We start from the raw sequence: 288,358 nt of genomic DNA, 5'->3' as shown, positions 1-288,358 counted from the left end.
AGGGGTTTAATGGCTGGACCTATTGTTCTCCTTTTCTTGACATTAATGAAGAAATCATAGCATCCAACTGATTTCCAGAGGTGGCTCAAACTGACCTGCTGAATTGATTCATTTTTTTTCCCTCCTTATAACTAGACTAGAGTAATGGAGAGCATGATATTGTTAGAATAAACACACATGTGCCTACGTGCTTGCACACATAATACAAGCACACCACCTCTGTCCACATTCAAACCAGTGTGTTTAGCCTCTAATAAAAGGATTGAAGGGGCTTGCAGATAGTCTGCTTAAGAGACATACTGCTAGTTTCTGTTCTACTTTCTCGGTGATTAGGAATCCCATCAGTAGCAGCCAGCAGCTTCTCTGTATAAAGCAGACTTTCCAGTTCTAACCTGTATCTTGTAGGCTCAGGTGTTGTCAGAATACATACCTGTCTATAGTGGGTCAGAAGTTTACCTATTTCTTATTTTTCTTAGTTAGAAGAATTATTATTAACTTGCATTTTATGAATTAAGAATAAAAACTCCATTTTTAATGTAAACATCATGGTGTGTGTCCTTTATTGCCTTCTTCCATAATCATATAATTATAGAGGAACATAAAGTTATACAATGTTTTCTGTCATTGTTTTTGAAAAATCAGGTTATATTGTGTATCTTGCTCTTCTCAATAAATGCGTGAGGGAACTCCTTCTAAAACTATTACAGATCCAACTTTAATTTAATTTATGCCTGGCATTCATTGGTATGACTACTCAATATATTCCTCATTCTCTGTTAAAGGGCATTCATTAATTTCTTGTTTTTTCCCACTACAAACCACACAGTCTTCTAGGAGAGGTAATAGTAACATAGATGCCGAAATTGAACTGCTTGGATTAGAATCCTGTTAACACCACTTACCAACTTTTTGATCTTAGGCAAGTTACTCAACCACTGTCTGCCTCATTTTCCTTCTCTCAAACTGGAAAGAATGAAAGCATTTACCTCCCATATCTCTTGCACAGCAAAGCTGAGCACTTGTCTAGCTTTAGGGCAAAAATAATTCAGTTCACCTGTTCAGCTCTGTTTGGAAGAAGGGGTCAATGTAAACCTTCAGGCTGTGTCCTTCTTGGGGAGGTGGGTGGTGCAGGGATGGGGGTAGCATGCTTTCTAAGGATCCTCTGGAGGCTAAGGACTCATAGTTGTGTATGTTGGCATCGAGTGGGGATACCATCCAGATTTCACGCTGTCTTTCCATCCAAGTCTTAACCTCCACATCATTTCAGTCACTCAGTGATGTCCAACTCTTTGCAACCCCATGGACTGCAGCACACCAGGCCTCCCTGTCCATCACCAACTCCCGGAGTTTACTCAGACCCATTTCCATTGAGTTGGTGATGCCATCCAACCATCTCATCCTCTGTCATCCCCTTCTCCTCCCGCTTTCAATCTTTCCCAGCATCAGGGTCTTCAAATGAGTCAGTTCTTTGCATCATGTGGCCAAAGTATTGGAGTTTCAGCTTCAACATCAGTCCTTCCAATGAATATTCAGGACTGATTTTCTTTAGGATGGACTGGTTGGATCTCCTTGCAGTCCAAGGGACTCTCAAGAGTCTTCTCCAACACCACAGTTCAAAAGCATCAATTCTTCGGCTCTCAGCTTTCATTATAGTCCAACTCTCACATCCATACGTGACTACTGGAAAAACTGTAGCCTTGACTAGACGGACCTTTTTTGGCAAAGTGTTGTCTCTGCTTTAAACTTCCATATAGATGAGTTGAAAGCTGCCCTTCCCCCATCCAGTCCTGCCCAGCCTCAGCAGTTGCTCCCTATTTGGATTTGGGTTGAGCACTGTAAGCCATCATCTTCCTGAAATCCCATCCAGAAGAAAACTATCTACCTAGACTTGGCCTCATAGAAATATATTTTTCTGCTTAACGAATTCAAAATAAAGTATATACTTTCAATGCTGGATAATTCAATCAGAATAGACCATGATAGTTATAAAGTTATGTGACTAATTCTTATAATATTGTGCAAGACCTAGGATTACTTGCACATATGCTCATATCACTGGAATAGATTCTTAGTTAAATAAGAAAAAGAACAGAAATGTTTCCTGTGTTGAATTCCGTCTCTTCTGCTCACAGGTCTTTGAGCTGGCATCCCTATTAATGTTACTACATGTCTCTGTTGCTTTTCACTGATGTTCATTTGAGAGAGTCTTCTGTATGACAAAAAGCCTCCCCCTGGCCCCGTTCCCAGTGATGATATATTTTCACATTGCTAAAAACTTAGTATCTCTGGCCAGGAGCAGAATGAGTTAGTTGAGGAAGGTTCTAAAATTTTAAAAATATATGAAGCATGAAAGAAAGTGTGTTAGTTGCTCAGTCGTGTCCAACTCTTTGCAACTCCGTAGACTATAGCCCACCAAGCTCCTCTGTTCTTGGGACTCTCCAAGCAAGAATACGGGAGTGGGTAGCCATTCCCTTCTCCAGGGGATCTTCCTGACTCAGGAATATGAACCTGGGTCTCCTGCACTGCAGGCAGATTCTTTACCATCTGAGCCACCCGGGAAGCCCACATTACGCATATTAATCTTAAATAATGGTTAAGAAAAAAAGTCATTGGTTAGGGAATTACTCTTTACTGTGTTCTTTTATTTCTACTACTTCAAATTATGTGGCTTTTCCCCCTGAAAATTAAAGTGAAAGTGAAAGTCGCTTAGTCATCATGTCTGACTCTTTGTGACCCCATGGACTATCCAGTCCATGGAATTCTCCAGGCCAGAATACTGGAGTGGGTAGCCGTTCCCTTCTTTAGGGGATCTTCCCAACCCAGGGATCAAACCCAGGTCTCCTGCATTGCCAGATTCTTTACCAGCTGAGCCACAAGGGAAGCCCCCGAAAATTAAAGTAATGCATACTAATTGTAGAGAGTTTGGAAGCTACAAAAAAGTGTCAGAATTAAGCCGTAAAGGAATAGCACAAGGGAGTTTTTTGGTGTGATGGGATCACCCTGTAATTGACAGTTACAGGAATCTACACGTGTAAAGATTCATAGAATTCACTTTACTGTATGATAATAGGAAAACACAGGTAAACAAAAGTCGACCATCCATCAAAGTAATTCCTCCATTCAGCTTCAATCATTTTTAACATTTTAGTGTGGTTCCTTCTACGGTTTCTGTTACTACAACTACAGATGCATTTCTTTTACAAAATTGCTCTTTTATGTTTATGTATATACTGATTTTAAATGTCATGAACACTTTTTGGTATCACTAAATATCCTTTTGAAGCATTTTTACATGGTTGGATAATATTCTATCATGAGATATCCCTAATGTATTTAACTGTTCTCTTATTGTAGTATATTTCCACAACTTAATGTGCCACAAAAGTTCTTAATTTAAGAATAAATGCTCAACTTGTGCTCCTATTAGAATTATCCTCAGAAGAAAATCCTTTTCTCACCAGGAGCTACAAAGATCTATTGCTTCTGCAGCCTCAACTCACGTCACTTACACAGCCACAGCTGCGGTCCTTCCACCCCCAGAACTCACTGAGGACTTCCTGGCTTGGGAGTACTAAGATGCTTCTCTTCGTTCCATCCCACCTGGTCTCTGCCCCTGTCCTCTTCCTGTCTCTCCAATCTACAAGGCTGACACCTTTAAGCTAGGTTTCCCTGGTGGTCCAGTGGTTAAAACTCTGCCTTCCAGTGCAGGGGATGTGGGTTCGATTACTTGTCTGGGAAATAAGGTCCCACAGGCTGTGGAGTACGGCCAAATTTTTTTTGAAAGCTTCAGCTTTAAGAGGTCCCTCATAGAATGTTCCTCCTTGAACATCCCGTTCCCCACCATTCCTCTCTTGTTTCACACAGTACCCTCTCTTTTTTTCCTTTTCTATCACTTCCCACACGTGGTCATTATATTTTTACATTTACTTGTTTCATGTCAGTCTCTCCCTTAATAATTAGCTTCATGAAGGGTAAGGACCACGTCCATTTTGCTGAATACTGGACACCTGGTGCTTAGCACAGTGCCTGCTACCTAGTGGGGACTCAGTAAATCATGGATGGCTGCCTGACAGGCTGAATAAAAAAGGGCTGCCATGCTCTAGTAACACACAGACCTAATAATGACGAAAATATGTTTGGAGAGCTTACATTCAGACTTTAGTTTTTTTAATTGAATTAATAGTAAGTAGCATTGAGATTAGTAAGTGACTGTCAGTGAACTTAGTTTAACAAAATGGGTTGAGATCCTGTTACTGTACACTGGAGTGACTATTTTAAAACCTAAGGAAAGCTTTTTCTCACTTGCAGTTCTTTTCTGTATTAAATTTATGTCCTACTCCCTACCCCTACTCTTTCTCTCTCCCCACTTCCCCACACACTTTTTTGTCAATGTATATCTGTATTTTTAAAATTACCATTTTAAGTTCTCACTTTTTAAAGAAAAGCTTTACATTTTTTTCTCCCATCAACCACTTTCTCCCTTTTTGTTCTTTTTGTCGTTACTTTAAAAAAAAATCTCTTTCTCTATCCCTGCACACACCCCAAATTATGTCCAGATTCTTAACTTCATTTCTCTTCCTTTGAACTGTTAGGAGATTTGAAAGTTGTAACTGAGTAATGAAATTGAATACTAGGTAAAACTTGGCACAGTAATGTAACTGTGTGTGGGTTTGCTGCTTTTGTTTTTGTTGTTGTCTGTTTGTTTAATAAATCACTTAGTATTTTTTTTCCAGGGGAAGCCAGAAGGCTACCATCATTGAAAAGCATAAAATATATATTCTATCCAGGGCAAACATTTGGCTGTGGAGGGAGAGTATCCAGCGTTAAATCACATAGCCTATTTCTACCCTTCAGTTCCCTCAATCTTTTACTAATGCTTCCTAGAAAATCTTAATTGTCTAATCCAAAGTGGATCAAAAACCTTAAGTTAAAGGTTTGGATTCCTGCTGCTTGCCAAGTAGGTGAATGGACCATTCTCATTCTTGTGATTGTAGAGCCCAGAATAAGCTTGGTAGTCATCAAAGTGAGTTAATCAGGTTCCTTCTCAAAGGACATCCTATCCACCTAGATAAGACGAAGGAAAGGAGAAAAGATCACTCTGATTCCCAGTGAGAATCAGAAGATAACAAAAAAGACCATGAACATCATTTCTACTGAGGATTTTTCCCCCTCAAAATGAAAAGGGAAAAAAAGGAGGTGAATATATAGACACCTTTAGAAATTTCACTTTCACTTCAAAGAGACTAGGAAACCAAATGGCTAGAAATGTTAAATCCAGTTAACCCTTAAAGATAAGATAATTGAATACACTGTAAATGAAAAACATGGCATTCGGATATTTTTCAGATAATTAAAAAAACTTATCTTTCTGGTATATCAATCACTATGGCTAGAAAATGCAGTTTCTCAGCTATCTTATTAATGTTCTAACTGATTCAGGAACTATCCCAATAAAACAGCATCCTAGTTAACATAGCTCAGGTGAGTGTGAATAGCAGAATAGCAGCTTTAATCCTCAGAGCAGTAGCTGTTGCACAAGTGGCAGCAGGGAGAGAGCCATGTCAACAGGATTCAAAACTCGGATTAAGGGTCGCAAGTCCACTCTTTTACTGCTTTCCTTAAGACACGTGATTAAAAAAAAAAAGTTTCATATTAGACTGTTTTTTAAAAGCAAATAAACTTTCCTGAGTTTGGTAGCTTTTCTTCCTGGTGTCTGAAACTATGCCCTCATTTACTATGATTTATTCTGGTGGCTCAGTGGTAAAGAAGCTACTTGCCAGTGTAGGAGATACAGGTTCAATCCCTGAGTTGGGAAGATCCTCTGGAGAAGAAAATGCAACCCACTCCAGTATTCTTGCCTGGGAAGTCCCATGGTTAGAGAAGCCTGGTGGGCTATATAGTCTGGAGGGTTGCAAAAGAGTCAGACACAATTTAGCAACTAAACAACAATAATTCAAAATAGCATATATTAAAGCAGTAATTAAAGTATAGATGATCAGTAAAGCTAAACATACATGCTATGCTAAACTTTGTATAGTGTTCTGAGAAATCAGTGCTGTTGTTCTCTTTTATTAGTGGTTGAAAGTAGTTTAGAAATATTTTCGTTAAAATCTGGTTGACACTGAAGATATTATTCTAAGAAACAATGGAGGGACAGAGGATAAATCTCTTTTGGCTTCTGTGTGGTTTTCATTGATTCTCTCTGAAATGTGATGGATAAAATCACACAGAGATCCAAATCTATTTCTATGTGCTTCAGTCTGATGAGGGTATGGGGCAAAATTTAGAAGACCTTGGATTTTTAAAACTCAAACTAAATATAGTATTTACTAAGTGGAAGGTTAAGTAAAAGCAATGTTTGCATTCTAGACAAATATTCTAATTAACAATCCCTTCTCCCCACTCCAGATCTTCATGGCTGATTTTATTATAAAATATATTTTCACACCCATTGCCACCAAATGTCTGATTTTTTCCCTTGAGCAAGACAAAAAACCCCACCATTGTTACAGGAAAAGAAAGTATTAGTCCTGATCCTAACAGAGCTGCTTTAGGAAAGAAAACACACAAAACACACTCACATACACAAACCCTTGATAGGATGCTAATCAGGCCTATTCAGAAAAGCCCTAATTAATGTAATTAAAATCTGTCAGATCAAACTGATTAGCCTGATTCTCAAGCCAGAGTAGAGGGAGTGGAGTTCCCGGTGGGGTGGGGAGGGGAAGCAGGCACCGCCAAGGTGGGGTTGGTTTTTAGTAGAAGGAGGTGGTTGGTCTCCAAGGTGATCAAAGCAACTTGTCTTTCATTTCCATGGAATAAGGACAGTGGGCTTCTGGCCGCAGATCTAGTTTCCTACGTCTCTAGTTCCTGGCACATCCTGAGCCTTTCAGGTGGGAGAAGCAGATCCTTTCTGCGCTGTGATGGAAGGCAGTGGAAAAGGCTGTTTGTCTTCTCTCTTTGACAGCTAGAATACAAACATGTGAAGCATTTTTCATCTCCTGGCAATCCCCTGTTGCAGTCTTTGGCCATGACCACTGACACACCAGCAGGAAGGAGACAAAGGCCATGTCATGTGATCTCGTCCCGATAGGGCTGTTGACTCAGGCCTCGTTTGCAAAGAGAGCCACATTCTAGGGGGAGAGCCGCTCTGCACTGCTTTGCTCTAAGCAGCTCCTTCTGAGTCCACAGGAGTATTCCAGGCCGATTGAGTGGAAAAGTGAGTATCTCATCAGCAACAGGAGAGAGGCTGGTTGTAGCCAAATTAAAGAAGAATGAAGGACAAGTAAATAGAGGGTTAGGAAATTCTGAGCTTTTGATTGTTTCCTGAGAATATATTCTTTCTTATGGAGGGAAAATGGCATTCTTCCTAATAACAGTTTTTTTGAAGCTTCAAGTAAGATCATCATAGGTATTTTTCAATTTTTTATTGATTAAGGAATTTGAAAAGCAAGACACATTGAAAGATTCATGATCACATATGAAGTGACCTATATGATCTTTCCTGGTTTCTTTAACTAGTAAGTACAGAGGACCAGATGTCTTGGGTCTTCATAATTCTTTATACACATTGCATCTATTTTCATTTCTCTGCTAATACCTGTGTCAGAAATACTAGGAAGTGAAAGAAGAATAACTAGTGGAGGTGAGGGAAGAATTTGAAGTTTTTATTCGTTTCCTTAATCATAAGTACTACATGTAGTATACACTTCATTTTTAGTCACAACTTATGCAGTTTCTTTAGTTTTGAGGATGGTGAGAGAAGTAGTTACTTTGGGTTTTATTAGCATGATACATTTTTAAAATAGTCTTTTGTTTCCACCAAATAAATAGGTCTTTGGATAATGCATTTCTTCTGGTCATTGTGTGTGGCGTAGCTCATCACACAAGAGTAGGATATAAAGAGGTAAATCTTTATTATCAGACATTCATTGGGACTTCCCAAGGGGAAAAATGTGTCTTAGGGTGGCCTCTTCTTTCATCCTTATCTTCAGAGTTATGTTTCACTAGAACCTCTCATAATAGTTGCACCAAAGGAATAAGAATTACATGGACTTTCACTAAAATTGTAAAGACTAATAAGAAAACTATTTATAGTAATGGAGAGAGTAAGGGCCAGGAGTTGAGAACCCTTATAGTTGTCAGTTTCCGCTGTTGATTAGCCAAGTGTGAGCAAATCCCATCCCTCTCTGATCCTTGGCTTCCTTGGAGCTAAAACTAGGAGCTGGCTCGGAGAATTGCACAGATCTAAAAGTCCAGGACATTTTAATAAACAAACTCAAAGTAGAGGGAGAGTCTTTCTTTTTTTTAGCTGTAAAACTTCGGATTTGGCACTTCTTAAACAGCTTATACCAGAAATTCTAAAATGTAGTGGCAAATAGTAAATGGGTGTTATGCCTCTGTTTATATTTTGTTTGGTCTGAATAACTAGACTTTGGAAAATGCCTCTCCCTCTTCCAGACTTCTGATGGCACGGGCTCTACATCTCTCAAAAACATCTCTGGAAGAAGCAATGTGTGAGTGGACCTGGGCAGGACTGGGGCACTCAGAACTGACCACACTGTGTTATCCTGATGTCAGCAGCTTAGCTCTCTGTCCACAGCCATACTGATCAGGCTAGGCCAAGCCTATGTCTGACTTAGCCCCCCTTCTCGAAATTTCACAATTTTATGGCTCTTCTGGTTGCACTGATATCCTTGAAAAAGACAGCTTAGTTAGTTAGTGAACCTGCAGTAAAGTGTGGCTGCCTGGTCAGCACAGAGTCTTATCAGGAGGGAAATGCGTTTTATGGGATACTGAAGGCCAGAAAGGCAAGGGAAAGCTTTTCTCTCTTACCTTGGTATTACTTTTGTCTTGCTTCAGAGTTAACCTTTTCCATTCCTTAGTATATTAGAGTTTTGTGGGGTTTCCCCCTAGAAAAAATGTGAGGGAAAAGCTTTCTCCAACTCTATATTAGCACTTTTGGAGGCAGGCAGCAGAGTACAAGGAAGGGGAAGTGGGGGCAGGGGTGAGTTGTAAAGACACTGATTGTAGAAAGCAAACAGGTTGTAGCCTCCAAAGCCCATTATGCTACCTCTACTGTTTCTACAGAGAAGAGCCCGGCAATAACTGTTGAAATCTATAACCTCCTTTTATCAACAGCCGTTAGGTGACTGATCAAATTTTACGCATCTAATTTCTAGATGGATTGATCTTCCATGTATCTGTTAGTAAATAAACACTTCCTTTATCCCCCACCCCGCCGAGTCTGAAGCCCTGGCCTGCACTTTGTCTCCTGGCTACCTCTCTTCTCCCTACTCCCCACCCCTTTAAGTTTTAGCCAAAGTAACTTTCCAGACGTACTTCCCACAATTCTGTAAGAGGCCTTCGTTTCAGTCAGAGTAGATGCGGGGAAGGCCTGTGTTCTCCCCTTCCTTTCCACCTCTGCACTCCAGCCGCAGCTGCTGGGAGTTCACCCTGGTGCCACCATTCCCCACGATAGTTTTTGAGGCTCAGCTCAGAATACACCTTCCCCTGGACACCCACGCTTGATTGCTCTTTCCTCTCTGCACTTCCTGCATCACTTTCGTGGCATCTATCCCATCCCGCCTAGGACTGTATGCAAGTGTGCACACACACATGTGCAGCACCATGCCAAACAGGAAACGTGCCTGGCAACAAGGTCCTAATTTATTTGAGCATCTTTCTCAATACCTGGTGCAATGTCTGCGATAACTGTCTGCTGAGCAAATGAATATAGGAAAGGATGATGATGATGACGATGATAATGCCTAACTTCAATTCAATTCTTTTCCTGATTCTCTGTTTCTCGTCTTTTGGGCCTTGATAACGGAAATTGAAGTGATCAGGAATTTCAAACATTCTTCCCTACAACCCCACCCCTGTCCCCACTAAAGTTTATGCTACTTCTTTAGTTCTCCAAGTGCAAAATAATAAATTATTTGCAATTGCAAACCATTAAGATTTGGTGGAGAGGAAGGTCGTGAATAAGGAGTGCAGGTACTAGTCTCAGCTCCAAGGCTGGTGTGATGTGAATTTGCAGAAGTCACCTAATCTTATTGGGCCTCTGTTTCCGCTTCTATAAAATGAGGGGATTGGACTGACACAAAGTGATTCTCTGACACCTGCCTTGGACCCTCAGGTTGCGTCCCCATCAGATTTCTGCCTTGATCTATTCCACTTGCTCAGAGCATGGTAAGATTTCAATAGGTTTAATAGAAGAAAAAAAGCTAATTAGTGGTAGCTCCACTACTGGAGAAAAAGAACTTTGGATATTGTTACACTGTACTACATTATCTATAAGGTTCCATGCGCGTGTGTGCGAGCTCAGTCGCTTCCGCTGTTTCCAACTCTTTGCAACTTGATGGACTGTAGCCCGCCGGGCTCCTCTGTCCATGGGATTCTTCAGGCAAGAATACTGGAGTGGATTGCTATTTCCTTCTCCGGGGATCTTCCGCACCCAGGGATCGAACCTTCATCTCCCGCATCACAGGCAGGTTGTTTACCCACTGGGCCACCTGGGAAGCCCATAAGGTTCCATACAGAATTCTAAAATTGTGTGATTTTAAGAGAGCATAAGGAAAGTTTTAATAAAATTAAAATAAAAGCCTAAAAGAGAATTATTACACATAGGAATTTTAAAACCAGTATTATTTATGGTACTTTATTATATAAAATGTTGCAGTTCTTTCTAAATTAAAAGCAATTATCAATATTTTGCCAAAACAGATGAGATTTTTTGAAAATAGTGAGCTGTCTTCTTTCCAGGCTTGCTGGGTTTTCTCCCTTCATCCGTTTCACCTACCAAGACAAAACTTCCCTCCCTACGGAAGGCTCAGTATGGACTTGCTTGTTTTGTGTGATAAAGTTCTTATAGAGTTAGACCTTCTACAACATATGAGTCAGTTCTTAGGTGGATTTTGGTCATTCATCCTTTCTCTTTTCTTGACGTAAAATAAAGCAAAGCAGTTTACTCATACCTAAGCTACTGAGAGAAGCATTACTCCAAATTTACAAGTAGTGGAAAACATTTTAAAAAGATGTGTATTTAAGGAAAGAATTGTATACTTTTCATTCTTATAATACAATGATAAATTATACTTAGAAAACATGTATAAAAATATATTTGGGAAAGCACACTCATAAAATCTTTACATCTGTTTGAATGGTTTTGCTGCTATATCTATAGTGTTATATCGGTTTTCTAAAAGAAAAACAAAACTTTTTTCTGGAAAATTCAGACTTCATCTGTCAAAAGACCACAATGTTAACCATTAAGTTTATATATTTTTTGCCTTTAAAATCTTTAGGCCCAACTGAAAAGAAACTTAAGAAAGGTCGGAAAGCAAAAATATCTCCTTGATTATACCTTGGAGTAAAAAGCATGGTAACAAGAAAATGTGACATGTAATATGGCCCTTGTTAATCGTTAACTCTTTGAGTTGAACCTAGCTCCTTAAGCAAACATAACCACGGTGGGATGGGTCCTCTTTCCCCTGTAGACCCAGGCTTAGGGACTAAGCTGGAGGACTGAAGAGGCCTCTTCCCCAAACTTAGAGAGTGGACTCTCAGCAGGAGGGCTTTCACTGTCTCTTCAAACAGGAAGGGAAGGAGTCGTGTTACTTCAACTGCTATTTTCACATAAAGAAGACAGAGAAGGGGGACTGGTTTTGTAAATGTCTTTCAGATCAGAGGGTAGCTGACCTGGCTTTCTCAGCTGTTATTTTGCTTGTTTAAATGACCCGTTGTCTGAACAGGTGTGTGGTACAGCAAAGGGTTGCTTAGGATAGCTGGCATAACTTTCTTTTCCGGGCTAGAAGTAGACCACAACATGGCTTGTCCAGGAAAATTCTGGAGTCTGAACTCTTGAAGGGGGAAATCATGCTGACACCTGAATTTTCTTTATAGAAGGCAAAAATTATTTTTGAAGAGGTGAGTGGATGGTCTGTGATGGTGATACTGTATTTGGGAAATTATATTGCCTTTAAGTTTTTTTTCCATATATAAATTGGATAATTAAGATTTACATTTTCTTAAAAAAATTAACATTATGCTAAGTGAAATAATCAGACACAAAAGGACAAGTGTATGATTCCAGTTACATGAGTTACCTGAAATTGTTTGATTTTCAGAGACATTAAGTAGAATACAGGCTACGAAGGACCGGAGGTGGGGAGAAATGCAGAGTTGGTGTTTCGTGGGTTTGGAGATCATGAAAAAGTTCTGGAGATGGAGAGCAGTGAAGGTTGCACAGCAGTGTTAGAGTGCCTAATACCACTGTACACTTAAAGATGGTTAAAATGGTGAATATTATGTATCTTTTGCCCAGTTTTTAAAAAATAGGCTATCATAAGATTTGTTCAAAGACATTTTTATTGTAATACTTACCAAAGGGAGTCTGGAGAAGTTTGGTTCAGTGAAATGGAGATTAACATGACTAAGACATAACGAGTTGCTTGGTTTTGTTTTTTAAGTGAACCGAGTCTTTGGGTAATTTTTTTTTTCTGTTTTGTGGAAGTTTTTCCACATCCTGTGTGTTAAAGGCATAGTCGCCTTGAATTTCTAGTTAACAGATGCCTTTTTATCTCTTTTAGACTTTATGTGCTTTACATTTAATTAACAGTTCTAAAAATAATTATCAACTTGATGTTAATATTTACCTCATCAGACTGTCACAGTAAAATACCCAGCATGTTAAATTCAATAGTTATTTTGGATCCTTTGTTGTCTCCTGGTTGTTAGCCATTGATGATGATTTGGTGGGATGGCAGATTTACATTCAAACACTTCTTAACTAGGTGTGTTTAAATCATATAACATTAAAAATTCATGGTGATCATCCAGAAGTTATTAAAACTTAAAGACTATAACATATTATTTTCTACAATTTTACTCAATTTAACGGTATTATTTAGAGTGAAATTTTATTTTAATTAAATTTGAGTTTTAGAATAAATGTATTCCTTATTTTCTTCAGTTTAGGCAAACTGGGCCCAATTTCACTTCCTGCTTCCCCCAGTGATTTTATTTCCACCAGTTTTAAGAGCATGGAGGCTCCCTTCTCTCCCCTCCCTTTCTCCCCAAGAAGAAAAGACTTTCTGCACTCTAGGATCAAATAATCTAATTAAATTTGTAGTCAAAACATCTTTGAACCTGAAAGAAGTAAGATCTCTTACTAAAAACTAGAACAATCAAAAATTAAGACAGGCAAATGAAAATGAAGCAGAAATGCTAAGGCATAAGTAATTTCTTTTGAGTAGCAGCCTCCTCTTTACATGTGTTTTTTTTCCTTGCACTTCACTTACAATTTAAAAAACAGAAAACACTGTTGCAATCCAGATTATAAATATATATTCTATTCTATTGTGTCCTGATTCCTTTTTATATATACCTTTTATTAGCACTGAAGGATGCTGACAAAACTTTAAAAGTGCTCTAAAATTTTGCTCTAAAGAGGCTTGCTTGTTTTCACTGAGGCCTAGCTCTTGAGTAAAAGGGTTGAAGTTAAAATTGGGTTCCCTGAACTGAGAGAGGCTTCCTGAATAAAAGTGTCTTGGCTAATGTCCTTTTTTATGGTTTATTTTAGCAGTAGCACTGGGCCTCCCCCAAATGTTTACAAGTCCCCTGTTTGGGTAGAAAGTTCAAGCCTCGGAGCATCCTTAGCCCCTGGTTTACAGAGTGGTGGGGTAGTTTGAATGAGTGTCTTTAGTACAAAGGTTATGAACTACTTGTAACAACTTCCAGAATAAAAGCCCCTCTGGGGTTTCACTGCAGAGCTTGAGCATTGGGTCGGTCTCTTTTTTTTCATGGAGACTAAACTCTTGGATCACAGGTCACCTGCTGGAAGCATCAGTCTGCCTTACTGCTTGTTGAAGCAGCCAACCCCAAGACTGATAGTGTCTGGGGTGGCTGTCATTATTCTATTGAAGCAGACAAATAGAGAACAAGTTAATCTAAAAGTTTTTGCACAAACAGTTATGTATAGAAAAAACCAAAGGAAGATACATACTCAGACATTTTACAGAGAAGGGTTTTAAAATGCTTTTTTGCTTCAAGTAAATGAATGCGTCTTAATTCTTCTCATAAATATTTTAAAATCTTTTGTGTGTATGCTTTGTCATATTTTTGCTCTAGATTGAAAATCAAATTGCTACTTGTTCCCTTCTGTCTGTCTTACTGTCTCTCAGTTAAAACTAAGTCTGAATTGTGGGGATGGGAGGGGGGTGTGTCTTTGGCGCTATTTTGTTTCCTTTCAAGATACTCTTCCAAGAACCTGTCAAGTATTTAAAAGACTGTTAGGTGAGAGATAAGCATAGCTCTTCAACTTTTGTGCTTTGCAAACCTATATATGAAAGACTTGTACATTTCAGTGTCAGATAAATATATAAGCTTTAAGAAGTTAAGGACTATGTGCATTTTAACTTTTTCAGGTAGAGCTAAGAATATGTGTGGCTTAATCAGTGATTTTATGGTAATTGTAATGAATCATAGCTGTACTTTTTGAAGAGAAACGAGAGAGAAGCTTAATTTAATGCTTTTCAAACTTTTCTATGCCAAGAAAAGGTGTACATTTCTTTTGTCTTTATGGGATGAATGTATATGTGTTCCTTCGTAAGCAAAGACGCACTACTTACTGATCTTTTGACAGAGGGGACATATATTTTGAACTTGTAGTAAAGATAGGGCTTTGACCTTTCTATACACACCATTTTACTTAAGATATCACTACCATAAATATTGGCACATAGTTTACACCCTTGGAACAAAATATGTTGAACTGATCCATACTGCTATAGGATTTGTGACCTGGGTTTCATCAACTAATCAGCACTTCTCATTGTGATCTGTCCTGGATGATCTGAGCCAAGAAAGGAAACCATTCATACCCAGCAAGTCTCCGCCAGGGGCTTCCCAACAATTAATGTGTTAGGACTTGGTTCACCACACCCAAACTGTTCACCCTCCCTTCAGTGTGGGTAACTTTGCAGAAGGGGTTGTTGTGAAGGATGACTCTTCCCACTCAACACTTCTTGGTTCAAATCATGCCATGGAGTTTGGACCCAAGACTGTTCAACAATTATAAATCACTGCCAGTTAAATTTTCCTAGTACTTTGGCTGGTAGGAGACAGGGTGGATAGCCTTAAATATATATGCAGTAATACCCTACTCTGCACTTTGCTGAAACAGCAAGAAGACTTCGTTTTGGAAGAATATTTCTTTTTCTTTCATTTAGTTATATTTGTGTGAACAAAATGCTGTCATTGTATCGAGAGGATACATACGTACCCTGCATTACTATATACATGAGGCATATTACTAATCTGGTTAGCAACCTGATCCACAATTATACCTAGTTGTCTATACATCTCTTATGTTTTATTTACTTGTAAGAACATTTTAAGTGGAAAATATTTGTCATTTGAATGTCTGAAACTTAAAAAAAAAAAAAAATGTGTCCCTGTGAAAAGCCTGCAGGTTAGATTATCAGCACAGCTAATACTTCAGAGATCTGTGTCTCCCTCATTTGCCAATATCTATTTGTTGAGTGTTGCAAGAGTTTGCTAATTAAACAATTCACAAGGTGTTTTGAGCAGTGCTTGTGGACATTTCGCCAATTAGACAATTTATTGCTGCAGTTGAAAAAAGTTAGTTGCTGTTTATTAACTAACTTTCTTGCCATGTTTATAGAGAGGCATGAGTGAAACTTCTGGCCCCTGACTCAATTTTTAAAGGGCTCATAGTCATTATTGGCACTTTAGTTGCCGAGGTGCTTTTTATTATTCTAAGACACAGCCATCACTTTGCTGAATTTGCAAATTTAAGTAATATGACTCTAAGCCTAATAAAATGAAAGCTGTATATATGGGAAGAGGATTGGGTGAGAGTTTTATTCTTAAAACAAGCATCACATTTTTCACTCAGGGGGAAAAACTCATTGTTATAAAAAGGTAGAAATTGAGGTGTTTAAGATAAAAAGAAAACCTTTTCAAGCTAAGAATTTCCATATCATAATTCTTAACAGATGAAGCTACAAAATGCTTCTATTTCATTAGGTAAGTACAAACTTTCATCACCAGCTCTTTATTGTCACAGCCCAGCAGAATTTAGGGTGCTGACTTCCTACTCTGATGTGCATTGAGCGCTCAGCAGAAAAGTGGAGGAAGCACAGGGCATATGAACTGGGACCCACAGACCCCTAAGCAGATAAGGAAGGGCAAGTTTTGGTCTCTCCACCTTTCTGCCCCCTCTCCTGGGCAGGTGACTGAACTCTAACTAATTTGACCATTCCTAAAATGCAGTTAGTAAGAATATTAATCCAGCCTTGACAAAAGTGGAAAAATTGCCTCACTCACCAGATACCATATCTAATCTCCAAGGTGTATACACTTGCTTAGGCTTGAATCCCTTAGACCCAATAGCCTGTTTCATCAGCCGTATATGAACCACTCAGAAGCAACAAGAGAGGCTCCTGCGAGGAAGTGGGTTTGAGTCTATTTGCCCTTTGTTGTGGTCAGTAGAGGAACTACTTGTGCTTTTTAATTACAAGGGTGGGACCAGAGTCTTCTTAATTGCAATTTGAGCTATAATGTAAAGCGTTTAAAAGAAGAATTAAAAAAAAATTCATTTATGTTCTCTCCTTCTTGTAATCTCTGGCCTTTTCTTTGAATGGCTTCTCATTTTACATTTTTTACTTAACCCCTCCACCAGAATATATTCAGCTTTCTCATCTCTGAATATGTTTCTGAAGCTGCAACACTGCTTGTGTTGCTTATTAACTTGAGAAGGTGCCCAAAGCATGCAAAGCCCTGGCTGGTGATGCAGAAACGCTGGGTGTGCCCTTTGTTTTTGGAATGGAGACTCAAAAGTCCACACAAAATATGAATTCAGCCTTGCACACTTAGAATAGCCAGAAAAGGTTCATCAAAAATTGCAGACAGCTGCTTGTGCTAAGTAGGATTTATCCTTAGAACTAGACAAGGAAATTTGTATTTCCTGTTTTAATTAGAAGGGACTTTCACAACATAAGAATAAAAGGCATGGTTTGCCCCAGAGACACACATCTGCTTTATATAAAAATAAATGCATTATAAGTGTGAGAAATTGCTTGAAGATGGCCATAATATTGAGAATATGCTGTGTATTTACTTTATAGCCATCTGAGGTTTTCTTTTCCAGTAAGGTTAAGAACCTCAAGAATTTTTATGAGTGGTGTAGAGAAAAGCATGTTCAAGTACTCTTGTTAAAGTTATATTTGCACAGAAAGGTGAAAAGAAGCTTTTTACCTCATACACCTGCCAAATATATTCACACAAATACAGCTTTTTCTTGTAGACATGAGAGGAGGCAATGTTCCTCAATTTTTCACCACAGTTGTTGGTTTGAGATGCATACTGAATAGAGTATAAGTTGATAAGAATGTATGTGTGTGTGTGTGCTCTGAATTTGTAGGATAATATACTGGTTTACTGCACAATGTTGATTTTTCTTCTTAATAAATCAACTCTACATATATCTACGCCAAATTCACTGTGTGTCTAAGAAAAACATGTCAAAGAGCCATTTAAAATCACTTGGAGTGACAGGATTCCTACCAGAACTATAAATCATCTTTTAAAATGAAAAAAATATAGTAATCATTAAACCCTTGGTTCTTACTTTATATAAAACCCAGTTTTTTTTTTCCCATGCTTCTCTTGCTTTAAGAAAATGTGACATTTCTTAATCTGTTTTCTTCTTAAATAGACAAATAAATATAAAGGAGACGTGAAGTGCAGAGGTTGCTGAGGCCCAGGATGACCGCGGTTTGGCACCTGGGAGGATTCTAACAGTCCGCTCCCAACTCCATCCTTTGAGTGGTGCAGCTGTGGTCCACACACAGGGATGCAGGTGGTAGGGGCACTTGTAGTAAGCTCCTCCCACAGTCACGCATCAGCCATGGGCCAGAGTCTTCTTTCGTGTGAGTCTCTTCCCCTTTGTCTTGCTGCAGTTTTACCCCAGCCCCAATTCAAAACCAAAAATACAGTGAAATATAGTTAAGTCAGAAAATAAGAAGAATTCATAGTTCAGCTATTGCTGTTAAAAGTAGGTAGACCATGAGGCAAATTAACCTGTGATCTTCCTCTCTTGCCCCATGCTTTGGGCAACAGCACTTCTGGGTTGTATAGGTTTACATTCTTAAACTGCCTTGTGACTTTTCCTCACCTTGGCCCCTCCTTACATGACATACCATCCTGCAGCAATATCTGGCAAAAGTTCTTTTCCACTCTCAGATGCTTCTTGGAACAGCCTCAGGGCAAATGATCTTGACCTCTGTTTGCTTCCGCTTCAGCATTCTCACATGAGTAGCTGGCATATCTCTCTAACTTCATCTTCATCGTGTCAGTGGCCCTGATCAAGAGATCACTGTGCTTCAGTTCAGTTCAGTTCAGTCACTCAGTCGTGTCTGACTCTTTGTGACCCCATGAATCGCAGCACGCCAGGCTTCCCTGTCCATCACCAGCTCCCGGAGTTCACTCAGACTCACGTCCATCGAGTCAGTGATGCCATCCAGCCATCTCATCCTCTGTCATCCCCTTCTCCTCCTGCCCCCAATCCCTCCCAGCATCAAAGTCTTCTCCAGTGAGTCACCTCTTTGCATCAGGTGGCCAAAGTACTGGAGTTTCAGCTTTAGCATCATTCCTTCCAAAGAAATCCCCGGGTTGATCTCTTTCAGAATGGACTGGTTGGATCTCCTTGCAGTCCAAGGGACTCTCAAGAGTCTTCTCCGACACCACACTTCAAAAGCATCAATTCTTCGGCGCTCAGCCTTCTTCACAGTCCAACTCTCACATCCATACATGACCACAGGAAAAACCATAGCCTGCTTAACAGTCACTTAATGAACCAAGTTTAAATGTGTAGCATTCAATTTCTCCATCCACTCATTCGATAGTCTTTGTCCAACAAATATTTGTTGAGTACCTACCAGTAGTACCAAGCTTAATTCTAAGTGCTAAGGACTATAGGTAAAAAGACCAAAAATGAAAACAAAAAATATATTCTGTAATCTTAATGAGGATTACATTCTAGTTGGAGAGACAGATAAATCAATAAGCAAGCAAATTAATTAATGCAATTTCGGGTTTTTCTGAGATAGTGATCATGATAGTAGAATTAAAACAAGGTAAAGTCCCAGAGGACGATGGGTTCTGGTGCTATTTTATATAAAGGTAGATAAGAAAGGTCTCCCTGAGGAAGTGGCATTTGAGTATAGACTGTAATGAAATGAGTGAGCAAATCCATGTAAGATCTGGTGAGAAAATAGTACAGAATCAAGGTGAAAATGATTTTGTTTGTTAGAAAACAACAAAAAGACAGTGTGGCTAGAGCCTGAAGAACCAATGGGATCATGAAAGGAGATGTGATTTGAGAACTGGAACCCTGAAGGTCTTGAACCATGGTAAGTAAATAGTTTAATTTCATTCTAAGGATGATAGAAAGCTCTTGGCAGGTTTTATCTTTGGAATGATGTGATCTGATTTATGCTTTAACCAGCTCTCTGAATATTGGGTAAATAATGGATGGTGGAGGACAAGTCAGAGACTCCACCAGCTAGTAGACTCTTTCAACAGTCTAGGCAAGAGATGATAGTGTCTGGGGCTAGAATAGTTCTGGTAGAGATGATGAGATGTGGTTGAAGGACTTGGAATATATATAGAACGTAGAGCTAGTAAGACTTGATGATGGACGGGATGTAGGGGAAGGAACAGAGAGAAATAGGGAAGCATAAACAATTGATTATTCCTAAGTTTGATATTGGTGAGTGGAGGTACCTTTCACTGAGACTGAAAGACAGAAGAGTAATCTTGGGAGGAGAAATTCTATTCTATTTTGGATTGTTAAGATGGAGATTTCCATAAAACATCCAAATAAAGACGTCGAGTAGGTTGCTGGTTATAGAGATCTAAAACTGGGCATTCTCAGCATATAGATAATTATTTAAATCTAAGCATTAGATGCTTCAGCTGAACCCTAGTTCACTCCACCTCTTGAAGGAGGAAGATGAGAATTCAACAAAGAAGACTAGAAGCAGTGGCCAGTGAGATAGGATGGAAACAAGAGTGTGTCAGTCAGTTCAGTTCAGTTCAGTTCAGTCACTCAGTCGTGTCCGACTCTTTGAGACCCCATGAATCGCAGCACGCCAGGCCTCCCTGTTCATCACCATTTCCCGGAGTTCACTCAGACTCACGTCCATCGAGTCCATGATGCCATCCAGCCATCTCATCCTCAGTCGTCCCCTTCTCCTCCTGCCCCCAATCCCTCCCAGCATCAGAGTCTTTTCCAATGAGTCAACTCTTCGCATGAGGTGGCCAAAGTACTGGAGCTTCAGCTTCAGCATCATTCCTTCCAAAGAAATCCCAGGGCTGATCTCCTTCAGAATGGACTGGTTGGATCTCCTTGCAGTCCATGTGTAGTGCTTATAAATTAAGTGAAGGATTTTCTCGAGAAGGACGATTGTGTCAAGTGCTGCTCAGAGATAAATATGATGAGAATAGAGAATTGCTGACTCATTTGACAAGATGGAAGCCACTAGTGAACATGGTGATTTCAAGTGCAATTCTGGGAGTGAAAACTTGATTGCAGTGGATTGGAGAGAAATTAGGATGAAAGAAAGTAGAGTTGGAAGACGTAGACACCTCTCTTGGGTCCTGGAGTTTGGGGTAAGCATGACAGAAGTGGGACTATGTAATTGAAAACAATATGCAAGGGAGACTAGATCGTAGACTCAAAGTTGGGTAAAACAAGGGAAGTCAGAACAGGAGGCAAATATCAGACAGTGAAAAAGTAGGGCGTCTTGTCATTGGACTAAAAGATCTGATGTGATCCGAGACATTTCCAGAGTCAGGATAGTAAAGTGAATGTGCTGGGAAGACCAGAGAAGAGGAGACTGAGACAGAGGCTTAGAGGAAGGATGTTGCATGGCGCTTCATGATGTGATTTCATTAAGTGGACTGGGAATGGTTGATTGGGGTGGAGTGAAGGGGAGAAAAGATCAGGGGGTCAACCAGGAGGGTCTGTGAATGATGGCAGCAAGCAGAGGTATGGCATATGCCTGTGGTGTCCTTCAAAAGGAGGAACTGAGGGTGAGGAGAAATGATCTAGAAGCAGTCACAAGAAGCAAAAAAGATCTTAACCTCAGTGCCAGGCAACCCGCCGCCCCACCCCGTTCCTTTTTGTTTGTTTGTTTTTCAGCCATTGTCTAGAGATTTAGCCAGAATAGTTAACTAGTTCCACTAACTCGGACCAAATGCCTTCCAGCAATTCATATCCTGTCCTTTAACACCTGGCTCAAGTGTTACCACCCCAGCCAGATGTCTGAATTCATCTGCCTTGGTCATGATAATTGTGTCCCTCAGGTCAGTGTTATTTCAAATCTATTTCCTACTATGCAGTTAGATTCTGAGTTCCTCTACTTCATTTCAGCCATCTCTAGCAACAAGCACTGTGGTATAAAGATACACTATTTCTTGTTTGAGTTGAGGGTCTTTAATAAGGAAATTGAGACTCAGAGACATTGAGTGATGGGCTTGAAGCTTTCAGCTAATTAGGGGCAGAGGTCTTCATACATTTCAGAGGCATTGGGAGACTTTAATGCTATGTAACAGGGAAATTCAGCCCTGGTCCATCCATGATCAGTTTCTAGGTTTTAGAGAATGGATTTAGAATATACATCTGTCGAAGAAGAAGTGATGTGGACAGGTTTTAAAGCATATTTACAACATGTAGTCCAGAGAGGATCTATCTTGATGGACAACTAACCCATCCCATGTCATTTTGCTTATCGGTCTGGCAAAGACGATTGCTGAAAAATGCCAGTATAGGTAAGGGCAAGAGAAAAATAGTGATTGGTGAAGTTATAAATGCATTCATCAGTATTGTAGAGTAAGTGGGACATATATATTACAATAATAATAATTTGGCTCCATGTCTACATATCTTGTTTTATAACTCGGGATGTATATAAAGAGATTCTTGATCATTTCAAATTTGGACCTAGCTATAGCATCTTAAAAATACATTTTTGCTTCATCTATTGGAACATACCTCTGAAATGCAGTTTACATTTTATTCATAAGATCTAAGTATTGAGTAATTTTCCATGTCTTTTTTCTTATAGCATTCATTTTCAACCTATTTTTCTTGTCAAAGGAAAGGAAAACATGTAACCCCTTCTTCCATGAGGTTAATCCGTAACACAAAAGTCTGAATCTTAAAAGTGATTTTTCCATGAATTTATACTGCAGAACAGTTTGAGATGTATTTCCAGTGCTCCGTACATCACTGCCAACACAGTTAATGTTGGAAGTACAAAAAGCAGAATCTCAACAAAGTACTTGCAATGTGATATGTACAAAAAAATGTTGGCTATATCTGGCCATTTCTAAGAGTGGACTAGCTTTTATATGGAACTATTCTAACAGAAGTTATTCCTGACAGAAAAAAGTTAGGAAGAGCTTCTCAAACCTTTTATACCTCCCAACCCCCAACATACATATCTCCTCTAATTATGGGTTTTGACTAAGTTGTGACTTGCTGTGGTTAATAGGATGGCTGCTAATGTGTGGGGCCATTTTGATTCTTTCCCAGTTGCCCTACAAGGGTTTGGTGGGGGGCACTGGATGAAAATGAATAATCACTGCTGGCTTCTGTTTTTCAAAGCCAAAGGAAATGGCAGGCCCCCTCCTTCCACCACCCCCCTCCTAGAAAGCCTAATGAAGATGGATGGATTCCCTCCCTCCCAAAGGGCACAGAGGATGCCCTTCGTCTGCAATAAGAACGGTGGGGTGATTCTTGGGTCCCCGCAAATGCAGTCCTTTCCTTGTGCTGTTTTCCTGGGTTTTCCTGACTGTGGCTGCTGCTCAGCTCTTAAAACCTCTACCTCCAGGTCAGGCTGAGGTTAATGTAAACTAACTCAACACCTCCTTTCCAGATCATTCTTCAAATGGCAAAAAAAAAAAAAAAAAAAAATTCCAGGGAAAATAAAGTGCTTGGATTCTCAAAAACTGCCTTGTACACCAAGGATTTCACCTCTTGGTTACAGACCAGGTAGTCTTGGCACCAACTAGAATGACCTGAAGTTGGTAGTGTTTACCTGATCTTAATCTATATTCTGCCTATAAATGTCCCGCAACCCCACCCCTGAGAAATGAGCAGTGACATTTTAAAACAAGGACATTAATTGCATCTACCGTGAGTTTTCTCCTCATTTTTGGGTATTTAGGTATCAAGTTTGATTGCCTGCTTTGTGTGATATTTTTTCTCTAAAGTGTAACAGGCTACATAAAGATAATAAACCAATTTAGTAATTCCTGGTTCCCTGAAAAATAATTTCTAAAAAATATGAAAAATTGGCAATATGATCAACCCCCCAAAAATGTTTTTTGGTCAGTTCTGGACATTTCATTTTAAGTGTACTGCATGTTGAATCAAGTTCTTGATCAAATCATTTGTTAGCCTGAGATTTAAAAAAATGGAGTGAGGATAGTGGTTGAGAAGGGTAGAAGCCAGAAATATGTCAAGAAGCTTTTGTTGTTATGTTGGTTAATTTCCCCCTTGTGTGCTAGTCTTATTTAAAGTAAATGACATTCATTATTGCATCAAGAGTGTAGCTTGTAGGGATTTAGCCTATACTCTGTTGACTTTCACAGTTTAAAAGAGTTCAGTACAGAGGGTGTAGCTTTGAATTGAAAACTGAGAAAATTCTAAGCTCACTGACTTTGCAAAGGGTAATAAATGCCCTCATAATAAAATTTTACCCCAAATTCAGCATCTGGGAAGGACCTGAATGTAAGAGGATGTACATGTCTCAAAGATGAAAGGGAGAATTCACTGTCCTGTCTAAAAATAGCATTGTGTCTTCCACCAGTTACTATCAGTTAGAGGAAGGGTTAAAGAGTAGCTGTCTAGGAGAAAAAGACAATAATTGAGTGTGACTGATTCTTCTGCAAGGCGGGTGCAGGTGGTGAAAGTTAAGTATTGTCATTCAGATAAGGCTCAAAAAAGTTTGCCTCCACATCTCTTTGGCTCTTCTGCAAAATGTCTTCTCTGGGTGTTGAGCCGTAGACAGACACAATCCAGATCCATTCAAAGGGGTCCCATGGCGATCGATCGCTCTCCTGGGTTCTCAGTGAGGGGCTGAGCTGGAAGGGAACTGTGGGACTGTTAAAACACACAGACAGATGTTTTTGTGATGGATCCAAGTCCAGAGACTCAAAGAATATTTGCCAGGCGACTTAAATCTGATATTCTGAGGGACATCTGAGTAATTTGACTCCTGAGTGAAGTTGGAGCAGGGAAGCTGTGCAAGAACCAGGGACTTGTTTTCTGGGAGCAGACAGGCAGTGTCCATTTATCCTGACCTCTATGAGCAGGAAAATTCTCTCTAGTTTTTATGGCAGTGGAAGCTTAAGTTGGGTCCTGATGTTTCAGATTTTCCCAGAGCTGGTTCTCCTTAGTGAGAAGGAAAGAAAGCACATTTAGCCAGAGTTCTCACAAATGTGGGATTAAAGCTAGCACTGATCAGGGAACTTTCCACTGGGGTGGGGTGAGGGGGACAGCAGAGGGAACTGGGTGCCTCACAAGTGCCAGTGGGTTCTCACTCACTGAGTTCAAATCGGTCTTTGAACTTAGGAAAGTTGCTTCATTGAGTCAGTGTTTCCTCACCTGTGGAAGGGAGATGATGCTTCCTGCTATTGGCCTATCTGGTCCTCAGTAGGACATCAGCCAGCCACAGCTGCTGTTAATGTCACAGACCTTGCCCAGACTGCAGGGATGGCTCGGGAGGCCCATTGAATTTATTCTCACTTCTACGTGCCTGGAGGATGTCTGTGGTTTAAGGTTTCTGTCGCTCTTGTCTCTTATTTATTCAACAAGTATTTCTTGAGTCTCTACGGTGATTAGACCTGTCCCTACACAGATCAGTCCACAAGAGCTAGACCCTAGAAGACAATACCTTTTCAGAGAACATCCTATAACTCAGCTCCTTTTACAATGGCTTGTGTTGTTAATAAGCAGAAATGAACAGTGGCTAAAATTCTCAAAGGAGGTTTTGGTAACCAACAGTTCGTTTCCTATGTGTATCAGTAGTATCATGCCTCATCCATAATGTTCAGGTTACTGTAATTATATACGAAGAGGGCTATACTTCTGCTATGCAAATAGTTTCAAAAGTCTGTTTTTAATTACTGCACAAATGTTCATTTGTGATTAGGCTGCCTGCCCAATAGTATCATGTCAGTATGTATGGTAGAAAATGACTATAATGTCATCTGTGGTTTATCAGTTTATTTTAAACAAAAACTGGGTCAACAGACCTTCAGATAAGAGGTTAGGCTAAAAGAAGATTGAGACGTCATTGCTTCTATAGATTGAGTCTATGACTTCCAAAATCGGGGGCTGCCTAGTAATCCTAATGGATTGACTTCCAAAATTCCTTGGATTTGCCCTGCCGGACTTGTCTCTCTGGGGCTTAGCCAGATCCCTCCAGATAGATATTATGGTTTATATACAGTAATTCCACTTAGTCTAGCTGTACATTTAAGTCTATTGTATTACTACAGCATTGAATGGCAACCTGGTTCATGCCTGTCTTGCAGACGTGTTGAACAGAAAATCAAGGATTTTCAGTTGGTTGGGAGGCCCTTGGAGAAACAGCCACTCTGCCTCACCACGCATTGGCTATGGTTTCTGCCTGCTCCTTCTAAATGGGACAAATGAAGAGATTCTGTGCATGGTCATTAATAGGCAAGCTTTGGTGGGGGCTTTGTTCTTAAATGGGGGCTTTATTTTATCCCTGCTGGCTAAGCCCCTCCGTGCACTCCTCACCTGTCATATCTGTCATACATTTAATTCATCACGCTGGGGACAGGAACTAGCTGATCATGTCAAAAGGCAGGAGGGAGCTTGTGGAGAGTGGCTTGGTCAAGTGAGTCTTAAAACTTTACCGTCAAATACGATTAACATATTTTAATACAAAGTTGTAAATAGAATGTTAATCATAGACAGTTTTGTAAAGGAGAATTTTCTGCTTTGTGATTTTTCTTCAAAGAGGAATCTAGAATTTCTGAAGCTAGGACAGCAAAATCTGTTTAATTTTAGAAATCCAAATAAAAAATGTGGTGAGTATTCAAAAAACAGCTCTCCTCTCCAGTATTTTTAACTTTTCCCCCTGAATATAAAAGTAATATTCATTTTTAAAGATTTTTAAAATCTTAAAAAATGCAGGGAAAAACAAATTGTATTTCTACCACTTAGTTATAATTATTAATATTTTGTGTATATATTTCCAGTTTTTTGGACATACATACACATTTCCACCCAAAATCATTATAGTAATGCCAGCTATAAATCCAAGTATTTCCTCCACTTTTACACATCTTCTGCAAAAGTTATTTATTATAAAATTAGGACAAACTTATTGTAAAGTATTCTAACCATATGTATGGACATGTATTAAACACATTGTATGTGCCAGGCTCTCTTCCAAATGTTCTATGTACATTAACTGGTTTAGTCTTTACAACCTCTCAGTAAACATAGTACAGTTATTATTTCCACGTTGCATATGAAGAATATGAGAAGTAGAGAAGGTCATTAATGTGACTAGAGTCAGATAGTGTGTAAATAGTGGAGACAAAATCTTAACCCAGGCGGGATGCCCTCATAGTCAATTCTCTTAATCACCACCCTGAACAACCTCATGGACTTTGCTCTTATAAATAATACATTTAATCTATCCTGTGTGACTTAATCATTTGGCTTGTTTCTAACTTTTCAATTTTATAAACAGTGCTATATTCAATAACCTAGTGGGTAATTATCTGGGAGCATCACAATTCCCTAGAATAAATTCCTACAATTATAATTTCTGTGCTAAAATGTACATGAGTTTGCTTCTTCAAATAGCTAAACAGAATTGCCATATGACACAACAATTCTTCTCCTAGATATATATCCAAAAGAATTGAAAACAGGCACTCAGATACTTGTATGTTGATATTCAGTGTTATTCACAATAGTCCGAAGACAGAAACAACAGGTATCAATCAACAAATGAATAAGCAAAATGGTATATACAGATGGATAAACAAAATATGGTAATATCATATGATAGAATATTACTCAGTCATGAACAGGAATGAAGTTCCAACAGACGCTACACATGGATAAACCCTGAAAACATCATGGCAAGTGAAATAGTGAAAGAAGCTAGACACAGGGCAAATACTATTGCTTTTTACTTATATGGGAAATTAGAATAGGCACATTCATAGAGACAGAAAGTAGGATAGAGGTTATCAGAGGCTGGGAAGGGGAAGAGTGGGATGGGGGGTGGAGATTAGGAGTTATTGTCTAATAGATATAGAGTTTCTGTTTCAGGTGATGAAAATTTTTGGAAATAGGTAGTGGTGATGATTGTACAACTGTGTGAATGTAATCAATGTCACTGAATTATACACTTAAATAATTAAATTGTTTTATATACTTTATTGTAATTTTAAAAATGTGTAAGTTTGTCAAATTGCCCAGAATCAAGATTTAGCATATCTTCAGCAACATTATTTTTAAATATAAAGCTATATATACATATATATAATATTTGATCTATTTCATATGAGTAAATACAGTCCCATGGTTCAGAATTCAAAAGGTGCCAAACATGTACAGTGAAAACTCTACACACACAGTCAGCCACCCAGTTCTCTCCAGAGGCAGAGCCTCTTGCGTAGCCTTTCCTATGTGTGTCTGTGTGCAGTGTGTATATTCTTCTCCCTTTCTTTTCATATAAATTATATTTCATAAAGCATTCGTGTAAATTTGTATTTATGGAAACCTCGACCACTTCATTTACTTTTTAAAATCCTGATTATGTTTCCTCACTCCCATCCATAGTCAAGCAATTGAATATTGTTATTTCCCAGATATGCTGAGTTGGGGGTTTGGGTCAAGAGATGGATACCCTTGTCTGGAAACATCATGCAGTCTTGGGATAATCTTTCCAACTCTAGATGCAATGATAGCCTCATGGCACCTCCTGCAAAGAGAAGATAAGCAGCCATTTTCTTTCCCTACAAAAAGATGAACATTATGCTCTCTAGCTTATTTCCTGATGAGAACAGACAGGTTCTTGAGGAATGGGTGCTTGACAAACGTTCTCTATTTGAGAACTGTGGGATGTCTCCCACTTTTGGCCATTATTATGTCAACACGGACAGAGCCTTCTTCAACTGCACAGGACTTCCCGTCACTTACTAGTCTCTGTGCCTTGTGGCACAGGGTTGCAAAGAGTGCACAAGGACACAGGAGGAAATACTTCAGCTCTGGCACTGGCTCTTCTGCCGCTGCCACCTCTGGCAGGTCACCTAGCCTTCCTCCTACAACGAGGGAGATAACAGTAGACTCACTTCTGGCAGCTAGAGTCTACTAAGTGTTGACTTGCTTGGCATAGGATCCAACCAATTTAAAAAAAAACTTAAATCAGTAACTTGATTATATCCAACTCCTGATAATGTCTATATTTAAAAGAAATAAAATCACAGTTCTTCAGAATGTATATAAAGTGAAAGTCGCTCAGTCGTGTCCGACTCACTGTGATCCCATGGACTATACAGTCCATGGAATTCTCTAGGCCAGAATACTGGAGTGGGTAGCCGTTCCCTTCTCCAGGGGATCTTGCCAACCCTGGGATCGAACCCAGGTCTCCTGCATTGCAGGCAGACTCTTCACCAGCTGAGCCACAAGGGAAGTAAACTATAATTCAACAAAATAAAGAGAGAGATTTAGAAGCAATTAAATTTGAGGCCCTGAGCAAGAAACACATCTATCAATAACCAAAATCCTGCCCCTGTGAGCCTAGAGTGTCCTTTTTCTCTTTAGAGTAGAAAGATGGACGCAGAAAGTATTAAAAAACATACAATATAATAAAAGTACTGCAATTCTAGGAAACAAAAATATAAATAATAAATAGAAATCCATGTTATTAGCAATTCTGTAACCAGTTTGGCCCTAAATATAGCAGTTGGTTTTGGGATTTAAGGTTTGATGTCTACTTCTTAAGGCATTTAAAACAGAGAAGATGATAACAAGACTGTTAACTTTAATTAAATCTGAATGTATATATGAAGGTGCTAAAACTGCTTTATGATACAGAGCTTTTTTTGAAATCATGGTTATCAAAAATTGTTTATAGACTCATACAACTCTAAAGTGATGTTCAGAGGAAAGAAATGGAAGCACCTTTATAATTTAGGGAAACTATTACAGGGTTATTCTTACAATGGTGATAGATAGCTATCTATCACAATAATAAAAGACTAGCCTTTTATTATTTTATCAGTCACAGAAAGAAAAGCAAACTGGAAGCAGAGTAAAGTGCTCCACTTATAAATTCAGATGACACGCCATCTTACTCCGTATGAGTGACATTACTCTTCCGATGGTTTGGCAGCCCTCTCTACTGCTTGGATGCCACAGAGAAAGAGCGACCAGCTTCTCAGATATTCCAAATGACGCGTGCCAAACACGTGGAAGGTAAATCCCCTAATTCAGTCCGTTCTTCCAGCATTCTCTGGCAGACAGCCAAGCTAAATATTTCTGCTGGATAAAAAATACACTCTTGTGAGCTACAGTCTTAACTGGTTGCCTGATTCAGTGGAAGGAGTTGCCTTACTGAGGAGAGTAGGAAATAAGGAATTGGCTTCCAATGCCTGTGTATGTTTTTTCACCTTAAAAAATTTCTCTAAGCTATTTATGGGCTGTGATTGGATTAACTTATGCTTGCAGGAGGGAGGAAAATTGGAAAACAGATTTAATGCAATTCTTCCTCTTTCCCTCCCTCCACCTCCCCCTCAATTTGCTTTTAACGATTATCTTTTCAGATTTCCTAGGTGGCTGTCATTTTGTGTCTGTTGCCTATATTTTAGCTAAATCAATTTTCAAAGGCTGTTACATTTGGTTGACTAAGAGGCCCAACATATGGACCAGCGAGTGCGTGTCAGATGGGGATTATAGTTAATTGTAATTTATGACAACACTACTGACTTCATTAAGACTAATTAGAGGAATAGAATTGGAAATCCACTTTCATATATACCCTTCTAATTGTTTGGATGTTTTTGTTTTACATAAAAGACAGGACACTTTAGTAGTTGTAAAAAAGAATACAAATGGAATCATATCATAATACAGTTTTGTAGCCTCCTGTTTTCGTCCATTGGTATATCATGAGCATTCTCTCATGCTACATTTATTTAAAATCTGTTGCAATGGCTGCATAACACTTATCACGTGGCCATATTATAACGTATTTGGCAATTTCTATAAATATGACTATTCAGGCTGTTTTCACTTTGTCATAATTCTAAATAATATGTCAACTAATATGTTTACATGAATCTGACTCTTCAAATTATTTTCTTGTCAGTATATCTCCATAAGTATAATCATTTGACCAAAGGTTATAAATCTTTAAACCTCTTCACATATATTGCTAAATTTCATTCCAGAAAAGTTATACCATTGAAATGTAGTTTGCAAATAATTGGACATTTAGAATCAACTTAAAATGTCAAGAATCTCCTTTTTTTTTTAATCTACGTGAATATTGATGGCATTACTGACACTTGAAAATTTGCCCTGTGGCATGCATGTTTATTGTTTGCTTATTTCACAAACACATTGGACTCTGTCTATGTTCTAGGCACCAGGCATATCCCAAGGTAAATTTACATTGATAGGTTTGAACCTTCTACATTAAGAATGTGTCTTGCTATGACCATATAGTCATCTTTTAATTCAGACGATGACCAGAATATAGTTTGATAAGAGCAGTAATATAAAGATAAAAAAATTAATACAAGAAGATTACCGTACTGACCCACTTTCAGTAGAATGCAGAATTCTGAGTTGATTTTCTGGTATTGGGTATTGCACTGAAATTTACTTATCCACAGTCTTGATGGTAGTTTCTTTTTCCAGCCACAATATTCCTCCATAACTGGAATTAGGGACACAGTCTGTGGCCACAGACCCAAGCCAGCCTAAAGGACCCCTGTGAGTACAGAACTTATGTCCTTGGCCTCATTGCCCCAGTTCTTTGCTAATCTCAGCAGCAGATTGTCTGTTACCCGTGATCACCCCCAGCCATTCATTCAGATGCCATTCCTGTGAATGTTCCACAACCGTGGTACATTTCCTTTGCCAGAGGAGGGTTGAAGAAGACAAGATTTTAAATGCAGATTTAATCTAAAAGGTGGGCATCTGATTAAGTAAAGCATTTGGTCCCCAAACTTGGCAGCATATTGGAACCACCTGTATGTGTATGTATGTCTATGTGTGAGCGCGCACCTGTATGTGTGTGTATGTCTATGTGTGAGCGCGCTCACTCATGTCTGACTCTTTGCGACCCCATGGACTGTAGCCTGCTGGGCTCCTCTGTCCATGGAACTTTCCAGGCAAGAATACTGGAGCAAGTGGCCATTGCCTTCTCCAGGGGATCTTCCTGACCCAGGGATCAAACCTGCATATCTTGCCTCTTCTGCACTGGGAGGTGGGTTCTTTGACCAGCTGAGCCATCAGGGAAGCCCGAAGGATCTTTAAAAACTAGTGCCAGCTCCGATGCCAGTATTCTGAGTTAATTGGTGTGAGCTGTGACCTGGTCATCAGAATTTTTTATTGTTCCCAACACCATTCTAATATGTGGAAAACTTTGAGTACCACTGAGAGAAGGCTTTTGTGGGGCATTATTTTGGGGGTCGGGTTGCTCCAGGTCCTAATGCCAGCATGTGGGGTCTTTGATCTTTGTTGGGGCATGGAGGATCTTTAGTCACAGTATGGGGACTCTTAGTTGCAGCATGTGGGATCTAGTTCCCTGACAAGAGGTCGAACCTGGGGCCCCTACATTGGGAGTTCAGAGTCTTAGTCACTGGACCAACAGGAAGTCCTTGAGGAGCATATTTTAATAACCTACTATCAGTATGTTCCAGTCACTGATTCCCTGGCCTGGGCCTTTTGCCTTTATGTCCACACCAAGTCATAGGCATCCATCTTCTTTACCTACCGTGATTAAAAGCTCTCCATCATACTTCTTAGTTATTTCTTCAGGTTCAGGAAAATAGGAGAGAAGTGAGGAGTAAATTTGTCATCTAAAAGGAAGAAAAATACTGCAGGCATATTTAGGGGACTAATATGAGTCTAAAGCAAAGTTTCAGATTCCAAAGGAGGCAGTTCTGGGAACTGTAGCCTTTGCTCTCTCTACACTCAAGTACAGCACATAATTGGGTGCCTCATCTGCAACTAAGGTATTTCGTATTCCCCATGCACAACTCTCCTTTGCTTTGTTTGAGAGTTTGAGTATTGCTCCAATGCAGAGGGGAAGCAGAGAGAAGGAACAGTTCCCCCTTCTGTCCCGCAAAGTTAGTCCCACAGTGAATCTTTTCTCTGTAACCCAGTTCTAATAAAACTCAAGACCGGATAACCAGATTTCAGAGTGTTCTATTTGGGAGCCTTTACCCAGATGTGTGAGTAGCTTCTCCCGCCGTCTGCGGTGCCGTCTGCGTGGGGGAGCTCCGGGACAACCTTCTAACCATTTGTGTCAGGAGCCCTGAGTAAATGAGAACAGAAACATGATGGGGTGGATTTAGCCCTTCCCTGGAAAGGGGATGGTTTCAATACTCTCATCCCACACAGACTTCCAGGGGATGCTTTGAAGGGAGCCTTATGCTAGCAGGCCTTTGAGCTTCCCCGGAAGACGAGGATTGTGTTGTGTGCAGATTTGATTCCAGTGGGCTGAAGAAGGGGAAGTGGAGATGACATGAGGGTGAGGAAGAAGGATGAGAAGTGACTGCTGGCTGTTCTCTGCACCACAAGGCAGCCGGGAGCAGGCATCTTCACTCCCGGTGGTCAATGAATTTGTGGGCCTGTGTGCAGTGTATCATTATTCTAAACCCACCACATCTCTCTTTGAATTGCATACATTAAGAGCAATATTATATCCTAGCATATCAGGATCTTTTTCAATCCAGGAAAAAAAAAAAATGACAAAGCCATTTTGTCCCTGTCTTCAAATCAGTTGAGCAGTATTAATGAAGTATTATTTTCATTTATTGTTCTGCCTAGATAATGTGTGGCTAAGTATCCTACTGTTTAAAAATTATTTGTGATTTTTAAGTTTGCGTAAGAAGAGAAAAGATCAAACTTTGTAACTGACTTCAATTAGTATTTTTGTTGAGCCATGGTCAGTCATTTTATTAATACACATCTGTCTAGTCAAAGCTATGGTTTTTCCAGTACTTATGTATGGATGTCGGAGAAGGCAATGGCACCCCACTCCCGTACTCTTGCTTGGAAAATCCCATGGATGGAGGAGCCTGGTAGGCTGCAGTCCATGGGGTCGCTAAGAGTCGGGCACGACTGAGCGACTTCACTTTCACTTTTCACTTTCATGCATTGGAGAAGGAAATGGCAACCCACTCCAGTGTTCTTGCCTGGAGAATCCCAGGGACGGGGGAGCCTGGTGGGCTGCTGTCTATGGGTTCACACAGAGTTGGATATGACTGAAGTGACTTAGCAGCAGCATGTATGGATGAGAGAGTTGGACTATAAAGAAAGCTGAGCACCAAAGAATTGATGCTTTTGAACTGTGGTGTTGGAGAAGACTCTTGAGAGTCCCTTGGACTGCAAGGAGATCCAACCAGTCCATCCTAAAGGAAATCAGTCCTGAATATTCATTGGAAGGACTGATGCTAAAGTTGAAACTCCAATACTTTGGTCACCTGATGTGAAGAACTGACTCATTTGAAAAGACCCTGATGCTGGGAGGGATTGGGGGCAGGAGGAGAAGGGGACGACAGAGGATGAGATGGTTGGATGGCATCACCGACTCAACGGACTTGAGTTTGGGTGAACTCCGGGAGTTGGTGATGGACAGGGAGGCCTGGCGTGCTGCAGTCCCTAGGGTTGCAAAGAGTTGGACATGACTGAGTGACTGAATTGACTGACTGATAGAGTCACAGGCCCAGGGACCAACTGAGGAAAGTGATCTGGCTCTGGAATTGACCCTGATGTAGGTCCCACCCCTTTATCTGCATCCCTCAGGGCCAGGTGTGATTTGAACTTTGGAACTTCTGAGAATTTAGAGGGGTAATATTGATGCATATCCACTCAGTGAATTTTTCTGATTCAAACATTAGTGTTTCTGTAGCAGAAAACAGCATGACGTTTCAGTAATGAGGCAAAAAGAAAAGACAGTCTTAGGTCTGCAGCAGTGGGGGCTGTGCAAAGATCTGGGACAGGGAAGGGCCTCAGAGCACTAATTCCAGTGGCAGTGATGTTGATGAAAATTCTAGTGAAACTAGAAATGGAGAAAGCAATGAGAAGACCATTGTAGTATCTTGGTGATGAGAGTAGATACATGGTAATAGGAATAAAAAGTGAAACAACTTTCAATTTTCAGAGCCTTTTGGATTGAAGACTGGCAGATAAGATATTATGGACCTGGTACTGGTAACTAGGATCAAAAGAAAATTACTCGCTGTCTGTGTCAGCTTTTTTCCCCTATAAAATTAGTAAGTTAGATAAGATTTCTAGGGATTGTAACTTTCCATGAACTGAATGCTCCTGAACTTTAGACTCAAATTGCTAATTACCCACAGCATTCAGTATAATAGTTTTAAAATATTTTAAGTTTGATGATTAATAAAGCATGGTATGATATACTTTATGCTCTACACTATCCCAGGTGGCTCAATAGAATATTCTAAAGTGCATATTCATGGTTTATTAATCATTAAATTTATATCATTATTGTATTTTTTAACTATTATAAGAATGCTATGGACAGTTAGCAATTTGAATCTGAAGTTCAGGAAATTCCACGGACAGAGGTACAATCATGGTGTCGCAAAGAGTCAGACACAATTGAGTGACTGAGCATACATCCCAGGTGGCTCAGGGGTAAAGAATCTGCCCACCAAGGCAGAGGATAAAAGAGACGTGGGTTTGATCCCTGAGTCGGGATGATCCCCTGGAGGAGGAAATGGCAACCCACTCGAGTATTCTTGCCTGGAGAATCCAGTGAACAGAGGAGGCTGGCGGGCTACAGTCCAAAGGGTCACAAAGAGTCGGACACACTGAGCAACTGTACATACACAGAGCAATTAAAGATGACACAGACATGGGAAGATGTTTCCAGTAATAGTTGAAAAAAGTGGGTTATGAGACTATTTACAATAGGATGTCATTTAAAAATACTTGGATAGACTCAAGAATCTACAGAGTAATGGTTAACAGTGATTGTTTTGTTGGGGTTTACTTGGTAGCTAGGAATAATAAACCCACCTAAACTGTCTCAGGTATAAACCCTTTTGTTGAAGATTTACGAATAGGGCACACCAGATAATCTCACGGCCATCTATCTGAAAAGCAGTGCAGCAAAGCTGCTGTGATACTGTAAGCAATATTCATTTCTTTTTAATTTAACCATGAGTATTTATTCCTTGTGTATTAAAAGGGTAATTTATTTTTAAGTTTTTAAAAACTACTATTTCCTTTATCAGCATCACTGTTGATTCAATTCTCAGCTAGCACTTTAAGAAACATCTTGCTTCTGCTTTGAGTTCTGCTAGTAACTATTTGTTGTTAAAGCCAATGAAGGCATCTCATAACTCTACCTCTACCAGTGAAAACAAGGACATATTTTTTGCATGATAACTCTCTTAACTAAGCATAGGCTTTATAGTTTTGTATTACATATACTCTTGCTTTTTAGAGCAGAATGTTTATTTTATGGAGTCAATATTTCCAGTTTACTAGTTATTAAAAATCATGTTTCATAGTTGGGAAGAAATGTGGGCAATATGAAAAATGAATAATATTTTAAAATCACAGCATCTTCTTGGTTATACTTTACATTATCGGTTGCTTCAAAACAATTTATTATCCCAAGTGGAGTGATTTAGAAAAATTCAATTATTGGCTGACCACCTAGAAATGCTATTAACTAACCTCACTCAATCAGCTTGCTGTGTGTCTTCATAATCTTCTTGTCCTCTGTAAACACATTGACTTTTTAATTCAAGAATAAAAGTCCAAAGATGTTTATTGCATTGTTTATAATAACTCCAAATTAGAAACTCATTATTCATCAAAAGGAGACTGCTTGAATAAACCATGGTTTATCCATAGCATTCTTTTTAGAAATTTTTATTGGAGTATAGTTGCTGTAAACACACATTTTACTCCCATGCTTCTCTATTTGACCCTTCTCTGACATTCTTTGAGACTTTCTGCTTTTTATTTTTTGATTTTATGCTTACCAAGAGATGTTTGTATATGTTCCCAAAGTTGATGGTGCTAGTTGGAATCATGTAATTTAATTAAATATTATATAAACCAATGAAATATAAGTATTAAGACTTGGTTCCATTAAAACCAAGTAGGAATCTTTGGCAAGACTTGATAAATACTAGTTGAAAAAAAATCCTATAATTGAAATAGATGTGGGTGAAACAATTAAAAAATATTGGGGAAAGTGTAAGTCTAGGAGGATTTTGCCTTCGCCTTTCTTGGACTGGAGGATGTATGCAGGAAAGACACTGGAAACTTCAGAAGGAAGAGGTTCATTTTGAGACAGGAGGCCTTGGCCCTGTATCAAAAGCAGAGAAATTGTCATTCATTGACATGTCATCAAATACAATGTATAAGGTTAGTATTTATTTATTTATTTTGTGTGAGCCTCTGATTTAACTCTTTATATAATTTTAAAAATTGGGGAGGGATAAGATGAGGTAGGAGGTTAAGAAGAACAAGCTATAATCCATGTTTTTTAGTAACTATAGTTCAGTTCAGTTCAGTCGCTCAGTCGTGTCCGACTCTTTGCGACCCCATGAACTGCAGCACGCCAGGCCTCCCTGTTCATCACCATCTCCCAGAGTTCACTCAGACTCATGTCCATCGAGTCCGTGATGCCATCCAGGCATCTCATCCTCTCTTGTCCCCTTCTCCTCCTGCCCCCAATCCCTCCCAGCATCAGAGTCTTTTCCAATGAGTCAACTCTTCACATGAGGTGGCCAAAGTACTGGAGTTTCAGCTTTAGCATCATTCCTTCCAAAGAAATCCCAGGGCTGATCTCCTTCAGAATGGACTGGTTGGATCTCCTTGCAGTCCAAGGGACTCTCAAGAGTCTTCTCCAGCACCACACTTCAAAAGCATCAGTTCTTCGGCTCTCAGCCTACTTCACAGTCCAACTCTCACATCCATACATGACCACAGGATAAACCATAGCCTTGACTAGACGGACCTTTGTTGGCAAAGTAATGTCTCTGTTTTTGAATATGCTATCTAGGTTGGTCATAACTTTTCTTCCAAGGAGTAAGTGTCTTTTAATTTCATGGCTGCAGTCACCATCTGTGGTGATTTTAGAGCCCCAAAAAATAAAGTCTGACACTGTTTCCACTGTTTCCCCGTCTATTTCCCATGAAGTGATGGGACCGGATGCCATGATCTTCGTTTTCTGAATGTTGAGCTTTAAGCCAACTTTTTCACTCTCCTCTTTCACTTTCATCAAGAGGCTTTTTAGCTCCTCTTCACTTTCTGCCATAAGGGTGGTGTCATTTGCATATCTGAGGTTATTGATATTTCTCCCGGCAATCTTGATTCCAGCTTGTGTTTCTTCCAGCCCAGCGTTTCTCATGATGTACTCTGCATAGAAGTTAAATAAGCAGGGTGACAGTATACAGCCTTGATGTACACCTTTTCCTATTTGGAACCAGTCTGTTGTTCCATGTCCAGTTCTAACTGTTGCTTCCTGACCTGCATACAGATTTCTCAAGAGGCAGGTCAGGTGGTCTGGTGTTCCCATCTCTTTCAGAATTTTCCACAGTTTATTGTGATCCACACAGTCAAAGGCTTTGGCATGGTCATAAGTGGAGTATAATCTTTAAACATTGTGACTCACTATGCTGCACACCTGAAACCTACATGATACTGTGAACGAGCCATGTCTGTGCTCGCGCTCAGTCATGTCCCACTCTGCAACCCTTTGGACTGTAGCCCATTAGACTCTTCAGTCCAGGGGATTTTCCAGGCAAGAATACTGGAGTGAGTTGCCATTTCTTCCTCCAGGAGATCTTCCTGACCCAGGGATCGAACCCACGTCTCCTGTGTCTCCTGCATTGCATGCAGATTCTTTACCTGCTGAGCCAATGGGGAATATTGTAAATCAATCATACCTTGATTTAAAAAATTTATAGAAAAAAACTTGATCCCAGGTGCACTGAATATGAAAACACCAACTGTATTGATGGTCAACTAAATTGGAAAAAAAAATAATTTTGACCGTAACAGAACTTGATTTGCATTATCAGTTTCTCTTAATGTATCAACAGATCTCATTTTAATTTTTTTTTTATAACACCAAAGTTTTACAAAGTGAGCCATATTTTAAAAGCAGAGAAAATTTGCTATTTAGAAGAATCCTTCAGTGACTTCATTTCTCAAGCAAACTAATGAAAAAAAATCATGATTTCCTATATTAGATTTCTAGAAGCCAAAATAATATTGTAGTTATTTTTTTTAATCTCTAGCTCTTCACCAATTCTATATAATTTCAGGCAATTGGATTTTTATTTCCAGTAATCTGTGTCATTCAAAATAAAGACCTGCTACTTAGCTACAATGGCTTCTTGGGAAATCCAAGAGATAAAAAAGCTTTACATAGCCTTATATTAACCATTAAATGTCTCCGGTTCTGATAAGTCTCTTCCCTGGCCCTCAGAAGGTATTGTGTTTGTTTTCCTATAGGGTTATCCAAATTTTAACACACTGAGAATTCTATTACTGTCAGATGCTCATCCAAACTTCTAGTGGAAGGAGAGTTTACTTTTAATTAAATGTAGACCTTTCCTTTTCAGGTGTAGTTGCAGAAAGCTTCCTTCATCGTTATCCTCTTATTCTAAAAGTCAAGGGAGTTGGTATAAGACTGTCATAAAGATCACTACAGGTAACATCAAATTAAAGTATAAAGAACTCCAAATGTATGCTTGAAATCTTATATGGCACTAGTATTGAATAATAGACAAAATGTTGGAATTATACCACATTTTTGGTGTACAGGGAAAAGATTTTACAATGATAATGACTGGGAAAAAAAAGTAGACTTGAAATCATAGTATTTTGTGTAATTTGAAAGTAATATGGATAGGACCTGGTGAGGCTGAATAGTGACAGAATGAAAGGTCCTAGGTGATAGTGTTGTTTAATGGACCTAGCTTAGGTGACTAGGTCAAAGCAAAATCATAACCACACTTGAATAGTGTGATCCCCTCACTGATCCCTTTTAAATTAATATGGCACACAAGTAAAGTATTTTGTATAGAAGCATTCAAGAGATTGTATCATGTTTATAATCAATCTTCCATTTAAAAAACACACAAGAGCTATTTAGTAGAAAAAATGAGGTGTTTGTCTCAGAATCATTTAAAACTCTGTAACACTGAAAAAAATAATTTGATCTGAATATTAATTGAAGAAGCCATAATGCTTAGTAAAATGTAGCTAAAATGTAATGGTAATTTTAGACTTCATATTTAAAATATGGAATTGTGTTTCCTACACACAATGGATTATATGCAAAATGGTTGCGTAACTTATTTATCTTTGTTTTAAACTGCTTTGTACATCCTAAAACAATTTTGCAATTGGAATTATCAGCCCACTAAGCAGCAAGGAGTTTGTTTTGTTAATTGCTCTTGTTAAACCTAATTACCATGGGGTGGAGTGGCTACAAAGGGGAGGAATGCCCAAAGACCAGCAAGGGAAAATTTTAGGGAGAGGTCCAGTGTGGCATGAGTGGACAAAAGCAGACCTCAGAGGACCTGGTAAATCACTTAGGCTTGGGAAACTGTTACATTTGTTTTTAGCCAGTGAAGTTATTTTCAAGTGCTGTTGTCAGAGGTAGGTTCCTCCCTTCTTCCATAAATATGCACATTTTTATGTCTGTGGCTTCTGTCCAGGAGCATTTTTTAATGTTCCATGAACTAGGGCTGAGCAACTTTCTCTAGATAAAGAGCCTATGGCAGTGCTTCATTCACAGGTAGGATCCGAGAACCATTTTTTATCCTTTCATGAAATGCACATTAATCAGCCATATATACCCAGCACTGTGCTGAGTGGTGGATGTTCTAAGATGCCTGGGATTGCTTGCAGGCCAGTAGGTAGCAGATCTTAGAGACAGGTCCTCCCTCAGTTCATGGGTAGAGCATGAGTCAAAAAGTGGTACACATGAAGAAATGGAGCCCAAGGACACAGCCTGGCCTGGAAGCCAGATGTCCTAGCCACGCCTGGCACTACCATCCTCCAGCAGCTCTTTAGCAAGGAGTATACTTCAGTAACCCAATATCCTGTATGAACTGTCGTGTTAGTCTTAGTTGGTCGGGGATTCTGAAATTAAAAATGTTTTGAAGAATGTCTGGAATCATATGAATGAATGTGTATATTTCATATGCATCACAGTTTGAAGCATAATGTATCACACTGTGTTTTTATTTCTATTTCGTAAAAACTGCTCTCCTAAGGAAGAAAGGGACATTATCACCGGAGAAAACTTTAATCTGGCAGAACCTTTTTATATTAGAGTAAACTAGATGTTCATGAAATAGAGGTCAATAAGGAGATAAACCTTTGATTTGTTTAAATATATTCTGAGTAGGACATCAAGACGAATTGGTGTCACTTGTCTGATGAGTGAAAAGATTGGGAGAACATTGAACTAAGCAGTGAGGTAGTTGCGATTAGTTCTTTCTTGCTGGGTAAATGTGTTTACATTTTTCCACTGGTATTTATACTAGTTAATGTGTTGTACCAGATAAATCTACTTCCTGAGACCATCTCTCAGCTTGTTCTCCTCTCTTTAGAGCTGACAAATGATTTGACTTTGACACAGTTTATCAGTTGAGCCCCTGTGGGGTGCTTCCAGCCGCTGGCTCAGAAGAAAAAGTGAGTTTTCTGCAATATTTTGTTCCCGGTTCCTCTACCTAGAAGTGCACGACTCAGGGACTGAATTTGAGGGCTGTGAGCTGTTTTACCTCCTGTCACGTATTTATGTTTTCAGCCCGAGATGCGCTCTTAATCATTTCCTGGTGGGGTCACCGTAAAACTGCATCCAATGAGGCACAACTTTCAGTTTTATCATAAGGGTGGAATTAAATCAATTTGGTGACTGTTATACCTCTGATGCTGAAGGGCACTAAAGATGCCTTACACATGCCAAACGATTAAAAACAAAAACAAAAGCTCGTCCCCCAGAACGACTGCAGTCCCAGAGGCTGCATCTCTTGACAGGGCCAGGAGGGCAAGCTGGTGCCTTTTTAATTTTGTGTCAATGTTTCTTAATGTGCATTCACATGAACAAAAGGCAATAAACTTGAGTTCAACACCATGGGTCAGTCAGGCAGAACTTTAAAAGTTTAATTTTTTAAGCTTTTTATTATAAATTTTGTTTACAATACTAAAGAACATATTATAATGCACCCTTGTGACCCAGTTCAACTCAATACCTGGGTTGTTTCATCTGTACCCAACATGAGGGGTTTTGAAGCAAATCCCAGAAAGCACAATTGCACACATCAGTATTTCAGTGTGTATATCTGAAATGCAAGGATTTCTTTCAAAAACCAAAAAAATTTTTGTATTTTTAAAAGACCGATTACTATATATACTCTTTAGGATACTGAGTAAGGCAAGAATACATGGTTCTAATAAAGATTTTCAGCATTCAAAATAAAATCTAAGGGCCAAACTGTATTGCAAAGATAACTCTGCTTCCTTCCTAAGATTCTGAAAGGAGAGCATGCACACGCAGGCGGGCACCAAACTGGCATTTAAAGCTCTGTTGTTGAGATAGAATTATATGCTTTGTGGTGCTGGGTGAGAATGAACACTTTCCTCTAAGTAGTTGGTGATGGCAGCATAATTAGTGAGATGTCAGCCGCAAATAGAATCACCCAGGCAGATACTCCGCACGCATGAGCACATGCAGATTTGGCAGCCAGCAGTGATCTAACAGTTGTATCCTCTGTGCACCGTGCCACTTGTGGAGTCTGATGCCAAATGCAGTTTACTCACTGGTGTGTCCGAAAGCAAGATTAGCTGTTACTGATTAATAAACTGTCTGAGGCCCCAGAGGTATTGATTTGGAGTTAGCCTTCTGTTCCAACACCCCGCTTCCCGACAACACCCTTCCTTCTCATCTTCTTGAGTTATGAGGAAGAGGGGGGAAATAGAAGAGAAAAAGAGGTCCAGATGGGAAGAAAAGAATGCTGGAAAGATCCTGTAGGAAGTAGGTCAGGTACTTTGGAGATTAGAGTAGCGTGCTTCATCCTGAATGCTGGAGCCGGGGACAAGTAGCATACAATTAGAAGGAATTAGAACAGCAACAAGTAGCTTGGGTTTATCAGCTTTAATTGTCTATTGTCAGGACAGAGCTCTCCTCCCGAGGATCACGGTGGCAGGCTACATCCTAATACTTCTAATGGACCTCCATTGTGGGATTATCTCTCCTAAAGACCAGTGCCTGTTCTTTTAAAAGGAGCCGTTGGGAAGCCAGCCTGAAAAACCGAGAAGCCCTGGCTCTCCCTGTGATTGGTCCCATTCTAGGGTAATGCTAGGCTGCCCTTCTGTCCCCAGGGGAGCACCTTAAGGGGGAAGATGCCTAGTGAACATTAACCCCTCAGCCCCTGCTTCCCCTGCATATTTGCAGGAAACAATGGGCTGTAGATGGAGATCAGATAAGCCAGGAGTGCCAGCTGCAATCTCCACGCTGTCTTCTTGTTAAAAGGTTTCCTTAGTCAATAACAGAGAGTTTTTCAAAAGATAAGATGTCTGTTAAATTAGGTTTGTCATTGTATTGCCTTCCCTTTCCTCCATCACCTCTCAACCCCTCAGGTGAAGAAAGCATTGAAGGGAGGGGTCACCTGTCTCCAAATCCAGGCTCTGAATGAGGCTGGTTTACTTTCATTCCTGTCACCACCAGTTTAGAATGTAAAAGGGTCTACAGTAGGTGAGTCTCCTCCCTCCCCCTTTCCCAGCCCATCTGTACTTGGTGTCTTGGTCCCTCAGTCACGTTTGACTCTCTGTGACCCCATGCACTGTAGCCAGGTTCCTCTGTCCTTGGAATTCTCCAGGTAGGAATACTGGAGTGGGTTGCCATTCCCTTCTCCCAGGAACTGAAACCAGGTCTCCCACATTGCGGGCAGATTCTTTACCATCTGAGCCACCAGGGAAGCCCTGTACTTCGGGCCCCACAGGTGCTTAAGAATTTGAGGATTTTGCACTAAATGGAGAGCGTAGATCTGGTTTTGCTCATTGTCTGAGCAGAGCATTGTCTGCTGGCTGGCATGAGCCAGCTCCACAGCTTATGGAAGAGCCAAGTATGGAAGGAGAACCAGGAGAGATGAGCTTTCTGCTTCCTGACCTCTGCCCCTCAGCTTCCTCGGCAGGAAAATAAAGTGTTGGGCTAGGTCTGGGGTCCTCAAGGTTGAAGGATTATGAAATCCCCTTTGGAGCAGAACGGGGGGTGGGGACATCTTTCTGTCTTTAAACAAATTACAAGGGTCCTATCTTCCCCTCCACCCCCCACTCTCTGTTTGGCAGGGTGTTCAAAAGATTTCAGTATTCTGTCTCTTCCTAACTCACACTAGTGCATAAAAATTAAGCCTCCACAACCTTGAATCCTCGCTTAGATAGGATGAGAAGAAACGTCAATCCCGTTTTTAATTAGAAATCATTCTTCCCTGATCTTTTGTTGAACACTCTGGGGCTTCAGAGAAGTAGAGTGTGGCAGGCCCAGCCATGGGGCACATCTTTCCATTCCTTGGAGATGGTTCATGCTTGCGTGGGCTCTCCTGGGCTCAGGGCTGCTCTTCCAGCTCCTGTGCGTCTCATCAGCCCACCTTTGTTTTTTTGCCCCTCTTTCATTTCACTCTCCTGAAACATCCACTCTGCTGAAACATCCCCTCTGCAACCCTCCTCTGTATGTAAGTCCACCTTGGATCTCCACTCCCTACCTTCAGTGTGATTTCTCCTCCCGCTGGAAGGTGCCAGAAGCAAGCTTCCGCCCCAGGTCTTCCTCCCCCTCTGTGACTGCTGCTCTTCCTCTTCCGTAAATGAAGAGAAGAGGTAAGAGGAAGCTGAGTTTCAGGATGGACACCTTTCCGGTTGCGCTCTTACTCCCTTATTTACAGTTCCTATTTTGTCTTCTGTTTGTTTGTTTTATGTCTTTGTCCCATCAAATGCAAGATTAGAAATGTTTTCCGGTTTCAGAAATGATCTTCCTTCCTGTGTCCTTCCCTGCAGCCTTTTCAGACATTTAAATCCCCCTCTTGTCTATTAGAAAAAATAGACATATAATTAGGAAGAAACACCAATATTGGAAACCCACCTTGTTTGCCCCATGAATCTCATAGGAACGATTTTAATTGCTGTTGTTGTTTATTAAGTGGCTGGATGTCAAACTCATGAATAATTTAAACATATGTAAATGATTCAATAAGAACACAACTATATGTCTGAAGGCTGAAAGGACATTTAGGTAGGATGAGACACAAGTGATTCTGTCAATCCTGAAACCTTAGACATTGTGTGGGTTTTATAAAGTCCTCTGGATGGCACTTACCGGTTCTTTATTCCTAAGAAGGGGAGGGACCTCAGCTTTGGTTCTTCAATTTACTTAATTTCTGTTTCCCTTTTTTAAGAAGTCAAAACACTGATCTCATTTCAAAACACCCACGGTCCTCTAGGATTACCATCCCAAGGTTTAGGCCCTGAATAGGTTTGTCCAGAGTCTTGGAGTTGTGAGCTGTGTCACCAGAAGGAAGCCTGGTGCTATTTTTAAACTGATGCAACCCATCACTGAAACATACCATACACATATCATGCCAATGACACATACACTGCATTGTAACATAGCTTGTGTCATACATACATTCTCTCTCACTCACAGCACATCCTTGCCCTTCTTGTCCAGCTTTAAAAAAGGAAGGCAGCCAACACGCCGAGCCCAGTGATTTGAGTTGAAAGGCTGTTAACGTGTAAAAACCAAGTGCCCCTTAGTGCTCAGCTTGGCTTTGAGACATGTGGGAGGGCTTCAAAGCTGCGGTGCCCCTCTTTTAGAGCTCAGACTTGCAGTTGGTCCCCAAATGTTTACCAGCAGGAAGATGCCTGACTTACAGGAAGTGGGAAGTGGGTGTGGGGGGTGGGGGGGGGGCCCCCCCCGGGGAGTGGGGAGAGGAGGGTGGGGGGTGTTCTCTTGATGTGGTTAGTCTTTCATTGACCTTGTTTGGGTAGAGCAGGAGTTGAATTAGAAAATGAAAACACGTTTCATCTTAGGCACATTTCATCCCATTTTTTACTTTCCTTAGGAAAAAAAAATTTTTTTGTTTTCCCCCAAGTGGAGTCAGGTCTCCAAATTTGGTAGTCAGTTTCCTTTCATTCTACAAGAGTCTTTACTCACACTCATCTGGCCGCCTACATTGCAACTCCCAGACCACTGAGGATGGGCCCAGCCCAGTAGCTGAGACCGAAGAGCATAGACTTGTCAAGCTGTTGTGATGACACCAAGAAAGGGGATAGGGGTTTCTGAGAGCCCAGCTGTTTGGATCATTTATGATTTTGCTGCCATTGTGAACACTCTTAAGGAGAGAACTCTGCCTGAGAAATGCTGATTAATAAAGGTAACTGAGGTTGACTTTTTTTTTTTTTTGGTGTTCTAACAGGGAGGGAAATAATATAGTGACTAAAAATGCACCAAGGTATTACTTAGAAATGAACATTTTGAGACTTAATAGTCCAGATAGTGGCAGCCTCTGATAGCTCTCTCTGCACAGCAGTACCAGTGCTGACATCTGCCTGCTTGTCAGCTTTCTAAATGCTATGCTCGGGCCTTCTAGAAGAGCGGGAGAGTGAAGTTCAGAAGGCCACCCCCTCTTCTTCTCCTCCAGCACTTTTGTGCTGGACATATCTAGGTGTGACTATATGAACCTGCTTTTTCTTATGAGTGGGCTTGCTTCTTTCCTTTATCCTTTCTTCCTTTTTTTTTTTTTTTTTTTTTTGCAGCTTTCATTTTAAATTATATTATGGCCGACCTTTGACTGCTATGATTACAATAAAAATGGTTAGGTTTGTGCTTTTGGTATTATTGGAAGGATTTTCTAGTTCAACACTCTGTGTGTCTTTTTTCTTGAAAGCTCCAGTCGTGCCTGCTCCAGCTCAGCTGGAGCACCTGGAACTAATTTTAGGGTTGCCTGGCTTAAGCCGCACACTGGTATTTGAAGTTTGCGTCCTCCCTAGACTCAAGCCCATTTCACCACCTCTGAAGGTGAGTGCAGGCTGATATTAATTAACAGTGAGTTGATTCACTGGCATCTTCAAGTCATTAAAGTAAATATTTGGTTTAAAATAGCCTCTTCCCATCTAAACTATCCAACTTTTTGCCCCTTTCCTTCCTCCACTGTGGTCGACTCACCAGCCCTTGGAGGGTGTATATGGCCTAAGAACAGTTTGATTCTAAAAAGGAAGTGAAATACTCTAACATCTGCAGGCGAGACTGACTGAACAGCAGGCCGGCCTTCAGTGTGACTACGTCGGGGTTTTTTTGCCCATTGTGGCGCTGACTCAGCATCAGTTAATAAACCCTCTCGAGAAGGCTGGATTTCTCTTGTTTAATTATCATCTTGGCGCTTTCTGAGAACTCTTTAACAAACTGTCCATTCAGTTTTACACCCCCTAGCACATCTGCCAATTCAAAGTCCTGTTTCCTCTGGGTGCTAGCGTCCCCTCTGGCCTAACATATAATCACAGGTCATCAGGCAGTGATGGGGACTGTGTTACTTATGTCCCCTAGTGGGAATTTAATTGTTCTCTACTACAGAGATTGAGGAAGGATTTTAGACACAAATACCATTTCCTGCCAGATAATCTTTTACCGCCCCTCTACCTTCCCACCCACCCCCAAAAAAATTCTAGAAATATTTCCTAACAGAGAGAAAAGAAATTTTAAAGATAAATATTTTTATGGTTGAGTTGGGCTTTGTTTGGCTTTCTTTCTTCCTGTAAACAAATACTCATATGTCCACTTCATTGTATGACTAAGTTGGTATCATTAGGCTGGGACTGGGTGTGTGTACGTGGGGGTGTGCATGTCTGTTGGGACGTGGGTGTGTATCACATGTGTATTTAAATGTTAGAAAAGACACTGCAGCCTAAGGTTGAAGGAGAGATGATTTTTAAAATCACCACGTATAGAAAAGCAGCAGGAATAGTGGGGGATTTGTGCTACAAAGATCTAAACAGTCCTTGTAATAGGGTGTCTGCTCTAAATGGACCCTTTGCATGATTGTTTCCCTGAATTAGAGGATTCCTTGCTGAAGGCACAAGACCATTGAAGGAAGTAAAGCATCTGGTTTGTTTTGTAATGAGAAGCAGGAATGCAAGGTCCACGCTCTTAATAATAAACAAACAGGACATTGTATGCCATCATCACAGGATGTCCTTCCTTCAACAGAGGACTGACTGGGGCTGGAGGAAAAGCCGGACAGGGCTCCCAACGAAGAGCTCCACTAATTACTGCCTCCGTCTGCTTTCCACTTGCAGTGATCAGTTTCACATTCTCTTTAAGAAACAGATTAATGCTCTACATTTTGCAAACACACTTCTCTGCCTGTGGGTTTTGGGGAGGGGAGAAAAGGCAAAGAAATTTCAATTTGTAGGATTATAACTTTTTCGTATTTCCCTATTTACAAAATAATTGAAAAAGGGAAGTCAGTTTTACTAAGTATGAACTTTAATAATCAGGAGAAATGGACGCTTACAAATTTGGGGGCGGGACGGGCGGGGGGTGGGGGGGGAAGGAGTCCTTTATTTCCCAAGCAATAGCTTGGGGACTAGACAGCTCCATCTTATTTCATAACATGCAAATTAATTGCTCTTTTTCACGTGCTCTTTTCAAGTAAGTTTTGTAAGCTCTCTAACTGGACCTGGGCCGAGGAACTCCAACAAGTTTAGATCCTTTTTAGGTTTCCCTGAATTTAAGGAATGTGCGCCCCCTCACAAAGCCGCAGCAGGAAGGAGGGCGGTCTGGAGTCTTTAGAATACAATACACTCCGAGTCTACGCGGAGGTTAAGTGCCTTCAAAGGGAAGTCACGATTCCAAGTAAATGTTGAAATTCAGATACGGAGAGAGGAAGCTCTGGGCGCTCGCGGGCTGGGGGGAAAGCCCTAGGCTGAGCTCGACGCGGCTTGGCCAGGTGCGGCCACGCCCCCTCTTCAGGCGACTGGTAGGAGTGAATCACGAATGGGAAATCTGCAAGCTGGGAGGGGGTAAGGGCCGAGCCGCCGGCCGGGTTAACCCAGACTGTAAGCGCAGCCGTGACACTCGGCCCTCCAGTGTTGCGGAGAGGCAGAGCAGCGCGGCACCTGTCCGCGCCGGGAGCCGGGACGCGGGCGCGGGCGGCCGAGCAGAAGGGCACCGCCGCGGTGCGCGCCAGCCTTCGGCCCGGAGGGGACGCGGAGCACTGCGGACTGTTTAGGCATGAGCGACATTTATCTCAGATGTTGGATATTTGCTTGGAAAAACGTGTGGGTACGACCTTGGTAAGGAACTTGATCTTGTTTTTCATTCTGAAATTGATCTGAAAACTACCCCCCCCCAACCCCTTTTCGGCTAACGTAGTCGCAGTATAAACCAGAAATGCTTCTGCTTTGGGGCACTTAGCACTGTCAAACGTTTATAAGACTTTTTCCTTATGAATCATTAACCCTTTCAGTTCTAGGTATAATTGTCAGTTCATTGAAATTTCAATAGTGACTCCCGCCCACCCCCGTCCGACAAAGTAACTATTCTGCGTTGGCTTAATTTTAAATTTTGGTTTTATTTTAACACTTATGTGGCATCGTGACTGTACGTGTCGCAACTACGTAGACTTAAGCACATTTGTTTCAATCGTGACTGAGGGAAGGACAACTTCGCATCTGATTTTTAAAAAAAGGGGGGGGTCATCAAATTTAGAGAAGAAACAGAATGGAAAAGCCACCCTGAAGGACTTAGACAGTGTTGTGTTTACATTCTAACGAGGACACGTTCTTACAGGGAAATAATACCCTACTCCTTTTTAATACGTTCCTACTTTTCCCCCCAACACGTCTGTATGGGAAAACACTGCAGACGTTGTTTACCTTTTTACCCCCTCTCTCTCTTTGGAAAGCACTTTTCCTGCGTGTGAGGGGGGGATTTGCGGGAATACCCTTATCAGTTTACAAGTGGAAGCAGAGCTTGTCTTCTGACTCTTCTATATTTGTTATAACTTTAGTTACAGTAAACTGTAGCCCATCAGTGACTTCTGGGAATTCGTACACTTTCAGATTTAAATGGAAAGTGCTATTTGTAGCTGAGGGCTCCCTAAAGGAATTCTCTTTAGGGAATTCTATTGAACAGTTTTATGTTTTGTTTTTGCTTTTTCAATCTGGCGTGAGATACCCACAGTCAAAAGAAACTGTGGGGAGTTTGCCCCCTGCCCCCCACCCCCATCTTTCCTCTTTTCCTATGGTCCAAATGGTTTCTGAAAAGCTGCAGCTCAGTGATGCTGGCAGGATGCAGTCCTTTTCAGCCTTCCATGTGAGAGGATGAAAGAGATCGTGCTGCAGAGGGGGTGTGTGGGGGGGGCAAGTTGTTTTGAAAGTTGTTTTGAGTTGGGAGCTGGTGGGAAAGTTCAGTCTTCCCCATTTGGAAAAGGCAGGCTGGGTTCCGCTCCTGCACCACACGCGCTTTCCATTTTTAGCTTCATTCAGAGGCAGACAGAGCTCCTTCCTCTTCCTCTCCTTGTTTGTGACACTTTTCTGAGGCAGCTTTTCCACAGCGTTGAGGGTCTGGCGGCCATGACCCCAGGCGTCCTGGGACAGAGGACTGGGCACCCACAACATTTTTCTGCTGTGAGAGGTAAAGCCAGGGATTGTTCGGAGGTGGTTCTTTTCTTTTTTAAACTTTGTCCCCCAATGAGGTTGCCACATTCTTTGTTGTTGTTGTTAAAGGATAGCATTTAAAAACCTTGCTTCTCCAAGGCAATCTTTATACGGCTTTTTGGCTCTTACTCAACTGTACCAAGCACTCTGCATCTGCTTTTAAAGTCTTCAGACGACTATTAGTCATAGCCTCTCAGAGGAGCCACGGGACAATGGGGATTAAAGGCCTTTCCCTTCTCTTCCAGGCTGCCCCCAAGTGTAGCTCCAGTGCTGTGAAGGTTCCAGGGTTGGCAGAAGGGACCGAAGGGACCATGAAAATGGACATGGAGGACGCGGATATGACTCTGTGGACAGAGGCTGAGTTTGAGGAGAAGTGTACATACATTGTGAATGACCACCCCTGGGATTCTGGTGTGGAAGGAGGGACTTCGGTTCAGGCGGAGGCTTCCTTACCGAGGAATCTGCTTTTCAAATATGCCACGAACACCAAAGAGGTAAGCTCTGGTTTCTTGCTGAAGAAGATTGGCACCTGATGCCAAATCTCCCTACTTGCCTTTGAGGCCTTGTTTATCTGTGAGAATCTGTAAGTAGCAGTAAATAATTGATCACTTAATTCACTTCTTTCATTGCCTTCTCTTGCCCTAAGTCTGTCCCTGCTTATTTTCTCCAGCTCTTGACTATTCCATATTAATTAGTAAACAGTTAAATCTTTTGGCAAGTTGACATATCTTAGAAAAGCCGAATTGCAGCACGGGGTGGGTGAAATTGTCAGCAGCTTCGAGAAAGTTTCCTGGCCGCTCTGGAGTCACTGGCCCTCATCACCCAGTACAGTTGCTTTGGAGGGAGAAAACTTTTTCTTTGAAAAAAATGTTTTCCATGTTTCTTTTGTCTCCTTTTGGTCACGAGATGGCTTTAGTCTTTTTTTAACGAGCCAGCTTTATTAGCTGGGTTTCTAAAATTATTCTCAAAACCTTGACGTGTTTATGAACTGAAGTGATGGTGTAAACTGAGAAGAGGTTCATGTAAAAGTGTCCTCTGTCCGGATGACTTCAGAGCTAACCAGTGTTTATCTGCAGCAGCTCCTTTGCTCTGGCAGGGCTGGCAGGCCAATTCCTTCTTAGCCTCTGAAGTGGGTACACTCTTTGTTGTTTCAAAGGGGTTGAAAACCCAAACTTGAAATGAGCAAAGGATTTGTGTTTACCCTTTTATATAATGATTATAGCAAGGCGTGATGTTTAGCTGTGAAAAAACTTGCAGAACCACTTCTTGTTTTGAGAATTCAGCTACTGTAGTTGCTCTCGTGGGTCGACTACAGGGCTGAGTTGAAGGAATCGACCCCACCACAGACTTACCACCACCATTCCTGTGGCTCACTGTCAATCTATCACTGCCTTCAGAAAGTCGTGACAGGGGGGTCTTTTGCTGTAGGAGTCCAAAACTCCATCCTGAGACTGTTCATTACAACCATGTCAAATCACTTTCCTCCTTCCCGAAGGAACAGTGTTTGAAGGCGTTGAGAGCTGATTTGGGAAATACTTTGTCTCTTTCCTGTTGGTGTGTCTGAGTTCAGTGTTGTTAGTGAGGGGTGACACAGCTGTCTAAAATTAAATAGAGCAACTCTGCTTTGGGTTTCATTAAAACTCAACTCCCCCCCACCTCCCCGTTTTTCCTACTGGGAGGGAGGAGGCTGATTTCATGAAAAGCAAAATTTAAATTGTATTTGTGTGTGAACATTACCAAAAACTTGACCCTAGAAGTCGGCCTTAATTACACCTTTTTTGTGAAAGTAACACCCTTTTCTATAGAAAGTCTCTTAGTTTGCGGCCTGTGGAATCAGTGTAGGATTTGTTTGGGTCTGTAAGGTTTGTCTGTGGCTTTAAAAAGTGTAGCATTTTTTCCCAGATCAAATTTGACCAAATACTGGTCTGTTCCCAGATTTTAATTGTGTTGTGTTGCCCTGTCCAGCCGCTTGGGATTAAAGTCAAGACCTCCACTCTGGTTCATCCTTGCCTTTTAGTTCTGTAGTATTGTCCTCATTTCAGCTCTTAGCCTGTCTTTCAATTTTCATCCTTCTATTTAAAATAATAGCTAAATAGAAAAAAAAAAATGCCCTTAGATCATTAGTCCAAAGTTCGAAAGACTAGGCACGTACTTAAGGTGTATACTTGGAGGCAGAGCCAGACTTGGAGCAAAGTTCTTCAGACTTTCCAACTAATGCTTCTACACTGTGCTACACTGGCCCCTCTTGGTGTCACTGTGGTTTTATTTATCGTCTTAACATACTTCAGACCAATCCTTTATTAAGCTTGTTTGGCGTTTTTTCATTGCATGTTTAACTCCTTATTTCATATGTTCAGCACTGAAAACGCATACAATACCTGTATTCCTAAGGAGGGTCCTTCAGAACAAACCTAGTAAGAAGTCAGGTTTCTCTTACTCTATTTTCTCCTATTTGATTTTACCGAAATGCTTGAAGAGAACAGTATGTCTTTAGTCCTTCATCATAAAAGTAAGCAGGAAACCAGCTTAAATGTAATACTTGCTTAAGCTCCCTCTGTAATGTGTACCTGCTTTTCTGTTTCTCCTTCCTTCCTTTTTGCATTTTGGAAAAGGACAGCTCCCTCAAGATGGTGAAGGAGAACTGTGAAATTGAGCCATTGACAGTATGATAGCTGCAAACCACTTCTAGGACAGGAACCTTCAGAATGGATGAAATGTTTACATTATCATTATTCAGTTAGTTCTTTCAGTCCCACAAGCCGTGGAAAGAGGAAAAAAGCCTTTGTACATGTAGTTTTTATCTGACTGATGTATCTTGCCCTTCTTTAAATGTTTTCATTTAAGTAGCAGAAGATGTTACACTATGTGCTGATGTGCTGACATCCTGGGGATTTTTTTTTTAACAAGACCATTTTTCATTATGAATTTGTGCTATGTGTCAGCACCTTTTTTTTTTTCGGTTTAAAAACAAAACATACAAACCATATTTCTGATCTTGACCCTCATTTTTAGATTTAGTTTAGAATCATTTTGCACCTTTAATGAGGCTGTTCTTACTTCCTATTTCCAGAACGCAAACCAAATATAGACGTTCTATTCAAAAAACTTTTAAAACTTTTTAAACTGCTGGGTTATTCTTTTAGGGGGATTTTCCCCTTGATCTCCTGAAATAATCTACTGTGAATACTTGAACACAGAAAGATTGATTTAAACACTTCTGTTCTAGAAGCTGTAGCCTGAACTGAGCTTGCTTGCGTTGAGTTCAGAGGCTCTGTGGCTCTGAGCCTGAACTCCAGCGTCGTGTGGCAATTAAACATCAGGCCGATGATGGGGACTCAGTGTCCGTTTTGATTGAAGTCCATTATTAAGTCATCTGTAAAAAGTATCTCGCCGTAATATGCAGTTCCCTCTTCATACTGCCTTTTATTGGGAGACCATGTAACCAGGCATTTCCTTTAATATAAAGATAATTAAGGAAACTTTCCAAAAACATCTCTTTCCACTCCACCCCCTTTTAAAAACAATGGAGTAAAGTGCAGGCTGAAGCCTTGGTTCACTACAGAGCACTAACCATCTCAATGCAAATATCCTTGTATTCAAAATAGAATTTTAATCTAATGAGTCATTTTTTTGAGGGGGAGGGGAAGAGGTAGCTAGTAATTAAAATGATTTTCGTATAATTTGGGGTGAGGATACTTAAACCATTGTTAGACCTGAATGATATTTCTGCTTGAAACTCAGTGAGAGTCATGTGTATTCATATGTTCGTAAAGAGGGAATTCGCTTTTTGAAAAAATTATTCTCCCTACTATCAAACTTTCATTCAGCACTCCTAGTCCACCCATACTAAGTTGTGAATCTTCATTTTGTAAAATGGAAAACAAGCCCTATTTTTTGTCTGCAGGTCTTGGACTTCAGGGTATGTTGTGTAACTGAGGCTGTTGATAGATCTGTAGGGGTCAGCCCAGCACAGAGCACACAGCTGGGAAGAGCAGGCAGGCGGGGAGGTGTGAAGGCCAGCATCCTCTCGCTGGTAGATTTATGGGAGGCACACAGGAGTCCGGCCCAGCAATGATGCTTTAGGACCCTGGTCAGTTCCAGTGAAGTTTCCTTCCTGAGCTTAGGTGAACACATTCTTAATTAGTCCTTCTAGTTCTGGGAAATTCAAGGCACCCCACATTATGTGCTGGCTCCAAGGATAGAACGTTGTTGGTTGTTGGCTACGATTCACATCCAGATCTTTCCAGGGCCAGAGGGAGAAGTATGACTTAGTCACTTACTTCCCATTAAAAACTATCCTGGTTCTGATAAGCGCTCCAGTTACCTGGTTGAGCTCAGGAGTCTTAGAGCTGGAATCTTAGTTATAGCTCTTATGTCCTCTTTGAATAATTTCTCAGATAAGGATCTGAGATGAAGGTGCTGATTGTGAGATAGGGTGCTGAACTGGGAATGGGTAGAGATAGTATATGAGCCAAACAGTTCCTTCCAGCCTCAAAATTCTATGATTTGGTGTCTCTATTTATTCATGTGTGAGTATGTAAGTACCCAAAGCTCTGTGGATCTCAGAACTTAAAATATTAGTGTTCTGTCTCACTTGTAAAGATAATCTGGTATTGAGGCTCTTTTATTTGTTTGGGACTTGAGGATTTCCCTAGACCTCCCTTTCCAGACAAATTGTTCTCCTGTCTTATCTGGTGAGTTGTATTTGTATGGCTATTGATGGAGCTCTTTAATGCCCTCTCGTACCTTCTCCAGTGACTTTCCTGTGGCTGCGCTCAAAGATGTTTGGTGGCGCGTGTCTTCTGCAAATTCTTTTGTAGGAACAAGTTGCTGGTTGACTTCTTTCGGACCATAAGAAAGTGTTGTATATTTTCTTAGTGTAAGATGGAGAGCTGAAGACGAAGCCCATTGGTTAAAAGAATGGCAATTCAGGAGAAAAACCCTGACCTCGATGTCATACTATTTGTTGGTAATCAAGCTCTGACTCCCAAGACATTGTCTGCAAGAGACTATAATTTAAAACAAAGTTGATAAACCAGTTGAGTACCTTTTTTAAAATTACTGCTTTAAAGTGGATATGTTGAAAATATCAACTGCTAATTATTGGCTCACCAGTGAATGACATTATTTGTTTTTCCTGTTTGTCATTTTAATATTATGGAATAATCACTCAGATATGAATGCCAAGTGATTTCTGTCATAAAAGCCGATTCCATGAATTTTTCAAATTCATTTCAATAATATTAATAAACAATAACCTCTGAATAAGTCTGCCTAGGCTTTAGGATGTTTTTTTAACTGAAGACTTTTATAAAGTACTCCTCAGAGCTGTACTGCCAACGTATACCAATAACGATGAACTGTTATTGAAAGGGCAGATGGATGTAAATGAGGCAGGGGAGGAGAATGAAATGAACATCTGCTTTTTTCAGCTCTTGCCAGAAATTCATAACGGACCAAAAATAACACTTGAGCTCACCAGCCTTGTTTCAACTTGTGTTGGGTATAGGAAATTTTCTTTTTTTCTGTCTTTCCAGTCTGGGTATGCTCCATTGGCTTGTATATTTAATATTAAATTTTTAAAATTAATTTTTAAGTCATGTATATGAGAAAGACTGGTCTGTCACAAGCGTGTAGGTGTGTTCTGTATCCTTTTAAACAAAAGATTTCAGTTGTTGATGAGATTTGATGAAGTATCAGTGTATATCAAAACCAAAACCTTAAATTCCACTGCAAACATTTATTGATTCATATATAAAGGCCTACCATTTCAGGTGCACAATTAGAAAGGAGCCACCAGGGATAATAAAAACTGGAAATAAATATGTTTTTACCTCTCCTCTTGGTCCATATCAATAAGGCATTCAGTAAGTGATTTGTAGGCTGTTTTGGGTGAAAAGAAAATCTAAATGGGAAAGTGAGTGAATAAAAAACAAAACAAAATGTACTGCAAAATGTTGTAAGGGACTGTTATAGAGTTCTTTTGAATAATGATGAATTGCTTCCTGATTAGTGGTTGGTGACTTTTTTTAAACCGCCCCCCCCTCAAGAAATTTACCATCAGGGAGGAACTGGTATAGTTAACATGTTTCTTTTTAGCAAGGCCCTCCAAAGTCAAAGGTGTGATCCATCCAGTCTAAGAAAGTCATTTCCTCAGATCTTAGAACCCACAGCTCTCCTAGGTATAAATTCCATTTCAAAGGAAGACTTTTGACCTCTGGTTGAGCAGAAGATGCTAGAGAAGAGCAAAGTTACTTGAAAGAATTTCCTTCTACCAAAGAGAACTTACAAGTTATAAATAAAGGAAAAAAAAAAAAAACCTCATCTGGAATGAAAAAAATATATTATGTTTTGTTTCTGGTTCCTTAGGCCTTTGTGGAACAACCAAAGAACATTACTTTGGTTTCTGAGGTTAAAACTATTTTATTCCCCTTAAGTACACTGTGTTTATGGTTTGAGGGAGAAGAAATAGGAAACTAGGAACGGGCTAAAATGATCTAACCTTGACTGTCTAATTCTGCAGCATTCGAAACTCATTCTAAAGCGGAATAGTTTTACCCACTCTGTTCTTCTAGCATAAAAAGTATTAATAAAAAATATTGGACCCTCAGTCACCAGAGAACTAGACTGTTATACTTGGCTGAATATTTGCTTATCATTTGAGTTTAACAGATTGTCTTCCCCAAAAGTCAAGCTCGTTAATTATATAGGCACCATTAATGTCTGCTCTCCATAGCACAGTTTTGTTATTGGTGGTATTACCATTTGACAGTTCAATTCATTGAAATGAAAAGATCGATCCATATTTTACTGTTGAACTCACTGTTTCATGTGTTTTACCCCCTTTAGATTACTGGAGTGGTGAGTAAAGAATACATACCAAAGGGAACACGTTTTGGACCTCTAATAGGTGAAATCTATACCAGTGATACAGTTCCCAAGAACGCCAACAGGAAATATTTTTGGCGGGTAAGTAGGGAAATTTTTCCCAACTCATTAAGTATTAGGGGGAAAAAAATGAAACTAAAATTGCTGGGTCACTTCCTTTTTCAACTGTCCTGGAGCTCCCCACAATATTCAGGGTCCCCATGGACACAGGGAATTCTAAGCAATTGTGACGAAACTGATTCAGAATTCAGCCTGGGAAACACAGCTTGAAGGTAGTTGGAGTGAAGGAGGTGGTCTGTGTGAATCTTAATTTTTGCTATTCATTAGAGTTTTGTGATGAAAGGAAACAGTTTGCTGCTTGCTTCAAGGGTAAGTTCATTTGCATTTCTGTGCAAGGAAGTAGTAATGAGTCACCTTAGATTTCACCCCTTCTTGATTTCTTGCTGACTTAACTTTAATTGAATGGACGAGTAATCACAAATGAATTACCTTGAAAATAAATGCCATTTAGGAAGGATGAATAGAAGATGGTACTGGAGGAATGGAAATGGACTACAAGACTCATCCTGTTTAAATGTATCTGTACCATGAAACTACTGATTTTGACAGTACATAAGTTATTCCATAGTATAAGAGAGATGCTTACAACATTCAAGATGATAAACTTTCCTTTAACATCCCATCTAGTCAATCCAGTTTCCTTTGGAATATCACAGTTAGAAAGAATCTCACAGGTGAACTAATTAGATGGAACCTTTAGGTAAAAGACCCTGGATGAGAATGAATAGAAAAAAGTGGACGTTTTCCATTTTCCCATCCATCTCTCTGGATACTCATTTCCTCAATTAGAAAATAAATTTAAAAGCAATTATACGTATGTATATAGACTTACATAAAATGTACATGATTCCTGGGAAACCTTTATTGAAATTCTTTCAAGAAACAGTTGCATGGTGGCAACAAAAACTGTATTATACTTGTTTAGTCGCTAAGTTGTGTCCTATTCTTTTGGGACCCCATGGACTGTAGCCCACCAGGCTCCTCTATCCATGGGATTTCCCAGGGAAGAATACTAGAGTGGGTTGCCATTCCCTTCTCCAGGGGGTCTTCCCGACCCAGGGATTGAACCTGTGTCTCCTGCATTGGTAGGCAGATTCTTGACCACTGAGCCACCAGGGAAGTCCATATTATACTAATTCTGGTTAGATTTTCCTAGAATGCTTATATTTTTTTGGACAAGTATTTTTATAAAAGACCTATATTTTGTGATCACCTAGAAGCTGTCCTAAGAAACAAGCTTTTTTTTTTTTAAACCCAGGAAGTTTTGTGTTTTAAGAAATCTATTTTACTATTTTCCAAACAAAAGAGATCACTGAGAATTTTCCACTATGAATTGTGTGCTCACAAATTTAATAATTACTCATACTTAAAATACATTTAATACCTGACTAATAATGGGTAAAATGTGAGTGCACTTTTGCCTTTATTGCCAATAAGGTCTTCTGAGAAGTGAGCCATAGATGTTTGTAATTGAGTCTAAGGTCTGAATTAAAACAGTCCAGCATAAGTCTGGTTAATGCATGGTCCTTTCAAAAAAAATGACAAGAAATATTTAAGAACCTCCTATCTCTGTCTCAGTTCCCTAGTTTATTGAAGATTTCACTCTTAAGTAGCTGAAATGCTTTCCCTGAGAGGATTTATTTGAATTGGTCCTTCACATGCAAAGGATACTGTAGGAGATAACTCCCCACATGTTGTTAAAAGCATCCTGATTTTGTTGGCAGGAATATGAACATCTGTTGTGAGGAAAGGAAAAGTTTCATGCAAATTACACACAGAAGAGAAGGGATGTTCAAGTTGAGAAACCAGTGACATTTCTTGTAACTGTGCTATGAGTCAGCACGTTTTTAATCTTCTTGATAATATATGGAAATAAAGTGAGGGTGATAGGCAGCAGTGTTCATCTGACGTATCATTATTTTATTTTCTTGTGGGTGTGTGTATGTGTGTGTGTGTGACTTCATGGCATCGACATTTCTGTTTTAAAATGAGGATACAGTAAATTGTAGTCTGTGGAAGACTGACTGGAATCAACATACCCGTAGCTTTAGAAAGCAGTTTCCGCCCAGCGAAGAGTGCAAGAGTGATGGAACCCCGTGTTCCTGGAAGTTTGCACATCAGAGTAAACAAACTTGAAAACCCCTCTTGATAGCAGAATTCACCCAGCCTTGTTCCATTTTCTCTTAACAAAACACACCGCAAAAGCTCTCACAAGCTGCTTTGATGAAGCCACATGTATTTCCCCCTTCACAATTTACAGGAAGTTACTCTTAAAAGAAAGTGATTCTGGTGTTTACTGCCTGTGTTAAAGGGACAGAGTTCCTTTTTGTCTCTGATAACGTTTGAGCGAAATACAGAAACACTTTAGAGATTAACATAGTCAGCATGTGACTAAGAACAAAGCAATGACCTGCTGTCCAGTTAGAGCAAAACTTCTGCTGTGAATCATGCCCTATGACTTGGAGCCTCCAAGATGCAGAAAACCAGGTATTGCTTGTATATGTGCAAGGATCTTTCTTAAGTCTGAAGATGAGATGGGTACATCTTAAAAAGAGGGGAAGAGAAACTGTCTGGGGAAGGTAAAGGGTCTGTTTATAAAGTCGTGTCAATAAGACTTTACCTTTTTACTGAGTGGCCTGAAGATATCTGCTAACCAGAAGTAGTATTACTTAAGGACAAACTTTGAATTTCTCATTTTGTATTGCTTTTAAAGAACAACATGGTTTTTTCCTCTTCTTCCAAAAACACAAACCCTATGGCCCTGTGAGTGGTGTCTTAGCCAACCTCCTCACAGATAAGAGGGTTCCCACTCCCTTCCTCAGCCTTGGAAGAAAAGCGCAAGGCCGAACACATTAATCAAGAGGAAAAGTGACTTCTCAGTAGACTGTCAGATGCTGGCTTCTGTCCCAGTGTTCACTTTGTTATGGCAGGTGAAGTTCACCTTGGCCCCACCCAGCGTTTCCACAAAAAGGCAAAGTTCCAAGTATTCATATGAACAAGTGTTGCTGCTGGACTATGAGGCTTGGGGGTGGAGGATGTTTGCAGAGTTTAAGCCTTAGGCGGGGGTGTAGGAAACGGCAAGTACAGAGGCCGTAGAAAAAGCTGAGAGACTCAGTTTGACGTACTCAGTCGGGTTGGTCTAATACCTAGTGACTCAAAGCATTAAAAGTCAGAATGATCGGAACTCAAGCCAGTCGTGTTGCCTGTGTGCCATTCACTGCGCTACCAGATAGAGTACTAGGTGCGGCAGCTCCTTAAACCAAATCTTGTGTTTCATTCTTCTGTAGCTTTTCCCCAAACATGAAAAGACCCTAAAACTGAAATGGAAAAGGTAACTGACAAAGCGTGCCTCCTGTTTCCTCCCTTATTTCTGCTGATTCAAGATAACTCCGGCTAAACTGATTTCCTTTTCTAATGAGGCAGTCAGGGACTAGAAATCGCACTTGCTGTGTTTATTCTCAGAGGTGCTGGCAAGCTTTCTGTTGCACTGGGGGCTTTCTTTTCCATGTCTCTCTTCTCTTTTGCGCAGATCTATTCCAGAGGGGAGCTTCACCACTTCATTGATGGCTTTAATGAGGAGAAGAGCAACTGGCTGCGCTACGTGAACCCAGCACACTCTGCCCGGGAGCAGAACCTGGCCGCCTGTCAGAACGGCATGAACATCTACTTCTACACCATTAAGCCCATCCCTGCCAACCAGGAGCTTCTTGTGTGGTACTGCCGGGACTTTGCAGAAAGGCTTCACTACCCTTATCCCGGAGAGCTGACAATGATGAATCTCAGTAAGTGGATTACAGAAAAAAAAAAAATTAAAAATGCTAGTAATGTCAGTTCTGCCCCTTTGCACTAATAACATGTTGTTTAATTACATGGCTTCATTTGATGGGCCAAGTAGGTGGCTTAAACTCAGCACTGGGAAGAGAAAAACAATTTTTTTCAGTCTCTATTCCCTATAATGAAACTTGATCATTTAAAATCTACTAAGAGCAACTCTGAATGTACAGGAAGAAATAAAGGTCCAATGCTAATCTGTCCAAAAGGGGACAGGTAGGAGTATATTGTAATAGAGATTAGTTCTGACATGCCAAGGATGAAAGGTACAGTTCCTTGTTTGTGGTAATTTGTCAGTGCTTAAAATATGCTTTGAAATGTAGATGCGCATTTGGTTATCAAGTTATGGTCTGATGTGAAACATAAATTGTTTCTAAAAAAACTTGGAGCTATAATTTTTCAAATCTTATTCAAAATGGACAACCCTGAAGATTTTATATCTTCGCTTCCTTCCTTATGGTAAAAACCTAATTATCTGATCTCCTGATCGGTATTACAGTAACCACCTATCACTTTTATCTTAACAAATTTTCAGTTCCTTAGGTTTATAAGCTTTTACTTTTCTATTGGTTAAAGTTGCTGTCATGACCTCTCTGCAAAAGGCTACTTTGTTTTAGTCATTCTCAAGTGATCTCTAGGAATGATGTAAAATTTACCATAAAATTCCAACCTGTTGTAACTATAGTTGTATATTCTCAGACTGCTTTTAAAACAGATTTTTAAAATCAGCTCCTTTTGGTTTCAGAGTTTGGCATCTAAATGCTGAAACTTTTGTAAGCTTTTGTTTTGATCTCATTTCCAACATAAGGAGAAGTTGGAAGAACAGTACAAAGAATTCCCAGAAACACTTTACCCAGATTCATCAATCATCCATGCTGTCCCATTTGCTTTATCTGGAGTCTAAATTGTTTTAGTTCACATTTTGGCCTTTGAGACCTTTGGGATGGATGTTAATATTAACATAAATTAGAATTTGACTTAAATTTTTAGCCAATTAACAAACCAATTACTTATCCTGGTCAGGTATAATCCAACTCTATAGCTATTAGGTACTCACCCCACACTGTCTAGTTGACTGCTCTCCCAATGATCTCAAGACTATATTTATAGTTTTCTGAAAAGCTGAGGCTATAAAAGCTTAAAGACCTCTACCAAAATATCTTTAAATTTGTGTTTGTGGTCCTTATGTACACACATATAGTGCACCCTTGAGGTTTGGGAAAAAAACCTTGAAATGTTTAGAAACAAATTGGCTTCCAGCTTGAGCATAGTAGGTATAGTCAGGTCCTGGCTAATGGTGGTGGGTCTTTTCCCTCATCTCTCTAGCACTCGCAAGAGTCCCCATTGTATCACTAGAACCCAGCGTCCCAGGAGCCCTTCTGCTCTCTACCCTCTGAGGTGCCAGGCCCAGTGGTAAAAGGCAGCTTGCACTCCAGCAGGCCATCTCCCAGGAACATGTGCTGCTGCTTCCTGGCTTTCTCAGCATAGCCGCAGCTTCCTCTTGAGGGTCTCCTCTCATTCCTTGAGCTTCATCATTCGTGGATTCAGAAAAAAGACTTTGATTTTTTATTTTCTTTGAACTGTAGCTCCATTTTAAATGACCCACCTTGGTGACTTTTGCAGTAACCACAAAGAAGCTTTTTCACATACATCCTCACCTCCTTCCGCACAAAGAAAGGTCCTAAGGGCCTTGCATTTTTATTCCCCAGCAAAAGGCTCAGCACCGAATTTTCAGGTTCAAATGGTTATTCTTTGAGCTCTGAAGGAACTGTCATGTTCCCTATGAAATGACACCTTTGTTCCCTCAACTATCTGTCGTTGTTTATGCAGAGTTTTTTCTAAATGGTGGTTGAACATTTTCAGGTACCCATTCACTGTCCAGTATTCGTAGTACAGAATGAAAGTTCACAATAACCAGTCACAGTAAGCCAAGACTCCTGCTGCCTGTTGTGAAACCAGTTGTCTTAGGTGTGGTAACTGATGATTGAGATGCTGATCAGGAAAATTTCCACTATTTCATCAGGCCTAAAAGGTAGATTGTGTCTTCAAATGAGTTGTGTTGGGTTCCATGTTTCATGCACAGTAGAGGCCTGTGTCAGAATCTCTGTGAGGGCTTTAAAATGGCAGAGATGGTTCAGTTGGTAGAGTTTTGAGAAGAGATTTGAAGAAAACTGAGGTCAAGAAAAATAAGTAGCCAGAAATCACATATAGTTATTAAAAAAAAAAAAAGGAGTAGGAATTATTAGGTTTAAGTCTTACCCTCCCAAGGTGTTTTTTTTTTTTTTTTTTTTGGTATATATTTTTTTCAGTCTATCTAACTAGCCCATCTAGAAAACAGTTGACCAAATTATAGACTTCTAAATGTTAATCTGCTTTCTCAGTTTCAGTTGAAAACAGACTTTGTTTTGCCTACTGCAGAACTTCTAGGTTCTTTCTTATAGTCTTGGGGGTTCTTATTATAGATCGAAAATGTGAGTCGGCATAATTAAGCCATTCAGAGCCTTCAGAAGCAGTTCACTCTTGAAATGACTCCGTCCGCCTACAGCCATTAAAGAATTAAGAACAAAAACAGATCTTGATTTTCTTTTTCAAGTTAACTCAAGCTGCTGCTGAGTGGGAGAGTCAGAAATGACACCAGCTCCACTGATTACTCAGCTACTGAAGGATGGTTTTTTTTAAATACACCTTCATATAGACTCCATGAGGGCTTCCCAGATGGCAGTAGTGGTAAAGAACCCATATGCCAATGCTGGTAGATATAAAAGACGGGTTCGATCCCTGGATCAGGAAGATCCCCTGGAGGAGGGCACAGCAATCCATTCTAGTATTCTTGCCAGGAGAATCCCATGGACAGAGGAGCCTGGCAGGCTGCAGTCCGTAGGGTCGCACAGAGTCGAACACAACTGAAGTGACTTGGCAGACACATGCATAGATTCCGTGATTGACACATTAGAACACCTGAGGGGGCTGATATTGCTCTTCGGATATTGTTTTTTTTTTAATAGGAAACAAATGTGTTTTTGTGAAGGTGTAGGAGATACTGAACATTTATCATGGACTATGATACGCTAGGCACACTCTGCTCAGTATTTTGCCTAGAAAATAATAAATTCCAACTTTTCTTGTTGTTGGCTTGATTGTTAGCTTTGCAGCAGTTCAATAATTGGATTATGGAGATGCTCAGCAATAACACCTGACTAAGTAGGAGGGCAGTGCTATGGACAGATTAAAACATCCTGCTTATAACTTTAATTTATTGAATTTTAGAACCCAGAGAGTGTTGAAGCTACTAGAAAAAATTGGGAGACTTAGATGTAATTTGCCACATAAAAATGGCAGAAAGTTGTGATGGTGAAGTTTCTGTGTCTTTTTTTTTTTTAGGATTATGTCTTTTTTTTTTAACCTGAGCCTATATGGTTGCCTCCAAATCATTCTTTTTTTGCCTCAAAATTCCCTCCTGTGGCTGTGAGATGCCTTGCCTATCAGCTTTCCAACTTAGTTGTCTCTCTTCTTTTACCATTTCAGCTTTAAAAAACAAAAGTGACAATTTGAACTTCCTGCCTGCTGAGCCTCACTGAAAGACTGATATTGGCCTGATAAGGGGGTATTTATTTTGGTTTAGTGGCTTCAGAAATCCCTCTCCCTCAACAAGCTTTCCATCACTGCCCCCATCAGCATCTTCGCTGATAGTGTCTGGGCTGTGTTTATTCTGGGGCTTCGGGCTCACCCGGGAGTAACTGATAACAGCCAGCAGAGATAACATTCTGAGGGGGCTCTCAAACTGGAACCGAATCCCTCAAGCCTGTCAGCCTAGAGAATGGATTTGAAGAGTTCAGACTCTGGAGTCCACAGAGTTCATTTCTAGACCTATCAGGTATCAAGCCTAGAGGAGTTCTCCATTAAATCAAGCAGGGACAACAAAATGATGCTTTTACGGAGGCTTAGCAAGGTCCCCCGAGCCTGTCTTCTTCTCAGGCTGAGGCCAAGAGCTCTCCTGCCTCTCATGGTATCCATACAAACCCACAGCTGATCCTTCATCTCTCCCTACACTGAGGGGCAAGTGTGCAGGCTGGAGTGCCTACCAGCCAATAACCAGAGCTCCAACCAAGCAGCTTGTATTTTACTTTTGGTTTCCAGGGAAGGCTGAGCAGGGAGTGGTCGGTTTTCCCAGCTCTGGCTGGTTGGTGTCTTCCCGAAAGCATCTTTCGTTCTGCGTGTTTGGAGGGAGCAGTGCTGGTGGCATGGCCTGGAGAACCGGTCGTAAACAGGCTCCGTTTAAGAACATTGCTGCTGTTCCTCAACAGTCTATTTACCGAGTAATAATATGCCATCTTTTGGAATAAGTGTGTTCATCTTCGCTGCCTGTTCTCTTTGGTGCTCTAAGTAATTGAACTGGCTCGGAAAGTGCCATTTGTGGTTTGGCAGCGATGACTATGTAACACCTTGTGATTCCGGGGGACAGCATTACTGGGAGCCTGGTGAGACCCAGAGCCTCAGTGAAATTCTGGTGTTGTCAGCAAATCCAGAGGAAGGGTTCACATCACCTTGCTAATCGGTTTGACAGAGGCAGTTTGAACAGGATTTTATCAAATTCGTATTAAACAAGAATGGAGGTGAAAATTGATGACTGCTTATTACTTGAAATGAGTCTTCATCTTTCACATCTGGTTCACAGGGTGTGCTGATTTCCTTTAGGTAAACTGTGACTTTTATTAACCTGTGACACCCCACACCCAGTATTTCATGGAGATACGCTCCTATTCTAGATTGAACAGGACTGTTCTATCATGAGGTTCCTACCAGTGGAAACAGTCATCCAAACGATGTTATTCATTTGACTGATGCCACCGGTGACCCGGTTTTGCTGAGGAGGAACTGGAGTGGCATGAGCCTTCCAGAATGAGTGGGTGTTGAGAAGCCAGGTGGCCCTCTTGGGGCAGCTGGGGCTCAGGTTTGCTCAAGGAGAGAGAAGCCTGGGCAATGTCGCTTCAATTTTCTGTCTCCCTCTGAGTAATAATCACCTTCTTTATTTCAGCACAAACCCAGGGCCGTCCAAAGCAGCAGAGCACTGAGAAGCATGAACTGTGCCCCAAGAGTGTCCCGAAGAGAGAGTACAGCGTCAAAGAGATCCTAAAACTGGACTCCCGCCCTTCCAAAGGGAAGGACCTGCACCGCTCCAACGTTTCACCCCTCACTTCCGAGAAGGACGCGGATGACTTCAGGAAAGACGGGAGCCCGGAGATGCCCTTCTACCCGCGCGTGGTGTACCCGATTCGCGCCCCGCTCCCGGAAGACTTTCTGAAAGCACCCCTGGGATGCTACGGGATGGAGCGGCCGCCCTACGTCACTCACTCCCCCATACCGTCCTCCGCGACGCCCAGCCCCTCGGCGCGCAGCAGCCCAGACCGGAGCCTGCAGAGCTGCAGCCCGCACAGCAGCCCCGGGAACACGGTGTCGCCGCTGGCCCCCGGCCCCCAGGAGGCCCGCGACTCCTACGCCTACTTGAACGCCCCCTACGGGGCCGCCGCCGAGGGGCTGGGCTCCTTCGCAGGCTACGGGCCGCCCACCCACCTGCCGCCCGCCTTCATCCCCTCCTACAATGCGCACTATCCCAAGTTCCTGCTGCCCCCTTACGGCATGAACTGCAACGGCCTGGGCGCTGCCGTGGGCAACATCAACAGCCTCAACAGCTTCGGCCTCTTCCCGAGGCTGTACCCGGTGTACAGCAGCCTCTTGGGCGGGGGCGGCCTGCCTCCCCCGATGCTGGCACCCGCCTCGCTCCCCAGCTCGCTGCCCTCAGAGGGGGCGCGCCGCCTGCTGCAGCCCGAGCACCCCCGGGAGGTGTTGGTGCCCGCGCCGCACAGTGCCTTCTCCCTCCCCGGGGCGGCCGCCAGCCTGAAGGACAAGGCCTGCACCCCCACCAGCGGCTCCCCGACGGCCGGCACCGCCGCCACGGCCGAGCACGTGGTGCAGCCCAAAGCTACCTCAGCGGCCGCTGCGGCCCCCGGAGGCGAGGAGGCCGTGAATCTCATCAAGAACAAAAGAAACATGACTGGCTACAAGACGCTCCCCTACCCGCTGAAGAAGCAGAACGGCAAGATCAAGTATGAGTGCAACGTCTGCGCCAAGACTTTCGGGCAGCTCTCAAATCTGAAGGTAGGCCTGGCGTGGTCACCCCCTACCCCCACCCCCACAATGCGCGGTCTCTCCCCGGGAGGACACACAACGCGCGCCTGAGCACTTAAACCTCCCGCGGGTTGTAGATTGCGGTTTCCTCCGTGTAAGACCCAGGCATGGCATCGTCGGCCACGCAGCTTGGGACCCGTTACTTCCCCTCCCCCAAGTGTCTTCTGATTAATAAACATCTGGGGTTTGGGCTAGAGGATCAGTGTGGAGTCCCTGCTTAGCCTGTGACTTTTCTTTAGCTCAGACACGACAGAGTGTTCTGAAACTCACATTGGGGTTTGATTTGTTCTAAGACTTCACCTTGATGCTTAAGAGGTTTGCATCCTAAATGCCCTGAGTCTTTGAGCCGGGACATTCACTCTTAGAGCCTGCAGAGTGGGAGCCAAGCTAAGGTGTTGTGGCTTCTTCCCAGGTCCACCTCAGAGTGCACAGTGGAGAACGACCTTTCAAATGCCAGACGTGCAACAAGGGCTTCACTCAGCTCGCCCATCTGCAGAAACACTACCTGGTACACACGGGAGAGAAGCCCCATGAATGCCAGGTGGGCAGTGTTTTCTGGGTAGAACTTTCGACCTTTGCAGACGGTGTCTCTGCAGTCACCCTCCTGGTGTCCTAAACCAACACAAGAATTCTGCCTTCCTTAGGCTGCTGCTGAGTTGAGATGACACAGCAGGCTTCCACTGGGTGGACAATGGTTGGGGAGGGAAACGCCACCCTGTGGGAGCGTCCCCATGGTGCCCTGTTTGCCTAACGCTGCGGTGAGGGGCCACAGGGAGTTTTCTTTCCCCTCCCAGGTTGTCCTGCGTGGGCGGGCAGCTGGCACCTCCCCTTGGCAGCTCTGAACCTTCTGGTCTCCGTCTTCCCTTCCCTGCCTCCCTCCCCACACTGCAGGTTTGCCACAAGCGATTCAGCAGCACCAGCAATCTCAAGACCCACCTGCGACTCCACTCCGGAGAGAAACCTTACCAGTGCAAGGTGTGCCCCGCCAAGTTCACCCAGTTTGTGCACCTGAAACTCCACAAGCGCCTGCACACCCGGGAGCGGCCCCACAAGTGCGCCCACTGCCACAAGACCTACATCCACTCCTGCAGCCTCAGGGTCCACCTGAAGGGGCTCTGTCCCGTGGCCCCGGCCACTGCGCTGCCTCTGGAGGACCTGACCAGAATCAACGAAGAAATTGAGAAGTTTGACATCAGCGACAATGCTGACCGGCTGGAGGACATGGAGGACAACATCGACGTGACCTCTGTGGTGGAAAACGAGATTCTGGCCGTGGTCAGGAAAGAGAAGGAAGAAACTGGCCTGAAAGTGTCTTTGCAAAGAAACATGGGAAATGGACTGCTCTCAGGGTGTAGCCTCTATGAGTCGACAGAGCCGCCCCTCCTGAAGTTGCCTCACAGCAACCCACTACCTCTGGGACCTGTAAAGGTCAAACAAGAAACAGTTGAACCTATGGATCCTTAAGATTTTCAGAAAACAAAAGGTGTTTTGTCTTGTTTCTTAACTTACGACTTGGCGAGTCAGGGTGCCCGTCGCAAGCGCTTGTACATAATTCCAGTTCTGCAAAGCTCTCCCTGACAGCAGATGGTTTCCCTCACTTCTCTGGAATTAAAGAAGGAACCCCAAAGTTACTGAAATCTCAGGGCATAAATGAGGCAAAGACAATATATATACCTATTATATATACTTACTGACACCCCATCTATATATTTGAACCTGTTGTATTTTGAATATTTGTGTGAATATGTTTGCATAGCCTCCCCATTGCTAAGACTATTGCCTAGCCATAATTATTTTTTCAATGATAATCCTTCATAATTTATTATACAATTTATCATTCAAAAAGCAATAATTAAAAAAAGTTTACAATGACTGGAAGAATTCCTTGTAATTTGAGTTAAGTGTTATATTTTTGTCTGGTGGCCATTCTTTGTAGATATTTTCTGCACATCTGTTTTAAGTAAGATTTAGTAAACAGATACATTACTTTAGTCAACCTCCCTCTATAATAATGGTTTGAAAGTGAGGTTTGAGTATTGCCAAAGTTAGGCAGTTGATGTGTTCGTTCATAGGATTATATTATTTGAACAGCCTTGTATCATTTGAACATAATTTGGGGGTATTTTTGCAGAATTACCCAGTAATAGGTAGAAGAAATAAAAATCTTATATGTTTCTGTAGAGAGTTCAGCATTCCTGCCCCCAATCACAGATTTACCAGAAAGGTGGTAAGAAGGCTTTGCCAGTCTGTCTCCCTCTTCAAAAAAACAGAGTCGTCCCACCCCCAAAGTCATGTGACCATTTGGTGTGGCCATGAGACTTTAGCATCCCAATGTATTATCTGAAAATGTGAAGAAGACAAAATGCCATGTTTAAAACCACTGCAAAATGTTTCCAAAGCACAGGTGGTTTTGTATGGGTGAGGTCTGGGGGCATGAGTCCAGGTGTTTTGTTGTTGGTCTTTTTTGTTATCACGTCAAAATTGCACAAGCATGGTGCTCCACCAGGAAGGATTTGAGTTAGATAGGCTCAGGCCACACTTTAAAAACCAAAAACCAGAAAACGGGTATTCTCGTTGTCTTAGGGCCAAAGCGGGTAATGAACATTCCTGTCCCCAGTACATCAGTTGTATTTGTTTTTTCTGTGCAACTCAGACTTTCCTCAGTATTTGTGTTTTTACGTTTTATGGTTAATTTAATTGAAGAAGAAAGGGCATTGCAAAGTTGTTCAACAACAGTTACCTCATTGAGTGTGTCCAGTAGTGCAGGAAGTAATGGCATCTTCTAATGATTTGCTACTCAAGAGGAGAGAGCATGCGTGCGCCAGAAAGATGGAATGCGTCCCATTCTGCCTCGTCCTCTGCTAAGCCCAAAGATGACACGTTGGCATTCAAGGTGTAGCGGACAATGATGTATATTTATAAATCTATTTATACCACTATACCATGTATATATAATATATTTATAACCACTTAAAATTGTGAGCCAAAACATGTAAAAGATCCTTCTTTCCCTAATGGCAAAAAAAAAAAAAAAAATCAAACCCTTTCTGACTCTCTGCTTAATTAACACTCAATGACCTCACAATTACATTGGTGAGCTTGGGCACCCCCTTGGTATTGTAAGAGATCCTAAAATCTTGGTGCAAAGGTGGGGACCGCATAACAACCAGGGAGAAAGAGACAAACCTTTTTTAACTATTAAGGACAATCTAAGATGGCTTTTTTTTTTTTTTGTCACATTCTGATGTAGTCACACCCAAGTCCCAGAAATAGAAATCCCATCAACCACTGTAACTTTTCTCTCTCTTCTTCTCCTTCCTTCTTAAATAACTGATGGATCACTAATCAATCTGGTTTATATATTCAGCATTTTGGTCTGTGGCAACTAATGTCAGCCTACAGAAGAGAACAACAAATTTAGGATAATCCAGGGAAACCTAAGAGCCTTACTGATCTGTTCCTTTAAATAATGAAACTGACAGTTTAGTATATTTTTTTTAACAGTGTTTGACAAACAGTCCTTGATTATAAGTAAACGAAAGCATCATACTCTGACATTGACATCAAATACATTCTATTCCCCATCACTCATTTGTCCTCTTTTTTTCCCTCTCATGCTTTCTTGTGAGTGGAAATTTTTACTGAGACCTGCACAGTGGCTTGAGACTTCGTAATTCTCTGTACCATCTGACTTTCCCTCTGAGGCCTCTTACATGTGAATGTTGAGCCCACAATCAACAGTGGTTTTTTTTTTTTTCTTTCTTCTACTCAAAGTTAAAACTGACCAAAGTTATTGGCTTTTTACTTTGCTAGAACAAACTATCATGTTTACGTACTGGTTTACATTGTTATTTATGTGCAAATTGTCAAAATGTAAATTAAATATAAATGTTGATGCTTTACCAATGCTTGTCCAGCGTCTTGAGTGAAGGGTGAGGGAGCGACACCTTAACCGTACTGTAAGGGTGGCCTTAGAACAAATTCTGAACGTGACGGTTTGCCTCCATCCTGTTCATGTCCCCACCCCCATCCTCCGTCCCCCATAGAGACGATTCCCTAGTTTTCCCACCTGCATTGGTGACTGCATTTGTCAGTGATCTGACAGAGTTGATCACCTGCCTCTCATAAATCGACAGTGTAAGAATTTTGTCTTTAATTATGGGCCGTAAAAATGTCTTCTAAGAAAAGCATTTCAAGCATGAGCCAGCTATTGTTTGCTTTTGTTGGACTTTTTTGTTTGTTTTACTTAGTTGATGGGCAGTGGGGTGGCAGCGAGGTGAGGAAGACTTGGATAAAGTCCAGAAGTGCCCTCCTAGCCTTGATCCAGGATGTATGTGTGTGGACCCAGCCAGTTCATGGGTGAGGGGCTCTGGGAGCCCTGAGAGCCTGAGGAGCATGCTGCCCAGTGGTGGCGTTATTTTGGCTTCAGCAGCCAACACCCCACAGGGAACCATAGGGAATACTTCTGCATAGGTTTTCTGCCCTATGTGCTACAGTTTTTTTCCCTTCACATTTTAACTCAGGAAGTAGATTTGCCACTTGTGCAATTTAAAACAAATTTCAAGAGAGCTGTTTGACAGGCCTCTGGGCACTTTTAGTATGAAGCCCAGGGATCACAGTAGCCTGGCCATGTGGTCCCAAGGGTCATGTGTTGGGAATGGATCTACTTCTTGTCCCCTGACAGTTCCAGACACTAACCTTTGTCCAGTCACAAACAAAAAGCAAAAATTGAGTTTCACTTGGTAGACATGAATAGGAGAGATACTTACAGGAAAGTGTTAGTGCCCTCAAAGAAAAAAAAACCTAAAAGCCCTTCACAAATGGTTTTCATGTTTGCCACTTCACCCATTACCAAGTTCATGGTACCATGCACGTTAAGAAAATAATATTGCTTATATTTAGACACTCAAAACTGCCCAGTGTGTTTTTTTTTAATGTTTCTTCTTTATATTCACTTAAACATCTGTGCCAAGAATTTGAAATGCTGCCAGCATTTTACTGTGGAGTTAAGAAAACCAGACCCTATTGTCATAAACGTGCCAAATGGTGCTGGTTGCACTACTAAATTCTACAGAACCATTGTGGTAATAATTTTTCAAAACAAAGCCCAATCAGATCCAGAGTATAACAGTTACTACCATTAATCATTGTTCTTTACTTGGCAAAACATACCTTTTTTTCTTGAGAGTTATGTATCTTGAGCGCACTTGTGGACTTATCTGTTTAATGAAACATTACATGAGAAGATAATATTCACTAGGAGCTCAAGTCTCCCCCGCCGTCATCTACCCCGCTGAACAGAGATTTTAGGCAGCTGTTTTGTATGGCAAAGCAAAACCAAAGAAGCCACCTTTTTAAATCTTTCCTTAAAAGCCCTGTTCAGAAATGACACATTCAATTCTCTACCATAAGAAAACAGAATATAGAGTTCCATGGGATCTTATAAGGACACTTCTAAATTTTTTTCCCTTGGGGGACAGAAAACCACTTTAAAACCTTTAAGTTTGTGTAAGTGAACTTATTCGTGTGTGTGTGTGTGTGTGTGTGTGTGTGTGTGTAGCCTTCTTTAAAAGAAGATAATGGGAAAAGGCCAGAGCAGAGAAATGAAAGTAATTGGAGGCACATGCTGGAGGCTTTCTAATGTTTCTGGGATAATCTGGTCCACAAAGGAAGGCTGCACCACAGAGGGTGGCAGCTAAAAACATTAATGAATAGAAGTTACATAGAATGGGATCAGTGAACCAACTGAAAAGACACTTCTACTTCTTTTATGAGACCATAGAGTTCTTTGTCCATAACATGTCTGTTTCATTATCAGAGTCTGGCCAGAAGAAATCAGACCATTCTGAGCACTTCTGGGTATCCAGCAGCTGCAAGAAATGTTTCAGTACACAGAAGCCTCCCATCACATCCATTTCTAAGTTTCATGTCCTTAAGACTCCCAAGTCCATTTGCTTAAAGTGCTGCTGACAGCTGCTCCTTCAATAAGTGAGAAGTGATTTTAATCTCAATATAGCTTTAATCATGTAATTTAGGCCCAAAACACAGCAAGATTCCAAAAAGTTATTTTTAAGCTGATTTACACAAATACTCCTCATGCTCAGTTTCACAGAATACTATAACAAACCCTCTCCTGGTTTGTTCTTCCTTCCAGGTTTGATAAGTAATGAACCACAGTTACTCATGCACACATTCCCTCCTCTGAATTTGAGACAGAAGCTTTTGTTCAGCATAAACATGAGCACAACCACCTTGCAGTTTTCTCCGACTCCCATCAAGAAAGAAAGAGGAAGTGACAGGTAAATGCCAGTGGGTGGTTTGGGTAAGAAATTCTTCAGTGTGTTAACAAAAGGAAATTGTCCTCAAGGAAATGTGGCACAGCTTCCCATCTTTAGGTAATCTGAAGGATTTGTATGTGGGTTATGGCAACCAGTGTTCCTCCCTGGATGAGGGGCAGAGCAAAAGAAACAAACCGTTAACAGAAGGGACTTTGGTTTATATGATAAAGGTGAACAGCCACCTTTAGGGATGGTAATACAGTGGGTCCTTTTTGGGGGAGAGAGGAAGTAGTCTCCTTCCTGGGATGGCCTAGAGACCAAGAGCCAGCTTGTCTAAAAGCACAGGATAGGCAAGATGCCTGGCAAGCCCTTCCCATGCTTATAATTCAAAGGTCTCCATAACCGTGTAAGTGATGGTGCACCTGGGGACGAGACAGAGCTAAGGCTCTGGTGGAGAACTTAAGTTTCCTTAATGTTCCTGAGGCCTCCGAGGAAACTGTACACGTCAATATGTGAAACCCTGTATAGAAGGCAGATCTGGAGAGCTTGTCTCATCCAGAGGAAGAGTCCATGATACCAAGAAATGAACTGTGCTGTTATGTTTTGTAAAATAGTTGAAAATGTATTTCCCATTTGAGTCCTTCCCAGGGATTCTGCGAGGGGGTGGAAATGAGACAGTGCCACTATGACCCGACACCCGGCACTCTGCAGAGGAGCATCCAGGCTAGCAGCCTGTCAGTGCAGTCCTGTTTTGGGAAGGGAGGGACTGTCTCCATCCTCCCTTCTTCCACAGCAAGGCGGCCCTGGTACTATTTGCCATCCATACAGGCAAAGGAAGTAGGATGAAGCCTCATCCCTCTCCATGAAACACTTTCTTGCCGCCTCAATTTTACAACGATTAACCTGACGGTGATCTGCAGTGAGACTCACCATCTAAAGATCACGAACTGGGTGACTTAAGTCGTTCTTCGGTGCTACCCAGGCCAGAGTCTAAATATACCCCCAAGGTGGGAACTGAGATTATGAGCTTCTAGTCTGCTGGAAAGAGTGAACCAGAGATTCTCCTAGTTCTAGGCCTGGTTCAGCTGCTAGTACCTGGATGCTCTCAAGAAAGTCCTAGAATTTCCCTGGGCCTCAGTTTCCTGATCCATAAAATGAAGGAGTCATTCCTGAGCTTTCTTTGTGCTCTTTCGGAAGTATTACATCCCTTAATATGCTAAGATTCCATCATTGTCTCTTTTTTCCTTTCAGTTTGTTTCCCTTGGAAGTCTGATTGTTGCTATAGGCAGATATTTGTAATTTAGAGAGCAGATGTCAGAGGAAAATGGAAATGAGGGACAGGCTTGTATGGAAAAAACTATTGTGGCTTCTTCTGGCAAAAGAGATTCGGCTCACAAAGGTCCTGCTAATTTGTGAGAATCATGAACTTTCCCCAGGAATTAATATGCTCATCTGAAAGGAATCAAGAGTCTTTTAATGGAAATAATGGCTTGTGCTTAAATCAAACCTCTGCTCAAGTGAAGTACCATGAATTCTAGGATGTTTAGTTTAGTGGCTTTTTGGTTTTTCTTCCACATCTTTATTTTTTTTTTATGCCAAGCCTTACTTGCATGAAGAGTAAGAAAGATTTAAGTTTGTTGCTGCAAAAAGGAAAGAAGGTAAAAAATATGGGAGCTAAAGAAGAGAAGACAAACCCAGCCAAGAGAATCCAAAAAGATGTTGAAAGAAACATTCTGTTAGCAAAGCAATAGAGGCCTCGATACTGTTCTAACGGTTCAAGGTTTAAAAAAGGGAATAAAGACAAATGAAGCAGTCAGAGGGAGGAGAGGGAAAGGTTAAGCCAAGACAGAAACTGTGAGTAGATAGATGTGAAAGGGGCTGAAAATAAGTGAAAAGTGAAAAATTGCTTTATGAATAAACCGTTAAAAAATAGTGAGTGAAAAAGCAATCGTGCTTCCAGTTATTACTGAATCACCCGCTGGTGGCAGCCAGAGGCTGACCTGAGCTGCGACTCCACGCTTAACCTACATGCAGCAGTTGGTGCTGGGCTGCTCCTGTGGGCGGACACCGTTTTCTACTTGAGTGTCAGTTTCATTGTGATTACTTGCCGTCAAGACGCATGTGGCCCATTTTACCGCCTTGAACACCAAAAATCATTACTTGGTCATCTCTCCAACCTGCTGACATTACAAGGCAGGAGATATAGCCTCTTGGTACATTCAGGACACCAGCAAGGCAAGGAGCTAGGACCGAGGGATGTGAGGGCAAGCAGATCTTCTACGGGAAGTTGATGGGGTGTGAAGGCTCAGCCTGCTTCTGTGTTTTTCTGAAAATGAGGCCATGAGTTTATACTCAGTGATCCTTGTCATCCCTGATGGTGTGTCTGTCAGGGCAGGGACACAGCAACCATCCCACAATCTCTTCTGTGCTCGGAGTCCACAGAATACTCTCCTCCCCGGCACATTCAGGCCAGCAAACAAAATGCCAATCATAGCAGACCCACCCCCGCCCCTGCCTACTTGAGGAAGCACTGGAGCCCTAGGAAGTGAACCTGTTCCACCAGTTGACTCCGCCCTCCCAGCCTCTGGGAAGAGCGAAGACCGGAAGTGCTCGCACCCACCAGACGACTGGTCAAGCATCCCAAGGGAGGACTGGTGCAGCTGGTACAAGCAATTTCCAAAGCTGCAGGATCGCCCTCCTGCTCATTCCAAGTGTAGTGCACACTTCTCTTTCCGAGCTGCCTGCATGCAGAGCTAACTTTTGATTCTCTGTTTCAACAGAAAGGAGGTGGGAGGGGGGTGGTCACAAATTCCAAGATAATTTTGCATGGCAGGGCTTCACTGGTTGTCTCTGGTGGACTGCAGGGAGGCAGGTGGCCCTCAAGTGTTCTAGAGCCCTGGGGAAATTAGTCCTGGGGAACATTTGACCCAAGTGACCCATGGAGCAGTGAGCCCATGCACACAGATGGCATGGCTGTGAAATCAAAGAATGAGGCCCAATTTTAATGAAACCGTTTCATTTTTAAGAACCAGGATAAGACTGTAGTTCTGTACATCTGGCCAGCTGGGGCTAAGATTTCCTTCAAAGCCTCACACAGTTCTTGGTATCTGTTCTTACTGTTGCTGCAAGAAGTACCTAGCCTTGTGCTGGTGGAATTTAAGGTTTTCATCCTTGAGTGTTTTCATGGAGACAGGTAATGATGGGCTTTCAGCATCTCCATCTTATAAATGGGACTGTCAAAGCATGGAAGGTCAGAAGAGAGGCTCAAGCTACCTGACAAGTTCCTGCTGGACCTGGAAACTGAATCCCAGCTTCCTGACTCTACTTCCACTTCTCACTTCCCAAGTCAGCACTTTAGAAGATGCTGCTATTGCCCAGCAGGCAGGGCCCACAGAAATCACTGATGCTGCTTGTATTTAGGGCAGGCTTGCCAAAATGGCAGGGTTTCACAGCATTAACTTGCTGTCTTTTGCCTTGTCAGGAACTTGACTGTTAACAAGTTCCGCAGACATTTCAGGAAAGCAAGGTGGGGATGGCTAGCCTTGGAGAACCGTGGCCTACTGTAGCCCAGTATTATTCTGAATTCATCCCAGTTCGACACAATCATTTACATCTCTGAAACCAAGCTTCTTCCAGATACCCCTTGACTGAAAGGCTTTCATCACTCTAGGGTGGCCAGTTCCCCTTCAAAGCACCAGACTGAGCTGGCATTTCCGCGTGCATTCACAGAGGCAGGGGGTGTGTGTCAGGCTTCAGTGGTTCCGGGTCAGCCTCAGGTCAGCAGTGCTCCAAAGAGGAAACTGAGGCAGGGAGCTCCCAGCTCCCCATCAGGACATGCCTTGGGGGCCTGGCAACTGTAGCTGAAGAGCACAGAGATGCTCAGACAGAAGGCACTGGGCACTTGCAAACAGTCAGATGCTATTTTGGATAAAGTGGGTAAGTTCATTCCACTTTAAAAGCATGGGGGCGGGGAGGCGTGTGTTTTCTACAAAGGAGAGGAACCGCATAAATGGACATCTTTTCTGCTTCAAGTGCACATAAAATTTTTTTGTGGCTTCTGAGTTTAAGGAGGTATGTTCTCTGTTTTAAATATTGCCCATACATAGTTAACCAGCATACCTGGACACAAAGATGAAAGTTGAGAAAAAGCAGTCTGTTGTACGTTTTTGTTCCCAGGCAGTGTAATCCCAAAAGGCACGATTCCTCTAAGAATTATCTGAAGACTTGCAGTTTACCCACCTGTTAGACAGCTTTTGCAACCAACAGAAACCTTACAGATTTATAGTCATATTGCTTCAAATTGGTAGTTTTTGTCTTCTCTAGTTCTGACCTGCACGTGGATTCCAGACTGAAAATTACATTTATCTGAAGCAAACCATTCAGCTCATCTTAGATAGGTTACAGCTGTTTCATCCATCCTTCCAACTTTAGTGTAATAACCTCATATATTACGGTTCATCTATAGCCCAAAGAATTATATGTTCTTAAGAGGATTGGCTGGGGAAAAAATAAGAAAGAAAAGGAAGGAAGAAAGGAATATTTTAAGACTAGCTATATAACTCAGACATGAGAGAAGCATCTCTTAAATTCAAGTCCCAATCTTGCTCCCATCAGAGTAAGGAGTTAGAACGTGATTAGGTGGAGATGAACACCGGCTGGCAGGGATGCTGCACCCCAGCCCTCCGTGAGTTCTGCTGAGGGCCGCTGGCACCTGGTGGACTGCTCCAAAAGAGAGGCATATATTTCTTATAAACAAACAAAAAAAAGAGGCAGGGCAAAGTCTGTGCTGAAGGTGCACAGACTTCCTTCCTTCCGTACTTGGGTTTTTCTCCCTTCTAAGGGGTGTTTGAAAGTTTTTCCTGTGCTTCTAACTGAGCAGAAACCACATCACGTCTTTTGTCACCGTCTCTGCTCACCACTGGAGACCCTGGTGGTTAGAGAGGGAAAGTCCCTTTCGATGGGGGTAGAAGGTGTTGGGGGCCTGGGAAGGGGGATGGTGGGGAGAGGGGAGAGGAGAGGTCACTAGGGTTTCCTCCTGGCCTAGACGGTGTACCCACCCTGACTGGACCCTCCAGTCCTCCAAGCAGCAAAGCATGTCTTTTAATGCCCTAATCACCTTAGAGTGATGGAGGAAGAGATCGTTTAGCGCAGGAAGGAATAGCTACTTCCAGAGCTCTGTGGTTATGGGAAGTCAGAAGAGTGGCCACGGGGACCTGTGTGTAGCCTGAGGATAGCTTCCTCCTGACTCCTTAGCACCGGTCCTGACAGACAGGTGATGGACTGGGAGGACAAGGAGGGGTGCTGGGAGGCTGGGGCAGAGCTGTATATTTGATTTGAGTTGTTACAGGGCTCTCTTTGTAGTAACCATTCTTCTTTTTATAAATCGTGGTAAAAAAAAATACACATGAAATTCACCATCTTGACTGTTTTTAAGTGTACAGTTCAGTGGTATTCACTCTACTCACATTGTTGTGCAGAGATCTCTAAACATTTCATCTTGCAAAGCTGAAACTCTAAGCCCATGAAACAACAGCTCTCTTTTGGTCTCCCCTAAGTCCCTGCACAGTGACATTTCTTGATCATGAGTGCTTTTCTTTGGTTAAATCTATAAACTTGATTTCCGTACCAAAGCCAGTGCCAAGTCCACGCACCAGCTCCCCTGTCTGGGGAGCAGTTCAAATTCACTTGGTCATGAATATTCATCACTCGCTGGGGATCAGGTTCCCAAATGCCTGTCCTCAGCACTTTGACTGGGCTTTAGCAGTGACAGAGTTGTTACTGGCACCACCAAACTGGTCAGGAATGAAAATAACAATCAACTCCTTAAATGTTTACAAGCCTGTTGGGCTACTGCTCATGTAATTTTGAGCTGCCATCTTGTCTCCCCTCGCTCAGTGGAATGGAACGTCTTCTCCAGCAGTCTGATACTGCAGGGCCATGGGTGAGGACAAGACCACTTGCCTCAGTTTTCTAATGGAACCTGGGTTGCAGTCCTCTCTGGTGGCAGGTTGTTTGGGCTCTTGTTGCTGGGCACCACTTCCTCATACAAGTCACTTCGAAACAAATCCTCCCAGTAGGCTGTCCTCCAAGCCAGAGCAGGAGGCAGGTAAGTACTCTCACCCAATCAGCACCATCAATTTGTCATTCCCTGAAAATAGAGTCGTCTCTCCAGTCGATCCAGTTTCCCACGCCCAGCGCTTGGTGGTGGGGATGGGGAGGAGGGGAGAGGGAGGAGAAGATGGGGAGGAGGGCTGGCCTTGGAGCAAAGCCACATTCCAGGGGGGAGGGTTCCTCCCAGCCACCACACTGGGCGGGCGTGTTGTGCCTCGTGCTTGCAGCCACCCTTGAAGTGTTGTTGTTACACAACAGTCATGAACTCTGGAATGTCTCTGGTCGTTTACAGCATGACTGTGTCACTCCATAAATGACATGGTCAAGCTTCAAGGCCCAGAATGAGGTTGGCTTGTTTTTCAAGAGGTTATTTTCTCCCGCCCAGAACAAAGCTTCCAGGCTTTTACAATGTCCTTCTTACCCTGAGACTCCTGAGAGTGGAAATTCAGGGGAAAGAAAATACAGGAATAGATTACAAGTCACACGCCAATAGTCCTACAGATGTTTTAAAAACATACTGAACAATTTGACCATACTATCTGCAGATAAGAAGCTTTCTAGAAATTAGCTGGGCACTTCTTAGAGAAACTTTTCATCTTCTCTCACTCTTGCCTTGACTTTTTCCTTCTTTGGTTCATTTCCTTCATGAGATAAATGAAGATAGCAACAGATTAAGGTTCCAAAGAACATATGATTCATGAGTCACATCTATTTTTTCTCTACTGTATTCACTTTAAATGCCATTGGTCCAGTAGAAGAAACAGAAAGTAAAATATGACTTTGGTGCTTCTGTAGTGCAATAATCATTATGAAAATAATGCCTCAATTTGATTTATACTGTATAAGTTACTGGGGTCTGTAGCCACCATTTTCTCATTTTATCTTTTAAGATGGGTTCTATTACACATACAAGGAAACAGAGGCCCAGAGAGATCAATTTGATATTGAAATATAAATTGAATAATGCAGGAAAAAAAAACCTCTTAACCCAGTGTGCATAGAAAGTACTCTGAAACAGTAATTGTTCTTAAGTAACTTGCTTAATATCACCCAACTAATAACTATGATCAGAACCTTCCTAAACCATGGCCACTAACTTCTCTCTCCACCTCAGCATAGTAATCTTAGTCCACAGAATACAAGAGATTTAGTTTTAAGCATTTTCTGGAATCTCCACTTTGTTATATAGAATTACAGAGTTTGTTGAAGACTCACTAAATGTAATTCACACAGCCTTGTGGTTTTTGGACCCATTTCCCCCAAGAAAAAAAATGCTTAGAAAATCCTCTCTACTGTTCCTCTTATTTTTAAATCATTTTATCAGAATGATGGAGCTTTGGGAGGTGGGGAGAGGTTGTTTTAAACTGTGAGGCTTTCAACACAATAATGAAAGGTAAATCCAGCATTTTGACTCATGCATTCAATCATTTGTTCATTCAACAATATTTATTGCCTGCCTATTATACTTTAAATATTGGGCCAGGCTAAAGTAGCACAGCTGGCCAAACCAGGAATAAACCCAGAATCAGGTATAAATAAGACCAGGCCCTGAGACCCCTCCAGAGTTAGAGAGTGCATGCTATGTACAATTTGATTAATGCTATTGACCTCTTTCAAATAAATTAGTTCTATTAATAACTGTTAAGAGGGATCAGATTGAATTAGAAACATGAATTCCTAGGTTTCCTTTGAAGCATTTAGTTTTATAGGTATTTTGGGTATCTTCTGCATATAATTCATCGTTGACTCAAAACGATACTTTAAGTAAGAACAGTACATGTCCTGACTATATTTGAGTTTGGATGAATAACAGAGAATTCCCCGTTCCACTTGTTATATTTGTACTAGCCTCCATGGGGCAATACCAGAACTGAATTTCAACATAACACATCGTTAAACCTGGCTATGCCTGTAAGGAATTTTTTAATTTCAAAATTTTTGTTATAAGTCAGTGATAATTTATGAGTAGGTGGTCATAGGACTACAGTATCATTTCTACATTAGACCTTCAGAAACATGAGTTTCTGGATGAGACCATAAACAAAAAGAGCTCTAAGTTATTTGTTTTTAATATTATATAGAACGCATTATGCTGAGATGTCCTAGGTTTAACTTTTAAATATCCAAGCATCTCATAAGGATTCATACAATTATGTCAGGTCATTATTTCCTTTCAGAAAGATGTATTCCCATTATAGCAATAATGATGGGAGGTCCTGAAACAAAATGAGCACTATGGGGTGGGGGAGGGAGTTGTGGGAGGTGGGGCAGGTCATCAAGAGATCCGGGTTTATTCCTGGTGTGGCCAGCTGGGCTACTTTCACAAGAGGTATGGCCTCTCCAAGTCTGTTTCTACATCTGTAAAACGCAGTAGTAAAACCTCTAAGTCCATTTCTACAATTTGATGGATGTAAAGTTCGTTGCTCATTTTAATAAAGCTGTGTTAACATGAATAGTTCTCGGGAAACCTCAGCGGGTGGCCTCCATTCTAGCCACTCTGTGTTTAGCCAACACAGTGTTTTGGTCGGTTGGGTGGCAAAGGAAAACAGGGTGGCGTTGCCCTGCAGCTCTTGGCTCAGAGCCTTAGGAAGTATTGATGATTCAGCACGTGGCGCTCTGCCCTGTGGTCAGGGCTGCAGGTGCCCAGGTGGGCCTCGTTAGGAGGAAGCTGCCAGCTCTTTGGGGTGAGGCAGGCACTTGAAATGTGGACCATTTATAAGCATTCAGATTCCAGGACACTTTACTCAAGCTTAGGAGTGTCAGCCTCCATCCCTTCATCAAACTGCCACCTTGGATAATTATGCTCTTCAAATGATTCTTGCATCTCAGTGCCATGTGGCATCCATACTTACTGTTCCCTGTTGTGCAGTTTTCTTGTCATCAAACCCATAAACCTGACGACAAGGCTTTTATATTGCTCGAGGGTGGGAATAAGGGTGAACTGGGATGTTCTTCCTAGGCCCAGTGACTCTGCTCTTTCAGGTCACTAAAGAGAAAAGAGAATAGCAAACAAAACCAGCAACCCAGCACTTCCCAATCTGAGGGCAAAGGAAACTTACTTCCTCAAAAGCATTGGTGTCGAGACTAGAGTCACCCTCGGCAGGCAGGGGTCTTGGAGATCCTAGAAATGCTTTGTAAAAATGGATACAACATTTATTTGTATGGAAAACTTTTTTTAAGGGGGTAGTAAGTTGTGAAACTACAAGGCTGTATATATAATCTTTAAGCTATGAGATGTCGACATGATTGTTTTGAGATCAACCAATCGGACCACACATTTTGTGCTACGAGGTTATAATGAGTGTTCATTAAATATCATGATAACAACACCCTCCTTGTTTGCTAACAAAGGGGCATTCTCTTCATGTATCACTAATGACAGGTGATGTGGCACAATTAAAGTCATCTACTCATTCCCTTTTTTCCTGATTTCTTCCAGAGCTGTCAGGTGGTCAGAAAGCATTTCTTCTTCCTCTTGATTTTTCTCCTTCCTCTCCCCTACCTTCTTTTTTTTTTTTTTTAAACTTCCTCTGGGCTGAACTAGAGCTCCTTATGTGAGGCAACATCTCCCTCCTGACCAGTCAGGCACTCTGGGAAATGCTTGACTTTTCCAGGTCACTGGGACACCGTTGGGTGGACTGGAGCCAACATTTATGGAGTGAAATTCTAGCAGCTGGAGACACCTGCCTGCCTCCCAGGATGACCAGAGGAGTTGTTTACTCCCCTTGTAGAGCGGGCCAATGGAGTGAACTCTTCCATGTGTGCATGTAAATCTGGAAAAATAGTGTGCTTTTGGAACACATTTTATATAGCTGCAAATATTTGCATCTATTTTAATTTATTCATGTGTCCTATGCCTGACTGGTTCTCTGTGATGTTAGGCAAGTCACTGAACCTTTGATTTACCATTTACTTATCTCTGAAGTATCGCTGATACAAACAAGGAACTTTAATTCATTCTTCCAAAATTTATGAAACCCAACTTTGTGCATGATGCTGCATTTTGAGTTTTCAGAGGCACAGGACAGCACAATCTCTGCTGTAAATCCCTAGGATTTACAATCTAATTGAAAAGATGGACATTTACACGTAAAAATAGCACTAACCATATGTGATTATGTCCAGTAAGACAAATGTATGTACAAGGATATTCACTGCAGCACTGTTTATTATAAGAACATTTTGGGGGTTGTCTAAATGTCCATTAATATAGAAGACTGGTTAAATGAAGTATGATCATCTATACAACAGAATACCATGCAGCTAGTAAAAGAGAATGGGCTGGCTCTCCATGTACTGAAATGGAAGTACTATAAAACACAGTTTCAAGAGAAAAAAGGAAGCGTAATAGTGTGTCTTGTGCTATGATTTGTGAAAAGAAAAAACAGGCATTTAATGCAAAGCATTATGTATTCACTGGATATCTCTGAATAGATATACAGGAATCTGAAAAAAGCAAACGGCTTTTGGGAAGAGATGGGAGGTTAAGGAATGGGGAAGGAGGACAATCTACCTCACTTTTAACATCCTCTTATCACTTGTGAGTTTTCCAACCAGGTACATATAATATCAAATTTTATACAATTTGTATAATATTATCAAATTAAAAATAATAATTAAAATGTGTACAATATTATCAATTTGTACAATATTATCAAATTCAGTTCAGTTCAGTCACTCAGTCCTATCCGACTCTTTGTGACCCCATGAACCGCAGCACGCCAGGCCTCCCTGTCCATCACCAACTCCTGGAGTTCACCCAAACCCATGTCCATCAAGTCGGTGATGCCATCCAACCATCTCATCCTCTGTCGTCCCCTTCTCCTCCGGCCCTCAATCTTTCCCAGCATCAGGGTCTTTTCAAATGAGTCAGCTCTTCACATCAGGTGGCCAAAGTATTGGAGTTTCAGTTTCAACATCAGTCCTTCCAATGAACACCCAGCACTGATTTCCTTTAGGGTGGACTGGTTGGATCTCCTTGCAGTCCAAGGGACTCTCAAGAGTCTTCTCCAACACCACAGTTCAAAAGCATCAACTCTTCAGCGTTCAGCTTTCTTTATAGTCCAACTCTCACATCCATGCATGACATTATCAAATTAAAAAATAATAATTAAAATGTGCCCTGGGACTTTCCTGGTGGTCCAGTGGTTGGGACTTTCCCTTACAATGCAGGGGCTGCAGGCTCCATCCCTAGTCAGGAGTTAAGATCCCACATGACTCGTGGCCAAAAAACCAAAACATAAAACAGAAACAATATTGTAATAAATTTAATAAAGACTTTAAAAATGGTCCACATCACATCTTTGGCTTCCCTGACGTCTGAGTGGTAAAAAAAAAAAAAAAAAAAAAAAAAATCTGCCTGCAATGCAGGAGACACATGAGATGCAGGTTCGATCCCTGGGTCAAGAAGATCCCCTAGAGGAGGAAATGGCAACCCACTCCAGTATTCTTTCCTGAAAAATCCCATGGATAGAGGGGCTTGGTGGGCTACGTTCCAAAGGATTGCAAGGGGTCAAACACGACTGAGCACAGCACAGAAAATCTTAAAATTAGATAAAATTTGCCCTAATCCCTCCCTGGAAGATCTATTTCTCTGTCCTCCTCAAGTCAGTTCCCATCTGATGCTTCCAACATGTAGAGTGGGCTCAAAGGGATTTCTATAACCTAGGGCTTCCCTGGTGGCTCAGAGGTTAAAGTGTCCGCCTCTGATGCGGGAGACCTGGGTTCGATCCCTGGGTTGGGAAGATCCCCTGGAGTAGGAAATGGTAACCCACTCCAGTATTCTTGCCTAGAGAATCCCATGGACAGAGAAGCCTGGTAGGCTACATAGGTCCACGGGGTCGCAAACAGTCGGACACAACTGGGCGAATACTCCATTAAACGTGGAGATATAGGGAACTGATTCAACGCGTGATGCGAAAGGATGTGGGACAACGCTGAGGGCAGAGATTTGGAGGATGCAGGAGAGCAAGCTGGGTGTGCCCTGAGTGGAAGGTTCTTTCTTCTCTGAGAACCTCTGCTGACCCTGCCATACTCTTGGGTGTTCTTTGTCAGTCACACTTGTGGGTGACATCTCTTGTCAAGGAGGGAACTGGCAGCCTGACTTCTGTCATAACGGGGGTCACGTCTTCTTGCTTCTAAGTTCTCCCTGGCACATCCTGGAGGGTATGGCAGTTTATCAGACCTTTGTTCCCATCGGCAATAACATCTCCTAGACCAGTAGAATCTCAGAGTCAGGAGAGACTCTAGAAACTCTCCCCATCTCCCTTGACTTTCCATCCATGGGGAAGACTGACCCGCCCATGGACACCTCAGGCCTCAGGGGCAGAGCTGGACTCTGCCCTAGCTCTTCTGAGTCCAGTGCTCTTTTTATGACACTACATAGAGTCTCACTCCCCTTGGATTTTCAGTTAAGGCAATGCTAAGCCCATGACAGATGTTCCTCCAAGTGCACTGAACACTATCAGGGCAAACTCAACAAGTCAGAGTCAGCGCTTCTCTTAGGCCAGGCTTCTCAGGCAAGTTTCCGGGTGGGAGTAAAGGGACCAGGGGATTCCCTCTTCCTGCTGAAGAGAAGGTGGGTGATCACACAGACTCCCAACCAATAGCCACAGGTACTCTTCAGAATATATACTACCCCTCACCCCCCAAGATCAAGTCCAACCTAGAAACTGCAGCATCAAAAATCTTCACTCCAAAGTGTAACATATCAATTTTCATCAGTGATTGGGTATATAACACCTCCCATAGTCTCAGATCTAAAATGCATACTACAGGAGCAAAACAGTAAGAAAAATAGACGTTTGTCCTTTTTTTTCTATAGGAAAACAAAAATAAAGTCTCAGTCCTTGGATAACTTTAAAAAAAATCTAATATGGGCTGTCTGATACCACTTCAATTTTTGCTATTTGTGTGAGTCCCCTCTGTCTACGGGATGGAGCTGAGTTTCTGGGCATCAGAGCCCACAGGGTTAGGCTGGCAAATGCCTCATCAGCCCTGGACACTGACCTCTAACCCCACTCAGTCTCACCTGTGCTGCTCTGATGCCTTTTACTTTCTATTTACTAAAATAAATTTCCTCCTTTATGATGACTTCAGAAAATGGACTCCGGACTTGAGTTTATAAGGACAAGAACCAGCTTATCTCCATCCTGGCCATGAATCACTCCCTCTTCCCACCCATTTCCACAGACACCTGAGTTAATTTAGTCTCATCTAATTCCGCCTGCTGTTCTCAGAGGGATTTCCGCCACCTCGGCAGCATGAGTCAAAACGGATCATCCGACTGCTTAACGAATGGAGCTATTTGTTTGGAGCTGAATGTTTACAACGAAAACCACCAACCATCTTGTTTTTTTCATGTTGTGACAGCCCGGAAGCTGAGCCCCAGGGAAAGGGCCTCTCCTTTCCTGCTTAGAAGACGGGGTCTTCTGATTTCTTGGCTTGTCTGGCTTTCACTGAAGCTTGGAAAGTTCTACCCAACATCCAGTGTCCCAGGTCTTGATGAATAAAAACGTGTCAGCACTAAGCTAATCTTCGGTCTTCCTTTCCAGCCACAGCTCAGGGGTTTTGGTGTCTGTCTTTGGATATGACTCAACTAACAGATTGGGGGTGGGGTGGGGATGGACTGCACCACTGATTAATTATGTTGCAGCTTCAGGCTCTGTCCTTTCATTTACTGAATAGGTGTTTAACAACTCAAGACTGCACTTCCTCGAAGATGAGTTTGAGCTTCATGAGATCATAAAATTAAAGACAAAGTCTGCCGTGCTCATTGCTCACCAGCCCTTGGCCCTGGTCTGACCCCAGCTGCTTTCATTCGCGAGTCCGCCTTGGCACTCCCCTGTCTAAAGAGGAAAGTCTCCCAGAAGGGGCAGTGGGCCACTTCAGAGTGACCTTCGGAGCGCTGTCCTTGTTACTTCTGTTCCCATGACTCTCCACTCTCACTGTTCCTTTGTCGTCTCTGCATTTTTATTTGCCAGATACTGGCGGATGGTTGGGCTGCCTTCAGTATTTACATACAGTTCTGTTTTAGCTACTGGTCATTTTACAAAGACACAGTCACAGAGGACCTCCATGGCTTCTCTCTGTTGCTTCCTTTTCTACCATCCCCTTTTCTCTCTTTTTTTTTTCCTTTGCCTGAACAAGAAGAATGTTAGTGTTGGGGGCAGAATTCACTCTTGTTCTGATCTAGAACCAGTCTTCAGCCTTGGCTCATTTTTCTCCCTGCCTAAAAATAAAAGTTCACGTTTACTAAATGCTTTACAAATACCTACTCACGTAACATGGAGCAACTGTGGGCTTGTCTCTATTTTACCACAGAGGTAGTCTGGCTCTTCACATTGCACTGCCCCGTCACCTCTTGACCAATCATAGTCCACACACATACATACACACCCTTACATTTAAAAAGGGTGTAAAATCTGATGTAACTTGGAGTTTGGGCGTTGCCTACAGAGATGAAGCCTGGAGTGGAAAACACATTAAAAATGTTGATAAAGGGGAGAAAGAAAGCAACATAATGCTCAAAATATGACAGAAATATTATATTTACCAAAACCATATAAATTATTTTGATGATAAGACCTCATACCTTCAAATTACTGGCCTCAGATCCCCCAAAAAGGGTTTCAAAAAAGTTCATTGCTAAAATCCAGCCCTTGGCTTATTAGTTGAGCGCCCATTTAAAGTCTCTTGGATTCTTACTCTGACTTTCTATGCAATTCTAAAGGGGCCAGGGATCTTCTTTCCAGTTCCTAGTAAAAGACTAGAGACCACAAATCAAAAGACAAAGCCAGAGAGAAAGATGCTGGGAACCTGCCTCCTAGAGTGGGTAGAAGAGGTAGGAGGCTGATACGTGAAGAGGAGGAAGAGGAGCTTTACAAAAGATCATTTAGTGTTGGAGATGACATTCCCGTCCACAGCCACTCTGACACTGGGAAACAGAGTAACTGTGTTCATCATCATATCCCTAAATCACCAAGACAAGGCAGACCATGACTGACTGTAACATGATGAAGTTCACAACTTTTTCAAGGAATTCCTATACATAATGACTAGAGTTTTACTGCCTGAAGGATATCAGTAACACCAAGAGAGCAAAAATGACTCACTCCCCAAGATTTCTGGTTGCCCAAGTTTTACTTGGTGTGTTTACATGCACGTTATCCCAGAGATAAGCCACACTGTCACTCTTAAACTAGTTTCTGATGACCATAATTTTATATCATCCAGTGACGAGTTCTCAGATTATGAAACAACCATTAGCCTGAACACCATGAGTCTCTAAAGCAAGTCTGACTATTTCAAGAGACCCTGCATTTCTGCTAGTACAGGTTTCATGAATGATTCTGGAGTCAGCCCGGCACTGTGGTTATTTTGCATACGTGAAAAGTCAGGTCATTGCTTTGAAGGGCCTGGACTGTGTCCAAAGATCCCTTCCTTTTTGCATAATGGGGCTTTACTTCCTGGATTACAAAAATATTATTTTACTAAAGAGAACGGAACTGAACTTGTGGCATATTTTTTGTGCAATGATTTAACTTAATTCCCTATGTTCAAAACACCTGTCAGTTACGAAGCGACTGAATGAAATCATGCATTTCAAAATCAACAGAATTGTTTTATTCACTCTTCCACCCTACACAGGGTCAAAAGCTCAATATCATTGCTACCCCAGTTTCTGGTTAAAGAGCATTCTAAGCCTTTCTATTATGGAAAATTTCAAGCATCTGTAGGAATAGAGACAAAAGTATAATGAACGTCCATGTATCCATCATCTAGTTTTAACTTCTGTGAGTCTTAAATACTACACCTTAGTGGGCTGATGTGAAACTCCCTCTATTTTAATTTTCTAGCAGGCTGGAAAGATTTGGGGTTGGCCTCCAGTGAAGCACAGCAGCCAGGCATCCAAGGACAAGGTGTGACTGGGAGCGTGTCAACGGCTCTTTACCCCCCACCCCACCCATGACGGCTGCTATCACTGGCACTAACCATTCCTGGTGCTAACCATTGTGCACCCTCTCTCTCAAGTTCTGTTTTAAAATGCTGTCCTGCTAGGAAATTCCTAAAAATCTTAATAATTGGTTTTTATCAAAGTAAGTTGAGTTTTATCAAATGATTGTTTTTTTTTTAAGAAGAGAAGACTTGGAAGAGATAGTCTATTATCCCTGTAGTCTGGAGACAGACAGGGCCCCGAAACAGAGAAAGGAAATAGAATGATGCAAGGTAAGAAAGACAGATTCACCTTAGTGAGATTAGTCCTGGTAGTATTTCCTTTAACAGATGCCGTGGAAAAATTCATAATCTAAACATTAGTATGACCAATAATCAGGGTTTGGGAGTGGCAGAAAGGATAGTTCTTTTATCACTTTAAAAATACCTTGAATCCACACTATTTAAAAACACTTTTTAGTTAATATAAAATGATATTCAAAAATTTCCAACCACCTCTATTGTGAGCAGCAGGGATAACTGGCCTGTTCCCTTAGTAAGAATCACTTCGGTGGTCCTTTCCGCTGATGTACAGTGAGAAACGGTTAGTAGGACTGTTTGTGTGTGTGTGCACGTGTACATGCGTGTGTCTTTACAAAAGTGGTCCCTCTTTGGAAGCTGCCTGGCAGTCCAGTTGGTAGGACTCATCACTTTCACTGCTGAGGGCCTGGTTCAATCACTGATTAGGGAACTAAGATCCCACAAGCCATGTGGGTTGGCCAAAGGAAAAAAAAAGTGGTCCCTCTTTATATATATTTTAGGATATCTCTGCAGCAGGGAGTGGACACACTGTCAGAACTGCCAGAGGAGAGAGACTAAGTTCTTTGCTGTTGATCTTTGGGGTTCAATATTATAAGAACATTTCAGATGGATTGATGTAGCCCTGACTGAGGTCAGTTGGTGAGAAAGGAATGGAGCATCTGCCCTTGCCCATACTATCCCTGGCCATGAAAACTCAGCAGGTGTGAGGGGTCTGAACTGGTGACCCAGGCATGGGTCTGTCCTGTTCAGGAGAAAGTGGGTCTGGCAGCAGACATATGTCCCAACAACTCTTTATCCAGCAGCAACACCAGTAAGCCTCTTGGCTCTAGAAATTATCACAGGAAGAGACAGACTCACAGGCAAGAAGGAAAGAGAGTCATAGGCAGGACAGGGGCTCAAATCTATTAATTTTAAAGTTAAAAGAGCTGTGATTATTTTGTACTTAAACTGATAAGGCATAGCATAGGTTTCTAGGAAAAAGATTCTAGGGAAGTTTATTCATGGGTTAATTATTGTATCTATAAGGCGAGTTTGTGGTACATTTTTGTTTTCCTTATTCTTTTTTGGTTCTTTTAAAATCCACTTTTTTTTTCTGTAACAAAAAGCCATTGTTTTCTATTTAGGAAATATAGGGACAATAAGAGTTTTAGTTTTTTAACCCAATTATCCTGCTAGAGTGTAATCCGCCTCTCCTATCAAGGCACCTGTCGGCTCCCTCCTCTCTCTCTGGGGTCTGCCACACTAAAAGCAAGCACCCCTCTCCCCCCAGCTCACCAGACGTGGGCACTCACTACAGCAAAAAACTCTAGAAAGTTCCAGGGGACAGCAGGACGGGCAGTTTTGGCGGCAGACAATAAGCGCCGAGGAATAGGGAAGCAGAGCAACATCTCGGGGCAGACCGGGGGCAGGACTGACAGCGTGGCATCCAGCGGCGGGGGTCGACTGCAGGGTTCGTGGATGGCCCCGGCCGCTCAGGCCGAGTGCAGATTTCTGGGTCTCACCCTTGACCTGGTTTGTAAAACTTGTGGCGAGGCCCAGGAGTCCCCAGATGATTCTCTCTTTAAAAAGTGCGACAAGGCCGAATCAGTGCATGAAGAGGAAAACGCAAGTTGGGATTTTGTAACATGATGTTCACTGTAACTCAGGAACTGTCTCCAGCAGCAAGCAAGAAAAAGCACTCCTCGTTCTGGTTCCACAGAAACTGCCCGTGGACTTGGATGACGTAAGGCGGTGATGACGATGGTGTCGCACTGGTTCCTGCTCTACACGCTCCTGGCTCACAACCTGAGGGCCTGCCGTGGTGACTTTGACCGGCCTGACCCACCAAACTCCCCTGGTGAGACCTCACTTTCCCGACGCCTTCTGGGTGGGGCTTGAGACACGCAAAGGGGAGGAGCCACCACGTCCCCTTCAGCGATCATCACCCTTCCCTTGGCTGGTGGGGAAGGCGTTGCTGGAAGATCTAAAGTATGCATTTCTTAAGTGGGGTATCTCAATGTGCTCTAGTGAATACAATCACCTCTGCAGGATTGGGTGAACTCACAGGAGGGGTCCTGCCGTTTATGCTTTGCACAGAGCCTGGCAGGGGTCCCCGGACTCTCTCCTGCTGCTCTGCCAGGCATTTCTGAATCCTGAACCACTAAGGACAGATGCAGAGAACCACCGGGTCCCTGACTGGAAAGATAAGCTCTGCCTGGAATTCCCTGGGCACTCACTCCTGCTCAGCCATGCAGTTGGGGTGAAGGGGAGGTGTCCTTCTGGGGAGGTAACCAGCTGACTGTCCTCCAAGAGCAGTCCACTGGAGGTGGTGAACACAGGCTTAAGGAGAGCTGAGATATATGTTTCTCTAGCCTTTGTACTTGACCTTCATAGTTTCTGGGAAAATCATGATTTGTGTAATTATTTCCTCGCTAGACAGTAGACTCTGGGGGTACGAATGGAGTCTGTAACTTCAAAGCCCAGTAGAATGCAAGGTACATCCTTGCCTTCAATCCTGGGCTGAGGAATGAATGAAATGACCCAGCAGCTGGCTGAACCCTGTGCAGAGTGCTGGGCAGGGAAGTGAGAGGCACAACCAGGGGCCAGAGGTGGGGAACTTAGACAGCAGAAGCTCATGGAAAGTTTCTGAGCAAGGGGTCACATGGAGCCTTCCACTTTTTGGGAGATGAACATGGGGTGAGGCTTGATGGACAGGAGAAGGGAGGGTGTGCAGTGCAGGAGGCCACCTCAGGAGGAAAGCCTTGCCCCAGACCTCCTGCCTCCCCTTCCTCAGGAACTGTCACAGAGTCATGAGTCCCATAAGTGGGTTTCCAACCACTTCTGCATTAGAAGGGATAACACCACCGGAGCTGTTTCTGATACACCAAAGAAATGGGGTTGCATGGCCACATCTGTGGTGATTTTGATATCCGTACCAGTGTGTTCATGCCTGTCCACCCCGGAGTTAACAAACCATGGCTTGATGGTTCCTTCCTTCACCATGAACTCTGTCAGAACTTCAAGACTTCAAGTATCCTTTAGTTCCTAAAAGAGCTCATTTTCCAAACACATGCTCTGGTGCCGAGTTAATGGGTGCACTTCTCACTCTCATGGAATATTTTACTCACTCTGCTGAACACATGATTATTATGGTTATTATTAATATTGAGCCTAATAACAATCACAGTAATAAACATGTTTCTCAGGGGCCACTGCATGGATAGCAATTAAAGTCTAAAAGAACATAGTCCCCAGGGACCCACAATACAAGCTAATCAGGCAGTTAAGGAGGATTTCTTTTATTTTTTTTTTTTAATTTTCCCCCCTTAATCCCATCTTCACTGTGTGGGTGGAAATCATCCCTTAAGGGATCAGCCTTAAGGCCACATTCTGGAGTTATTTCAAAAAGCCTAAGAAGGAAAGAAAAAGGGAAAAAAAGGTTAAGGGGTGGCACTGTGGGCCCAGGAGCCCTGTGAAGTTAATAGCTGGTGCCTCACCCCAGGTCAGTGCTGCCCAATAGAAATACAATGTGAGCCACAAGTGTAATTTTAAACTTTCTAATAGTCTTCTCAGAAAAGGTAAAAAAGAAACAGGTTAAGGAAGTTTAGTATTTTCTTTAACCTAAAGTATCCAAAATATCATTTCAACATATAATCCATCCATTAATTATACTTGAGTTTCTCTGTTGTTGTTGTTGCTCTAAGTCTTAGAAGTCTGGTGTCGTTTTACCCACACAGCATATTTCTCTTCAAACCAGCCACACTGCCAGGGTAGCTACATGAGGAGGCCCCTCTAGGGCATTAACCACAAGAATTCAGTTCTGGGCACCCAAGCCAGGGAAAGCATCCAATGAGCAACCTGTCCAGCGCCAGCTGAGCAGGAAAAACACTCTTTTAGTAGAGAAGGGTCAGCGATGAAAGAAGTGTTGGGGCATAGAGAGGTGAAAGCCTCTCTGAGATTCTGAACTTTTGTGAATCCAAGTTGCGCTTTTAGGAGGCTGGGCGTTCAGAGACAGGCCCAGGCAGAACCAAGAGAAGAGGAAATGAGGGCGGCGGGAGGGGATTTGCTCCACCAGAATCTGGCCAGGAGGGATTACCGACTTTGGGGCTTCCTTACAGATGATCCCGTCTACCTTGGACTGGAGAGCTTGCCAAGGGAGGAAGGAGCCACCAACTGCACAAGAGAGACTTATCCTGAGAGATGAAAGGAATGTCACCCAACAACCAAGAGGAAGAGTGGACTCTTGGGCCTCCTTCAGCACAAAGACACAGCTTGGCCAAATGGACGGTGCCCTGTTTCTAGCCACAAGGCCTTGAGGGACAGCGGGGGTGAGGAGGAGGGCGTGTGCACTCTCCTCTCCAGCTTTCTCCCTAAATAGAATTTGAAGAAACATGTTGTAAAATGATCACCTGAATTATTATCAGATGATTCTAAGTCATTAAATGCGATGTGACAGAGAGGTGCGTAACAGGCAGTGGCTGCCAGGCTCCCCACTGCCTGTATCACTGAAATGAATCAACCTCAAGACTGAGTAATGCAGGGCAGGGCTGCCCCATTTGGGCTGCTGCTTCCTAAAGAAAACTGGGATCTTCCCCAAATTCCAAAGGTTCAACCTGGAGATCTTGTCACAGGTAGAAGGGCTACTTCATGCCCAGCAGCCATAGGATTTGCCTTCTGAGGCTTAGGATGAATTTTCTGGTCAAAGGCTACATGTGTGAAGTGATGCTTTAGAGTTAGGCCTTTTCAAAGTAGAGTTCTGGGGTCACAATGGACCTTGGGGACAGAGAGACTTCGGGCCAAATGTCAGCTTATAAGCTGTGAAGTCAGCACACTGTGTGGGCCTGGCAGGGCATGACCCACTGGGTTCTTCCAGAGCCAGGGGTCCATTAGTACATTTGGACAGCTGGAATGTTTAGGCGGCCGTTGGGTTTCCAGCTGATTTCTAAAGAAATAATACATTTTTAAGGTTTGGGATTGGAAAATGACCACATGACTGACTTTCTACAACCCCAAGGGAGACTGCAGTCTTGCAGCATGGGGGGTCCTACCCAGAGGCCCACCCTGGCCGTGCGAGCGCTGCACCCATTCCAGGCCGGCTTGCTTGAAAACCACACATCTGGCAAACAAACAGGAGGGAAGCATGTTTCTCCTGGGTCAGCCCCGCTCTCTTCTCTCCCACAGAGGAAGTAGCCTGCTCCTGGAGTTCAAAGCATCTGCCTGCTTGGAAACTGGGACAATGTGTACTGACTTCCTGGGTTCCTTCTGCCCCATTCTGAAAGTCTGGATGCCAGGGGACAGGGAGCTGCTCAGCGATGGTGAAGAAGAAAGTCTGAACTGACAACGAAGGAGCCAGGCAGAGTAAGGCTTGCTCCAGGGAGCCTGGCCGACCTGGCAATTATTTTTTATGACATGGCAGATATTATGTTGATGGTTTCATTTCTGGTTATTACCTTCTATTAAAAAAGCATCTTGAGGAAGATGATTATGGGGGCACCTTCTTCCCGCCTCAGGAATCTACTCTCAAATTTTCAGTGAACTGTTGTTTTTCCTAGACATATTATTATGATTGTTCTTGTTATGGTTGTGATTATGAAAACTGCTAGTTGTCAAAGGGCTCTTTTTATTAGCCATTGCTCACAACCCTATTGCTTTGAGGTAAACAGATGTAGAGTGATGTCCACACAGGGCACGGAGAGGTCAAGCACCCCCAGGAAGTCATCTCCTGGTGAGGGCCTCCCTCCTAGAGTGCCAGCATTTCTCCAGGGGCCAGGGATGCCAGAGGGATCCCTCTCCTCCCCTCCTCAACATCCCTGCCAGCAGCACTCTTGGGACCTGTGAACAAATGAAGAATATGCCCAGGGTGGTGTCAGCACTTCCCAGTTCTGGGTCCAGCCCTGGTCCCATCCACTGGGCCACGCCGGTGCTGGAGATCTCCTGTGGGTCTCCGGAGCTTTTGACTGGCTGCATCCGAAACAAAGAGTCAGATCTTGGAACCACAGATACCCCTGAATCCCTAATTGGAACTAAAATGCCACTGTCACCTGGCTGTCCCACCAGTGACTCAACAGGTCTAAATCAGATGTATTATCTTACCCCCCCAAGCCAAAACTTAGCACCTGCTGAATTCTGTCAGTGGCATCTCCCAGTTACCCAGGAAAAAAAAAAAAAAACACCTTAGATTTTTAAATAATCTAATTTTTAAAATTACACACTTATTGCAAAAAAAAAAATGCAGAAGCTTATAAAACAACTAAAAATATGCCCCCACCCCCAACTCTCCATCCCCTCCTTCCAATACTGGTGTGCATATTTCAAGACTGTTCTCTGCAACCAAGACATGTTTTCTTTTGTTGTGGTTATTATCTTTGACCCTACCCTTGCCTGCCTTCTAACAGCCATTAGTCATCAACTCCCACTAATTTTTCCTTTATGTTTCTCACATCTGTCCAATCTTCCCATCTAAATTCCTACTGCCTTATGTTCAGAATATCACTGTTCCACAGTGAAACAAGAGAGGGCTTTGGAACCGAATGACGTAGCTCTTGGTTTTTTCACTTGAGCAAATGACGTCCCTTTTTTGAGTCTCAGTTTATCTGCTGAAAGGGAATAATTCTATCTGCCTTTTTAGGTTATCAAAATTAATAAAGTTGTTAAAATGCTAGGTGCTTAATAAATGTCCACTATTAATATTCTCTTTTAAGTGGCCTCAAGAACACACTCCAAGTTAGAATGCATACAGTGGTTAGATTAATCTTTCTTAAAAACACTCCTCTTTTATTTTGAAAGTTACTTGCTCATAACCTTTAAAAGGCTTCCCACTGTTTATAGTGTGAGTGGCAAACAGTCTTTAACTCACACCTCAGTTCTAATTGATTGGTAGTGTCTGCTTACGAGGTTGCCCCGGGCTTGGTGGGAGAGTGCTGGGTTAGACTAGCAATGTCTGCTCTGAGAGCAGAGGTAGGGAGTAGCAGGCAGCCCCGACCTACAGAATAAAGTCCTACCTTACTTCATTTCCTCTAACCCTTGGAGGATTCCCCTCCTTACAGGAGTCTTTCCTCCCTCTGGACTGGTCTCCTGATCTGTCATACATACCATCGATCCTAGGCCAATGGAAATCTGCCCCCAGATCTTGATGCAGCTGGCTGACTTCCCATCACCTGAGATCACATCTATCTCCCTAAAGAGGACAAGCACTCTTTATAACATTGCCATTGGTTTTCTTCTGAGCACTTTTGTGTCTGAAGCAGTTCAGTTGATTTCTTTTCATGTCTATTGTTTGTCTCCCCCCAAAAGAATCTGAACATCTGAAGGCAGGAACTTTCTCTTCTTCACTGTGTGTCCCAAAAGTCTAGACCTGGCCTGGCAGCAGTGGGAGCTCAGCACTGGACGAGGGGGCCAGGGCTCCTTTGATGAGCAAATCCTATCTTCCCGAGCAGACTGTGACTTGAGGCCAAGGACTGGGTCTGATTTTTCTTGGTGCCCTCCACATGTAGTCCAGCCAGGCATATTAACTTGCCCAATAAATCCTGGATTAGCTGATTGCTATGGCCTTCAGGGGGAATTTTACTAAGGCATATTTGCCCATGAATTGCATCAGATTCTATGCTCAAAAGCTGTAGGTCGCGCCTGTGTCCAGCCTGCCTTAAACAGGCCACTTGGCACATCTGCTGGTGATTTGTCACTGGACTTTCTTCTTGGTAGTTTTCACAAAATCACTTGTTGCTGAAGTTCCTGTTTCCCAGAGACACCTGATAATGTGCTGGTTACCTGTGCCATGTACATTTTCAATATTCTGGTTTTCTTCTTTCTGTCTTAACATTATGTGTCTACAGGAATGAAACCATCTAAAGGGCTTAGAATATTAAAATCCATCCTGCAAAGACTAGCATGGCCCTTAGGGAATGCTGCAGAACCGAAATGGTGGGTAACATGGAATGTGCAATCTTTTTTTTTCCCAATGTGAGCAAACTTCCAAAGAACAAATGATGAAAGATTATTAAGTCCCCTGTGTTTAAATATATTTTCATTAGTCATTTTTCTACTCCCAGACATCTTGTTTTAATTGAAGTTTTTTCTTCAGTTTATTTATGTCTGAGATCACATAACATCAACACTGAAGAGCACATTATGAAGGAAAAACGTTTTCACGTTCTACCACTCTAACAATTGTTTTTATTTTTTGTCTCCTCCCAATCTTTCTACATATGCATATTTTTTACATAGTTATAAGCAGACAAGGGCTTCCCAGGTTGCACTAGTGGTAAAGAACCCGCCTGCCAATGCAGGAGACATAAGAGACATGGGTTCAATCTCAGGGTCAGGAAGATCCCCTGGAGTTCTTGGCTGGGAAATCCCAGGGACTGAGGAGCCTGGCAGGCTACAGTCCATAGGGTTGCAAAGAATTGGACACAACTGAAGTGACTGAGCATGCACGCAATCAGACATGTTTGAGAAAGATAAATGTTTTCTGCTAAACCCAATAATAATAAACGTAAGAAAGCACCAAATAGTTTTACTTTCTATAATAAAATGCTCAATTTTTTCCCCAACGTCTAGGTTTTTAATTGTTGACCTTGAGCAAAGTCCAGAGGTATAAAAGATCAAGGAAGAAAATGATGGAAATGTCTAGTAAAGGATGCCCATACCTATACAGAAAGACATTTTACTTGTTCCTGTCCTAGACACATTCCTACAAGTTGCAAAAGATAAAATGCATCACTCTGCCTCAGTTACCATAGAATTGGCTTCCTTGAGTTTTAAACGCCTGGAAACGACGTACGGCTAAGTTGCTGCTGCTAAGTTGCTTCAGTCGTGTCCGACTCTGTGCGACCCCATAGACAGCTGCCCACCAGGCTCCCCCGTCCCTGGAATTCTCCAGGCAAGAACACTGGAGTGGGTTGCCATTTCCTTCTCCAGTGCATAAAAGTGAAAAGTAAAAGTGAAGATGCTCAGTCGTGTCCGACTCTTAAGTCAACCCTTATTATTTGCAGATTCTGTATTTGCAAATTCATCTACTTAATGTTTATTTGTAATCCCAGGATCAATACTGGTGGTGCTTTTGTAGACATTTTCGGACACACTCATGTGCAGAGCAACAAAAATTTTGAGTCACCTGATATTCGTATGTCAGCTGAAGTTGAACAAGGCAATGGTGTCCTCTCATTTTGGCTCTGAGGCTGTAAACAAGTGACTTTTTGCAGTCTATCTCATTCCACATTATGTGCCTCTTTGTGCTGTTTGTTAGTAATTTCCCTGTTTAAAATGGCCCCATACACAGTGCTGAAGAGCTGCCTCGTGTTTCTAAGCGCAAGAGGGGTGCGATGTTCCTTACAGAGGAAATACGTGTGTTAGAGAAGTTTCATTCAGGTATGAGTTGCAGTGCTGTTGGCTGTGAGTTCAGTTTTAATGAATCAATTTCTATTAAGTTAGGTGTCTTTAAAAAGAACCACACATAACCCAAAGTTGTGTTATTGATCAGTTGACGAAAAATGTTGTGACCAGAGGCCTGCAGGATCCTAATAGTTATGTCCAATACTTTGTGACCCTGTGGACTGTAGTCCAGGCTCCTTTGTCCGTGGGGATTCTCCAGGCAACCCATGAGAGTGAGTTCCCAACCCAGGGATCGAACCCAGGTCTTCTGCATTACAGGCAGATTCCTTAACATCTGAGAGAAGCCTAGAAGAGAAGCAATGCTGATCCTCTTGAAAAATCATGGGAGTGTTTTCAGGTGACTGTATGGATCAGGTCTGGACGGTCTTGGCTGTCATTTTGGTCCATGTTAGTCCCAAGGGAAAGAAAACCCAGGGTGTTCTAGGCCAAGCAAAATCAGTCATGGTTCGTAGACTTGGAATGTGGAGGCACTCCGAACCAGCTAAGAATGGTATGTTTCAGTAACCCTATAGAAACAGTGCTCTCGTTCGTTTCTGTCATGTACAGGAGGTGTCCTCTTAGTAAAGAAAAACCAGTATGTATAATCTAAGAACATAACAGCTGCTGTTCATTGAATGTGTATTATGAACTAGTATTGTTGCAGATAACTCTTCAAACCATCCCAGGAGAGAGGGCATGACTAGTCCCAATTAACAGATGAGAAAACTGAAGCTAAGGAGATCAGACCACTTACCCAGGTGACCCAGCTCTAGGGGGAGGTGGGGATGGGAATGGAGCTCAGCTCAGCAGGACTAAAATGCCCACATTCCTAACCAGTGCTCAGGAGGGTCATGACTTGCTTGCCCTGATCCTTCCCACCAGGTTCTATAACCACGAGGAGCCCCAGTGTGCTGGAGGTGTGATCACTTTGCTAACATCTGTTCTGATCACTTCTCAGAAGCCTATTAGCCACGGTGGAGAGAACTGTGACTCTGCACTCCAGAGCGATGAACTGGAACTCTGGTTCTTCTCATGCTACATTGTGGTGGCAAATTCTAGGAGTTTCTAAAAATAGGTGGCAAATTCTAGGAGTTTCTAAAAATAGCACTGGGACTTCTGCTTTGCTAGAGAAGGGATTATTCTGACCTTTCGCCTAACAAGGCCCACCTCCTGAGGGTGACAATTTCACTGCTTCGCATGACATTTGGTTTCCCTCACATGTGGCCTGTCGGATTATACTTACAGGAAGTCAAAGAGAACCTCTAACCTCCTCCTGCTCTATTTTTTGCTTTTCATTCTCTTTCTCTTCTACTCCTCACCCCGCCTTTGGTTTCTTGAATCTTTGAGAATCTTCTTGAGACCCCCTCCCCCACCCTGCTCACAGCCACAGTAAGTGTGAGCTGGGGAACGTGTGTCCTGGGGAGGGAAAGGTGGCCAAGTGACAAGGGCCTGGCTTCCACTCACTCTCTCTGTCTCTCACCCACTTCAGAGGTAGGACTGCCCCCAACCCAGCCCCAGCTTCACCAGGGAGGTGCCGCCTGAAGAAAGTCCTTTAACGAACGTCACCATGCGCCTCCTGGCCCCAGTCTATAAAAACCGGGTGGTCACACCCGCCTTCCAAGTGCAGGTGTTGTGGGGATTAATTACTTCTGTCGGTGCTTTGAGATGGTCGGATGAAAGTCTTTTCTGTAGGTAAGGCTTGTGCTTCTGAGATTCCCTGCTATCCATGCCCCACCAATGTGACTCTTCAGTGGGGCGGAATCATGTTGATGAGGCACAGGTGAAACAGGACCCGTGCTCAGGGCAGAGGCCCAAATTCCTAACAGAAGTGACGCAGAGATGCCTTCTCTGGTGATAGAACATGCGTGTTAAATATTGCTGGGGGTGGTAGGGGGTGTCAGCCAGGTCCAGCTGAGCACGACATAGCAGCCTGCACATAACCTTTCATGTGCTGGCATTACGGAAATCCCCTTTTCCCAGCATCTGTGCCTTAATGCTTGTCAAAACCAACTGATTAAAAGAGAGGATTTTGATGGAAGTGGAACTGGTGTTCAAATCATGGGCAACTAACACCATTCTCCACGAGTCATCTTCCATGCTGAGCCAGCCTGGCTTGCTGTGACCTGGGGACAGGGGCTCCACACAGACAGTCTGTTCTTCAGTAGTAAAGCTCCTCTGTGAACTTCCTCCTCTCACCATGAGCACCATCCCTGGTAAGAAGCCCCCATCAGGCGACTCAACCAGCCCCTTGGCCTTTCTAACATCTCTTGGGCAATTCTTTTTGGCCAAGAGATCCCCAAATATTTTCTACTTCCATTGAAACTTCAGACTGAGAGGGCTGCCTTAATTACAGAGGAGTTGATGAGACTGTGGTCTGTCAATACCAAAGAGATGAAAAGTCTGGGCTTTGGAGACAGGACACAGTTCAAATCCCAGTTCTACCACATGTTATCTGGGCATCCTTGGGCGGGCCTCTTAATTCCTCTGTGCCTTAGCTTCCACATCTGTAAAAGTGTGCTCCTCACTCGATGTGAGGGTTAAATGGAAGACTATACATAATCGTGCCCGACACACTATAAGTGTGCCGAAAAGGGAAGAGAGGGGTGGTGCTGGGTGATGATTCTGGCTTTCAGAAGCTCATTTTTCTTTTGTATCACTTGGCCATGTGAACTATGCTACAGCTCATTCCAGAAAACTCCAAGGGGCGGGTTGATTTTTCTGGGATGTGCTTGCCTTACTTTAACCCTCAGCAGTGGGTCTGATGCCTCTTCCTGAGACAGACTCACCTCTGGCAGTTCTCTGGATGCTGTCTCTCCTCTGCTTCTTCCAGATGCTCCCAATTTCTTTGGGATAAAGCATCTGCTCAGAGTGCAAGAGGAGAATGGAATCTGCCAGCGGTGCCCACATCACCCACCCCTGTGCCCAGGGCTGTGGCCCCACTGACAGGGCTGCTGTGAACTGAGATGGAGCAGAGAGGGTGGAACCTGAGGCTTTGCTGGCTTCTCTGCTTTCTAGCTTCACTCTAGGCCAGGCCTGCGTTCTTCGTGCACGTTTGACCTTCGATGTATCTTGAAGCTGCAGTTTTTAAAAACGGAGCTACGTAATAAACTTATTTAAAAAAAGAAATCCCACAGCACCTCAGGCCACAGCGCTAGGCCACAGATCTTGGTTAGAAGCATGCACAGCGTGTGGTGGTAGTTGGATCTCAGTCATCGAAGGGCCCTTCAAAAACTTTCTGAGGCTGTCATCACAGCAGCAGTGGCCCTGTCTGGAGAGGCTGTGCCCCGGCTGTAGGTTCGGATTAACTGTCCCTCCCACCCCCAGGGCACATGGCCCCACCTTTGAGGGTGTAGAGCTAGAAACAAGTACTAGGTCTGTTGGGACGCCTCCTTGGGTGAACTAAGCTGGGAGAAGACAGGCAGTGCCATGGTTTGAAGGTGTGTGTGCCCCCAAATTTGTATGTTGAGACCCTAATGCCCAGTGTGATGTGTTAGGATTGGGAGGTGCGTAGGTTGTGAAGGTGGAGCCCTCAAGAATGGGATCAGTGCTCTTTAAAAAGAGGCCTCCAAAACCAGAACTGAGAGAGACACGTGTACCCCAATGTTCACTGCAGCACTGTTTACAATAGCTAGGACATGGAAACAACCTAGATGTCCATCAGCAGACAAATGGATAAGGAAGTAGTGGTACATATACACAATGGAGTATTACTCGGCTATAAAAAAGAACACATTTGAGTCAGTTCTAATGAGGTGGATGAAACTGGAGCCTAATATACAGAGTGAAGTAAGTCAGAAAGAGAAATACCAATACAGTATATCAATGCATATATATGGAATTTAGAAAGACCATAACGATGATACTATATGCAAGACAGCAAGAGAGACACAGATGTTAAGAACAGACTTTTGGACTATGTGGGAGAAGGTGAGGGTGGGATGATTTGAGAGAATAGCATTGAAACATGTATATTACCATATGTAAAAAGATGACCAGTGCAAGTTCAATGCATGAAGTAGGGCACTCAAGTCGGTGCCCTGGGACAACCCAGAGGGAGGGGGTGGGGAGGGAGGTGGGAGAGGGGTTCAGGATGGGGGGCCACATGTGCACCTGTGGCTGATTTCATGCTGATGTATGGAAAAAACCACCACAAGATTGTAATTATCCTCCAATTAAAACAAATAAATAAAAAATATTTTTAAAGGGGGGCCTCCATAGCACCCCAGCCCCTTCTACCATGAGGCCACAAGTCTGCAGACTGGAGGACGCCCTCATCTGACAGTGGGGGCACCCTGATTGCAGACTTCCAACCTACAGAACTGGGAGCTGTACATGCCTGGTGTTTATAAGCCACCTAGACTGCAGTGTTTTCCTATGGCAGTTCAAAGCACTAAGAAAACCGGCAATGCCTGCCTCCTCTGAGCCTCTACTGAAAGACCATCTGCTCACCCGAGAAGAGTTCTGTGCTCAGGGGAGAGGAAGGCAGCACCCCACACCCGTGGTTATCCACTTGGGGCAATAATTTGCTTTCAGATTGTGTGTATTGTTTCAGAAGGAAAATATGGAAAACACTGAAAAGTACAAAGAATATGAAGCCAGCTGAAGCCTCACCACTCTGAATTACAAATGGCTACTGAAGAAGGAAGAAGCCTGGCCAAAGGCTGGGCTCAAGCCTCACTCCTTCACTGGCGCTGTCATCTTAGACCAGTAATTTGACTTCTGGGGACCTCGGTTTTGTCATCTTTGAAAGGAGGCCATTGCATGGATGAATTCTAAGGTCTTGTGTTGTGGAGGCTCTTCGCCATCTCCTGGAACATCCTGCCAGATGTCTGGGGTCTGCTGCTGGCAGAGGGCACTGCTGAGTGTTGGGTGCAAGAGAGCTGGGTGCACCTTGATCCCATCAGCAGGATCCAGAGGCCCCTGGCTCTTATGTCTATGAAATGGAGAAACCACCACCTGTCTTCTCCAGCACACAGAGCTGCTCTGTCAAATGAGCACATGTACTTAGGGGCATCTAGAGATGAGTGCAGCCCTCAAAAATACACAGACAAGAGAATGGTCAGATCATGTGAACAAGTGAGTCCAGCCGCTAATGGAAAGTAGGCCTTGACTCTGGTATCCATCCTGTGTGCACACAAAGATGCCCTAATCACCATAATCAAGAACTCAAATGAACTTACCAAACAGGTGAATGGGAAACAAGAGAGGCAGTTTCAGAGCCTGGCTTTCGGTAAATGTTAGCATGACAGCCACAAAGCAGGCAGTGCTTCGAGAGCAGGTGGGAGACGAGGAGAGGTTTCCTGGCCCCTGCCCTTCACCTTGGTCACTGACTCAGTGTGAAACAGCGCCTGCAGGGAGGAGGAGGGTTCTCATCCTAGTTCACATATCAGCCTGCGGCCACAGTGGGGGCAGTGAGCTGAGTTCAAGGCCAAGGATGACTAAACAGCCTCCTCAGCATTAATAACAATAATACTTGGCATTTATCTAGTTCTTTATGCTTTCAAAGTGCTTTATAATCATTAATCAGTTAACTAGCACTCACCAGTACCCCTGCTGTCTGCCTGCTGTGCTGAGCAGACAAAAGAGCCGCGTGGGACCTGCTGGTTTGCAGGGGTATTGCAGAGGCAGGGAAAGTGAGGGCTGGGGCTTGTGGGGTGAATGGGGGCTGGTGGTATCAGCATCAAGAACTAAATTTGGAAGGAGATGATTATGAATCAGTGCGAACAGATGTGGGCACGTTCCCTGACAAGGATGTCAAGCACACAGGCAGGGATGTGACCTCCATTTGGACAATGGGATTCAGTCCTCAGTAGATTAAGCACGATGCTTGACTGGGGGTTTAGGATTTCCCTAAAATCAGACTGTTCCAGCCTCTGCCGAATGAGATGACACCGGATATGAGATGCATCTGTGCCCCTCTGTTCTTCCAGACATTCATGGACTGGGTCATTGCAATGCCCCAGTGGGTTCTAGGGTTCTGCACGTGGCCAAGATCCAAACTTGGAACTGTTTATCCAACTTGCCCTGGATAGGAGGAGATTAGCCTTCCTGCAAAGGGTTAAAAGTAGGGTGCCTCCTGGAGGCTCAACAGTGATCCTGATGCTGATCACTGTTGGCAGAAGGTGGGGTGAGGTGAGCTTTCTCTCCTTCACCCGCATCCTGAACTTTAAATGGTGGCGGGGAAAATCACTACGAGGCGTCCAGGACTAGATAAAGCAGCAGAACCCGCAGGTGTAGTCAGGGGAGCTGTATGTACCAACTCTTAGCTCCCTACTTACATGGAGATCTGATAACTGTTGTACTTAGAGTAGAAACCAAAGTCATAAGCCGAATAAGTGACCAGAAGAAAGCGATTAGTCATCTTTCTTCCTGAGTGATCACAATACTTCTGAAGCTTCTCCACCTGCAACTTGCAATTTAGGGCCTTGTGTAATGACAGGGTAAGCATCTCTTATTGATCTCCAGACTCCTTAGTAAATTAAATGGCAGGTACACAAAGAGGTGAGGGACAGGAGTGTGGCAGCAGCCTCATAATACTTGCCCTGTTAGAACAATGTCCTGGTAAAGCCTGTGGGTCTCTGGGCTGCCCAGGAACCCCAGAACCAAAGCCTGTGGCTGGCAGAGCCTCCTGGGGCCAGTCCCTTGTGGTGAGATATGCATAAATCTGCTGATTAGCCTTGATTTATGGTCCTCCTCACTGCCTGGGGCTGTACCTTGTCAGATCTCAGGAACTAAAAGCGAGGCAAGGGCTTGGCTTCAACTTGGCTGGAAGACCCAGAAATGATAATAATAATTAACACAGCCCAACTTCCACTTGCACAATAAACAGTAATTAATGCATACAGCAGTCTAGGGAGGTATCTAGATTTGGATTATGAGCCTTAGTTGTCAGACAGGGAAACTGAGGCCACGAGGTTAAATGGCTTTTTCAGGGCCACATGAGGACTCTGTATCATACCTGAAATAAAATTTGGGCTTCCCTGTCTCCTAGTCTGAGGCCTGGATCATACCTGTCTGTCAACAAAGGCTTAAGAAAATCAAACTTAAACACACACACTGCAAAAAAGGGCATTTTCCCAGAGGTTTAGGAAAAAATAATGCATGAAGTGTGGCACTGAGAGTATCTAAACCAGATGATGACTGCAGGTGCTGTGCTCACTCTGTGAGGAAAGGCAATATTTCCTATATTTAAGTGCATGTGAATGCGTTTAACTGCATTTAATGTAAAGTACCCTGGAGGAGGCCATGGCTACCCACTCCAGTATTCTTGCCTGGAGAATCCCATGGACAGAGGAGCCTGGTGGGCTGCGGTCCATAGGGATGCACAGAATCACAGACATGGCGGAAGCGCCTTAGCACGCACGCGCACACGCTGTTGGTCTGATATACTTCCTTTCCTTTTGGTAGTGTGAACTAAGGAGTTGATACTCTCAGGTGATCCAAATACTCCCAGACACTGCCTCCCGAAGGCCCAAACCTCTGGATCTTCTCAATCAGTGTCTGTCCCCGTTGTAGTGCTTGCACGCTCAGTTGTGTCCGGCTCTTTGAGACCCCATGGACTGTAAGCCACCAGGCTCCTCTGTCCATGGCATTTCCCAGGCAAGAATACTGGAGTGGGTTGCCATTTTCTCCTCCAGGGGATCTTCCCCACCCAGGGGTCGAACCTGTGGCTCTTGCATTGGCAGACAGTTTCTTTATCACTTAAGCTACCTGGGAGTTGACTGGGATAGTTAATATAATGGTCATAAACTAAAGAATTAAATGTTTTTCCAATAATTTGGACACTGCATGGGAACCACCTTTCCTCATGTTTACCTTGCCCTATTGTTGCCTGAGTATTATAAAATTTATATGAACTTAAAACCCCCAAATATCACTTGTACAATAATTCAAAATAGCCTCATTTGATCTCTCCTACTCATTATATCTAATAATTGATAAATTCAGCATAGAATAAACAAAATACAACTACAAAGCCAGTTATTTTCTAAGGAAGATATTTTTTAGTGCCGTTGTCAAAAGAATAACCTTCCTTATTCTAGCATCTTAGTTGTTAGTGACAACTAATTCAAATTGGTTTGGATGGAGAATTCCAGGGATGGCTTCAGGTATGGTGGGATTCCTATAAGCAAACAGGATCACTGGCACCTGAGTTTCTCCATCTCAGCTTGGCCCAGGGCTCCTCTGTGGGGGCAAATGTTGCCACTTGGATTCAGGCTGACTTCTCCCAGTGGAGCAGTCCTGCACATAAAGTCCCTTCCTTACTGATAACACAGGCAAAAAACCTGGGACTGACCACAGTTGGCCCACTGACCCGCCTGACCCTCTCTGAGATCACTGTGATAGGACGGCATGTCGCTGTTGTCTAGGTCTAGGTTACATGCTCACTCAAAGAGCCAGGGCATTGGGTGGCCCATCACATACCACTGGGGTTAAGGATGTGGGAGAAGTGGTTCCCCAAAAGAGAACCGGGGCACTGTCTGCAAAAGAGGAAAGGATGTAAGGAAGTTGAAAGCAACAGGTCTCAGGAAGTCCCTGGCAGTCCAGTGGTTAGGACTCTGCTCTCGCTGCCGAGGGCCCAAGTTCAATACCTGGTGGGAGAACTAAGATCCCACAAGCCATGCAGCGCAGTGCCCCACCCCCCACCCCCACCCATCTTCCAAAAAGCAGCAGATCTCTACTACCTCCTGTGTAGAAATTTAAAAGTCTACATTTTCCCATACATAGTAACAGAATATTGTTCTAGATGCTATATCCATTCTCACTCATAAAACCCTGGCTGCGACCTCCAATACTATTGCTAAGGGACACCACCACCTGGAGGAACTTAAAAGCAAATGGGCTTCGCCTACTAGTTCAAGTGTCTGCTCACATCCTGTTTATTCAGGATGCTTAAGGTCATGGACTTCAGGACCACACTCTAGAGTTGGGACAGGGAGCCAGTGCTGACAAGAAGGCAGATAGCCTGCCAAGCCAACAAATGCCTCCTTGCCAAAGAGAGCTGGCAAATAATGTAGGCCTGGTGCATCTTGATTTTAATATAACATTGGATAAAATGTTTTCCAGTTGGCTTCTGGATCATTTGGATTTTCATGTGGAATACAGATAACTTTTGTGATCAAAAAGAAACTCCCCAAATCTATAGACCATAAAGATGAAGGCAAGTGGGTAGGATGGGAACAAGACAGCTAAAGTGGTGTGGGGCTAGGTGAATTCCCCAGGTCTGCACCCAGAACATGTTACTTATGTGCTAATATTGAACGTTAAATTGACAGTGTCTGAAAGATGTCCTCCTGTGGCTGAGCTCACGTAACCTGGACATCCCACATTCTCCTGCCCTTGCGGGCCACCCTCCCCTGAATAACCCATGTCAGAAAACCCAGCTGTGTTCCCAGTCCACCTCTTGCCTTCGGAGGACTCCCGAGGAGTATGTCCTGGTCCCCAGATTCATCTGGTCATTTCTTATTGTCTCTCACTCTTGGTCAGCACTAGCTGCCTCTGTTCCTCCTAAGGACCCTCAAGGTTCTCTGGAACACAGTGAAAACAACAGCTTAACAGCATCGACTGAGAACTCCGGGCTAACACGAAGGAATTACAGAGCAGAAGAAGAAACTTCAAGTGGGTATCAGCTGCCCCATATGGCACTGGCCTTCCTCATCATCACTACCTTTCCCAGCCTCCTCTCACTAAAGCACTGCTCCGCCGCACCTGACCAGGATAGATCATCTCTCCTGGAAGGTTGTCCCATAACATCTAGCCCTATACCTGATATCTTTTTTAAAAAAGGAAATAATCATCCAAGTGTTCCTTCCAGAACAAAGGACAAATTGACTCCAAGAGCTACTTTCTTTCTTTCCTAGAAGGCAAAAGTCAATCACAAAACCAAAATGAAAATGTCTTTGTTTCAGCCATTTCAGGGTCCAGACTCAACCTTCAGTAACAGAAAAACAATGGCAAATTTGAAAATAGAGGTTTTGGTCCCTGCCATGTTGGGTTTAAGACCAAGAAAGCATACTTGTCAAATCTGTGGAGAGCCAAACATGGAAAGGACTGCCTCTGTCCCAGAGGACAGAATAAAGATCTTGACAGATCATGATGAACTAAGTCAAAGACGACACACCATGTCTCTAAGCTGAAGAGATGAATGGCTTGAGGAGAGACTGGGATAGACTGGGTTAATTTCAGCTTGAGTCGCTAAGTTGTGTCTGACTCTTTGCGATCCCATGGACTGTAGCCCTCCAGGCTCATCTGTCCATGGGGTTTCCTGGGCAAGAATACTGGATTGGGTTGCCATTTCCTTCTCCAGGGGATCTTCCTGACCCAGGGATCAAACCCGCATCTCCTGCACTGGTAGGCAAATCTTTTACCACTGAGTCACCGGTGAAGCCCACCCTCAGTGTGGGACGGAACAGAGAACCATGGGGCATAAGGGATCCCAGCTTAGTACACGCCAACCGCGTGGTCTATTACTAGTAAGTGGCACTAGCACAAGACATGCTGTGGCAGAGAGGACAGGCGTGATCAGATCAGGCCACATCTGAGGGGCATCAGTATCTGTCCAAAGGAGGGTGCTCAGCAGACGAGGGTTTATAGATCCTGCCACGCAAGCTCTCAGGGTGCTTAACCTGGAGCCGAGAACTTGGGTTGAGGGGTAGAGATGACACATGGGAGTTGTGTCAGATCTTTAAAGGACTTAAAACTTGCTCTGTGTTGACCCAGTTGAGTGCAGTTAGAAGCAGCTGCTGAAAGTTACAGGGATGAAGGCTTTCGCTCAAGAGCTCAATATTAAGAACTTGATTATACTTAGAGGGGCTGCTTGGATCCCATGGCTGGAGGCAGAGACTGCGTGATCCCCCTGGAGGTTGCCTTAGTGGGACTTCTGCCTGCACAGGAGGTGGCACAGATGATCTCAAAGTCTCTTCCTGCATCAGAAGAATAACCCCAAGAGGAAGAAAGACAAAAAGGCGTGCTCCAGGCCCTCTCAGGTCACGCACAGGAAGCACAGTGCTAGGGCAGAGATACTTCTGGGGGCTGATGAAACTTTTAATTTTTTTCTGACATTCAAAAAAAACCCAAATGTTTAGGGCCCACAGAAATCAATTAAATTTAGTCTAAAAGAGGAAAAAATGTAGAAGAATTTAAAGTTACATTTTAAATATTTAAATATTGATATTATTATGATGGGAGGGGCTGACAAAGGCCCCGGTGCCCAGGGCCCTTGGAGGTCACAACGTGGCCTGGGCCCCTGGTATGAGGCCCCAGCTCCCTCCAGAGGTCCCCTTTTGGCACAGGCCTCTCCAGCTGTATGTTGTTACTTATAGCCCAACTCCTGACCTACCCACCATTCTGTGGATCTGGGGATGATCTCTGCTGTTTAAACAAAGAAGGACATTCTCCGTGTCAGAGGCAACCACTTGGTCCCAGAAAACTAAAAGCAAACAGAAGATGGGTCTTAACCACACACATCTTTGCTTCTCTTCCTCCAAAACACTGAACAACAACCAGCTGCCAAATGTAGTGTTGACGAATTGGGAACACAGAGCTGTGTTAAGTCCTCTCCCTGGCCCACCTCTACTGTCCAGGCAGGAGGAAGTTGGGGGCTTAGCACTGGCCCTATGGACTTGCTTCCCCCGCAGAGGGGACTCCATGATATCACATGCCCTGAGGCACACATATGTTCTCATTTTGCCACACTGAGAATATTGGAAATGATGGTCCCAGGCTGCAGGACTGGACTAGAAGTAAAGTGATGTCTCAATACTCTGTGTGGAACTAGCACAGAAAAAAAAAATGCTGTGCACTTATCTACCTTCCCCTGCCCTGTAGCATTTTCCTCTATCCAAATGTATGTCTTTCCCAGTGCTCTTTAACTGCGGTTTTTTTAAACTGTAGTAAAATACACATAATATTTAACAACAAAAGTCCATATGGTCAAAGCTAGGGTTTTTCCAGTAGTCATGTATAGATGTGAGAGTTGGACCATAAAGAAGGCTGAGTGCCAAAGAATGGATCCTTTGGAACTGTGGTGTTGGAGAAGACTCTTGAGAGTCCCGTGGACAGCAAGGCGATCAAACTAGTCAATCCTAAAGGAAATCAACTCTGAATATTCATTGGAAGGACTGATGTTGAAGCTGAAGCTCCAATACTTTGGCCACCTGATGTGAAGAGCTGACTCACTGGAAAATATCCTGATGCTGGGAAAGATGGAGGGCAGGAGGAGATGGTTGGATAGCATCACCGACTCAATGGACATGAGTTTGAGCAAACTCCGGCAGATGGTGAAGGACAGGGAAGCCTGGCATGCTGCAGTCCACGGGGTCACGAAGAGTTGGACATGACTGAGCCACTGAACAACAATTTATCATCTTAAGATTTGTTAAGTGTACAATTCAGTGGTACTAAAAGTATTTATAATGTGTAACCACCATGCTATCTACGCCCAAACCTTTTCATCATCCCTAACATACATTCTGGATATTATTCTGTATCCATCGAATAATAACTTCCTCTTCCCCATTCTCCCAGCCCTTGGTAACCACCATTCTATTTTCTGTCTATGAATCTGCCCATGCCAGTTATCTTGCATAAATGGCATCATACAATATTTATCCTTCTGTGTCTAACTCACTTCACTAAGCGTAACGTTTTCAGGGTTCATCCACATGTAGCATGTGTCAGAATTTCATTCCTTTTCATGGCTGAATAATATTCCATTCTCTGGATGTACCATATCTCTTTATCCATTCATCTGTTCATGGACACTGGGGTTGTTTCCACTTTTTGGCTATTGTGGGTAATGATGCTGTGTGTACGGGTGTGCAAGTATCTGTTCAAGTCCCTGCTCTCAATTCTGTGGAATATATGCCAGGAATAGAATTGCTGGGCCATATGGTAGTTCTATGTCTAACCTTGTAAGAAACTGTCGGTTTGTCATCGTGGTTTTATTTTTCAAAAGTAAGATCTTTTATCTGTCATCATTAAAGGACTGCATTTTAAACCTTCTTGGACCTGTTCAACTTTGGCACCTGTCTCATGCCCAGTCACTTTCCCAGAACTACTACCTTCACCATGTAACTCCATGAGTTCTCCCCAATTCAAACTTGGTATTCTTCAGCATTTTTACTTTTCTAAAGAAGACATCATGGAGTAGATAAATAGACTGGCAAGTCTTTTCTATGTTTTTTCCAATGCTGTTGGAATCAATTTACTGACCACCTCTTTGAAGTCATTTGCACCTCTCAGGTTGTGATTTCCATCACCTTCGTGCACATCTGATGCACCCACTGGTACTGGGCATAAGTGGTCTTCCAAATCTGACTGTTGCATTTTTTAGTAAAACCGACACAGAACAGATGAAGCAAGTAACCACTGGTAGGTAGTCTTGACATCAATGTGAGCTTCAATCATGGTCTGACATTTTTTGACCACGGAGCACATTTTGTCGTGGGTAAGATCCATGTCATGGAAATTAATCAGGCAGTTTTTTTCCCTGAACATCCTCAGTAATTGGCTTGAATTTCCTAAATGCAACTTCATCATTCTGCAGATCAGCAAGACTCACTTCAAAAATATAACCCTTGAGGCCATCAGATGTGATTTTAATTACTTGAGTTCCAGGGCCAATGTTTTCCCAGTATTTCTTATATTGAACATAGCTGGTGCTTTCACATCATACTAATCTTTCTTAAAAAATGGGTCAACCATTTTCTTCTTGGCTCCCTTTTTGCCTCCTTTCGTATGGTGCTTGTTCTTGACAACTGCCATGGTGCCCCTAAGAGAGCCAAAAGGGTAGAAGTACAACTCAGGTGGGAACTTAGGCCCTGTAATCATGTTTTGATGGGAATGCTCACAGGTAGGTAGCTTTCTTGGGTAGAGATGGTTGGGACATTTGACCTGGGAATAGAGGTGAATAATTGCCTTGACATCCAGGACAAAGGACCCAAGAAAAGCCTGGCTATACCTTATGCACTCTCTGGGCCACAGTGCTGACAGGCCAACCCAGATACTTTCCTTGTGAGGGTGGTTGTCACATGGATAGAAACTGGAAAACCATTTTACAAATGGAATTACTCACCACTGCCCCACGATCAGGCAAACACAATACCACTGGCCATTACCCAGGACAGAGAAATGGTCTCCTTAGAATTTTGTATAAGGGCATTCATTTATATATATATATATATTTAAATTATAAAATATATGAACATAAAAAGAGTAGATAAGCACATATTAAATCATAACAAAATTATTGCCATCACATCTACCACTCAGCTTAACAAATAACATTACTGACACTTTTGAAGTTCTGCGTTTATCTGTTCCCAAGCACATTTTCATTCTCCACCTCACAGGTGACCTGAATTTAGTCTATAATTTTCTTTTCTTTCTTTATAGTTTACCATAAACACATAGAAGACTACATTATAATACACGGTCCAATTTTGCATGTTTCTGAACCTCACATAAGTAAAAACATCTGGATTTATTTTTCTGTGACGTGCTTTTTTCATGCATCATTATACTTTCAAGACTCTTCCATATTGAAATGTGTAGCTGTAGCTCATTAATTTTCACCGCTGTGTTGTGGGCTCCATTTTATGCCCATCCTTAATGTATTTATCTATTCAACTGGAGGGATGGGCCATTTTGGTTATTTCCTAAGAGCTCATTCTAATCAGGGTTTTTATGCTCACAGTAATTAGCACTAAAAGATTTTAATTGTCTTCCTACATGTGTAGGTTTTCCTCTAGATGGTTTAAGTATGAGGGAAACAGGTACAATGGCCCTTTTTTGTTGTTGCTGGATTAATAAATGTTGAGTGGTCCTACCTCATCACCCCACACTTTTTCTGAGCACTGGCTCTCTCTGAACCAGCAGCCATATTTATAACCACGACCCCATCAGAGCTGACTGGGCCAAAGGTAGATACTTCTCTCAAGCTGGGCCAATCAGATGCTCTTTCTTCTGTTACCAGAAGAGACTGGTCTTTGTTCCTTTGCTGGTTAGCCCTGTGAAAGTGGAAATCTGGGAGCTTGGATCAGCTCTGCTTTCCCCTGCACATGGAGGGGAAGGGGTAGGACAAGGGGGAGGGTTAAGGTATAAATGAGAGGACTGAAGAGGATGGACAGTGTTTTTAAGGAGAGACTGTGAGGTGGACTGAGAGACCTAAAGCCTGGTGGCCTCAGCCTCAGCACTTGCAGAGACTTGGCCCTTGGGTCCCTTGAGGTTCTCTGCTGTGTCTTTACAATAAATTGATCTTTTTGACTTAAATTAGTTTCAGTTGTTTTCTATTACTTGTAATCAAAGACCTCTACTTTTCTATTCAATTTGCTTCTTCCTAGCCATTCAAAGGAACGGCAGGGCTGTCATGGACCCCTATGAACCCGAGTGAGTTAAATTCTTTCCTTGCCTAACAAGAGATAGGAAATTCTCCACTTCCAGAGTCAGTCGGCTTCAGGGAGCTTAACAATGGAGTGGATAGTTAGCTGCTTGCTAGTTTTATGTCAACAAGGTATAAAGGAGCTATGATAGTTTTATCTCGAGTTATTTTGACCAGCTCTTAGAAATGACTGAAGAATCTTGCTCTTAACTTCCTAAAAACAGGTGCTTGATAAACATACCCCACCCTTCCCCCATTATCCTCAGGTGCTTAGGAGGGTAACCTCGAATAAATGAAATTCTACAGATAATCCCCAAACCTTATCTAAACTCTTATCTTGGCCAATAGCTTCCTCTTCTGCCTTTTAGCGGAGCTGTTGACAAGAAGCAAATGGACTGTGACAAGCTGGAGTTTTTATCTTTTTATTTCCCTCGAACGCCTCCAGTGGAGCTGTTGAAGAACAATGACAAGGACGAAGAGACCGGTGGCAGGTGGGCAAAGAGAAGCAATAAAGCCTGGATGGTTTGCGCACTGGCAAGCCCAGGAGTTGTCTTAAATGGGCTGGGGGGAACATAGATCAGTGAGGAGGAGGAAGAGAAGCGGCGGGAAGGGGAGCAGGCTCATGCGGAGGGGAGGGGGACTCCACTCCATGTTTCACAAAACACCTATCCCAAGTTGGCACAGTTGCACTTACAAGACAACGCACTCCCAACAGAGTCTTCAGTGAGATTTCGAAGATGTGGGCCTCGCTGAATGGAAGGGAAGCTCACTTGCCTCCCAAGCTTGGTTTTGCTTAAAATCTTCAGTCTTCTTCTGTAAATCTTCTTTTAGGTACAGCCCCTAAAAAGGCACCGAATTTTCACTCTAGCCTCTGCCACGTGGTGAAGCCAAGGGCGCACACCCCACGTCTCACTCTAGAGGTAGCCATTAGGCTTTGATGTGTAATTTGAGGCAAGCGATCTTCTGCCGCCCCTTTCTTTTTTCACTGAAAACCACTGTACGGCCACAAAGCTCAAGTTCAGAGAGGGGAGGATGACTCCTCAGCAGCGCCATCTTAGAACTGAGGGGAAGAGACTGTCGCTTAAACCTCAGCTCATTGAATCAGATCAGCCTTTGCTGTGATGTTTCAACTGTAACATTTCAAACTTGCTCTCGGCAGCTGTTAGGTACTCCTTGCTGAGACCTTGAATTTGGAGGGCATTACCAGCACAGAAGCTCACCAGCAGAGGAGGACAATGGTGTTTCATTATTCATGGAAACATGCTGCTCGTGTGCTTCGGTCTGAGCTTTTGATGAACAGAAAATGCTCTGAACTTATTTTCCTTTTTGTGAAATCCTGACACAGCACTTCTGGTTTCAAAGGAAGCTGTATAAAAAAGACCAATAGAAAACCCCACAAAATGGGACCACCTTAAAATCAAGTTTACTGGTTAAATGGGATTAAACTAGAGTCGTGTTTTAAAAAAGAATAAACCAGAAAAAAAAAACCACCAAGTCTTTGCTGCATGGTGCCCACTTCTATCTAAACAGCTCTGAAGTCCAGATGCACGCTGTCACTGGGGCATCTCTGGAGAGAGCGTGGGAAGTTAAAAGTCAGTGTTTTTGATTAATTAATAATCATCCTCAGCTGTGTTGGCAAATGATAAAAACAAATTGTCTGCCTTTAAAGTAAGGGTGGAAGATGTGTGCTTACCCAGAACCGAGGGGGAAGGAGGAAGAGCCCTGTTGGCCTAGTCGTCCCTTGGCTGGTCTGGTGGTGGCTGAACAAAAGCGAAGCTGTGTGTCTCTTAGCCGGTGTGCTCATGAAAACAATCACAGCTCGGGTGGTCAGTCAGGGAGGTGAGTGAAGGAAGCCAGTGTCTAAGGGCTCCCCAGTTGTCTTCTAGAAAAACCCAACTGAGCATTTGCAGGAATAACTATTTCTCCATGTTTGTCATTGTGGGGTTCAAGTCAGCCGGCTCCAGCTGACTGTGTGTATGTGTGTGTGTGTGGTGGGTGGATGTGTGGGTGAGGGTGGGGGTGCGTATGTACTGGGATGAGATGAAGTTTCATTGGTAGTTAGAGGAGAGACGCAAAGACCCCTCTCCTTTTAAATCTGTCACCTACAAGTTAAACAGTGACCCCACGTCATTTTTTCTCGAAGGCTCTGTGGCTGCAGCTGGGTGCCATCTTCCTCCCTCCTGAGCCTGTAGTTCTTCAGCCACGCTTCTCTTACAGGACTTAACATTTGCCTCTTGGTAACACAGTCATATTTCCTCAAATGTCGTGATGTTTGCCTCTGGGGCAGCACCTGGAACAGATTATTGGCTACAGGAGACATACAGCACATCTTAAATATGGGAATGAGTGGAGGAAGGTGGGACTGATGGATGGACCCACGGGATGCTATGTTTATTTTGTGGCTCCACTGGTGGAATTTTTATCTTCTCCCATGACTAGGACATTCTCTCCTTCCTCTGTCCCAACGATGCAGGCTCTGATTAACTTTTACCTTTTCTTCTCCCACAGTCTGCAAACAATCCTCATTTCCTACCCGCCTCTACTTTAATCCATCCTACATACTCAGTTAGCCTTGATTCTACCCGCCCCAGCCTCTAAACTTTCTATGGCCCCCAATTTCTCACCAAGTTGCCCAAACACACTACTCCCAATGATTCAAGAGCCTTCACACACCATGGACCCAGAATACTGTTTCATTTCTAAATCACCTGATGTGTCAAATGTCAGACATACTATTTCTTTAAAAATCTACTCAATTTCCTACTTTCATTCCTAAAGTAAAAACCCCACTCAGCTTTCAGGGTTCAGCTCCGATGTCACTTCCTCTAAGAAGTTTTTGATTTCAAGTACTGGATATAACTTCCCTTGTCTTGATCTACTTTGTATTATACTCTTTATCTGTTTGTTACTAGATTAGAAGCCCCCGAGGGCAGAAAGGCCAAGTTCATCGTTCTCTTGCAGCTGGCAGCAGAGTGCTGGAAACCAAGAATCCCTCTTTTAAATCTGTCACCTGTTGCTGAATTATATTCAGGGAGAACCAGGCGGCCAGGCTCTTGTGCTGGGAGTCTGCAATCTAAGACTGACAGTCAACAAAGTGTGGCTGCAGCTGCTGACCTGAGATGCAGGTGCCAGGATAAATGTGGAGAATCCACAGCTCCAACACAATTCAGTATTCACTTATATTGGTTTTCTACAGCATCACAAAAATAATTACCAATTTACCTCTTTGAACAATACCCATTTATGAGTTCACAGTTAAGTTCTATAAATCAGAAGGCTGGTACAGCACGCCTGGGCTCTAGACACAGGGTGACACCATGTTGAAATCAAGGTGTTGACCCTGCTGAGCTCTTGCCTGGAGGTTCTGGGAAAATGGGGCACTTTTAGCGCTTTCTTGTTGGTGCTAGAATTTGGTCACAGGACTGAGGTCCCTGTTATGATTAAGTCAGGGCCACTGGGATAATAATCTCCCTTAAGGTCAGCGAAAGTTGCTCAGTCGTGTCCAACTCTTTGCGACCCCATGGACTCTACAGTCCATGGAATTCTGCAGCCCAGAATACTGGAGTGGGTAGGCTTTCCCTTCTCCAGGGAATCTTCCCAACCCAGGGATTGAACCCAGGTCTCCTGCATTGCAGGCAGATTCTTTACCAGCTAAGCCACAAGGGAAGCTGCCCTTAAAGTCAGCTGTGCTATAAAACATAACCTAATCATGAGAGTAAAATCCAATATATTCAAATGGTGTGCACACAAGAGGGGAGACAGGAAATCCTTGGGTAGTTTTAGAATCTGGCCTATCACATTACCTTAAATGCAAATTTGAGCAATTAGTGAGAGTTGGGGCCAAAGTTTGGAGGCAAATGGCAGCTGGAGAGACCACAGTGTATCTTCTGGGGGTACAAGAGGACATCGTAGAGAAGGGAACACGAGCCCTCGAAGAGCTGGGAGGGGCCTTGAACTCCTGAAAGAGCCCTGAAGATGCAGGAAGAGGAGGGCTTTCCAGGCAGAGGAGACAAGGAAGAGGGTGCAGGGAGTGCCCCAAGAAACCAGAGAGACCAGTGTGGGCAGCCAAAGCCGTCAGGGAAGGAAATGAGGCTGGGAACCCCAGGTCGGGGCTGCATTTCTGAGCCACTCTGTGTGGATAAGTTGCTGGCACAGCCAAGGCCAAGGGCACAGGGACCACCTGGTGGATGTGCTGGAGTGAGTGAGGAGGCCAACTGGGACGAGTGTGTAAGACGCCAGCTGGAGCTAGACACCCCACAAGACGGCCAAGGGGAGGCGGGAAGGGAGGCTAGGGAAGGCAGGGCCTCCGGCTGTTGAGCAAACCTCAGGAGAACTGAGGGCGTTAGGGCAGGAATCACAGAATGAGGTCTCAAAGAACTCTTGCTATGGATGAAGCAGGAAATGTCTTGAATGCACAGAAGCAGAGCCAAATGCTGGCTCAGGAGGCCAAGAGTCTGTGTCCTGGGCCCAGTCTTCTGCTGACTCAGCCTGTGGCAGTGGGTGTCTTACTTGCTCTTTCAATACCTTTGTTTCCTGATCTATAAAGTGGAGACTAACAACAGCCCTGTGCTGTTCACTCTCATTAGTGCATAGAGATCACTTTCCTGGCACTGGCCACCAGGAATGTGCCTTTCCCATTCCAGGCCTCTGCATTCAGCCTCTGCTCATGAATTGAAGGGACGATTCTGTGCTGGGAGAGCACAGCACAGGTGTAGCTTGGCTGGGTACATCCACCCCTGGGTCAGGTTGGTTCAGGGCACCTCCAGACTGGGTCCTGAGCCCAAGGAGTTATTGCTGCGTAGTCTCTAAATCGTGTCTGACTCTTTTGTGATCCCATGGACTGTATCCCGCTAGGCTCCTCTGTCCATGGGATTTCACAGGCAAGAATACTGGAGTGGGTTGCCATTTCTTTCTCAGGGGTATCTTCCTGACCTGGGGATTGAAGCCGCATCGCCTGCACTGGCAGGTGGATTCTTTGCTACAGAGCCATCAGGGAAGGCAGAGAAGATTTACTTCAAATCCAGTTTAAATCAGATGGCCAGTCTTGCTTAGGAGACTTGCTTTAAGTTGTATAATCATCTCTTGTTAGATTCCTTTTTAGGGGAATTCTCCCCTTCTAGAGATTCCAGGGCAGAGAAGTCTGTATAAGTCTCATTTAAATCACCACTCTCTTTTTTTGTTGTTGCAGTTCTTTATCTTTTTTTTTTCTCTTCATTTTCAATTGATTATTTATTTTTTCTGGACAATGGGTTAGTCTTCCTGAGCTTTTCATATTCTAGGTAAGTTATTTATTTATTTTTATTTTTAATTTTTTAATTTATTTATTTTAATTGGGGGCTAATTACTTTACAATAGTGTATTGGTTTTGCCATACAGCAACATGAATCCACCATGGGTGTACACGTGTTCCCCATCCTGAACTCCCCTCCCTCCTCCCTCCCCGTACCATCCCTCTGGGTCATCCCAGTGCACTAGCCCCGAGCATCCTATATCATGCATGGAACCTGGACTGGTGATTCATTTCACATATGATATTATACATGTTTCAATGCCATTCTCCCAAATCATCCCACCCTTACCCTCTCCCACAGAGTCCAAAAGACTGTTCTATACATCTGTGTCTCTTTTGCTGTCTCACATGCAGAGTTATCATTACTATCTTTTTAAATTCCATATATATGTGTTAGTATACTGTATTGGTGTTTTTCTTTCTGGCTTACTTCACTCTGTAGAATAGGCTCCAGTTTCATCTACCTCATTAGAACTGACTCAAATGTATTCTTTTAAATAGCTGAGTCCATTGTGTATGTGTACCACAACTTTCTTACCATTTGTCTGCTGATGGACATCTAGGTTGCTTCCATGTCCTGGCTATTGTAAACAGTGCTGCGATGAACACTGGGGTACACGTGTCTCTTTCAATTCTGGTTTCCTCACCACTCACTTTCAAACTCTGTCATTCTCTCTGTCAGGTGAAGCCCAAATGTCACTGTTGAAAATTCTGTCCAACTGTGAGGCTACTAAGAAGTCTTTGAAACAAGAATCAAGCACTCTGTATACCCCATAGACATACTCTGGGTGGTAGGAGAGATGGCAGGGGGCATCCATGGGCAAAGTCCATTCCTACAATGGGTACAGATCAAGTCTTAAAACACTCAGGACAACAGCAGGCAGTCATTGACATGTTTTAGAATTTTCTGGCCCCCGAAAAAGTGCTTTGAAAGAGCTAGGCTGCCTTTTCAAGGACTTTGAAAAGCAGGCAGGGGTTTGAACTGAGGAGAAACCCAAAGTGAAAGGGTTCGTCCACAGCTGCCACTTCCCACGAGAAACCAGGACAAACCTCAGCAGAAGAGCGAGGCCACTGAGGCTGCCTGACTACGCACCCATCGCCGAGAGCAGGCAAATCCACGGGGTGGCCTGGGGGGAGGGGGCGCTCCTGCCCACTGGGTACATCAGGGGCTCCTTCAGTCCAGGGCAGGGAGATCCTCCTGGGACACACATGTCTTGTGGTCTGAAGGTCTCCAACGCTGACAAGTGTCCCCTCAGCACTGGGTCTTCTTCATGTGGAGTCCCGGTCAAGTCAGGCAGTTGGGCAGTCGGGTCCCAACATGAGACTGCTCGCTGTGTCGCACCCCCAACCCCGACTCTTAGGACAGACCCAGGCCTGCGGGTTATCCTCAGAAATAGGGGTTGGTCTGGATCAGGTCCAGAATTATCTGGAGTTTTCAGGTAGATAGATGTTTTGATCCAGTCTCCTGTAGAGTCTTGAGGAATCTTTGGTGACAACCATAGATTAGCAGTGATCTTCCTCTAGTCTCTGTGTCCAACCTGGAAGTTTTGGCATTTTTCTAAAATTGCACAATGTCCGGCCATATCTTCAGTTTCAAGTGGCTTTGTCTGCAATAATTCTTGGTGCCTAATTTAGTTTCTGAACACATTACGTTTAACACACTGAACTCCATCCTGTCCCTGCTCTGTGAATATCAGGAATTAGCCCTTTAAGAAAGGTCCTTCTGCAGCTTGGGGCTCTGGTTTATCGTCTTGCTTGACTCAAGGACTGGTTTATAGGAAAGAATATTCCCAGTAACTCCACCAGTAGGGGCTGAGGGACTTTGGAGAAGTCACTGTGTGGTTTTGGACCTCACTTTCCTCATCTAGATAGTGAGGAAAGTGAACTATATCAGATCTAAGGTGCACTGGGGCCCTAACACCTCATCATCTGTGATCTAACCATCCTGGGCTTCCCTGGGGGGCTTCAGTTATTCATTCAACTCATTTTCATTCATGAATATCATGTGAAAACTTCTCTGCTAGACTTGTTTCTTTCTGGGAGCTGTTTCAGATTGAAGGGTAAATTCGGTCTCTATCATTCCATACTGGTCAGAAGCAGAAGTCTCAGCAAACGTTTTTGTTTTTTTTTGCCACACCATTCAGCATGATGGATCCTAGTTCCTTAACCAGGGATCAAACCCTTGCCTCCCTACAGTGGAAGCACAGACTCTTAACTGCTGGACCGCCAAGGAAGTCCCCCAGCACACATTTTTAAATCATATAATCCAATTATCCCTAGTCAAAAGTAGAACCTGCATCCCCATCAGATTTATATTTGTAAATGTTACACACATGTACTTGGGAATATGTATAGCAAATATTAGTCATATTATTACTAGTAGTAAGAACAAAGCTTAATTCCTTTCCTCAGTTCTACATTAGAACATAGATTAAACAGAAGTTAAAATATTTCCTTCTTGCCAGTCAGTGCATTATCTGTGTACTCTATAGGTCCAGAGTAGAAGGTCTCAGAAGTTCAGCTCTGTAGACTTTCAAGACTGATTGAAACAGATATCCAAGATACTTGGTATGGATAACATTATACATTTACTTCTAAAATAAGAGTCAGAAATAGGAGATTGACAATCTATGGCTGATATTGACTAAGGTTCTATAAAAATAATTATTTAAAAATAGAGTTATATTATCCAGCAAAGCCACTCCTGTACATATATCTGGAGAAAACTATAATTTAAAAAGGTATATGCACCCCAATATTCATAGCAGCACTATTCACAACAGCCAAGATACGGAAACAACCCTACTGTCTATTAATAGATGATGGGTTTAACAAGATGCAGAGTGTGTGTGTGTGTGTGTGTGTGTGTGTGTATACATATGATGGAATACTACTCAGCCATAAGAACAAATGAAATTTTGCCACTTGCAGCAACATGGACGGACCTAGAGTTTATCACACTAAGTGAAGTAAGTCAGAAAAAGAAAGACAAATACCATATGATGTCACTTATATGTGGAATCTAAAATATGGCACAAATGAACTTATGTGCAGAAACAGACTCACAGATATAAGACAACAAACTCACGGTTACCAAAGGGGAAAGGAGGAGGAGGGATAAATTAGGAGTTTGGGATTAATAGATACAAATGACTATATATAAAATAGATAAACCACAAGGACCTACTGTACAGCACAGGGGACTATATTCAGTACCCTATAATAAACCATAATGGAAGAGAAAAAAATTTAAGAGTTCAAAAATTTGCATTCCTTGGTCCTATTTGGCAAAACTCCTATTATCTTTTCCTTTTCCCCTGGCCAGGCCTTATTTAAATGTCAAAGGGTCCATAAATATTAAATGCATTCTCAGCACCATAGCAGGCAATGTGGGTGAACATAAACGATCTCTGAATACAAATGTCCCACTCGAGTTTAGCTGTATCGCTTTCCTGCCTGTGTTATGGGTGAGATGCATGGGCGGTCTTTAACCCCTGGCACCAGGATTCAGCCCACATTGCTTTTCTGAGACTTGAGACCTGACTCACTCCTTTCTTCAACCAGCCTGTTCAGCCCGGCTTTCGTGCTTGGCTCCCACAGCAGCAGCGGAAAGGCAGCATGGGGAGGTCAGGCTGGAGAAAGGTGCTGCAGAGGCCGAGGTAGCTGTGGAGGCTGGGGTGTTAGTCACTTTCACTCGGGCCCTGCTGCGTCGGCTGCTGCAGGCTCCCCCTATGCTGCCGGCAGAGGGTCCATGCAGAAAACCAGCAGGAAATAGAATGGTCAGCAGCGAGTGTAAGAAAGAAACCTATCCTTTCTCAGACAGGAGCTTTTATTTCCACCCTGGTCCACAGCTTCAAAGGGCAGCTGCCTCACAGGGAGAGTGTTTGCATGTTTGAAGTAAGAAGACCGTTTCTTGGTCTCTGAAACTGAGTTCGAGAAGGCCTGGCTCCCAGCAGCTGTGGCGCCCCTCTCCCAGCTCTGCTCCGCAGTCCAGCATGCTTCAGCTATGCTGGTCGACCCTCTGGGAAGGTAGATGTGGCCAAGAAACAGCAGACCTGGCCTCCACTTGGATAATTCTGCAAACCTTTGTATGAGGACTGATTGCACAGAGCTGCATGGGTGAGGTGGAAGGAAGAAAAAGGGAAGAGCATTTTCTGCTTATGACTGGGACCCTGTTATTCATTGGCTTGAGTGTTTCAGCTGAGTTCTGTGGATTAGGAGCCAAGTCATGTCAGCACTAGAAACCTCCCGGGTCTCAGTCATATGTGCTACCCCACCTCTTCCCCGCAGCCCAGACCATTCCTTTCAGAGAACCCTCCCTGTTTCGCGCTTTCACAGAGCGAAGCTGTTCTAAATCTTGGGGTCACACCCAGCTCACATGCCCCAACAGAAGCTGAGGAAAGGTCTGGGGTCCTTCTCTGTGGCCTCCATCTTCAGCCCTGCCCTGCTTCCGGAGGTGGGCAGGAAGGAGGCCTCCCGGTGGGAGCTGCCCTGTGTCCGGCTCTCATGGAGGGTCTGTCCTGCTGGTTTGGCTCAGCAGAGGGCATCCAAAAAGCCAGTGAGGCTGTGTAATGTGGGAGACAGTGAGGGCCATGTTCCCACACTATAAGTCATGATGACACTGGTAAACAGTCTGGTGGGCGGGGGAAAGTGAAAGAAAAAGAATAGGGGGAACAGAAACCAAAGGGAGGCACACAGAAGGATCGAGCAAGAGCAGAGGCCAAGGCACAAAGAGAGGCTGGGAAACGGGACAGGCCTGGAAGAGAATCCGGGAGAGGCAGGGTGAGAGTGTGGGTGGGAGGAGAGAGACTGGACCAAGGAAAACACAAGGAGACTTGAAGGGAAGATGTGGTCATTTGTTTGAGGAAATGGCAGGTGATCTGCTAACACGTATTCCAACAGAGGGGGTTGGAGGCGTGGTCCAAGGATGCCCCTGGGTGTATCACCTTCAAAGCCCCAAATACAGGACAGATCAGCCCTGGCAATGCAGTCTATGTCTCTGCTTGCTCAAGGCCTACCTCCTGCCAGGCAGAAAGGGCCTGTGAGACACTCAGGAGAGGGGAAAGAGGATGTAAGCTGAGGGAAAGGATGGGGGAGATCCATCTGTGGGAGATCCACAGAGATGCAGTCAGAGCCCTTCCGTGAGTTCATCTCCAGGCAGACCTGCCCCCAGGCTTGCGGGCGATGCAAAGAAAGAGAGGCAATGGCTTTCAGCTTCAAGAAATTCACAGTCTGAGAGAAGGGACAAGATGTACATATGCAAAGCAATGAACAGCAGCATCATTATTGGGACTGCTCAGACGAACACAGTAAAGAATACTGGTTGAAAGGAACAAAGAATAAGATAATCAAAGAAATGAACTACAGAAAGGCTTTCCTGACAATGTTCCCAACGTGGAAATTTTTTTAAATGCAGGAATTAAGTGAAATGATGTTGGCTAAACTGGATGGAACATTTTAAACTGGGCCAAGAAGGTGGACCTGGGCTTGACTATAGCATAGCACAGGCTCCGAGTCAAAGCAAAGAGCAGGAGGCATAACTGCCCAATCCAGTCTTCCAGGTGAGTTGGATCTACCTGACCTGATAGTCAATTCAACAGTCAACATTGCAAAACACTGGTGCCCTAGGAGTCATGCTGTTGTTCAGTCACTAAGTCATGTCAGATTCTTTGCGACCCCATGGACTGGAGCCCGCCCAGCTCCTCTGTCCATGGGGTTCTTCCGGCAAGAATACTGGAGTGGTGGCCACTTCCTTCTCCAGGGGATCTTCCTGGATCAGGGACCAAACCCGTGTCTCTCGTGTCTCCTGCGTCGGCAGACAGATTCTTTACCATTGAGCTGCCAGGGAAGCCCATCCTAGGAGTCATATTTAGTATTAAAAGACATTAAGAAAAGACTGTTGAGATGACCCCAGAGGAAGCCAACTTTCTAGCATGGAAGCAAGACTTGCCCTAGTCTGAAACAGCTGTTGGAAGACAACTTGAGATCAAGTGTATAATTGAGACTGGGGGGAGACCCAGTAGGGGGGTTGTACATGTGTGAGTTAAAGACACAAGGGCATTTAATTTGTGACAGAAAAAAAGATAGTGAAGGTAGTGATAATTACAACGAACATTTACTGAGTGCAAACTACGTGCCAGATGCTGGTCTATACACTGTACATGCATGAGTTTACACGATCCTCACTGCCACCAATGAGGGGTTTTTAACTATTATTATTATTTACGTTTTATGTGTGAGGAAACTCATCCACAGAGAGATCAAGCAGTTACACCACAGAGGTTAGCCCAGGACTCTAACCTTCTTTCTCTGAAGCCATGGAAAATTCAGCGTCTCTGTTTCCTCATCTGTAAGCATTTGTTATCTAACCTGCTTGTAGAGACATGGTAGATGATGAAGCCTCTATCAGGACACTGGCTGTGGGGTCACTCTGAGAGTATTAGCATTATTAGGAAGGCCATGCTTTTTTCAAGAATGCTAACTGTATGCAAACTTTCTCATGTTAATACCACAGGGCCTTGAAGAAGTTTATAGAGACTCATCACATAAAAAAAAACCTCCTCTGTGTTCACAATGGACAATAATGCCAAGTGAATCCTGTCTAAAGAGGTGAAGGGTCTCTTTCTGGTACCCCTTTACCATGCTTACAATGCTTGGGGGCTGTGACTCTTTTTTTTTTAATTAATTTTTATTGGAGTATGGTTGCTTTACAATGTTATGTTAGTTTTTACTGTACAGCAAAAGTGAATCAGCAACATGTATACATACATCCCCTCTTTCTTGGATTTCCTTCCCATTTAGGTCACCACACAGCACTGAGTAGGGTTTCCTGAGTTAGGTCTCATAAGTTACCTATTTTATACACAGGATCAATAGGGGATGGGACTCCTGTTTCTTATGAAAAATTTCACACTGAGAAGAACAGCCAGGCTTTTGTCCTGGGCAAGAGCCTCTCCCATGAGGCCCAACCAGAGGACCACGCCATCTTAGAAATCAGATTTTGAGTTTGAGAGGCAGCAGATAGAGAAGCAGATAGCAAATACATCTGTTTTTACAAGAGCCTGTTGTTCTCTGTACTAACTGCTATAAAAACGACTTGAAACTAGCCACATATTAGTTTTGGTTCTCGTGACTAAATCAAGGAATGGCATGATGGTGCTGTGTCATTAGAAATGAAACCAGTTCTTAAACAAGAGAATAGGGCCAACATTTTAATAACCTGAACGATTTCATAGAAAAATCAAAGCTGAAACTTCTGCACCCCAGCTCTGAACACCTGCTGCTTAAGTTTGGTTCTGAACCAGTGAAACTTCTTTCTTGCGATGAAGACACGAGATGGGCCCTGACTTGCCCAGCACTTGACGGCCAGGGAAGCCTTCCTTCCACCTGCTATTCTGCTAGGCTCAAACGTGGGCTCGATCTTGGCTTCTACAGGAAGGACTGTATTTGGCACTGTGAGAAAGTACAAAAAGTACCTCATAGTTTATTTTTTCAAATATGTGACCTTATATATTTTGATATATATGTGTGTGTGTATATATATATATATTTAGATATCTGAGGTATTGTCATTCACATCTTCTCAGATAAAAAACTGAGACTTGAAGAAGTTAAGTCACTCACCAAGAAGCAGGCAGAACTGGGGCTCTGAACAAAAGTTTTCTTGTCTATATCTGTATCACCTCCAATTGGGCCTTTATCACAATAATGATGCTGATGTAGTAACCATATATAGGTTGCCTCCCTAGTGTCCTTTCCCCGCTTTTCCTGCCACAGTACCCACATTGTGCCTCGAGGGAACCACTCTCCTCTCTGTCTCTCCGTCTCTAACAGCTGGATTGATCCAGCTCCCAGAGGAAGCCAGAGTACCCATCACCTGGCCATGGTGACTGGCTCAGAGGTGGGTATACAGCCTGATTCAGGCCAGTGGAACCTGAGGAAATGTTTCCTAGGGCTTCTGGGAACAAGCTTCCTCAGCCTTCTGTGGGTTTACCAGAGGGGGCAATGCCCCTTCTCCTGGACGGTATGTTTCGTGTCACCAAGAGGAGGGCCAGCCTAAGGATGATGCCAACACACAGAAGAAGCAGGGCTATACACAAGACTGGCATGGGGCTGGTATCATGAGGAGGATGCAAATTCTGGACTGCATGCTCAAGTTTTTAGGCTATAGGCTAACGCAATCCCTTTGTTTGCTTAAGCCAGTTTGAGTTTGTTATTCTGTCATATGAAAATTCTTAACACCACTGGCATCACTCCCAGTAACATTTGATGGTTGCTTTGGTTTCTCAGTCAAGAGCATGAAACCCGTTTGACCAAAAGAACCAATCCTTCAAAATTCATCAGCATCTCCGGAGCACGCCCATCTCTGGTGCCCAACTTGCCAGAGAGGACTCATGTGTTTCTGTTCCTGGGGACTGGTTCCTTCTGTTTTCTGCCCCCCGTTGGCTCAGTCTAGGCCCATCCTCTTCCCAGTCCCTCCACAGTGATGGGAGGTGGCTGCCCTCTGCCGAGGATGCCAGCAGCCAAGTGGGCGGCCAGCTGCAGACCTCAGGCATTGGCACTGTCAAGAAAAGAAGTGTCAAGAAAGGATTCTGCCATGATGTACTTTTAATATAACATAAAATCAGGTGGGAGAAGGGTCTTTGGCACATAGCTAAATACACAATTACCACCACCCCCGAGCCCCGACTCAAGTTCCCTGTCAGAATATTAAAACCCAAGCAATTCTGGCACCCCTCTGAGGATCTTTATGTGTTAGTGATTGATGTTCACAGAGCTTCAGAGCATCCAAGATTATAAAGTCTCATGGGACTGACAATCTGTGATAAGAACTGGTTTTTGTGATTCTACAACAATCTGTTTCTCTTGAAAAATTCTGTTATTTCCACTTCTGGCCACTATGACTAAGCACAGGGGTAGAAACACAGTCTAAACAGTTAAAGAACCTTGTAACTGCCCGACGCAGTCCGACAGCAGAGGAAGTAAGCATACGTGAGCACTGGCAGGTGCAATGTGGGAGGGAGGGCGCTCCCTCTGCCCAGTCCATGTCCCCCAGACCCAATCTGTCAGCAGAACCTTCCATTTCCCAAACATGTCTCGGCTCAACCATTTCTCCCCATCTTTACTACAATCTTGTAATTTACCCAGTCAACACATATACACCAAAGGGCTACTGTGTTCCAGGCATTGTTCTAGTGGCTGGGAGGGCAAGACTGCCTCTTCTTGCTCTGTCTTCTCTCTGGACGACCCTTCTCACTGACTGGCCCCGCTTTCCTCATTTGCTCTCTCCTTCTACCCTCCACACAGGAGCCTAGAAGTTTTTCTTAAATATCAACACTTCCCTGTTTGAAACCCTCCAATGACTTCCCACTGCTTCCTCATTAAAATACCAAGGCCTCCCCAGCCTGGCTGGTGGGCTGCGTGCCTCTCTATGTTGTCCCTCTTCTAGCATGCTAGATTCATTCCCTACAGGCACACCTACCCCTGTTCAGATCCTCAAGGATGTTATGGCTTTTTCTCTTCTCAGAGCTTTCATCTGCCTTTATTTCCTCCTAAAACAGTGGCTTCCAAACTTTCTTCTGACAATCATCCCCAGTAAGAAACATTTCATTAACTAGTAAGCACACCAACCTACACATAACCTACACATAAAGGGGACATGAGTTCCACATGATAATACTTCTAGTATGTTCTGCTCCTTTTAAAAAATCTAGCCGTGCCCCACTAACCTGCAGTCTGAAAAGACTCCTCCCTCTGCTCTTTGAGTGGCTGAATAGTTCTTATCCTTCAACTTTCCACCTGGATGTTAGCTGCTCACGGGGGCCTTCTCCAGCCATCTGACGTAACCCAGGCCCCTGCCATAGATTATTTTTCATCTGAGTCCCCTGTCCCTTCCCTTCACAGCATGTATCAAAGTTATGTATTTCTCAGCTGACATTTGCTCATTGTCTGTCTTGCAGGCCACATCACTAGCAGTTGAAGGCGTGGACCTGTCTGTGCTGTTCCCCACTGTATATTCCACATCTGGGTCAATCATCAGCATGAGAGAATATACATCCATATTCCTTGAATGGCTGACTGAGTGGGTGGGTAAGGGATGCTGAGGTCTGGATTGAAAAACAGGCCTCCCCAGTGGAAGGAACCAGAGCTCCTTGGAGAAATGATGGATTCTAGGGCTGGGGCAGGAAATCCACAGGAGTGCCAGAAAGTAAAGAAACACTCAAAAAAACAAAAAGACGGGATATGTTGAAGGGATATAGGAGTCAACCTAAAAAGAACACCCAATGGCCAAAACTGAAACAATCTGAGCCTGATTATCAGATGATAACCCAAACCTTTAAATAAATATACACGAGAGTCCATACCGGTATAAGAGGTTGCCTAAATAAGTTCTTTCTTACAGAAGAACTTAAATGATTAATAAATACTACCCTCCAGGAGGTGGAGTCTAATTCTCCCCACTCCCTTCCTCCTTGAGGGCTGGGGATACGGCACTTAGTGACTTGCTTCCAAACAACAGAGTAGGTAAAAGGAGAACAGGGTCACTTTCAGTGCGGAAACCTGGCAAACAGTACTTGGGCCAGGTGTTCAAGACTGATTTCACTGTCCTGTCATGTGGGTGGCACATACCCCCTGATACAACGTGAGGAGGGCACTTCTGCTCTGCTGGCTTCCTCCAATAGCCCACCACCCTGGTGTAACTGTGAAAGATGCATCAGACAGACGCAGTTAGCGGGGCATTCTACACAGTACCCAACTGAAACACTTCAGACCTGTCAAAACTTCACGAGAGACGTGACAAGAGACCATCAGACCCGAGGAGTTAGGGAGCCATGACAACCACTTGTGGTGTGGCATCCTAGGTGAGACCCTGCAACAGAAAAAGGAAGTCAGTGCAAAAGCTAAGGAAATCTGAATATGGACTTCAGTTAATAATAAGGTATCAACATGGGTTCCTTAACTGTGACAAATATACCACTGTGATGTCAGATGCTGACAACAGGAGGAGCAGGCTGAAGGCTATGTGGGATCTCTGTACACCATCTTTACAACTTCTCTGTGAATAAAAAACTGTTCTAGAATGAAAAAGCTTAATTTTTTAAAAAGTCAGCCTTAATGCCAAGAGCCAGGCCTTCATTCAGTTGATTTTATGGAGTGCCCACAAGTACTTCTAACCGTGCCGGGCACAAAGAAGGCATGTAGACGTATGGGAGATGAAGAGATGCATATGCATGAGGCAAGGCATCCAGGGCGACAAAACCACAAGCAGAGCGTGCAGTTTTGCAGGCTGACTAGAGAGGGGAGGCATGTGTGTGGCGGCGGGCGGGGCAGGCGGAGTAGGGCTGGTAATGAAAGCAGTGACGAGAATGAGGAAGGAAGACAAGGACCAGCTGGCTTTGGTGAGGTGAAGTTGGCTCTTCCCCACTGGAGCGTCAGCTCCCTGAAGGCAAGAACCTTGTCTGTCCACCCGTCACTATACTCCTATGGCCAGAACTGTGCCTAGAACACAGTAAATGCTCAAAAATGTGTATTGAGTAGATGAGAGACTGGACAAACAGATGAAGGCCTACTGAAACTTCACTTGAACTCCAGAACCACTATTGTCATGGGAAGTCTGCCAAGTGCCCACTGGATGTGCTTTTTTGTACATGGTGATGATTGTGTTTGCATCCTCAGAGGTCTTCCATGAAGCATGCAGATGTTAGCACTGGTTTGGAATGGCTCTAATGTTCACTCACAGGCATGGAAGTGCCTTGGAACATTCTTGATGGTATTAATAGATAGGTCTGCTGATACCCAATGCTTCCCAAGTGGCTCAGTGATAATAGAATCCGCCTGCCAAATAGGAGACGTGAGTTGGGAAGATCCCTTGGAGAAGGAAATGTCAACCCATTCCAGTACCCTTGCCTGGAAAATCCCATAGACAGAGGAGCCTGGTGGGCTTCAGTCCATGGGGTTGAAAAAGAGTTGAACATGACTGAATAACAGCTGCTGACCCCAAGGAGTGAATGGCATATCCTCTTTGCTCTAGCATCTTGTTAAACCTAGCAGGGGCTCTTAGCATTGTAAGAATGGAGAGAGTTAGCGAGGGCTTCAAACTTCGATACAGTCTCTACAAATATAAGGAAACAGTTTAGAGGGATGTTGAATTTCCCTGTAGGCATCTATTGACATTCCTTCTTAAAGGTCCCAAATACTCAATGAATTATATTCACTTGCATATAACATTTTTTTTTATGAAGAAAAATTTAAATTGTGGGAAAATGATGGAAAAGTCATACCCAACTATGAAGCTATTGAGAAGGGCAGACTATATGTATTAATACGAAATAGTCTCCAAAACACACAAAGTAAAGCTGCTCTCTGAAACAGACATAAGACCTCAGTTAACAGAGGGGAGTTCTGGGAAGACAGCACGGGAGGGATGAGAGAGACTTTCACTGAGGGTATACTCTTGGAACATTCTGAATTTTGCAAATGTACACAGTATCATGGACGAAAAAAACTTTAAAAAGTGATCCCAGAGGAAGAAACTTTTGAATTTTGTCTGCAGGTTATAATAATCTTTTTTTGATAAAAAAAAAATAACCTCCTTTTTTGTTCTATCCTGATTATCTTGGAACCTCTGCTTTCTAGAGGATCTGACCCATGTCAGGTGGTAGTCCTGGCTTCTGACATCATCGCAAATAAGCTTTTACATGAAGTGACAAAGGTACATGAAAGAGGAAGGCACTCATCATTGTTTATACATTCAAAATTAGGAATTAATTTAAAAACTAAGTTCTATAGTTATTTTGTAAACAGCATATTGAAAACTATAAGCAGTTTGGGCTTTTGGCTCCCTGAGCAGCACCATGGTGATCAGCAAAAACAAGCATCTTACAAAAATGGCAGAAAGGGAGCCAAGAAGAAAGTGTTTGACTCACTTTCTAAGAAAGATTTGTATGCTGTGAAAGCACTGGCTATACGTCAATGTAAGAAATACTGGGAAAACACTAGTCACAAGAACTCAAGGAACCAAAATCACATCTGATGACTCTACAGATTATGTTTTTGAAGTGAGCCTTGCTGATCTACAGAGTGATGAAACTGAATTTAGAAAATTCAAGCTAATTACTGAAGATGTTGAGGGCAAAAACTGCCTGACTAATTTCCGTGGCATGGGTCTCACCCATGACCAGACATACTTCATCGTAAAAAAAAATAGCAGATCATGGCTGACGGTCATGTGGGCGTCAAGACTACCAATGGTTCTTTCCTTCATCTATTCTGCATGGGTTTTACTACAGAATGTAACAGTCAGATTCAGAAGACCTCTAAGCACAGCATCAACAAGTCTGCCAAATCTGGAAGAAGACAATGGAAACCATGACCCAAGAGGTGAAGACAAATGACTTGAAAGAAGTGGTCAATAAATTGATTCCAGAAAGTATTGGAAAAGACATATAAAAGGCTCTCTAATCTACTTATCTGCTCTATGATGACTTTGTTAGAAAAGTAAATATACTGAAGAAGCCCAAGTTTGAACTGAGAAACCTCATGGAGCATCGTGGTGAAGGTAGTAGTTTTGGAACCTGCTGGGGATGAGACAAGTTGTAAAGCTGAATGAGCGATGGGTTTGAGCCAGCAGTCCAAGAACCTATTTACAATTCAGACTTTGAATGAAGACAAATAACAGATCTTATTTGTGGGGAAAAAAAGCACATTACTTTGTTAAATGTTAACATTTAAAAAGTAACTCTAGACCATTAATAATGAATCACACTAATATCCTAAAAACATTTGAAGAAAAGACTTGAGAAGTCCCTTTGAATCAATAAACAATAGATCCCTCAAAAATAATTGATCAATAATTCACCTCAGATAAGTATTTCATCAAGATCACATTCTGCTTTTAAGCAATTTTCTGTTTTCTCACATTCCAAAACAATACAGTTTCAAATTCTGAAGTCAACTCGTTTCTGAGTACTGAGGACACTGATGTTTGAGATACACACGAGCATTCAGAGTTCTTTAGAACACATTTGTGAGAAGATGTATTTCGATCTTATTTCAGCTAATTTCAGAAGAGAGTTCAGTATTTCTCAAACATAAATTTCACTACCAAGGTTGAGCCAATGTGAACTATTTACATTCAGCTGCCATTACAAGAAGGGCTTCCCTGGTGGCTCAGATGTTAAAGAATCCACCTGCAATGTGGGAGACCTGGGTTCAGTTCCTGGGTTGGGAAGATCCCCTGGAGGAGGGCATGGCAACCCACCGCAATACTCTTGTCTGGAGGATTCTATGGACAGAGGAGCCAGGCAGGCTACCGTCTTTGGGGTCACAAAGAGTAGGACACCACTGAGTGACTAAGCACAGCACACAGCACAGCCATTACATTAAAAAAAAAAAAGCCTCCTGGAAGCAAGGATGCAAGGTCTCAGTTCAGTGCAGCTCAGTCGTTCGTGTCTGACTCTCTGCGACCCCATGAATCACAGCACACCGGGCCTCCCTGTCCATCACCAACTCCCAGAGTCCACTCACACTCACGTCCATGGAAAGTCTAAGACAGCAACAAGCACATCTCCAGTGTGTTTGCAGACTCTCAGGCTCTGTCCCATCTCCTCTTCACAAGACACATTTAAATAGGCAGTGATTCCCATACTTCTTACACTTTGACAAGCTGCCAGGGTAAGAAACCTTAATTATGTTCAATTCAGGTTATACTCTTTAATGAATACTAGATATAATCCTTAGTAATAAGGACAATGTGACTATTTTTTTGAGACCAGAGAGTAACACTTATCAGAAATTACTGTAATTAATAATCACTATTCCTACCCTCCTCCTTCTACCTGTGAAACATTCTTTCTCTTTTCTGAGTCCATCCCCTCCACTTGCTCCAAGACCATCTACCACTCCTTCCCCAAGATGAGCACACTTTCTCTGCTGATTTCTCCCCTTTCACCAATGAACACACTGAAGTCTCCCTTAGACATAACACACACACACACATTTTCTCTCCACCATGCTAACAGCTCAGCTACAATCTACTTTTTTCTTCCCATCACTGAAGTTCTCAAGAGTAGTCTGCAAGCAACCTGACAGCTATCAGACCCAAATTAGCTCTCTTGGAGGTGTGAAGTATTTAACTGCCAAATCGGAAGGCCTGGTCCCTGTTACTCCTCTAGATCTCTCTGCAATTTATGAATTCTTTCTCCAGCACTACCACCTCTGGCATCTGCCCTTCTTCCTCTTTTTGTCGCCCATGCCCCTGAGGCATTCCCCTCAGCTCAGCCCAGGGGCTTCTCTCTCCTTCCTCTCTATATACCTTTGTTGTATTCTTCCTTCCCTCTACCCGCTCCTGCTTCAGAGGTCACCTCCATGCAGAAAACTTCCCAGACACTATCCTCAGCTCTGGTCTCTCCTCAGAACTCCAACAGCCTCGTATGGTTTTCATTTAACATTTATGTATTTGTACATAGCCTCTGATATGCTGCACTCTGCTAGGCATCAGTGAACCAAGACCCATCCCTACCCTCATGGCTCTTATGGCCTGTCAGGTAACACAGATGTGGAGCCATGAATACAAGTGCGACAAACACTGAGGAAATGTGAACAGTGATTATTCAGGGGAAGGAATAACAAGATCTAGCTGGGAAGTAGAATTTCCATTTAAAATGTAAGATGTCCAGTTAAAGTTGAATTTCAGTGAAACAAATAAAACTTTTTAGTATAAGTATGCCCCATAGATAACATGGGATATACGTATACTAAATACTAATGTTTATATGGGATTTACCTGATATTCAGCTTTAACTGGACATCTTATATTTTAATCTACTCCATCTAACAACCCTACCAGGAAGGGACTGGACAGTTGGGAGAGGAAAGTCCTGAGGAACTGAGAGAAGGATGAGTAGGAATTAGCAAAGAGGGTGGGGGAGAGGACATCCCAGGGAGAAGGGACAGTTGCAGGAAGTGTTTACAGTGACAGAGAGCTTTTGCTTTTAACCTGAAAGAGGTGCAGCACAGCTGGATCATGAAGAAAAGGAAGAGCATCAGGGAAAAAATCTTGAAAAGCCTGGATATGGTTAGGATTTTGAAGTCCCCTAAAGATAACAGGAAGTCATTTCAAGATCTCAAGCAGAGGAGAAAATGGACCTAAAATGCTTCTGTACCAATGTCAATGTCAGGGGAAGGGGGTGTCCCCGCAACACCAATAAGCACTTTTCTGGATACCAGCAGAGTGTCCTACAGTTCAACTCAATTCTGAAAGCATCTGCCCAGAGGCGGCATCATCTTCCACAGCTGCAGGGGTTAGCTCCACAAGACGGCTTCCCTCCCCACTGCCACACTTCAGACACCAACTTCCAAGCCCAGGTTGCTGCCTGGTTTCTGGCCAACCAGCAGTACATCAGGGGGTCTCATGACTCCCTCTTCTTTTAATTCACTGCAACAGCTCACAAAATTCAAAAGAGTAATATTTTGTGTTCTACATTACCAGTTTATTATAAAGCAATATAACTAAGCAACAGTCAAATAAAAATACATGGGGCAAGGTATGTGGGAAGGGGTGCCATTCTCCCTAAATGTCCATGAATTCACCCACCAGGAAACTCTCAGAAGCTTTTGGTTTTTTATGAAGCCTTCATTAACTACACATAATTGATTACGGCACTGACCAACGGTGACTGATTCAATCTCCAGCGTCTCTTCCCCTCCCTGGAGGTCAAGGCCAGGTAAAATTGAGAGTTTCAAACCTCTAATCACATGCCTGGTTCTCCCAGCAACCAACCCCCTCCTTGGATGTGGTTCAAACGTCAACTATAACATGAGGAAAGACATCTTGATTGTGCTCATCACTAGGAAATTCTCCGTTTTAGGAGCTCTGGGCTGCAAAGGGGACAAAGACCAAGTATATAGTTCTTCTTATAAACCACAATATCACAGGACCTGAGCTGAAGCTTTAAGTGATCTTTCTGGCTGCCAGATGGAGAAAGGAATTGCAGAGGCTGCAGTGGATGCAGGAATTTTATTTCTGAGGTTACTGTGATAGTCAAAGAGCTGTTAGTCACTCAGTCATTGCAGTCTTTCTCTCACAGGTCTCCTAGACTAAGACTGTACTAAACGTCTACAAGATGGTTGACCTGAGTCATCACCTCAAAAGGTTGCTTTACACATATGATCGAACTGCTAATGATATTTAGTGGTTCTTAGTGCACACCAACAAAATCTCATCTCCTCAGCCAGGTGCTCAGGGCTCTCTATCATCTTGCCAGAATAGATCTTTTCTGTTTTCTCTTTCCTTCTCCCCTGCAAGTGATGAAGCCCTGGGCTTTTATTCATATGGCTCTATCTGGCTGTGACTCACTTTCTTCCCTTCCTTCATTCCCCAATTGCTTGAAGACAGAATTTCCCTCTCTTCAAGCTCCAGCTCAAAAGCCTTCTTCAGTGAGGCTCTTCCTAACTTACTCTGAAGCTGTAGAAATTTATACATTCAATAAATATTTAATAAGGCCCTGCCATGTGTCAAAGGTATGACTCTGACATAAAGTTGGTCCCAGTTGATACTTTCACATGTTATCAGTATCACTGGTAACTTTCTCTGTTACACTCAAATGTCAGTATCATTATGGTACATCAGAGACACCAGGATAAGCTAACATTTCATATTACATGATACCTAATTTTAAAACCATGACAAAAGGAGCTATAGAAATATGAGCACTAAGATGACCAAACTCTTAAGGGAGGCGTGGTTGAGACGGCCTAGCCAGAGAAAGGCCAGTAGTCAGGGCATGGAATTTTTCCCTAGGCCTGCATGCAACAGATCAAATACAGGTTATAGAGGTATGACTTGTTAGAGGAATGAGGATGAACAGAATGTCCCTGCCCTCATGGAACTTACATTCTGCTCTGCAACCAAAAGTAAGCCAAGGCACCTGCAGTAAGTGGGTGAGAGTGTGGACTAGGCCCATTCTGCCTGGGCTTAAATCCTGGCTCAACCACCCACCTCACGATGCTAGTAGAGAAACTTAATTGTCCTGTGCCTCAGTTTCCCTATGGGGATAGTATCAGTAACTATCTCATATAGCTCTAAAATGAAATGAGTTAATGCTTGAAAAGCACTTAGAATAGGGCCTGGGACACTGTAATAAATACTCAAAAACTGTTAGCTATGTAGCCATGTGCAACAGGGAGTCCCCAGAGGGAGAATGATCTTGGTGTACTTAAAGGAAATGGTGGGGAAGAAGATCAGTGCAGAAATAATAAAGTAGTGGGGGCAGACAGTGATGAGGCCAGAAGCAGGGACCAGATTAAGCAGAACCTGGTAAATTCAGACCTATTTTGATGGGCTAGAAAGACAGTGGAATGTTTTGATCAAAGGACTGCCATGATGTCACATGCTTTAAGGAGAGACCAGAGGAGAGGCTACAGTTAAGTAGTCCAGTGAGACAATGGTTGCTTAGACTTAGGTAGAAACAGTGGAAGTGGTAAAATATACATATATATATTCTGGGCATATTTTAAGGTAGAATCATTATGACTTGTTGATAGACTTAGGGATGTGAAGAAAGGAATTAAAGATTACTAGGTTAAGAGTAAAAGATACTAGGCTTTGGGGCTGGGTAGCATTTACTAAGATGGGAAAGAGTGAGAGAGGTACAGGTATGAACAGAAAATCAAGAGTTCTACTTTGAATAAACTTTGAACTATTAGACATCTAAGACAGATGACAAGTAGGTGGCTGGGTCTAAGTCTGGTACTCAGGAGAAGTTAAGACTGGAGAAAAACACATGATGTTAAAACCCATAAGATGAGTTCACACACTGAGTGTAACTAGAGGAGAGGACATCAAAGCCTGAGCCCTGGAGCAACTGCAACATTTCGGAGTGAAGAAAAGAATCAAGAAAGAAAACCAAGAAAGGGGCTGAGGGAGAAGGGAAACCAGGAGGGTGTGGTGTCCAGTGAAGAAAGTGTTTCAAGAATGAAGGTGTGATCAACTGTCAAATGCTTCTGAGAGGTCAAGCAAGATACCATCTAGTTCACTCAAAGTAAATCATTTTCTCAGCTCCATTTCCCCATAGTGGTTTGTTTGTACTTTTCTCATTGCAATATCCAACTGTCATGTTACAGTTACTCGTCTTCTCTCCTCTTACAGAGCTTCCTTAAGGTCAGAGACCACGTCTTCTTCCCCTCAAAACACCCACCATCCTACTCAACAATTTTTGAATAAATGAATCATGTAGGATTCTATATAATCTGGGAGAACATGCCTAGCACACAGTTAGCAATCAGAGTTGGCTTTACTAAGATATCCTAAATGCTCTAAGACTAATGTATGGGCTTTGTTCTGCCTAGAAAATGAAGAGGTCTGCAATGCATCTGAGTTGATCTATGGCCAACTATAGAAGGAAAAGAGGGCATCAGAGGATGAGATGGCTGGATGGCATCACCGATGCAATGGACATAAAAGTGGGTGAACTTCAGGAAATGGTGAGGGACAGAGAGGCCTGGCGTGCTGCAGTCCATGGGGTCACAAAGAGTTGGACACGACTGGGCGACTGAAAACACAAAAGATCACAATCTATCTGGCATTTCTACTTTTTTACTTGAATGTTTAATGCATGGTACTATCCAAAAGGGACATAACGTTTACCTGATTTGCTTAAATATATTCCTCCTCAACCCCTGCCCCAACCTGGCTAGACCTCATCTAAAGTTGGCTCCAGTTGATACCGTCACAGTATCAGCATCATCAGTAACTTTTTCTGTCACACTTGAATGTCCCCATCACTATGGTACATCAGAATCATCAGGATACGCTGACACTTTGTGTGTGTGCTTAGTTGCTCAGTCATATCTAACTCTTTGCAACCCCATGAACTCTAGCCTGCCAGGCTCCTCTCTCTGTCCATGGGCATTCTCCAGGCAAGAACACTAGGGAGGGCTGCCATGCCCTCTTCCAGGGGATCTTCCCAACCCAGGGATCGAACCCAGGTCTCCTGCACTGCAGGCAGATTCTTTACTATCTGAGCCCCCAGGGATTACATGATAATTAACTTCAAAACCATGACAGAAGGAGCTAGGAATGAATGAATTTTTAAGGAAGGCATGGTTGAGATGGCCTACCCAGAAAAAGGCCAGTAGTCAGGGCATGATATTTTTCTTTAGGCCTGCACACAACAGATCGGATACAAGTCACGTCTCTGTAAAAGAAAGCTAAAATCCAACAGTTGTGAGTAACAAGAATATCAATACCCAAATCACGGATTTAAGCTTTCAGCAATGTAACTTCCTTGGAAAATGTGCACTAGAAAACACACAAAACCACTCACCACATCCCAAACAGAGATGAGAAATGCTTGCCACGGGTGCCAGCGCCACAGAGAACCACCCACCTACAAAGCTGGCCTCTCCACTTCTAGCTCTAGTGATTATCTTCCTAGAATGCCACATTTCAGCCCCATGGCTCTTCTGGCTACCTTCACGGGGGCTCCCAGAGAGCAATTATTCACCCCTGACTCCTGCTTACTCTCATACCTAAACATTTACCATTTGCCTAGTTTTTATATTTGGATGGAAATCTTGTGAAGAGAGCTTCTGGTTCCCAGCCCTTTTACTAAATCTTACTCTGAATGTGCTGTCAAATTATGGCACTGCTGAGCACCCAGACTGTCTGCCCGGTATTATCATGACAAATTCTAACCTATTGCATTTCTTGCACATAGCTTGGCATATATTACTCATTATACACTGGGTGAATAAATTTCAAGGAGGAACATAGCTAGAGGACGGAATGAACAGGCTCAAGATATTTTGTTTGGAGTCAGAAGCTAAGAGCTACTTTCAAACAGAACGTCAGAAGAGCAGGGATAAGCCTTATGCTCTAAACTCCAGGTTATTAGTATCTAACAATTTAATGTAGCATTTCCCAAACTAGAGTTCAATGTAATGTGGTACTAGGGGGAAGGGCTTCCCTGGTGGCTCAGCAGCCAAGAATCTACTTGCTAATGCAGGAGATGTGGGTTCAATCCCTGGATTGGGAGCATTCCCTGGAGTAGGAAATGACAACCCACTCCACTCTTCTGGCCTGGGAAATCCCATGGACAGAGAGGCCTAGCAGGCTACAGTCCATGGGGTTGCAAAGAGTCGAACATGACTTTGCTACTAAGCAACAACAAAACTAGGGGAAAAATCCCTATAATTAAGAAAATTTCAGAAATGTGTGATCAAATAGGTCTCTTAACTTTAGAACTTCTTAAAGCTTAATGTATCAATATGCTTTGGGATCTAAAGGGGAGGTATACTGCACAGCCTTTTCCAAACTTTTATTCAACAGGTATGTAGTACAGTCCACCAAGTTTCAGGCACAGTAGTAGGTCCTAGAATACAATCCCGAGCCAAACAGATCCACTCTCTGCTCTTACGGAGTCTGCTCAGTGTGAGAAACAAACACTACACAAATACTGACTATAAACCACAGTAAACGTTATGAAGTATTCATCAGTATTTTCTAATACATGAAGAAGACACTTCTACTTGAACACCAAATATTTCTCTTAAAGCTTTTCCATAAACACGGTTCTAAGAGTCTAGCTCAGTGTGAAGAACCCTGGTCACAGATCTAACACATTTCCCTTGCTAAAAATGTATTACATTTTCAGAAGTAAGCTCTACAGGCAAAAGCAAGACACAAACCACTCATTTATGAAAAGGCCAGAATTAATAAATACCTCCAGATGCTTGATGAGAATAGCTCCAACTTTAGGGGCTGCTTAAATTAGAGTGATGTTGAAACAGAAGATCTGTGCTGTGGTCTACACTACGACTAAAATGAATGTGGACTGACGCAAGGATCTGATCCACAGTGGTTCCTACTGAAAGTCGCCAATTTGAGTAAGCAAGTCTTCACCAGTGCTGCAAACCTGCACCCACTGCACTCTGTACACTGATTTCTGAACAACAAGGTCCTTTCTATTTTTACAGCCAGTATTTTTAACAGGAAAATATAACACCAATTTTAAAGTATCATTAAATAATCCTGTTAATTTTTTTTCTTTTTTATACATAGCTGCAAAGCACTAAGTATGTGCAAGACACTCCACTAACAATCTTGGAAGACAAAGAGGAAAAAGCCTGGTTCTGCTTTATTCACTCTCCTGATGTGGGGGTGGAGAAGCTATAGAGGGAAAGCCAAATTCATCACTTTCAGATCAACTGGTATGTCAAAATCATGCTGACATTTTTAAATCTTCAAATTTATCTTTTATCTCATTGGTGATCATTCCAACATACTGTCAGTAAACAAGAATAGTTAAGTATTTAAAATGTTTAATACTTAATGAAACACCTCAAGGATCTAAAAACAGAGTCCTTTTTCACTCTATGCTTCCAATGCTGTGACGACCAGATTCCATGGTAGTATTACATTTGCCACAGTGAATGTGGAGAATCACATCTGTAATTCACACAAGAGAATGTAAAGGATTCTTTCGTCAAATAGATCTATCTGGTAAATGAATCTTTATTACAAAAGTATCATTTCATCCAAAATTACATGAAAAGAAGCATAACCCCCTTCTCTCCAACAGCCATGCAGGTAATTTTTAATACTTCCAGACCAAGAGACAATTATATTTAAAAAAATACTTAAGTGGATGACGGAACTCAAGAGATAGGTAAGTATTTTGACTGATTCCACTCCAGTGACTGACCATGCGTTGAACGGACTATAAATGTTGTCGTACTTGATTTTTTTCCGAACAAACCCCAAGGTGCTATAGTTCTATTTCAACTGTGTTGGCACATCTAAAAGGAAAGTCAACTTACCTCAGACCTAAATATCAACAGGATGATAAGTAAAACATGAGAACATCACTCTTTGGCATGACCCATGTAAATCACATTTCTAAAAATTGAAAGAAAATGAAATGTTATACCTTATATAGCCTACAATATATAGAGAGATCCTAGAAAGGTAATCATTAAAAGTTAATGTCACTCAATATCAATTCTTGTATACTGTTTTCTTAGCAAACCATCAATTTCCACCTAGTTTCCAGTGAATGGGGAGATAAACGTAACAGGAATAGTTCACTCCTGGGTTCACGTTAGACTGACTGGAATTATGTTCTAAACATCACCATTCTATAAAGACTGGTAGGTCAGTTTTAACTATAAGCAGGCTATTTGGGTCTCCAAATACGTAAAAGTCCTTATCAATCCACTCTATCCATGAACTCGGGTCATCCAAGTGAAAAGCAATATTATGAAGGATGAAATCATTTTTTTAGGCTGAATTTAGTCCTTCCTAGTTAAACAATGACAGTCACTTAAGAACATATTTTCCTTTTCTTAGTATGCTCACTACCAAGGATGAGTTAAACAAGTATATTGAGATTTGTGCCCCTCTCCAGTTTTCGATCATGTTCTCCTTTATCCCTCCTATCTTTTATTTAAGAAACTTTTATAACAGGAACAAGGAAAAGGAAACTTTAATGATTTCCTCAACAGGTAATTTGATTTATATAAATTCCATTGCCAACTTCCAGAAATAAAGACAGACACAAAATTAATTTAATTTTTTAATAAACCATAAAATTTAAATATTCAAATAAAAAGAAACAAAAATAGATATTTAAGCCCAGCACTAACTTCTGTTTTTATTCTTTCTCTGGGTATCATGTAGGCTTGACTTACCTGGGACTAGAGTAGAGTAATACAGTTATGATGCTGGTGTAATGATGAACAAGTAAGTAAAAAATGAGAAAAGCCTTGGTAAAATTTACTTTCAGATCTGGAAGTAAAGATCAGTAGCTCACTTGAATCCCCTGCAGAGACCTTACATGGGTCTTGTCTGTGGAAAACTACTATGCTTACTGCTTGCTCTTACCACACTTATCTTCGTCACAGCTTAGCACTCCTGGCATTTTGATCCTTTTGCTCACTGAAGCCCACATCAGTCTGTCAAAACATCAAGGGGGAAAATCCCCAAACTGAATAGATGAATAAACACTTTTAATGTGAACAATCATATTCAGACCAACTTCTTTTGAAAAAAATACAAGTCAGTGGGTTTTTTTTAAAATCCTTAAGTAACTCAAATATTACTATTTTTTCTGCCTTACTAAAATGGCACTTTTCATTTTATTGACATTAGCCAATTATTTGCTACTTGCTTCTGTTTTTCTCTGATCACAATGCTACCCTATGTTTTTCTTTTTGATTGAGACCTATACTTTCCATTCCAGAATATCTGATCTTTGACTAACTTTGTCTCATTCTGTGAATGTCTGCTACTGATTAGTGAAAAAATATCACAAAAGGAAAAAGGAAGCAGTGAGCACTAGTAGGATCTCACTTCAACATTTGTATAATTTTTTTTTTAATGAGAAAAATATTTATTTTTATTTTGGAATCTAAAACCATTATTGTATGATACTGTCTTTTAGAATACTTAGGTTGACATTCAATATGAACGGCAAGTTAGCTCACAAGAAACAAAGTGTAATGCACAAATTATGTTCAGCTGGTAGAAACGCAGCAGCATGGTAATAAAGTGCAGCAAATATTTCCTTATTTGAATAACAACTCCAGCAACCTCTGAATATTTTTGGTAACATTAAGGAAAAGCTACTGCAGTCTGGAGATTGGTAATCTTCATACTTCAAAGACACGCTACCAGGGACCACAGTGAAATATTAGACCTGAGGTCAATGAAAAACACTAATTTGAAAAGGAATAGGTTTTCCCCCCAAAATGCAAAATTATACAGATGCTTAAGATACTATGATTTGACAGATTTATAATGATAAAACAGCAATGATAAATGGTAACATTACTTCAGTACTTTTAGTGTAAAGAACACAGATTTTAAAAATCGGCAGCAAGAAATTCTGACAGCTCCTGAGACAAGTTATCCTATGCCCGACACCCATTCCATGCCAATGATGACCAGTCTGAAGGGTAACACACAGAATAAAAACAGGGATCTACTGTAGGTGAGTGAGAAAGTACCGGAAAAGTGACAAAATTGTATGTTATTAAATGACAAAACATATTTTGAGGCTTTATTTAAAAATCTCTCACTGTTCATTATCAAAGTTACAAGATTGCATACCAGAAGACAGACTGTAAACATAGGAAATTTTCATTAAGGAAAGATGGGTTTACTGTAATTTCATCTTTTACAAAAAAATTACTGAAAGTTATTGATAACAGAATTTCTCTTTTACTTTCTTAAGTCTAATTCTCTTGAAAATTAAACCAATGTTTCCACTCCCTCGAGCTAAAGTTCAACCATGGTCACCTTAGGAAATACCCTTGTTTATTTGTTAATCAGAAATACAAATTGAGTGGCACATATTTCCATTTTCTTCTTAGGCCGAAGGTTTCGGCTTCATTATATTTTACAAGAAAACAGAAGACTTGCAGTGGTCCTGTAAAGTCTTTCATGTCGCAGCTGAGGTTTAATGACGGCAGTGGAGTAAAGCAGTGGTGATGCAAAGTAAGACCAGCCCTAGTGCCCTTATCTGACATGGAATCTTTTTCCTGTTTGGCTTGCAGCAGTGTTTCTGGTCAGGGTGCCTCCACCAAACCTGATTGAAGCAGAAGGGTGACATGCTCTGGTAAATCCTATTTAAGGGTGATTCCATTCAGGAAAATGGTTGATCCTTCAATCTATTGGTTGCGGGATGATGCTAATATGAAGAAAATTATCCGGGTAGCTCAGATGTTCACTCAGCCACTGCAAAGGTGTTTCCAACATTGGTTCAATTCCATGAATCATTACTTGGTTCTTTTTTTCCCCATCTATTCCAAGAAAGAAATCCAACAATAATCGATGAGTCAAAACAGTTGCAGAAAAAATAATCTGCTGCCTTTGAAAATCCTCAGTGAATCAAATGGATTTTACTGCTTTAACAGGTAAAACCTGGTCTGTTTCCTGAGCAGGAAATGTGGACATGGAGAAAGTTCAAATGTTGCAATATGTATCACCCAAAACAGAAACCTGAGGGTTACAATGAATTCTGATAAAAATTCTGTTGCTATATGTGAAAGTATTCATTCTTTCTTAATTACTGTGCTTACCTAAGATTGACGTTAATGAAACCATAGTGGAGAAAACAGCCCATTGTACCCACTGATCAAAATTTATTTTAGTTATACATAAAAAACTGTACTATTAAAAATGACAGGTGTATGAAGTAGGTCAATACATATTTAAAACATACAAAGCAGAAATGTGTCTAGAAGTCATCAAAAATAAGATCAGGTTTTTTTTTAAGATCAGTGTTTAAGAAGATGTTTAATGAAACAGTTGGGAGCTGTAAGTTAATTTTGAGTAAAGCTGTTCAAATATGCATGAGAAAATTTTAGAGACTATTAGGAAAGTTAAAATTTTAATGAGAAAGAACTAGGAGTCTGACTCAGGGATTTCTGTTTCAGAATCATAAAATCTGATTGATTTTTGTTGATGTCCATTCATTAATTAAAACGTTGCTGCAATTCACACTTTTTTCCTAAGTTCAAATTTTGTTAAAAATTGAAGATTAGCTTTGAGTCTTTTATGATTTTGGTATAAATCACTGACAATCTTTAAAGAAAACGAAGCATGCTTGGTTGCCACAGAAAAACACAGAAAGTAAAAAAAAAAACAACAACAACAACTTTTTTTTGGGAAAAAAAAAAACAAAATAAAACAAAACACAGAACCTTTAAGAAACTGTATCACTCCGTTAGCACAATTCTTGCTTTGTCTCTTTAAGTCTCTTCAACCTGCAACATCTAAATCTCTCAGCTTCTTGGACACAGAAGACAACAAGGAAAACAAGGAATTCATGGAACTCTATGAGAGGGAAATACCCCACTTTTCCCCTTTCTTCTCTGTTCAAAATGACGTTTGCATCCCTAGTGCTCTAATGTCTAGGCAAAATGGGCTGATGATGTATGGTGATAATGGTGTGGCTGGCACCTGAAACAAGAGACCCTTTTAAAGAAATATTTAAACTTCCTGCTAGAGGCAGCACAGTCCTGGGAGGTGACAGTCAAGAGACTGACAACAAGAAGGCAAAACACCACCAGAGAATTGCTAAAAGAATGCCAAAAATAAAGTCCTAACAAACATGCTATCAGCCCCAAAGATGACCAAATGAATGTCTCCAGAAAATGTCGTAGCTTAAAACAATCCTGGAAAAGGCTTATAATACTACTAACCTAAAAAAAATGCTTTCATCGTTTTGATTTGTCCACCGATCTCTGCTGCATCTATACATACTTACACAGTTGTGATCACAGTATTAATACAATGATTGGTTTTCATAATGATGTGAATCATTTATAACCAAAAGATTAAGCTATAAACAGAATACTAAAGAAAGCACGGTATTAGTACTTTGAGAAGATTTTAAAATGTTGATACTCAAATCGGATAAACCCTCAACTATCTGGAGTGATTCATTCTTTGTAAGTTCTAGATTGCCAAGGTTTTACTGTATTAAATCTTTCTTAGAATATTTAAAAACATTTCCGGTGCAGTTCTCTTTATAGTCTTATTATATATTTCTTTGAAATATCTTAATATTCTCAGAATCTTCTTCCTACTTAGCACTGAGTCAAAAAAATGAAAGAGCAGTGGTGTAAGAGTAAAAGTTCTTTATCTATAAAGTTCTTCCTTAAGCAATGTCACCTTTGGATAGTATGGAATAGAGCTGAATATCCAGAATACTGTGCCTATACCAGTACGTAAACGTGCGAGCAAATACAAAATGACGCACAGCATGTCTGAAAGGGAAAAGACTCACACACGGAGTCACAGAAAAGGACACATGGAGTCTAAGAAGGGTACAGCAGAAGCTGGACAACATAAGCACAATTCACTCTATAAAACAAACCCAACAAATCACATTATCAGAAACCTGAATAGGCAGCACTGATTCTCTGGTTTAAACTGAGACCACTTTTAATTTGGAACATAAAAGTATCACTGAACATGGACAACTAAGGAAGTGGTCCAGGACTGTCATATCCTTCAGCACAACAGCTTAGGATTTTACATATGTAATTTGGACATTGCCTACATTTGTCCAACTATTTCACTTGTGTATATTTATCTTTCTGGTTTTCTGACTTCCTCTGATAACATAACTGTCACCAGAAACATTGGAATGGGACAGTAGTGTGCTTGAACTATGAAGTAAAGTTTATCTCTTACATATCACTGCAGGCTCGTGCCTAGCATGGTGCCTGACAATAAATGTCTTCAGGGCTTAGATCATTTTGCTGCTGGTTAAACACACTATCAGAAATAATGTTTTGAAAATAGTGTCTAGTGGCTACCACTGCTATGGAGAATAAGAGCTTGACTGAAAAAGACTGCTTTGGTTATTAAAACAACAAAAAGTCAGAATGCTTGGAATGAGCCAAGATGTATATATGCCATCACCCAAATTCATGTTACTATAAATAAAAACAAGCACAACAGCATATTTTGGCAATATCAGAACTAGCAAAACGAAGCAGTGAAAAATTAGCAGATTCTTTTTCCCCTAACAGAAAGGAAACGCTTGATGATACTGCTACTAAAGTAAATCATGTTTTTGGTAAATATATCTTTTGTGTTTCAAAATGGGAATCTAGATTTTAATACTTGGGAATAAAAAATATAGCACTACAAAGTAAATGACTCAGGAGAAAAATGTTACTCCACATCTCACCCACTCAGATTTTTAAAAACGTTAGTCTGATGCTTTAAAGTAGGCAAACATTTGACACAGTAATCAAGTGAACTCGTTCTATATGAAATTCTCTCATACAGGGCACTTTTGAGGGGTAATTTTTTATTTGGATATAATTTCAAACTTAGAGAAAAGTTGCAAGAACTGCACAAGGACTTTCTCTTCACCCAGAGTCATCAATTGTTTAAATTTTGCCCCATTTGCTTTATCATTTTATGTATATATAATTAATTTCTGAATCATTTGAGAATAAATTAGAAACAGTCCTTTACCTTTATTTTAGTGTATACTTTCTAATAAAAATATTCTTTTATATAATCATAGCACAGTTATCAAAATTAAAATATTAACACTAACACTATACTATTATATAATCACTTCAGAAGTTATTAACTATCCTAATTATTTTTTCTCCAGTCTAGGATCCAGTACAGGAATCATATATTGCATTTAATTTTCAGGTCTCTATACTCTCCTTTAACTTGGACAGCTCTTGGCCTTTCTTTGCACTTCCTAACCCTGATAATTTTGAAGAATACATGTCGTTATTCTATAGAATCTCCACAGAGCAATTAAAAAAACTTTTAATACATGTTGTAAATATAAGAACAGTCATTCATAAATACTTTGTGAATTAAGGAAAAGGACAAAAAAATGTCAGAGACAAGCATTTTCTTTGGAGATAATAGTAATTAAATTCATGTTAAGAGTTAGATGTTAAATCTAAAGAGATCATATATCTATAAAAAGACTATCACAATAAAATTTCATTTCTTATACTCATCTTACTTATAAGCCCAAGTATGATAAGACTCAACTCCATAGGTCAGTCTGTAGACCACTGTTCTAAAACAGAGGACTGGTAACATGTCTTCCAGTTCTAGTACATGAGTCTTTTAAGGCTAAAAAGCAAAATATTTCTTTTTGAGTTTAAATCAGCACAATACACTAGGTATTGAATTCACAGGCAAATCACTCAACCTTCTGAGTCCCAGTTTCCTCCTCCTACAGTGTAGATAAAGAATTCTCATCTCTGGGGTTGCATAGAGGATCAAAGGGGATATCCAAATAAACCACTCAGCACAGGGCTTGGACACAGTAGGTATTCAATAAAGTGAGTGATATAACAAAAGTTATATGAAAACTGCGGATTCAATTAAGTCACTGGCATGCAAAGGGCTGTGAGAATGTGGCCTCATGTTAATATACACTCTGCATTACTCAGCCTCATTATTATGCAGTGTGGCACAGATTTTATGAATGTGTTAAGGAAAAAAAGAAAGAGATGGCAACAACAAAAACCCAAAGACTCAATCATTATGCAAACAACAAAATGAAATTTTAAAAATTCCTTAAGCACTCTTAAGCACTCTGGATTAATCTAGTAGTGCTCTCTACATGTATATTCAGCAAAGCACAGTGTGGCCTGGAAAAATCAAATAAGCCCTACTGTACTAAAGTTACTTAATAAACTTCAGATATGGTTCTCAGTTTATTTTAAAAATGAAAAATTCAAGGAGGGAAAACAAAAAACCTTCGAAAATCTTTGCTACACAAGCTAAAGTATACCCTTATTAGAGAACTTAAGAGTATGTGATGAATCTGCCTTTTAAAGATTTCTGTTAGCAATGGCTTGGGCTTCCCAGGTGGCACAGTGGTAAAGAATCTGCCTGCTAATGCAAGAGATTCAAGAGCTGTGGGTTCAATCCCTGAGTCCGGAAGATCCCCTGGAGAAGGAAATGGCCACCCACTCCACTCCAGTATTCTTGCCTGGAAAATTCCATGGACAAAGAAGCCTGGTGGGCTACAGTCCACGGGGTCACAGTCAGACACAACTGAGCACGCATGCAAAGCAAATGAGCAACGGCTCACAGCCTTCCCCATCCAAATCTGGTTTTTAGCCATTACTTTTAAGCCAATTATCAACAAGGAATATGACCTAAATGTCTTTAAAAATAGGGTATGTGAGATTCTAGAAAGATGCATGAGTTTCACTCTTACTGTTAATATGTGTAACTAAATATGTGAAACTTCTGAATTTAAAGGAAGCTAGAGAAATGGATGATGTATCTTTTAAGGGAAAGTGCTTTTAATCAGAAAATTTCAGATTAGTAATTTGTTTTTTAGCTCACACTTATGAATATGGAGTAACAGAAATTTAAGACCAGAGATTGTAACCACTGTGTTTAGACCTGTGGCTACACATATATATTTTACAGTTCAGCAGAAAATGTCTCAATTTGCTATCTTGGAATGTGTGTGATGCTGAAAGGTAAAACTTCTGAAAAATACTTGATCATTCTGAAAAACAAAGAGATGAGCTTTATAACTGCCACTATTCTGAACAATTTTGTTCTGTCTGACAAATTCTTTAACCTCTGATATGTTCATTAGTAAAACACCAACTAATTGAATCCATCGACATGAAAAACCACAGGCTGAAATCTGAAATGCATACATCATGCTGAAGGATTCTGACTCAGCCTCAGCGGTAATAGTCAGTGAGGTCAGGTCAAAGAGGGTTAAACCAAGCCAGGATATAGCCAAAGGAATACATCAAACGCTGATTTTAAAAGGGCAATTAATCTTAGACAGAAATGCTTCCTGAGGAATGAGATCTCAATCTTAAGAGCACACTACATGACGTAGCAGTAAAAATGAACATATACAAGCTTCCAGAGCTTTTATCCTATGATCACAAACAGAAGGAAAGTGCTGTTTATCAGAGAAATACAAACCCATTTAAAAATACTTACATTAACTTCTTCCGGATCCATACTCACTTAGTAGTATAGGTTTTAATGAACATATCACAGTTAATATAGATCACATATCTTTTTCCATGCATAAATTTATATATATGTTAATTATGTCTGTCCAAAATATTGCCAGAGCTTTGATTCTTAACATATTGTATAAGATTTTCAAAACATGTCTATGTTAATTCTTTCATTGCCCTGCTTATAACCTTTGTATTTCTGAGGAAGTAATAAACCAAAATTTAAACGTAAACCCCCCAAATCAGCTATTATTATAAAAAGAACATTGTATTAAGTGACTTTAAGATCATTTAAATAAACTGATTAAATGCCTCTTAATAAGATAAAAGTGTGGTATAAGTTACAAACTTAAACATGTTCATTTCAACCTCCACCCCCACCAAAACCAAAATACAACTTTGAAAATATAGCTCAAATGTTTTTGATCTGCTTTTCATAAAAGGATCCAGTAATTCTAGTTGGGTGTAATAGGGCCTATTAATATATGTCAGGTATGAATTACTGAATAGTTCAGAACTACTTGTTTTATTTAAAATATAGGCAATAATCACGCTGTTTATATATGGTCAGATTAAGGTCTCACAGGACTTGCTTTAACAAAGAGATGACTTGCTTTTAATCTCCTGAATGTGCTATTATTTTGTTAAAGAAATTTTGTTTTCTAGTGCTAAAGATGAAATGTTAACTGTGCAAGTATCCGTTCCCACTTTTGAAAAAGTCAGGTTAATTCATTTAACGTCTCAGGATCTAGATAAAGGAAATCAGAAGCCTCTCCTGACAGGCCCAGTAATCCTATCTTTGCTAATGGAGAATAATGAAAATAAGCAGTTAATTATTTCTTTGATTTTAGAAAAGACATATTTCAACAGACTGAGTTATTAACAGATTTTGTACTACCAAAATTAGTTCACGGTACCCACGTACTGAGACAAACCACAGACATGGAGGGAGAATGACACAATGAGGCAGAGAGTCTGATTCAGTTTAGAATTTGATGGCATAATGATAAATTCAAGAAAATTACCAAGTTTAAGTCTCCTAAGTTTCTTCTGTCCAAAATTAAATATAGTGCATCTTTGTTAATGAGGGCTACGTTTGCAGAACTTCTTGTATTACCATTGTGTGTGATGCTGCATCACTTATTTTACGTCCGGAGAGAGAAAGCAGTGAAGAGAGCACAGTGTTAGGCTGAGACTGCAGTCCAGTGACCATCCGCACGCGGCAGGCTCACAGTACCTTAGCAAGGTTACAAATGGGCCTTCCACAGTTTACTTGTAATTCTTTCTTCCCTCATTTAAAATCTGTTTTCATTCCAGTATCCTTTTGTACCTTCACACTGTCTGATTTAGAAAACCATTTAGTAGGTTTTTCTTTTTTTTAATGGTTCTTACTCTATAAAATAGAATTACTGAAACTGAAAAATGATTACTATTCTTACTTCTAAACCCTCATCCTGATGGAGTCTGAAGGTTTTATGTTTCTGTGGCATGAACTGGCAAGTCTGAAATGCCACCTCTTTGGGCAGTCAATGTCATCATGCTGACAGAAGTGCCAATTTGAAGTTAAAACTTCAAACTGAATGATCTGCCTCAGATGAATACTGTGAGACCTGGATGTTTCTTTTTTCTAATTGCTTTATGTATGAACAAAGTGCTTACAAACAAAGAGTTAATTCACTTTATAAATAATCATATGCTACAGAGCTAAGGAGAAAAAACATGAACACACCATCTTTTCCTAATTTTATAGAAACTGTTCTGTGGTTTCTCATAAAGCATGTCAAAAATAAAACAGTGTAATTTTCAAGTTAGATGACCTAGATGGGGTATTGTGACACCCTAGCCTCAGTTGTTAAAATTATCTTCTAATGTCCTAACCAAGCAAATAAAAGATTAGTTCCTCAACGCTTTCTCCCACAACTCTGACCTCACTAAAAATCTTCTGTACTTTTATAGGAGAGAAGTACAAAACTAAAGCGAGTCTTTCAGCAAAATAAAGTAGGGACATTTTAAATCAGCATTTCAGAGTAGATGTTACCCCTCAGCAGCCTGCCCCTGGGCAAAGGATTCTACTTCAGTGGTCATGTGATACGTGTGGCCTGGTCCTTCCTTTGCAACAATTTCTGCTCATCTTTTAAGACCTGGCTCAGTCTTTACTGTCCACTCCAGAATGGATAATATTCCTAATATCCTTTGCATATCTCCATTCCAGCAGGGATGCTATCTTACACATCTGAGTAACGCCAGTGTCAGAAGACAATATGATGTGAAGAAACTGACTGATGAATAATGAAAGCTACAACATCAAAGTGAACCCAAAAGTTCAATGGAAGTTGGGAAGGGGCTCAAAGAGTAAATAAAATCCTGGGAAGCAGGGCAGAAATTGGAAGAAGGTGAGCAGCAAGAAGACTGCACTTGCTCTAAGAGCGATGCTGGGAACCTGAACTCGCTTGCCATCAAACGTAAGCCCTTCTCTTAACATACACTCCAGTTGTACAATGTCAAATACAAATTCAGGCTCACAACAGCCCAACTGCTACAGAGGACTAAAACAGACAGCCAAAGAGAATTTGCTGTAAGACTCAAGAAGCTCAAACCAGGGCTCCGTAACAACCTGAAGAGGTGGGAAGGGGAGGGAGGTGAGGGATGTTCAACCGGGAGGGGACGTGGGTAAACCTAGGACTGATTCATGTTGATATTTAGTAGAAACCAATAGAACACTGTAAAGCAATTATCCTTCAATCAAAAATAAATAAAAAATACAACAACAACAAAGCAAGAATGGACACTGTTTTATTTTCATAATCCTAACTTACTAGGTTTTTATGGATTACATTAGACAACTGGGAAATAAAATATGTTTGGGCAAAGCCTGTTAGTTTTTTGTATTCTTAATAGAATTCAAGTTAGGATTTTTAGATTTTAAAAAAATTTTGGTTATATTGTTTCTAATGGACAAAGAAATACTTCACTTCAAGCCTGCTACAGCAGCTTAGCTTTCTGAGTCATTTTAACTATTGCTGACATCACAGAAAACATTTACCTGAGTTCACCTTTGGTTATTTCCTGTTACCCTGGCTAACTTCTCAAGCCACTTGAGAAACAACAAAAAAAGAATCACATAAATCACCTCATCATTAATTATAAGAAAAAAGACCTAAAGTATGTCTTCATGAGTATTAGTACATTCTACCTTCATATGATGAAACAAGGCAAAATTCCTTCATGCATGAATCACCTGTCATAAGAAGCAATAGACAATGGTGCCACATAACTTTTATGAAGCACTTTCCCTTTTAATCATGTGATGACAGCGAGTTCTTGTCCATACACACCCAATCTTACCGTCTTTCGCTTTCAACTTAAGTTGGGTGCAGGTGTTTCAAAATGCTTCCTGGCTGACAATATTACAGGTGTGCTAGACCAGACAGTAAACAGTTCTTTACTGAAAGAATGACTTGATGTTCTGAATACTTCCCATAGATCCTGAAATGACAGTTATTTTCCAAAGAGGTGACAAATGGAAGAGGCAAACAGAAGTTTCTCCAAAGATAAGATACTGGTGTGAGAAACATGGCCTCCCCCTGGCATGAAAGGTGCCATCAAGAGGACCTCAAAAGTAGAGGCACTACTTATAGCATTTCAGTGAAGTGTGTGCATGACCCCTGACTGACACAGCATGCAAGAGTTTGGGAAGAAGTCTGTCACACAAAGATATTCACCTAAGAGGCAAGTTTGTGGATTAAAGTTGTGAGTGTCTACCTCACTGCCCTCTCTTTAAAAAAAAGTGGGGGTGGGGTGGGGGGTGGTCATCTTGTGTATTCCTTAAGAATGGATGGGCAGGTAGGGCAGGTTAGAAATGTAGGAGAGAACAGTGTTTAAAAGAATAAAAAAGCCTCACAAATGTGTGTGCCGTTCTGGTGTGGGATGACAATAACTTGTCTGTGCTGTGACCTGGGTGTGGGAATGAACAAAAAACATGAAGGTGTGTTCTGACAGAACGTGTCGGCTCAAAGCATATGACTGCTTTTCATCTACATGCTGAATGTCACAGACATCATTTTCATATCCAACAAAAAGAATAGCCAGAATTATACACAGGAACACTGCAAAAACAACAGAAGCTCAAGTCCCTAAGATCATACCAGGGGTAAAAGAGAGTACGGGCCATGCATGTAGGCCAGATTAGGTACTAAACACAAACCAAAAAGGGTTAAGAGAAAGTAAAGATTTCAGAATGTTATTTTAAAGTATACAAAAAAGTGAAAAGGTGAAAATGAGAATAAATGGCAGCACAGTAAAGTGGAAAAACTAATGGACCAGGAGATGGAGACCTGACTTCCAAACCTAGTTCTACAATGAAGCGGCTCAGACACCTTGGACCAATCATCTAGAAAACGAGGAGAATGAACTAAAATAACTTTAAGTTCCAACATTTACACCATTCTTTAAAGATGTCAAATACGAAATTAGCATCCAACCAATTTCTCCTGCTCTCCCTGCATTAAGTTTCTTTCATCTTCCTGTGGATTTGCTGATAACTGTGCTATCCATTGTGAACCTTACAGTACAACAGCTGTAAGATTCTGAGTCTCACTGTGGTGTTCTCACTCAATGTCAAAGATCTTATAAAGAAATATATTTACATGACACAGTGTTTTGGAAAGTAGATTATCAAAAAAAATTTAAGGAAAGTACAACAAGAGAGCGATTTCAATACTAAGCTTTAGCTTAAATTTCATTTTTCCAACAATTTTAAATTCATTTATTTTTTAATTGAAGGATAATTGCTTTACAGAATTGTGTTGTTTCTGCCAAACATCAATATGAATCAGCCATAGGTATACATATATCCCTTCCCTCTTGAATCTCCTTCCCACCTCGCTCCCCATCCCATCCCTCTAGGTTGTTACAGGAGCCCCAGTTTGAGTTCCCTGAGTCATATAGCAAATTCCCATTGGCTATCTATTTTACATATGGTAATGTAAGTCATCTGGTTCCATCACTTCATGGCAAATAGATGGGGAAACAGTGGCTGACTTTATTTTTCTGGGCTCCAAAATCACCACAGATGGTGACTGCAGCCATGAAATTAAAAGACGCTTACTCCTTGGAAGGAAAGTTATGACCAACCTAGACAGCATATTCAAAAGCAGAGACATTACTTTGCCAACAAAGGTCCAAAGGCTATGGTTTTTCCAGTGGTCATGTATGGATGTGAAAGTTGGACTGTGAAGAAGGCTGAGCACCAAAGAATTGATGCTTTTGAACTGTGGTGTTGGAGAAGACTCTTGAGAGTCCTTTGGACTGCAAGAGATCCAACCAGTCCATCCTAAAGGAGATCAGTCCTGGGTGTTCACTGGAAGGATTGATGTTGAAGCTGAAACTCCAATACTTTGGCCACCTGATGCGAAGAGCTGACTCACTGGAAAAGACCCTGATGCTGGGAGGGATTGGGGGCAGGAGGAGAAGGGGACAACAGAGGATGAGACAGCTGGATGATATCACCGACTCAATGGACATGGGTTTGGGTGGACTCTGGGAGTTGGTGATGGACAGGGAGGCCTGGCGTGCTGCAGTTCATGGGGTCGCAAAGAGTCAGACACAACTAAGCGACTGAACTGAACTGAATGTAAGTCTACATGTTACTTTCTCCATACATCCCACCCTCTCCTTCCTCCCCTACCCCTGTGGCTATAAGTCTGTTCTCTATGTCTGTGTTTCCACTGCTGTCCTGCAAATAATTTCATCAGTACCATCTTTCTAGAATCCATATATATGGCTAGTATACGATATTTGTTTTTCTTTTTCTGCCTTACTTCACTCCGTATAATACGCTCTAGGTTCACCCACCACATCAGAACTCACTCAAATGCATTCCTTTTTATGGTTGAGTAATGTTCCATCGTATAAATATACCACAGCTTCTTCTCTATCCACTCATCTGTCGATGGCCATCTACGTTGCTTCTATGTTCTAGCTATCATAAATAGTGCTGCAATGAACACTGGGGTACATGTGTCGTTTTTAATTTTGATTTCCTCAGGGTATATGCCTACTAGTGGGATTGCTGGGTCATCTGGTGGTTTTATTCCTAGTTTTTAAAGGAATTTCCATACTGTCTTCCATAGTGACTATATGAATTTACATTCCCCCCAACAGTGCAAAAGGGTTCCCTTTTCTCCACACCCTCTCCAGCACTTATTGTTTGTAGACTTTTGGGGGATGGCAATTCTGACTGGTGTGATTTCAATTTACTCTTAATCGATAAAAGCATCTTTTAATTAAAATACTATAAAGTACTCAAAAAGAGAGAAAAATATAGTGCAGAGAAGTGAATAACTGAAGGCAAATGCTTGTAGTGGGGGCAGCCTACGGGTCCCATCTCTGTCAGCAATAAAAATGATTAATCTCTGAACTTCAAATGGGAAAACTAGTCTATATGCCCCAATCTTTAAGAATTCGGCAAAACTGACATTAAATAGATTAAAACACACAAACACAAACACACTCTTACAGTATGGAGAAAACGAACTGCAATGGTAAGATTATTCCTAAAGTTACTGGGACTATCCCAGTCCAAATTTCTACAACTTGAGTTCAAAAAATAAAAACTTTAACTACCTGTGTGAGGATTTACAGGAAGATGGCAATACTGATTGTGTCTCTGGAGAGGGGAACCGAGTCAGGGTTCTATGTATAGGAGTTGAGATACAGGCTTTTCACTAAATTCTTTTATATACTTTTGGATTTTGGAACTATATAAATGTATCATCTACTAGAAAAAAATTTTGATTATTTAACTGAACACAATATGTAAAAAACCTTAATAGGATTTCATCAAAATAAAATATTTTTTACTCTTCAAAAGAAAATGAAAAGATTAAGTCCCAGACTAGGAGAAAATAATCACAAATCATGTCTGGTAAAGGACTTAACAGGCAGAATATCTAAATAACTCTCAGAACTCAGTTAATAAGATACAATGAAAATTAAGAAAAGTATTTACACAAAATATTTCATCAACTATATCCATGAATAACAATAAGCACATGAAAAAACTCAACATCAATAGTCATTAGGGAAATTTTAAAAAACGTGAGCTACCACTATACAACAAACACTAGGATGGCTATAATAAGACCAAAAAAAAAAAAAAAAGTACAATGGTGAGAATGTGAAGAAACTAGAATCCCCATTCATTGTAGGTAGAACTGTAAAATGATGCAGCCACTTTGGAAAAGTTTAGCAGTTTCTTAAAAAATTAGCTATAAACCTACCATACAACCCAGCCATTCCACTCCTAAGGATCTACTCAAGAAAATGAAAATATATGCCTGTATATGGATGTTTAGAGCAGCATTATTCATAAAGGTGAAAAGGTGGAAACTCAAACGTCTATCAGTTGGTGAATAAACAAAATGTGTCACCCAACTGGAATACTATTCAGCAATAAAAAGGAACAAACTACTAATTTATACAATATGAATGAAACCCAAAAACATCAAATAAAAGAAAAAAACAATTGCAATTTTGTGTAACTCCCTTATGTGAAATATCCAAAGGAAGTAAATTCTAGACAGAAAGCTGATCAATAGTGGTCTATAATTGGCAGCAGGAGCAGAAATTAGCTACAGACACACATGGGAACTTTTGAGGTGATAGAAGTATTCTACAACTAGATTGTAGTGATGGCTTATAAATTAAATAAAAATCACTGAATGACAGAACAATTACTTAATGCAAACTCTTACTGAAAATGAAATCTAGGTAGCAATAAAGATAGATTAGGATTCTAAGACAGTATTACAACCAACTTACTGTTAATTATTCATGAGTCAAAGATCATGTTTCAAGTAATGACACAAAGAATTCAGGAATTGAAATACTGAGTAAACACTTACCTAGCATTAGAGATATGAGGATGTGTATGACAGTAACAGAAACTTTGCCTAGTATAGTATTCTTGTGTGCCTAGTTGCTCAGTCGTGTTTGACTCTTTGTGACCCCATCGACTGCAGCCTGCCAGGCTTCTCTGTCCTTGGGGATTCCCCAGGCAAGAATACTGGAGTGGGGTGCCATGCCCTCCTCCAGGGGATCTTCCCAACCCAGGGATCAAACCCAGGTCACCCACATTGCAGGTGGATTCTTTAATGCCTGAGCCACAACGGAAGCCCAAGAATACTGGAGTGGGTAACCTATCCCTTCTCCAGAGGATCTTCTCGACCCAGGAATCGAAGCAGGATCTCCTGCATTATAGGCAGATTCTTTACCAGCTGAGCTACCAGGGAAGCTGACAAATGACACAGTAAGGCCTTATAAACTCTCTTTCTCTCTATATATAAAAATATATATTTACAAATATACATATATATTTCATACATACATATATAAGAAACATGTTGCTTTTTGGTTGCACCACATGGCTTGTAAGACCTTAGTTCCTTGACCAGGGTCTGAACCCACGCCCCCTGCAGTGGAAGCACAGTCTTAACCACTAGATCGCCAGAGAAACTTACTCCATTTTCATAGCTTTGGGTAGTGGTCAATGATCTTTTTTATCAGTCCCTTCTGGAACTGGTTCTGGTGGTATTTAGAAGTCCCTCTTCTTCCCTCTTATTGAGCCTTTGTGTATTTTCAAAGTGCTAGATACACATAGAAATGCCAGGAAAAGGAAGCATATTTGATTAACAGGCCAAACGGCACATATTCTGAGCTCTATATCCTTTGTTTAGTCTTTTAGGCTGGAATGTCAATATTCCTCCCAATCCTATTACTTCTAATTCTGAGTAGGCAAACCATTTCCATAGATACTGAATGCTTCTTGAACTATGTGATATAGTTACAAGTCATGTAAATAATACTGCCATCATCCCAACGTAGGATATATTAATAAGAAACACAGCATGATCTACTGAAGTATTTACCTTTGCATTTATTAATGTCTTACCTCTTACCATAAAAGATTTAAAGTGGTAAGTTTTTAACATTTTTCTATATAACATATACAAGTCTAGGCAACATATTAACAAACACAGCAATATGCCACTGAAATTTCTCCTACAGCACAGTAACCAACAATAAGCCAAGTCATTCAGTGATAGGGTGATGGTCAAATTATGGTACATCATTAGCAAGGGCCATGGCATTTTAAAAAATGGCTTTAGAGAATTTTTAAGAACTATCATATTATATCAAGTGAAAAAAGGAGGACATATAAATTTATGCACATACACCCTCTCAAAGGGCTTCCCTGGTGGCTCAGAGGTTAAAGCATCTGCCTCCAATGTAGGAGACCGGGTTCGATCCCTGGGTCGGGAAGATCCCCTGGAGAAGGAAATGGTAACCCACTCTAGTATTCTTGCCTGGAGAATCCCATGGACAGAGGAGCCTGGCAGGCTACCGTCCACGGGGTCGCAAAGAGTCAGACACAACTGAGCGACTTCACATCACTTCACTTCACTTCACCCTCTCAAATATTCAAGTATATATCTGCATGTGTGTGTCAATAGTAGTCTCTATGAGTTAGGGGTTTACAGCATTTTCCCCTAGTTTTCCGCATTTTCCTTGTGTTTCTTATGCTGCAATTAAGCGATTTTTCTATTTTTCCCCTGCTTACAGGAAAACAATTTTAACCTAAGTTACAAAATAAGGACTATAAAACAGGACAAGTTTTTGACTAGCTTTGTGAAATGTTAAATCCTAAGAGAATAATGTTCAGTAAAACATTAAAGAGCAGCAAAAATTTCAAATAAAATATGTATCCATTACTCAATATTTTGAACTTTAAAATATCAACCAAATGTAAGACTTTTTTTAAAAAAACCTCTCTCTTATTTCTTTAGAATGATGAAACACAAAGCAAGATTGAAAATACAACGTTTACCAGAACTGAATTCACAAATGAAAAACACAGGGCCCCAAAATATAAGAGGGTGACTTTAAAACCATATTTCGGTTTGTTAAAGAGAATGAGTTTCTCATTCTGTTAGTATCAATAACTTATGAAATAGTTAAGTATTAAGTGCTTCTGTTTCAAAAGACTTTTCCTTACAAGATAATGAAAATATCTTACTGAAGTAACTAATAAATGTTATTTATAAATATAGAATTCTTACGTTGCTTCAGTAACAAAGAGGAAAGAAAGAAACGTTTTAATGTTGTCAATTATATTACCTTCAGGAGCAACTGCAGAAGGACAGACTTCTTTGAGGAGATCTCCTAGCGTATGCAACTGTCCATCTGTAGACACAGGTCGAAAAAGCTTCTGAATGAAAGGCCGTTCAGTTGTTGTCTATTTGAGAAATCAAAAAAAGGATTCAAACAATTAAGTCTCTATTGCTACAAGCTATGAATTAATACATTAGAAATTTAAAGGTGGCATGAGATGCCTTCTGACACAGATACAGTGTAATCAGAAGCATACAACATCACACATGTGGTATTATGGCTAAAAATACTTAACACAAACCCAAGAAATCTAACCACAGGAGGCAATAAGGCAAATTCAGAACATGCAGCACTTTAAACACAGCTGACCTGGACACTTAAAAACAGTCAGAGGCAGCAAAAAAAAAGATTAAAAGGGACTGACAAGATATCACAACTAAATACAAAATATAAACTCTGACTGAATACTGGATTGAAGAAAGGAATTTAAAAAGATCAGTTAGACATTTTTGAAATAACTGGGGAAATACCAGATGAACATTAGATAATATTAGATTAATGATACATTTCTTAGGTGTGGTAGTGTTTATAAGGACAATATCCTTACTGTTAAGAAATTCATGATCAGATGTTCAGGAATTAGGTACCATGATGTCTGAAACCTACAATCAAATGGTTAGGGGAGGGGAGAGAGAGCATATGTATAGAAAAAGAGACAACAAATGTGAAAAATGTTAATTACTGGTGAATCCAGGTGAAGGGTCTTACATGGTCTTAGTTGTTTTACTATTTTAAAACTTTTCTGGAGGTTCAAAAATTTCAAAATAATAGGTACATTTCCTCTGATAATTGTTATTATTAGCACTGTCATAATTGACTGCTAACAACTTCAACATCTTACTCCTTCAAAAAATTAGGTTTAATTTTCTCAAACTCCCTCTCTAGAAGCACAGCAACGATGATGGAAGCCTTCCTGTGACAGAGCGCAGAGGCTCTGGAGTCAGCCCATCTATGAGTAACAGCACTGTCGTTATGAGTTCTGTGATCTCGCACCCAGCGTCTTTGGAAATCTGGGACATTCCCCATCTCTGAAGTCTGTTCTAGGAATAACAGAAGACCTGTGCCAACTACTGAATAAATAATAAAGAGAATAACACCCATCACAACTCTTAACTGTCTTTTCATTTTAAAGATGCTAAGTTTTTGTTTTAAGCTTCTTGGAATGAAAAATCATGAAAATCTACAGGAACAGAGTAATACCTTATATTTTATAAGAAAATAATTTCAAATACCTACCCATTAAAGGTAACTTTTTTTTTTTGGCTTGTTTATTTTTAAATCACAGAAGCACATCTCAACTTCTTCAAGATAACTTTAACCAGATTTGGTTAAAAAAAAAAAAGAAGAAAACCTGATTTTAAGTATAGACATGAAATAAAATGTAAAAAAAGATAAATGTGGTGCAAATATGTGACTACTCCTGGCTATACTGTGTGGTCAGTGAATACATAATAAATATAAAAATAGTACTAAAATAATATAGTTGAACGTATATGGAAAGCATGAGAAAAACTAAAATTTAATAAATATGCATTAAATATAATGCAATTCACTTCACTAATTGAACCCTTCATTTTTAAGAAGTATAACTGAACAGGGAACTCTACTCAATATGTGATAATGGCCTATACAGGAAAAGAATTGATTCACTTTACTGTATGAAACTAACAGAAAACTGTAGATCAATTATACCCTACTAAAAAAAAATTTTTTTTTAAGTGTGATTGATACCCTTCAATTTAGGAAGCTCATACTTTTCCCACAGGTGAAACTGAGAATATTATGAACAATCAAGGATTCACTATGTGAAGATGATACAGGTTTGAGGAATTCAGAGAAGAAAGAAATGAACAGGGGACAGCCATAATCATTTCAAGTAGCCACCACCCACTTTAGGGCTTTCTATCTTCCAGGCAATGAAGAGGCTTTTAAGACTTTTTAGCAAAGAAAGTGACGTGATGAAAGAGGCTTTTTTCTGAAGGCTAATGGAAAGCAGGATCGTGTACAATGACTTGGGGAAGAGGTAACACCAGGATGACCGGTGAGAGGCTGTCTGAATGATGCAAGCCTACGCGATGACAACTGGGACTTGAAGGAGAAAAGGAGGGGCAGGACTGCACCCCCAATACAAAAACTGTGAAAATGTATCATCCATACTCTGGTCTGATAACACTAAGGTTTTCAGCAAAGTCAAATCTTTTCAAGATTCAGTAGCTCCTTACTGAGTGACAGAATTATGAGGTGGCTTAGCTATACTAATATACGTTATAGTAATTTGAAAACAATATGCTCAACAGGAAAGGCCAAGTAGTCTTAGCTACGTATTAAAAAAACAGCAATTCTCCTCTACTCACATTCCTAGAAAAAATGGCCTGCAATGTCTCTGTACTTCTCTTTTTTTCAACTCTTTCCCAAAATGGAGCAGTTATAATAAAGGTGTAACTTCGACAGTCTTTATAATATTATTTGCTTGGGGAGAAGGATGAAGTTCCAGAACTATTAACATATACTCCAAGTAAATCCTATAGACTGTAACCAAGAAAACTTTCATCAAAGTAAATTTCTGTTTCTCATATAACAAAAAACCTTATTAAAAGACAAAGACCTAAAATACCCCAAACAAAAAATCTAACAAATATTTTTTGTTTAAATTTTGTTCAAGTGCCTTTAAAAGCTTATATTCTCATTCTTAGAAAACACTCAACTTTGAGAGCTATTTATCTTGAAAACAGAAGCTGGCCACAGACAGATTATGAATTCAAGTACGGTACAGAGGTTCTGAAGGGCAATGGGAATGGAGGGTAAATTCATGCAAATTTCTTAAAGATCTCATTAAACCTAAATTCGAGTTCAGCAAAGACTAAATTATGCTAGGATATATTTAAAAGCTATCTTCATTTTGAATACAGCAAGTATTTTTAAAATACGAAAACTCCATGAACATGAATTCTTTAAACTTTGATTTAGTATACGTGAAACCAGACAATATCCACGGTAATCTGAATCCTTGTCTGATAGATAAGAAAGCCACTATAATAGAACTACACCACAACACTTAATCTAGCCATATATCTGTAAATCTGCAAACTATTTTAGGGACTTCCAAGAAACAGAATTACTTTCTCATGAGAAATGACTTGGTAAAGTCATCTTTGAAACGGCCCCTGTTAAGTTTTTCAACTGTTATGTTAGTCCTTTCTTAAAACATCAAATGGAATATAAATCTGGAGTGCTATTGGCTGGCTGTGCCTCAGCCTTTCTCTACTTAGGCACTTTCACCACTGTAATAATAATTCTCCCTTACATGCAAAAGTTATGCTGTTGATTTACCTTGGAGATAAACTGAACAGAAGCAGCAAGAATCAAATTTGTAAAAAATTTTAAGTTAAATTTATAAAATTTTAGTGAATCTAGTTTGAAAACATATGCATGAGTATGCTGCTGCTGCTGCTAAGTTGCTTCAGTCGTGTCTGACTCTATGCGACCCCATAGATGGCAGCCCAACAGGCTCCGCCGTCCCTGGGATTCTCCAGGCAAGAACACTGGAGTAAATGGAGGTAATATCTGCCCTGCACAGTCTTCAAGTTAATAAAATATGTACACAGTACAACATGCCGAGCCACAAGGGAAGCCCAAGAATACTGGAGTGGGTAGCCTATCCCTTCTCCAGGGGATCTTCTCGATCCAGGAATCAAACCAGGATCTCCTGCATTGCCGGCGGATTCTTTGCCAACTGTGCTATCAGGAAGGCCCTCATGGTACACAACTGAGCCACATGGTATACACACCCATCTAAATATACACTAAAACACACGCTACTACCACCACACCACCACCACCTTGATCAATAGTTTTAGAGCGCTGTAGTGAATTAACACTATCCCAATTTAGCAAACTCGTTTCCTTTCTTTTTAATCTATTTTCTCTAAGTTCACTTGTCTAGTTATTAAATGGCCCAGAATCATGACATTCAGCTTTTATACAGCAAAGTAAGAAAGGCAAAGTCACTTGAGGGCTAAATTCGGAACTAATCTAGAACTTAATACCAAAAGAAAGATCCATGAAAGGAAATATTGATAAATTGGATCTTTATCAACAAAACAAAACTTTTGCTCTGAAGGTGAAAAGACAAGACTGAAAGAGAATATCTGCAAGACTACATATCCAACAAAGTTCTTATATCCAGAATAAGAGCTCTAAAAGTCCCAACAATAAAAAACACAAAGAATTCAATCAGAAAATAAGTAAAAGAAAACAACAGACATTTCACCAAAGAGGATATACAGATGGCAAATAAGCACATAAGATGTTTGACACGTCATTAGTCATTAGGGAAATGCAAATTAAAACCACAATACAACATGAATACATATCTACCATAATGTCTAAAATAAAATATAGTAATAATATCAAATGCTGGTGAGCATGTGGAGAAACTAGATCTCTAATATCATTGCTGGTAGAAATGTAAAGTGGTTCAGCTCTTACGGAAAAGAGTAAGGCAGTTTCTTACAAGACTAGACATACATTTAACATATGACCCAGCAATTGTACCCTTGAGTACTCCCAGAGAAATGCAGACTCATGTTCTCAGAAAAACTGTACACAAATGTACAGTTCATATAATTCCAGTGTCATTCAACAGGTGAATGGATAAACTGTTTGTGGTATGCCCATACCACAGAATACTACTCAGTAATAATAATGCAAAAACCTATTAATAATACATGCAACAAACTGCAGGGAGCTCAAGGGAATTACACTGCACATAAAAAGCCAATCTCAGATTACACACTATATAATTCCAGTTATATAATATGGAGTTTGTTACAACTCCATGTGAAGATTATACATGTTAATTCATGTAAAGCATTTAGAAGAATGCCTCAGGTCAGTTCAGTTCAGTCACTCAGTTGGGTCTGACTCTTTGCGACCTCATGAATTGCTGTGCGCCAGGCCTCCCTTGTCCATCACCAACTCCCGGAGTTCACTCAAACTCATGTCCATTGAGTCGAGATGGACCATCCAGCCATCTCATCCTCTGTCGTCCCCTTCTTCTCCTGCCCCCAATCCCCTCCAGCATCAGAGTCTTCCAATGAGTCAACTCTTCACATGAGGTGGCCGAAGTATTGGAATTTCAGCTTTAGCATCAGTCCTTTCAATGGACACCCAGGACTGATTTCCTTTACAATGGACTGGTTGGATCTCCTTGCAGTCCAAGGGACTCTCAAGAGTCTTCTCCAATACCACAGTTCAAAACCATCAATTCTTCGGTGCTCAGGTTTCTTCACAGTCCAACTCTCACATGACCACTGGAAAAACCATAGCCTTAACTAGATGGACCTTTGTTGGCAAAGTAATGTCTCTGCTTTTGAATATGCTGTCTGGGTTGGTCATAACCTTCCTTCCAAGGAATAAGGGTCTTTTAATTTCATGGCCACAATCACCATCTGCAGTGATTTTGGAGCCCCCCAAAATAAAGTCTGACACTGTTCCCACTGTTTCCCCATCTTTTTCCCATGAAGAATGCCTAGTGCACAGTAATTGCTCAATAAGTGCTATTGTTATTAAGTGTGACTTGACATGCAACAGAAATTTATTAAATACTAACATGTTTTATATTCAGTTGTAATATAAGATAGGGATTATGATAAGAAGACATACTACTCATGTTGTCTCCCTGTTACTACATAACATTAGGGCTTATTTTGCTGTTTGGGTCATATATAGTATATCAATATGAGTTAGAAATGTTGGTTTGTTAAAAATGGCAAGTTACAGCTGGACGGATACACATCTGATTCAATGACCATGGAGTCAGTGACTGTAAAGAAGGGGAAGAGTCATATCCATAGTAAAAGGAGATTCTATTCACTGAAAGGAAGCAATTAAAAGCTATGAAAGAGAAAAACATAAAAATTCAGAAAGCATACAACTTAAAAAAGACACCCAATAGATGCAGGATAATTCACTTGTTTGTGAAACTTATAAATGCCCTTAACTAAAAGGCCAGGGTGGGGTGGGGGGTGGTCTCTTACTGATACATCAGGTAGTACTTGATGATTAAACGGACCCCGTTTGTTAGAATAGCTGGGACAGAATCATCCCAGCAGTAGTATCCAGGTTCAGGATTTTGATCTGAAATACTGAGGATATGAATTTGCACGGTGACAAAGAAGATGGACGGAGTGGATATAAGGGATGTGGATAAACTGTGTGATCTGCAGATAGATTTGTTTCATTAATTTATTCTTACTTTAACTCATCTCTTTTACTGTATCAGGCAGTTATAAAAGGCATTCAAGAGAAAATGAGCAGAGCTTCTGCGATCACAAAAATCTCTGACCAGCCCTGAGTAGCAACTTTAATCCAGCAACTCAAAAATTAGTCCCACCCTCCATGAGTGCTCACAGCCTCCATGCAGAACCATTTACCCTACATCCTTTCAAATTCTGCTTTCTAGCCGGTTGACAGATCTCCCAATTTCTGATCACATCTTCTTTTCCTCACTGTGATTCCACTTCAGCCCCTTGTCAGTTCTCATCTCTGACTTTACTTCTTAGATTCACTTCCTACTTCCTATTTTGAGAGAGTAAGGCTGATTTCATATGCTTTGGGTAAATTCTTGCCTATTCCAGTCAAGCCCAGTCATCTTGGCAACCAGGCACAATCCTCATGGTTGCCTTCCTCCTCCCACATAACCCAGACTCAGACAGTAAAGAATACAGCCATAGCAAAACAAAACAAGCATAAAAGAACTATCCCAACAGTAGTACCCAGGTCCATGATCTCTAACAACCAGAGGGCAGGGGCAAATCTATCAGAAATCATCACTCATTAAACATCTACTGAACTTTAACTGTGACACAGTGTTACTGATATATGTATAAGTGATAACAGAAATATGTACAAAGTGCTATGAGAAAATGTAAACCCAGCATTAACTTGGCGGCTAGAGCAAAAACAAAAGTTTTTGCTATAACTGGTGACATAATTTCATTTTATAAGAGTGGAAGACATATCAATAAGTACAAAGTACAATATGCTAAGTGTGGTAAAATGTAATGTACTAAAGTAAAATTGTAGGGAGTTTCCAAAGAAGATGAAAACAAAGTAGAAAACATAGGTCTTCAAGCTTTCATCTTGAAATACAGAGTATTTTTTCTTAAAACTGAAAAAGATAAGGACATTTCAGGCAGAGGACAGAAACAATCCTTCCCTTTCGTATCCCCTCTTCCCACTAACGCACACAGAAGCAGATGAAATACAATGGGACCTGTCAGATGTTAGTGGATAAGGGGAGAAAAATGGGCTACAAATTGAGCACGTAAAGTGTAGAACGTCAAATGCAGTGGAATTAGCAAGGGCTTGGTTGGTCACAACACAACTGACTGGGAACCTATGGCAAATTACATCAGTCTTGGAAGTATGTTTCTAAATCTGAAAAACAGGAATAATATACGTATTTGAATGAATGCTGTAACAATTAACATGAGATATACAAAACACCTAGTGCAACAGGTGTTTAACAGTGATTAATTCCCTTCATTCCTCTCTTTAAAACCACAGTTAAATGTGGAGCCAAAGAAAAGTAACGCTATTTAGTCCTTACAGAACCCAAAACATAGAGAATAAAAAATAATTGATATTCAACCATCAGTTGTTCCCTTTGAAGTCTTGTTAATCAGAATAAATATGGGGCACAAAGAAAAAGAAAATAGGGCTTTACACAGGATATGCTGCCAGACTTTACCAACAATGACACATGATGCGTGCTTCAAACTGTCACATGCATATCTGGCCTGAGATATACTCATGCATGTCAAATTTTGCATCACATGCTTTTCAAAAGAAGCCTCATGTTAAAATTAGCTTAAGAATATACACAATTACAATACCTCATTAAGTACAAAGAACAAACCATTTTCAAATGAATGCTTTTAGACCTTTACAGTAAATAGTCCTTTCGATGGTGGGAAGGAGGGGGACAGGGAGACAGCGAGAGGGGAGTCAGGGCCACTTAATCAGACCACTTTTATCCTTCATGTAGGGAAATAGGAGACTTGAAAATAAGCACTTTCTGTAGTTATGCTACCAGAGTCTGAAGTCCACTTTTAATATTCCCGAAAACTCTAAAAAATAATAATTAACATTTGAAAAGCTGTCATTATTATAGTCAGGGACACTTAATCCTCAAAGCAGCAGTGTCTTAATTGAGACTATGATTAAATGAAAGCACCCATCAGAATTATATCCACACATCTGGTTTGAAGTTTATGTCTTGTCTTCTTTAAACTGTTATATTTATTATAATTCTGTCTAGACAATACCAAATATATTTTGCCACATAAATAATTAAGGCAAATTGTCTTCAAACAGAGGCAACAGTGTGTGTTTTCCTCATATCCTTTCATTGAATAAAACGTGTTACAGGGAAGCACCACTTCCCTCTTGCTAAGGCTGAGAGCAATTCAGTGCTATTTATGAGCTGATTTATAAAATAAGTTATATTGCTTTAAAATGTTTTATTTGAAATTATTAGTAGAGTGGCCAAATGAGAGGCTTCTTATAGAAGTGCTAGGATCGATGTGTTTAGTAATAATTATCTTACTTCTAAGGTTTCTCCTGAAAAATTTCAAAACCATACCTAGGGAATCATAGTTTAAATTTCATTATCTATGAAAATGTCTTTGCTAATTTTATCCAAAACCATACTAAAAAGGTAAGCTACTATAAGAGTAATGGAATAAACTGTTTTTGACTGATGGTTCAAAGGACATGTTTATATACAGATTATTTCTATCTTTATGGTATACTTACATAAAATAACTATGCAGCACTTTTAATTTGTACAAATATAGAAATCAGAGTAGCAAGCAGCAGCATCTGGGTAAAAGAGGTTGTGTCGACCTCAGAACTGAAATTCTGTTCTCCTGATGATCAATCAAGGGTCCTTATCCACTAGAAAAGTGTTTCTAAACTTGGGCCAGGAGTGAGTAAAGCACTACAAGATCCTCAGCCCTCTGTGTAAGGTCTGTAGGCTTTACAGTGAAAACTAAATAAAGTTTATAATATGAAGATGTTGATATTTTTGTTTTGATACTAATCATTTAAAACATTTATTCACTGAAGTATCACTGAAAGTAGATTTCATAAATTCCTGTGAGTTTTCTAGAAGTAGCAAATAAAAACAAATGATAAATATTTTACAGATCTCACTGTTGAAGTCATATGTTGATTAAGAAATTTAAAAAAAAATAGCACTTGACTACCCTAAAAAATATATGAAGAAAAACAATGTAGTAAAACTATACAACTCTTAGAAGAAAACACAGAGGAAATCTTTAAGGCCTTGGATTTGGCAAGACAATCTGAAAACACAAGCAACCAAAGAGAAAATAAACTGAACTTAACTAAAATTTAAAATCTTTGTATTTCAAAGGGCACTATGAAAATGAAAATAAAACCAAATATAGGAGAAAATAAATGCAGATCATATATCCAATAAAGAATTAGTGACCAGAAGATATACAGAGCTCTTACAACCCAATAATAAAAAGAAAACCCAGTTTAAAAACAGCAAAGGATTTGAAGATATCCTGCCTAAGCTGATATCCAAATGGTCATTAAACATAATGAAAAGATGTTTAACATCATTAGTAATTAGGAAGGGGCAAATTAAAACCAAAATACATATACCCCTTTATACCTCCTAAGATGGCTATAATTAAAATGACAGAAAATAACAAATGTTGGCAAGGATGTAGACAAATTGAAACCTTTATACTTGGTGAGTGAAATGTAAAATGGTATATATACTTTGGAAAGTAATCTGGCAGTTCCTCAAAAGATTAAACACAGAATTACCAAATAAGCCAGCAATTCCATTCCTAAATATCTACCCAAGAGAACTGAAAGCATATGTCCATCAAAACCTTGTACATTAATGCTCATAGCAGCATTTATTCATAATAGGCAAAAGGTAGAAACAATCCAAACAACCACCAATCAGTGAATAGATAAACAAAAGGTGGTATTTCCAAGCAGTGGAGTATTACTTGGCCATAAACAGGAAAGAACAGACACGTGCCATAACATTGATGGACCATGGAAATATAATCCAAGTGAAAGCAGACAGACACAAAAGGCCATATACTTTAAAATTCCATTTACACAAAATGTTCAGAATATACCAATCTTGGGGGTTGGGGAAGAGGGAGAAGACCAGTAGTCACCATGAACTGGAGGGGAGGGGGAATTTGTCACAGGCTGGAAGGAAGGAAGAATGAGGTGTGACTGCTAATTAGGGATGGGGTCTTTTTGGGGTGATAAAAATATTCTGAAATTACATAATTGTGATGGTTGCACCAACTCTGTGAATATTCTAAAAAACCAATAGCACACCTAAAAGGGTGAACTTTAGGACTTCCATGATGGTCCAATGGTTAAGACTCTGTACTTCCACCACAGGGAGCATGGGTTCAATCCCTGGTTGGGGAACTAAGATCCCGCTTGCCTTGCAGCAGAACCAAAAAGACAAAAGGATGAATTCTGATATCAAAGTTATACTTCAATGAAGCTGTTATTAAAAAGTCCTCAAATGGGTGGAAGTAGGAAGAGGCCTTCTAGAGTGATAACTCGGATTCATCATAGTCTGATTTATAACTATTCATCATTCTATGTTTATTTCATGAGTTCTTAAGAAACAATAATTATACCCCACCAATTTAAAATTTACAAATGAGGTCAAGAGCCTCCAAATAATGTTAAAGAAATATCCCTGCCCTCATCAATTCAGAAAAATTATAGATTTTTCTTTAAAAAGTTATATAGCATCATGGCAATCTTAAAGCTGTTTGTGGGAATTTAAGTATGTTTCCCTTAGTTTGTTTAACTCATTTAAAATTCATGTTCTGATACTTAAAATGAAGTCTCAAGTTTTGAAATTATAAAGCCTAGTTTAAAGTGGATGGCAGTTTACTAAGATGGATTCAGAATTTAACAATAAGGTGTTATATAAAATAGAACTAACGTATCATACCAAATACAGTGTCTGGATTATAAAAAAATGTCCTTATTGATCAAGGACAACTGCCCAGCTTGTAGACTCCTTATGTCTACTATTTCTGAGCTTTCCCAGAACCCTCTCCACCAGTCAGGGCAGCAGAGAAACAGCCTCTCCTTCCTTGGAGAGGAACGTCTGATTCCAACCCACATTACCATGACCTGAACAGAGAAGAGGGACTCTTCCTGTCACAGTTTCTTGACTTAAGACTTTATGATAAGGAATGTATTCTAAAATGCAGGTCAGGGTTTACAGTACCAATATCATAGTTCAATTTCATTACTAATTACATGGCCTAGCCTGATTTTTTTTACTTATAATAACAAGTCCTATCTCCTTCACAAATTCAAATTTTTAGAACACAATATGTGAAGAGAGTACTGTCTTTAGAATCCAAAACAGGCTATTATATTCCAACAGAATTTTAGTTCAAGATAATTTTTCAATACTGCCAATATAGCAAGTCAAAATTACAGGTTTCTTTCCACTGTGGAGGTTTTAAAATCGCATAAACATTTTCTTATTTAGTAGTAAAGCAGTGATTTTTAAAGTAAGGTTCTAAGAGGGCCACAGACAGTAACGATTAATTCTTGGCTAACTTAGTGACAGCTTATCCATCTGCGAAATGGAAGACTGTGATGAGGCAAAAGAAGATATACTGTGGCTAAAAGCTACTGTCACTACACTTATGAACAGTTATCAGCCAAACTATAGCATGAGTGTATTTCAACTTAAAATACAGCTCTATTATGTAAGGAATTTTATCTATCATTCCAAAAGCAGATCATTATTCTCCAGGATTAATTACAATTAAAGGAAACCTTCTTTGCACCGAGCATGAAATAGGATGACATTTAATGTGGATATTGTTAAAACATTCCAAAATAATAAAACTATCCAACTGTATGTGCTATGGCTTCAGAGGGCATGGAAGAAAAAAGGTTTTAGAGCTTTACAACGATGATGTGTTAGCAGGAAGAACAAATTTGTTAGTTCTACTCCATTAAGGATTCCTTAAGCAACGTAAAAACCAGAGTTCAAGTTACACTTTGATGTGTAGATCCTTTTGAAAGCTACTCTACCCTGTTTTATATGAAGCATCTGTAGCTAAAATGAACACCTAGTGAAGAGTATGAATGCTGCTACATAAGGAGACGTCAGAACTGTCCCCAGCTGATTCTAAGTCACTTTAAACGTGGATGCAGAGTCAGAAATTAGCTATGGCTTACTTCTTAGAAGTAACAGATAATTACCCTCATCATGATGAAAAGGATTTCAAATGTACGCTAATAGAGGTATTTTTCCTTTTAAAAAGCTCTGCTTTTAAAAGTAAACTTCAAAACTTTAATTGAAATAGGAAATGCTTTATTACATAGTAAAAACTTGTCAATTAGTGAGGTAGAGAAAAGGGAGGGCTCTGTATAAGAAGAAGGTGGGACAGAAAGATGAAGAAAGAAAAAGAAAAATAGACGAGGAAAAGAAAAGAAAGGAAGGAAAGACTAAAAGGACAGAAGTGCCTAATGAAATACATTTCTTTCAAATTTTAAATGAGCAGGACAAACTCTTCTCATCCATGTGAGATGTTTCTCTTATCCAAGTTTTGAAAAACCTAGACAAAATGTTAAGAATACTACATTGGATTTCTGAGTCTTTAGTTCTAAAGACATGTTATTTCTTAGTATGTTAATTTTCTACATTTCAAATGTAATAATCATTTACAATGTTTTGAAGACAGATTTAATATGGTGTAACACATGGTTAATAAGTTCAATAATAAGTAACATTAGTTTGACTTCTCAGAGTTTCGTGCACATGAACTCAGCCACACATCTAATATACAAATCATTCCTCAGTGAATTCAACAGTCATTTGAAATCCTCACCTTGCTAATTCATACAATTTCACAACTAGTATAATTTTAATTAATTTATGTCATGTACATAACTGTGTCACAACATAGCAGACAGGTGACTTTCATGAAAAGATCGCACCCAACGTAGACGCATGGTCTACTCATATACAGTTTCCAAATGTAGATCCAATTCTGTGGAACCTAACTGTGATCAAGACTCGTCATTCCACTGATAGAGAGCTCTCACTACCCACTACCTGCTTCAAGCAACACACTCAAACAGTAGCTCTTTGAACTAGCACTGACATTCCTTTACAAACTTTATAGGGTTTTTTTTGCAAACAGACTTTTGAGAGATACATCTTGTTTGAGACAAGATATATTCTGTAAAATGCTCCCAAGGCATCAAAAGACAATGCAATTGACTGTTTATATCAGACTATATTTCTTAACGGAGAATTAACATTTTAATATAGCACAGTCCTCTGCAAAAGCAGCAACTTGCTTAGCTAATGATTCAAGAAATTTCAAATATGTACATATCAAGTTCTACATCTATATGTAATATCAATACAACTGATGTACACACATCACTATATCTATACAAATCTCTGTATTTATATCATCTGCTTAGTACCTGTCTTATTATAAACAACCTGAAAGACTCATGAAGCAAATATATAAACTCCTGCAAAACCCTGACAATTAAAAACAAAATTTAAAAAAAAATGGGTATGATCCAACAACTAAGACACAAACTTCACCAAAGAGTAAGACATCAGGATATAAAATGCCAAAACAAAATCTTCCAGGCTCAGGCCACAAATAATAGGAATATTAGGCTTTGTGTTTTTAAATTGGTTTTTCCTTCTAATATTCCTAAACAATCACACATGCACTACCTATTTGAAATTATTAGTAAGTAGTTATTTTAGAAGTATGAGTAATTAGACCAAAAGCAATTCTCATATTTACCCAAAAGAAGGAACCACTACTAAGAATCAAGGCCTAGTAATTCTGTTCTTAACAGACAGGTGGTGTGTCTTCTGGCCTGTTACATGAAAATCATTTATGAGAAGAACAGAAAAAAAAAATCAGAAGGTAGTTTTCACTATTGGAATAGATAAGTGATTAAGCAAATTTTCTTACACCATGAAATTGTCAACAGATTAAATGATCACTCTATAAAGCATCATTTCTGGATGGTGGCATTCTCTGAGATGGAAACAGACTGAAAGAAAAATGTGATAATGACACATACAGAGATGATCTGGGTCTTGGAAATCTTTTTGAAAAGTAAGGCTGAAGAAATAAACATTCTTTAGACAGGGACAGAGCTTAGCATCTACCAAGACTTCACTAGGCCAGAAGTAAATCAGGAAACTAAAACCCATGTCAGTTAGAAAAAGATGGGAAGGCTATAATAAATCTACTCATTAAAGCAGCTGATAACCATCCTTAGGTGTAGCTTAACCATGGAACAGGGTGACAATTCCTCCAAGAAACTCAAATATTAACTGTAATATGAGGTGCCTTAATAAACCAAGGAGTAAACAAGTTGATAATATTTTCTTTAAAAAAATTGCACACTAAGATCTTATTTTGTGATATGAATACCACTGAACACTTAGGTATGAAACAGCTCTATTTTCATTTTAGCCAAATTATCATTTTTTGTCTGTCAGTTAACCTAAGCTTTTTTCAAATTGACTAGTTGGAGTCTAATTCATTTTTACCATGTATACTCATATTCTCAGAGTGTTTTAAGGAAAGTGGAAAGAATGAGAAAGAAAATACACAACAATAACTGGAAGTAAGGTTAATTTTTACATATATTAGAATACCATAATAAAATATAAGGATCTTATCACAACTAAGAATTTTTTTGCAGAGGGATCTAAAAAATCATTTTTGGTGAAACAATTAAGACCATCTTATCACAATCTATCTTTTAAAAATAAGATATTTAATATTTCAGTTCTTAAAATTATCCCATAGTACTACATGCTTAAGCAGGAAGAGAGAAGTTCATTCCATCCCTAAATTTGAGAATTCATGTTTTAATGTGCTTACTAAAAACTGCTTAATTGGTAATTCGAAAAAGAACATTCTCTAAATAAAAGAGAAAGAAAACCACATAACTTTAACTATCTGTTTCAATCTCTTCACACTAAAGGGAAGATGTCATGTTTTTACTTTCTGTCCATGCATTTTCTCTACTAGAAGAAGAAGAAGAAAAAAAGCATAAAACAACAGAAAGGGTGGAGTAATAAGAAGCCTGATGTGTGTAAAAACTGGAAAACAGTCTCAAATGGAAAGTTGTGATAGAAAGGAGTAAGAAAATAAAAGTAATGAGCTTAACAAAGTATCAAAGGGACAGTGATGAAGGGTGAGAGCTTTGGAGCCAGACTGCCTGGGTTCAGATCCCAGCTCTTCCACTTACTGAGTAATCCTGGGCAATTTTCAATAATCAATCAATTACTTCATCCACACAATGGGGACAGTACCAGCATATGTCCCAGAGGACAGTAATGAGGAATAAATGAATGAATACATATAAAATAGTATTTCAAACAGTACCTGCACACAAAGTACTCAACAAATGTTAGGTATTGTTATTTGTCTATAGTTTACCTTAATTGCCAGCAATGTTTTTTATTCTTGAAAATAGTAAATGAAACAATGACCTAGCTAAGTTTAACAAATTAATAAGAAGATACAGACTTCATTTAATAATAACTAGTAGTCTCCGACTTCACTTTCACTTTTCACTTTCATGCTTTGGAGAAGGAAATGGCAACCCACTCCAGTGTTCTTGCCTGGAGAATCCCAGGGACGGGGGAGCCTGGTGGGCTGCCGTCTATGGGGTCGCAGAGAGTCGGACACAACTGAAGCGACTTAGCAGCAGCAGCAGCAGCAGTAGTCTGTGATAATACTATTAATTTGCATGCTTTAACTTCTCTAACAATAAATTAGGGACAACATTTGCCATTATATTATCTGTGCTATTGTGGAATTAAAGGACTTCCCTGGTGGCTCAGATGGTAAAGAATCTGCCTGCAAAGTAGGATTCGACCCAGTAGGGAAGATCCTCTGAAGAAGGAAATGGCAACCCACTCCAATATTCTTGCCTGGGAAATTCCATGGACAAAGGAGCCTAGCGGGTGACAGCCCTGGGGTCGCGGAAGAGTTGGATACAACTCAGTGACTAAACAAAACAAAAACACAAATGCTTTGAAAACAAAACAGCTTATCATCAGCATCAAAAACTTTCCATTCTTATACAAGACAATTAAAAAAAACCCCACCAAATAAGTTTGTCATTAATCGTTGCTTTCGTTTTTCAAAAATCCACATAAGAAGCAATTTAAGTCGGAAACGATCTCAGAGAATAGTAGGTAGCTTACTAAGGGCAATCAAAACTTGCTGTGTTGGGCTGCCCCCTACAGGCCTCAATGTATCAATTTCTTTCAAAAGGTATCTAAGGGGGTATCATTGGAATCTTATATTAAAAATATTAATTCTAAACCAAAGCATTATTCATTTATTGATTCTAGCAGGAAAAAGTCTCTGAGAAATATTTATAAAGATACAGAAAGAAATGAAACAACTCCTTGACCTTCAGGAATTCTCAGGTTACATCTTGCAGAGAAATTGTACAAGACTAACAGATCCATGGTGAAATACTGCAAAAGAGCTTAAGAAATGTCTATATTACGAATTCTGTGTGTAGAAAAATAATCAGGCTGGAAATGCAAGACTCAAGTTCTACTTCTGTCTCTGCCATTAAATATCCAATTGAACATTTGGATAAGAGCTCTGTGCAAGCTATCTGTTATATTTCTAAAATTAGGGGGTTAAACGAGATGACTCTTAAGGTTTCTTCCTAATGTACACACATGCCATAATAAAAAGTAAAAGGAAATGCTTTAAAACAAAATTCAGAGAAAGAGAAAATAATTTATACATGGTATGAAGGATTGGGGCACATATGGAGAAATCAAGGAAGACTTCTTAGGGGAAATGACATTTGAGCTGAGTTACAAAGCACTTTGGAAGTAGAGGCTATTCCTAAGAGGAATGAACAGAGCAAGAAAAATTTTAAAACATGCAAGTTTGGGGGATCAAATATCTAAATGAAAGAAACAAAACTACAAAACCTTAGAAGGAAATGCACTTTGTATTAGGCAAAGTTTTCTTAGATATGACAATATGAAAGCATAAGCAACAACAACAAAAAGACCTGGACTTCATCAGAATGAAAAACTTCTGTGTTCAAAGGACATGACCAAGAAAGTAAAAAGACAGTCCAAAGAATGGGAGTAACTATTTACAAAGCAAATATCTAGTGAAGGTCTAGTATTCAGAATATAAAAAATATATTCACTATATGAGTGAGTGAGTGAAGTCGCTCAGTCGTGCCCGACTCTTTGTGACCCCATGGACTGTAGACTACCAGGCTTCTCTGGTAGTCCATGGGATTCTGCAGGCAAGCATACTGGAGTGGGTTGCCATTTCCTTCTCCAGGGGATCTTCCCAACCCAGGGATCGAACCCAGGTCTCCTGTGTTGCGGGCAGATGCTTTACCCTCTGAGCCACCAGGGAAGCCCTTTGGGGCTTCCCTGATAGCTCAGTTGGTAAAAAATCCGCCTGCAATGCAGGAGACCCCAGTTTGATTCCTGGGTCAGGAAGATCCACTAGGCTACCAACTCCAGTATTCTTGGGCTTCCCTTGTGGCTCAGATGGTAAAGAATTCGACCGCAATGTGGGAGACCCGGGTTGGATCCCTGGGTTGGGAAGATCCCCTGGAGAAGGGAAAGGCTACCCACTCCAGTATTCTGGCCTGGAGAATTCCATGGACTAGGACACGGCTGAGCGACTTTCACTTTCATATTCACTATATATATATTCACAACTCAATAGTGAAAAGACAACCCAATTTATTTATTTATTTATTATTATTTTTAAAAAAGACAACCCAATTTAAAAATAAGCAAAGAAAAGATATTTCTCCTAAGGAAATATACAAATGGTCAGTAAGTACATGAAAAGATGCTCAGTATCATAAGCAGTAGTAGTTTAGTCACTAAGTTGTGTCTGCTTCTTGCGACCCCACAGACTTGTAGCCTGCCAGGCTTCTCTGTCCATGGAATTCTCCAGGCAAGAATACTGGAGTGGGTTGCCTTTTCCTTCTCCGGCTCAGTATCATTAGGGAAATGCAAATCAAAATCATAATGAAATATCCCTTCATATCCACTCAGGATGACTAATCAAAAAGCATATAATAACAAGTGTTGGCAGGGACATAGAGGAACTGAAATTCTCACTCATTGCTGATAGGAACATGAAATGGTGCAACTGATTTGAAAAACAGTACAGCAGTTCCCCAAGAGGCTCAGCATGGAGTCAGATGACCCACCATTTCCACTCCTCGGTATACACTCAGGAAAACTGAAAACATATGCCCACCGTCAAAATTTGTACATGAATGTTCACAGAAAGTAACAGCCCTATAGTGGAAACCAGCCAAATATGCATCAACCAATGAATGGATGAACAAAATGTGGTATATCCATACAAAGGAACGTTGGTCATAAAAAGGAATGAGGTACAACATGCTACAAGACAGATGAAACTTACACCACATGAAAGAAGGCAAACACAAAAAGACACATGTAATATGATTTCATTTATATGTCCACATAGCACATTCACAGAGACAGAAAGTAAACTGGTGGTTGCAAGGGGCCGGGGGAGAAGGAAAGAGAAGTGATTGCTAATGGGTATGGAGTTTCTTTTAGAGGTGATGAAAACGTTTTGAAACTAGACAGTAGTGATGACTGCACAATTCTGTAAAATGCTAAAACTGTCACTTTAAAAGGGCGAATCTTATGGTCTATAAATTATATCTCAAAAAAATAACCCATTAGACTATTTGATCATAAAATTTTGTGGTGTGGAACCATAAAAGACCCTGAATAGCCAAAGCAATCTTAAGCTGAACAAAACTGGAGGTATCACACTCCCTGACTTCATATTGTATTACAGGTCTATAGTAATCAAAACAGTATGGTACTGGCATAAAAAGAGAACAATGGAATAGAACAGAGAACCCAGAAATAAACCCACAGACATGTATATGGTCAATTAATTTATGACAAGAGATCAAAGCATATACAATGGGGAAAGGACAGTCTTTTCAATAAATAGTGCTGGGAAAACTGAACAGTCACATGCAAAAGAATGAAACTGGATGACTATTTTATACCATTTACAAAATTTACTCAAAATAGATTAAAGACTTGGATGGATGTAAGGCATGAAACCATAAAGCTCTTAGCAGAAAACTGAGCTCATAGGTACCAGTAAGCGGTAAGAAACATGGTGAGCTGCTTGACAGGGTCATGCAAATAATTTCTTTGGATCTGACACCAAAAGCAAAGGCAGCAAACAGCAAAAAGAAAAGATTGTTGGACTCTTATTTTTTTAATCTCTTAAAACTCAAATCAATGCCCCCAATTAATTCTTCATTAATTGAACTAACCTATGTCTGCAAAACATTCATCTCATATTCAACTGCTAAAGTCTCAATACATATTCATGCTCTTGCAAAAAAGAGATTCTTTTAGAATATGTGCACATGTATATACCACATAGAGCTAGATCTGCACTCTAGTCCTTGCTCCACTGCTTACTAGCTTTGTGGCCTTTATCTGTTCATTAACTTCCAGCTTAGAAAAGACATTAATATTTGCTCTGTCCACACAAAGGTGTTGTGAAGATCAAAGTATTTCACAAAACATAAAGTGCTGCACAAAAATAATTTATTACTATATTTTCATACAGCTCTGTTCCACCTTAGAGCAACAGTAGAGAATGATAGTTTGCGTGTGTGCATGCTGTATCACTTCAGCCATGTTCAGCTCCTTGCAACCCTATAGACTGTAGCCTGTCAGGCTCCTCTGTCCATGGGATTCTCCAGGTAAGAATACTGGAGCAGGCTGCCACTTCCTTCTCCAGGGGATCTTCCTGACCCAGGGACCAAACCCATGTCTCTTAGGTCTCCTGCACTGGCAGGCAGGTTCTTTACACGAGAGCCTCCTGGGAAGCTCAATGATACTTTACTCAACAGAAAATCCAGCCCATGACGCGCGGGGATGACCCAGAGAGATGTTGTGGGGAGGGGGGTGGGAGGGGGGTTCATGTTTGGGAACGCATATACACCTGTGGTGGATTCATGTCAATCTATGCCAAAACCAATACAGAATTGTAAAGTAAAAATTAAAAATAAATAAATTAATTTTTAAAAAAAAGAAAAAAAAATAAAAAAAAGAAAAAAAAAGAAAATCCAGCCCAGAATTCTACAGTAAAATGTATGGTATGAATGTTACAGTCTAATTTATTAAGAGACCAGAATGGCCACCTTCACAGATAATGAGAACTTCCTTAGTTTGTTATATATAGTTTGTGTGTTTTGTGAGCACCTATTATGTGCACGGCATTGTGAGAGGAACAAAGATACAAGCACAGTACAGAGGCTCGGCTGCTTCTTTGCATTTACTAAAGAAGAAATTCTCTTTAGATGTTTAATAAATGTTTAAAATACTTTGTAAAGAAATTAAATTAACTTCATAAGCTGTATCTCTACAGAAAGGTGAAAATGAATGATATGCCTTCAACTTGCAAGTTATCATTTTTTAACTGTTGTCTTCACTTGGATCAGAAGTGAAGTTACTTTGAGAACTGATCATCCATTCTATACTTTCTTGTCTTTACACGGGAAATACAAATCCTGTTTTTAAGCATAGGTGTTTCACTGTAGTATGCTACCACCACAACTAGGGCATGAATTTAGCATTATACCTTGCCCCGAGAATTACTGCTATAAATTTTTTACATGAAAAAATAGCATAATAACAATTTTATGTGGAGAGGATTCTGGGAGCATGGAAGCTTAATGCTTCCTTCTCTTCCTTCTATTCCCAAATCTGTCTCCTAACAACAAAGTGGCTCTCTGAGCTAAAGTAACTACTGGAGAGAGTAAGCAGGCAAGATCTACATGGGGGAACTACAAACCTCTACAATATTTCCCCTCTGGGTGGACATGAGCCTAAGGACCAATGAGTTTACAGATCCCAAAGGCGAAGGGAAAAGCTGGGGGAAAAGGCTGATTACTGCTAGTAACATTATTATTTAACACAGTCTTGGCAACACAATACTAACAATGCAATGAAGCAAGAACAAGAAATAGCTGACAAAAATGGTGGGAAGAGGGGTTTTTGTGTGTTTTTTTGGTTGATGACATAAATAAATATCTAGAAATGGAAATGAAATAAAGAAAAACAAAATCTAAAAAACACCTAGAAATAAATTTAAAAGAAAGACAAAGGCCCTCCTGGAAAATATAAAACCAAATCTGAATAAGAAAAATGTACTGTGTTCTTACGTGGGAAGATTTAATGACATAAAAAGGTGAATTTTACCAAAATTAAAACAGAAATGTATTTCCACTTATTAACCATGAAAAGACTGGAAAAAAAGGTAAGCAGTGAATTGCCCCAGCAAATATCAGAACATTAAAATCAAATAAAAATAACACTGCCATAAAAATAAACAAATAAACCAATGGAATGGAGGAGGAAATTCAAAACCAGATCCCTGCAGTCAAGCTATTTTAATGTAAAGCAGAAGTGGCACTTTTATCTAATAGGAAAAGAATAGTTTATATCAGGAATCAATACACTACAGCCTGCAAGCCAGACTGTGCCTTTGTCCTGAGTCTGGAGATAGAGATTTAATTGGAACACAGCCATGTCCATCAACTGCAAGTTGTCTATGGTTGCTTCCAAGCTACAGAACTGTACAACTGCAACAGAGACCATTTGCTCTACAAAGCTGAGAATATTTATTTTCTGATTCTCTAAAGAAAAAAGTTTGCCCACCCTTAGTTTATATAACAAATTAACCCACTACAGCTAGCTATCGCCTGGAAGAAAATAAGGCTGTATGCCTGTATCTCATACAGCACATAAAAATAAGTTCCAGATGAGCTAAAGAGTTACATATTAAAAACCAATCTTACAAGAAAAGCTAGGTAAAACTATGTATAACCTGCAGGTGTATGGGGAGGGGCCTTCTTAACAAAGAAAGAAATCCATATATGACTAAGAAAAAGATATATTAATAATTGGGCATATGAAGCATTAAAAACATTTTTTTTTTTTACAGAAAGATACTATAAAAATCAAGACGAATTTTAAAGTTGTGATTATATTTTACACTGTTTGATAGAAAATGGTTAATACCTATAAAAATAATCTTTTGTAAAATAACAAGATAAATAACCCAAAAGAAAAATAAGCAACATATTTACTTTGCCCCCAACTCTGTGCTCAAGAGCAACAGGCTGTCTTCATACTTACATCCCCTTTGCCTACAGAAGTCCTCTCATTACTCTTTGCCAGCTAATTCCATCCATTTGTCAGACCTCAAAAGACAGGACATTTCATCAAAGAAGTCTTCTCTGCCCTACTAAAACAGATCAAATTCCCCTCAGCGGAACTAGCCTTTATTGCACTATATACCTCTCCTTCACAGCACCAATCACAGCTTTGATTTAAAATTTGATTGTACATTTATTTCTTTTATTTTATTATAAATTCTTAAAGGGTGATGTACCATATTAATCACTACTTGTATCCCCTGTGCACAGTACAAGCACAGCATGCAAATATCTGTGAACAAATGAACTTGGTGAATGATTAGAAGAATGAGACAACTTTTTCTTACATGCAGCATACCGGCAGATAACACTTATAAATCCACTGCTTCTTGAAAAACAGAAATTATGTGCCTAATTTTCACACCACAACCTAAATATCAATGCCTGAGGACATCACAGTCAGTTTACAAATCTTTTTCACAGATACCCTCATTAATGACATCTGTTTATGTGCTAGGCTAAATAACATTTTAGTTACATTTCTGAGGCATTTCCTGCCATTAACCTCATCTCTAGAATACTAGTTAATATGAAGCACCTGGATTTCAGGAACACAGACCTGAAACACACACCAAACCAAAGTGTTATGTAAATGACAGAAATGACACATTCTGGTCAATAATGGATATCCAAACTACTTTTGGTCCTATTTTACTTTTACCACTAAAATTCTGTCATTGGATTACAGTCATTCTGAGCCCCCTGATAATCAAATCACAGATGAAAAAGAACTGAAGTTTTCCAACAATCTGCACAAAAGTCAACCTTTAAAGATTGTTGATAGTTAGGGATTTTCTAGATTTGGTCAAAGGGGACTTCATGGACTTCACTTTATGTGATAATTATGTCTTGAAAATTCTGTAAACTTAATTTTTAGGAAGAAAATAATATTTTGTTTGTAAGTCTCACTTAGGTCTGAATTCTAGTCTTCACACTTTTTCTATGTGTGCCCCTCGGCAAGTCATTTAGAATTCCTCAGCTTCAGCTTCCTCATGTGGGAAATCAGATAAAGATCCCTACCTCATAAGACAGTTGTGAGGCCTCCAAAGATGAAATGAACCTCACTCAAGTATACTCACTGTCCTTCCCTTTTTATCCCCTGCTATACAGGAATTCTGTTAGAATTCTAAACAAAGAAAAAAAGTTTAGCAAAATTATGCCCTTCATTTGTCTTATTAATAAACCTGGATTTCCAGGTTTTATTCAAATTTGCTAATTTAAGGTCTCAAACAGTACAGAGATCTATTAGTATATTAAACAAATGAAAGGTGCAGATTAATCAAAATGCCACATACATTAAAAGCTACACTGAATCAATGGACTATCCCAACCATACAAATTAAAGAGCTATATATAAGGGAGTCAATAGCAGAAATCTGGTATTATATTTAGATCATATAATCTAGGAAAATAGCAGATCCCATCTTCCTTTGGTCAAGGTACATATGAAGACTCAAAAATATAAAATAGGGAAATGGAAAGAGCCAGCCAACAGACAATGGGCAAAAACTGAGACTCCTAAATTTTTATATTCACTTATGCATCTCATGTCTAAAATTTTAATCAAGTTCAAAACCAAACCAGCTAGGGGTAAAACCAACAGCAAAGTTACGTAGGTCAATAAAGAGTTCCGATAAAACCCTGAGGGCTCTGTCTCCACCTGCTTGAAGAAAAAGTGCCACTGCCATGACTAAGTAAAGAACAGGCAGCAAGCTCTGCCCTAACAGAGTCCCCACCTGGCAACCAGGATTTGTCAATCAAATTTTGAGAATTCTCCAGCTTCCCACTTTCTGTCTAATTATAGAAGTTTATGAAAACCATTCTCTCTCACATGTACACATTCTCTTTCTCTTTCTCTCTCTCTCACATACATTCTAAGTATCATTGTATTTATGACATGGCAGTAAGAGGTATGGACACATCTGATCATTTTCCCCAGAAAAGAATGGTCAATGAGAAAGAGAAGACATTCTGTACATCTGCACTATTATTCTAGCAACTGTAATGCTACAATTCCTACGTTAGGTAATAGTAATACCCACTTTCCCTAAAGGAGCTTCAAGCATTTGCAATCTACAGTTAAATACACATGCTGGAACTGAACTATCCAATAAGTGCTGGGCGGTATATATCTCAAATTAGTTTCAGAGCTCCCGTTTTTTGGAAATGTCTTTAGAATCTCTATTTTATTCAACTAAATTCCACAAATAAGGTACTTTGCTAGGCTTTAGGTATGCCTTATGGTATGTTACTAAGGCACTCACGGTACAATAGTCCCAAACAACTATTAATGACTGCTGAATGATTTAATGAATTTTCAAGATGAACCATTTAAGAAAATTATTTTAAAGTTATATAAATAGTGACATAACGGAAAGTACTATGTTTACTATTAAACTGATAAATTTGCTCTGAAACCAGGAATATAAAACATTTTAAAAAGAACATCACTGATAGAATTAGATAAACCGGTAATATGGCTTCTTCCAACCAGATGTGTAAGTTCACTCAGTTATGCCCTTTTCGATTTATTGATGAGGAAACGAAGGCCCAGCAAGACTGAGGAAGCACCTGTCGACACACAGCTAGTCAGTGTCACGTCTCCCACAGAGCCTTAGGGGCCTCCCTTCCAGCGCAGTGCTGAATTCAGCTGTTTTTTCCATGCAACCCTTTCAACAGCTCTCTTCCACTTGCTCCTACTAGTCTCCAACCATTTTAATTAACTCTAAAAGTGTTTTTTCTTCAGCTATTACAACAGCACTATCCTTATTAAAGGCAGCTAGCTTTTTTAGTTTTGGATTATTTGAACTATAAATTGTTTTTTTTCAGCTTTAGAATTATGAAATCTTTGGTGCTTTAATACTGTAAGATTCAATTAAATACCTGTGAAGCACTTACAGTGTACATAATAACATTGTACTAAATCCTACTACACAGAATCAAAAAGGAAAAAAGAAAAAAGAAACCCTAACCTTGCCTTCAAAGATACCACTAGCATGCTGAAGGTATTAGCGTATCCAGAGTGCTAGCTAGATCAAGAACTTCCTAACCTGGGCAAATCACTGAACCTGTCTTGGCCTAGATAAAGAGGAATTCTATGCTTTAGAATGCCCATAAATATGTGACACTGCAACTACTGACCCTAGGAAGACACAGTCAAGCCACCTGAGTCAATCTCACTTGTCCCCACCCACACCATCCTAGTTCAATCCCAAAGTAGGTTCCTGTATTTAAAAAAAAAGAAGAAGAAGAAATCCATTCAGAAAACATAAGGACCACTCTTAAAATTCTGTAATAGCCCGTTACTGCTTTTAATCTGTATTTTTATCACCAGTATCTATGTTTGTGATGGTGAAGACTTAGCCTTTTCCTATGAGATTTATAGACCACATAAAACATCCTACCCACTTGAAGTACTATTGTTGCTGTGTTGTGCTTAGTTGCTCAGTTGTGTCCAACTCTTTGTGAACCCATGGACTATAGCCCGCCTGGCTCCTCTGTCCATGGGGATTCTCCAGGCAAGAATACTGGAGTGGTTGCCATGCCCTGCTCCAGGGTATATTCCCAACCCAGGGATTGAACCCAGGTCTCCCACATATACTTAGTCCATAAAATCTTACTCAATTCTAGCTTTTCTCTTTGGGATAACTAAAGCATATCATTCTAGTTCTATAAAACCACTCTGGAAGTTTCTCTTACGGAATGTCTAAGCAATCAGTACCAATTCGTGTAATAAGAAACAGTTTTTCTCTTAATACAAACACACAGACCTCCTGCCGCCTTTTCCCACGTTATTTTACACAAACACAGGAATTGTCCTGTTTGCCCACTGTTGAACCTAACAGGTGCAAAACTGTTCTACCTCTCCTGTGCCATACCTGAGATTTTCCCATGCCAGTGGCAACGTTGCTTCCTGTCGTTTTCCTTAACAGGTCTCTGAAAACCTCTTCCTCCACTGGACTAACCTTTACTGTTTTATCCCAACCCTCAATTGCCTTGCTCCATCAGTGACTTTCCTTCTTATTTGATAAACAGCATTCTTCCATAAAATAACCTAAAATTTTCTTTTGTCTTTGCCTTCCAATTACTTCACCAATTCATTATTGCACTGTGGATGATCCATGGCTTATGATACACTGTCTTTAGTTTTCACTAACTGACACATTAGGAAGCAGTTTTATTGAAACTATTACTGTGTTTCTAACTATAGGTGAGGTATAAAGGATATTGCCCCGTTTCCTCTAAATGTGGTCACATGAGAAATTTCTTTCCTATGTGGTACCCAAGAAAAGTTAGCTTCTCTGATACCCTAGTAAATTTTCATCATATATAAAATGAAAAAAAAACCAATTCTCATCACATTTCTTTCTCCCTTGCTCTGGCTGCAAAGAAGCTTTGGGTCAAATTTACAAGTCAATTTCACTAAATTTAAAAATTTTAATAAATTTGAAGATCTCACTTATTCATAGTCTAGGTAATTTCATGCTGAGTTTCCATTTTATATCTTCAGTGGCTCTGATTTTAAATTTTTTTCTATTTTGCTTCTGTACAAACTATATTCCTGTAAATTGCCTCAGATTCTTCATGATATAAGATATGGTATAAATAAATAAGGTATGGCATTTTGAAATCCACTGTGTAATATCTGTGCTTAACAAAGACTTATGGAATTAAAATTTTATTTTTCTGAAAAAAGGAAGCAGAAGAAGGTGGCTAATTAGATTATCTGATTTCATTCCACCAGTCATTTTTCTCATTTTATGTTGTATGTATTATTAATCTATGATCTAATAGTCTATTTGCCATTATCTTTATTAATGATTGAGAAGCAACCTTATTAAAGTCATAAAAACTTTTCATGAAGTACATTGGGATTTTTGGTTTTTACTTGTTTTCAGTTGGATGGTTTACTTTCCTTTTTGAACACACATTTATATGATGGCTCTATAAAAGATTAAAAAATAACTGTTGAAGTAACTGTAAGTAAAGACTATGAGATAGTAAAAATGTCTACAAAGGAAGTTATGATACAATCTCTTGAACTTGAATGGAGGTCCTTCTAGATAAGGGTCTCTGTCTATGATACTGTTTTTATTAATAGTTTCTATTCTTAACTGCTTTTTCCATGATAGTTGGCAACTTGCTTTCTGGATACCATTCATTCAATAAAAATTCACTCAGTATTGCTATATAGGAAACACATGGTAGTTTTAAAGCACTCTACAGAAACATGGAGTTTTTTAAACCGATGAAAGGGTATGGTAATGAGAAGCTACCATTTATTTTGTTGTACAGCACTGAAGACCCATCATCAAAAACAAATAGTCGATTCTCATCTGCAGTACTCATGTTCTATAAAGTCACTGCAAACACCGAATTAACAAATACTGAACCACTGGAATACAAGGGTTACTGCAAGTCTCTGCTCATGTATTCTTCAACTCATCAATACATAATCTTGTTTTATGTACATTTCTGAATAAAGACAACACTTCAGCACTATGCCTGGGAATCGTTTCTAACATCAAAATTACCAATAAAAAGCACGAAAATGTGTAGAATGTGGCACTAAATAGACTGGGAAGTCACTTGTTTATGGTATGAGAGCACATTTTATGGTTTAAGAAGGCATAGCATCACTGAAAATGTGCATATAGAGCAAATCAAATTTTTCATCACTCTGCACATGTCCAGGGTAGTACTGTTGGGTGGTGACTCTGAGGTTGCAAATAAATATCAGCAAGCAGGCTAATCTGTCAATACAGAATCTGTAAAAAAAGAGGACTGACTATATGAACGAGGACCCACTATATGAGTCACAGACTTCATAGTGCAGTCTCAGATCTGACTGCCACCGAAAGAAAGAGATCTGGAAAGTCCTAACAAGTATTATTCAGCTACTATGTAAACTTAAAAGACATTGGACAAAAGTGTTTTAAGAAGTAAGATGTTCAAGGCTTTTCATAAGCTGGTATTGTTAAAAATGTTACTTCCTACCTGGTATATTCTAAAAGGGATATAACGAAATCCATTTTCTTCTGCAGGATATTCCATGAGTTTCCGATTGATGGCCCAAAACTGGTCAAATCTGTCTGTAACGATAAATTATTTATTAAAGGTGTATATTATAATTTAATATCTCATACGAAGAGATGAAAACTGTTATACATCACTTCTCATAGAAATTTCTGAAAGGGCATTATTTATATATTATTTCTTCTTCAACTTATCTTTCCATAACTAAACATGAAGCAAGATATAAAATTAATTTTTTCTACATTATTGTTCTTTCTTCTTCCTAGATATTTCCATTAGACATTTTTTCTCATAAGAGACACCCTAAACAGATTATTATTACTTAGGGTATCATGGCAAAAAATATCAGGTATTGATGAATGTCTTGATTCCCTTGATCTTATTCCTACCGTTTAAACTATAAAGGCACAGCTTCCAGTGACCTAAAGTTGAATCAGAACTTATTTAAGGAAATAAAGTAAAAACACCAAACACTGTACATGTTAAACAGCAAAAACATAAAATTATAGGACAGGCTTTGAAAGAAATGTAAAGCTGACACGTGAGAAATAACTGTCAGTTGAACTTTTAATCTCAGACTGATTAAACAATTCCTTTTTTAAAATGTCAGGCTTGATTTTTAAAAAACAAACTTTACTGATATATAATTCATACACTCTAGAATTCACTGTTTTGAAATATATAACTGAGTGTTTTTTAATACACTGAGTTGCTAACATGTAATTTCAGAACATTTTCATCATTCCCAAAGAACCCATATCCATTAATAATTATCCCCTCCCCTCATCTGCTGGAAATCACTAATCTCTATTCTACTCCAGACATTTCATATAAATGGAATCATATAATATGTGGTCTTTGCATCTGTTTTTTGTTTTTTCTCTTACTATGTTTTCAAGGTTTATTCATCTTATAGCATGTATCAGAACTTCATTCATTTTTATGACCAAATTATACTTCATTGTATGGAGATACCACATTTTGTTTACCCATTATCATTTGTGGACATTTGGGTTGTTTCCACTTTCTGGCTATTATGAATAATGCTACCATGAATATTCACATAGAAGTTTTTATGTGGATGCATATTTTTAACTTTCTTGCATACATTACCTAAGAATGGAATTGCTGAGTTATATACTAACTGTTAAAGTGCCACATGGTAACTATGTTCGGAGGAATCACCAAACTGTTTTTCAAAGAGGCCACACCATTTTGCATTTCTACCAACAACATATGAAGGTTCTGATTTGTCCACAAACTTGCCAACACGTTATTGTCCATCTTCTTTATTACAGTCATTCTAGTGGGTGTGAAGTGGTATCCCCTTATGGTTTTTATTTCCATTTCCCTAATTATGGGCTTTCCAGGTGGCTCAGTGGTTAAAAATCCACCTGCCAATGCAGGAGATACAGGTTTGATCCCTGGGCCTGGAAGGTCCCCTAGAGAAGGAAATAGCAACCCCCTCAAGTATTCTTGCCTGGGAAATCCCATGGACAGGAGTCTGGCAGAGTACAATCCATGGGGCCCACAAAAAAGTCAGACACAACTTGGTGACTAAACAACAATAAAGACTAATTATGCTAAGTATACATTCACTTGTTTACCGGCCATTTACATATTGTCTTTAAAGAAATATCTATCAAATCCTTCATCCTCTTTTTAATTGGTTATCTTTTTGTTGTAGAATATCGTGAGAGTTCTCTATGAATTCTGCATATAATCCCCTTATCTGATAAATAATTTACAACTATTTTTCCCATTTTCTGTGTTGTTTTTTAACACCTTGAACTCACCCAGAATTCTACATTAAGATATTTTCTCTATATAGAAATTCACCTCAGAATTAAGTCTCTGTAAAGTACATGAATACTCCAGAATTTCAGATGAGCCTGTATTAAAGCCTATTCTCTACTACTATACTCATCTCAACCCAATTTACTGGATATCTATTCATACTGCTTGAGCCGTAACAGTTATATGTAAAAAACAAAATTTAGTTGTTTCTTCTTATAGCCCTGTCCTAGATGACTGTGACAGCCTCTAGGCCTTCTCTATTCTCATTTTTAATCCCAATCTGAGGAAAGGCTCATATTACAATAGAAGTAGAAGCATAGGGAATTTAGAACCCAGTCAGTCCAGGGCAATTTCACAGACGACGACTAAAGTCCGGCCTGTTATGAGTTCAGTTAAGAACCAAAACCAGACTCTTGGTCTTCTGATTCAAAGCCCACAACCGTTTCAATAGTTGGAACCACAAAACTTCATTTAATGCTAAGAGTAGCTCCTTTAACCACAGTCGTTTCATATATGAATCAATCATTCAGTATCTTTCAAAAATTATTTTTCTACTATCAAACATCAAACAAGAATGTGATAACTAAATAAAGTGATTCTTAATGCACTGCTGAAATTTTACTACTGCTTCATCATTAAATCCGATGGACGGAGGAGCCTGGTGGGCTGCAGTCCATGGGGTCGCTAAGAGTCGGGCATGACTGAGTGATTTCACTTTCACTTTTCACTTTCATGCATTGGAGAAGGAAATGGCAACCCACTCCAGTGTTCTTGCCTGGAGAGTCCCAGGGACCCGGGAGCCTGGTGGCTGCCGTCTATGGGGTCACACAGAGTTGGATACGACTGAAGTGACTTAGCAGCAGCAGAATCATTAAATCTCTAGCACCTACTACAGTGCATGCATAACATATGCTCTTGAATGAATAACAATACTAAATACTAAATACTATTCATTAAAAATTTTTGGATTCTAATCCTAGACCTCCAACAAAATAGCTAGATGACTCAGTTCAGTTCAGTCGTTCAGTTGTGTCCGACTCTTTGCAACCTCATGGACTGCAACACTCCAGGCCTCCCTGTCCATCACCAACTCCCGGAGTTTACTCAAACTCATGTCCACTGAGTCCGTGATGCCATCCATCTCATCCTCTGTCATCCCCTTCTCCTCCTGCCTTCAATCTTTCCCAGCATCAGGGTCTTTTCCAGTGAGTCAATTCTTTGCATTAAGTAACCTAAGTATTGGAGTTTCAGCTTCAGCAGCAGTCCTTCCAATGACTATTCAGGACTGATCTTTAGGGAGGGACTGGTTGGATCTCCTTGCAGTCCAAGGGACTCTCAAGAGTCTTCTCCAACACCACAGTTCAAAAGCATCAATTCTTTGGTGCTCAGCTTTCACATCCATACATGACTACTGGAAAAACCATAGCTTTGACTAGACGGACCTTTGTTGGCAAAGTAATGTCTCTGCTTTTGAATATGCTATCTAGGTTGGTCATAACTTTCCTTCCAAGGAGTAAGCGTCTTTTAATTTCATGGCTGCAATCACCATCCGCAGTGATTTTTGGAGCCCCAAAAAATAAACTCTGCCACTGTCCCCACTGTTTTCCCATCTATTGCCATGAAGTGATGAGACCAGATGCCATGATCTTAGTTTCTGAATGTTGAGCTTTAAGCCAACTTTTTCACTCTTCTCTTTCACTTTCATCAAGAGGCTCTTCAGTTCTTCACTTTTGGCCATTCAGGTGGTGTCATCTACATATCTGAGGTCATTTCTCCCAGCAATCTTGATTCCAGCTTGTGCTTCCTCCAGCCCAGCGTTTCTCATGATGTACTCTGCATCTAAGTTAAATAAGCAGGGTGACAATATACAGCCTTGACGTACTCCTTTCCCAATTTGGAACTAGTCTATTGTTTTATGTCTAGTTCTAAGTGTTGCTTCCTGACCTGCATACAGATTTCTCAGGAGGCAGGTCAGGTAGTCTGGTATTCCCATCTCTTTAAGAATTTTCCACAGTTTGTTGTGATCCACATAGTCAAAGGCTTTGGTAGTCAATAAAGCAGAAATAGATGTTTTTCTGGAACTTTCTTGCTTTTTCAATGATCTAATGGATGTTGGCAATTTGATCTCTGGTTCCTTTGCCTTTTCTAAATCCAGCTGGAACACGGTTCACGTACTGCTGAAACCTGGCTTGGAGAATTTTGAACATTACTTTACTAGCATGTGAAATAAGTTCAATTGTGCAGCAGTTTGAGCATTGCCTTTCTTTGGGATTAGGATGAAAACTGACCTTTCCAGCTAGGTGATTAGAACTATGCCACCTGAAAACTCTGCCCTAATTCACTTACAGATGAAATAGAGTCAGACTAAACAGTTCTAATAACTTTTCTAAAAATAAAATTTTGTAATTATTTAAGACAACCTCCTTATTAAAATAAAACATTTAAGAACCACAAGCAAATCTTTATTAATGAAAGATATATACTGTTTCTAATAGAGAGGGGGAAATGAGCTAAAGGAGTGGTCCTTAAGCAGGGAAGGTTTTGCTCCCCTTGGGTTTGGGGATATTTTTGGATGTCACCAATATATGTGTGTGTTACTAACATCTAGTGGGTGCTGCTAAACATACTATAATACATAGGACAAAGCTTCCACAACCAAGAATTATCTGACTCAAAATGTCAATAGGGCTAAAAGAAGGAAAGCAAACACAAATACGAAGTACAGAAAAATAGTAAAAAGCTTTCACATACCTATATCGCAAAAAAGTAAACTGGAAAAAGAGACATTACTATGCACACTATCAATTTACTCTCAGCTCCAAATCTGGCTTTCAATATATACACTGGCATAATGGACACAATTTCTCTAAGCATCTCTAGGTTCGAACCATGGGTCAGGAAGATCCCCTGGAGAAGGGCATGGCAACTCACACCAGTATTCTTACCTGGAGAATTTCATGAACAGAGGAGCCTGGTGGGCTACAGCCCATGGGGTCGCAGAGAGTCAGACATGACCAAGGGACTAACAGACACACCAGCGTGACAACCACATTAAGCTTTCTCAGCAGAGGACTGGAAGGATGCTGCAGGAGAAAGGGCTCTTTCTGCGTCTGCACGCTGTAGTCCCCTACCCCATATCACTGTCCTGCTTCCCTCTGCAGGCCTGGGTGGGTGGCTGACCTAGTTTCCCAGAGCCGCCACTCCCACTGCTTGCCCGTGCCACCTGCTGCTGGTGGGCCACACTCCAGGTCTTCCTGATTTCCCAGCAACTGCAGACCTGCTCCAGCCTGGCAAAACAGAGACTTTTTCTACGATTCCAATGTGCTGGAATATACCTTCTCCAATGATTTCGAAACCCAACCCTAGGAAGGGGCTCCTGCTAACTGTGACCTTCCTCTTTAGCCCTAGGGTACCAGGTCTGATTTTCTTATATATCCAGTTACTCTTTAATCAGAGCTTAATAGTTCTGTATATAAAACAATCTATTCAACCCTTTGTGAGATTTCTATCTCCTGACTGAACCTAGTCTGATACAACTATGTTTAAAAGGAATAAAGACATAATAAGGATCTGTATTAATTTATATTAGCTTAATTGTCTTATAAAAATAATATGTTCTTACATAAGATTAGCATTTCCTCAATAACACTGAAAACATTCTAACCAAAAATAATCTAACTTTTCTAAGTCAAAGTTATTAACAGGAAAGATACAAACAGAAGAAATTAAAAGAAAATCAGTGCTGAATTTAAGTATATAACCAAATGTCTTTCACACTGGGTTTGGTAATAGTAGGATCTCTTCTAACCCCTAGCCAATAATTAAATAAAACTGGAGTAAGGATGTACTGTTAAATTCCTACATGTTAATGAATCAAGTACATATTAATTTGTTACCAAGCAGTTACCGGTGGCTCAGAGGTTAAAGTGTCTGCCTCCAATGCGGGAGACCCGGGTTTGATCCCTGGGTCACGAAGATCCCCTGGAGAAGGAAATGGTAACCCACTCCAGTATTCTGGCCTGGAGAATCCCATGGACAGAGGAACCTGGTGGGCTACAGTTCACACGGTTGAAAAGAGTCGGACACGACTGAGAGGCCTCACTTCACTTCAAGTACTCTGAATACTGCAACTGAGTTATTACTGGCCATGAAAACAGAACCTACAAGTAAAAGAAGCTCAGTGGTCTTTAGCTACTCATTTTTTAAACTGTAAATTTCAGGTAAATGTACATCTATTTCAATAGTTTTCAAACTAGTTCTAATTCTAAAACAAAACAAACAACTAAGTATTGACAGAAGAAAATTAAAACTAGCAGTCACTTAGCTTATCCAAAGAAAAACAGAAAAGAAGGTAACTCACACACTTCTCGCCAGAGTTATTATGAATATGACTGCTAAGCTGGTTTCTGTATTTTAAATTTAACAATCATTTAGGATGGCTACCCAATCGACAATCACAAAATTGAAGGCCTGTGCTACAGAATGTCAATCTAATTTTTTAAAGATATTAAAAATAGAATTTCTCGGAACTGTGGTGGCAACCATTTTTTTTTCCACTCGCTGATGAATTAAGCTTTTATTTTGGTCTTGGAAATTTTTAAAAATCCAGAAAAAAATTAAAACCAAGATCTTTCTAAGAAGCACAGAAATAAATTGATTTGTGTGCTTCGTTCCTCACAGGGAAAAAGCTGCAGAAAAAAGTGGCAATTTTAAAGGATGTATCTGTTTTTCCACTTAAGCTTTATTAAGAATGCAAGGCAAATAATATTTTAATATTCAAATGCCATGAATAACCTATTTACTTACAAGATCCCAAGGGAGACATGGAGGTCCTCTAAAGGACAGCAGCCCAGCCTCAATTCAGCACTGTGGTAGTGCTGGCTGGGACAGAACCATAGGGAAGGGCTGAAATGGCCCCCACATGCGTACCATTCCACTTTCTGCTCTTCAAGTCTTGATGTCAGAAAGAACAGATTTACAACACCCGAAATAAGTGTCAGATCTTGACGGCTCATAAAACACAGGCTTTGAGCTTTTCTTGGAAGAGAAAAGCAAATGCTTGAAAATTACTGCTGAAGGGAACTCATTTCTCAGAAAATTATGGATTTATCAACAGTATTATTCAAATCAATACTACAAGCGGCCAAATAGATGTAGTGTTTTGACCACAGGCTTTCAAGCTTTGCAACAGAAAGCATATCCAAGTACAGATCTCTTTGAATTAATTTCTTCACGTGTGTGTGTGTGTGTGTGTGTGTTAGTTACTCAGTTGTATCTGACTCTTTGTGACCCCATGGACTATAGCCTGCCAGGCTCCTCTGTCCGTGGGGATTTTCCGGGCAAGAATATTGGAATGGGTTGCCATTCCAATCTCCAGGGATTTTCCTGACCCAGGGATCAAACCCAGGTCTCCTGCATTGCCAGGTGGATTCTTTACCGTCTGAGCCACCAGGGAAGCCCAGTTTCTTCACACTGTAATAAACATCTTTATGAAAAAAAAATCACAGGGCAAAAAAACCCATGTGTGTTAAATGAGTGACCTGTATCCTCAAACTCATTTGTCCTCTGAGTCACATATTAATAGGACAGTCAGGCTGACCAACTGATGGCATCGCCAACCCGATGGACATGAGTTTGACCAAGCTCTGGGAGTTGTTGGACAGGGAAGCATGGCGTGCTGCAGTCCACGGGGTTGCAAAGAGTCAGACACGACTGAGTGACTGAACTGAACTGACAGGCTGACTCAGGGAGGGAGCATCTATACACTGCAGCATGTCACTGGTGCTCAGATGCTGCTCAAAAGAGCCACACCCACACATTCCCATGAGCCCTTCTGTTTGAGGCTTTATGTTACTGAGATATATCTGGCAGGGAGGCCCTAATCAAAACAAAGAAGCCTTGAAAACTCTTCGAGGACCCCTGAAAATTCATCCTGAAGACAGAAGCAGGCTGGCCTTTGTAATGAGGCTGAGAGGAGAACCAATCCTTAAGGCCAGTCCTTAGTTCCTATCATAAACACTCATCTTGGCAGCAGGACTGTACTCTGGGCAATCTGCTGTTGGAGCTAATCAAAAGAGCAATAAAATCTGAATCTGAGGAAATCTGTGACCTGGCCTATCACTGTCTCAGAATAAACTGAGAGAAGACATTTCCAGTAGTCTTCCCTTCTCCATTGGGGATATGTCCCAAGACCTTCAGTGGACACCTGAGACGGTGGACAGCACTATGTATCCATGAGTCCCATATATACTATGTTTTTTTCCTGTGCCTACACACTCATAATAAAGATTAATTTATAAATTAGGCACAGTAAGAGACCATCTAGCTGCTAGTATCACTAACAATTTGGGACCATCATTTAATGAAATAAGGGTTACCTGAACACAAGCACCGCAATCCCAATACCGCTGATGTGATAACGGTGACGGATACTACGAGACTCATGGGAGGGTAAAACGCATAGTGTGGATACACTGGAACCATCCCTTACACCTCACATGCTGAAGTCAGACAGCGACACTTCACCATGCTGCTCAGGGCAGCACACAACTGAAAACTGATGAATAGTTTATTTCTGGAATTTTTCATTTAATATTTTCAGATCACGTATGCCCACAGGAAACTGAAACTGTGAAAACAAAACCATGAATAAGGAGGGACTACCATCCCCCTTTGCCCTAAAAAAGAAGTGCTATTAAAAAAAAGCCAGTTACTGGGACTGGCTCTTGGAATAAAGATGTTGTAACTCACAGTCTAGAAAACTGGCATCAAGGAGAGGAATCAATATATATTTTTACAGTGTAATCCTCTCTATATTCATTGCGACAACTTTTACCTAAACCACTATCATCTCTCATCTGAACCACTGTGACAGCCTCCTAACTGGTCTCCGCTCTTCTACTTGCATCCCCAAAACAGATCCAGAGTGCACTTCTCATACAAATCAAATCATGTCATGAATGAATAAACTTCCAAACATTTTTCTAAGGGACCGTAAGGAATAATGCTTTGTAATATACTTCAACAATATGATTATTGGAAGGTAAGTACCAGAATTGTCATTAAAAAGAAAAAAATCCATTTCATCTCCTTACTGGCTATGAATGGGGCAGACCGCATCCCACTCAGAACTGCATGCAGGCAACCAGCACGTTGCTGCGGATAAAATACTTCCTGCCTAGGAAGCACGTTCCTTTCGGCCCGCTACCACCCCCTAGGAATGCAATGGTTTCTGCACCTCTCTGAGACCTCATTGTACACCAATCTGCTTACTGACTAAAGCCCCAAATCATGCTACTTTTCTGTCTCCGGAAAGCACCAAGCTTCTTCCCATGTCACAGTTAGAGGCTAGCAATCCTCACTTTTCTAATCTTCACAGAGCTGCTTCTTTCTCACCACTCAAGACTCAGTGGAAGTGTCGCCTCCTCAGGGAAGACTTTCCTTATAATTAATTCTAGCTAAGTATTTTTTTATTTTCTTCTAAACATGTCTCTGTCCCCCAACTAAAATATAAGTGCTATGAGGGCAAGGCCTTTGTCTTCAGCCCTAGAAAATTCCTGGCACAACGGACATACTAAGTGAATGTTTGCTAAATGATTAAACAACCAAATACATGACTGACTTCGATAATGTGGAGCAACAAAAAGAAGGCACTGCAAGTCCAGCAGAGCACAATGGGAAAGCAGATGCTGTGGAGCCACACCGCCTGGGTCTGCTTTCTGGCTCTGCCACTTAATAGCTAGGCGAGTTGAGCAACACTTTAAAACTTGTGTACCAATTTCTTCATTTGTAAAATCAAGATATTATTAATAGTATTTGTAGAGTCACTGGAAGGAATAATGAGTTCATATGTACCAAATACTGAGAACGGTACTTGGCACAAAGTCAGTGCTACGTTAAGCATTTTGTCTCTTAGGCTTCTCAACAAGAGAAGACACCAAGCCCCTATACATAGATTCAGTAACAAGGTAAGTGAAGGGTCAAAACCAGTATGAAAAAGTGGTTCTGCCAAAACCCCATCCTCACAAGATTGTTGGAGTGTTCAGCCTGGCTCACAACCAGGGAGTCTGCAACATTCACATGAAATTCTATGTGAATGGTGCCTCCGTAAGTTATGCAACTGAGGGCCTTTGCTAGCCACGGTGGGAAGAGTAACAGCCGCAATGCAATCCAGCTGTAACCCTCTACAACACTGGGTTCCTTTTATAGCCCCTTCACTCCCTCCAACCCTTTCAACTACCCTGTAAGGCCCTGTCTTCTCACTCCATGGGAACAACTTAATTGCCATTTACCTGCCATCAATTTCCAATGCATCAATCTCCAGTCATATCATGAAACAGTGGTGGGAGCAGGAAAGGTGGTCCAAGAACATCCGAGTGGTCCTCCAGTCTTGGCAGGCTGGAATGAATTCCACCTCTCCTAACTTTACCATCTAATAACCATTCCTTCTCAATCCCTCCTCTCTCTCCTAATAAGTCTTAAAATATTAGGGGAGAGGAGATAAGCATGATGAAAAAAAAAAAGGTTTCCTGTTAATCTAGGTAGACAAGAGGCTCATAGTTATACACTTTATAGCACAGGTCTATAAATGGAACCAGTCCAAACTAGTTACTGTATAAATGGTTTAAAAAATACTGCTGGAAACTTAAAAAAAAAAAAAACTAATCTTACTAAGTATTGAAAAAGTCAGAGTTGTAAATTTTAATTTCAACATCATCAATCAGTAAACCATAACTGCAAGTTACATCATCTTTAATGTGTTCCAAGAAACAATCCCAGTAACAGACTATTTTTAACAGACACAATTCAATTACTGTATTCTAACCAATTAAGAAACATTTACTTCAAATTTACTTTCAAACAGGGCCAGTAACAACATAAAAAGGATTCAAAATTCAAAAATTTCATAATGTAAAAAAAACCCAACTTATTCTATGTGCTCAAGTTAGAAATAAAAAAAGGGAAGAATGATCTTCAATTATATGCAAGTCTTCACTAACTCTAAAAGACAATTTTTAAAGTAGCTTGTTTTCCAAAAAGAGATTTACAGAGCTATAGCACAGTGGTAGGCCAAGACTAATTAATGAAATGTACACCTGCATGAATCACCTATAGATTGTTAAACAGATTACCTTTCAAAATGACTATAAAATAAGAAAGTACTTTTTCTCTCAGGTTGAATCACAGTTTATCACTTTCCCAAATTGAGACAGCCAGAAACAACTTTAACTTGTTAACAAGCCCATTTTCACTTCATCAGGGCACTCCCAAATCGTAAGACAAAAATAAAAATCTATTTTGCTTTTTGAAAGACCAACAGAGTAAAGATACTCCATTATACTCACTATATCTTTGTAATGTTTATTATGCAGGATATGCTCTTTATTCTAAAACAAATTCCTCATGCTTCTGATAAGAAACTGTAAATGAGGAAATTTTATTAATAATTACTCATAGACAAATAAGGAAAGATTAAAAAGGTGGGGGGGCACCAGTGGTCACTGGGGATGCAATATACAATGCAACACCTCTCATTTTTAGCGGTCTACCTGAATCACTCGAGGAGCTTTTGAAAAAATACTAATACCAAGGTCTCACTCCAGATTCCCTGGAACTATACTTATTGTAAACTCCCAGATGATTCTAATATGCAGCCAGAGTTAACAGCCTCCAGATGTAATAGGAAAACTTTTGGAATGAAAGATCTAGGATCAAATCCTGGTCCCATTTCTTACTAGCTGTGTAAGCTCATCTTCTCATTTTAAAAGTTGATTGCGTTTATCTAATTCTTGTGAAGAATCACTAAGAATGCTTGGAACATCACAGGAATTCAGTAAATGCAATATATTCCAGGTAAATTCTGTTCCGTTTCAAATCCATTACATCTGTCCAAGACAGCGACATGAAAAATATCTTTTTAAAAGAAGTCCCGGGACTTCCCTGGTGGTACAGTGGATAAGAATCCTCCCCTCAATGCAGGAGACACGAGAAGATTCCACATATGATGAGGCAACTAAGCCCACAGGCCACAACTATTGAGCCCGTGCACTCTAGGGCCCCTAACTACTGAGCATATGTGCGGCAATTACAGAAGCCCACACGCCTAGAGCTCACCGCAGTAAGAAACCCTCAAAGAACACCAGAACTAAAGAAAGCCTGAACAGCAAGGAAGATCCGCTGCAAAAAATATTAGTTAAAAAAGAAAAGAAAAAAAAAAAAGCCCCCAGTTTGCAAGGAGTTCATATTATGAATCTCTAGTTTAACTCTAGGCAAGCAAGAGAAAAGGAAAACACTGATAGAAGTAACAGTGTACTCAATCAAGTTTTTACTTTGTCAGATGTGTGTTGAGTTAAATCTACCAAACATTTATTTACTCCTATTATGTACCTAATTGAGTACTGGGAGATGTAGAGAATAAAAACAAAAAATAAAACAAGTACACAGAATCTTCCCTTTACTTAATATGTAGGGGGGAAGTCATTGACATACATAAAGTTATCACAATTTCTAATAGGTCTGACTGTCTGACTGGTCCTTTATCAGGTATTAGTACTGCTTGACGGAGAAGGCGATGGCACCTCACTTCAGTACTCTTGCCTGGAAAATCCCATGGATGGAGGAGCCTGGTAGGCTGTAGTCCATGGGGTCACAAAGGGTCGGACATGACTGAGCGACTTCACTTTCACTTTTCACTTTCATGCATTGGAGAAGGAAATGGCAACCCACTCCAGTGTTCTTGCCTGGAGACTCCTATTAGAGGGATGGGGGAGCCTGGTGGGCTGCTGTCTCTGGGGTCGCACAGAGTCGGACACGACTGAAGCGACTTAGCAGCAGCAGCAGCAGTAGTGCTTGATGGTTCAAGTCCCCCCCACCCTCTTCTTTTCTAATTTAGATGACCAAGTGAGAGATGCTTAAGTAAAAAGCATGTCAGAAATTAGGCTGGTGAAAAACTGGAAAATAACTCAAGCGATGCTAGAATGAAAAGTCAGGGGTTCTTATTATAGCAGAACCTCACATCATATTTATTAATAACACATCTGAACAGAATTTAACTGTTCTTTTAAAACCCTAAATGAATTTTATGCTTTCAAAGCAACTTACTGAGGGAAACTGGGGCTCAAAGCAGGTAAATAAATGGCTTGAAGTCACTGGGCCAGCAGACTCAGGGATGCTACCATATCACAAAACTTTCAGTTACATTTCTATAAACAAAAACACTGCTTGTTTGTTGAAACTCCAGGTTGAGTCAATTCAGTGACGCATGATTAACAGGAATCTGAGAAACTATTAATGAATAGAAAGTTCATATTATCAAAAACTCCTGAGTCCTATACTTCAAAATTCATGGGTAGTGCCAGGTATAATAGTTAGCCAGATTTCATCTTTGATAGTTACATATTACAAACTGAACTTGGCAGCAGCTGCTACAGAAATAAATATTTAATATTTACTTCAACATGTATGAGGGGCTTCCCTCATAGCTCAGCTGGTAAAGAATCCGCCTGCAATGCAGGAGACACCGGTTCGATTCCTGGGTCAGGAAGATCTGCTGGAGAAGGGATAGACTACCTACTCCAGTATTCTTGGGTTTCCCTTGTAGCTCAGTTGGTAAAGAATCTGCCTGCAATGCAGGAGACCTGGGTTCCATCCCTAGGTTGGGAAGATTCCCTGGGAGAAGGGAAAGGCTACCCACTGCAGTATTCCTGGCCTGGGTCTCAGAGAGTCAGATGTAACTTTCACTTTCACTCAACATCTACATTAAGGCATTATTTTTCAATGAGAACGAGGAAAAAAATGCAACAGGATAAAACTGAAAGCATCACTCAATTAGGAACTACCTCTTAAAAGCAGACAAGGACAATAATGAGTAAAACTGGAAAATTCAAGCATGGTTTAAGTTTCAGCTACTAGGATTATTCAGGTGGCATTTACTACAAAGTTTATTTATTATAACAACTCATTCACTGTCAAAACAAAGTTGATTTGTAAACTTATACACATACCTCAAAAAATAGGGCCCACTCAGTATTTTATAAATGACTTTATTACTTCCTATAGTGCATTTATTTTAGACTAAATACTATTATTTTAAATGTATTAAATAGCTTTTAGTAATAAGTGATACATACAATGTATTCTAAAAGCTCCTCAAGATGTCTAAGAATTCCAGTAGAAACAAGAATAAAGTTATTAATGTTTGAAATGATTCTATGAGTGTTTCTCAACTCATTCATTTACAATTCAAATATCTGAATCCCACAGAGTATTATTCTCAGAGTAATATAACATCTTGAAACAAATGATTAAAATTTTAGGGGAAAGCTTCTGTATGTAAAGTCTTTCTCCTTTACTTAAGGAGCCTATGCAAATTGCTCCTGTCTCTCCCTCCTTTCCAGATATTAGATCTCCACTAAAGGTCTTTTCTCCCTTGCTCTTCCTACGCTATAGTCTGAGTGAATAAGTAGCAATGTTTTCTTCTTGCAGAAATGTTTTCACAGGGTTTGAAAAAACCCACATAAAAATTATTTTACCTTAAGGTAAGTGAAAAGTGCAGGTTAATATACTTGTAGGAAAAAAATATGAATTTATTAACAAAAACAAGAAGCTAGTTTAAGAAAAAAAGGCATATATCGTGTAGTTTAGTTCTGAGTGTGACTTATAGTAATTTGAAATAAAGTGAAATCTTTCTAGTTAAATCCTTTATGGAAATTAACTCCAATTAAAAATAGCATTGGGATATTTTATTCATACTCCTCTACTGAGAAAGATAGAAATAAGCTAGATGTAGAAAAGCCAGGGAATCAAAGATAGTATGGATCAAAAAGGGACCTTGTGGGAAGAAATGCTTCTTAAATAGAAAGCCATTTTGAACTTCCCTGGAGTGGGAAGATCCCCTGGAAAAGGGAAAGGCTACCTACTCCAGTACTCTGGCCTAGAGAATTCCACAGACTGTACGGGGTTGCAAAGAGCTGGACACGACTGAGTGCCTTTCACTTTAACTTTTTGAAGATAATGATCAGAACCTGACTGAATACTCTGCATCTTAGATATACAAGTTCGTTTCTTTAGCTCTCATTTTTTTATGGGCTGCTTCTTTTCTAGCTTTCTAGCATTTGGGTTAAAATCTTGCAACTCTCTGAATGCTAATTAAAACACTGGAACAGTTTAATATTTAAATGCGTAAAAGATTCAGAAATCCCTTTACGCCAAAATTTGGCATAAAATTTGGCATAAAAGGATTTCTGAATCTTTTACCGTTTCTAAAGCAATAGAAGAGACATGCAATGAATAATAAGAAATTGCCTGGAAAATCCCATGAACGGAGGAGCCTGGTAGGCTGCAGTCCGTGGGGTTGCTAAGAGTCGGGCGCAACTGAGCGACTTCACTTTCGCTTTTCACTTTCATGCACTGGAGAAGGAAATGGCAACCCACTCCAGTGTTCTTGCCTGGAGAATCCCAGGGACAGTGGGCCCCCGTCTATGGGGTCGCACAGAGTCGGACACGACTGAAGCGACTTAGCAGCAGCAGCACTGTTAGAGAGCTGCAGTTACTTCTTTGGTTCAGAAAAAACACACAGAACTGTGATGCCTAGAGCTGATTATCACAGCCATTAGTCAGAACAGGTCTGCACAGGCAGATGGGGGTAAACAGAAAGTCACAGGGAGATGACTAGCAGAGTAGAAAGGGAGAGGCTTGAAATTCTAAAATTCTCAATAAAGTCATTTCTAGATCTTTGTTTAAAAGTGCATGAAATAGGTACCTAGGAATAGGTAACACACTGGGCAGCATTAACTAGAGACTATTGAGCTGAAATGTTTATCTGGCCATTCAGGCCCTAGAAAGATAATAAAGAATTGGTCAGAGAGTAGGTAAAAGTTTAAATGAGTGGGAAGAGAGGGAAAGAAGTGTTTATCAACATATGCAGTACTAGGTCAAGTACCATAGAGAAAACAGGAGAGGAAGACGAAAGGCAACAGCAGAAGAAAAAGGGAAAACACAGAAGACACGTTACCTCCAAAAATGTTAACAGTCTTACTGAAATGACAGCGTACTGTTGACTCATTTGTCATTTAACAGTCATGTCAGCAAAAATAACCCTCAGCATCCAGAAACAACTAAGTTTACAATAAGAAGTTCACATGGTTATGTTTACATACAAGAAGAGTTAACAGATTAAAATAACTTTTTAATTTGTTTATACGTCAAAGTCCTTTTGTTTAAAGAATATAGTTCCAAATTCAGCCTAAATGAGTCACTGCAACAACTGAACACACTAGTTCTCAAAGCTGAATTGGTGGAACAGATGAGAAACTTCATACATAAACTGGCCCCGGCTTTAAACTTTCAAACATATCTTACAAGACTGCTGTAAAGCATCCAGGACAGAACTTGGGGATTCAGTAAATAGTCACTGCTACTCTAATAGAGAAGCAGTTTTACCCATTAATTCTACATCACCCCTCTCAGCAGTCATACTCAAATGGAGAGATTTTGCCGTTGAGGGGGTATCTGGCAGTGTCTGGAGACACTGTTTAATGTCATGACTGAGAATGGGGAGAAGTGCGTTACTGGCATCTCATGAGTGGGCAGAGACCAGGAAAGCTACCAAAAATCCTGTAATGCACAGGCCAGCCCCTTCCCCACCGCCACCCCAGCATCAAAGAATTATCCAGTCCAAAATACCTAACAGTGCCAAGGCTGAGAAATCCTGCTCAGGAGTAGTGGCTCTCACACTGCAGAGCACTGCAATCACCTGGAGGGGGCCTGGTCCAAACACTGCTGGGATCTACCCTAGAATTTCTAATTCATTTGGTTTAGGGTGCATTTCTAATCAGTTCCTGTGAAACACTGATGCTTCCCACCGTCTACACTTTGAGAGACACTGCTCTAGAGAAAAGCAATCAGGAGACAACTGACTAAGCAACTGGGGTTTTCTGTTCTCTGAAGGAGAATTACATATTAAGCTTCAAAACAAAAGATTCACTCAAAAACAAGTTAAACTATATATGCACATATACCCTGACTTAGGTCTTGGCAATCTTTTTCAATCTGACAACAAAAGCAAGTGGAACTGCATCAAACCAAAAAACGTCTGCAAAAGAAATCCTCAACAAAATGAAAAGACAGCCTACTGGATGGGAGAAAATATTTGCAAATCATGTATCTGACAAGAGGTTAATATCCAAAAACTAAATAAAGAATTCATGTAACTCAACAGCAACACCCCTCCCCAAACAATGGCAGAATAGACATTTTCAACAGGTTGATAAAAAGTGCTCAACATCGCTAATAATGAGGGAAATGCAAATCAAAACCACAATAAAGTATCACCTCACACCTGTCAGAATGGCTACTGTCAAGAGATAACAAGTGTTGGCAAAGTGTTAGTCACTCAGTGATGTCCAACTCTTTGTGACCCTGTGGACTGTATGTAGCCCACCAGGCTCCTCTGTCCGTGAGATTCTCCAGGCAAGAATACTGGAGTGTTTGACCGAAAACAACAAAATTCTGTAAAGCAATTATCCTTCAATTACAAAATAAATACATTTAAAAAGAAAAGAATACTGGAGTGAATTGCCATTCCCTTCTCCAGGGGATCTTCCTGACCCAGGGACTGAACCTGAGTTTCCTGCATTGGCAGGCAGATTCTTTAACATCTGAGCTGCCAGGAAAAAGGGAACCCATGTTTGCCGTTGGTGGGAATGTAAACTGACTCAGCCAGTATTGTAAATATTTTTAGTTCTTTTACAACTGGTAACATACAGAATGGTGACTATGGTTCATAATACTGTGTTGCATATTTGAAAGTTGCTAACAGAGTGGATCTTGAACATTCTCATCACAAGAAAAAAATTTTATAACTGTAAAATGACAGATGTTTACTAGACTTACTGTGGTAGTGCTCCCTTTTCTATGATATTAAATCATTACGTTGAAAACCTGAATAATATTTCACACCAATTATACCTAAGCCTAAGAAACTGAAAACTAAAATAAAAAGTTAAAAATAAGTTAAACTTTACATGCATATATGTCTATGTGTATGCATGTGTATATATAGGGAGTGTGTGTGTGTGTGTATATATATATATATATATATTTTTTTTTTAAGAAGAGGAATCATGTTGTAAATTCAAATAATAATTACAGGTCATGACTCCAAGAGTGAAAATCATTGATGCGACATATGTTTCTCTGCATTTTCTTATATAGGGTACCAACATTCATAAGAAAGAAAACTTTTTGAACTTCGCCAAACTTAGCTTACAAAAAAGTAACAGTAGATTAGAAAGCATACTTTATTTTTAAAGTTTTTTAACTGGACTAGAGATAAATAAAAGATATGATAAGGTAGTCTTTTCACTGGAGATGATTTGAAATTTTATTTAAAATGACATTACAAACTAAACCTTTGTATTCCTGCAACACTAACAATTCACTAAAAATATTTTCAAGTACTGATCAGAGTTTGTGTGTGTGTGCTCAGTTATATCCAATTCTTTTGTGACCCCATGGACTATAGCCCACTAGGTATAAATCTAGTCTTACAGACATGTACATTTATTGATTAAATCTCATACAAAAAAATGTACTCTTTCTACCACTGATTAACTCTACAACACATGACCATTTGCTGTTATTAATGAGCATTCACTGTTATCAATACACTTATGCTAGTATAATTTGTAGTGTATTATGAAATAACTATCTAAACATTTTCACCAGTTCTATTATTATGTTTACTGCCAAGTATACTCAAAGAACTATAACAGGCTAGGATCCAAATTATTACCAAATTTATTTACTCATTCAAATCATGTAACTCCCAAGAGCAACCTTTCTCCAGAAGCCAAGTAAAGAATCTTTATGGTTTTACATTAAAACACAAATGCATAAACTTTTTAGATTTCCATCATTATTTCTAATTACAGAAAGCAGAATACCAAAAGACTGATGTAAAACACATAATATAGGAAAATGCTTGTTTGTTCCACAGTGAAACTTAACTAAATGCTCAAGCAAGTTATACATTTTCTCTAAGCAAATTCTTGAAGACACACACACAGTTTCAGACTGAACTTATTAACCTTACTGTACTGCAGACAAAATAATGGAAATGACTAACTCAGCCGTATACAGAAAAAAAGCAAGCCACAGTTAATGGCTAGAAAGAATTGTCAAACACCGAGAACACACGCGATTGCTCTGTATTCACTGCCTTGTATCACTGGGACATTAACTGTCCTATCCTTCAAGATGAAACAGTGAAGAGGGTACTCTTTATTATTATTCCATGGTGAAAGTAAATAAGAATGAAATTAGACGCTGATGCATTTGATCCAAAAATGGCAACCCACTCCAGTATTCTTGCCTGGAAAATCCCATGGACGGTGGAACCTGGTAGGCTACAGTTCATGGGGTCAGAAAGAGTCAGACATGACTGAGTGACTTCAAATCTACTGACACACACTCAGAATACTATCAACAATTCTATCAACTTCTAACTCAACGCATCTCGACATGAATGTCTCAGAGACATTTCAAACTTTTCTCTTCAAAGCTGACCTTCTCAATTTGGCTTTGCTCCTCATCCCAAACCTATTCTTTAACCAGTTATTTCATATCATGGTATAAAGTAACACTACCCATCCAGCTGCCCAGGTCGGAACTCAGGAATGATTACTTTCTTTCAGTCTAACCTTGAAACCGTATACAAGCCCTTGTGTCCCCATCCTTTGAAGTAAAAGGCTTTTGTTTTAGGTCTTCCAGGCCTCACTTGAGTCTCAAAAGCCTGACTCAAGAGTTAATGATTAGGAAATGTGAAGATGTGGAAACAAAGAATAATAGTTGTTGGGCTGGGAACTGTTTAGACCATAAATCCACACATAGTAGAATCACCCAACTCACAGTTCCCTGAAAGATGGAAATACTCCTAAGTTGTTTTTATAGGAAGAAAACTCCCACCAGATTAAAACTGCTGACTGCAAGAATATAGATCCTAGGCTGGTCAGAAACAGAAGGCTGACAATGCTTGCAGCTTCACCTCGATGTCAACCAGTCTGAGAATTGTGCACAAGCTAATCATGCTCCTTGTAGCCCCCTCCCTCACACTGCCTTAAAAACCTCTTCCCTGAAAGTCAGCAGAGAGAAGGGGTCTCTGGCGCATGAGCTGCCCATCCTCCTTGCTCTGGTGCCCTGCAGTAAATGTTGTACTTTCCTGCACCACAACCTGGTTGTCTGTCGACTGGCTTTACTGAGTGCAGGGGAGCAGACCCAAGATTGCTTTGGTAACAACCTTACTATGCAGTCTAACAACAGATTCTGTCAAGCCTTGCTCCAAAATAAACCCCAGATTTACTGATGCTTCTCCATCTCAATCATCATGACCCTAAAGACCACCATCACCTTACACCTGGACCTACTACTACAGACTCTCCCCTTCCACTCCTGGCTCCCTCTATTTCACTCACCATTCAGTAGCTAGTTCTTCCATCATATTCTGTATCTCATCACTCTCCTGCTTAAAAATCCTCCTACAGCTTCCCACTGCACCTAGTATAGAAATTCTTTTCCTTGACTTAAAAGGCTCTATATCATCTAGCTCTTTCCCATCTCTCTAACCTCATCCCATGTCACTGGCCGAGACACAGTGGGCTTCTTTCTATTCCTTAAAATGTACCAAATTCAATATGCCATTCCTCAATTTGACTAGTTTCCTCTCATCTTTAAGACTTGAGCTTAAACATCATCTCCTCAAACTGGTCTTCTATAACTATCTTAATAAAAACAGGCCCAATTCCTAATTATCTCTATTCTCAGCACTTTGTTTATTGCTTTCAAAACAGAATAAGATCACTGCCAAAAGGAAGCTGTCACACAAGACTCATGGAAAGAACTAGATAATAGAAAAGTGACATTTTTGCTACACAGCACTTTTTAAATGAGACTACATGATAGATTGGTCTCACAAGTAAGAGGAGAAATCTGACAAACACACTAAAGGAGAAGGGTATCCCAGGGGAAAACACTTACGTTATCTCTCACTTTTGGTGAAAGCTAAAAATAGGATTGTTCTTCAACAGTACCTAGCACTTTCCCCCACCTGAGGACCCTGCTGTTCCTTCTGCCTAGGAAGGTTATTATTCACCCCAGATAAAAGCATGGTCCTGCTTCAGACCTTCATTTCATCCAACCAGTGATACCTTCTGTGACCACCTGATTAAAAATAGCAATGTCCTCTCCCAACACAGAACGTTCTCTCTTTGCATGCTTTTTCTCCCATAGCACTCATCATCATAAGGTGTATAATGCATTTTACTTTTATATATACTTATTGTCTACCTCCCCCACTATAATGTAAGTTGCACAGGGCAGGAAATTCAGTCTATTTTGTTCACTACTTTATCTTAAGCATGGATTCAATAATTACCTGTTCAATGAATTAATATTAATATGATACCCATAAAAGATGAACCAAGTTATAGCATGAATGTGATGGTATTTTTTTATGTGTCAATTTGACCAGCCATGGATACCCAGACTAAACATTTCTGAGTGTGCCTGTGAGGGTGTTTTGTGCTGAGATTAGCATATGTGAGTACGTGGCATTTCAGTAGATGGCCCATGGCAATGTGGACATCATCCCATCAGTTGAGATTGTGAATAGAACAAAAAGTAAGGCAGAGGAAACAGGAATCTGCCCCCCCTTTTTTCTGCCCCATATCCTGAACTGAGACATTTCATCTTTTCCTACCATTAGACTAGGACTTATACCAGTAGGATCCTTGGCTCTCAGGCTTCGGACTTGGACTGAATTACACCATTGACTTTTTTGAGTCTTCAGCTTGCAGAAGGCAGACTGTGGGACTTCTAAGCCTCCAAAATCACCTAAGTCAATTCCTCATAATAAACCTCCATGTGTGTGTGTTCATTCTATTTCTCTGCAGAATCCTAAGAAAAGGGACATGTAAAAAGAGTGGGAGGGGGCTTCCCTGGTGGCTCAGTGGTAAAGAACTCGTCTGCCAAGGCAGGAGACACGAGTTTGGTCCCTAATCCAGGAAGATCCCACATGTTGTGGAACAGCTAAGCCCCTGCACCACAACTACTGAGCCTGTGCTCTAGAGCCCAGGAGCCACAGCTACTGAAGCCCACATGTCCTAGGGCCCGTGCTCCACAACAAGAGAAGCCTCCACAATGAGAAGCCTGAGCATCGCAACTAGAGGGCAGCACCCCATCGCCAAAACTAGAGAAAAGCCCCCGCGGCACCAAGACCCAGCAAAGCCAAAAACAAATAAATGAAGTGGAGACTAAATACTAACCACAGATGAGATTTCGTATGAGAAATTATGTCTGTGACACCTAAGGCACATTGAAAAAAGAAGAGTGTAGGAAGGTTAACAACAAGGATGAGGTGCTGCTCCTGCTGCTAAGTCGCTTCAGTCGTGTCCGACTCTGTGTGACCCCAAAGTCAGCAGCCCACCAGGCTCTGCCATCCCTGGCAAAAAAACCCCAGGCAAGAACACTGCAGCAGGTTGCCATTTCCTTCTCCAATGCATGAAAGTAAAAAGTGAAAGGGAAGTCGCTTAGTCCTGTCCGACTCTTCACGACGCCACGGACTGCAGTCTACCAGGCTCCTCTGTAGGGGTTTTCCAGGCAAGAGTACTGGAGTGGGGTTTATTAAAAAAAAAAAAAAAAAGAGGAAAAACAGACAAGCTTCATAAACCATGCATGGCAAAGGAATGCAAGGAGAACATTATTGGGAAAGACAGTATCATATTAAGAGACGACAGAGCTCAACTATCTAGCTTCTCTTTAGTTTTCATTTTCTTCAACAACAGAGTGATTTTCAAAGAAGAAATGTGTGAAAACATATCTAAAATTAAAATGATGCTTCAAAAAACTCAGACCTAACAGCAGGTACTCTGCTTTAAAAATTAATACAAGCCTTCAGATTACTTCTGTGAACACAAAAAGAACTTAAAGATAGGATTACAAAACCAATCCCAATAATCTTATGAAAGAATGGAAAATGGGAGAGATGCCTGAGGTCAGCAGACAGACAAATGTTTCAACCTAAAAATATGAATGGATTTTATCAACTGGTAAGCCTGACATCAATCTTTAGCAAAGTTTTATGTTTTAGAGCCATCAGAAAACAGTAATTAGCAGAAACCAGCATAAATTTTAAAATATGAGTAGCATCAAAGTGACTTATGCTTCTTTTTATGATGGTATTTAAGGGACTGGGTATCAAAAAAATGACTTATCTTGATCACCATGCCCTAGTCAGAATAGCCTTCTTAAGCGCTTCCAGAATTTATTAAGCTCTTTTCTGCTCCTCAGCCTAACCCATATCATTCCCTGTTCTGGGAACACTTTCATCACAACCACTCTGCTCCCTATTCTTTCCTCTACAGCCCAAACCATAAATGTAATAATTATTTAAAGGCTGTCTGTTTAATGTCTGCCTCCCCCACCAGGCTGCAAACTCTGAGGGGAGGAATCATGGCTGTTGTACTTAGCCCAGTGGCCCCTATGGCCAGCACAGTGCCTGGCACATGGTAGATTCTTGTAATGGGCTAATCCATACTACCAGGATCTGGGCATAACTCTCCTGTACAGAAAGCTGTTTCCAAGACTTGATTAAATATCCGGGTATAAAGTCTGTGAAGAATATAAATCTGTGAGCAATCTTAGTGGCACTAATCTAATTTCTATAAACTCAAAAGTGGAGGAAGGGTGAGAATAGATGAAACAAGACTGACCATATACTAATAACTGCTGAGGCTGGGTGATGGATATGTGGACACTCATCACGCTATTTTCTCTGCTCTTATTTATACAAAATGATCCCAGTGTTCTCGTAACTGATTTTAAAAAACTGAGTTTTTCTAAAGAAAGGAAGCTTACCATATAGTGACCTTTCATTAAGACAAAAGGTTCAAGAAGAATACTTATGCTTCATACTGACAGTTCAACTTAGGAATCTCCTTCCACACCACTTACACATTGGAACAGCACTAAGATAATAGCACAGAAAGGAAGCTTCAAGATAGAGATTTAAGTCCAAAAATCTCTTGTCTTTCTGTTTTTCCAAAAATCTCTTGTCTTTCTGTTTTAGTAGTCTTTCTATGATACCCCATTTATTTCTAGAAAATTTATCTACTGCCTTTTACCTAAGTCCTGCTTAAAAAGGCCAAGGAGGAAAGGAGAGGTAAAGTAAGAAAGAGGGAGAGAGAAATGATAAACAATAATTATTCTTCCAAGAAATCCTCTGGAAGTATCTAATCATCAGAATTCAAGTGTAAGTGATTACCACTGGACAGTCATGAGTTTGAGTCTTGTGAGGTATAACCACCTCGACATTTATAAGGAAACTCCAGTTTAGAGAGAAGAGTGATCTACTATGGGCACACAACCAATAGCAGATAAGCAAAGAAAGACCAGGCCCAATGGTCCTTCTTGAACCAATAGATTCTCAGTCCAATACTCAGTCTCAGTCCAGCTGACAAAAACCAAGCAATGCAAACACAGCCCAGCTATCTGTATTATATAAGCCTGCTAGAATCACTGTTTGTTTTACATCACCTAACAAGCCAAAGTATTTTCAAAATGCTACAACTTATCATAAAACTCACCTTTGGTTAATTACTATTTTCTCTTAAAAATCAGTATTAAGTTAAAACGGTACATTACCAAATAATGCCTCTAAAACATAACTTAGCTCAAAGGATTAACCATACTTTATAAACAATGTAAATTTTCAATAATTAGCAGTCAAAACGTGCATTTATTTGAAGGTCTATGGAACTTATTTGATGTCATCTTTTCTTTTTTGGTATACCCAGAAAATCAAAGCTAAAAACTGTCATATATTATGTTAAAAATATTTTTTAGAGATTTCCTCAAATCTCTAGCTTATAAGAAGAACCTTCTGATATTTAATAGAAAATAGCCTGCAAACATAGTGACAAGTGCCTCATAAATAATAAAAATGCTACTTTCTTTTCTTTTTTTGTGGTCATTACCTTTGTTTCAAGGAGAGGTTAGATACTCTTGTAACTAAAATGAAAACTGGTAAAAAACACTGAAAGGTACAGTATGTCTTAAATGAGTTTTCTTGGTTTCAAAAGCTTTTCTTATTTCTCTTTCACAGAGACCTGAAAAATTAAAATTAGCATTTGAAAGTATTCAAAAATTGTTTAAATTGTTTAGTTGCTATGTTCTACAGGTGCAGTTCTGAATGAAATAAATTTACCATCTGCTTTGTCTCAGTTCTGCCAATTTACAATTACACTAACCAACAGGTGAAACATCTTTGCCCTAACAAATTTATAAGACTTTCTTTTGGATGGAAAAATTCTTAAATATAAAAACCCACTTCCATATTAAAATTGTTACAGGTACTTCCTCTTTTTTATACTAATATTAATCTGTTTATGAAAAGCTGTTAACATTTCCTGGCTGTACTAGATAGGATTAAAATAAAGGAGTCAGTCAGTCAATATTTATTTTGTCCATTCTATGCCTAAAGGTACTGGGGATACAGAAAATGCATGATATACTCTAACCAAGAGAAAGTTATATTCTAGCAGAATACATAAACCGTAACTATACCAGAGTGTGAAGCATGAGAGCAAAAATGCAGATGAATGGACAAGGAGCCATAACAGTGTGAAATATAAATGGTTCTGCCTCCACCTGGCTGTAAGTTTCATCAAAACAGGATCCATGTTTGTTCTATCACTGCTGGGTGATCACTAGCTCCTAGCATAGTGTCAGGTACAAGACAGATGTTCAAAAGATACTTCATTTGGCTAAAAAAAAACAATGAGAAAGAGGCAAGATTTCATGTAGAGGGTGATAACAGAGAGGAACATTAAAACATTAAGTAAAAAATTAAATAGACTAAAAGAAAGGAAAAGGTTATTCCAGGAAGAAGGAACAGAATGAACTACTATACCCACCTTTCACCAATTTACCTTAATGCAGGCAACAGTCAACATTTTACCCCAAACTACATTTTCTACAAACAACCTTTACCCAGCTGAAGATTTCCTAAATGTATATTTCTCCTTTAAAAAGTTGAGTTTGCACAGGACTCCGCAAGTAGGATCTGGAGTGTGTAAACTCAATCATTACTAGTACCAATAAAACCAAACATAATTGCTTCAAAAATAATTTATAGCTAAAAAAGGAATAAAGTATAATTTAACCACATACCATTTTAAGTTGGAGTTTATGAAACTAAATTTGAAAAGTACTTTAATAAAAGTGAAATGAATAAAAATAACTTTAAAACAGTCACACAACCAAGAAAGACTATATAAGCTAAGACAAAAACAGGAAAAAAGGAATTTTAGGCCAAAAAATTGCAATGAAGGCAGTTATTAGACTAAATCTGATAAGTTTATACCAAGTTCTGAAAGTGTGGCATGATGAGTCATGCTCTGCATGCGTGCATGCTAAGTCACTTCAGTCATGTCCGACTCTTTGCGACCCTGTGGACTGTAGCACGCCAGGCTCCTCTGTCCATGGGATTCTCCAGGCAAGAGTACTGGAATACTGGAGGGGTTGCCATGCCCTCCTCCAGCGGATCTTCCTGACCCAGGGATCAAGCCCACCTCTCTAATGTCTTCTGCATTGGCAGGTGAGTCCTTTACCACCAGTGCCACCTGGGAAGTCATGCTTTAGATCAATGATAAATAAAAGCTATTGGTTTAATAACCTGTAGGCTCACAAGTGTTTTCTAAAAGGGTTAGAGAATAAATATTGTAATTGTGGGCCACATGGTCTCTTCCAAAACTATTAACTCAGCAGCTGTAGCATGAAAATAGCTATAAACAATACTTAAATGACCTGGGGTGGCAGGGGTCTAATAAAGCTTTATTTACAAAAACAGGTAGTTGGCTCAAGACCACAGTTTGCCAACCCCTGTTCTAGAGTTTCCTAAGTGACTTCTCAGTATTTTATCAAGACAGCTTTACTTCCTTTCAAACTCTTTCACATAAACTATGTTAGTGTTTCATAAAATCTTCTAAAGACACATAAGAAAACAAAGCAGATATTCTTTTGTTTTACAGATAAAGAAACTGAAGCTAAAGGGATTGAGTGACTTGCCCTAAGGAGCTGCCAGAAGAACTGAGACTAAAAACCACACCTTTGTTGTTTTCACAACTCTTACCCATCACCTTCTGTACCCAATTATGCAATGCCCCAGCTCAAAGAGTTCAATCATTTTTAGAATCTTCTGCAGAATTGTACTAAGCTGACTCATCATCCTCATGACAGATTTCAAGAACATCTATTTAAAAGTCTATCTAAATTATTTACTTATATTCTGAAGCCAAATTACTCTCAGATCCCTTCTCTCTTTAGGATATTTCTGTCTTATTCCATTTAACTAATCTTATTCACTCCCGAAACACCACTTCATCTACAAACAGCCAGTCAGGAAAAAGAAAAAGTACTCCTTCTTAAGGGGTTGTAAATTCTTTTGATCACTTAATAAGAGTATGTGTACTCAGTAATACAAATGAGGTGAAAAGCCTGGTGCCTTCCTTTTGCAAAGCTTACAACCTAACTGATACATATGAGAGGCACAAATACAAAACTAAGGAGCAACTCCATATAACTTGGATCAAATATAAGAAACTTGAAATAAATGAGAAAATTTATAGGACACGTCATAAAATATATACCTTTTGTACTACAGAAGTCAAAGACAATGCCCTGCAGTTTTCATAATGAAAGTTTAATAAATACTAAATAACTACAGACATCTCTTTGACATGGTAATTATGCAGTACAAAAGATAAAACTGTATCATATTTTTTCAATTATTTTTTTTAGGGGAGTAAGAGGGGTTTCTCTTATTCTAGTTGTTGCCATGAAAGAGCAGCTTTCTTATTGTACTAAGCTGGTACAATAACTATCAAAGATGGGAAAAATATAGACAGTCCTTGCTCTGCACAGTAGTACAGAGTGATCATGCAAGATGAAACCATGCAAAGTGATCCTAACAGTTAACGAGAAAATGTACAACTGTCTATGACCTTTTAGAAAACTGTCAAAACATTAAAATCTCTGATGGTTATAAAGGCACAGGAAAACGAAAAAAGTAAATAAAACTAATATTTATTTAGTATGCTGTTATTTATAGTGCACCAATTAAAACATTAGGCACGTGGAGTATTGAAGGACTTTATTTGTAAAACTCAAGCACAATTTAAACAGTGCTTGCTTTCTTGACATATAACTTAGAAGCAAGCATCTTTCCTGAACCTTGGCAAACTGTCATACTCCTTTCTAAGTCTGGATCAACTTCAAGCATGTTACTTGCACTTTCATGGTCAGAAATATCCCTGTTCCTTTAATGAGATATTTTTGCCAGCATCATTCCCTCCAGAATAACTTCATCCTTTTCAACACAACCAGTTTACTCATGTGTGTGGAAGAGTTTGCCTTTACTAAGTTCCTATGGGTGCATTTCTGAAGTCCCTCAATCTGGTAGTGTCAAGAGTCTCACAGTTATATCTCCTAAAATTCCACTGCAATTTATTCAAATTTCACTTCCAGCACTATCACTTTTTGTTTCTTTGCTACACTTTCATCTTTCTTGGCTAATTCCCCCTTTCAATAATCCAGTTTTACAAGTGTTACATGGGTTTATCAATGGATACAAGGAAGCAACAATGCTCTGCTGTCTGTGAGTGAACAACGTAACAGCTGCATAAGGACCATTCACTGACAAGACGCTGAAAGGAGCGGCGTGATTGGTCACTGATTATGATGTGTATCTGCTGTCACGTAATTACTGAAGAACTTGCATTATTTAACTGAAGCATGTTAACTGAAATGCATGCAGATTTGACCCACACAAAGTGAGAACTGCCTGTACACAGAACTGTGTTAAGACACGAGGGCAATCAATTGTAGGCAAGGTTAAGGAACTATAATCTCTAAGAGACAGAGAACACAGCAGTAAGGTGCAGACTGCCCTCAGCTTTTCCCTTGAGTGTATTTTCTAAATCCCAGCCAGGAGAGGGAGAATCTGAGCACAAAGCAAGGCTTACTATTCTGAGAAAACAGAGACTAGAGTCTGTGCCTCTACGCAAGTGGAGGTATTTTGGTACATTCAGAGGGTATTCAGTTGCAGTTCTAGAAAGATCATGACTATAAGTAAGGGCACTTTTTCCAGAAGCTAAAGACAGGAAGTTTATCCTGTCTTATGCCATGGGCAAAGCAATCTGTCTAATGCTAGGAAATTCAGGAAGAGAGGATGCTAGAACAGTACAAGGTAAGTAAGGGATGACCAAAGGTAGCTTCTTTGTGAAATTTTGTGCAGAGGCTGCAATTTAAACTTGTACCACCAACCCTAAGATGTACCAACTACTCACAGGACACAGTTACTTCATACTTCATAAAGTGGTATTGTGAAATTAAACACTGCTATATTTACCATTTTGTAAACCCATCCAGAGTTGCTTGTGATCTTTTTTCTGCATTTCATTGATTACTTGACTTTTGTGCTTTAAAGCATCAGCTTCTTTCACACAAGACATAAAATGAGCTTCAATTACATCCTTAGATGGACAGTGTAGAAGGTCCTTTTCTGGAAAACTCTATCAAAAGAAAAAAATACACATATTAAACAGGTATGCACATTACAAAATTAGTGCCTCAAAGATCTGTTATCTCCCACAATTTTTCAATATATTAAGCAAACCACCTCATACCTTCACAATAGAGATTTTGACATAACTCCAAATATTTTAAAAGTTAACTTAAAAATCTTTAGCTATCTGGCATAGTCTGACTTTTCTCTAATCCCTGTGTGATATGGTATGAATTTATACAACTTGAGAAAAAGATACGAAAGAGCAATTCTAAAAATATTGGGATGGCCAAAAAGCTGGTTCAGGTTCCCTGCCCTGAACAAACTTTTTGGCCAACACAGTAACTTTTTGACCGACCATATTGAGTACTAGCAAGAATGAGGATGGAAAAACAAAACGGTACAACCACTTTGGAAAACGGTCTGGTAGTTTCTTTAAAAAAGCAAACAAACATTTATCATCTGATGTTCTACAACTAGTATTTACTTAAGAGCAATAAAAGCATGTGTCCACACCAAGAATTGTATATGAATGTTCACAGCAGCTTTATTTGGAGCAGTGAGAACACAGGAAACAACCTAAATGTCAACAGGTAAACAAATATACAAACTGCGGTATCAACTTATCCAAGTGTGCACTTTTAACATGTATAATTTGCTTTACGTCAATTAGAGCTTAACAAAGTTGTTAAAATGTAAGGTCAAATAGCTAAATTTACATTCTTTACCTTCACTGAATCTTTTAGGCAGTTGCGGCAACGATCACTGGACAAATAAGCATTTATGTAAATGAGATAACTAGTGTACTTTTCACCAAAAAAAATATATTAACAATAACTCTAATATAGAACACTTAGTATGTGACATTGTACTAAGACTTTTAATATGGATTATATAATTTTCATAACAACTTGAGGTAAACATTACTGTTATTGCTATTTTACAGATTAAAAATATATATAAATAAAGCTCTGGGAGTAAATACAATTGCACAGCTTGCAAGTGGTAGAGCTAGGATTAGTCTGACTCAACAGTCCCAGCTTTTAAACCACTATGCAATACCACTTCCTCCCCAAGACCTAAATATGTATTTAATGATTATATTCAAACATTATCTTACCAAAAAAAGATATTGTTCTATAAGTCCTTTAATAAAAATTGAGTCAAATATTAATGGTAGAAAATAGCATTTAGTTACAGCCTACTCAAGCTATTGTATTAACAGAAAACACTCAATTACCCAAGTCACAGACAGCTCCTAAATGACAAGGAAATTTACCACAGATGCCTTCCTATCAAAAGAAAAGGCATTTGATTACCTATGCTGCTGCCGCTGCTGCTGCTGCTGCTGCTGCTGCTGCTAAGTCGCTCCCGTCGTGTCCGACTCTGTGCGACCCCATAGATGGCAGCCCACCAGGCTCCCCCGTCCCTGGGATTCTCCAGGCAAGAACACTGGAGTGGGTTGCCATTTCCTTCTCCAATGCATGAAAGTGAAAAGTGAAAGTGAAGTCGCTCAGTCGTGTCTGACTCCTAGCGACCCCATGGACTGCAGCCTACTAGGCTCCTCCGTCCATGGGATTTTCCAGGCAAGAGTACTGGAGTGGGTTGCGTTCCTAAATCACATTTTTAAAATACAAATAATCAGTCACATCTCCCTCTATTCTCACAGAGTTCAGGCCCACAGCTTCTGCTGAGTAAAACATGAGCTACTATATAACTACCCATTAGAGCAGAAGGAAACAGCTGAGACCACCAAATTGTCTCTCTTAGGTACAAAAGGATTCCAGATTCACGTGCTCTTGAACTAGAAGCCCATGAAGAATTAAGATGGATGCTTTCAGACACAGGCACACAAAGGCAAAGAAGTGGAGAAAATATAAAATTTCATAACAATGAGAAGGCATAAGAATATGAGTGACAGACAAAACTAAAAGATGAGAGAGATAAGGGCAACAGAGAGTGTGTCCATACTTTAATCAACTTTACAGTCAGCTATATTTGCTTTCTATCAGCTAGATTGAAGGGATTTACCCTGGCTTCTGGACCAAGACAGAGAACTGAGTGCATATCATATCAATTCTATTACAGTAAAATGAACAAGCATTATGATAATTATTGCTATTTTAAAAAAATTTTAGTTTTGTTATACTTGATCTACAAAATTACATGGGCTTTATTCAGGTATTATATAGTTCACTGTGCTGCTAATTATCCACTCTGGTTATGAATGTGTGGCAGAAAATATAAAAGTTCATACTCCAAAAAAAGACTTTCCATGTAGTTTGAATTATGACCTGAAAAGTTCAAGTGTTAGTCGCTCAGTTGTGTCCAACTCTCTGCGACCCCATGGGCTATAGCTCGCCAGGCTCCTCTGTCCACGAACTTCTCCAAGCAAGAATACTGGAGTGAGTTGACATTTCTTCCTCCAGGGGAACTTCCCGACCCAGGGATTAAACCCAGGTCTCCTGCATTTACAGGCAGATTCTTTACCATTTGAGCCACCAGGGGAAGACCTAGTTGAGCTCAAAAACTGTTAGAATTTCTTAAAATTGTATGCAACTTGATTATGAAAATAAAAGGAGTTAGGATCTCTCAAACCACCAGTTTGAGAAATCAGGTGAAAAAAAAAAAAATCCCACCATTTTTTATTGCTGCATCAGCATAGGCTGCTAATTCCTTCAATGGCTCTTATAACCAGAATGGTACTGAGGTTTTGCTTTTCCCAGACTTCCATTGCTTTGCAGGTTTCTAAACTTCTAATGCTGACACCTATAACTGATAGCTGACAATTCCAAATAATCAGTCTTTATAGTAAAAGAGGGGGTCTGTCAAGAGGGTGTGTATTTGTACACCTACCCTTCCACAGAGAATGCCCTACATCTCTATGTAGGAGAAAGGTGGACTCCAGTGAACTCGGGAAGCACAAGAGCAGAAACAGCCTGCTATGCTTAGGCAGCCATAGCAGCTGAATTAATAGTTGCCACGAATACAGTGTCAAAGGTCTCGGCCAAACTCCGCTCAGATCCTACTTATGAAATGCTCTTCTTCCCATGATGAGCTGGGGCTGGGGTGGGAAGTCTTCTTTTTGAAAGCTTCACAACAAAATTACAAGCAGAATCTCAATTTGTTACATTACATTTCTAAATCTCTTCTTACATACATTATCTTGTCAGTCCAAACAAATTCTTGCAAATAAAGGCAGCAAATTCAACACCATATTTTACTTGCTTTCATTAATCTTCCAAGTCAGAATCCTGATAAACTATATCTAATTTCACTTTTTCCCTGAAAGGTTCCATTTACTTATGTAATATTACCTGTGTCCTTTAGATAAAATATTAATCCAGGCAGCCTGGAATATGTCCAGACACATTAGAAATAACCAAACAATACTAAACGAAACACTAAATTGAAACTACTTACAAAGTAAGTGGGTGGGTGGGGAGTCCATTCAATCTATATTATAAGCTCTATTATGACAATAGAGCAAAACAAAAAATCATTTTCCATGTAATGCTGATTCCTCCTTCTCCCTGTTTCCCGCCACCCATCAAGTTCAATCTACACCCTAAATAAATCTGAGAGTTTTGATGAAAATGGGTGCTGAATTTTGTCAAAAGCTTTTTTTTGCATCTCTTCATCACATCATGATTTCTCTACTTTTTCTGCTAATGTGTTGAATTTACATCAATTCATTGACAATGAAAGTTGAGTCACTCTTGTATTTGTGGGAAATTATAACATGGTCATGGTGTATTATCCTTTTTCACGTTGCTGGATTTGATTTGCTTGTATTTTTCTGAGTGTCTGCATCTAAGCTCATCAGAAATGTTGGTCTGCAACTTTCTTTTAATATCTTTACTACGGCCTGTAAAACAAGTTGGGAACTATTCTCTCCCCTTCTATGTCTAAAAGAAAAAGTCTAAAGAATGATATTGTTTAATTCCTTAAATATTTGCTAGAATTTACCAAGCATGAAACTAGGCAAGGAATTTTACTTTGTGAGAACGTTTCTTTTAAATTACAAAGTCAACCTCTATATATATATTTGGGGGCTATTCATATCTGTTACTTCTTTTTACTGAATTTATCCATTTATCAAATTTACTGGCATAAAGTTGTTCATATTATTTCTTACTATCCTATTAATACTTAATAGGATGTAGTATTTTTCATTCCTGGTATCAGAAGTTGTGTTTTTGTACTATAGAAAGTTTTTCAGTTCCCTCTAAGCACTGCTTTAGGTGACTCTCACCAACTTTAATACTTTGTATTTCCACTATCATTCAGCTTGAAATACTTTAAAACCTCCCTTGTGATTTCTTCTTTGCTGTTGTTCAGTTGTTGTGTCAGACACTCTGCAACCCTACAGACTGTTAGCACACCAGGCTTCCCTGTCCTTCACTATCTCTCAGACTTTGCTGAAATTCATGTCTATTGAGTCAGTGATGCCATCTAACTATCTCATCCTCTGCTGCCCTTTTCTCCTTTGCCTTCAATCTTTCCCAGCATCACGGTCTCTTGCAATGAGTCGGCTCTTCATATCAGGTGGCCAAAGTATTGGAACTTCAACTTCTGCGTGAGTTCTTCCAATGAATATTCAGGAAAGATTTCCTTTAGGATTGACTGGTTTGATTTCCTTGCTTCCAAGAGACTCTCTAGAGTCTTCTCTAGCACCACAGTTCAAAATCATCCATTATTTGGTGCTCAGCCTTCTTTATGGTCCAGCACTCACATCCATACCTGACTACCGGAAAAACCATAGCTTTGACTATATGGACCTTTGTTGGCAAAGTAATGTTTCGGCTTTTGAATATGCTGTATAACTTTGTCATAGCTTTCCTTCCAAGGAGCAAGTGTCCTTTAATTTCATGGTTGCAGTCACCATCATCAGTGATTTTGGAGCCCCAGAAAATAAAACCTGTCACTGCTTCTACTTTTTCTCCTTCTCTTTGCCATGAAGTGATGGCACAGGATGTCATGATCTTAAGTCAACTGTTCCATGTGACGTTCTACCTGTTGCTTCTTAACTTGCATACAGGTTTCTCAGGAGACAGGCATGGTGGTCTGGTATTCCCATCTGTTTAAGAATTTTCCAGTTTGTTGTGATCCACACAGTCAAAGGTTTTAGCACAGTCAATGAAGCAGACATTTTTCTGAAATCCCCTTGCTTTCTCTATGATCCAACGAACATTGGCAATTTGATCTCTGGTTCCTCTGCCTTTTCTAAACCCAGCTTGTACATCTGGAAGTTCTTGGTTCACATACTGCTAAAGTTTAATTTAAAGGATTTTGAGCATAATCTTACTAGCATAAGAAATGAGCATAACTGTATGGTAGCCTGAACATTATTTGACATTGCTCTTCTTTGGGACTGAAATAAAACTGAATTTTTCCAGTCCCATGGCCACTGCTGAGTTTTCCAAATTTGCTGACATATTGAGTGTAGCACTACAATAGCATCATCTTTTAGGATTTTAAACAGCTCAGCTGAAATTCCATTACTTCCACTAACTTTGTTGGTACCTAATGATTCCTAAGGCCCACTCGACTTTACACTCCAGGATGTCTGGCTCTAGGTAAGTGACCACACCATCATGGTTATCTGGGTCATTAAGACCTTTTTTGTATAGTTCTATGTATTCTTGCTACTATTTCCTAATATCTTCTGCTTCTATTAGGTCCTTACTGTTTCTGTCCTTTATCATGCCCATCCTTGCATGAAATGTTCCCTTGATCTCTCCAACTTTCTTGAAGAGATCTCTAGTCTTTCCCATTCTATTGCTTTCCTCTACTTCCTTGCATTGTTCATTTAAGAAAGCCTTCTTATCTCTCCTTGCAATTCTCTGGAACTCTGCATTCAGTTCAGTATATCGTTCCCTTTCTCCCTTGTTTTTCACTTCTCTTCTTTCCTCAGCTATTTGTACAAACTCCTTAGATGATCATTTTGCCTCTTTCATTTCTTTTTATTTGAGACCCACAAGTAAGTAATTGAGGATTTTACAGATTCATCCTTTAGACAACTGTGGTCACCTATTTTACTTACACATATTATTAACCCTTCCTTAAAATTATATTGGTGGTGGTGATTTAGTCACCAAGTCCTGTCTGGCTCTTTGTGACCCCATGGACTGTAGCCCACCAGGAGTGGGTTGCCATTTCCTTCCCCAGGGGGTCTTCCTGACCCAGGGACTGAACCCACATCTCCTGCACTGCAGGCAGGTTCTTTACTGCTGAACCACCAGTGAAGCCCAAAATATACTATTATCACCTTAGGTCATTTCTCTTTTAAAGAAGAGGTCATCTTTTCTACTTATCATTTATTTACCATTTCCAATGCTCTTCATTCTTGCCCATAGCTTCTTTCAGTGCTTTAACATATCATTCCATTTTCCTTCGTTCTCCACTATTTGAGGAAAAGTCAGCCATCGTTTACATACTGTTCTCTTTTATGTGTCATTTTTTGGTGGCTGCTTTCAAGATTTTTTGTTTATAACTGGCTTTCAAAGGATTATAATGTGCCTAGGTGTAGTTTTCTATGTAGTTATTTGCTTTAGATTTGCTGAGCTTCTCTGACACATAGACTTGTGTTTTCTCCTCCAGATCTGGAAAATTACTAACCATTGTGTCATTTTTCAAAAAAAAAAAACAAAACTGAGATATAACTCATATACAACTCATTTAAAATTGACCATTTTGAAGACAAGAACCCAGTAGTTTTTAGTATGCAATTTACTATAACATTAACATGGTATCTGAAACCACATCAATAAACATTCAACCTCTGTTACATTAAAATTACTGATGCTAATCGTGTACTTTGAACGAATCTTTCACACATGCATAATTTTACAACATCATGCATTGGTTATTTGGAATATAACTGTTTACTGAGTTAAGGTTAAATGTTCTCCAAATGTTTTCACATTACCCTATATAAAATCTCTTAAAATCTGACATGATGGTAAACCAATCATAAAGATTCTAAGCCTTTCCTATCATTATTACAATCCATCAACCAATTCAATCAATAATTACAGACAGCCTAGCATCCAATGCCAGCTAGGTACCATAAAATGTGTGCAAGTGTCTTTGGTGTCTTTCACTCATATATCTCAGGCTCCTAGAACACTGAGTGGCTGGTCCACAGTAGACTGAATATTTGTTGAACGAATAAATAAATAGGTAGATATGATGTATCTTAACCTAGATTTCAAAGTTTTTTAGTGTATGACACACGCACACACACATAATCTAACTACCAAAACTACTTTGCAACATAATGGGAAAGACCTGCTAGGCAACATGGAACCTCTACACTTACTATGCTTGAAGTAGTTTTACCTTCATACTGTCCTAAACATAAATTATTATACATACAGGCAGACTTGGCTTTTCACAGTAACTGAAACTCATGCATATCAGAACCATGTCCTCTCTCTGTATGGTTTCGTAGTAACTAACGTCTATGGGAACATGGTGCTATGTGAAGCATTTTAGTCCAAATAATAGGGAAATAAATGTCAACGAACCACAAATTCAATTTTAGAAAAATGGGAAGGAAAGCAACTTAGAAACATATGGCAAGCCTCTGGGCACTCACTTTGAATAAGTGTCCCTAATGCAAAAGCAAATCAGACACCTAAATGACTTTTCAAATTCTTAACATGTTTCGCTCCCACTGTATCTCACATTTGAGAATCACTGCCTAGTGATCAACTAATAGAAGAGGTCCAGTCCTTCAGCAGTACTTGTGAATTGCTTATGCGGTGGGGCATGGAGAATCAGGGTGGTTAAAGAGAAAGAGATGAGATTTTTATAAAACACTGAGATAAAATTAAGTTACAATAAAACTAGCCTGGACTCTTGAAAAACTACAGGAATTAATATTTCTCAAAACAGACTTACATCAAGTCTTTGGCTTTCTGTCTCCTAACACTTCTCTTCATTCCGTCAAAATAGCCTTAGAGTTACTCATTGTTAGGTTGCCTCCTTCCCATTCTCATGCCCACATGCTCTCTGGATTTTGCTCTCCCTATTTGAGATTTTTATTAATGAAAATAATTCCAAAATACTTAATTTCAAACATGGTGTGTCTAGCTCCAATAAAGAACAGGCACTCATACATTAAATGTTTAAATGGTTGTGCCAAAAGTAAAGAAGAAATCGAAAGACATATTACACATAAACACAAATGGTAGCTTAGCAAATAAAAGTATCATGGGAAAGTATAACAACTTAAAATTCTACTCTAAGGCTATTTACTAAGTAGTACCACAATTGAGACAAATGGAATATGCTATATAGACTATACCTTAAAATGTACTGTGATGTTCCAAGGAAGAGCTGAACTTGATGCAAGAAGATCAAATAACAAACCAATTGGATAATGCCTAAAAGTTAAAGAGTACGTTATAAGAAAAAATAAATATTTAAAGTTAAACTACAAATGCAAAATAAATTTCAAGTACATTTTAACATCAAGTATTAGGGGACTTTAACCACAAATCACAGGAAGGTGATATTTTACACAGTTACTTGCTTGGGCTAGTATGGCAAGTTTTCAGGCATCAGGGTTTTATTGCCCCCTAGCCATTTCATTCCCCAGGGAATTTTCAATATACATAATGAAATTGTACTAAGGAACCCTTTATCAGGCATGACCACTGTTACGTCACAGTATTGCAACACTTAATTATCATACCAGTATTCATTTTGGATGATGAGCTTTTTTTTAAACAACTTACATTTTACAATTTTAAGAATTGAGAAGAGCACCTAAAGGAGCATGAAATCACTTATTTTGTACTTATTACTATTAACATTACAGCATATAAATTTCCAATCTTCTCTGTATGCAACAATTCTAAATATAGATTAGGCTTATCCTTTACAAACTGTTATAACCTGTTTTTTTATGTCAATATTTTCTAAAGTCACTGAATATTCTTCTATAACCTAAAGTTTAAAAAAAAAAATTACACACTTCTAAATAAGAGAACATTTCCTAATATAATAATTAATCACAGGGAAGCAAATTATTTAGTAACAAACAAGTTAACAATATAGATCTTGAAGACTTCAAAGAACAAACCTTATTTTTTATACACTTTTAAAGAATCTAAAGTAACTTAATTATCAAAATTAAATAATCCCCCCAACAAAGGCCAATAGAGGACTGCTCGGTTTTATGCAGTCTTGTTCCTTCCTCCATAATAACTATTAGTGAATTACTCCTAGATTTAAGAGTGGAAAACTTTGAAAATACATCAGTTTATTTCAAAAGGAGTGATCCAAATACATTACCTGACCAAAATTCAAATATTAGTTAACAATATTTATGTTTGCCTACTATACAAACAAAATTATAATCTACATAATATAATTGTGGAAAAATCATCAGTCATTAGAGATCATATTTTTATTTAAAATGAATTCAGGATGAATGCCTTGCTAGTAAAATAAAAGTCAGTAGTTTTAGTCATGTATGTGTTATATCTCTTAATAAAACCCTCAAACTTTTAACTGAATGTCAGTAACTAACACAAATCTTTCAAAACTAGAAATGAATATAACTTTGGATTAACTAAATTACAGAACGCTTTCTTTAGTAAATTCTGAAATCAGGAAAAAATCCAGCCTCAGTTAAAAACTGAAATAAAAACTAATTTAAAAAACACTGCACTATAAACAAGTTATGGCTCCTATATACTTCTTGTCCTTCTCTCTGACCTCTTAAAATTGTACAAGCTCTATGTAACACCATACATTTTCACAAAATAGACCTTTTTTAAGTCTTCACATCCCTCTGAGGTATCTGTAATCAGATTAAAAATGAATGTGCGTACTTAAACTAAAAGAGCATACTGTCTTCCCAACTATATGGGCTTTCCCAGTGGCTCAACTGTGAAGAATCCATCTGCAACACAGTAGACACAGGGGATGAAGATTTGATCATTAGGTCTGTAAGATCCCCTGGAGGAGAGCACGGCAACCCACTCCAGTCTTCTTGCCAGGAAAATCCGATGGACAGAGGAGCCTGGCAGGCTGTGGTCCATGACATCACAAAGAGTTGGACATGACTGAAGTGGGTGAGCATGCACACATGGACACAGTTAACCTACTGGATAGATTCACCAATAATCCCATAAAATGACTAGCAATTCAGTGTTGTACACATTTTCTACTGTTCAAAAATGGAACTATACACAAATCAAATATTATTTTAAAACAACCTATACTAGCATACAAAAATCAAGTACAATTTTAAAAATAAGTATTTGAGTCAGAATACAAGTTAAATGTAGTAAGATTCAATAATCAATTATTTTTTACCCTCAACATTAAAACAAACAAACAAACTGTAAGTGTACAGAATCTCAAACAGGGTAGATAAGAGCTGCTGAATGCATAAATCAAGATCCATAGAATAGTTAACGCTTGTTATACCAATAAAAATCCAATGGGCCCAGTATTAGATTGTAAACTTCTTTTCTGTGCAGTTATAACTATTTTAAGATTAATATTTTATAACTTTAAATCTTTCTTAAAAGTTTTCCAAAAATCACAATGAAAACTCACTTAAAAAAAAAGAATAAGATTAGCAATTGCCATATGAAGTCACTGGACCTTTTTATAAATCTAAGATATACTGTGACATCTTAGTGATCTTATTTTTTTCCTCCATCTTGAAAGATTTTGCTACTTCATTCCAGGAATTATTTCATCATTATCAATTATTCCTAACTGAAAAAAAAAATTGATAAGATTAGTAAGAATGGGAGAATAATGTTATACCTAGAAGAAAGATATAATAATCTATCCTTCTTCCATTTTCTTACTTTGTCACCTAAAACATTATATCATATTTCAACAAAGTATAAAATAAGGATGCAGACCTCATCTTTGGAGTCTGCTTTCAGCTCTCATAAACACAGGTGAAAATTCAAAATGTCTTATTTTCCATCTATATTGACAGAGAAAGACTACACAATTAGATAAATCAGAAGAGTTTTGCGAAGAGACACAAACCAGTACTTTAGACTTTAATGACATTGGTAAAATGATCATTTAAGTAAAATCTCAGGCTATGAGTCTTTAGACAATGATATCCTTTTGATGAATTTCATAAAACTTGAGAACTAATGAATGAACAGTGTATTTCTAGGGACATATGGCATTCTTAACCACATAATCAAAGAAAGCATTTCTTCATATAGCATTTTATGAGTAGTACTAAACTATTTCATTTTTGCTAAAAGCAAGAGTGTCAGTATTCTTATCTTTAATGCTATATGTACACTGCAATTTTCTTGACAGTAAGTTCAGTTCAGTTCAGTTGCTCAGTTGGGTCCGACTCTTTGTGACCCCGAACTGCAGCACGCCAGACCTCCCTGTCCATCACCAACTCCTGGAGTTCACTCAAACCCATGTCCATTGAGTCGGTGATGCCATCCAACCATCTCATCCTCTGTCGTCCCCTTCTCCTCCTGCCCTGACAGTAAGTGGGCAAATGTTAAAGGCAGATTTGTAAACAAAGATGACTGGAAGGAATTAGATGATGTGGAAATTAAAAAGAACTGGACTGGATGTTTACTCATATAAAAAAGAAATTATTTTACAATAAAATCATGATATAAAGCTTTAATAATTTTGTAAAGCACTGCTGTTAACCGCACAAGGAGCCAGAAGTAATGATAAGCTAGAACCTCATACAGGTCTATTTGAATGTTTGATAACTAATGAACAGTTATTTGCATTGAGGACACTGCCCATTTTTGATATATATACATTCAAAACCAGTGAAAACATGGAGTGAAAATTTGAATTTCTGTATTTAAATGCTTAGTAAAATTTCTAATAAAGTTATACACCATATAAAGTGACTTAAATATACATATATACACACATATATAAAGTTTACTGCTGTCAGTAAATATGATGATTTTTCCTGATATACTAAGGATTAGGATGGAAATTTAAGTATGATAATTTCTGAAATATATTAAAATTTAAAACATGTAAAATATTACCAAAAAGCATTCTAAATAAATAATATCTAATAGTTAACCTGTAACAAACATTAAAAATGAAACTAAGCCAGAAAAAGATAGGAATAAAATAACCATTTACTTATATATATTGTCAAAGTATACAGATCATATGTGGATCATCAATGCAGTTGTTTATGTCAGAATGATTTTGATTCAAGTATACTAATTCCAAACAAATACACCACCTGAATTAACTGGTTCCAAGATTCCTTATTTCTGGTGAATCTATTAATATGCAAGAAAATCTAAAAAACAGAACTGGCTAATACTTAAAGTACTGACTTTTTCTTACACTATAATCTGATTTATGTCAAAAATTTCAAAAGTAGTAATTTGCACAATTCTTCTAAATGGATATTCTATATAGTTTTGTTGCTGCTGCTGCTGCTAAGTCACTTCAGTCGTGTCCGACTCTGTGCGACCCCACAGACAGCAGCCCACCAGGCTCTCCTGTCCCTGGGATTTTCCAGGCAAGAACACTGGAGTGGGTTGCCATTTCCTTTTCCAAAGCATTAAAGTGAAAACTGAAAGTGAAGTCACTCAGTCGTGTCTGACTCTTAGCGACCTCATGGACTGCAGCCTACCAGGCTCCTCTGTCCATGGGATTTTCCAGGCTCCTAACCTATAATACAGAAACCACATAAGCCATAACTATGAGTAAACTGTAATGTAGTCTTTTGGCTGTTACATTGCTACTCCTGCCAGTTTAACCTAAATTTAATAGAAAAGGAAGTAGTGAGGACTTGAACCTGAATATACCCAGAAGAAGACACAACCAGAAAAGGTTCAATCTACTGTGCAGTAAAAACTGACTGCACCAGAATAGTGTTATACCTACTTTCCCATTTTATTCTTTTTTTCCTTCCTTAAATTGCTCTAGCCTTTTCTAAGTTCAATCCTCAAAATGAATTAACAATTTTTCTGCATAAGTTGTTGCTTCTTTACTCTTTCATTACTGGTAAAACACATGGACATACTGTACATGGTACAGCAGTAACAGGTACGCTCTGAGGTCAGCCAAGGGTGCTCATTCTAGTCTAAACATCTGAATTAGATAGCAAACCAGTATTTTAAGACTAGCATTGAAAGGAATGTTCCCTATATTCTAGAGAACTATTGTCCCACTTCATTTCATTTAAATAAATGCATTCTATTCATAAGTTTGCTACATTAGTGATTCACTGAAAACAGGAGTACATTTTAATAAATAAAAAAAGATTTAATTTAAATGCAAACCAAAGTAATTTAATGAATACAATCTATTTTGCCTTTCTCTATGGTACAAACAATTAGAGGCTAGCACTGTGTGTCTCAGCTTTCTAAGTCTATTCTTTTGCATGAAAAAGTATAGAAATAACCAACTAAAGGGATACTACATGTATAAAATGCTAATAAGTAAGCCACATTTCAAAAATCTAGTTTACAGAATAATTTATAAAATTCTAAAAACTCACCACCTTAGAAAAATGACTAGATGTAAGAGAAGAGCCTGTACAGAATTTACAATTAAGATGTAAAGTTATTTTGTTAAATTCACTTTTGAAATCACATAGGTACAGTATTAAATTCTGAGTCAATGGATATAGTATGTCTACAACTTCAGACCTACATCAGTTATTTGTTGCTTTTCTTTAAATTCAAAAGGTAGTTCAAAAGGTAGTTTCAACAACTTATTTCCAATAGTCAGTCTTGAAAATAAGTCAATTTATACAAAACAGTAATATCCCAGTAGAGACATGTTTTACAGTTGACAGAGAACTTTTTCTAAATTTTGTACCTAGAGGCCTAAGATCTAACTAGCATTAGGATATACTAACAAAGTATTCTTTAAAGAACCAAGGTCTTTTCTCTTAAAATAAGCCTAATATAAAAGCAACAAATTTGAACACTTGAGTTAGGGTAACAAGAAGAGAAGTGAAAGTCGCTCAGTCCTGTCTGACTCGTGTAAGAAACTCTCTCAAGTGTAATGTTAGAGCACCCTCTGCTGACTAATCAACTCAAATACTCTTAAGAAAAAGATCCTTAATTGAATATCAGCTTTTTTCATTTCCCATATAATTTTTAAATATTAAAGACATAAAGAATGTAGAGAATAAAGCACTAAACAGATAAAGCCTCCTTGGCACCTCTTTACAAATCGACAATATATTAAGTATTCAGTATATGCATACCACTGTTCTTAAATATTTTTCTATTCTACTATGGACAATTTAACATGTAATGAGAACATATAGAATCAGAGAAAACAACAACAACTAACAAAAAGAATTATCACCACATATAGCAAAAAGATCCCTGAACTGAGAGCCTCAATATATGGTCCTACTTGCTCATTTGAGGAAGTTATTTTATTTATCTGAGTCTCAGTTTTATCAATAAAAAAACTTTAGATTCATTTATTCATTCAACAAACATTTACTTAGCACCTCTTCTGAGCCACTGCTTAAGCTACAAAGCACCTACTCAAGCACCTCACATAGATGATTAAACATCTGCAAAATAATATAAATAGGAGAAAGGGTTATTATAGAGAGAAAGAATATCAATTTATACTTTCTTCCTTCTTTTGGGAATTGTCTAAACTGGTATTCGATTTTCCTTCTCACTTGAATTTACTTAAAACTTCAAAGAATTAAGCATTAAGGCAGATATCATCCTCCTCCTCAAATAAATGTTCCTCTACTCTTTTTTTTTTTTTGATAATTTTAAATAATTTTATTTATTTATTTTTGGCTGTCCTGGGTCTTCATTGCTGCGTGGGCTTTTCTCTAGTTGTGACAAGAGAGGGCTACACTTCATTGCAGTACTCAGGATTTTCATTGTGGCGGCTTTTCTCATTGCAGAGCATAGGATCTAGGATGTGCAGGCTCACATGTGCAGGCTGGGAGCAGCTGAGGCTCCCAGGTGCTAGATCACAGAATCAACAGTTGTGGAGCACAGGCTTTGCTGCTCTGCACCATGTGGTATCTACCCGGATCAGGGATTGAACCTGTGTCTCCTGCACTGGCAGGCCGACTCTCCACCACTGAGCCACCAGGGAAGTCCTCCTCTACTCTTTAGACATCTTTATGGTCTCAAAAGTCCAAGTCTTAAAAAGTTTCAGTGGTAGCAGCTTCTCTACAATGATTATCCTATCCAATGAAGCCTACTGCTTAAATGCTAGGTAGATATTGACAGCCTAATTCCAGGAAAATAACTCGTATCACACAGGAGAAAATTGCTATGGTTCAGAGCAAAAAGAGAATAGGTCAGAACTTAGTCTAGAGGCTTTGGATTACATTCATGCCTCAGCAAATTATTCATTCCTCAAATATACAGAGTACCTAACAATACTAAAGGAAACGTTGTATCGAAAGCAGTTAAAGGGCTTCCCTGGTGGCTCAGTGGTAAAGAATCCAGCTGCCAATGCAGGAGACATGGGTGTGATCCCTGGTCCGGGAAGATCCTACATGCTGCGGGGCAACTAAGCCCACAGGGCCTGTGCTCTTGAACCCAGAAGCTGCAACTACCGAGCCCACGTGTTGCAATTACTGAGGCCCACGTGCCCTAAAGACAGTGCTCAGCAACAAAAAAGGCCACAGCAATAAGAAGACTGTACACAGCAACGAGAGAGTAGCCCGGCTCTCACAAAGACAGAAAAGCCCACATAGCAATGAAGACACAGCACAGCCAAAATAAATAAATAAAACTATAAAAAATTTTAATAGCCATTAAATGAGCACACAAGACATAGCTATGAAACTGATATCATACATAAAAAATGAACACCCCCAAAACTAAAATGAAGACAATGTGAACACAACTGCTTTCACATCAGCTCTCTAAAAGGAAAAATAACTTTGCTCTTTAATAAAAGATTTTCAGAAAGGATAAATAATGACAAAGTAGGAACACAAATCTTGAAGACAACATAACAGGGAGCTGCTGCTGCTAAGTCGCTTCAGTCGTGTCTGACTCTGTGCGACCTCATAGACGGCAGCCCACCAGGCTCCGCCGTTCCTGGGATTCTCCAGGCAAAAACACTGGAGTGGGTTGCCATTTCCTTCTCCAATGCATGAAAGTGAAAAGTGAAAGGGAAGTCACTCAGTCGTGTCCGACTCTCAGTGACCCCATGGACTGCAGCCTACCAGGCTCCTCTGTCCATGGGATTTTCCAGGCAAAAGTACTGGAGTGGGGTGCCATTGCCTTCTCTACGTAACAGGGAGAAATGGGACCAAATGTCATTTACTGATATCATATATAGCAAACAAACCTACAGAAGACAAATCACATCAAATACAAAAATAATCACCACACAAGATGAATTAAAATAGCAGCTGAAAGATGAAGACTTAATAACCATTTACTATAAAAGCTAAGTTGACGTTTCTCATCTCTTCCAAAGTTTCTCAGTTGGAGGTGGTTTTACATCCCATGCCCTGCAACATTTTTATTATCACAACTGGCAATAGTGGGTAGGGGCCAGGGCTGCTGCTAAAAATACTGCAACATACGCAGTAGCCCTTCCACAACAAAGAATTATCTGGCTTCAAACGTCAATACGGCCCTTGTTGAGAAACTATGCTTTACAATGATAAAACTAAAAAGCTGATTGTCAGTCACATCAGTTCTTCTTACGGTAATAGATAACTGTAGCCTGCCAGGCTCCTCTGGCCATGGGATTTCCCAGGCAAGAATACTGGAGTGGGTTGCCATTTCCTTCTCCAAATCGACAACTAATGCACATAAAGCAATACAATTTCAATATCCAACTATAATATAGATAGAACTATCAAGAACATAGATATATCCTATTGCTACTCACCCACAATCTTTCCCCCTCCTTCCTTTCCCTCTACTCTCCTGATCCTTGCTGCTCTTATACTTCTTTTAAGCCACCTTCCCATTCCAAAACCTCCAATTCTTCTGAGAAATAAAAAGAAAACAGAAAACATTGACTTATCCATGCTGCCTGAGGTCTAGAAGTATTCAAGAGTCATGAGTCTGAAAATGTGATTAAGAAGATCCGTATTCTGTTTTGATTAAAAAATGAACATTATACCCCCCCCCAAAAAAAGGTTAGTGACGTGACCCATGACTCAATACAAGATATTGCCTTGTATGTTTCTGAATCATTAAGAGAAATCTAACTACTCTTGGAAATTGATCAGCACAAGTTGAGTTCCAAAAGTTCACTCCTTATTTCTAAATGATCCTTGGATTCAAGACAGTTGTACTTATTACATACCTACTAGCTTTCTCTTATTTGCTTTAAGCCTCTTTTAAAACTCTTCATTTTTTTTTACTATTCCCAGATTCAGACAGCAAGTCCAACTATTTATATTCTTCGTATTTCACTTAAAGCTTGACTCAGTCTGTGCCTTTTTCATTTAACTACACCTATATGGAAGCATTTCAACACCTATATGGAAGCATATCTTGGGTCATTTTATTCTTCTTCCCGTAACTTCTTTAATTTCCTTAAATGTTTTTGGAAGCACAATGACCAAAGCTCCCGGTAACAGAGGAAGCACAAAATTACATCATCTGTAGATAGATGAGCCCAGATTGGGGATTTATTTCCAGTATGTTTCTGAAAAAGGATATTTATTTTAAATGTTTCTGAAAAAAATAGTACTCTGATATATCCTCAAAATTATTTTTCACATAAAAAGGAAATCAATACACTTTAACTACTAGACCAAAGCTAAACAACCTAACACAGTGGTCAACTGTACGTGGCAATCAGCTTGAAAGATGCCCCTTCAGGTAATCATGTGTATATAAAGATCTGTTTATAAAGATTTTAGAGACAGAAACAAAATTGAATAGTATCACAGAGTGACTTATTCATATTTTAAATATATGTTTTTTAAAAAAAACATAACCAAATATACTATTATCATGTCATATAAAAAAAATCTATTGATGAAAATGTATAAATCTGTCCCATGCATCCAAATAGAAGGCAGAAATATTTCCAATAAAATATTTTAGCATTGATTTAAAATCCACTGTATTATAGAGCTAGACTAGTGATTTCTTGCACAGAACTTTTAAAAAACTGCTTCAAGGCACTATATCTTCTTAAAGCTATCATATACTCAATGCTTAATAATGCAGAAAAATTCACTCACCATTTCAGTGGTGTGCCTTCATATTCAAACCATATCTCACTAATGTCTTCTTGTCTCATAACCTTCTGAAAGTGCTTTTTCACTTTGTCAGTTACCAACGTCAAATAACTTACTCTTGGCAAAAGCAACTGAAATGAAAATTTATAAAACCATATTTATTCACTATTTTTTTCAAAAAGAAATACACTAAATAGGCTTTTAAACTACATTTTGAATATTCTGAAAAACAGTCATTTTTTTGCATTATTTTGAATATTATACACAAAGCAAATTGTTTTTTATAGAAAATCAAAGGCTAAAGGTTAAGATGACTTAAAATTTCTTATGAGGTCATTACTTGATGTATAGCTTATAGGGTAAATGCCTAGAATAAACAAGTCTATGTGTAATCCTTCTGTAAAAGTTTTTTCCAAATAAAAATACAATGCAATCAGAAGCCATACTATTTACGATACTTATTAGTTCTATCAAATTTAACTTGAAAATTAATATGATTCACCTGAGTTAATTCAACTTCTGGGAAGATAATCACCTCAGTGTAATGTACACTTTGATTTATCAATCAAGACTTCTCAGTTGATCCATCATATTTTGATAATCTACTATGTACTGACTCAGCTGTGTGAAGAACACCAAGGCAAGGACATAATCTATCCTTATCTACAAGGCTAAAATAAAGTGGAGGTTAAAAAAAAACCTCCTAAAAAGTACTTACAAAACTACTTCATGGCAGCAACAGAAAGGCCTTTAAAGGTCAGCTAGAAGATTTCATTTGATAAACAATGAAGCCCACTATGATACCACAAATAAAATGATATAATGAGAAATAGTGAAAAAAGTGAAAGTGTCAGCTGCTTAGTCACGTCTGACCCTGCAACCCCATGGACTGTAGCCCACCAGGCTTCTTTGTCCACGGAATTCTTTAGGCAAGAATACTGGAGTGGGTAGCCATTCCCTTCTCCAGGGGATTTTCCTGACCCAGGGATCAAATCCATGTTGCCCACATGCAGGCAGGTTCTTAACCATCTGTACCAGCAGGGAAACCCCAAAGAGAAACAGTACTAGAGAGTTATTCTAACCATTGTATATAAAAGACTACAATAAAATTATAGACAGGAAATCTGTTAAGGAAATACTACATGAAATGAGAAAGAAGGAATTGAAAAGTAGGAGAGGCCTGGAAATTAGAGCACATTTTGGTGATAACTAATGAAGAAATCTGAAGGAGGTAAGACACATTAGATGACTAACTTTTCAGCTACACATTCACATCTTTAAATGCAATAAAGCACAAGCTTAGAATATAATGCTGATGAACTGGGGTCCTGCTAGTGTCAGTCAACACTAATCTGTCCTTATGGAGGCTGGACCTACTTGGGCTTTGGAGAGAGAAAAGTCTGGAAAGGAACACTGAGGATGGTATAGTAAGAATCGGAATAGTATGAAGGCCATCAGTGTTATTCCCCCCAGGAAAGGAGCCCAGAAAGAAAACATAAGAAAGCAATGATTTATTTAAAGAACCTACAAGTAGATAAAAGGAGGAACTTGGCAAAAATTCATATATTCTCCTCCTTTGCAGGAGAAGCTCTAGCCATTTCTTGCTTTCCTAAGGTTCTGTTTTCTTTTGCTGGTAAAATGGTTTGTTACTCTCTTTCAGCTGCTTCTGTGACTGGAACTCTGCATCACTTTTCATGTTGCTTATTCAAAAGTTATGTTTTTTTGATCAGTGAATCAAAGAGAATTATGTACTGGGCTGGGAACTATATACAAAGAGAAATATTCTGGTTCAGGGATTGAGCTTAATCAATGAAGACAGAGGTAACAGGCTCCAGTTAGGTAAGACAACATTACAGTGGTCCTAGGGGCTACAAGGTAAAGGGTGTGAGTGGTAGCTGGAATGCCCCAGTATGGAAAAAGGTGCCCATACTAGAAATAAGCTGTAGGATAGGAGTGTGAATTGAACAGAACATGAGTTCCTCTTTTTAAAAAAATTTTAAATTTTTTGGTCATGCCACACAGCAAGTGCAATCTTAGCTACCTGACCAGGGAGGGATCAAACCCACGCCCTGCTTTGGAAGCATGGAGTCTTAACCCCTGGACCGCCAGGGAAGTCCCCAGAAGCTCTTCTTTTATTATATAATGAAACAACTAAAATGTGATTAGAGAAGAAAAGAAAAAGGAAACTAAAAGTTACTAAGTATAAGGAAAAGCACTAGTTGTTTTACAGGAAGTATTATTATCACTTCTATTTTACATATAGCTTAAATATTAGTAACTTGTCAAAACTATATTCTATTAAAGAAATCACAAAGAAAAATTCATTAGCATCACAAATGACAGAATCAAGCACAGATGTAACATGGACAGTCTCTAAGAAATTAAAATATCATGGTAAATTAGCCATTTTTTAAAAACAAATAAATATAATCTATTCATCCAACAGTTCTGTATTATTAAATCCAGGACTTTAACCAGTTTGTTGGGCATTACATAGTTATCTACTCTGTAGAGGATGATATTCACCTAAGGAGATCATAAGAAGGAAGATAAATCAGGAACAAATGAGTGTGGATATCAGCTCTTGATTTTGGTAAGACCTATACTACATGTACAAGGTTCAGCTAGAGTTGCTGAAAAATTCACAAAAGATTTTCATGATACAAAAATTTCTTTCCAATAAGGAATGAGTAACATTAGAATGTAAGCTCCATTAAGACAAGGGTTTTCATGTTTTGTTCACGGCTAACATTCCCAATGGCCAAAATAGTGCCTGCCTTATAAGAGGTGTATAATAAATATTTGATAAAGAATCAGAGATGCCAAAGGTTAAAAGTATAACAAAAGGCCAAAAGCGATAAATTTTAAAAGAATGCTCATTCTTAAGACAGAATCCACACTCACACTAAAATGTAGCTGGAATCTTCTGTTCTACATTGGCCTGTGGGAGTAATCTGTAACTAATATAAATATAGTAGCACTAAGAAAAAACTAGAATAGGTACAGATACAGTTTATCCAGTAAATATTTAAATAGGTAAAATGGAAAGAAAATAACAACAAAAGCATCACCCTGCCTTCTACATTAGGATTGTATCACACAAGAATTTTCTTTGGTACATCTCATTGGTTTTACTTCAAGCTCATTTTTTAAAACTGTGTTAAAATATACCTAGCATAAAATTTACCATGTTAACCATTTTAAGCAAACAGTTCAGTGACATTAAATACATTGACACTGCTGTGACTATCCCAAATACACTGACACTGCTGTGTCACCCATGTGACACCCATGACTATCCATCGCCAGAACTTTCTGTCAAATTCTGTACCTATTAAACAATAATTACCTCATTCTCTTCTTCCTCCCTAGTGGCTCAAACAGCAAAGAATCTGCCTGCAGTGCAGGAGACCCAGGTTCGATCTCTGGGTTGGGAAGATCCCTGGAGAAGGGCATAGCAACCCACTCCAGTATTTTTACCCGGAGAACTTCATGGACAGAGGACTGGTGGGGTACAGTCCATGAGACACTTCTGAGCGACCATCACTTTCCCTTCTTCCTCCCAGCCTTCCATAATCACTTTTTAACTTTCTGGCTCTGAATTAGACCCTTCTAGAAGGCAATGGCACCCCACTCCAGTACTCTTTCCTGCAAAATCCCATGGATGGAGGAGCCTGGTAGGCTGCAGTCCATGGGGTCGCTAGGAGTCGGACACAACTGAGCAACTTCACTTTCACTTTTCACTTTCATGCATTGGAGAAGGAAATGGCAACCCACTCCAGTGTTCTTGCCTGGAGAATCCCAGGGATGGGGGAGCCTGGTGGGCTGCCATATATGGGATTTCACAGAGTCGGACACGACTGAAGCGACTTAGCAGCAGCAGCAGCAGTTACATCTAAATGGAATCATAAAATATTTGTCCTTTCGTGTCTGGCTTATTTCACTTCCATTAATGTTTTCAAGGTTCAAGTTCTTTTAATACAAAAAGGATTAACCCCTCCAGGGATACTCTCCACTATATGGACTCTTATCCTTTTATTCCTCATTCACCACTCCGTATGACACGTGATACATTTTTTTTCCCTCTGTATAGCCAATAAGGAATACATGTTTTACATAGTTGTATAGATTACTGGACTTCTGTGGTGGCTCAGCAATAAAGAATCCACCTGCAACACAGGAGATGCCAGCTTGATCCCTACATCGGGAAGATTCCCTGGAGAAGGGAATGGTAATCTACTCCAGTATTCTTGCCTGGGAAATCCCATGGACAGAGGAGCCCAGTGGGCTACAGGCCACAGGGTCGCAAGAGTTGGACATAACTTAGCAACTAAACAAAAACAACAGATTACTTACGTTTCAGGGGGAAAACTGCCTGTAATATTATTTGTTTACACTAAATCCTATTTTGTCCAGGAATTTTCAGTTATAAAATTAGAGATTCACTTAACAAACAAACATAGAATTAAAATACACTAGAATCCTCTAGCAAACAGAATCCAACAACATATTAAAAAGATCACACATCATGACCAAGTGGACTTTATCCCAGGGATGCAAGGATTCTTCAATATTCCCAAATCAATCAATGTGATACATCACATTAACAAATTGAAAGATAAAAACCATATGTTTATCTCAATAGATGCAGAAAAAGCCTTTGACAAAATTCAACATCCATTTATGATAAAAACCCTCCAGAAAGCAGGCTTAGAAGGATCATACCTCAGCATAATAAAACCCATATATGATAAACCCACAACAAACAAATTATCCTCAGTGGTGAAAAACTGAAAACATTTCCCCTAAAGTCAGGAACAAGACAAGGGTGCCCGCTCTCACCACTACTGTTCAACATAGTTTTGGAAGTTTTAGCCACAGCAATTAGAGAAGAAAAATAAATAAAAGGAATCCAGATTGGAAAAGAAGATGTAAAACTCTCACTATTTGCAGATGACATGATCCTCTACATAGAAACCCCTAAAGACACCTCCACAGAACTACTAGAGCTAATCAATGAATATAGTAAAGTTGCAGGATATAAAATAATACACAGAAATCCTTTGCATTCCTATATACTAACAATGAGAAAACAGAAAGAGAAATTAACAAAACAATTTCATTCACCACTGTGATGAAAAGAATAAAATACTTAGGAATAAATCTACCTAAAGAAACAAAAGGCCTATATATAGAAAACTATAAAACACTCTTGAAAGAAATCAAAGATGACACAAATAGATGGAGAAATATACCATGTTCATGTATGGGAAGAACCAATATAGTGAAAATGAGTATACTACCCAAAGAAATCTATAAATTCAATGCAATCCCTATCAAGCCTCCAATGGTATTTTTCACAGAACTAGAACAAATAATTTCAAAATTTGTATGGAAATACAAAAAAAAAAAAAAAAAACTCAAATAGCCAAAGCAATCTTGAGAAAGAAGAAGAATGGAACTTGAGGAATCCACCTGCCTGGCTTCAGACTATACTACAAAGCCACAGTCATCGAGACAGCATGGTACCAGCACAAAAACAGAAATATAGATCAATGGAACAAAATAGAAAGCCCAGAGATAAATCCACACACCTATGGACACCTTATCTGTGACAAAGGAGGCAAAAATATACAATGGAGAAAAGACAATCACCTTAACAAGTGGTGCTGGGAAACCTGGTCAACCACCTGTAAGAAGGAAACTAGAACATTTTTTAACACCACACACAAAAATAAACTCAAAATGGATTAAAGATCTAAATGTAAGACCAGAATCTATAAAACTTCTAGAGGAAAACATAGGTAAAACACTCTCTGATATAAATCACAGCAGTATCCTCTATGACCCACCTCCCAGAGTAATGGAAATAAAAGCAAAAATAAACAAATGGGACCTAATTAAACGTAAAAGCTTTTGCACAACGAAGGAAACTGTAAGCAAGGTGAAAAGGCAGCCTTCAGAATGAGAGAAAATAATAGCAAATAAAGCAACTGACAAAGAATTAACTGCAAAAATATACAAGCAGCTCATGCAGCTCAATACCAGAAAAATAAACAACCCAATCAAAAAATGGGCCAAAGAACTAAACAGACATTTCTCCAAAGAAGACATACAGATGGCTAACAAACACATGAAAAGATGCTCAACATCACTCATTAACAGAGAAATGCAAATCAAAACCACAAAGAGGTACCATTTCATGCTGGTGAGAATGGTTGCTATCAAAAAGCCTACAAATAATAAGTGCTGAAGAGGGTGTGGAGAAAAGGGAACCCTCTTTCTTTAGGAATAAATCCCACTGTTGGTGGGAATGCAAACTAATACAGCCACTATGGAGAACACTGTGGAGATTCCTTAAAAAACTGGAAATAGAACTGTCATACGACCCAGCAATCCCACTGTGGGGCATACACACTAAGGAAACCAGAATTGAAAGAGACACAGGTACCCCAGTGTTCATTGCAGCACTGTTTACAATAGCTAGGACATGGAAGCAACCTAGCTGTCCATCGGCAGACGAATGGATAAGAAAGCTGTGGTACATATACACAATGGAATAGTACTCAGCTATTAAAAAGAATGCATTTGAATCAGTTCTAATGAGGTGGATGAAACTCGAGCCTATTATACAGCGTGAAGTAACTCAGAAAGAAAAACACCAATACAGTATATTGACACATATATATGGAATTTAGAAAGATGGTAATGATGACCCTATATGCAAGACAGCAAAAGAGACACAGATATAAAGAACAGACTTTGGACTCTGTAGGAGAAGGCAAGGGTGGCATGATTTAAGAGAATAGCATTAAAACATGTATATTACCATATGTGAAACAGATAACCAGTCCAAGCTCAATGCATGAAACAGGGCACTCAAAGCCGGTGCACTGGGACAACCCTGAGGGATGGGATGGGGAGGGAGGTGGGAGGAGGGTTCAGGATGGGGGACACACGTACACCCATGGCTGATTTATGTCAATGTATGGCAAAAAACACTACAATAATTAGCCTCCAATTAAAATAAATTTAAAAATACACTAGAATTCTGTTCCATTTCAATGTGTGAGGCATCACACTAGGTGATGAGGACAGAGCAGTGAATGAGACAGAAAGAGTTCTTCCTCTCATGAAGCTTACAGGCTTAAGAGGAAGACAGTAAAAACAAAATTACAAATATGATGAATGTAAAGAAGTAAAGGATGTCACAGGTGCAAACAGCAAAGAAATTTACAGGAAAGCTCAAGGAAGGCCTTTATAGGAAGTAAATTTTAAGGCAAGAGTCAAAAGGGAAACAGGAACAAACCAAACATGGGTGGATTTGGATGTCTGGGTGTTGAGTAGGGTTGGGAGATACTTCTGTTCATTCTAGCAGAGGGAAGTGCAAGGATGGTATGCCGTGAATACAGAAGGACAAAGAATGGCACATGAGGAATTACAACAATTTGAATATGACAGGACTGTAGAGATTTAGGACAGAACAGTACTATAGAAGTAAGGGACCAGATCATGAAGAACCTTGTAAACCACATTAAGGATCCTAAAGGCAATGAAAAGCCACTAAAGGTTTCCAGCTGGCAGGTGAAAAGATCAGATATGTGTTTTTAAAGATCACTCTAACTGTGCAGACTGGAAAACGCAAAGAGGGCAGGACTGAAACCAGGGAAATCAGTTAATATTATAAAACCCCTTAGTTTTCAAATGGTGGTCTGAAATCATGGCATATGAAAGGTATAAGAAAGTATGAAATATATGAGATGTAAAATCAGACAGACCCAATTATGACTGAATCTCAGGGATACAGGATAAGGCAGTATCAAAGGATGAGTTCCATGTTAACTGCTGTAAGAATAATTAATTAGCTAGATGATAAAACAAGAATAGAAGATGGCAGATGACCAGGTTTTCTACAGTAAAGATGATGAGTCCAGCTTGAAACACACTCAGTTTGAGTTCCTTCAAGACATCTAAGTGAGCTTATCAGCAGAAGACATACAGATCTGGGGCTCAGGAGAAAAATCCCGGGGAGCTGTTAAGATAAAAATGCTCAACAAAGACATAAAAATGGAGTGAGAGCTCTAGTGGGGGAAAAAATAGAGAAAAAGAAAGTCGTTCAGTCATGTCTGACTCTTTGCAACCCCATGGACTATACAGTCCATGGAATTCTCTAGGCCAGAATACTGGAGTGGGTAGCCTTTCCTTTCTCCAAGGGATCTTCCCAACCCAGGGATTGAACCCAGGTCTCCGGCATTCCAGGCAGATTCTTTACCAACTGAGCCACAAGGGAAACCCAAGAATACTGGAATGGGTAGCCTATCCCTTCTCTAGCAATTCTTTCTGACCCAGTAATTGAACCGAGGTCTCCTGCATTGCAGGTGAATTCTTTACCAACTGAGCTATCAGGGAAGCACCACCTCCCCCCCCAAAAAAAAAAAAAACACAGAGAAGTGGACCAAAAAAAAAAGGCAAAGCAAAGGGGACCACAGGAGCAAAACCAGGGATGAGGCACTGCAGAGCGAGAGGACAGTGTAATAAAACTGAGTAAACAGCCAACAACATCAAATAGGGCTGAGAGATCAAGCAAATCAAAGCTCAAAAGCAGACTCTAGGTCTGGTTAAAAAATAAAAATTTTTTAAAAGATGTCATTAGGGACTTTGACAAGGACAGTTTTGTTGGAGCAGTGTGAAAATATGATTACAGTGAAGTAAGTGGTGGAAGGTAGGGAGGAGACAATGAGTACAGACAATCCTTTTGATAAGTCTGGCTGTGAAGGAATAGCAAGTGGTTGAAAGAAAGATGGGGTCAAAGAGGTTTGTTACAGGATAGGAAGGATCTGAGACAATATAAATGCTGCAAAGAAGTTGTCAATAGACAGAAAAAGTTCAAAGTAAAATAAATAGAGAAGGCAGAAGATGGGATCCAGATGGAAGGTTGGGCCTTGCCCGAGAAGAAAGGGCACCTCTTCCATTAAAACAGGTGAGAAAACGTGAATCTGTGCAGATACGCTTTACAGAGTTGGTGGCAGAAAGTTAAGGAAGGTCCTGTCACGTGGTTTCTATTTTCTTTGTGAAGTAGGAAGTGAGGTGAGGGCTCAGAGAAGGAGTCCTAGCAGAGGACAGACACAGTTGATTATGGACTGCTGGGAAAAGTTTAGGGTCTACTCAGATCAATTACCACACATCTGCGTGATTACCTCTGGTAAAAAGTCACAAAATATGAATGCAATTTAGTGTGTATGTTTTATATTAGATAATCTAAAGGAAAAGTAACAGTTCAAATGAATATAACAGAAACAACAAAAACTGAAAAGTTGCTTTGTTTCTAGGAAAGTTCCTTGCTAATACTCTCTGTAATATAAGATACAATTCTCAATGATTATGACACACAGAATTGGCTGAAAGATTTATACAGAGCCAACAAATCAAAATGCAGAAATAAACAGAAATATATCTAACATTAATAAAGTTTTCCAATTAAAACAGAAAATCCAAGAAGACTCTTTGAGTAAAAATTATTTAATTTACAAATTTGGTACAGAGTGGATATTTTAAAATCCAGTTTCTAAGAAAGAAGCTATAAACATTAATAAAAGGAAACTACATTCCCATTCACCCATCCTTCTTGCACCTCTACCTGAACACAACTGGACGCTTCAGGTCACAATAACAACCCTGTTATATCATCTCACCTGAACTCTAAGAATGTTTGGGAAAGAGGTCTACTAGCTCTCAGGCCAAATTTTCATCCCATTTCATCTACCTCTATAAAACAGTATCATTATTATATCTCAAAGCAATTAAAAATACATTCAAGCTTAATTTACAAGAGATATGTGAACTAAAATCATATTGGCACTAAAATGTTTACGGATAATAATTCTAATACTAAAACCACTGCTAGTGGTTTTGTATACAGCATTTTCTTTCTTCAGTTCCGTTCAGTAGCTCAGTCGTGTTTGACTCTGCGAGCCCATGGCCTGCAGCATGCCAGGCTTCCCTGTCCATCACCAACTCCCGGAGTTCACTCAAACTCATGTCCATTGAGTTGGTGATGCCATCCATCATCTCATCCTTTGTCATCCCCTTCTCCTCTCGCCTTCAATCCTTCCAGCATTGGGGTCTTTTCAAATGAGTCAGCTCTTCGCATCAGGTGGCCAAAGTATTGGAGTTTCAACTTCAACATCAGTCCTTCCGATGAACACTTAGGACTTATTTCCTTTAGGATAGACTGGTTGGATCTCCTTGCAGTCCAAGGGACTCTCAAGAGTCTTCTCCAACACCACACTTCAAAAGCATCAATTCTTCAGCACTCAGCTTTCTTTATAGTCCGACTCTCACATCCATACACGACTACTGGAAAAACCATAGCCTTGACTAGATGGACCTTTGTTGGCAAAGTAATGTCTCTGCTTTTTAATATGCTATCTAGGTTGGTCATAATTTTTCTTCCAAGGCATAAGTGTCTTTTTATTTCATGGCTGCAGTCACCATCTGCAGTGGTTTGGGAGCCCAAAAAAATAAAGTCTGGCACTGTTTCCACTGCTTCTCCATCTATTTGCCATGAAGTGATGGGACTGGATGCCATGATCTTTGTTTTCTGAATGTTGAGCTTTAAGCCAAACTTTTTCACTCTCCTCTTTCACTTTCATCAACAGCCTTTTTAGTTCTTCTTCACTTTCTGCCATAAGGGTGGTGTCATCTGCATATCTGAGGTTATTGATATTTCTCCCAGCAATCTTGATTCCAGCTCATGCTTCATACAGCCCAGAGTTTCTCATGATGTACTCTGCGTAGAAGTTAAATAAGCAGGATGACAATATACACCTTAGATGCACTCCTTTTCATATTTGGAACCAATCTGTTGTTCCATGTTCAGTTCTAATTGTTGCTTCCTAACCTGCATACAGATTTCTCAAGAGGCAGGTCAGGTGGTCTGGTATTTAGAATTTTCCACATTTTACTGTGATCCACGCAGTCAAAGGCTTTGGCATAGTCAATAAAGCAGAAATAGATGTTTTTCTGGAACTCTCTTGCTTTTTTGATGATCCAGTGGATGTTGGCAATTTGATCTCTGCTTCCTCTGCCTTTTCTAAAACCAGCTTGAACAACTGGAAGTTCATGGTTCACGTACTATTGAAGCCTGGCTTGGAGAATTTTGAGCATTACTTTACTAGTGTGTGAATGAGTGCAACTGTGTAGTAGTTTGAGCATTCTTTGGCATTGCCTTTCTTAGGGATTAGAATGAAAACTGACCTTTTCCAGACCCGTGGCCACTGTTGAGTTTTCCAAATTTGCTGGCATACTGAGTGCAGCACTTTCAGAGCATCATCTTTTAGGATTTGAAATAGCTCAACTGGAATTCCATCACCTCCACTAGCTTTGTTCGTAGTGATGCTTCCTAAGGTCCACTTCACTCCACATTCCAGGATGTCTGGATCTAGGTGAGTGTTCACACCATCACTTTTTCTTTCTTACACTTCAGTATTTATCTGACTCTTTGTGACCCCATGAATTGTAGCCTGTCAGGCTCCTCCGCCCATGGGATTTCCCAGGCAAGAACACTGGAGTGAGTTGCCATTTCCTTCTCCACACTTAAGTATGCATGCATTTAAAGAGCAAAATCTGAATTATGCTGCATGGTTTTAAAGTTCAGTTCTTTGTTTAATATTTATTATATGCCTGTCACCCAATAATCTGCAAAAATATGACCACAATGAAGTTTCTTTTGGGTGAAGAATTAGGAAGAATTCAAGAAAAAAAAATCAATTATTATTAAAAACAATCTTCCTCCAACAGTTAATCTTATTACTCTACCGTTTTTAATTCTATTAGAAAACTTACCCTCTAGTTCTCACAATGGTCTTTTCATATTTAAAACAGATTTGTAAATAAGGAAGGAAAAATATTATATTCTTTACTTGCTTTTTTTAAGTGCAGAAAATGTGTCAAACATCATATTCTGATTTAAAAGTAAACAGTCTTAAATCATATATCTCTTAGCTTTCACTACTTTGACCAACTGGACACACATACACTCCTTCATGTAAGTACTATTAGAAAGCTGCCCAAGGTTAAAAGTTTTCATTAAAATAGCAAAAGCTAGTTTGGAAACAAACTTAAATGATATCCTAACCCAAGCTACTGAGGGAGAAGAGTAAAAATACATCTAATAAATGAAATGTCTCTAAAAATAAACTATGATCACTTTTCATTTTTAACCATGGAAGTTTTTCTAAAGGTGGAAAATTGCTGAGTTTCCAAAGTAAATATGATTCAAATTTATATAATCAGTTATGATTATCTGAAAAAGTACAAAAGACTACCCAATTTCTCTGAAAGTATCATTCAGTAAGAAAATCCAGAGAATTTAAACAAACCCCCAACATGGGGGTGGACAGACTTTCATGCACTGAGTATCTACCATTTGTGTGACATATTCCAGATTCAAGGATGCACAGAGAAAAACGAAACAGTTCCTGTACCCAACAAGTTAGAGGACGGGCCCCTAAAGGAGCTTCCTCCAGCCATCTGACTATCCCCAGCTGGGGCAGGTAGGGGATGAGTGCTGCCTCACCAGCACACAGGAGAGAAAGACAAGGGCAAGCTCTACTAAAGTGAAACAAGAGACGGTCCAGCACCACATATGTATTTCCACTTCTCCAGATCTTCCTGAGTAAATAATATTATGTGTGCATGCATACTAAGTCGTTTCAGCTGTGTCTGACTCTTCACAACTCCATGGACTGCAGCCCACCAGGCTTCTCTGTCCATGGGATTCTCCAGGCAAGAATACTGGAGTGGGTTGCCATGTACTTCTCCAGGGGATCTTCCCGACCCAGGAATCAAACCTGTGTCTCATGTCTCCTGCATTGGCAGGCGGGTTCTTTACCACTAGCACCCCCTGGGAAGACTGTGTACCTAAGACACAAAGGAAAAGCTAAACTGACAGTAACTGAAAATGTCTTTACCTACTAGGGACTATCTAGTAAAAAGGCAAGATACTATTATCCCTGACTGACAGATGCTTAAGTTTGGATCGTATCGGCAATTGGAAAAGAAAAAAGAAAAGCAGACTAAAATCAAAAGATAACTGATACTCTCATTTTAGAACAGATAATACACTAACTCAAATCCACAAGCCTACATGCGACAATTTATGTTATTAAACAATATATTTCATATTATCTATATTAACTCATGAACATATGAAGACACACCCACATTCATATGTTCATTCAGCTATCAAAAAAAATTTAAATAGTTGCTTTGAATACAAAAGTACCAAATCTGAACCTATCATTTTCAAAATAGCTTCCTGTTAAAAAACCACACATAACTTATGATTTATCATCATATACTATAGATGTGCAAGAAAAAGAAAGTCAAGACGGTCCCGTATCAACATGTCAGCAGTGCTTTTATCCTCTGAGCAGTAGGATTAGAGGTGATTCTTGAAGTGAGGTGAAGTTGCTGAGTCGTGTCCGACTCTTTGCAACCCCGTGGACTGTAACCTAGTAGGCTTCTCCGTCCATGGGATTCTCCAGGCAAGAATACTGGAGTGGATTGCCATTTCCTTCTCCAAGGTGATTCTTACTTCCTTCTTTTCACAGATCTGTGTCTCCTAATTTTTTTTCCATGATAAGCACATATTAATTGTATAACAAGAGTTGAAAACCAGCCTCCTGGTTCTTAACAGCTTTCTCTACAGAAACTGACAAAGTTCCGACATCCCATTTGCCACCACCAGCATACTTACATAATATGGTTCTGCCTCACGTTCAGTTATCTCATCCTGATACAGGGTGAAGCAAGTTGGAATTCGTCCAAACCACACATCTCGAAGCACATCTTTGTCATCTGTCATTCTTCCAGTGATGAAAGCAGTACATATAGGCTAAATTATTTTCAGCCAAAGCCAAACTGAAAATAAAATGAAGAGTATTGGTCTGATCCTTGTAAGAATAAATGAACGTGCTCCAAAACAAAGATTATAGGAAATCAAGAATGCTGTAAAGATTATTCACCTTCAAAAAACTAGATGATGGCATTCTTTAGAATGAATGCAGAAATCAGTACAACAAATTCCAAATGTGAAGCTATTATTTATTTAAAGAGATCAGGGAAGTAACCATTTCAAAATTACATATACAACAAACTACAGCCAAAGTGAAACTATACTTGCAACATTCTCTCAAGCCCCAAAAAAGTATACTGCTTATCTAAAGTGAACTCTTCACTGTAACTTTTGTCTCAGTTTTCTCATCTATAAAATGGGAATAACAGCACTGACCATGTAAGAGAAATATGAAAATTAAATTCATACATGTAGAATACTTACAATAATGCCTGTAACACAGTACTAGTAGTATAAGATGTATCTGTCATCATAATTTATAGAACCAACAAGAGCGTGTCTCAAAAAATGTTTAAAAGTCGGAAACTTCAAGAACTTAGAATAATCAAAAGCATTATCTAGTGTAAACTGGAATTAGTAAAGGAAAATACAGCCAAAAATTATGCAGTGAGCATTGCTAGTAACACTCTTGATAGAGTCACAGTTTGATCTGTGGCAGATGCTGAGGGCTTCACGATGATGATGACAATGATGATGGTGGTGATCATTTTTTAAAAACCTCAGGCATATCTGACTCTGCAACCCAATGGATTGTAGCCCACCAGGCTCCTCTGTCCATGGGGATTCTCCAGGCAAGAATACTGGACTGGGGAGCTATTCCCTTCTCCAAAGGATCTTACAGATCCAGGGATAGGACCTGAGTCTCCTGCATTGCAGGCAGATTCTCTATTGTCTGAACCACTAGGGAAGCCCCTACAGGCATTGCCCAGAAGGTACTATTTACAAATCTGCTAAACATACCACGCACTTTCATGTCCTCTCCATAGCTGTGCTCATGCTGGTGGTTCCTAACCCTAAAGTAGCCTTCCCCACCTTGTCTTCAACTGGGACAGCCTTCAGGATCCTGCTCAAAACAGCCTTTCTTCTATGCATGAATCAGGCAGATCCTCACTGCACCTTTACTTTTCCTCTACTGCAGCAGGATTTTCAATCTTGTATTCTTTCCATCATACCATATTAATTGCCAAACATCCCTTTCAACTCCAAAATGTCCATGGTTATACTTAAATGTTACTTTGTGAGTGCTTTCATAGGGAGGAGGGGAAGAAGTTAAATATTAACAGAACTGACAGTGTTCAGGGAAGAATTTTAAAAGATACTGAACTTGAAGAATGGGTAAAATATGGACAGAAGAAAAGAAGACAAATAATCCAAGCAGGACAATACAGCATCAGCAAAGACAGGAAGTGGCAGGAGCAATATATGAGCCAACTTTTTAGGAAACACATTGGGAACAGCAGCAGACAATGAAAGAGCTGACACTGTGACGTGGTCTACTACCACACATGATTTTAAGCAAGTCACTTTACTTCACTAAGCCTCAATTTCCTTACCTGTAAAAGTTACCAGGGTTGTTCTAGAGAAAAAATCTATAAAGCATGTGACATGGTACTGGACACAGTAAGTGCTGAGACATAAAAGCAATTATTATTCCTTTAATGTCAAATTTGTAAATATATAATGTAACTAGATCATGAAAGTGAAGTGAAAGTGAAGTCGCTCCATCGCATCTGACTCTTTGCAACCCCATGGACTGTAGCCTACCAGGCTCCTCTGTCCATGGGATTTTCCAGGCAAGAGTACTGGAGTGGATTGCCATTTCCTTCTCCAGGGGATCTTCCCAACCCAGGGACTGAACCCGGGTCTCCCACATTGTAGACAGACACTTTACCATCTGAGTCAACTAGATCATGAAGTATACCAAATAGATAACTATACGTTTTCAGTTTTATCCAACAAGCTGTGAGGTTCTATAATGGTGAAATAAAAACAGTTATCTGGTATAGTCAGAACTATGGCTTTTCCAGTAGTCACGTACAGATGTGACAGTTGTACATAAAAAAGGTTGAGAGCTGAAGAACTGATGCTTTCGAACTGTGGTGCTAGAGAAGACTCGTGAGAGTCCCTTGGACTGCAAGGAGATCAAACCAGTCAATCCTAAAGGAAATGAACCCTGACTATTCATTGGAAAAACTGATGCTGAAGCTGAAGCTCCAATACTTTGATCACCTGATGGAAAGAAAAGACCCTGATGCTGGGAAACATTGAGGGTGAGAGGAAAAGGAAGCGACAGAGGATGAGATGGTTGGATGACATTACTGACTCAGTGGATGCGAGTTTGAGCAAACTCAGCAAATAGTGAAGGACAGGGAAGCCTGGCATGCTGCAGTTCATGGGGTTGCAAAGAGTAGGACATGACTTAGCAAATGAACAGCAACAACAAATCTGGTGGCAGTGCACAAAAGGCACAAAAGGAGATCTGAGTCAGAGAAAGGATAGCCAGGAAGCACTGTCCGCAACTAAGGCATATAATAATGAGTGCCTGACCTAGACTGGTAGCAGTGGATTGAAAACAGACAGGAGGCTTTTCCAATGAAGAACAGAAGCTGGTAAAAAGACTGGCTGAGGGATAAAGACAAGGACTGAAAAGATTTAAATGCTTACAGCAGGCAACAGGGAGAAGGCAATGGCACCCCACTCCAGTACTCTTGCCTGGGAAGTCCCATGGACGGAGGTGCCTGGTAGGCTGCAGTCCATGGGGTCGCCAAGAGTCGGACATGACTGAGCGACTTCACTTTCACTTTTCACTTTCATGCATTGGAGAGGGAAATGCCAGCCCACTCCAGTGTTCTTGCCTGGAGAATCCCAGGGACGGCGGAGCCTGGTGGGCTGCCGTCTGTGGGGTCGCACAGAGTCGGACATGACTGAAATGACTTAGCAGCAGCAGCAGCAGGCAACAGAGTAAGGTGGTTAAGAGGTTTAGAAACTGGACTGACATGGGTTTCAACCCTGACTTCCTCATATAAGCTGTGAGTCCTTGGACAACAAACTTGACATCTCCAAACCTCGTATCTGTAAACTGAAGATAATTCTAATGTCACAGGTTGCTCTGTGTTTAGCACCTAGTAACCAACAACTGGAAAAATGCAATATGTATTTAATTCCATGGCCCCTCTGCTTGCATACCCTTTGCCCCTTCTTTTGGCCAATTCTTAATCCTCTTTTAAGAGTGAACCTAACATCAGTTTCTTGGGAAGTCTTCCACTAAGCAAACTACAATCTAATTACCTATTATTTATCTTCATTGTTATATGGTATAACAACACACTGCAGTTATGTTTATCTGACTCTTGCTCCTCCCAAAACTGAACTGTGAGTTCCTTGACAGCAGAAATTGAGTCATATATACCTTTGTATCAGGGAGGGTAGCACAATTAGCACATAGGAGGTTCTGGAATTTTTGTTAAACACTGGAAAATATATAAATAAATAAAATACATAAACCCCAAGGTTACACTAGCTACTGAAGAAACTTCTCCACCTAAACTCTTTCCTAATTTGGTACAATCACACTTTAAATTCAGTGAATTTTATTATTTTAGAAAAATATTTTTCCCTCTCGTACATACACAATGATATCAAACCACACATCCAACTTGAAGGCAACATTTTCAAAGAATAGAAATCTCAAACCATGATACAGTCTACTAGAAATAAGCTTCTTTAGGGCAATGACTACCACCTGACTGCTGCTGTATTTTCTGCATCTAATTCACAGCCTGGAAAAATGGTAGGTATGTCTAACGAAAAACACTTAGCAAACAATATAGTGAGTATGATAAGAATGTAATGCACAATTAACCGTCCCTTTTACGCTACAAACCAAGAACAGCTAACCTACTACCTGAAGCTGTTTTTTTGCTGACAAAATCCCCAACTATCCACAAATTACTTAAAATATCAAATACCTACTACTAGTAAATTTGTAAACATCTAAAAATCTGCTGGCTGGTCTCCCTTTAAATTCAAAAGTGGACTCTGGGTACTGCCCAGGGTTCTCAAGTTTCCCGTCCATTTATTCTTCCACTGTCCCAGATCAACTCTCTCGTCTCAAATTTTCACATCTCCTTCCTTACTGTCTCTCAGCTAATGACTTGGCTTTTTAACTATTTCCTTCTATCTGGTTACTAAGGATCACTAGTTTTGAACAGGGGTATTAAGGAACAGGTGCACCCCCATCCGGGGGCATATAGTCTATAACTTGCCCCAACCTCCAAATGTTGAAATGTCCTGAAGTCCTTGAACCCTGCCTTTGGAGATCTGTTAGGGTTTTAAATATCACTTACCCATTAGCAATTCCCACATTCACATCTTCAACCTAGACTTCTCTTCTGAGCTCTAGTTCCACATACTCTACTGTATACTGACATTTCATTTGGAAATTCAGCAAGTGCCAAACAGAAGATGATTTCAGATCTCCCTCTCTCCTCTTCCTAGTCCTCTGTGGTCTTCCCCAAACCACTAAGTGGTGACTCCATTCTTTAGTTGCTCAGGCCTTAAAGCTGAGTCAACCGTGAGCCCTCTTCACAGCTGACCAGCTCTAGCTTAGACACCAGTCTAGAACCTGGCTATCTCTCACCACCTCCACTATTACCACACTGATCCACGTCACTGTGACCTTTAACTCAGATAAATGCCACAGTCTACCAACAGAGGTCTCAACATTTCTGCAGAGAGATAACAACATAATCAGAAAAAAAAAAAAAAATTTAAAACACAAGTCAGATGAGTTCACTCCTTTATTCAAAACTTGTGTTGTTTAGTCCCTCAGTCGTATCTGACTCTCGCAATCCCATGGACTGTAGCCCTCCAGGCTCCTCTATCCTTGGAATTCTCCAGGCAACAAAACTGGAGTGGGTAGACATTCCCTTGTCCAGGGGATCTTCCTGACCCAGAGATCCACACTGCAGGTGGATTTTTTTACCACTGAGTCACCTGGGAAGCCACTCAAAACCAGACCATCTCATTCAAAGTAAAAAGTAAAAGTGTTTTAAAAAAAAAGTCTTACCAGGCCCTTATATGACCTGGGGCTTCCCTGGTAGTTCAGTAGGTAAAGAATCTGCCTACAGTTCAGGAGATCTGGGTTCGATTTCTGGATCAGGAAGATCCCCTGGAGAAAGGAATGGCAACCCACTCCAGTATTCTTGCCTGGAGAATCCCATGGACAGAGGAGCCTGCTGGGCTACAGTTCATGGGGTCACAAAGAATCGGACACCAGACTGAGCAACTAACATGAACTACCTACTCTGACCTGCTTATCTACATCTCTCTCCAACTTGCTCCCCCGGTGGAGCCAAACTAGCTGATATGCTCCTGCCTCAGGGACTCTGGCTGTTCTCACGGTCTTTTCCACTACAGCTACATGGCACCCTTCCTTATCAGTACTCGGTTTCTGCTCAAACGTCATCTTCTCTTAGGCCACCACTGTAACTTCCTACACATGACACCAGCGTGTCCCATTCCCCTTCATTATTTTTTCTCCACAGCACTTTTCACCACTCCGCTTCACACATAATTAACTTTTAAATTAATGTCTCCCCTCCCCAAACCTCAAAGTGAACTTCATGATGGCAGCGATTTTTATCGTCTTCTTCACTGTTGATTGTTTCGTTTACTTTTTGTTCAGTGCCTGGCACATAACTGGCACTTTGTTAAATTAATAAAGTGAACCTACACTTGAAGCTTGTACATTATTCTAAAATCTCTTATCCATATAGTATCATTCTGTTCGTTTTCCCCCAATTTTAATCAGCATACCATGGTGGATCAAAGAACACGCTCAAATCCAATATAAAATCCTAAAATTTCCCTCAACTGCTGCCCTTAGCCCAAATCTTTCAAATTCAAAATTCAATCAACTCCCTTTATGGAAATCACAAAATAATTCGGTTCAGACCTAAGTACACACAGTCCCCAAAACTCCGAAATTTATCAAGTAAATTCTAGAAGGCTTTAGAACCAGTGCCGTTTGACAGCCTCTGGGTTCTGATTCTTGCTAAAAACATGTTGTGCCTCCACACCCTTCAGAAAAATCTAGAACCAATCCAGTTTCCCTAAGCTCCTCAACTTCAGATGTAACTTGAAAATAATCCAAAGTATAATTAAAGTATATGAAAGTGCTTTGTCAACGGGAAATTGATTTTTTGGCACTAAATATTATTAAAATCAGACTTAATGAATGCTTTGAGAAGATAAACTGGGGAAAACACCGATTTCGGATAGAATCGAACTGCCTATGAAATATCTATGATCGAAATAACTACTCCACGAAAAATGCAGGTCCTGAACTAAACTCTAGAGCCTGTGATGAGACCCAGGCTTCCTACCTTAGAAAGGAACGGACGTATTCCCTCCAGAGATCACAGGCTACACCCTCCCAGCCGGCGCTAGGGCTCCGGGGGCGGCGCCTGGGCAACGCCACCTTCCTCGGAGGAACCACCTTCACCCGCCACCACCGCCCGGGGGAGCGCTCCTCTCAATGCACACGCCCCTCCTTTTTACCACACCTACCTGGCACTTCCCCAACCCTCTTCCTGCGGGCATTTCCTCACACTGGGGTGACAGACACACACATACCCTACTAGAAGCGCCGGCTTCTCCTCCGGCTTCCTGCACAGGTGAAGACGCTGGGCGGAGGAGAGAGCGCAACACACTATCCCGCCGAGATGCACCAGCCGGGAGTCCCGATGGCCCGCGCAGCCGCAGAAGGCACCTGCGCGGAGGTCGGAGTAGAGCCCAGCTGCACTTCCGCCCTCCGGTATCCAGCAAAGACGGCCCCCAGCGCCGCGGAACCCTGGAAGCCCACCGCAAGTCCAGTCACCCTCGGCGCCCGGAGATGACGTCACGAGACCCCACGTGGCCCGCACTCCGCCCCCCGATTTCGGCCCAACCCTGCACCGAGGCTGGAGCCAGGCTTGAGCATGCGCGGACCGAGCGGTCAAACCCCTGGCAAGTTCACAGATGCTCTCCCGGCTTGTCTGTGCTTTTGGCAGTCATTGGTATTTAAGAAGGTTATAACAGTTGTGTGAGAGCAGAGACTTTTACAAATACGGAGACACGGCCTCACTGGAGCTTGATCGCGGCTTCTGTCTCCTGGCTTCCCACAGTAAAATTAATAAAACGTTGGTCTTCAAAGTGTTTTCATATCTGTTTTCTCATCTTCACTTTGTCAGAGCCACAGCATGAATTAACAGGTATTTAACAATAAAATACCTTAATACTGAAGCCCTCCATCCATCCAATTGTATATACCTTTGTCTTCCTGTTGGTTAAAATAACAAGCAGTTAGTAAACTTACTCTTAAAAGCTGTTGGCCATTGGATCCATCTAGAAGCCTTACCAGACATTTAAAGTTAGTCTTTTAATTACACATTCCATCAGAATATTATTCTATGCATACCGAGTAAATACTACTTTATCGTTCCTGATAATTGGGAAGATTAGGAAAATCCTAGTATTAACCACAGGATACTTTTAAAAAGAAGAATCTTCTTAGGGGCTGTTGTCTATATAGTTTAATGATTTATTAGTGGTGAATCACACCTTATTGGTGGGTCATCAAATCAACTTTGTGGGTCCTGACTAGCATTTTTTTAAGTGAAAAAAGTTAGAAAATATCAGCATGCTTCACACACATATGCAGGTCAAGAAGCGACAGTTAGAACTAGATATGGAACAACTGACTGGTTCAAAATTGGGAAAGGAGTGTGACAAGCTTGTATACTGTCACCCAGCTTATTAAACTTCTATGCAGAGTACATCATGTGAAGTGCTGGGTTGGATGAATCACTAACTGGAATCAAGTTTGCCTAGAGAATATCACAACCTCAGGTATGCAGATGATGCCTCTCCAATGGCAGAAAGTGAAGAGGAACTAAAGGGCTTCTTGATGAAGGTGGAAAAGGAGAGTGAAAAAGCTGGCTTAAAACTCAACATTCGAAAAACTAAGATCATGGCACCTGGTCCAATCACTTTACGGCAAATAGAAGGGGGAAAAGTGGCAGCAGTGACAGATTTTGTTTTCTTGGGCTCCCAAATCACTGCAGATGGTGACTGCAACCATGAAATTAAAAGACACTTGCTCCTTGGAAGGAAAACTGAAAAAACTAGAGAGCATATTTAAAAGCTGAGACATCGCAAAGGTCCACATAGTCAAAGCTATGGGTTTTTTTCAGTAGTTATGTATGGATGTGAGACTTGGACCACAAAAAAGGCTGAGCAGCCAAGAATAGATGCTTTCAAATTGTGGTGCTGGAGAAGACTCTTGAGAGTCCCTTTGACATCAAGGAGATCAAACCAGTCAATCCTAAAGGAAATCAAGCCTGAATATTCATTGGAAGGACTTATGCTGAAGCTCCAATGCTGTGGCCACCTGAAGTGAAGAACCAACTCACTGAAAAAGACTCTGATGCTGGGAAAGACTGAAGGCAAAAGGAGAAGGGGATGGCAGAGGATGAAATGGTTAGATAGTTTCACCAACTCGATGGGCATGATGAGTCCATTTGGTAGACTCATGAATTTGAGCAAACTCAGGGAGATAGGAAAGGACAGGGGAGCCTGGAGTGCTGCAGTTCATGGAGTCGCAGAGTCAGACAGAACATTGACTAAACAACAACACGTTAAGGTACATATTGTTTCCTGAAATTTTTATTTTAATATGTATGTGGTATACACTGGATAGGGCTTCCCTGGTGGCTTAGAGGTTAAAGCATCTGCCTGGAATGCGGGAGACCCAGGTTCGATCCCTGGGTCGGGAAGATCCCCAGGAGAAGGAAATGGCAACCCACTCCAGTACTCTTGCCTGGAGAATCCCACGGAGGGAGAAGCCTGGTAGGCTATAGTCCATGGGGTTGCAAAGAGTTGGACACGACTGAGCAACTTCACACCATCACACACCATACACTGGATAGGAATGTGAAATACATTTCTTGATATGGGTAGCAGTCAAAAAAATTTGAAAGTCACAGTCCAGTCCACTCAACATAATCAATGCGGAAATCCTCTCTACGCATCCTCAACAGACAACCATTGGCCTCTATAAAAATGTTCTTGGGATAAAGTTGCCCTTCCTTCCCAATGGTAGCCAAAACTAAATGGAATTTACTCTGAAATGTATCCAAAATATTAAGTGGATTAAAGAATGGATAGAGGGATGGATATATGGATAAATATTTGATAATGCAGGTATGCTGCTGCTGCTGCTGCTAAGTTGCTTCAGTCGTGTCCAACTCTGTGCGACCCCATAGATGGAAGCCCACCAGGCTCCCCCATCCCCGGGATTCTCCAGGCAAGAACACTGGAGTGGGTTGCCATTTCCTTCTCCAATGCATGAAAGTAAAAAGTGAAAGGAAAGTCGCTCTGTCGTGCCCCACTCTTAGCGACCCCATGGACTACAGCCACCCCATGGACTACAGCCTACCAGGCTCCTCCGTCCATGGTATTTTCCAGGCAAGAGTACTATAGTAAAATGTTAATGGTAGAATCTATGTAGTAGAATGGTAGAATCTAGTATTTGGGTGTTCACTGTAAACTCCTTTGAACTTCGCTGTTATGCTTGAAATTTTTCCTGGTAAAATGTTGAGGGGGAGGGGAGAAGCTGTGTTTGGAGAACCCTAATAGGTGGAGAGTTATTAAATTGAACTAAAATCCAGCTTATACGTTTAAGAATTGACCCCGATTACCTCCTTCCTCCCCTTGTGCCTCCTCTGCTCCACCTGCACCATACAGCACACACGGCTAACCCTTGTCCTGACTGCATCTCAGCTGTGTAAAGGCAGCTCCCCTACCTCGTAACCCACTCAGTACAATACTGTCAGTTCTTTCAGCCACTCTTCACGTGACCTATCTCCCTTCTAGGTAACTCCAGTTGTTGGACTCTTTCCCATCTCATGCTTATGCTCCCTGAGCAAAAATGTAGACGTAAGAAGAATTCTATATTTGTTCTTTGTCATTTCCATTTGTTAACATTATGTCTTCCCTCTTGGTCAGTGGCCCTGCATCTTTTTAAATTTTTTTTTTCAATGAACATAACTTTTAAGGAGCCCTTTCTGGTTGGCCTTACCATTTCTCCCAAGCTTCAGTGCATTCTGCGTGACCCTCAGGCAAACTTGTGTGAATTTACTTATCAACCTCCATTCACCAAAGGGGAATACACAAGTCCTCTTAAAATTCTGGGTTCAAAGGAGAGACTCACAGAAGTCTGTCAACAATATGACTTATTTTCTTCTCACTATACTAGTTTGCAGTTGTAAAGACTTTTATTTTTGCATGCATTACAACTTATAGGACTCAAAGTTGTGGGATCACAACTTTATTTGCTCTAAATTTACTTAAATCTGCCTTCCTGAACTCTAAGGTGTCTCTACTAACCCCATGAAATCTAACATGCCATTACAACCTGATCTCAAGTTCTCATCTACTTTCTTTTCTCTCCAGCCTACTAGTTTTATAAGTTGTTGTTGTTCAGTCAATAAATCGTGTCCAGCTCTTTGTGACCCCAGGGACTGTCACACACCAGGCTTCCCTGTCCTTCACTATCTCCTGGAGTTAGCTCAAACTCATGTCCATTGAGTTGATGATAACATCTAACCATCTCATCCTCTGTCAAGTTAGTTAACCCAAATTTGATTCTTCTACTTCAGTTCTAATGCCTCTGATTGCATGCCAACCAATTAACCTGTCTTCCAATTTCCCTCACTACTGGTTTCTTCCTTCTGCCTATAAATATACTTCAACCATTCTCCCATCCTACTGAAATCCTTCCTTCAACCATCATCACTTCTTACCTACACTATTGGGCTAGTCTGCTAACTGGTCTTCGTGCTGCCAGTCTTGCTCCGTTTGCCCCAGGAGCCAACTGTCTTCAATTTAGATTTCAACCAGAGTGGATTCTCTGAAATGAATTCTTACCATATAATTCAGATGCCTCACTCATTCCTCTGAACAGATTTCTAGTTTCTCAGCATGATCAACTGCCGGGGTCCAGCCCCGGTGGATCCAGGGAATTTGAAGGTGGGGACAGAGTCGGCGTCCTTGGAAATAACTTATTTAATTACAGATAGAGAGGGATTAGAAAATTAGCAGATAAAAAGAGGCTGAATAACTTGGTTCACATGGAATACCAATCACCACCTACGTAGGCCGCAGTCGTCTTCCCGTTCTCCAGAAGGAGAGGAGGCACTGAGGCCCCCCCAGTCTGATCTTAGAAGCCCAGGCAAAATTAATAGGCTTGGTGGGTACCCATGCACCAGATGGGAATTCGGCCAGAAAATAGTAGGAGAGAAAAGGAGGCTGAATAACTTGGTTTACGTGGGATACCAATAAAATTCCGAGACAAGGAATTTGTACCATCTACATTGGGCCACCGGTACCACTTGAATATCGGAAGGTGCCTCTCCTTGGGCTCCTTCTTGCATGGGCTTGAAAACCAGGGCAAGTAAGCAAACATGGCAAGCACCCATGCTCCAGATGGGAATTCAGCCAGAAAAACGGGGAGCAAGAAAGAACAACATGGGGGAATCAGTCTTTCCAAAAACTGATCCTGATTTCTTTATTTTTAAGTTTGCTTATATACCTTTTGTTACACATAGGGATGAATACAGAGTCACGGGGGGGTCAGCAGTCCTGACCTTTATCAAAATCAGGTGCTTTACATAAAAAAAGATCTTAGGGGTTTTACATCATCTTCTGGCCATGAGGCCTGCTGACATTTTATGACCCTTTCTTTCTGATAACCAAAAAAACTTATTTTTTCCAAGGATGTTTTTTCTTAAACCAGGCACCACCCTCCAAATAAAGTTGCAGTCCTATAGGGTGAGGGTGTAGTGAGTTACAATCAAGAAAGGAATTTATTTAACCCAAGGTTAACATGATTAATCTTAAAGGTTAATACTTATTTATCCTATATGTTAGTTATATTCATTATAAGGGCAGGGAATGTGGAGATTTAGCAGCAAACATCAGCCCAACAAATGAAAATCCTTTCACCAATGTTCCCCTTAAGATCTATTTAGTCTTAAGATAGTGATAAAGTTACATTTTTACATAGCAAGGACACAGTGATTTATAACAAAGTACAGTGATCTATTACAAAAGAGAAAATTCATTAACTGAAAAAGTCTAGTATTGCTAACCTTAAAAACTACTATATTTCCTTTTCTATATTCCAAATACATTGATTAATATATTCCCAGGTACCTAAGGATATGGAGGCCTGGCGGCAATCATTGACTCAACAATGAGAAAAGCCCTATGCTAATTAAGACTCTCAAAATACTCCAAAACTCTCTGTGCTGTTTATGGTTGAGAGGTAGTAAACAATCATGTGCTAGTGGCAGGAGTGTGGATAATCCTGTCACACAAGCTAGTCTGTCAGCAGAGAGGTTTGACCTGAGACACCCTTGTCACACCCAGGGCAAGGAATTAGCAGTAATTATTGGCACAACAAATGAAAAAACCCTTCACCAATATAATTCCTAACCAACCCACTATACTGACAATTTCCAACTTCCCAGAATTTGCCTTTAGTAAGTCTAAAATATCTCGTGCCTCTCAGGTTGGGAGGCTGTAAACAATCACATGTGGCCAGACGAACCTATACAGGCAGGCTAGATAACCTTGAGAGGAGTCCGTAAGCTGAAACACTCTTGTCATGCCCAGGAATTTTTATTGCCTTGGAGCTGCACGTTAACTCCTTCTCCGAGAGAAACGGTGATGGGGAAGAGCCCCCCGTAAAGTCAGAGGTGTAGGTGAGAGCATAAAACAGACTCTGGTTTTGGGGGTAGATGCTTGGGAACAGGGGGTTTCCTGAGGCTTGATCACGCCTTTGCGTATGCCAAGCCTCCTTCCTCATGACCTTTGCCATGGGCGGAGTTCCTCACGCTGGCCTCCAGCAGTCAACAAGGCCCTCTATGACTGGCTTTTCCCTTTTTTCTAGCCTCATTTCCTAATGTTCCCTGCCAAGCTCTTTAAATTACAATGGTATCAAAGTCTTGCAGCTCTTTGCACTCAGGCTAACATGTTTGTGTTCCCACTGTGCCTGCTGCCTAAAATGCTGTCCCCGCCAGACCCATTGTTGTATCTCTTTTCCCCACTTCAAATATACCATGCATTGCACAAGACAGTTCAGGTGATAGAAAGTTTTCTCTGATCCACTCAATCTAGGTTAGGTGCGCTTCAAAATTTCCTCAATCATTTTTTAAAAATCCCTAATGTCAGTACAATGCCTGGCATTCAGTAAATGTGGAAATAAAATAAGCTGAACATGAGCTTTCTTCTATGATTCCCATCAATTTCCCCTTAGGAACTAAATCCTTTCTCATGGCCTAGAGTTTAGATAGAAAGTGATTTCCTTTATTACTTTGTCAATTTCCAAATGATCAACAAGGAAAGCTGAAAGTGATTGAGATACTCTGTTGTTAGTGGAATGGGAGTCCCACAGTGGCCTGTGAATCAGGGTCTCCATCACTGCTCCCTCCTGTCTTGGTGCCAGTTGTGTAGTCTGCTTGCAGAAGGCGCTTTTGCTTCTTCCGTACGGTCTCCAGCTCTGCAGTGTATTCCCAGAACACAATCACATGTCTGTTCTTCCAACCTTTAATCTTTACTCAAGCAATACCCCTCAGCTGGTACTACGATGGAAACTCCTAGAAAGCAGGGATGAATATGAATCTGCATCTATGAATAGATGCAAATGAGTCCCACAGGTGGGATCTGGACCACTAATTTGACATCATGATGTACTCTAACCTGCTTTGGGATACACACTGTGATGCTATGCATATGCTAGTTTAAGCTTCATTGAAATGGCAACCCACTCCAGTATTCTTACCTGGAGAATCCCAGGGACGGGGGAGCCTGGTGGGCTGCCGTCTATGGGGTCACACAGAGTCGGACACGACTGAAGTGACTTAGAAGCAGCAGCAGCATTGTTGCCCAAACTGAGAATGCCATACTCCAGAAGTGTCAAGGTACCAACACATCAGAAAGACCACACTCCAGAAGCAGCTATTGCCAAGAACATCTGTCATCCCTCCACTCTCCTGATCCATAATACATGGCCTGCTAATTAGCATAGTGCTGTCAGAAACAGGTTTTTATTTTTGTCTCCTCAAAAGTAGGATAAATGTTAGAAATGAGATCTCATTTATGCAATTAGCAATATTTAAGATATGTGGATCGACTACAACATTTTAGAGATTCTTGCCACCCTTGAAGGAACAAAGTGTGGGAATCCATGAAGCCTGCAGCTTGATCCCTGCAGCTTGATTTTGTCTTCTATAGAGATTACAGAATTCAGCCACAGGAAAGATGTTAAAGCTGCCTCAAGATAAAATTTTTCGGAACAAAATACTGAGAACACCGTAAAGGGCAGAGAGTTGGGATCTTACATAGCTTATACAGCAGGTTGTATTAATAAGTGTCTGTGGGTGCACTGGAATCTGATCTAAAATTGACTTTCATTATAATCCCATATCCAGATTATGGGAAATGATTAATCCTCACCAGCCTCAATTTCTTTAGTAGCTATGTTTATTTATGGGAAAAAAACCCTAACAGTTATACATGATCAAATTAATCTTGGTCAGTAAGGAAGAGTGGCAGATATCCACTCTGTCCCTGAAAATGTTTCTTTTTTTAAAAAAAAGTTATTTATTTATATGGTCTTAGTTTTAGCATGTGGGATCTAGTTCCCTGACCAGGGATCCAAACCAGGCCCCCTTCACTGGGAGTGTAGTGTCTTAGCCACCAGACCACCATGGAAGCCCCTAAAATGTTTCTTAAATTCTTTAAAAAAAAAAAAGGTAATGGTTTCAAAAATTTGGATTTCTGGCTTCTTCTGGAATCTGAAAACCCTGGGCCCGCATTCTCACATGGCACCCGAGTGCTAGAGTGGAGATATAGTTGCCCCCTTTCAGGCTGGGAGTAACCTCCCCAGTGTCTCACTGTCCCCATGCTATCACTCTACCTCAGTTGAACATAAATATTTATGTTGAACAAAAGACCAAAACAACCAGGCCAGAATGCATTAGACTGAATAATTTAACACACATTGTGATCATATTTATGGTTCTAAGTGTTTGTTGTTGTTCACTTGCTAAGCTGTGTCCAACTCTTTGTGACCCCATGGACTGCAACACACCAGGCTTCCCTGTCTTTCACTGTTTCCCAGAGTTTGCTCAAATTCATGTCCATTGAGTTAGTGAGGCTATCTAACCATCTCATCCTCTGCTTCCCGCTTCTCCTTGCTTCAGGGTCTTTTTCAATGAGTTGGCTCTATACATCAGGTGGTGAGTGTGTTGGAGCTTCAGCTTCAGCTTCAGCATCTAAGTTTTTACCTTTAGAAAATTCTAAGGACACATGCTTGGAACTTGGGAAAGTATCACTATGTAATATTTGCTCCTATGCGGTGAGAGAACATCTGGAGGATTCAAATATTACTTTGGACTTTCAGAGCTCAACAATCATAGGCAGTCCATTTGTGTCCATTCAGCTGGCATTCTAAAATGAATCCAGGAACTGGGCAGATAGACTCCTTTAACTTTAGTGATAGCTTTTCTTTCACTGTGACAAGTTTTCATTCAGTCATTTAAGCATTTCTTGAGTTCACATAATTAGGTGCTTGGTAAAGTGAAAATAACTCTTAAGCAACAGCAAAGGAACCCCTCAAATTTTAATACATGAATATACTATTATACTTTAAAATCACAAGTTGGATCAGTTTTCCTATGATTACCATGTCAACTATTTAGTACCAGATGTAACTCTAACACTGCTGCAGATAAAATGTGGGTTTCTGTTGAAAATATTATAAGACTATGATTCTAGTTAGTACTTTCTATCTACTCGCCTACACAGATTCTGTAGGAGTGAATAAAAACAACATGCCGAATATTATTTGGAAACATATATACATTCATAACTAGTATGCATTTGTGTTTTAATTTTTGGTCCCCTCAATTAACATTATTCTTAAAAAAAATCTTTGAATTAGATTATGTGATGGTTCCTATATGAATATTTTTCTATGAACAGCTCTTTCTAAAAACTGGGGCAAGTCAGTCAGGCAATTTTTCAATTTGTTTTTTCAAAAACAGAAAAATAGTCTGGGAAGTGTAAAATTTAAGGGGAAGTCTTAAAAAAACACAATCAGACTAAACAGCCTGATTCCTCAAACAGAAAAGAAATCCTTGCAATAACACGTTGCTGTCACAAGGTGTCACAATCAACCTGATACAAAGCTCAGAGCTCCCCTACCAGCAAGGCCAGTCAACAGCACCCTCAGTGATGTAATAGCCTGTTTCCCAATAGGGAACTTCTGGTTATCGCAAGAGGTTTTGTGAAATCCTTAAAAAGTTGTCACAACAAAATTATTTTAATTAAAAAAAACCACTTTCTAAACTTTGTCACTATTGACAAAGTTCCTTCCAATCCATTCCCTTTGTTCTTGGATCGTAAGCTAGTGCAGTATAGCATAGCTGAGGACGTGCATGCACGCCTAGTCGTGTCTGATTCTTTTTGACCCCACGGACTGTAGCCCTCTAGGCTCCTCTGTCCATGGAATTTTCCAGTCAAGAATACTGGAGTGGGTTGTCATTTCCTGCTCCAAGGGGTCAAAACTGCATCTCTTGCATCTCCTGCATTGGCAGATGGGTTCTTTACCACTGTGCCACCTGGGAACCTCTATAGCTGAGGACTTGCACTCTTAAATCCCATATCTGACATCTATTACCTGTATGCTGCTGCTGCTGCTGCTAATTTGCTTCAGTCGTGTCGGACTCTGCGACCCCATGGCCCTATGCTACAAAATTCCCAGAGCTAGTGCAAAATGAAAATGAGGGCCCATCGTTAGGAAAAGGAATTTCAATATAGTGACAGCAGGCCCTGCGTGGTACAACAGGTCACACGCCCAAGAATTTGACTCTTATGTAACTTCTCCAAGCTTCCACTTTTCCATTTTCCTCATGGTTGAATGAGAATAATGGTAGCACCTGCTTCATAGACTTGTTATGAAGATTAGGTAGGATAATGCACATAAAACATTCATCACAGTGCTTAGTACATAGTGAGCTCGCAATAAACAGGACCCGGTGCCTTTATGTCCATCAGACGCTGTGCCTCCCCTCCTCTGCACCAACACTTTTTACAACCTGCTGCCAGAATAATCTTCTTCAGCACAGTTCTAATCTGTCACTGCCCTGTTTTTTTATGAAAACCAAGTCCTCACTGCCTACAGAATAAAATCTAAATCTCCTGGACTAACCTGATCCAGTTTTCAGCTTCATCACCCATCACCTGTCTGGCTCCTTGGTCTCTCTCTGACCGCTGCCTCACATTCCGTGTCTTTCCTGACCCTGTTCCTTCTGCTGGAAATGCCCTCTCTCACGACTATAAGGAAAACACAGGAATTGCAGTCACAATTCTTCTTCTGTCTTAGAACTGCTTACTATGTAGTCTGGGAAACAGAATATTACACCGAGATTCAGCAAGAATGCAAGACAAGGTGAAAAGAATAGTTAAGGGGGAAAAAATGTCTTAAAAGTTTAGAATTAGAAGTCATAACTGCAGTGGCACTTTTTAAAGCATTGTTTCATGGTTTATTAATGGTTACTATATTATGCATAGACTCTGTTATGAGTATCAAAATGATGGATTCTTTTTCAAAAATATAATTCATATCTTTAGGTTATTAAGTGCTAAACTTAAAATCAGGGAAAACATATACTTTTAATTCATATGTTTTAGAACAGTTTTAGGTTTACCCCAAATTGAACAGAAAGTCCAGCAAGTTCCCATATACCCTGTCTCCACACATACACAACTTCTTCCACTATGATATCCTGCAACACTGCATTTGTTACCATTGATGAACTTACCTTTGCACATCTTTTTCACCCAAAGTCCAGGTTTACATTACGGCTCACTCTTGATATAGTCAGAGGGGCTAAACATGAGTTTATTCAAATGTATAATGACAGGTATTTGCCATTATATTTTCATACAGAGTTGTTTCACTGTCCTGAAAATCCTCTTCACTCTGTCTGTTCATCCCTCCCTCCTCCAAACCCCTGGAGCCACGGATCACTTTATGTCTCCATAGTTCTAAGTTTTTGAAAATGTTGTATGGTTGAAATAATAAAGTAAGAGGCCTTTTAGATTGGCTTCTTTCAGTTAGTAACATCTATTTAAATTTTCTTCATGTCTTTGCAGGTTGCAGTGTTTTTTAAATAAAATTTCAAATGAAAGTCACATTTAATTACACTGAGTTAAATATTTAGAGGAGTTCTCTTTTTCACTTTAAAAGGTACTATTTGTTAAAAACGATGTACATTTATCGACAACTCTTGGGACTTCCCGAATTGTCCAGTGGTTAAGACTCCACCTTCCAGTGCAGAGTGTGCAGGTTCGCTGGTCAGAGAGCTGAGATCCCACATGCCTCTCAGCCAAAGAACCAAAACATAAAACAAGCAATACTGTAACAAATTCAGTAAAGACTTTTAAAAAAATTGTTGATGGTCCACATCAACAATTCTTGTGTTGGGGCCTTTCTGTGGGATAATTTGTCCGCATACATTAAATATTGGAATTGTCATCCCAGAGATGCTGTATTCCTAAAGGCTCTCTCCATTTTAGGGACAAGTGAGATGGTTTAAAACACTGATTTTTTTTTTTTCGCTTTAGGTATTCAGTTTGCCTAGAAATAAAGTTGTGGAATAACTGCTGAATTTTTTTAAAGCCCATTTTATAACCATTACCCTTTCACATTCACCTCCCAGATCTGATGGCACGGTCAGTCCATACCTTTCTCCTTTACCTTTCTTCTTAAGTGGTGTCACTACCACACATGTCGTGGTTTATTTTTCATGTTTTTCTAAACACTACCACTAAAATGCTCTGTAGCCATCCTTGTGTTCTATGATCCACTTATTGCCTTGGGCTTTACAGGATTGTCATGATTTAGGGGAATGAGAGAGAAGGGGAAGGTACAGGTATTTCAGGAAAGGAATAAAGAATGATCGAAAGCAGTGATGAAACATGTTCATGCCTGAGTGCTGTGAGTGTATTTTATTCTGCAAATGTAAGAGACCCTATGACAGGAGGTTAGACAATTCATCATATACATTGGTTAGTTAGCTGATTAATGTTTACAGAGCATACTATGTGCTGGGCACAATTCTGTAACATTTTTCTAATCCTGTAACTAGAATCTTAGTGCTTATACAATTTGGGAAGTCCTCTTTGGAAAATACACATATTCACAAAGACATTACAAATAACAAAATTAAGTGACCCTAGAAAGGGCTCATGTAAATGAAGAGACCTGAAAATTTAGCCTCACAGTAAACTCACCTTCATTTCTAATGACTGAGAAACCGAAGTGAAGAAGCAAGCTCCAGGCAGCCCAGTTCTTCAGCTCTCACAGGTCTCCAGGACTGCTTCTTGTTCCATGATTCCAGTTTCTCCCTAGAAAAAAAGTTCATCTCGGCTATGTTGCTGTTAGAGCAAAGGGCAAAATTAAACAAGAAGCTTTCATGTTCTGATTGCCACACACACATTTCCAGCCACCATTTATGCACGCTGATTTTATTCACTGCCTTGTTCTAGGCAGGTTTTCTAACATTCTTTTCACTGAACCATAACAACCATAATGTGAAATTTCTGGATCCCTGAAAGACACATACAAATAAAGCACCATCTTCTCCCCCACCTCCATACTTTCCCAGCAGTCTACAAAGTGATTAGCGTTCTCACAGAACAGTGTGCTCGTTCACTTAATAGGCTTTTACGTGCATGGCGGTACCAGGTACTCTTGATGCTAAGATGTGTCAGAAGTAATTTCTTCCCTCAAGGGACTCACATTCCAGTTTGGGAGAGAACTGATAAGTAAGCACATGATAACAACAGTTCCTCACAGGCTGTAATAGAACTATGTACAACTGTTATGGGAACCTAGCTTTGTGAACATGTAGTAATGTATAAAATAAACCTTAGAGTATAGATACAACTCATGGACAAGGTAAGAAAGGGCTTTAAGCAAGGGGCTCTATCAAAGGGTCCATGGTTCAAATTAAGGGCCTTGAAGAATTGGGAAAAGAAAATGAGTATGTCTTTATTTTCACTAATCTCCAGTTTGAAATTTACCATTTATTTTCCATTATAAATATAGGTCACAAACCAGTAGTGTTAGCAATACTTGTAACCCAGTAGAAACATAGATATATTCATATTGTGGTCGACTCAGATTCTTCAAATATTAATTTGCACACATTGCTACTTTGAAATTACTATAGGAATTAGACTCACTGTAAGAATCTGTGATTTATGGCATACTATATAACACAAATTTGTTTTCCTAATATTCTGATAATTGCATAGGTGTCTGCCTGCAATGCGGGAGACCTGGGTTCGATCCCTGGGTCAGGAAGATCCCCTAGAGAAGGAAATGGCAACCCACTCCAGTATTCTTGCCTGGAGAATCCCATGGAGGGAGGAGCCTGGTAGGCTACAGTCCACGGGGTGGCAAAGAGTCGGACATGACTGAGCTACTTCACTTTCTTTTCTTTCTTTCTTTATACAATTAGCTCTTCATAGTAACATGTATGTCTATGTAATAATATGTACATTTATGCGTTTAAATATATTATTCTGAGAAAAGTTCATAGGCTTCACCAGATTGTCCAAGGATTCACTGTGAAAAAATAAATAAGTAAGCTGAAGAACTCCTGTTCCAAGCAAACGGAACAGAAGACAGTGTAAAGATGAGGACTTGTTCAAGAATTCAATCCCCCGTGCTGTCTCTTCCCTCTCTTGACTCTGCGTTGCTCCCAGTCTCCTTTCTGCCACACCCCTAGTTCGGAACACCTGTCCATTTGGCCCTTCTCAGATCCATTTTCCGCACTATCCAGTATTGGGAATTTGTGTTCCCAGTGCCGACATTGTGTCACTGCTACGCTGGTTGAGAGGGATCAGGAGTGCAGTGCCAAGGATCTCTGTGGAGCCCTTGGGATACCTGGGCTAGATCTGGAAACCCTGGCCTAAAAGAGCAAGTGTGGCTTTCAACACATTCCATGGGGCATTCCACGCTCCTCCATCCTTATCTTCTTTCATGTATCCCTGAGCTCTGTCCAGCCCCACAGAATAGCTTTACTCTTCAGAAAGGTCCTGCCACTATCACCTCAGTGGTATACAAACTGTTCTTCTGCTTGGGACTCTACCTCTCACCACTTCTTTTTCCTGGTTAATGTCTATTTTTCTGTTAGGTGTCAGTTTAGAGGTGTGTTCCTCTGGGAAGTCTTTCTATTCCCCCCTCTCAGCAATGCCCTAAATGTCTCCACTATGTGCTGCCTTAACAGTCTGTGTTTACAGCTTTTTCTTTTTTATGTGGCACAAATATTTTGTTACATAGGCTACAAAAATAATTTCACTTTTGGTTGGTTTTGAAATCTGAAAAGAAGGATGAGCCATGGCATGGGTGTGTGTAGGTGGAGAGAGAGGTAAGCAAACAGGGCAGAGAAAGGATTTTCTTAACTGGCTGCTGGCCCCTCTGAGGAGGAGGAAGCAGAGGACCTCGATTATTGAAATGACCAAGAAAATGTTCTCCCTTGGCTGGGCAGTCCTTTCTGTTCAGCCAGGAAGTGAGTGGGATGGTGTGGGGTGCTGGCTGAAGGGTGCTGAATGGAACTAGCTGCAGGACTTGGTCCTCACTGAGGTGGGCTGGGTGCAGGGGAAGGATGTGGGGAGAAGGGCAGGGAATGATGAACCCTTAGTGGTCAGGACCTGTTGCTATGGTGACACAATGTGAGAACAAACGGTGCACTCACATCCACAAGTTTAAGTGTCTTAATTCATGCTGGAAAACATGCAGGATTAAACGCTTGGTGTCTTCGAGGTGCAGCTGTGGAAGCAACTTTGGACTGGGGGTCAAGTCTCTGAGGTGGGTCTGGGTGTCTTTCCAGGTAGCCCTAAAGAATATGCCTGAGACAGGAGACACAGGTTCGATCCCTGGGTCAGGAAGATCCCCTGGAGGAGAGCATGGCAACTCACTCCAGTATTCTCGCCTGGAAAATCCCATGGACAGAGGAGCCTGGTAGGTTATGGTCCATAGGACTGGAAAGAGTCAGACACGACTGAAGTGACTTGGCACGGCAGGGTGCTGCACGATCCTGGTGAGAAGACCATGAGTCCTACCATGAGGCCTTAGAGGGACTCGAGGGGCAGGGCAGGGCTGAGGAAGAGGAGGGAAAGAAAGAAGGAAACAGTCCACTGGATCAGGCTTAAAATTCAGTCTTCAGAAGAAAGCTGCAGCTCTGCCAGGGCCGGCGCCTGGGGGCAGTGGAAGCTCAGGGCAGCTTCCTCTGGGTGGGGCCGGTGAGGGCCAGTGGGGCCCGGGCTTCGCGCTGCGGTGACAAGATTGAAGAACTAACAAAACTGACCAGATTTCCGTCCTTGCAGGTGATGTCAAAGGAAGTGTACCAGCACCACCCTGGGCATCCGTTTCTTCATCCTGAAAACGGGAGAGTGCCACCTGACCTGCCTTCTCTGAGCAGTGACAGCTGGGCAGGTGAGTGCAGCAAGTGAGTGGTGGGAGTCAGCTCCGTGGTGGGCAGAAGGTAGGGGCCCCTACCCGCCCGAGGATGCAGGCCTTGGGGGATCCGGTCTTAGGGGTCCCATACGCTGAAGGGCGCTCTAGGGCGGGCTGGGCGTTGGTGGGATTTGGTGTGGCCGTCTTGGTGTGGGCTTTGGCAAACTTGAGCCTCAGGGTCTGCAGGTTCTCAGGATCAAAGCGAATAAGGTTCAATGCGTTCTGACGGCTTCTGCTCCGGCCGGGCTGTCACAGATCACAACACCCTCAGGCTGCGCTATGAGAGCTTGGTCAGGGACCCTTCATACCCCTTGAATGCCCTGAAGGGCGGGTAGAGTTCTCTGGGTTTAAAGTCCACAGGGAGGCCCCTGGCAAGCTGCGTCCGGACCTCCTCCTCCAGGGTGCGGGGCTTCAGGGTGCTGGGGTGGGAGGGAGCGGGTGGCGAGGGGAAGGGAACACGGCGCGTGGCGGCGGGCAGGTAGGAAGGGGCGAAGTGAGCGGTGCGCTCCGGGGATACGGAGCGAGGTGGTGGCGGGGGTAGGGGGCAGCCCTGGTTGGAGTCACAGCGTGGGAGGCTGGGAGGGGGTGCGGCGAGGGAGCCCCTGGGAGCCCGAGCCGAGCTGGAGGACCTGCAGGCGAGTCTTCTTTTTCTGAATTTAAAACCAAAATGTTTATTGGAGTGTTGTACAGAAAAGTTTCCAATCATAAAACGCATATTAGAAATCACTAGAGGAAACAAAAGTCCATAACATTGGCGTGTCTCTTAAAAATCACCGACAGATCTCTGAAATGTGTTTATAGACAGCCGGGTGCTTGAAGCTGAGTCCGCTATCCTGTTGTGCTGATGATCCCTTTGGGGTCGGAATTAATTGCTTCGGCTGAGTCTTAACTTTATTTCATCACTGAATGGTAATAGCCTTTGTGCTGGTCTGTGTTCCACAAAATACTGAACTCCTCTGGTCAGCCCTGAGCCTTTACTCACTAGGGCCTAGGGCCAGACAGGTAGTGAGTGAGTAAGCTTTGGTCAGCTATTTATTGGTGAGATAATGAATGAATGAATCCAGAATTGTCATCCAGATCTATATCAGAAGAAGGCTTGGAAACAGAGGTAAATAGTTTAAACTTCATCCTCTAGACCAGCATTTTTCAAACTATACCTTATGATCTATTAGTGGTTTGCAAGATCAATTTGTTGTTGTTCAATCACTAAGTCATGTCCAACTCTTTGTGACCCCAGGAACTACAACACATCAGGCTTTCCTGTCCTTCACGATCTCCCTGAGTTTGCTTAAACTCATGTCCACTGAGTTGGTGATACTATCCAACCATTTCATCCTCTGTCGTCCCCTTCTCCTACCTTCTATCTTTCCCAGCATCAGGGTCTTTTCCAATGAGTCAGCTCTTTGCATCAGGTAGCCAAAGGATTGGAGCTTCAGCATCAATCCTTCCAACGAATATTCAAGGTTGATTTTCTTTAGGATTGACTGGTTTGATCTCCTTGCTGTTCAAGGGACTATGAAGAGTCTTCTTCAGCACTACAGTTTGGAATCAGTAATTTGTGTGTGTGTGTGAAATTGAATTTTATAGAACAGAAGAATCGAATAAAATAGGAAATATCAGAGTGCATCACAAGAATTAAGGGTAAGTTTGCTCCATAAAACTTCTACTTCAGTCATGCATATATATGCACATCGTGAATTAGTATGTGTGCCTTGTGCTGTGAGTATTGCTTCCAATTGGTTACGTAAAGAAGGTTCTAAAGCTCCCGCTTTAACAATAGGGGAGGCATTTTGAAGGGTTTCAATTATGGATGTGATATGATCAGATTTGTGGTTTGGGAAACTTCCTCAGACCATGGCATGAAGGGGGTTTTGACCAGTATTGGTGATGACTGTAGCATCTGAAAAGCTACTGCAGCAACTGAGAAATGACAAGAAAGATAATGGTATGGGATGGAAAGGATGGGGTGAGAAGGAGAAATAGTGACTGATTGGAGGGAAGGTGTTGGTCAGTGGGGGTTGAGGTTTAAGATCTGTTACTATGGGCTTGATCTGGAATGCCATGATTTAGACAATGGGTACATCACAGAGACAATGTCAGTTTAGTAGGAGGGAAATCAAAATACTAACTTTTGAGTTGAATTGATGGATCCATTTAGGCAGAATAATTAGCCCACATTGATATGAATTGCTGTGGATGCTAAATAAAGTAACTGATGGGCTAGATTGTCCAATGTACACATTACTATATAAACTAGCAGGCTCAGTGGGGCTTCCCTGGTAGCTCAGAGGAAAGAATCTGCCTGCACTGCAGGAGACATGGGTTTAGTCCCTGGGTCGGGAGGATCCCCTGGAGAAGGAAATGGCAACCCACTCCAGTATTCTTGCCTGGGAAGGTCCATGGAGAGAGACGCCTGGCAAACTACAGTTCATAGTCTCACAAAAGGGTCAGATACAACTTAGCAACTAAACAACAGCAAGCCAGGTCAGTAGTGTTTGAATCTGGTTGCTACTTTTATTATGCTTTCACAGTGTATGAAATTATATTTTTGAGTGGGAAAATCAACCTACACAGCCTATTGCTTATGAGTAATATAGTTTACTCACCTACCTTAAATCCTTTTCTGGAATAATATAAATATGAAGAAAAAAATCCAGTACTATATAATGAATACAATTTAATAAGCATTGCATGTGAGAAGTAATATTTTTTCTGTTTCTTCATATAATAATTATGTCTTCTCTTGCAAAGTCTTTATTCAGGTAGATAAATTATATAATATTCTCAATTTATTACAATGGGCAGTGCTTAACTTGGGTGGTATGTGGATCACCATATTTTAGTTGCAGGACAGGACTGTCTCCAAGCAGTTTGAATGTAAATCAGGTATTCGTGTTGTCCTGATTAGTTATTTAGGCCACAATTCAGGATTAAGGAACAGAGGAACAATGCTGGACTAAGGCACAGCCAAGAAAAGAGACAAAAATATAATGTATTCATTTTTATGCATTAGATTAGTAAGCTAATAAAATAATTATTAAAGGCTCACATTAAAGCAGCAACTTTTAAATTTTGACCCTAATCATTTAATATTTATTAGTTTTACGTGTTGCACTCCTCAAGCATGTTTCAGGTCCCATGTAGCCCTGAGACCTGCTTATTAACTGAATGAAGGATATATTTATTAATAATAACAGTGTTGCCCATCAATAGACACTTGGCTTAAGAAGATGTGATAGATATGCGTGTGTGTGTAATGGAATATTACTCAGCCATAAGAAGAATTTAATATTGCCATTTGGAACAACATGGATAGACTTAGAGAACATTATGGTTAGTGAAATGTCAGACAGAGAAAGATACTCTGTGATATCACTTATATGTGGAATCTAAAACATAATAATAATAAAGAATCTGTAAACAAAACAAACAGATTCACAGACATAGGAAATAAATTTATGGTATCAAAGGTGGGGAGGAGGGACAAATTAGGACCACGGGATTAACATATACAATCTACTAAACATATAGCACAGGGAATTATACTCAATATCTTATAATAATCTATAATGGAATATAATCTGCAAAAACATATGAATCACTGTACTGTACACCTGAAACTTACATGATATTGTAAATCAACTATACTTCAATAAAGATAAATAAAATATATTTCTGAGCTGTCAAAAAAATTCCATTGTTAACTTCCAGTTAGCACTAAATGCTTTTTATAGCTAAAATGAATTACTTGAATTGAAGCCATTAGCTAAAAGGTACAATTGTAAAGTTAGGTGAGTTCTAAAAATACATAATGAAATATAAATTATGTTGTTCCTCAAAGTTAAAACTCCAGAAGGCTACACATTTGTTGAACAATAATGTAATTACTGGAAGCATCAATAAAACTCTTTGACATTAGTCTTTAAAACCAGTTAAAGAAACATAGAAGAAAAACAATTCACATTACTTTATAATTATAGCTAATTTCTATCACCCCCTCTACTGGAAAAAATACATGTTTGGATCATTTACTTTATTTATTATATTTGCCTTTGGATAACTCGTGGTTGTATGTTTTTAAAAAGTCCTTGAAGAATAAATTTGTAGCCATTAAAAGTACTGAAATAAACATGACATAGGATCATTGTAATAAACTAAATCTCCATATTGAGAAATCTTTTCAAACAATTTTATTGAAGTATAGTTGATTTACAATGTTGTTAATTTCTGATGTACAGCAAAATGATTCAGTATTACATATATATTCTTTTCAATTGTTATTTATCACAGAATTAATATAGTTATCTGTGCTATATAGTAGGACTTTCTTGTTTATCCATCATATATTTAATAGCTTGCATCTGCTAATCCCAAACTCCTAATCTATCCTTCCCTTACCCTACTTTCCCCTTGACAAACACAAGTCTGTTCTCCATGTCTTTGAGTCTGTTTCTGCTTCACAGATAGGTTCATTTGTATTGTATTTTAGATTTCACTTATAAGTGATGTCATGGTATTTGTCTTTCTCTTTCTGATTTACTTTTCTTAGTATCATAATCCCTAGGTCCATCCATGATGCTGCAAATGGCTTTATTTCATTCTTTTAAATGGCTGAGTAATAGTCTATTGTATTTGTATATCATATCTTTATCCATTCACCTGTTGATGGGCGTTCAGGTTATTTCCATGTCTTGGCCATTGTATATACTGCTACTGTGAACATAGGCATGTATGTATATTTTCTGACCTAAGAAAGCATTTGAATGATTTATGTCAGAGAATGCTTTCTTATGTTCTCTTTTAGGAGTTTTATTCTGTCTTGTCTTATATTTAAGTCATTTTGAGTTTATTTTTGTGTATGATGGGAGGGTGTGTTCTAACTTTATTGATTTACATGTCGCTGTTCAACTTTCCCATCACTACTTGGGAAGAGATTGTTTTTTCTCCATTGTATATTCTTGCCTCCTTTCTTGAATTGATTCTTGAATTGATTAATTGTCCATAGATGTGTGGGTTTATCTCTGGAGTCTGTTCTGTTCCATTGATCTGTATGTCTGTTTTTGTGCCACATATCGAGGAATCTTAAAACTGTATACACAGGCTTAAACTATGTAGTGAGGATTATCTATAATTAACCTATGAACCACTCTCTTGAGGCATTCTTAACTTTGCTCAATCATTACTGCTAATAATATACTAATAAAGGGGAAAATTTTTACTATATATCTCCTAGGACTCAAAATTGGTTAATGGCAATCATGTTTGTAATACTAGCATCACCAGCCACAACAGAGGTTTGACTGAACATGGACAACAGAACAACTAAATTTTGTGACTATAAGAAAACATCTAGATACAAAGATATCTGTTAATATGGATATATATTTAACTCAAAGCACATTGGTTTCAGATTGTGCAATGGAAATGTCTGTTCACTCTTAGTGTTAAAAATTTTCTTGATAAAATACGTGTTTTAAGTAAGGGTTGTTAGCTTATATATTTCAAAAACTAGCTAGGTTTTCATTGATAACTAATTATTTACTTCCCACAGATTGAGGCTGACTTTATGCAGTGGTATCTCCGTAAGGCTGACTCTCTGGCTTCCATTGCTTCTTCAGTTCTACAACAATTGGTAGAGAAGTTTTTGGAAATCAGGGAGACGAGAGCAGAGCCAGGGTCTAGCTACAGCTACATTATGTCAGAATTCTAAATAAAACCATTGTTCTTTAGTCACTCACTCAGGTCTGATTCTTTGTGACCTCATGGACTACAGAATGCCAGGCTTCCCTATCCATCACCATCTCCCAGAGCTTGCTCAGACTCTCATCCGTTCAGCTGGTAATGCCATCCAACCATCTCATCCTCTGTTGTCCCCTTCTCTTCCTCCCTTCAATCTTTCCCAGCATCAGGGTCTTTTCCAATGAGTCAGTTCTTCCCATCAGGTGGCCAAAGGATTGGAGCTTCAACTTCAACATCCGTCCTTCCAAGAATATTCAGGATTGATTTTCTTTAGGATTGACTGCTTTGATCTCCTTGCAGTCCAAGGCACTCTCAAGAGTCTTCTCCAACAACACAGTTCAAAAGCATCAATTCTTCGGCGCTCAGCCTTCTTTATGGTACAACTCTCACATCCATATATGATTACTGGAAAAACCCTAACTTTGAATATACAGACCTTTGCTAGCAAAGTAATGTCTTTGCCTTTTAATACACTGTCTAGGTTTGTCATTGCTTTTTGTCCAAAGAACAAGCATCTTTTAATTTCATGGCTGAATGGTTGGAGCCCAAGAAAAGAGTCTTCCATTTTTTCCCCATCTATTTGCCATGAAGTGACGGGACTGGATACCATGACCTTTGTTTTTTGAATATTGAGTTTTAAGCCAGCTTTTTTACTCTTTTCTTTCACTTTCATCAGGAGGCTCTTTAGTTCCTCTTCACTTTCTGCCATAAGGGTGGTGTCATCTGCATATCTGAGATTATTGATATTTCTCCCAGCAATCTTAATTCCAGCTTGTGCTTCCTCCAACCTGAGATTTTGCATGATGTACTCTACAGATAGGTTAAATAAGCAGAGTGACAGTATTCAATCTTGTTATACTCCTTTCCCAGTTTGAAACTAGTCTGTTGTTTCATGTCCAGTTCTAACTGTTGCTTCTTGACCTGAACACAGATTTCTCAGGAGGCAGGTAATGTGGTCTGGTATTCTCATCTCTTCAAAGGCTTTAGTGTAGTCAATGAAGCAGAAGTAGATGTTCCTCTGAAATTCTCCTGCTTTCTCTATGATCCAACAGATGTTGGCAATTTAATCTCTTATTCCTTTGCCTTTTCTAAATCCATCTTGAACATCTGGAAGTTCTCAGTCCACGTGCTGTTGAAGCCTAGCTTGGAGAATTTTGAGCATTACTTTGCTAGCATGTGAAATGAGTGCAATTGTGCAGTAGTTTGAACATTCTCTGGCATTGCCTTTCTTTGGGATTGGAATGACAACTGACCTTTTCCAGTCCTGTGGCCACTGTTGAGTTTTCCAAATTTGCTGTCATATTGAGTGCAGCACTTTCACAGCGTCAACTTTAAGAATTTTAAATAGCTCAGCTGGAATTCCATCGCCTCCACTAGCTTTGTTCATAGTGATGCTACCTAAGGCCCACTTTGCACTCTAAAATGTCTGGCTCTAGGACAGTGATCACACCATCATGGTTATCTGGGTCATTAAGATCTTTTTTGTATAGTTATTCTGTGTATTGTTGCCACCTCTTCTTAATATTTTCTGCTTCTGTTAGGCTCATACTGTTTCTGTCCTTTATTGTGCCCATCTTTGCTTGAAATGTTCCCTTGGTATCTCTAATTTTCTTGAAGAGATCTCTAGTCTTTCCCATTCTATTGTTTTCCTCTATTTCTTTACATTGTTCATTTAGGAAGACGTTCTCATCTCTCCTTGCTATTCTTTGGAACTCTGCATTCAATGGGTATATCTTTTCTTTTCTCCTTTGCCTTTTGCTTCTCTTCTTTTCTCAGCTATTTGTAAGGCCTCCTCAGACAACCATTTTGCCTTTTGCATTTCTTTTTCTTGGGGATGGTTTTGATCACTTCCTTCTGTACAATGTTATGAACCTCTGTCCGTAGTCCTTCAGTTACTCTGTCTATCAGATCTAATCCGTTGAATCTATTTGTCATTTCCACTGTATAATCATAAGGGATCTAATTTAGGTAATATCTGAATGGTCTATGGTTTTCCCTACTTTCTTCAATTTAAGTCTGAATTTGGCAATAAAGAATTCATGATCTGAGCCACAGTCAGCTCCTGATCTTGTTTTGGCTGACTGTATAGATTCTCCATCTTTGATTGAAAAGAATATAATCTATCTGATTTCAGTATTGACCCACTGATAATGTCTCTCGTGTTGTTGGAAGAGGGTGTTTGCTATGACCAGTGCGTTCTCTTAGCAAAACTCTGTTGGCTTTTGACCTGCTTCATTTTGTACTTCAAGGCCAAACTTACTTGTTACTTTAGGTATCTCTTGACTTCCTACTTTGCATTCCAGTCCACTGTGATGAAAAGGACATCTTTTTTTTTTTTTTTTGAGTTAGTTTTAGAAGATCTTGAAGGTCTTCATAGAACCGTTCAACTTCAGCTTCTACAGCATTAGTGCTTGGGTCATAGACTTGGATTACTGTGATATTGAATTGTTTGCCTTGGAAACCAGCAGAGATCATTCTGTCATTTTTGAGATTGCACCTAAGTACTGCATTTTGGACTCTTTTGTTGACTATGAGGGCTACTCCATTTCTTTTAAGGGATTCTTGTCCACAGTATTAGATATAATGGTCATGTGAATTAAATTTGCCCATTCCTGTCCATTTTAGTTCACTGATTCCTCAAATGTCGATGTTCACTTTTGCCATCTCCTGTTTGACCACTTTCAATTTACCTTGATTCTTGATCCTAACATTCCAAGTTCCTATGCAATATTGTTCTTTATAGCATCGGACTTTACTCTCACTACTAGACACATCCACAACTGGGCATTGTTTCCATTTTAGCTCAGCCTCTTCATTTTTTTCTGGAGCTATTTCTCCACTCTTCTCCAGTAGTATATTGGGCACCTACCAACCTGGGGACTTTATCTTTCAGTGTCATATCTTTTTGCCTTTTCATTCTGTTCATGAGGTTGTTAAGGCAGGAATGCTGAAGTGGTTTCCCATTGCCTTTTCCAGTGGACTACGTTTAGTCAGAACTCTCCACCACAACCCCTTTGTCTTGGGTGGCCCTACATGGCACGGTTCATAGTTTCATTGGATTAGACAAGGTTGTGGTCCATGTGATCAGTTTGGTTAGTTTTCTGTGATTGTAGTTTTAAACTAACCAAATAAAACCATAAGTCAGGTAATTGTTTCATCTGTGAAATTTGATGGTAAGCTACCTAAGGACAGGAACTGTCTGAGTCTGACATGTATGGCAGCGATGAACTCCTAAATCTTACCCTAGAATAAAAAATTTTTAAAGATAATTGATTATTTAAAGAAAAATAATAGAAATGTACTGAGAGGTTTATGACATATTTTAAAGTAAAATATGTGACAATAGCATAAATGAAGAGAAATGGGAAACGGAAGGAGAGGGAGGATGGTACAATAAACAACCATATACTCTTCACTCTGATTCATCAAATTGTAAAACTTTGCCACTTTTATATCTGCTTACCTATCATCTTTATTCAACATTATTTTTGTTGAATCATTTAAAAGTATTGTGCTGTCAAGACACTTACCTATAAATATTTCAACATGTCTCCTAAGCAAAAGAATAATCTCCAACATAAGCACGGTATAATTACAACACTCAAAAAACTCAGCATTGATATGATGTCATTATCTAACATAAATCAATATTCAAACATCCCCAATTGTCCATAGATCACATGTTTTTTTAAAAAATTTATTATTTTTAATTGAAGGATAATTACTTTACAATATTGTGCTGGCTTCTGCCATACATTAACATGAATCAGCCACAGGTATACATATGTCTCCTCCCTTCTGAACTCCCCTCCCATCTCCCTCCCCATCCCACCCCTCTAGTTTGTCACAGAACTCGAGTTTGAGTTCCCTGAGTCATACAGCAAATTCCCACTGGCTGTCTGTTTTACATATGGTAGCATATATGTTTCCATGATGCTCTCTCCATTCATCCCACCCTCTCCTTCTCCCATTCCCTGTGTCCGTAAGTCTGTCCTCTATGTGTGCATAGACCACATGTTTTAAATCCAAAATTGAGAATCCCTTCTAGAAAGAATTTCTCTACCACTAGAATTCTATCTTTCACCTTCTTATCTGTCATATTCCTGCACCACACACACACAGAAAACAAACTCTTGGTTTGTTCTCATCTCTGCTGAATTTCAGGTCAGCTGTCTTTTCTGTGATATTTCCAAGCCAGCTGAATATTTGTATCTATTTTTGAGACTTTTAATATGTATTAGGGTAATTCTTGGGTGAAAGTCCACTTCTCCCAGGAGACTGATTCATAAGGATAATAATTATCTCCCCCAGTTCCAAATATATTTCCAAGTGCAAATGTTTGGCCCATAATCGACATTCAAAAGACAATTTTGGAATGAATGAACATATATTAAGTGTTTAAGATGGAAGAACATATGTATCGTCTTTATATCTCTCTGCATCCCATAGAGTCTGCTCTCAATGGGAGTTTAATAGATCTTTGTAAAGTGAAAATATTCAGCACTGTAGCTGGAAGTATTCTTTGTCTGTTCCTTTGCTGTTGTTTAGTTGCTAAGTCATGTCCACCTCTCTTGCAACCCCATGGACAAAGGAGCCTTTTCCAGGGGATCTTCCTGACCCAGGGAGTGAATCTGAGTCTCCTGCTTGGGAGGCAGATTCTTTACCACTGAACCACCTGGGCAGCAACTGTTCTTTGGTACTTTCATTTGATATTTAATAACTTTTAAAGAGCAGAAGAGGTATACAAGGAATGCTGAATTTGATCTTCAATTCAGTACACTAAGATGTAGGATTTTAGTAACTATGGGAAGAATCATTGCTGTGACAATAGAAGAATAAATGTTTCATAATTCTGATATAGCCCCATAAAACTATAATTTATTACATACTTACTAAGTGTCAAACACTGTGCTAATTACTTTATATGCATTTAAAATTATTATTATTATATTTTAAAAGTAAGGCTTACTGAGGTATACTAGACATTCAGAAATTCATACCTTTTGGTGTACAGTTCCATGAGTTTTGACAAATGCCATAGTCATGTCATTAATTACCATTACAATCATGATACAGAATAGGAATATTTCCATCACGCCCAAAATCCTCTTATGTCCCCTATTACACACATTATTTAATCTTCCTAATTACTTTAGTGGAAAAGGCAGAGGAACCATAGATCAAATTGCCAACATCCACTGGATCATCAAAAAAGCAAGAGAGTTCCAGAAAAACATCTATTTCTTCTTTATTGACTATGCCAAAGCCTTTGACTGTGTGGATCACAACAAACTGTGGGAAATTCTGAAAGAGATGGGAATACCAGACCACCTGACCTGCCTCTTGAGAAACCTATATGCAGGTCAGGAAGCAACAGTTAGAACTGGACATGGAACAACAGACTGGTTCCAAATAGGAAAAGGAGTATGTCAAGGCTGTATATTGTCACCCTGCCTATTTAACTTCTATGCAGAGTACATCAAGAGAAATGATGGGCTGGAAGAAGCACAAGCTGGAATCAAGATTGTCGAGAGAAATATCAATAACCTCAGATATGCAGATGACACCACCCTTATGGCAGAAAGTGAAGAGGAACTAAAAAGCCTCTTGATGAAAGTGAAAGAGGAGAGTGAAAAAGTTGACTTAGAGCTCAGCATTCAGAAAACGAAGATCATGGCATCTGGTCCCATCACTTCATGGGAAATAGATGGGGAAACAATGGAAACAGTGTCAGACTTTGTTTTTTGGGGCTCCAAAATCACTGCAGATGGTGATTGTAGCCATGAAATTAAAAGATGCTTACTCCTTGGAGGGAAAGTTATGACCAACCTAGAGAGCATATTCGGAAGCAGAGACATTACTTTGCCAACAAAGGTCCGTCTAGTCAAGGCTCTGGTTTTTCCAGTGGTCATGTATGGATGTGAGAGTTGGACTGTGAAGAAAGCTGAGCACTGAAGAATTGATGCTTTTGAACTGTGGTCTTGGAGAAGACTCTTGAGAGTCCCTTGGACTGCAAGGAGATCCAACCAGTCCATTCTAAATGAGATCGGTCCTGGGTGTTCTTTGGAAGGAATGATGCTAAAGCTGAAACTCCAGTACTTTGGCCACCTTATGTGAAGAGTTGACTCATTGGAAAAGACTCTGATGCTGGGGGGGATTGGGGGCAGGAGGAGAAGGGGACGACAGAGGATGAGATGGCTGGATGGCATCACTGACTCTATGGACGTGAGTCTGAGTGAACTCCGGGAGTTGGTGATGGACAGGGAGGCCTGGCGTGCTGCAATTCATGGGGTCGCAAAGAGTCGGACACGACTGAGTGACTGAACTGAACTCAACTGATTCTCCCCCGACACCTTTTTTTTAGAGAAGAAAAACTGAGGCTAAGAGTCAGTTCAGTTCAGTTCAGTTCAGTCGCTCAGTCGTGTCCGACTCTTTGCGACCCCATGAATCGCAGCACGCCAGGCCTCCCGGTCCATCACCAACTCCCGGAGTTCACTCAGACTCGTGTCCATCGAGTCAGTGATGCCATCCAGCCATCTCATCCTCTGTCGTCCCCTTCTCCTCCTGCCCCCAATCCCTCCCAGCATCAGAGTCTTTTCCAATGAGTCAACTCTTCGCATGAGGTGGCCTAAGTACTGGAGTTTCAGCTTTAGCATCATTCCTTCCAAAGAACACCCAGAGTTGATCTCCTTCAGAATGGACTGGTTGGATCTCCTTGCGGTCCAAGGGCCTCTCAAGAGTCTCCTCCAACATCACAGTTCAAAAGCATCAATTCTTTGGTGCTCAGCCTTCTTCACAGTCCAGCTCTCACATCCATACATGACTACTGGAAAAACCATAGCCTTGACTAGACAGAACTTTGTTGGCAAAGTAATGTCTCTGCTTTTGAGTAATTTATTCAGAGTTGCATAATTAGTAGTAAGTGGCAGAGCCTGGACTCCAACCAAGGTCTGTCTGACTCTAAATCTCACAATTTAAATACACCACCCTGCCATTACTACTTTGTTGTATTCAGTTTGTTCAACAATGTATTTCCCATTTTGTTACACAACGGCCATAGAGCTGTAACAAGAGGAAAATAAACTGGCCCTTTCAAAAATACTAAGAATAGGCTAAATGAATTACAAGATAAATGTTATGTCAAATTAGAGGCATACACTTTATTGCACGAGATTAGAAGTGAGTAAATGTTTGGTTCATTGATATGGAACTAGATATTTCAGTAGTTGGGAGTTTTAACTTTACTTCATAACTAAGGACTCCTTTAGCCACTTGAATCTAGAAATATCCTAGGATAAACTTTGGGAGTTCGTTGCTGCCTGACATGTCAGACCCAGATGTTTCCTATCATCAGGTAGCTTGCCATTGAATTTCACAGAAAAAATAATTACCTGCATTATAGTTTTATTTAGAGTTCTGACATGATGCATCTTTAGCCTAAGTCAACTGCAAAGTGTTTTACTGTATTAGATAAATTAAAAATTTACTTTAAAATAATTTTAATAGAAGGAACAGGAAATCCTTAAAGTGGCCTTAATACAATAAGCATTTTATGTTTCTACTATATTAAAAAGAATTGAAATTAGTGTTCAATTTAACTACTAAATTTGGGGACAGTTTTTTATGCAACAAGAGTCAACATAAAACTGATACAGATATGAGAGTTCTGAAGTTTGGTCTGTTCAAGTATGAAGATCAAGTCATATTTTTGAAATCTCCAAACTACAAAATTAGCTGCATTTTTTAAAGCCAGTTGTTTAAAATTCAGAATATATTGCCTCATAGAAATAGATGCATTTTCTTATTAAGTAGTTTGGACATATGGAATCTTTATGTGGTCCTTCAGGATTTTTCCATTGTCTACATTCATTGTATGTCTCTGAGGTTAAGAAACAAAAGGTGTTCACAACTGAGTTGGCTGTTTATTAACCTTGTGCCAGGTCACTGATTTTTTTTTTTTTAACAAATATTTTCAGACAATAACCTAGTGGCTTAAAACTATACTGTTTCTTTGGCTCTTGAATATGCTGGGCAATTGTGGTCTGGGACGGCCTTAGCTGATTTCCAATGGGCTCTTTCGTGTGTTGGGGATCAGGTGGTGGCTGCTCCCAGACAATCTCACTCATTTTTCTGATGGTTGAGGGTGATGGGTTTAACTTAGCCATGCATCTCTCATCATCCTGCAGGCTAGTTTAGGTACGTTCATAAGCAGCAAGATTCCAAGAGAAGCAAGGAACTAAGCCTTGAAGTGCATGCATGCATGCTAAGTTGCTTCAGTCATGTCCAACTCTTTTCGACCCTATGGACCATAGCCATCCAAGCTCCTTTGTCCATGGGATTCTCCAGGCAATAACGCTGGAGTAGGTTACCAGTGTTACTGGAGTGCTCTGCTCCAGGGGATCTTTGGGACCCAGGAACGTGCAAGCTCATGTCAAATATTGCTTGCATCACACGTGCTAATGTTTCATTTGCCAAAATAAGTCGATGACTAACCTAGATTGAAGGAGTGAGTAAATGGATTCTACTACTTTATAGGAAGAGAGGAGAATTATGGGCATTTTTTTTTTTTACAGTTAACTACAATGTCAACTTAAATTGAGATAGAAAATATCACAGAAGCCTAAAGAAA

At 40.3% G+C, this 288,358-nt stretch overlaps 2 protein-coding genes, 2 non-coding genes and 2 pseudogenes across 13 annotated transcripts; 4 read left to right on the top strand and 2 right to left on the bottom strand.

The window, feature by feature from the left end:
• Window positions 1-48,460: 48,460 nt before the first annotated feature.
• On the top strand, window positions 48,461-70,911 carry PRDM1 (PR/SET domain 1). Of its 3 annotated transcripts, none has more exons than XM_040239034.1 (7): window positions 48,461-48,679; window positions 50,290-50,538; window positions 56,894-57,013; window positions 60,522-60,774; window positions 65,859-66,979; window positions 67,422-67,550; window positions 67,901-70,911. In XM_040239034.1, the coding sequence occupies exons 1-7, from the start codon at window positions 48,638-48,640 to the stop codon at window positions 68,471-68,473; spliced, it is 2,487 nt and encodes an 828-aa protein (XP_040094968.1). In that variant the 5' UTR covers window positions 48,461-48,637; the 3' UTR covers window positions 68,474-70,911. The 3 variants fall into 3 exon arrangements, with proteins under 3 accessions (XP_040094968.1, XP_040094969.1, XP_040094970.1); XM_040239035.1 differs by lacking the exon at window positions 48,461-48,679 and adding an exon at window positions 49,861-50,021; XM_040239036.1 differs by lacking the exons at window positions 48,461-48,679; window positions 50,290-50,538; window positions 56,894-57,013 and adding an exon at window positions 58,071-59,479.
• A 14,159-nt stretch (window positions 70,912-85,070) lies between these two features.
• TRNAQ-CUG lies at window positions 85,071-85,142 on the top strand. Its single transcript has one exon. It is a non-coding gene; the product is annotated as a tRNA-Gln (tRNA).
• A 1,556-nt stretch (window positions 85,143-86,698) lies between these two features.
• On the bottom strand, window positions 86,699-258,257 carry ATG5 (autophagy related 5). 8 transcript variants are annotated; one of them, XM_040239032.1, is made up of 8 exons: window positions 257,991-258,257; window positions 251,196-251,359; window positions 237,440-237,567; window positions 227,585-227,663; window positions 219,115-219,277; window positions 189,819-189,913; window positions 161,349-161,466; window positions 86,699-87,537 (listed from the first exon to the last, which is right to left on the bottom strand). In XM_040239032.1, exons 2-8 carry the CDS (start codon window positions 251,301-251,303, stop codon window positions 87,446-87,448), a joined length of 783 nt encoding a protein of 260 aa, XP_040094966.1. In that variant the 5' UTR covers window positions 251,304-251,359; window positions 257,991-258,257; the 3' UTR covers window positions 86,699-87,445. The 8 variants fall into 8 exon arrangements, with proteins under 8 accessions (XP_040094966.1, XP_040094960.1, XP_040094961.1 ...); XM_040239026.1 differs by lacking the exon at window positions 86,699-87,537 and adding an exon at window positions 126,855-127,121; XM_040239027.1 differs by lacking the exon at window positions 86,699-87,537 and adding an exon at window positions 126,855-127,121 and having other exon boundaries at window positions 257,925-258,013.
• Window positions 111,761-114,320, bottom strand: LOC120862883 (annotated as a pseudogene).
• On the top strand, window positions 132,524-133,334 carry LOC120863085 (annotated as a pseudogene).
• Window positions 258,258-260,098: 1,841 nt separating the features above from the next.
• Window positions 260,099-260,170, top strand: TRNAS-GGA. The gene has a single exon. It is a non-coding gene; the product is annotated as a tRNA-Ser (tRNA).
• Window positions 260,171-288,358: the final 28,188 nt, after the last annotated feature.

The sequence above is a fragment of the Oryx dammah genome, unplaced genomic scaffold (genome assembly GCF_014754425.2).
Source record: "Oryx dammah isolate SB20612 unplaced genomic scaffold, SCBI_Odam_1.1 HiC_scaffold_4, whole genome shotgun sequence".
Lineage (NCBI taxonomy): Eukaryota > Metazoa > Chordata > Mammalia > Artiodactyla > Bovidae > Oryx > Oryx dammah.
Note: the sequence above shows the minus strand (reverse complement) of the source record. Positions and strands in the feature narration are given on the sequence as shown.

Excerpts from the sequence above, each read along its gene's own strand:
- PRDM1 (XM_040239034.1), top strand. The coding sequence starts at position 48,638 with ATGTTGGATATTTGCTTGGAAAAACGTGTGGGTACGACCTTG. Across the intron at positions 48,680-50,289 it reads AACGTGTGGGTACGACCTTG|GCTGCCCCCAAGTGTAGCTC; the intron begins GTAAGGAACTTG and ends CTTCTCTTCCAG. Across the intron at positions 60,775-65,858 it reads GCTGACAATGATGAATCTCA|CACAAACCCAGGGCCGTCCA; the intron begins GTAAGTGGATTA and ends TCTTTATTTCAG.
- ATG5 (XM_040239026.1), bottom strand. The coding sequence starts at position 251,303 with ATGACAGATGACAAAGATGTGCTTCGAGATGTGTGGTTTGGACGAATT. Across the intron at positions 227,664-237,439 it reads GAAGGCACACCACTGAAATG|GCATTATCCAATTGGTTTGT; the intron begins GTGAGTGAATTT and ends TTTAACTTTTAG. Across the intron at positions 127,122-161,348 it reads TTCTGCAGTTGCTCCTGAAG|TGCCAAATACAGTCCTTCCT; the intron begins GTAATATAATTG and ends ACTTTCTCACAG.